The 288,358-nt window shown below is 38.2% G+C and overlaps 2 protein-coding genes and 1 long non-coding RNA gene across 7 annotated transcripts; all 3 read right to left on the bottom strand.

The window, feature by feature from the left end:
• Positions 1-98,394: 98,394 nt before the first annotated feature.
• PARP8 (poly(ADP-ribose) polymerase family member 8) lies at positions 98,395-266,799 on the bottom strand. Of its 5 annotated transcripts, XM_032851446.1 has the most exons (29): positions 266,462-266,799; positions 266,273-266,374; positions 265,290-265,344; positions 195,176-195,214; positions 191,797-191,859; positions 177,801-177,838; positions 170,592-170,681; positions 170,122-170,192; positions 168,542-168,619; positions 166,767-166,861; positions 157,127-157,187; positions 156,579-156,669; positions 150,432-150,498; positions 143,834-143,959; positions 142,876-143,440; positions 141,272-141,322; positions 141,067-141,162; positions 129,886-129,978; positions 122,544-122,669; positions 121,251-121,316; positions 118,700-118,767; positions 116,937-116,985; positions 115,701-115,813; positions 115,395-115,467; positions 114,068-114,137; positions 111,084-111,157; positions 109,912-109,981; positions 108,974-109,058; positions 98,395-98,769 (listed from the first exon to the last, which is right to left on the bottom strand). In XM_032851446.1, exons 1-29 carry the CDS (start codon positions 266,565-266,567, stop codon positions 98,667-98,669), a joined length of 2,784 nt encoding a protein of 927 aa, XP_032707337.1. In that variant the 5' UTR covers positions 266,568-266,799; the 3' UTR covers positions 98,395-98,666. The 5 variants fall into 5 exon arrangements, with proteins under 5 accessions (XP_032707337.1, XP_032707338.1, XP_032707339.1 ...); XM_032851447.1 differs by lacking the exon at positions 195,176-195,214 and having other exon boundaries at positions 266,462-266,687; XM_032851448.1 differs by lacking the exons at positions 191,797-191,859; positions 195,176-195,214 and having other exon boundaries at positions 266,462-266,687.
• Positions 207,146-207,906, bottom strand: LOC116864151 (tigger transposable element-derived protein 1-like). Its single transcript, XM_032851452.1, has 2 exons — positions 207,574-207,906; positions 207,146-207,541 (listed from the first exon to the last, which is right to left on the bottom strand). The coding sequence occupies exons 1-2, from the start codon at positions 207,883-207,885 to the stop codon at positions 207,512-207,514; spliced, it is 342 nt and encodes a 113-aa protein (XP_032707343.1). The 5' UTR covers positions 207,886-207,906; the 3' UTR covers positions 207,146-207,511.
• On the bottom strand, positions 207,367-224,178 carry LOC116864152. Its single transcript, XR_004381951.1, has 3 exons — positions 223,794-224,178; positions 210,406-210,408; positions 207,367-207,379 (listed from the first exon to the last, which is right to left on the bottom strand). It is a non-coding gene; the product is annotated as an uncharacterized LOC116864152 (long non-coding RNA).
• Positions 266,800-288,358: the final 21,559 nt, after the last annotated feature.

The following is a 288,358-nucleotide window of genomic DNA, read 5'->3' as shown; positions in this document are numbered from 1 at the left end:
CCGCCCCTTTCTAAGGCTCCTTGGTGGCTCTCGGCGGCCTAGGCCATCTATCTCCGGCTCCTAAGGCGACCCCCTCGAGTCCTCGAGTCCCCAAAAGAGAGGTTCCTAAAGCCCCCAGGACACCCGATCTATCTGATTTTCTACCAAGAAAGACCGGAGGAACTGCAGCTTTATCCAGAGATAGTTTTAAAGGTCACTTTAAATTGAGCCGCTGAGAGGACGGCCCCTTGGGGAGCAAAGTTAAAAGAAAAATTCCTGAACACCTAGGCTCTGCCCGGGTGCTCACAGGCTTGCACGAGCCCCCGACCGGAGTTTCCGAGGCGCCGGATCTTGAGAAGCAAACCTGGTTCTAAGCCCTGAACGCCTGCCTCGGAAAAGTGCGGAAAGAAAACTCTGCCTTTTCAAAAACAAAAACTCTTTCCCGGAAGACTATTTTGGAAAACTCAACTACAAACCCCTTCCCAACAACCAAGAACATTGAGAACTTTTACAGATTTTAAGTGGAAAGAAGATACAAAGGATATATTCCGTTTCTGTTTAAATATCTACATTTTCAGATTGCTCTAGGCAACAATTTCTGGGAAAAAGGGGAGGGCTGTGACTGAGATGGGGAGTGGAGTTTTATTTGTTCTTGATTATTTTATTTTGGTTTTAAATATTTGGGGGATTTCTTTGTTATTTCGAGGTTCATTCGAAAGACCAAGAACTCCACTCTGAATAGAGCATTTTTTTGTTGTTGTTTCAAAATTTCAAACTGGCGTTAAGTGTTGGATCATCAGTTTTCCCTTTGTCTGCCCTGGTTGTAAATAATGGCTTTGAGATTAGCTAATTAAGGGACATTAATCACTGATAGAAAGGGAATAAATCAAAGCCTTGTTCTAAATTTCAAACTTGCCTGTATAGATGTGCATAGCTACTCTATCTGGAGCAGATAGGTGCTGTTTGAATTACTGTTCTTCAGAGTAAACCAAATCCACTTCAGTTTTAAAAAATGAATATTGTATTTATACAGCCCAGTTGTGCTGTTAAATTAAGTCCCCCTCCCATTCTTATTCCATTTTATAAACAAAGTGTAGAGACGACAGCTATTACGGGTTAAAAGAGCCAAATCTTAACTTTTGCCTAGCATTATGCTTACCTTTTGGGGGGCGGGGTAGAAGAAGTCAGAAAAGGAAGGAATAAACCCTAAGCGGATACAGATGGAAGGAGGATAAATAGATTTGTATTGAGGTTTGTTTTTAATCAGAATACAGTTTCTGTAGAAATTCTTCAATGCCTGCAGTATTTCAGGTATAATTCTCTGGACTGCATTCCCTTGGCCCTCTGCAGAAGACATTAAAAAACATTACGTTCTGGTTTGTGAAAAAGAAAAATCAAGCAGCCTGTGTGTGTGTGTGTGTGTGTGTGTGTGTGTGTGTGTGTGTGTGTGTAGGGAAAGGATCGGGGCTCCTCTCTCCACCGCGTTTTCCCTCACCAGAGATGCTCATTGCATTTCGGCATTCCACGTTCCTAGCCCTGCACAGTATTTGGGAGCTTGGACCATTTCAACACCGACAAAAGAGGCTTTAAATACTTGCCATAAAACAACAAGCCGGTCCCTGGGAGCAAGTAAAAATTTATTCGTTTCACGTAAAGCCCTCCGAAACAGTAAACACAGAGCAGATAATCCAGAGCCAGGCAGGGGATCTGCGCGCCCTTGGCCGGGTGTCTGCGTCGGCGTGTGCGCACGACTGTGCGCGCATCTTGGCCTCGGTGCGCACTGCTTTCCCTACCCACCCCCCAGTTCCCCACACACATACAAGTGCAAGTAAAGACTTGTGTGTTGAGATTCCCCACAGTCTCCTCCTCCTTTGAGGCCCAATTTCCTCCTAGCGGTAACTCTCAACTGAGGACTCAGTTCAAGATTAATGCCTGGGAAATGATTAAAGATTAAAGCGTCTGGAGGGCAGAGTCGAGTTCTTGGGGTGAATTCGGATAGCTGCCCCTTCCAGCCTGAACAGCGCCGAACCATGGGTGTGTGCCCATAGAGCGACTGATTGGAGAAAATGCCACCTCCCCGCTCATAATCGCTCCATACATTGGGTTCTGTCCTCGACTGGGCAGTATTGGTTGCCAAGGCAGGTGCCAGTTTCCCAGAAGCCAGATCCTTCTGATAGCCTCAGCCTGCACACAATCCTCTCCTCCTTAGGATGCTGCTGCTTTCCTACCCTCCCTCTTTTAAAAACTTTTATTTTTTTAAAGCCAAAAAGTTTATAATTTAAGGTACCCAGTGTACCGTGTCATTTCAGAAAGGCTCACAGACTGCGCTAGAACCCCGGACTGGGGTGCGAGGAGGAGGAGGGAACCCAGCCAGAAAAGAGGGGTAGCAGCCCGGGTAGGGATATTTGCATAAAGCTTTGTCTTTAATGGTTCTTAGGCTACTGGGGGGTTATAACGCTAATTGCACGAGATTACGATGGAGATTTTTCTCCATTCCTCACCAAGATTTATTTTAACAGTGAACTGCTCAAGATCCAAAGTCGTAAACCATCCCACCCCTTCGCCGGGCCCGGATTTTCTCCCTACAGAAAGTTTCCCTAAATCCAAAGGAGAAAAGACGAGATGCCAAGGGATGAGAAACCCTGAAAAGCCAACTTTGGAGGTATTGCTGTTTAATCAAATACCTGCCGGCCATCGGATATATAAATACGTGAAGTGCAATTCTCTGTCTTTCCCCTCTCTATCGCCTTAGAAATGAATGCCTTTTCCGTGGCGCTCCCTCCTGATTTGGGGGAGGAGAGGTGGCCAACGAGTAAATCCGGTGCCGGAGCGCCCCCTAGTGTAACCAAAGTGGAAGAGACGCCGTGGAGACACTCCTGAGTTTCAGTGGTCTGATGCTGTCCCTTAGCGGATTAGAGTGGGATAGGGCTGTGGGTTGAGGCCTGGATACCTGTGCCGCAGCTGAGGCTCATACTAGAATCACCTGGGGAATTTAATAATTCTAAACTAAACCCTACACACGTCCGCTATCAGGGATTCTGATACTCTGATTCATTGGTTTTAGGTGGGACTCAGGTATCTTTTTCTTCCCCCAGATAATGTGCCATCAGGGAAGAAAACTGATATTTGAGAATTTCCAGGACTTTTCGAAATAATTACTGGTTACAGTGCAAGTGAGAAAGGTAATTGGCTTAACACTGACCTTATATATACACATGTGCTTCAATATTTACTAGTTGTATTTAGAAAACCATGTGCTCATCATTATCCCTAGGCTACTTGGAAGATTTTATTTCAAATTTTTTTTTTTTTTTTCAGATTGTTGGGAACCTTTGTTCTGAATGTTAATGTCAGATTGTATTTTGAAATAATTTAAGATGTTTGAAACTCAGTTCTTGTTTTCTGCTTTCTTGGGGTAAACATATAAAGTGAGAACCTCAATAATGGTGAAAATCATGTTAATATAAAATTATAAAAGGATTAAAAATAGGAGTTGGTTCAAAGCTAGGGCTGGATTCTAGTTTCCAAACTTCAGTAAGCTGCTATCTCACTTTAGGCAATTCTTTTAATCAAACTGTGCCTCAGTTTCCTCCTTTTTTTTTTAAGATTTTATTTATTTATTTGACAGACAGAGATCACAAGTAGGCAGAGAGGCAGGCAGAGAGAGAGGAGGAAGCAGGCTCCCTGCTGAGCAGAGAGCCCGATGCAGGGCTTGATCCCAGGACCCTGGGATCATGACCGAGCAGAAGGCAGAGGCTTAACCCACTGAGCCACCCAAGCACCCCTCAGTTTCCTCTTTAATAAGTGAAGTATCCCATAAGATTATTTTAAGGCCCTTCGGAGACTTAGTGAATTTGTAAACCTAAAGCACAACTACAAAAAATACAGAATAATGTCCCTGGAAATGTTGCAGATGTATTTGTCATTATTGATTCTATTCATTCTCCTAAAGGACAATAATTATAAATCCAGATTTTTGAAATGTGGCCTTTTCTGTAGTTACAGTATAGAAAATTTTACATGGTTCCAAAAAATCATATGTATATAAATATATATACAAAATAAATATATATATATATCTCCATGTATATATATAGCATGTCACTAACTTAACACATTCAAATAAAATTAGATAACTTCTTATTACCCTCATTCACCCAACCAAATCCCTAAGCCTACAATCTAGGGATAGTATTTTTGACAGTTTTGTAAGGGTCTCCATGAATGAACTGCTGTAAAGGAGGGAAGAAAGAGCTGAATTTTTGGCTTCAGGCTAAGTACTGAGCAGAGATCTGTGATTGCCTTTTGAGGGGCCTCTGCATGAAATCCTTGAAACTTTTTCTGGGTGTCAGTTCTCAAGAATCAGGTGAGTGTCACTGACGAAGAAACTTCAGCCAGGGAACCTGGCAATCATTAGTATCAGCAAAAGCTTGTGCTTGAAGGAAGCAATTAGAAATGAAATATCTCAAAGGAAACAGAAAAGAAATTGTAAACGGCAACAGTGTAAAGTTTAAAGTTTCACTGTAACCTCACCAAGAATGACAATATAACATTGCATTTAGACAATCTATAGTTACATTAACACTCATATTGTTAAGATTTTTTTAAGTAGTTAAATAAAATATCAACCATATAAGATACATATTTTTTCACCATAGAGGGTTTTTTTTTTTTTTTTGGAGTTGCTTTAAGAACAAATATTTCAAAGGCATAGCACTGAAATTGTTCACACCCCATACCTCATCCATGACAGCAACTTCAGAACTGGCTTATCTGTGTTATGCTTCCCAACCTTGTGAATTTTTCCTAGTAAATAAGTACCAGTTTGATCAAGGGACTTTGAAGTCTTGCTGATATTTAAGATTTTCACAGTATCTTTGGCAACTTGGTTCAAAAAATGTTATTTTCCATGGTTACTTAAAAAAAAACAACTCATCTGTAATGTTTAAGCAAAATAACAAGTGTCCATAAATAATTTACTTTCGTTCTGTGGTAACTTGTATGATAATATAGGAGATATAAAGAAAAGAACGTGAGTGAGTGTGCATGAATGTGTGTGCAGCGATAGCAGTGGTCACGTAGTACACATATTTCAGGATAATGTTCCACTTCACGACATTCAGTCTGAGAACTCTGCCTCCCGTCACAGACTTGAAACTGGGCAGCCATGTTTTCACTCTGGAACCCAATCGGACTCCAACTCCCCCAACCGTCCACCTCTCCACAACTGACTGGAAAGGGATGAATCTCTTTTTCAAAGATCCTGAGACAAATCAAAGTCTCTCTTTCAGGAATATGAAATTGAATTAACATAAAGTTAACTGGGTATCTTTGTGGCTCGAAGAGAGAACTGTGACCCACTGGGAGCTGTAGCATTGTCATCTTTACTCCATCTGCCACGTTCTATTTGTATTGGCCCTTAGTCATACTGTGGTAATCCTCTAAGGGATTTTGATGTTACAATTGAGAATTTAATTTTGATGTTTGAGAATTGAGATTTTGATGTTACAATTGAGAATTTTCCACACTGAGGTTGTTGGCTAGGGAGGTGTTTTGGAGACATTCTTTAGAATACCTCAACATCTTTGCCGATGTTCCTGAAGAGAGAAAAGAAATAACATTTATTCAGAAGTAAATTATAAGGGAAGCATTTTGATACATTGTCTTATTTAATCCTTACACAGCCTGGTGTTCTTACACACCCACTTTACATTCAAGAAACTGACTCGGGAAATTTCATAACTTGCACAACATCAAATAGTTACTCTAGATCTGAAACGACATTTGGAACCCAGTGGGCAGGATGCCATAACCTAAAATCATTTTACTACATGCCTTTCCTTTTCTCAATTATTTGAAAATTCTTGGGATACTCTCAACTGCATGCATCACTCACCAGTCTAATTAGACACCAGCTAAAACAAATAATATTGATGCTGATGTAAAGAAGTAAAGCATAGTCCTCTGCAATAACAGATCTACTAGGATCATCATTTTGGTTTTCTTGGGAACTTAGAAACTGGTCTTAATGCTGGCGTACCTCTGGTTTTGGCTTGTAAGTAGGTGCCCTGTGTTACAAATACTTACACGTTGTCACCATTCTTCCTTCCCCAATAACCTTGACCTCCACTAAATTAATGTACATTCTTTTCTCCATAAATTTTTTCATCATTCCTATTTTTGGATGCTTTAAGAAGATCCAGAGGCTCTGTGCTATCTCTTTTTTTCTCATGCCATTATCACATTCTCAAGAAGCCCATCTACACCTAATGATGTTTTAATGTTTTCTCTACTTATATCATTTCTTTGAAGGCTATTAATGTCCTTCCATTAATATTTCTTCTGAGCCAAGAGACAAATCATCTTCCAACTGGCCTATTTCCATGCTGGTCTGAATGATAATTTTTATAATAAATATTGCATGTCATGTCTTATTACAAAAATCTCCCTTCAGCATAAATGTCCATTTTGTAAGAGGATTAGTTAGGCTTTGCTGTAGGATACTTGTATTTTCAGTAAGCTTTTTCAATCCTTTCATTTTGTCAAAAGGTGATTAAAAGGACAGAGAAGCATTTAAACTTGGTTATCATGATCAACCTTGCCTATAGCGGCCTTTCTTCATCATATGCTTTACTTGAGATAGGAAAACAATCACCTTTGAGTGCCTTTTCTACTTGCAGCCCATCAAAATGAGAAGTTTTCTAGAATTTCCCCAAATACGCTTGTGGAAGTCCGTTTCTCTTATAGTATCCTTTGCTGCCACCTGCTGTTCAACCTGCATTTATGAAGGCTGCGCATGCTTGACCACCGAAAGCTTGTTTGCCGACCTAAGGGGTGAGTGCAATTAGACCAGCTGATTCACAGCTGGGCCCTTTCACATGATCACACTTTAAGATGATCTTTAAACCATTAACTGTACTTAATATCTGTAGCAGTTGATTTTCTTTGTCACACCCTGTCTTCCAAATTGGCAACAATATCATGAGAAACCCTCCTCCTCCTTTCCAGCACATTATGCTGGTTATTCAGGCAATCATGTGTAAAAATCAATCAATCAATCAATCAATCAATCTGGGGGCACATCGGGGGCGAAGTCAGTTAAGCAGCCGATTCTCGGTTTCAGCTCAGGTCATGACTTCAGGGTCCTAAGATATAGCCCCACAAAGGGCTCCAGGCTCAGCGCAGAGTTGGGTTGGGACTCTCTCTCCCTCTGCCACTCCCCCACAACCCAAACAAACAAACAAACAAATACACAAATAAATAAATTGTTCCTTAAAAAGAAATTCTGGCATATCTAGTACATGCAAAGCCAAAACTATAAGCTGGGATCACCATTTCTAACCATAAAACTCGCTCATTGATAGCATTTCTTTCGTAGCCCCTGCATCGCGCTGCCCTACCTCTGCTCTGCGCTCAGTGATTGCTCCCACGACTAACTGTTATCTCTTAGACAGGAGCTGTTGGGCTGCAGCAGTTATTGCTCTCTTGCTGTCCGTTTTTCTCCCTCTGTGTGACTTGACTACTTAAGTCTTCTTGGTTCTTTATAGTGTTATAAAACAGGTTGATAATAGAGACTAAATATACGTCATTACCAGACCCTTTGTGTGAATGCTAGGTGGTTAATTGCAAAAATCCTACCTTTGTCTTAAAACTAGGCCCACCTAAGAAAGTTCATGTAGCAGAGAGGTCACATCCTAACATTGCTGGAGCCAGCGCTAACATTTTCAGTGCACCTTCAAGAGACAAAGCATTAGAGAACAGAAGTTGCATGGGCTGGATGACTGTTGCTTGTGATACTTGACACTGTTAACTAGAAAGACATTCAACATGGCACTGGGTTTAAAAAAAAAAAATGTGGAGAATGATCTCTTGTTTTCTCAAGCTCACCATCTGCCTTAGTCCATTCAGGCTGCTATAAAAAGTACCCTAGACTGGGTGGCTTAGAAATAGCAGACTTTTATTTCTCACTGTTCTGGAGGCTGGCAAGTAGAAGATCAAGATGCCCCGGAGATTTGCTGTCTGGCAAGATGGGCTTCCTCATTTGCAGACGGCTGTCTTTTCATGGTAAACTCCAGAAGCAGAAGGGCCCACAGAGCTCTCTGCAATCTTGTTTATAAAGGCATTAATCCCAAGGGTGACGGATCTGCCTTCCTGTCCTCAACACCTCCCAGAGACCCATCTCCTAAAACCGTTACCTTGGGGGGGTAGGATTTCAACATACAAGTTTGACAGGGACACAAACATTGAGCCCACAGCACCATCCCTCCCCATCAAATCTGTCGGGAGCAGCAGGAGAATTACAGGAACTTCCGAGAACACTGACAGATTCTGTGTGTACAAATGTTCATTTTCTTGGAGTAAGAATTATTTTTTTTTCAAATGTTAAATTCAGGCCTAGATAAGTCACCCAGCTCAACCAAGCATTTCAAAACCACCTGGTATCCTTAAATGTTCCTGTGACCAGGCTTCCAGAATCCTGTAGGGCAAAAATCGCTAACAGAGAGAAGTCATCCGCAAAGGTCACTGCTCCCCAGCTCATCTTGGGCAGCAGACAGCTCTGTGATGACATTGAAAAATGTTTCCAAGGTACAAGATACAGTCCTCTTTCATGCAAAATTTCCAAATCTGATTTGCCTTTCAAATTTATTACAGCCTTTTAAGGAGTGGTTTTGGCAATGTTTGGGAAGTGATAACAGTCAGAAAGCTGTGGAAATGATTTAATGGTCCAGAACTTTGAAGTGCCTATTAAAGACATTTAACTAACTTCATATTTCTCCCTACATTTTCCCCAAAATGTGTATGCATGGAAGTTTTCCAAATGGCTTTTCTTTAAAGCATGGAGGCCATCATTTTTATGTTAGAGGGAGGAAATTTATTACTTTACAGGTTCCTTGCTTCCATGTGTTTTTCCTCACAGCTCACTGAAGTTACTCATTTTCATCTCTTGCTAACAAATTAAAAGACTTTGTTTTCTTAATTTCTTTTTTGATACACTATGAAGGTGACCCCCCCTTCCCCTATAAATCTTCTAGTTACTTCAAGTTCAGCAGCCAGCTGTATGACTTTAATTCAGGGAAGTAGGGAAGAAGGGAGATAGGGAGAACTAACATTTTAATCACTTATCTGATGCTAAGCACTGAGCAGGACCCTTAATTTCACCTAGATTTGCTCACTGCAAGCATGTGTCCATGCACTTATGGGCCCAGACACTGGGCATTATTCTTGGGACTAAGCTCTAGCCATCAATTTATTCATAGACTAGTAGGAAAAAACATGGAAGTCAACAGTCAATAGTCAACGTCAGTGCAATACCAAATGCCTTTTGAGAGACAGTTGTAATAAAGTCGGCTGAGAGCACGGGCTTCTGAAAGCAGGTTGTCTGGATTTGAATCCAAGCTCTACCACTTACAAGCTCTGAATCTTGTGTGAGTTACTTCCCCCTTCTACCTTGGTGTCCCCATGTATAAAGTGGGAATAGGAAGAGTATCTCCTTCAGGAAGTTTTGAGAACAAAATGATTTAATACATTTAAGAGTGCCTTGAGTGTTTTGTGAGTGCCTGGTGAGTTTACGTGGCTAGCTACCTCTCCATATTTAGATTTCAACCCAAATGTCATGTCCTTGACTAGAATATTTCCATCTGCCCATAAGCTCTCCTCAAGCGTCACTTACTCCTCCCGTGTTCTTTGCTGCCTTATAAGCCATATCACTGGGTGAAATTATCTTTTTCCTTATGGGTTTGCTTGTTTATTGACCATTTTGCTCCACTAGAGTGTATAAAACACAAGGGCAGAGATCATTCTGGCTTTATTCACTGCTGAATTTCCAGACCCTCATGAAATACCTGGTACATAATCATTTTCCAGCTGACTTTGTGAAGTGAATTGTTGAATGTTTACCTCTGACAGAGGTAAACCCAGAGAGTACCTAGGAGACATACTTGACCCAGTCTTTGATGTCATCACAGACAGTCTCCAAAAGGAACTGATGTCCTTCAGGGACCTGCAGACTGTCCATAATTAGGGACAGAGGCAGGAGTATGGCAGTCCAGGGAAGCAAGAATCTTGTGGGAAGAATACCCATTTAATCCTCACAGTCACAGTTTAAGATGGACATTTTTATCTCCATCTCCTGAGATGAGAGAAAAAAGCTGAGAGAGAGCCACGGAAACTTGCCCAGAGTCTCAGAGTTACTAAGAGTCAGAGCCAGGATTAAATCATTCCCCTGCACTTACCTGTAAAAAATATTACTTTAAGGGCCCTGAAGCCAGAAATGGTATCTAATGCCTGAAATTGTTCTTCATGGATCTAATTTACTCAGAAATATTGTTGTGATACTTTTCCTGTTCCGTAAAGAACATAACAACATGCCACTCTTCACTTCAGATAAAGAAGAGGCTTCTTTGGTTCCACTTCACTGCTTTTCAATAATCTAACCTTCCATCTGGCTGCCTTCACACAAATACAGGTCGTACAGTCCAAACTGTATGGAAAATAGAACAATTATGTTCTATACTCCGAGAACTCACACACAGGAAGACCCCTACAGTACTTCACAGGAGAGCCATTTCCTGTAAGGATGGGGCTGCTTAACCATGTGGCTGCAGCACTGTCCTGACCGTGCGGGCCGGTCAGACTCCACAACCAAATCACAGAGCCAGGCAGCCTCCTGTCTGCGTGCTCTCTCTTGCCGCGTGGGGTAAACGGGCCATCATCTTTCAGAAACACTGAAAAGGGACTTTCTCCTCATAGGTTTGACACCATCTTTTCTCAGTGGGCAATAAGAATGGAGAAGAAAGTTGAAGAGAAGCCATTCTCAGAGAATCATGCTCAATATTTAATCCCGTCATGGTTACTATGGCAGATTTCTTAAATGGTTGCACATTCTTTGTGCTTCCTCTCATTGAGAGGAGGGAGACCATGTCCCCTGCTCCTGCATCTGGGTGGGCTTGAGACCACCTCAACAAATCACTGTGTGACTTCCAAGGTTAGGTCATAAAAGGCCATGTGGCTTCTGCCTGGGCACACTTGCTCTTCGATGTTCTCTCTCAGAATCCATTCCCATGCTGAAAGCAGCTCAAGCCACATGCGTAGGCCATGTGTAGGTGTTCTAGTTGATCCCCTGCTTGAGCCCAGGCCAGATGCCTGACACATGGGTAAAGCACCCTCCAGATGACTACAGTGTTCTGCAGGATAAAAGTCTGGCCCAGCCATTTGTATCATCATATTAGCTGAGGCCCCAGACACTGTGGAGCAGAGACAAGCTGTTTCCACTGAACCCTGTCTTAATTTTTGATCAATAGAATATGTGAGCATATAGAAGTTACTGTTTTTGCCACCAAGTTTGGGGTAGTTGGGGTAGTTGGTTGTTAGGGTAGTTGGTTGTCAGAATGGTTAGCCTCTCTCTACATTTGCTAAGGAACTGTGCCATAAGGATCTCTCTAAGAGAGGATAGAACTTCTTAAGTAGAGCTATGGTCGATTCTTTTCAATTGGCTTCTGTTAAATCAACAGCCATTCCAATATCTATCCCCTCTCTTTCGTCTTCCTCTCCGAGAAACTGGAGAGTAAATTTCTCAAATTCCAAGCCTATCTTGCAGTTGGAGGTGACCTTGGGATACAGTTCTGGCCAATAGGATGTAGACAACAGTCCCTAGGTAGAGCGTCCCTTCTTTAACAAGGGCTTAATAGGGAAAATTCCCTTATCTCCTTGCTTTCTCCTTCCTGGAATATGGACATGCTACTAAAAAGTGTGGCAGCCATCTGGAGACTGTGAGGAGAAAAGACACACACCAGGGCAAAGCATAAATAGAGAAGCAGTATGGTTCTTTGATGACTTCCTTGAAAGGCTACACTTACCTTGTGCTGTCTTCCTCCAAAAGTACTGTTACATAAAAAATAATAACAATTTAACCTTTTTACAGCCATTCTTAGATATTATTTATTTATTGCTGAGTGTATCCTTAAGGGATTTAATAATGCATGGTGTTATATATTACATAATATATACTGATACATTTGAACTAAGAGAGGAAAGATATTTATTTTCACCTAAACAAAGAAAGTCTATTCTTTAATTCAGACCTTAAAGCGCGGACACAGACTTACATGGGAACATTTAGCGACTGAGCTCCATTTCCCTTACCAGCAATACTGGTGCTACCATCAAGATCATCCGGTCCATAGGCAAGGACACTTCTGTTATGATAAAATAGAAATAATCAAGTATTTCGTGTATTTAAATACTCCTGAGTGGATCTTTATTTCTTTGTACAATCATGGATAACATTTCAGTCAGCTTCTTAGCTTTCTATTTTTTTTTTTTTTTTTTTAGACCTTATTTTTGTTGGGTAGCTGGGTGGCTCAGTCAGCTAAGAGGCTGCCTTTTGCTCAGGTCATGATCCTGGGGTCCTGGGATCCAGACCCATATCCAGCTCTCTCCTCTGCAAGAAGTCTGCTTCTCCCTCTCCCTCTGCTGCTCCCCTCCTTGTGCTCTCTCTTGAATAAATAAATAAAGTCTTTTTTTAAAATCTCATTTTTTTAAAGCGGTTTTAATATTCACAGAAAAACTGAGAGGAAGATGCAGATTTCTCTTGTGCTCCCTCCCCCGACAGCCTTCCCCTCATCAACATCTCTCATCAGCATGCTGCGGCTTTTATTTTTCTTTTAAATAAGAACAAACACCAATTTTCCTAATTCATTTTGTATTAAAATGCTTACCCTTGCTTGAGTTAGTTGTACAAAACAGAGGACACTTTTTATATCTGCTGTTTATGTTTGTATACACATATAGGCACTTCTTAAATCATCAGATACAATTGTAACTGCCATAATTGAACAGTGTGATGACTTACCTATAGTGATTAATATTAGGAAAAATATGTCTAAAAATAAAATCTACAGAGTTCTAAAACCCATTAATTGCTATCTCTTTTGCGTCATAAAATAGTAAATGCATATAATTACTGGTTATTTTTGTGCGACAGTTATTCATCTTGTCATATAATAAACAAGCTGAAACGTGAAGCATAAAACAATAATTCCAAAGACAAAAGAGAAGAATAATTACAGATGAATGAGGGGGAAAAAAAAAATCAAAGAACAAAGAGCATTTTGAATCTCTCCACTCTCCCTAGAGTACCATTTTGGGTTGTAATTTATTTTAAAGGTACTGTGCTTCAAATGCATTTACTCTCTCAAAGGCATTTGTCTCATAATTCTTTAAAATCTGCAAGTAGATCTTCTGATGTACCCATTCAGGCTTATATTAGGTAGCTTGAATTATACATCGTGGGACAAAGTGATCTTCACAAGTTAGGAACACTATAAATCTCTTCTGCATTGAATATTCTTTATTATAAAACTTTTCGAGAAAAACTGGCCCTAAAAATTTTAACTGCTTCACGGGCATCTGTTCTTCTTTGTTATATTGTGTGTTCTTCAAGATTAATACCAAGCTGTATTCGTCTTTGCTCCCCCAGTGTCTATAATGGTTGCTTGCTCAATTGATCCATTCATTCATTGATATTAGACACCAAGTCCCGCCTATGCGCTAGGCACTATATGAGATAATGAACAAAATATACCTGATCCTTGCCCTTTAGGGACCTTCATTTTCATCAAGGACACAGCCATGAAAATGTAATTAAAAAGTAAGCATTTGATTAGCGATTTGATCAGTGCAACAGAAGAAGGAGGCAGGGGTAATGAGGAACTATAATGGAGAATTAACCTTCAGGAGAGTGAAGAGAAGCTGAGGTGGGAAAAGTAGCACTGAATTTGAGGACTAAGCAAAAACATTTCAACCCAGTGCATATATGCAGGCTCTGGGTTGGACAGATGTGGATGCTTGTTAAATATTCAGTTATTCCAGTAATGTTGGAGAATGAGGCTGGCACCTAGTTATATATCTCAGAATATTCGATTCCAACCTATTTTTTCAAGCCCCAGTTTAAGTTTTCAATCCATTCTTCATTGATCTTCCAGCATACTTAAAACAATCTTAACTGCAAAATATAGCCTTTATATGAGCGTGTTATTTTCAACTATTTATCATTGTTTCCATCAATCTTCAGATTATACATTCTTTGAGGACAAGAGCTGTAGTTTAAATTCTTCTATGTCCCAGTCTTAGACCTAACACTTTGCTGAGCAATATGTATTTGCAAATTGAGTCTTTCACTGTTTTCTTTTTTGCTTGCATTTGTTTATATTTGCAGTTTCCAGTTATACTAGCTCAAATTTATCTCTAGAATTAAATAAATCATGAAGTTTAGTCTGTGAATACCATATTTAGTTTCCAAACATGAGTTATGAAAATGTCTTACATATATGAGAAAAACGAAGACACCATAATGGAATACAAAATTACTTTAGAAGCTGTGACAAAAAGTCATAACTTATTTCCAAGTGATCTTGGTAAACAATGGAGCACAGATTAGTTCAGAGCCCTGAGTGAGTTTTAGCAATCTTGATGGTAATACAGCATAAAGAAAGAACTGTAATGTGGGGCGCCTGGGTGGCTCATGGGGTTGAGCATCCGACTCTGGATTTCAGCTCAGGTCATGATCTCAGTGTCCTTGAGACCAAGTCCTGCAGGAGCCCCGTATCGAGACATCTTTACCACCAACCCCGTCGAGCCCCACTTCCCTATCAGTCAACCTCCCTGCTCAGTAGAGAGTCTGCTTAGGGTTCTCTCTCTCTCTCTCTCTGCCTCTCCTCCTGCTTGCATGCTCTCTCTCTCTCTCCCTCTCTCTAAAATAAATAAATAAATCTTTAAAATAAAAAGAAAGAACTGTAATCATGTACATGGTGAACAAGAAGTTAATGCTTCTGCTTTACTTATTATGAAAACAATTTGAGTAGTTGGGCAAAAGCAAAGATGTTTCTTATCTCTGGCTAAAATAAACAGTGGGAGTCTATGGCTACATCATTTACCTGTGTTTGATTTAAACTCAATTCTTTTCCTTGATAATAGTAGATATCTCAGTGCAATTTCTCCCAAATATGGTAATTGCTCACATTCTCAAGCTGAGGAATAAGAATAAGATGGTCATAAAGGAGCATTTACTACTGAATTTTCAGGGACCGAACAACTTGCACAACTATGAATATACTTGAAATGAGTCTTTCCTTGGAGGAGATAAAGTTAGCACAAACATCATTGTTGTATTAACACGCTTCCATTAACTGAGCAACTACTCCAGGCAATATCTTTTATTTAAACCTTAAACATAACTTCAAGAAGCAACACAGATTGATTCTGCCCTCAAGAAATTTACAGTCCTCTTGGTTAAAATACTGAAACGTCTTCATAACACAACTCCAAGAAAGGACATTTATATAGAACACAACACAAGTAGTATCACCTCAAGCTTTGCAGTTCGGTAGCCCTTGATGGGACACAGTCCGAAAAATGACAAATAACTACATAACATGCTAAGGGCTGAGAAATACTAATGGTCCATATATACAATGGAGTATTATGCTTCCATCAGAAAGGATGAATACCCAACTTTTCAATGAACATAGACAGGATTGGAGGAGATTATGCTGAGTGAAATAAGTCAAGCAGAGAGAGTCAATTATCACATGGTTTCACTTACTTGTGGAGCATAAGGAATAACACGGAGGACACTAGGAGATGGAGAGGAGAAGTGACTTGGGGAAATGGGAGGGGGAGAAGAACCATGAGAGACTGTGGACTCTGAGAGACAAACCGAGGGTTTTAGAGGGGATGGGGGTAAGGGGTTGGGTGAGCCTGGTGGTTGGTATTAAGGAGGGCATGTATTGCATGGAGCACTGGGTATGGACAATGAACTTTGGAACGCTGAAAAAAATTAAATTAAATTTAAAAAACTGATAAAGTTTGTGGCACAGAGTAGGACTCAAAAATCATCAGTTGCATGAACGAACTGTCAAGTTGAAATTATCAAAGAGAGAGGTCATGATGGGTTGGAGAGGTAAAGAGAGTCTTCAGATCAAAACAGACTCTATGTTCTTCAACCAGGAGCCGTTTGACCAACAATCACGCAGTGAGAGATTTGACTACAACTCGGGTGCTGGAGCCTTTGGCCAGGAGACTGAGTATCTCTTTGCAATCTTATCCAGAAAAACTTTCTGCTAGAATGACCACTTCTTCCTGTACCTTCTCGGAATAAAGTAGTTCCACTGACTCTATTAATTTGGGACAGTCATTGATCCCCAACCTGGATGTCAGTAAATAGACTTTGAAATCAGAATATCCTACTATGGACACAATGGAAAAAACAAAACTGAGGCTGCTGGAGAATGTCTCTTCCTAAGAGCACACTTGAGGGCTTGTACTCTGAATTCACTTGGATATATTTGAATTTTCCCCCTAAAAAGCACCCAATCTTTTGTGAAACTTGGACACCCCAGCAGTAGGTCAAGCTCTGAAGGCGCCCTACAAACAAAACTCCTACCTTTTCTCCCTCCAGCTTGCCCAGAGGAGTCTCCATATCCATGATCGGCCTTCACCTTGTGCACCTACTTTATCTTTTTCTTTCAATTTTCTCTCTCAGCAGGCTGGGCCCTGGCTGCCTGCCAGCCTGCACTGAGAGGCCTCCATGCTGACTTGGTGTTACTATGCGTTTGTTTTTGTAGAGAGCCATCCACAGAAGATGGGCTTCAGTTTGCTTACATAAAAGCATTCTCCCCCACAGCTAGGCTATAGGTGCATTTAAATCGTTGCATATGTGTTTTAGCTTCTGACTGAAATATTTTCCAAACCATACAAGCTAGGCATCACATGATCACCATGTTCATTCCTTTCTATTTCTTACCAACTGAACTACATAGATCTGTTTCCATTAAAAAAAAAAAAAATCTTCTTTTGATCTATTGTGCATGGGCCTGAAGAAATCAAGATCTCTGTTCACAGATACATCATTTTTCTTTTTCAATATCAATACACCAATGCCTTATATTCTTTGGAGGGAGAATGGAAGAGAAACTGACATTTTTTGACATCTGGATCTTTAAAATATCAAAACGACTATCTTTTATTATAATATCAAACAGTAGCAATATTAACAATCAGCCTTCACAGTAATTTGTTGTTAATTGGTTGGCCATATTTCCATTATCACTTACTTATATTGAATACCATCTTTTAAAAAACAGGAATACTTAAGAATTTATCATTGAAGTACTTTGGATTCTTCTCTGAAGTGATGTATTGGGGCATCATTTAAGGCAACTAGTCTTGCTTTTCTATAAGGACAATGTCAATAAAATAATCATCATCTATGTAAAAGAAGTTGGTTTCCCTGTCAGTCAGACCCCAACAGCCCATTGGGTATTAGGGCTACTTCTGTCCACTGATACTAAGATGACCTAAAAATATCTTGGGCTTGACAGTATCTAGGGCCCAGGGAACTATCTTACCTCTAGACCACCCCAGATGATGTACATGTTGTAGATGGGAGATCCATATCTTAGTAAAGAAATAGCTAAGGAGTCTTCTTCTTCCCCCAGGGAAGTGTAACCACTGAAATGAAAATTAAAAAGTCTATTTTTAAAGAAAGAAAAACTTGGAGTAGACTATTTCTTCCTTTTTTCTTTTATTCTAAATTTTACTTATTAGTTATTTTGGTTTACACTTGTCCTTGGATCACTGTGGGTAGCTCTGACTAGAAAGTAGACAGGGAGAGCTTATAGTATAATATTTCAAGGTATTATCTGGCAATTCCTCCCACCCCCAGCAATGAATTTTTATATTCCTGGAAAGTACATTCACTCTTACCCATATGTTTCATCTGACCAACCTCTTATCCCTAAAAATGGAGGTGGGGGTTGGGGAGAAAATTGGATCTCTCTCCTGTACTCCTATCTTCCAAGAGTTGTTCCATATACAATGGGGTAGTTTTGGCTGAGAGATCCTTACTTTACTGATTCCGCAAATGTAGAATAAGTAAAGTCATAGATATCAAGCGGTCTTCTCGCTAATTTGGTCTAAAGGTCACTATGTTGCCCAAGTTAATTGGACAATAAAGTTATTCTGTACTTCATCTCCCTCACCCAACCAAAGGGAGATCCATTGCATTCCTGCCCAAATGTCAAGAACTGAAGAGAAAAAGCTATTATACTATATTTGGTGGCTTTATTAGGCTGGAAATGCCACAAGTTAACTCCTCCATTGTATCTACTAATTATAATTTTTAGGAAATCTTAAACTTCTCTGGCAGGGAGCTCCTTGGACTCTTGAAAATGAGCTAAGTAGGCTATTCCTGAAGCAGGTAGCTCTCAGAATTCTATTCTAGAGCTGAATTAATTTTTGTTAAAAACAAATAAGATGCCCATTCTTCTAAGTACCAATCAACAGTGTTTGACTTCTGATTCCATGAATGTGTTTGAACATAGGGAAAAAACCAACAAGAGTGAGTAGGGAAGAGAAATTCAATACTTAAGATGCATCTGTCAGTATTGTTCATATATATATATATATACACACACACATACACACACACGCATGCGTGCATGCGCGCACACTCACAATAGCAAAAATCTGCTCTTTGGAATTAGTCATCCTGAGATCAAGAAGTAGCTCTGCTAACCCTCTTACACTGTTGGTGGGAATGCAAGTTGGTGCAGCCACTTTGGAAAGCAGCGTGGAGGTTCCTTAAGAATTAAAAATAGAGCTTCCCTATGAACCTGCAATTGCACTACTGGGTATTCACCCCAAAGATAGAGATGTAATGAAAAGAAGGGCCATCTGTACCCCAATGTTCATAGCAGCAATGGCCACAGTCACCAAACTGTGGAAAGACCCAAGATGCCCTTCAACTGGCAAATGGATAAAGAAGATGTGGCCCATATATACAATGGAGTATTATGCCTCCATCAGAAAGGATGAATACCCAACTTTTGTATCAACATAGACAGGACTGAAGGAGATTATGCTGAGTGAAATAAGTCAAACAGAGACAGTTAATTATCATACGGTTTCACTTATTTGTGGAGCATAAGGAATAACATGGAGGACATTGGGAGACAGAGAGGAGAAGGGTGTTGAGGGAAATTGGAGGGGAAGATGAACCATGAGAGACTGTGGGCTCTGAGAAACAAACTGAGGGTTTTAGAGGGGAGGGTGGTGGGGAGTTTGGTGAGGCTGGTTGTGGATATTAAGGAGGGCATGGATTGCATGGAGCACTAGGTATAGTGCATAAACAATGAATCTTGGAACACTGAAAAAATAAAATTAAATTGAAAAAAAGAAAGTAGCCCTGTTAAAAATTGTAATGCTCAGGTAGAGATAGGCTAGTCAGCTAAAAGAAGAACAGATGTGGCAATGAAAATTATCTGTAAGTCCCCTTCTTTGACTCAACAGAGGGAAACCGAATTCTACCAGTAAGACCTTGGGAAATAAAACTAAGACTAGTAAAAATGCAACGAGACTTCTTAGCCAAGGCAAAAACGCCAAAAAGAAAACCCATAGCTTTCTGAAACTAAGCCCAGACCATATGGTCTTGAGATAATTATCTCAGTTCAAAAACCTCTCTCATCCAGAAACTGAGGGGGAAAGGGAGGCCTGGAAGGAGCTAAGAGGCAGATTACAGTTCCTCTTGCCTTCAAGCAGCAATGTCACTCACCTCCTTTATTGTTGACAACCAACCCATGGGAGATTTCTTACAGACTCTGCAACTGTGCACCTGAAGAAGAATGGTCCCAGTACAGGGAGGATACCAAGACCCTGGTGTGTAGGGTCTCCCACAGCAGGGACATGGCGTTCTCCTGTATATCCAGGACCCCCTGGTCAAATTTGGAGAGCCCAGGAATAAACAGAGATACAGGTCTGATTCAGAGACCTAACATCCACATTCTTGGAAATGTAATGTAGGAAATGGGAAAAGCATACAAAGTTTAATAGGAGGAGAGTGAAACAGGTATAATGTTTTGAAATCCCTCCAAATTTGGGCTCCATTATCAGTAAGTAAATCTCACTTTTATACCTATGTTCAATCCACCATTAAATTTCAGTCCTTAAACAGAAGGTCTGAATGAGGAAGAGGAGATACAGAGAATAACAGAGAAGGGTCCTTTCTGATCTTGGTGGATAATAGAGAGGAGGAAGCCATTCAGGTCCTACTATCCCTTCCCTAGGTTTAAGCACAGGTAATTTGGAGGGTGGCAGGGAAATGTTCAAATACCAATACATTCTGGCTGAGTCATTTGTTCTCTTCCACAGGGAAATAATGAAACCAAGAGAAAGACCAGTGAATACCTGGACCTGAGCTGTGATACCAGCAGGGTACAGAAAGTCATCACAATGGAGACCAGAGAAAAGTACAAGGAAATCACACGGATCTCTTCCTTACTTGGATGAGGACACAGTTAATTTCACCTACCCTTCACATATACGATACCATCCTGGAGAGCTGAAGCAGAATGGAAATCTGAGAGACTGATTAAATTTATCTAAGGAGGCCAAGCTTTATGGAAACCAACTGTTTAAATTGTAATGGACTAAAGGTACCAGATAATTCTTAGGTTCATTTGGTGGGGGGCACTCATAAGGGAGAGCAGAACAATTTTAGAAAAGGAAAAATTCTACTTTCTCTGTATGTCTAAGAGTATGGGGAAACTTACATTAAAATTTATGGACTGCTTATTATGGGTCAGACAATCATAACATCCATATAAAATAGGTATTATCATCTTTTATTTTACAGATGAACTTATTGGGACCTTGGAAGAGAAAAATCGCTTGTCTAGAGTGACATAATCAGTAAGTGAAAAGGCAGGATTTCAGCACAGGTGATTCTAATGTCCGATCTTGTGATCAAAGCTACATGCTCTGTTGTCTTCTAGAACGTGTACTGTGGAGTACCAGAGCTATTCCCAAGCCATGCTGTGTATTATTATCAAATGGTTTGAAGCAGAGACTTTTGAAGAAGACAGTTTCCATATCCCCTCTACATAAAGTTGGGGGCACTGCTTAGAAGTTGTAAGGACTCTGCCTCTGGAAGAAATATTAATGGTTACAAAAATTTGCTCTGAGTAAATTAGGGCACGGATAAACATCACAGAAAGGAAAAAATCAAGAGTGACTGTGTGGCAAGTGTTGAAGATCTGTTCTCCCTATCTCTAGAAAGATTTTAAAAGAGTAACTTGGAAGGACTACTTTGAGACAATGTATCCATCAAAGCCATTTCAAGAATTCCAGAAGGACCTTTGTGTAATAGCCTCCAGAAATGACTAAGAATGGTGCTGTGTTCCCCAGCTGCTTAAGGATTTAGCTACAAATTGCCAAGAAGGGAGCAAGAGATGTCGGAGACTGCACAGGCTGGCAGTAAGCATGGCTACTGGTCAGGAGCCAAGAGCAGTAAACATTACAGGTTTAAACAGTCCCCACTGTTCAGAACTGCAAGGAGACGCTGGGAGTCCGGGTCATTGACTCTCTGGCTGCTGCAAGAAGCTGAATTTGAGAGTAGACTACTAATCTGAGAAATCGTTAAAAGCTGCCCCTGTCACCGAGAGTGGTCAAGAGGCTCCTCCGGAAGTTGTGGGAGGAAAAATTGCTGATGTTCAGGTGGAAAAGTTACCATTGATGGGAGGAATCACAGGGAGCACCCAGAGAAAGAGTGGAGACTCACAGAAGTCATCCTTTCTGTCACCTCAGCTCCAGTTTTGTTTTATTGTGTTTTGTTTTGTTTTGTTTTGTTTTTAAGATTTTATTTATCTATTTGACAGAGAGAGACACAGCGAGAGAGGGAGCACAAGCAGGGGAAGTGGGAGAGGGAAAAGCAGGTTTCCCGAGGAGTAGGGAGCCCGATGCAGGGCTTGATCCCAGGACCCAGGGATCATGACCTGAGCCGAAGGCAGACACTTAATGACTGAGCCACCCAGGGGTCCCTCAGCTCCAGTTTCTTAAAGAGCAACTAGCAATGAGACAAAAGGAGAAGTGGGTGGCATCTGCATTGTCTGCTTGCTACTCACGGAACCAGGACAGGCTATGATATCAAAGTATTGCTGGGCGGGGGGTTTGTGGGGGGGGGGAGATTGGCTCATCACTTATATATAATGGTACCTGCTTGAGCTGGAGATCCAGAAATTCTGGGAGTCGTTTGAAGAACTCTTAGAGCCAGCAGTTAAAATCCAACCATCTGATACTCTGAGAGGAAGGCAGCCTAGACAAGAGAATTACAGATAATTACATTTTAAGAAAGACTTGCGTTGTTATAATAATTTATGTCTGGCCATCGCTGATATAACCACATCTATAGAACTCTATATGGAGAACAGTGCAAGTAACACATTTTATAGGCAGGGAGGTTATAGCACTGACCATGGTGGGAGCCATGTTGCAAATCAGGCTGTGAATCAATTACAGAGCTAAGAATAGACCCCAGCTGCCATTTAGCAATAGAAAACAATCTCTAACAACATCCTAAAGGCTATTAGGATTTTCTCAGCTTTAGATAAATTCACCCGCAGGAAAGTATCTCACACTTCTGAAGAACTGTAATTTAGTACAGTGACTAGAATTTGATATGTTCTATTGGTTTCCTGGTTAAGGAAAAAAATGAAGATGTTTAAAATCAGCCTTGAGATTACAATTGTCAAGTAATCTACTGTGTGAATTGCTGTGGAGAGGAAGGTCAGGAGGCAGTCCAGCTGAAGAGATTTTTACGAAGACAAAAAGAAAAGATAGAAATATTTTCACTTTGACCATGGTCTTTGAAAAGTTACAAACATTATCACACAAATTTGCAGTGCATTTTTTCCCCATTAATATCTATTTCCCAAATTTAGAAAACATTTTTGAGGGAGCAATGAATTAACAACTTCATTGTAAAATAACTTAGAAATGTACTTTTCCATGACAGAAATTTGAAGACTCTTAGAGCTGGAAGGAGTTTTAGAGTTTATCTCCTCCAACAACTTCTACGTGAATCCCAGCTCCCTCTCCCCAAGGTTGTAAATGGATTACATGTCACCAGCCCCAGTGGACTGTATTGAGTCTTGACTTCTCAGACACATTTGACATTGTTGATTTCTTGACACTTCTTAAAATACTCTTGTCTCTTGGTTTCTGGTGAGGAACAGGTTTCCCCCAGCTCTGACTGCTTCTCGAATTTCTGTGCAAGGTTATCCTCTTCTGCCCAGGCCGGAAATAGTGCAGCTTCTCAAGACTCGGTCCTCTTCTCTTTTCACTCCAGAGACTGTATCATTCATTCCCACTGCTATGATTACAATCTTTATAAGGTGATTCACAAATTTTATCTTTAGTCTCATCCTTTATTTTTAGAACTCCCCTGAGTTCCAGATACATATAAACAAATCCCTGTTTATTATCTCTTCTTTGATCCTGTAAAGTTACCTCAAAACCCATGCTCTTCCCTCGGTGTCCCCAACCCCAGACACCATCAGCAGTCCCTCTCCCTGAATCATGAGCACTTCAGAGTCACCCTGAGTCCCTCCCACATTGACCCCAGAACGTACTGATGTACCTCTGAGGCATTTTTCAAATCTATCCTCCTGTCTCCATCTCCGGTGCCACCAGCCTCATCATCCTTCCTGGATCATTATATTATTCAAAATACCACATACACTACTTTTGTTTCCTTCCAATGAATTCTTTCCTCAGTATCAGGAGAGCAACCTTTTCAAAATACAAATCTAGTTATAATACTCCCTTTAAGGGGGAAAAAAAAGTTAAGAGAGTCCCAGTGTTCTTGGGACCAAAAAAAACAAAAGTGAAAACACACACAGAATAATTCTTAACATGCCTGCGAGGTCACACAAAGTCTCACCACCGATTGCATTTCCCACTTAACACTGTACTCCCCCTCACTCTCCTTGCCCCAATAGCAGCATCTTCCAATTTCTCGACTGCATCATGCTTGCTCCTATCTCAGTTACTTTGCCTCTGCTATTTCTTCTGCACTTAGTTAACTCTTTCTTAGCCTTGAGATCGCAACTGCCACTTCCTTGCCTGACATCCCAGATTAAGACAGACCCATGAATTATCTGCCCTCCTAGCCTCATCTTGCCACTACTGCAGTGTGTTCATTACTAGGGTAGTTAGAACATCTGCTCAGTTTGTGCCTGTCTCCTCCACTAGATTTGAGGTGCCATGAGACCAGATAGCTCCTCTCACTTTACTCATCATTTTCTGATCAGCACCCACACCATGTCTGAGGGCAGGCAATAACCATTTGTTGAGTGAATGAAAGAATTCCTTCCTGTCCTTAAATATCCCCAGTGAGAAAGAAATCATGGCCTCCTGAGTTAGTTCATTTTTTTTTCCTTACCCTTTTGGGAAATTTTGATGGAAAATTCTTCCCTGTATTTAGACTTAATCTATCTCTCAGTAACTAACCAATTTATTCTTGCCTCTGTGAACTACAAAATTTACCCATTACTTTCTCCATGTGATAGTTTTTTAAATAAATGAATTCAAAATCATGATGATTTTACTCTTACTCTCTCATCTTCATCTTTTTCTTCCCTGTTTGCCATCCTCTTTATGCTTTATGATATATGACCACCCTAGTCTCCTACTGAGATGAGTAAACAAGTAATTTAATTAAACACCCAAGAAATGACTCATTTTTATGTGGACAAGCTTATTTCTATATTCAGAGGTAGATTTATTGACTGGCTTTTTAAGTTCTGTCAATATCAAGAGTGTTTCATAGATTTGAGGATAATTTTGAAGGTAATTGTCATTGTAATATGGATATTTTCAATTTAAATTCAGAAAACTTAGATATATAGATCAAAATGGACCTCTGAAAAAGCTCCATCAACTGACTATGTCAACATCTATTTAAATTAAAACTATCCACTTTCTATGCTCCAGCAATGAAGAGAGCATTATTGGAAAGCCATGTGTTTTGGCAAAACTCAAGTGTACTTGTTTTGGCTTATATGTATTTTCTACCACAAAAATAAAGGGTTCTCATTCATTGCCAGGCAGCCTGGTTTGATGCCTACTAGAGATCGGAATATCAGTGCTCGGTAAATGTTCGTTCAAGGGAAGAAAGCACAATTTATTGATGGAATGGCTTCTTATCACTGGAAAATTTGGTATATTTGTTGAATTGACATAAGAAGCTAAAGACGATCTTCTCACTTCTCACTTATGAGTTTCATTTACAAATGATATGTTTTTTAAAGGTTTTATTTATTTATTTGACAGAGAGAGACACAGTGAGAGGGAAACACAAGCAGGGGGAATGGGAGAGGGAGAAGCAGGCTTCCCGCTGAGCAGGGAGCCTGATGTGGGGCTCAATGCCAGGACCCTGGGATCATGACCTGAGCTGAAGGCAGATGCATAACAACTGAGCCACCCAGGCACCCCTACAAATAATATTTAGAAAATAATTGAGAAATAGTCACATTCGTAATGATTTCTATAATTCATATACAAGCTGGTCCTCTGGTAACAATTCAAGAGAATTCCATTTCTCAAGTTAAAAAAAAAAAAATGGCACTGAAGATGTAACAAACTCTGCCTGAAAAACTCCTTCCTTACACCAAAACTTCTCCTAACCTCTAGAGGCATTTACTCCTTTACATTATAAATTTATTCCCAACATTGATTAGAATTTGGCCAGATCCAGAAATTATGTATTTAGGATTAAAACATTCACATGGGTCTTTACAAGATCATTCATTTGCATTTCTAAAATAATACCCCAAATCATACACTTGTACAGAAAAATTATAGAAGGAAAAAATTAGTTTTGCTGACTCCACTCTCTCTTAACTGACTCTCAAGTCGAAGCTTATTCCTTACCCTACTCCTCATATATGAGACCACAGAAAAGAATTAGTAGAAAGAAGTATTAGGAAAGAAATGCTATTTTTGTATGTTAACTGTTTCAATTTAAACTGGACTGGAAAGCATTCTCTGTTTATGAAATGATGGTACTCATGAGGAGAGAAAGGGCTGGAAGAAAGACTTCTGGGTGGGGCTGTGGGAGGAGATCTGAAATTGGGTCTCCTAATTGTGTCTTAAGCACCAACTTCTTAAGAAGATAAAGTTCATTTATCTTAACTTCAAGTTTATACTATTTTAGAATATAATTTCCCCCAATATATTTTATTATTTTCCATTAGCTTTAGAAAATACATGCATTAGAATTTTCAGGTAGTATGTATCTTTTTTTTTTTTTTTAAATCATTCAACACTTTAAGTTGCTGGTAATATAAGGAGGCTAGATTTAGATTGAACAAGGGTGACTACTTCTAAGGACAGTTAAAACTGCATCTGCAATATTCACTGATGTCTGTTTAAAAAAAAAAAAAAGACCCAAAGCTTTTTATTCTTTAGCTTGAACCATGGTTATCATGGTCCTAATCATAGTGCTTATAATCAAGGCTTTTTTTCTCTCTCTAATTTTCTCTTTCCTTCAGGAAAGCACCCTCACTTCAAGTCAGGTTCATGCCACAATCTCCTCTTTCAGATGCCTTGGTTGGAGGACGTGTCACGTTGTGTTGGAGCTGTTCATCAATCAGTGGTCTCCCGTGTGCTAATCCTCACCCCAGTTAGCTGATTTGGCCCTCCGGATTCTGACCACTGCCATGGTCAATCACTCAGCTGCTCTGTTCAGCCTCATCATCTCCCTATTCTTACAGATTATTGCCTCATGGCCACCAAGACAAAAAGAAAGAGAAAGGGAACCAAAAGCGTCCAAATCCTGTGTCCTGAAAGAAACACTCAACATGTTCAGCATTTTTCATTTAATTGATATGATGGAAAGGACTATTTTTACCAAATACTTGGCAATCATATGCATATGATGATAAGAAATCAGCAGTTGGACATTGCCATGGTGGTGGTGGTTTTTGTCATTTGCTTTGGTTTCCATTCATAACGTCTCTCAACCTGGCCTTTTTATGGTGAGGCCATTTCTCTAACCCTCAATAAATCCATTACTTATTTAAACTTTATACTCAGAGCAATGACTTCAGAAACAATCAGTGTCACTTTACTCATAATATGTCCAATGTAGTTTTTTCCTTGCAGGCTGATATTGACTCAATCGCTTTGTAAAAATTATTTATCACCTGCCAATTGATTTCTACAGTAACGGGAATCACAGGACATGTTGCTACACATATCAGATTGCAAAGAAACATAATGAGAGATCACTTATTAGAACCATCTTCATTATATTTATTAAATATTTGTTAAACACGTTAACATTTGTGACAGCATCAGGAGGAATTGCTCAAGCATTATACTGAACTAAGCTGGTGGCAATCAATTTTTATCACATAAAATGATGTGAAACAGCATTTTTTGTAAAAGAATGGTAAAGTCTTTTGAAATAAGTTTCTATAAAGAATTTACTTTCTTATCTCCTTATATTGATGGAAAGAAATTCAGAGCTAAGTAGAGGTATTTGCTAAATTTTTCTCCTTAGTGATAAAATGAGACCTATAAAGACAATTTTCAAACAAAAACAAAATTTCATTTTCCGTCTCAACTTCTCAGTGATGCATTTCATAGAATTGCAAATCATGATGAGACAACTTGGAAAATCCCCTTCCTATAAAGAATATTTAAGTAAAATTATCATAATTTATTCAGAGTGCATCTACTTCATCATTTCTTTACATCTCTTTCTCCTGGAACTCCAGCTCCATGTTTTAAAGTAGCTGGTAAGAATATGCAATTTATGGAGCATACTTAATCTGCAAATCACATGCTTTGTTTTCTTTTTTTTAAGCAGATTTAAAATAAGTGGTATACTCTCACACACTTTTACTCGAGGGGATGAATGGCATGCAATCTGAACAGTGAACTTCGCAGGGACGTTAAGAAGGCAGACAACTCCATTTGATCATGTTCCAGATGGTGACATCCCTATGTCTTAGTACAAAGGAACAAATTAGAACCTTCTTAAGGATAAGTTTTGAGAGTTAATAACATGGAACAATCAACAGGGCGGTCAACAAAGTTTTCTACTTGGAGAATGTATTTGTGGAACAAGGTGGCCCTGGTCTCCCAATTCCAAATTTTATGTGTTTATACAAGGTGGGCCATCTTAGATGTTTCCTGAAATTGTATAAACTCACATTTGAAATTTGCTGACTTCTCTTTCGGTGTCTTCCCCCTGCTCATGGTAACTGTGCTATGGATTGACAGCATTGTGTGCAGTCATGGCATCATGTCCTACAGCTGGACACACAGGAAGATAATTCCTAGTCTTCTTTGTAGTAAGGAGGATAGTGAGACAGGGTTTTGGTCAACAGGATGTAAGTGGAAGGGACACATGCCGTGTCCTCTGGCAGAAACTGCAGATGCCACTTTCTGAGAAGGCAAAACAAGAAAATGGAAGCCATCTGGATCCTGGAACAAAGGTGTCTCAGGAGTCCCCTGATGTACATCAGAAATTTTGTGAATGAGAAATAAATCTTTTATATATAACCACCCAGTTGTCAGGATTTACATGTTATCACAGCAGAGCCTCTCCTACTCTGACTAAAAAACTTGCCTTCTATTTTCAACTTCCTTTTTCACAAACTCATGTTTTTATAGATAAAGCATAATGATTCACCTCTTCTAAGAGGTAGTTGCATCTCAATAAGATATTCATGCAAAGCAAAAATACCATGAAGCCCTCAAAGAAATTAAATGCTAAAAAAAACAAAACAAAACTTGAGGGCTACGAAAAAGAGCAAGGGAAACTCGTTTTTTAAAAATATTTTATTTATTTATTTGAAAGAGAGAGGACGAGCGGGCGGCAGGTTAGGGAAGAGGCAAAGGGAGAAGTAGACTCCCTGCTGAGCAGGGAGCCTGATACTAGGCTCCATCCCAGAACCTCAAGATCATGACCTGAGCCAAAGGCAGACACTTAACCAACTGAGCCACCCAGGTGCCCTGGGAAACTCCTCTATGAAGACATAACCTATGAAGTTTCTCTGGCTGTATCATTTACTCCAGCATTCTATAGGTTGACCTTTTAAAAGTCACATTTGTTCTCCATGTTTCTATAGTTTCTTTCTCCTATTCAGTAAAATGTTATTTTAGCAAGGAGCAATAGAAGAAAAAAGAATACATTTTTTGTTGTTGAAACATTTTTGACAGTTGTAATTCTATCAAAAGAAAGGATTATAAAGTGATTTATTTAATAGGTACATACACTAAATATCTTAGCTTCTTAAAAATAGTTCATATTGAAATCATTTAAAATAATAGCCATTGTGCATTGTAGGAGTTCTGTATTGTCCTAGGATCCTTTTGTGCTTCTCTCTATGACACATAAGTTCTTACAAACAATGCTTCTGACATCAGGTCACAGTTTTTGAGATGTTTGTCTGTAGCTCCATTTTTTTTCAACTGCATCCACAAATCCCCAAGTCTGTTTATTTTGTTATTAGGAACTGTAAGAAGCATTGACTATGAAAAGTGTGACAGTTTGGGAAAAGCATGGATTTGGGCATCAGACCTTGGCTTAAATATCATTTCCATCATTTACTGGCCATAGAAGTTTCATGATTTTTAATCTGAAGAGTTTTATTTTCTTACACGTTAAAATAAGGGGGTGAAATCCTACCCTATAAGGATTGTTGAATTTGTTTCTAGGGTCTACTTATGAAACCACCAGCACATTGCCTGCTATACAGTAAGAATTCAACATCCAAGAGTCCATTTGAAAATTATTTTCTATATATATGACAGTATATATGATTAATGTATAAAAATGTACATATTTTTTAAAAAGATTTGTGTTTATTTATTTAACAGAGAGAGACACAGCAAGGGAGAGAACACAAGCAGGAGGAAGTAGGAGAGGAAGAAGCAGGCTTCCTGCCGAGCATGGAGCCTGATGCTCAATCCCAGGACTTAGGGATCACGACCTAAACTGAAGGCAAACATCCAATGACTGAGCCACCCAGGTGCCCAAGTGCACAGATTTTAAGATTTTGATAATTCTATACATCCATGAAAAACCACCCAAAACAAAATGTAGAATATTTAGCACCCTGCAAAGTTCCCTTACAGCCCCTTCCCGTAATCTCACCCTTCTTTCTCCCTCCCACCATTTTGACAATCACTTTCTAATTTCTCTCATCATACACTTGTCTGATTTTAAGCTCCATATGAATTGATTCATAGACTATGTACTCTTCTGTGCCTGGCATTATTTGCCTGACACAATGTCTTTTGAGATTTATTCATTATGGATGCTGTAGTTAGTGTTTTTCATTGCTGTATAATATTCCACTTCATGATTCTACCACGATTTTTGTATCTTCTTACATGTTAATAGACATTTGAGTTTTTGTCAGTTTTTTATTATTATGAATAAAATTACTGTGAGTATTCTTGTACATTTTTTTTTTGTAGACTTATGTTTTCATTTCTCTTTAGTGAGTGCCTAAAAGTAGAACTGCTGGGTCATAAGGTGAATGTATATTTAACTTTATAATACATTAACAAATAGTTCTCTAAAATGGTTGAACCATTTCATACTCCTACCAGCTGTGTATGAGAGTTTTAGCTGCCTGATAGCCTTACCGATCTTCAGTGTTATCAATCGTTTTGGTTGCAGCCATTCGAATGGGTCTGAAATGACATCTCATTGTAGTTTTATTTTTCGTGCCTTGATAACTGATAATGTTAAGCACCTTCATGTGTGTTTATTGGCCTTTTGTATAATTAGTTTTCTAAAGTATTTATTTTGCTATCTTTATATTGGGTTGTTCATACTTTTGTTGTTGACTTTACATATTCTGGGCACAAGTCCTTTGTCACGTATATACTGCAAATATTTTTCCCAATATGTGGCTTGTCTATTTTCTTCATAGTGACCTTCAATGAGCACACTCAGTTTTGATGAAATGCAACTTATATACTTTTTTCTTTTATAGCTGTTGCTTTCAGTGTTCCACTCGAGAAATCTCTATCTACCCAAAGTTTTCTCCTAAATGCATTGTGGTTCTGGATTTTATATTTATCACTACGATCCATCTTCAATTAATTTTCAGGTGTGGAGTGACATAGAGTCAAGTTTTATTCTTATCCACACAAATAAGGATGATAATGATTTAATGCTGGGCTTATAAGCTTGGGTCTTACATTTTGTGCTTTGATATTAGACACAGCAAGACATATCACTGTCTTCAGAGCCGCTGAGGTAATGTTAAGGAATTGCAACAATTTTTTTTAAAAGTTTAATTGTATTAGAAAAATATCTTCTTAAAAATGTTATAAAATATCCATGCTTGAGCAACATTGTTAAGTCAGTTATGATTTCCATGCAACCTGCACAATCAGCCTCTCCTCCATCCCCCAATTTAGTTTTCCAACCCCAACCTTCAGCGTCTTTCTTGCAAACAAGTACCAGGGCACTCTTACCCGGTGTGATAATCTATGTGGCTTAGTTCTCCATAGATAGATTCTTATTCCAGATGTTTCATACACTTTGTCCCTTTCTCTCCTGGCTCTCCTCCATAGTAGTGGACAGCAAATTTATCTGATTACTAATAGAAGCCAATGTGTTGATGTTTATTACCCCATTTAGCTAACTTATCTCTAGTTAAACAAATCCTCTGTTCTGGACATGATGTCAATTCAAAAATATGAATTTAGTGGTAGAAATTCCAGGCACTGTATAAATTGATGAGAAGATTGGTTTGGGATCAGCCAACTCTGTGATAGTGTTTAAGACTAGTCTTAAACACCCTCTTTTGGGGTGGAGGTACCATTATTTGACTTTTCTTCAGACTGGTCCTGGTGTTCTACTGTAATAGAATCACCTCTACTTTTGCCTGTATGTTCACCATAGAAGGTACTTACTCCTGATGTGATCAGAATGATACCAGTTTGATTACATATTATATCATTTATAGCCACTTTCCAAAAGGGCACAGCCCTCCAAAATGAAAGTTATTACATTAGCTGAGTCTGTAAAGTTTAAAGTGAATTCAGGAACTGTTAATTATCTCCTGATTGCTTATTATGTAGTGAATGTGAATACATAGAAAGTCAATCTGGATAATTTTGTACCTGTGCCAAAAAAAGGAATTTCCAAGGTTAGTCAACCTCAAAAAGTCTGTGCGATGGGAGTACTTTCTCTAAAGTGTTCAACATCTCTTGTCTATATAATCTTGATTCACCGCATTGCTAATGACCCTACATACATTTGGTGCTAGTTAACAGTCACTAAAATCAACAATTCAATGTAAATTGTGGTATTTTAATGTTTAATATGCCCCTTGCTAAGTTTCCAATGCCATCTTTCATTCTAGTTCACAAACGATTTTACAATGTAGTGACTTTTTTGATGATGACATTTTCTTCATAAGCCTAAACTTTCCAAATTCTTTTCAGGCACATTTTCTGTTGCATTTTTACTACTCAAAAACTAATCAGGCAGTCATTTCTTATCAACAACCGCTTTTCCCATTATGGAAGATTCGATTGAAAACATCCATTTGTTTCATTCTTTCTGAGGAAAGACAGTCTACCATCAGCATTGCCCCCTGCGACATTCTGAGAAAATTTTTTATAAATCAGATTTTGCTACTACTGAGTCCCTACCTGAACCTTTCCTGAGCTATATTTGCATCAAGGGAAGAACAGGAGTAAGAAGAGAGCTTCAATATTTTCAGTCATTTGGATAATAACCTACTCAAACTTTAACTTTTTTTTTCAGTTTTTTTTTTAATTTATTTATTTGGCAGGGAAAGACGCATTGAGAGAGAGAACACAGTCAGGGGGAGTGATAGAGGGAGAAGCAGGCTTCCTGCTGAGCAGGGAGCCTGGTGCAGGGCTCGATTCCAGGATCCTGGGTCACGGCCGGAGTCGAAGGCAGACGCTTAATGACTGAGCCACCCAGGCGCCCCTCAAACTTTAATTTTTATTCTGCTTACAGATCTGGCTCTACCACCCTTGCATTCTTACTGCTCTTCAATTTTACCATGTTCTTGCTACCAAGAAGGTAAATGACCTGATAAATTGACCCATATTACAATTTGCTTTGAGCATTATAGCTCCTCAAATAAAGTTATACTTCTTTTAAACTCCCATTTTAAGAGAGACCCATGGGAGAATGGTCTTATAAACTCAGAGTCTCATGGTGAATTAAATTAAAATATAACAGACTACTCACTAAAATTACACTACTACTACTATGCAAAGCTAGCCACACTTAATGTATACCGGTGGTAAATGAACAGAGCTAGAATCTCACTGTACTCCATCAATAATGCTGCTGATTACATTAATGCTAATGACAATGTACATTTATTGCCACTTACTATGTGTAAGGGATGCCTGGGTGGCTCTGTTGGTTGAGTATCAGAGTCTTGATTTTGGCTCAGGTTATGATCTCAGGGTTGTGAGAAAAAGCCCCAGGTCAGTCTCCAATGCTCAACGTGGAGCCTGCTTTAGATTCTCCCTCTCGCTTTGCCCCCTAGTCTGCTCGGTGGGCACTCGTGCAGTCATTCACACTATCTCTAAAACTAAACAAAACAAACAAACAAACACCACTGTTCTCAGCACTTTTGAAATATTCTTCTTTTATCCTTACAGCAGCTCCATGAATAAGATCATATAATTATCCCCTTTTTGTAAGTAAGGAAACCGAGATATAAGGTAGTTAGCTAACTTGTCTCAGGTGATACAGATAATATTGAAAAATGTTCGCTGATACTGTGCACTGGATAGAAGCACTAAGGATAGTGTTTCCTAAGTGTTATGTCCTTTCTTTCATGAATTCAATCGGGAAGCCCTGGAGGAAGCTGGGACTTAGACTCAGTGGAGAAGAGTGAATCCAGAAACCGGCTCTGCCTAGCACCTATGTTTATCCTCCTAATTACTATGCTGTTTCACAATAATGCATAAAACTATTGCAGATGCTGTTGATAATATAAGAACAGGAAATGGCAGTTTCATTCTCAGGCTCACAGGGCAATATGTTGTGGAGCTGATGTAGGAAGCCCAGTCTTTCTCTCTACTTCTCACCACGAATGGGCTTTGCAGATACCACTGTAGTATGGTCCCAAAAATGTCTGTGGCCGCAGTGAGCAGTGTGCTTTGGGATAAGACAGCAAAGGAAGGAGGTGGCTAGAGATGAAGAGGACTGGAGGCAAGGAAAATTAACCACCACACTCTCTAGCTGCCTGAACTTTGACCTCCCCCAGCCTACCAAAAAGATAAAGATGTCTTCTTTGGACAACACAATTCACTAGGGTTATGGTCAAGAACTTAGCCATATGAGGCCTGTATAAATAGGACTTTTCAAAAAAGGGACGATAGGGAAATGTATTCATAAAAGCTGGAGACTCTTATCAGATCAAGAGTTATTTTTCAAAAATTATTTCATTAAGCATTGATACATGTAGGATACATAAGATGATACAAAATGTCAATACACTAAAACTAAATACTAATGCAATACTAAAACATAGATACAGATATATGGTACTGGAATAGAGCCAAAAAAACTTTCCCTGATTTTTTTTCCATTTATCCTTTAACAGAATATTTTTTCTGTAATTCTTTCTTTTTTCCTCCATTTTCTTCAAAACTCAAGCCTCTGAATAACAAAAAGTCATAGTATGTATTCTCTCTCCTTCATGTTTTGTGGTGTAATTATTTCCAGATTTTCTATTTGATAATTGTGTTAAAAATCATGCTCAACCTACCCATTTTTCATTGTTTATGTTCATTTATTCTGATTTTGACACATTTTACATTTTCTTACCTGAGGTGATACATTTTATAGTAAAGAATTCTGTTAAATATTTGTTTTCTTTCTTTGTTTCTTTAGGGTATGGGCAAATTACTTTTATTCAGCTGGGCACCCTTTCCAGAAATTATAGTACCCAATTTGTTTCTTTAATTCTTATTTTTAGACACCCCAAACTGGGTGTCTACGCGGCTTAAAATAACAGAAATATATTGTCTTACAGTACTGGAAGCTAGAAGTCCAAGGTCAAGGTGTCAGCAGAGCCATGTTCTGGAATCTGTAGGGGAGACTCCTTTTTCGCCTCTTCCCAGGGTCTAGTGGTTGCCAGTAATCCTTGGTGTTCTTTGGCTTACAGCTGCAGGACCTCTATCTCTGCCTCTGTTGTCACATCCTCTTCTCCCCTGTGAGTCTGTGTCTCTGTCTCTTATCCTCTCTTATAGGGACACCAGTTATTTTGGGTTAAGGGCCCACCCACTCCAGTATGACCTCATCTTCATTACATCAGCAACAACCTTACTTCCCAATAAGATCACATTCTGAGATAGGAGGTTTTAAGACTTCAACATATCTTTTTGGAATACACAATTCAATTCTTAATAGAGAGTAATAAACCCATCATATAAAATATTTAATGTTATGATACCCATCTTTTATTTTTAAAATGCTTCTTCACAAAGAATAAAGATCCATAATACACATATTCTTTGTCCAATTTCTGTAGGAAAAAAAAGTTTCTTCCCATTAGGGGTATATTCCCTCTAAAGTCCTGATCCCAGTTTAAGTCAGAATCACATTATGACTCTGCAGTCTTTTGCCTCTTTCGTTCTTATACAATGACCTCTGGCTAGTTGATTTTCTTATAAAGTATGTAGCAAATCACTTGACCCTTTCTGAGCACTATTCGTTCATCAAAATCAGTGCTATTTCTCTGAGTTCATAACACAACTATAAAAATCATGCTAGCTGGTCAGATGAACGTCTTAGGTGTGAGGTCTCTTCAGTAATTGTCTCCCATTTTCTACAGCCTCATCAAACTGTGAACTGTTTGGGGTCCTATGTCTTATATTTCTTAATTAACAGTAATAATATGAATTGTATGAGATGCTATGATGAAAATAATATGGGGTTCAAAAGTGTACTTTTCAAATATTTATTATTATATTTTATTGTTTTTATTTATTTTTATTCTTTATTTTTTATTATTATGTTCCATTAGCCAACATATAGTACATCATTAGTTTTTGATATAGTGTTCAATGATTCATCAGTTGCATATAACACCCAGGGCTCATCACCACACGTGCACTCCTTAATACCCATCACCCGGTATCATTGCTTTATTTCTGTCTCCAACTACCCTTCCCTTTCTAACAAAACTGCTTAGAGAATTGTTTACACTCATTGTCTACAATTACTCTTTCCCTCCATTCTTTTAAATCACTCCTTTTTAGCTTTTATCCCCATCAAATGACCTTAACCCAGCTCATGGCATTAAATATTGTGTATATGCTAATGATGCAACTATTTCATGAGACTGAATCTCTCACCATATATTCGATCTTCACTCTAATGTCCAAAGAAAGGCATCTCAAACTTAATACACACAAAACTGAATTACTAAACTAATGACACTCCTGGGGGAGGCCTGGGGAGGGAAACCTTCATTGCTGTCATTTTCGCCATTTCAGTTAAATGGCAAACTCCTAGTCTAACACAATCAACCCAAAACCTTGGCATCATTTTGTGACTCCTAACTTTCACATGCCAAGGAAAGATTGCTGCACTGTCTTCTTGGCTCCAACTTCAGGATGTACTCAGGTGCTCTGCCACCTCTCCACCGTGATCAAAGCCAACATTGTAGCTGAACTCAGTCACTTCCATTCCCCTTAGTGTAAAAGCCTGTAAGGCTATATACAATCCATCCTAAAGGTAATTGATTCCTGACCTCATCTCCTATTCACTCTACCTCGTTCTCTCCAAGATAGCCCCATTGACCTCTTTGCTGTTACTGGAACCTTGCAGGAACAAGTCTGCTTCAGGACCCCTTGCATTTCCATTGCCTTTGCCTGGATGGGGTTCTCTTTGCCTATCAGATAGTCCCCAGATACAGCTCTGCCTGTTTCTTTCAAGTGCTTCCTAAAACTTCATGATCTCAGTTAATTGTACCCTGGCACCCTATCTAAAAGTTCATATATACTCCCCAACATTTCATACTGCCAATTTGGCTTTATCTAGATTTCCTCTTAGCAACTATCACTGTCTAACATATTATATATTTTACTTATTTATCTTTCATAGTTCTGTCTTTGTCAGCTAAGATATAAGCCCTGTGAGGACAAGGAAAGTTTTCTATTTAACTCATAACATCTGGAACATCGTGGTACTCAAAAATTGTTTTGAATAGTCTAGTTTATTCACCAGCATATCCCAGAACATAGAATAGAGCTAGATAGATAGTAGATGCCCATTAAATATGTTTGAACGAATGAATTCTAAAATACCTATTGCATTGTCTTATATTAAGTATTATCTTGATAAATCTTTGTTGAATTATTAAGTGAATGTTTTTAAGGCTTTAAAAATACTTTTTGATTTTATTTAATCAAATAATAATTGTTTCCTTTAAAAGTTGTCCAAATACTTTTTGAAAATTATGTTCCGTGGTTGTCCTCTCTATTATTCTGGTTTGTCTCCAAAATTAGAATGATGATATTTCTTTTTTCAATGAGTACATTAAGTATTTAACTACAAAAGAAAATTACAAAAGCCACAAATCATTCTGCTAAAATCACTTGGAGAAAGCAATGCTGTTGTGACATTAAAAGAAAAAAAAAAAACTAGTTTCACTGAAAAAATATCAGAGGTTTCTAAGGCTATCCTCTGAAACAAGATAAATGAGATTTCTATCTGAAGAATGTTCCTGTTATAACATCTCAATTTCTTTAACAACATTCACTGTGAGACTTTTATTTGGCATGATGGTATTTCAGACATAAATTTATAGAATCTGATTTAAAGGTATGCAATGACAAAAACTAAGATTAAATTAATAAAATAAGTAATCACATGTTTTCCTCCTTAAGTAAAAATCCTATTTATACAGAATAGTGAGTGCCTCAGAACATTCATACTCTATTTTGTTGTATTTTTTATTATAAGAATAATAAAAAGTGAAATAAGCATTGATTGGGTTTGTCATTCCCTGTACAAAACATGAATGCACAATCTATCCCATTCCTGAAAGGCTTATTCTGAAAATATATTGCTGTAAACATTTACCAAATCAAATCCACTCACTCTACTAAAATAAGTCTATTTGGAGATGGTAGATAGACAAGATACACATCATCTATGATTAATAGATGCCCCTGAATGTCTATCTTGAGAATTTAGTGCCATTGTTGATTTTTATTTAATCCCTGTGTTCTAGTGATCTCATTTTGCAAATCTTTTCTGCAGAAAAAAAAAGAGGAAAAAAACAAACAAACAAAAAAAATCTATAGTCTAGTCACAGAATTACCTCTTTTGTTATACTTTATATGCAAAACAGGGAATGGGGATGACCCAGAAAAGGGGAAAATGCATTCTAAAATGCAAGGTGAAGAAAGTGAAATCAGAGCTGGGTGAGTTTCTCAAGACAGAGAGACTTTTTTTTCCCCAATCACAAAGTTAATACCAGATCATTGTTTAAAAACCAAAAAAGATAATATAGAATTATACATTTAAAAATATTAATGTTCTCCTTCTCAACCCTTGCAGGCATTCCTATTTCTGCCTTTCAACTTCCTTCTTCAGAGCAATTGTATATGATTTATTCTATGCCTTTCTAGAACTTTCTCTATGTATATATTTATATATTTCTTCATAAATGACTTCATTGCTATTTAATGTGAAAGCTATTCCCAAACAATTCTTAAGCCAAAAAAGAAAATGTTTTGGCAGACCTCAGGAATCAAGTAGGCCAAATAATTAAACAACTTATATATCATATCCATCACTTTTCAAAAGAAGGCAACAGTAAAATATGAGCAATGTTACCTGACAACATTAAATTGTCAAAAATAACATTTATTTTTTACTATATAAACAAAAATTTTCAAAATCTACATGTTCAAGAATTGCATAGGACAAGTTAACACCACAGGCATCCATTCCAAGGGCTCATTACTTCAGTAACAGAGGGCACGGCTCAGCAATGCACCTTTAGAACACATCAGGAACTCTCCTGCTGCCCTGACAGTTTGGGGACATCCTGAGTCAAAAAAGACCTAGTTTTGTCACTTGTCAAGTGAGATATCCATATAATGTTTTAAGATACATATATGATAGAATATACAAAGAGTATTATAAGGTGATTGGTATGGATTTCCAAAATCAGATTGGTCTTACAGGTTGATAATTTGACTTAATAATCAAGAAGATACAGGTGATCATCCCCATTTGTTGATTTTATCCACAAGTTACATTGTCCCATTCCTTTATCGCCTCCAATATGTGTATGCATGACCATGATTGAGATTCTCTTTTAATTAAAAGAAAAAAAAAAGAATTGCACATTTTGGTAAGGATGGAGGCTTCTTCCTCTTTTAAGTTTACATGTAGAACTTCTCACTGGTTATGATGTAACATCAGAGACTACTTGCAGATAAATCCTACTTCCGTTGGACAATTATCTGATTGGAGTTTGATATTCTAAGATAAGTATAACTTCTATTTCTTGAGCTTTTACTATGAATCAGACCTTCTCATTTAATTTTAGCAATCTCAAAAGTTAAATATTTTTATTAATCCTGCTTTAGTATTGATGACGTTGAAGGTTACAGGAGGGGAATAACTTCCCAAAGCAAAACAACCGAAGAGTGGAAGGCTGAGACTCAAAACGAGGTCTTTCTCCTTCTGAAGTCTATTCTTTTACTAGAGTAATCTTCCAATTCATAACAATAATGCTCTGCTTCCAAAACTTATCACCTGCCCATTTATAGATATTCATTTGAATTATTTTTAGATGATTTATTCATTTTGAATGAAACCAGTCATTAATGCCAACTCTCCCAAATACCTTCTTACAATTATGTTAATTTCAGTAACTTTGTTGATGCTTCCTATGTAAAGGCCACATATACCAACGTAGAACCAGTTAAACATTTTCTAAGCATATATAAATTATCTGTACAAAGAGAGAAAAGAGTTCACATACTGTGTGCTTGGCATAGATCTCACCCTATTTCTGATTAGTCCTATTCAAGTACAGATCACATGTGGAGGCGGGAGTTAGGAGAATGAGATTTTTCAAACCACCAGGTCTATAGAAATCTAAAGCATTCAATGGTAGCTGCTAAAACCTGTCATGTATTAAATATATAGGTATCTCCCCAAAAGAAATGAAAATGTATGTTCTCACAAAAACAAGCACAAAATGTCTATAGCATTGATATTCATAAAAGCCAAAAATTGGAAACAACCCAAGTGTCCATCAACTGATGAACTAAGTGGCTTTTCATACCATGGACTATCATTCTGTCATAAAAAGAAACAGAGTACTGACATATGCTAGAGCTCTGACATTCTCTCTTGTGAAAGAAGTCAGTCAGAAAAGATCACATACTATATAACATCATTTCTATGAAATGCCCAGAATAGACAAATCTATAGAGACAGAAAGTAGATTGGTAGTTGCCTAGGTCTGGAAGAAGGGATTGCCAATGGGTAAAAGGTTTTCTTTTGGGGGTGATAAAAATAGTAGAATATGGTGATGGCTGCATAACTCTGCAAGTGTATTAATAACCTTAATTTTGAGTTGTGTATTTTGAGTTGTAGATTTTTTGGTCATTCTTACAGGACAATCAACCAATTGTGTCCTGGAAACTAAGGATGAGATGACTTGTCAGAGTAGCCATGAGAAGGGTTTCCTTGCACAATCAATGCTCAGTGCATCCTTGAAGAATCACTGAGTGATCTACAAGCTCATCTGACTCCTACTAGGCTTCCTAATATTGGCAAAAATGGTGCTCATCATGGTAGCAGTTAAGCAGCCTCCTGGAGCTGATGGGGGACCTTTGGTTCTGTTCATTTATTAATCCTCTATAAGACAAACTTCAGACTTTTGGTAATCAACATATTCAGGTTCATTTATTTCAAAGCTATAGATTCTGTTGTACTTGTCACAAGTTTATTTTGAGAGTCACAGTGAGCAATTACTCAGCAGTTTTGCAATATCCACCATATCCTGAGGGTAGGGCATACAGAAAAATCTGGGTTGATGCCTGCATAGAAAGTTTAGGGGGAAAATAGAAGCACAAAAGAGTAAAGACTGAATTTATCCTATTGGAACATAAAAGTATGACTGCTAAGACTGACTTCATATATAAAGTTTGCTAATCAGTGAACAAATGACTTCCATGACTTTCTCAAAATTGTGTCATGTGGCATGAATATAACCTGATTTTAAGGGTGGTGGTGACAGACTCTTGGTCTAGGTCTTATATGTTATCAGAAAAAAAAAATGCATGGACTTCTTAGGACAAGAATTAATTTTAGAAATTTTTTTTAAGATGTTATTTATTTATTTGACAGACAGAGAGTGCAAGTAGGCAGAGAGGCAGGCAGAGAGAGAGGAGGAAGCAGGCTCCCTGCAGAACAGAGAACCTGATGTGGGGCTCGATCCCAGGACCCTGGGATCATGACCTGAGCCGAAGGCAGAGGCCCTAACCCACTGAGCCACCCAGGTGCCCCAAGAATTAATTTTAAAAAGTGGGATTTAATGATACTGCAGGAAATAAAAATTTTCCTTCAGTTTCTCTTCCCATTGCTATTCCATATACCTTCCAGTACTATGACTCATCTGCTCATCCATTAGATTTTGAGCTCCTGGTGAGTTGCAATCCTGCCTTTTAGAGCCTAAATAATTATCACAGATGTTTAGACAGTATTCAGAAGACAGGGGCTGCTATTAAAGGTACTGCCTCGTTAATTGATTAACCCAGGTCATAGAGCAACTATAACAACAAACACTAAGTTCCGAATGAGTTCTGTGTTTACTTACTTATTGCAAAAACTTCTTTAGGAGCCATTCGTAATTCAAAGTTAAGCCAGAATACTAAAGAAAAAATAAATAAATAAATAAATAAATAAATAAAAGGAAGAGAATAGCTTTAAAGTGTTAGAAGATTATGCTGTGAAATAAAAACGTTCTCATTTTCTATACGACAAATTGTCACATTAAGTAATAAAAGCTCAGCAGTAATGAGTGACAAAATAGTTCACTCTTTTGCTGGATCTTTCCCTTGGTTTTTAAATCTTTCCTATTTTTAAGCAAACAAGCAACAAACAAACAAAGTCTCTTTGACCTCCTTTCTCCTTTCTCTATCCTTTTCACAAACTTCCCAAAATACTGTCTATATTACACCATTTCCATTTCCTCATAGCTTTCATTATCTCATCTAAGTAGTTTTTTGTTGAGGTTTAGAGTACAACCGACCCCATGTCTTTTGACCTCCTGTCACTTGACTTCTCAGAATCTTTGATACTATAGACCTTTTGCCTCCTTTTCAAAATTCTTTTTTCAAAATATTCTTTTCTTGGGTTCCTTGACACACTTTATTTCTTCCTATATCTTTGACTACTAAAAGTCTTCTTTGCAATATTATCTTGCAGGAACAAAGTTTTGAAAACTCTGATGCCTTGCTGGTTTCATACATGCCCATGGCTTCAACTGCCTTCTATGGGTTAAAGAGTCTTTCTCTGTGTAGACCTACCTTTTTAGTTTCATATCAGTACATGCAACACTCCACCTGACATCTCCATGTGCTCGTCTCCAAGGCTTCTCCTCATTATTTTTCAGATTTCTTTACTTCTGGCCTCCACTACACATACCCAACTGTGTACTATCCATTTCTTTCTCCAGGATTACAACATTGCATTCTTAGCTGGTTTCCACATTCACCACTGCCCTCTCTAAACCCAGCCTCCAAATTTCAGACTGAATCATCCATCCAAAAAAGCAAATCTGAACATGTAGTCATCCTTCTTCTGCACCCTACAAAACACATTAAAAATTCTTCCTGAGCTCTCAATGCTCTTTAATAAAAAGACCAAACTCCTATGGGGCCTGGTTATCTCTCCAGGCTCACATCAGTTCATTTTCTGTCTGAATAGCTACACCCCAACCACTGGCATTCTTTCAGTTCTTGAATGCTCCACAGTCCCTTCCACCACCAGCCATTTGAACAGGCTACTTCCTCTATCAGCAATGTTCTCCTTTCCTATTATCTCCTCGGTAGATTTTGACTCTTTTGCGTACCACCTCCTCAATGAAGCATTTCTTGACTGCTGCTGGTTAACAAAAAACCATGAGTATAGAGGCTTAAAACATCACAAATTTATTATCTCACAGTTCTCTTGGGTCAAGAGTCTGGGTACAAGTTAGCTGAGTTCTCTGCTTAGGGTTTCACCCAGACTGAAATCAAAGTGCTGATATGTTCAGCCTCATCGAAGGCTCAAGATCTTATTCCAAGCTCAATCACATTGTTGGCAGAATTAATTTCCCTGTGGCTGTCAGGCTGAGGTGCTCATTTTCTTGCTGGCTATCATCAGTAAATAAGTGGATACACAAATCACGGTATATTCTCACAGGTGAATAAAATTCAGCAATAAAAGCAATGACCAATTCATATACACAATAATATGAGTAAAACAAAAATTAACTACTCTGAGTGAAAAAAGCCCGACCCCCCCAAAAATACATACTGTATGATTCTATTTATATAAATATCTAAAAAATGCAGTCTATCATGGCAGAAAGCAGATTGGTGGTTGCCTAGGAATAGAGCAGATGGAAGTGGGAAGGAGAGTTACAGACAAGCGTGAGAAAACTTTTGGAGAGTAATAGATGAGTTCATGATCAACTGTAAGCTTTAAATAAGGATAGTTTATTATATGCCAGTTATTCCTCAATAAAGCTATAAAAAAAGAAGAATCATCATCACCACTATTTTCTGATATCTTTAATGCGTTAAATCACTTCGCTTTCTCTCACCTGATCTTGGTCAGGGCCCCAGGACTTCTTTTGAGTGTCTGATGTTTCTCAGCCACAGAGACATGCTTTGGGGGTATCTAAGTCTACCAGATGACCAAAATTTATATGAAGTCCCAATTAGAGCACTGGCAAGTATGGCACCTAAGGACAATGTGGAGAATTGAAGAACATGTTTTAAACATGGCAGATAAACTTACGTCTCTGCCAAAGAGACCCTTTGGCCTGTAAATCAAATGGTGTCCTGAGCCAAAAATAGAGTATGCTTCAAAGCATCGCTAAAGGTAGCTGCAAAATCAAATTCAAGTTTTAAAAATTTATTTCACAGTGACCAGTAAATCAATTCAAACTAAGCTAAGGGTTTTCCAAGAATATACCAAATAAATTAGTTGTAATTGAAATCAAAGTTATACATTTTCTGAGACCATTGAGAAGAGCAGAACTAGACATAGTAAAATGCTACCACTGTATTGAACTTGAACCTGAGTTTACTTAGTTCAGATGGTTCAAGTCCCTGACTGTGGTAAAAAGGTAAAATGATGCCCGCCATTTGTGGACCTCTCAGTGGAGCTCTCGTTGTCTGATATGGTGGTAGAGAAAAATTAATATAATGTCCTAAGGTGCATGGGCATTATTCCCTAATAACTACAACTGATTAAATTCTAGTTATAGCCATCCTAGGCTTCTAAGCACCACAATTAGTAGAGTGTGTTTTCACTTCCCAAATTTGAAGAAAAATACCTAGATTGCAGAAAAATCTAGTTACTGTCAACTACATAAATGAAAGTACTTATATACCACAGCATGTATACAATTAGCTAATAAATTTCCACTCAATAATTATCTGAAATTAGGAAAGCAGAAAAGAAAGAAAGGAATGTGCCACATACCAACTCCACATTTTCCCCTAAAAGCATTGCTCTCCAGTGGTGACAGTCACAACATGTTTGGGAAAATGTTATTGGACCTTGTGGAGTTAACAATATAGTGTGGCTTTCAACTAGGAGGAGAGCTTTAAAGCAGAGTCATAAGAACATTGTGGTAATTGTACTCAACACCAGGGAAAAGAAGTAAAACAGCAAGATGTTGAAAATAATACATTTTAATGGAAAGAAACATAAAACAAACTTCACAATGGTGCCCTTTTAATGTGCTCACGATAGCTGTTAATTTTGAAAAGGTAAGTGGACTGTTTATAGCATATAAAGAAGTAGAAGGTAAACGTTAAGAAGGGCTATTTTGGGGTAATAGAAAGCATGGTACTAAATCTTAAAGTAACAGCTACTTAAAATTTTGCATTTTCCAAATTTAGTCTATGACCTAGAAAATTTTAATAGCTCAAAGCCTTAGGCAGATCGAAGAATCACTCCCACATTTGGACTTTTTAATCAGGATAATGGATTCTGACCAAGTCGAAGATATCAAACAGTAGAAGTAAAGGATTATTAAAATATTGAATGGAATCATAAAAGTCATAGAAGTTGAGAGCAGTGAAGACAAGTGACAGAGTACAGTGGTTCCCTTTTCATACAAATAGAGAAAACGAGCCTCTGGAAATTATTTGCCTGGCTCGAAAGCACATATCAGAAAACCTTTACAATCATGACTTTTTACAAATGATTTAAATGCTTGAAACATGGGAAACCTTCAGTAAACATTTGCTGAATGAATATATAAATAAGTACTTTAGCCTTCTCAAAACCTATTTATTAGACATTTAGTTAGGCATAGCTATATAGTAGGTGATTAATGGTAGTCTGAATATTAATTAAAATTTTAAAAATACATAATAGCACTTAATTACTAATTTCATAACACAATTTTGTAACCAGTATGGCCAAGATTAGGAGTTTCCTCTGAGAGCAGCCACCTACTACCTCTATGATCGCCAACGGAAATATGCCCTGAGGATAAGGTGTGGGTTGTGTCAGTGCAGTCACCTTGTGAAGTGTGTTGGACCATGTCCAAGTCCTTGCCTGCTATTCCCTGTCATTGTTTTGGTCTCCACCAGTGAAATGAGAGAAGCCAAGAGCAGGATTCACAAAACAGGGACATCAAGGAGAACGCAATAGATGGACAAGGAATATATAAGGAGAAAAAAATTGAAAAATTTTGGAGCATGTAGGATTGATATCCACATTAGTAAATTGACAAATCTGTTTTTTCCAAAAGAGGGTGATGCCAGAAAAGTGTTGGTATTGTATCTTCAAGTTCTTTTTTTTTTTTTTTTTTTTTTGTATCTTAAAGTTCTTAATATGTTTTTGATATGGCCTGGAAAACAGGGTGTGTTAGTTTACTAGGACTGCTGTAGCAAAGTAGTGTGAGTTAGGTAATTCACACAACCACACAACAGAAATTTATCATCTCACAATTTGGAGGCTGGAAATTGGAACTGAAAATGCTTGTTCCTTATGGTTCAGGCCTCTCTCTATGGCTTGTAGATGACCGTCTTCTTCCCGTGTCTCTATACATTGTTCTTTCTCTACATGTGTTTGTCTCTGGGACCAAATTTAACCTTTTCATAAGGACATCAGTCATATTGCATAGGGTCCACACTAATAATTAATTTTAGTTTGATTACATCTGGAAAGACACTAGTACATCTGCAAAGGCCACATTCTGAGGTATTTAGTGTTTAGACTATGACACATGACCGGTAGGGGTGGTAGGAGACATAATTCCACCGCTGACAAACGCATGGACTGCATAAAAACAAGATTTCACTTTTGCTTTTTTCATGTGAAAGGTACAAATGAAGTTGCCAAGTGGTTATAAGATAACATCTCTATTTTTGGAACTAGCTATTACATTGCACTAATGGTTTGAGGAGGAAGTTTGTACTTCTTGAAAACTTACTCATCTCTAACTTGCCATTGACTTTGTGTCAGTACACAAGGAAGTAGTTATATACGATCCATGAAAAATCAATCTTTGAATAGACAATTTGAAGGAGTCTTTGTTATTAGTTTTCTGCTTATTTCACAAGATCTTAGATTTATAGCTAGGAAGCACCTTTCTTCTAGTGTTAACACTTTTATTTATGTATCAATGGTGGAGCACTTTTTTTTTTTTGGTCATGGTCAAAATCCTACTGAGCCAAAAAAAAAAAAAAAAGTGTTTTTCAGCATTTTACAGAGTGACTAGAAACTGGAGAAAGTGGTAGCACATTTATTTGCTAAAATATTTTTGAAGAATTATAAACCAGGTAGCCTAGTGGTAAAGAGAATGGCTTTGGAGTCTGATGGATCCAAGTTAAAAATCTGTCATTTGCTAATTGTATGACCTTGAACAATTAGCCAATCTCACTATGTCTCAGTTTGTGACTCAAATTCATTTGTGATAGTAATAACCAACCACATATACGTTCTGTGAGAGTTACATTTTAAAATGTTCATAAAAGGCTCATAATAAACACCTATCTCATAATAACCCTTTGTTATTAAATAAAGAATGAGAATTGGAAAATGAAATCACTATGTAAGCATAAGCCTGATATTCTGATATTAATTAAGAACAATAAGATTCAAAACTTGTGATGATACTCAAAAGGAAAACAGCAGTGTTGCCTGGGTGGCTCAGTGGGTTAAGCCTCTGCCTTCAGCTCAGGTCATGGTCTCAGGGTCCTGGGATCAAGCCCCGCATCTAGTTCTCTGCTCAGCGGGAAGCCTGCTTCCACCTCTCTCTCTGCCTGCCTCTCTGCCTACTTGTGACCTCTATCAAATAAATAAAATCTTAAAAAAAAAAAAGTTAAAAAAAAAAAAGAAAACAATGGAAACAATTTCACCTTTCATTCTTAATTACAATAATTTGCTCAAGTAATACATAAATCATTTTTACCTAGAGTATCAATTTCAAGCCAATCATTTGCACTACTTTTCAAGTAAAAATTATTAACTTATACTCCCTCATTTTTATTGGTGATTTTCCATCACGAGATAGTAATTACAAAATTATATATTGTTAGAAATTGGTCTTCAAGATAATTTTGTCCAATTTTTTCATTTTACTGACAAGAAAAGTGATACCCAGGAAGTGTAACTGGTTTTCTTCACATTACATATTCAAGTCATAACCAACCTAGGCTTTTTAAATCCCAGGCCCACAGTCAGTCATTGAAGGGCGTAACTCTTCAAAATAATATTAACACATATTATATTGATCCATACAGTGTTGAACTTCCAAACGTTCTTACTTAATTTTCTAGTAAGGAAGAAGATTTCATTAAACTAGCCAATTGGAAATTAATTACAACACTAACACCTGATATTATTTAAGGTAGCCCCACACAACAAAAGCTTATAAACACCTACCCTTGGAGCACATAAGCAGCTATAAATTTTCTTATCCAATTGAAATTTAAAATTAGACTATACTAGCCTTAATTCATTTAAAAAGTAAAGACACTCCTAAACTGACGGGGCAACAAAATGAAATTAAGATGACGCTGCAACCCTTGGTTAAATTCATCTGATTGATCAACATGACAAACTCACTAAAAGATAAGGTAAGAAAAAGGGATGGTTTTTAAGATAATCAGATCTGCCCACATTAACTTGTCTTGGAGAAAGCCAAACCCACAATGCCTTGCATTATTTGTTGTTGTTGTTGTTGTTTTCACTGATCAAGAGATTAAAAGGAAACAGATGTAATTTCTATTGACAAGATTTCTAATCACTCTTACATCTCTGTTTTCCCAAGGGTCTTGAGAATAATTGCTAGAAAACTCCTGAAATGATGAAGAATTAAGTAGTGATGCCAGTGTTGTAAAGGCTCTGTCTGCTTTGGGGAGGGGAGGAGTTTAGGAAAGAATAGTCTGGTTCTTGTCAAAGACATGTTCCTAGGATGGATAAATTGTTGGCATTCCAGAACCTTTCCCAGTGTTAGAGGAAATACAGAGGGCAGATGTTAACAGAGGGAGAAGTCAGTGGAACTGCTAAAAGGAGCAGGAGAGAATCAGAGAAAGGACCTCAGTCAAGGGATATTGTTAAGTAGGTGCTCAAGGCTCGTTGGGATCATGTCACAGCATCAGCTATGGGCTTACACTGTGGAATGGATACATAGGCGAACCTATTAGTGGAAACAAACTAAAAGAACAAGTTGAATTGAGACAACTTGGATTTGTGAAACTGGATCTTGAGTTGGAATATAGCATCACCCAACAAACATTGTGTGTGTGTGTGTGTGTGTGTGTGTGTGTGTGTTTAGAGTTTGTCATTTATCATATTTCATCTATAGATGTGTTCACAGTGAATGCATAGACTTAGCTTAGTTTACCAAGCAATAGAAATAAAAACTGGTTCTAGCTGTTTGTATTTTACCCTTGAAAATGTATAACCAGGCACATACTGGTCTCTAAATTTAAGATCTTCCTAGATAACTTCCTTATTAATTTGGTCTGGTTGCGCTGCAGGCCTGCTGGACTAGAGCTGTCATGCTGAGACATTACTCCATGTTTCTTTCTGTTTTTCTTTCATTTTGGCTCATTTTCTCATTTTATTAAAGAAAATCATCTAATAGCTGCCCATGAGAAAAAATACATGGGATGTGATTTTTTTAGACCATTCATGTCTTGAAATTTATTTCTTTAGCTTTCTACTTGCCTCCCAACTTAGCTTATTATAGAATTTTAGGTTGGAATTCATTTCCTTTCAAAATTTTCTATCTTGTGCTCCATTATATTCTAGCTTCTAGCGTGGCTGCTGCAAAGTCTACTGTCATTTCAATTCTTTACCTTTTCAATGGAACATATTTTTGTTCTCTTTGGAAGCTTTTTAGATTTTTTTTTTTTTTACTCCCATTATCTGAAATGTCATCACAACGTGAGTTGGTGTGGGCCTTTCTCACAATGTTGGGCTGTCAGAGGGTTCATTTGGGCTGGAAACTCATGCCTTCCAAATAAGAAGTATTTATTATTATTTTTATTACTATCATCATTACATTTCCTTTATCCTCTTTTATTCTGGATCTCCCATTATGTGGATGTTGGATATTTCATATTGATGCATCATGGAGTGAAAAATGTTTTCATTTATTTGGACTCTTCTATTTTCGATCTGATTTTGGTTTAACTTTTTGAAAAATATCTTCAACATTATATTCCAAATTTTTATTCAAATTTGTTTATAACAGGTATCATATTTTTTATCTTTCAAAAGTTTTTTGTTGTTTGCCTGTTTTTTTTTTTTAAAGATTTTATTTATTTATTTGACAGAGAGATCACAAGCAGGCAGAGAGGCAGGCAGAGAGAGAGGAGGAAGCAGGCTCCCCGCTGAGAAGAGAGCCCGATGCAGGGCTCCATCCCAGGACCCTGAGATCACGACCCGAGCCGAAGGCAGCAGCCCAACCCACTGAGCCTCCCAGGTGCCCCTGCCTGTTTGTTTTTAATCGCCTTCTATCACTCAACAAATACACCTTCTTTTGTCTCCGAGGAAACTCACCATAATTCTGATATTCCCTATACTCCCAGCCTTTCTTCTGTTTCCTTCAAATTCCTTTTCAAAAGAGTTGTTTTCATCTCTGTCTTTCAAGAAGGGACTTTCTTAAAATTAATTAAATGTGAATTTGAGACCCTTTGTGCTTGGGCAGGACTTTGCAACGGGTAAGCTTCACCACAGAGGAAATGGTGGAGATCTGGCCATTTTCTCAGGAGATTTTTTCCAACTGCTAGGAGGAATAGATTTTCTTTTCTTTTCTTTCTTTCTTTCCTTTTTTTTTTTTTTTTTTTTTTTTTTCTTTTCAGGTTATTTGGCCATTCCAAAGAAGAAACTTGCAGTCCTCTGGCCGGGATCTGTGCCTGCGTCACAGTATTCTTGAAATTGAGGAATATGAGGTTGCCGAAGCTTCATTTCAGTCTGTAGAAATTGAATTTATTCTCCCCTTTTCAGCATGCTGCCTCTTTCTTCCCTTCCGTGTGCCAGGTGGCCCCTGGGCCTGAGCCCCTCTAGTTCCATTTTTCTGCAGAGCCCCTGGGATCCTGCTGGGGTGGGGAAAGAATCACTTGGTTGCCCAGCATGGGACCTGCACTGAGCTCCACGTGAAGTCCAAACCATGTCTCCGTGTCTCTGTGTTCTGCCCGGTACCTCCCCCGGACTTGAGCAGCAAGTGCAGTGGTGCAGGGCTGAGCCTTCTCCTGAGTCCGTGATCCCAAAGGCTGGCTTCTCCTTTGTGATCTTCTTACACCTTGGCTTTTCCTTCACTGCTTACGTGGCTTTAGCACATCTCATGAGTCTTCACACACGATGTGGGCCTTACCAAGAAAGAACCCTAAGTTTAAAATAATGGAATAAAGGAGAGAGAGCTGTGCATGGAGAGAAGTATCACGAACGGAGTCGAGCAGCTGACAAGAATATGGATTATATGCTTGTACGGGGCACGCGGGGTTGAGTGGCAGAGGCTGTGGGAAAACCAAAATGAGAAAAAAAGGGTCCCTTTGAGGAACAGCAGATGACGGTTCTGTGGCAGCCAGTTAACAGGGACTTGAGGGCTGAGCTGCAGAATTGGAAATAGTTACAAAAGGCAGACGGGGAGCCATTAACAACAGATTTGTGGTGAAGGTTTCATGAGATCAGATAGGGAGGCAGGGACATCCTGTGGTGCCTTTTCCGTAGGCTGGATCAATGAGTGGTGAGAGCCCCAGCAGGACTGGGAAATCCCCAGTGAACTAGAAATGAAAGAGGGAAAGAGAGTTATTGGGAGAAGTTCTCAGAAATCTCAGATTCTAAGGGCTTATTATCATGAGGTCCCCTTGAAAATGAAGAGTTATATTAAAGTATCTAAGGTGTGTCTTTATGATTCTGGAAAATCTGTATGAAAAATAAACTGTTATTCAATTTTCCAAGTATTTCTGTGGAACATGGACACAAAATCGCACACTTGGGGCAACTGGGTGGCTCGGTGGTTAAAGCCTCTGCCTTCGGCTCAGGTCATGGTCTCAGAGGCCTGGGATCGAGCCCTGTATCAGGCTCCCTGCTCGGCAAGGAGCTGCTTTCCCCCCTCTCTTTCTCTGCCTGCCTCTCTGACTACTTGTGATGTTTGTCTGTCAAATAGATAAATAAAATCTTAAAAAAAAAAAAAAAAAGAAAATCCTAAAAAAAAAAAAATCGCACACTTAAACTCCTGGCAGATTTATAAATACTTACATTAAACACCACCACCAAAAAAAAAAAAAAAAAGAAAAGAAAAGAAAAAAAAAGAAAGAAAAGACCTCAGGACTTTAAAAGAAAAAACTTTATGACTTAAAGTTTCCCCATGCAGAAAGAGCTCCCAAATATATCCCCTGTACCTGGCACAGAAACCATGAGGAAATAATTTCATTAGAAAAGAAGGTTTTGATAAACAAAGTCAATTCTTAAAATGCCATCGGGTACAAGAGGATGGATTGCTAGTAGAGTTTTAGACATACGGTTTATTATTCAATAATGCTTATTTGATTATGACTAAAATTAAATTGCTAAATTATAATAGAAATATAACATATATAAATATAAAAATAATTAGAGACCGATACTGGTTTTACAACAAGAAAACAGATTTGCGGTTAGGCATATTCAAGTACGAAAAGAGATGAACAATTTATAGCAAGATAGTTTCTCTTGGGTTTTGTGCATTTGGAGATGTTCCGCCGAAAGTCCTAGTTCAGGTACAAACCTGTGCTTCCTAAAACATTTTTTGCTCTGGCCAAAGCGCTGTTTTTTTCCCCCTGAAATCATGCCGGTCATGCAGACAGCCATAGTGTGATCGCTAAGTTAGCATTCAGGGGGAACATTCGCACCAGCAGCTCCATCCCCGGGGCACATAACCACCAGTTATTTCTGGACTTGACTGGAGGCGCTCCGTTTCCTCTCCTCTGAGAGGCAGCTGTCACAGCAATTTAGTGTCTCTTGCCACCACAGCAGGACATTGATTAGTTTGACTGTGGGAAAGAAAATGCCACCCACAGAATAATCAGTTCTATTTTTTTCAGTGGTGGGCAAAAGGGTATCTGCTCCTAGACCAGCTTTGTGCGAAGACAGCCACCTCACAATCTGTTCTTCCTACTTGCCTGATGTCACACTCTCCTCCCCACCCCCAGAGAGCTGGAGAGAATTCTAGGTAAGCTGCAGCAGTCTGTGGCCCCCAGGGGAGTCTTTACTTATCTCAGATGCGGAGTCCGGTGGTATCTTGTAGATGGAAAGGACCTGTGGTCAGCTATGGTGAAGGCTGGTTCTGGGCTGACGCATGAGGTAGATGAAGTCAGGCATCAACAGTGTCCCACCCTCCTCTCCTATCAAACCCTCCTTTTTTTTTTGCTTTTGGGTTTGTTTTATTTTTGTTTTTATTTTAGATTTTATTTATTCTTTTTGAGAAAGGGAGAGAGATAAAGAGAGAGAGCAAGAGCATCTGGGAGAGAAGGAAGCAGGCCCCCCATTTGAGCCAAGAGCCGGACTCAGCGGGGCACCTGGGTGGCTCAGTGGGTTAAAGCCTCTGCCTTTGGCTCAGGTCATGATCTCAGAGTCCTGGGATCTAGCCCCGCATTGGGCTCTCTGCTTGCCAGGGAGCCTGCTTCCCCTTCTCTCTCTCTGCCTGCCTCTCTGCCTACTTGTGATCTCTGTCGAATAAATAAATTAATAAAATCTTAAAAAAAAAAAAAAAAAGAGCCTGACCCAGGGTCCAGCCCAGGACCCTGGGATTACAACCGAAGGCAGATGCTTCACTAACTGAGCCACCCAGACCCCCTCAGCCCCCCTTTGTTAAAGGAAATACCTAGTTCACTTTTTATGTCACCCCAATAACGTTCCTTCTGGGATTCATCTTTTTAAAAAAATCTCTATGATCATCTCACTTCTTAAAGCTGGTCATGGATGCCACCTCACTTTTCAGATTAAAATAAAAAATTATCATGGCCTAAAGCCCTGCACAGTCCAGCCGCTAACCCTGTAAGCAGCCTCAGCCTCATTCTCCCCACTCAGTCAGTCAGCTCTGGGAGGACAGCTTCTCTCCATTACTCCAATCCCCGTGCTCCTTCCTGCCTCACGGGAGCGGCTCTCTCACTGGCAAATTCCAGTTTCCATATGGCAAATTTTTACTACTCCTAGATCCCAGTATGTGCCACTTCCCAAGGAGGATATATTCCACGGCCAGATTCAATTAGATTCTGCCGATGTGCCCTCTGATACTCTCTGTATTTTTCCTCCATGGCACTTAGCAAAATTGTTGTGGGATAGTTATTTGGTATGTGGTTATTGGTTGATTGTTCATATCCCCCACCTAATGTAAGCTCCATGACAACAGGGACAGTATCTTCTTTGTCACCCTTGTACCTCCAAAGCTCAGCCTGTGCTTCACCCATAATGGTGTCATCAAAGCTAAGAATTTGGTGAATTTAGGGGTGCTTGTGTGGTTCAGTTGGTTAAGCAACTGCCTTTGGCTCAGGTCATGGTCCTGGAGTCCCAGGATTGAGTCTGTGGGGAGTCTGTTTCTCTCTCTGACTTGTCCCCTTTCATGCTATTGCTCTCTCTCACTCTCTCTCTCTCTCTCTCAAATAAATAAATAAATAAATAAACAAATAAATAATTTGGTGAATTTAGGATGCCCCCGAATCCTTACATTCTCTACCAGGTCCTGAAAGGATAGAAACACTGTTAATATCTAAACATTCTCACCAACCTAAGACCTGAGTTCCCTAGACCCCAGTTCTATACTATATATATATATATAGATATAGATATATATCTATATATATATATATCTCTCTCTATATAGATATATATCTATATCTATATATATCTTACTATATATTGCCTTATCATGACAAGAAAGGGGAAAAAGATACCAGACATCATTTAATGGCCTTTATGCTCTCCTTCCAGCTTATAGGTTATATATGAGGAATTAAAGCAGAGTTATTTAGTGATTTCACTAAAAATGTTGAGGTGGTGTTTTTAGTGTTGTCTAATTTTTTTTTGGCAGAAATTCTGGATATGACACATCCATATTTTTATAGAACTTTTTTGTGCAATTCAACCAACTCTGATTTCAACCAGAAAAACAGGAACTCATTCCAACTATATTCTGGTTGTCTATAACTACCTACCGAACAACCCAAGATTTAGTGCTTTAAAACAACAATTACTCATTTTGCTAATATTTGTAATATGTATATATATGTAATTTGGACAGGGTTCTGTGCGGACTACTCATCTCTGTTCCTTGAAGCATCTGCTAGAGTGGCTTGACCTGGATTGGAGGTTCCATTTCCATAAAGGCCCATCTGCTCAGAGTTTGCACTGGTTGTCAACTGGACACTCCCCCGGGGGCCTTTCTTTCTTTCCCGTTGGGCTTCTCTATGGACTGCTTGGACTTCCTCTCATAATGTAACACAGTCTCAGAGGTGAGTGTAAGAGGTAGTAGAAACTGCCAGTCTCTGAGAGCGCTGGCCCAGAAAGTGGCCCAGGATGACTTCTGCTGCATTCAGTTGGTCAAGCGCTCTAGACTGAAGGTTTGTGTCTCCCAAAATTCATATGTTGAAGCCTAATCCCCAGTGTGATGATGTCTGGAGGTGGGCCTTTGGAGGTGATTAGGTCATAAGGGTGGATCCCTCCTGGAGGGGATTTGTGCCCTTATAAAAGAGGCTCTAGAGAGCTCCCTCACTCTCTCTGCCATGTCCACAAACCCGCAGCGAAGAGTTGGCCGTCTATGAACTCCACCAGACATCTCATCTGCTGGGGCCTTGTTCTTGGACTTCCCAGCCTCCAGAACTGTGAGCAATAAATTTCCATTGTCTAAACCTCCCTGCCTATGGTATTTTGATATGTCACAGCTGGAATGAACTAAGACACCAAGGCAGTCCCAGCATCCCCTAGATTCAAAGGGAAGGATATATCAAATAATTTTATACAACCCTGTCCTTGTCCCTGGAAAGAAGCAGTTCAGTAATCCACACCTGTTTTGGTTTCCAAGGCACTTAAGAGGGAAGCAGAAGTTAACACTTGTTGCCAACATTGCTTTTGCCTTCTTCCCCTGTCTCTTTGCTTAGGGTTTGGAAGAACCGTTTGAGGTAGTTGGGTAAGGACGATTGTCAACAATGTGGAAATAGATCGTGACTGTATTTAGTCCATCACTTCATCACTTCTAGGTCTGATTAAAAAAAAAATCAACTAAAACAAAACTACTCGGTCTTTTTACTCTGTACAACCTTTTGTCACAAGTGATATGTTTTTTAGTCAGGCTTTAGGGAAAGGAGTCAGTGGTAGGATTTACAAAGTCTGTAGCCAGACTCAAGTCTTGCTTCTGAGCGTCAGCTGTGATAGTAATTCAGTGTCAGATGCAGCGTGCAAAGAGGAAAAGTTATCGCTGGCGAGAGAAAACCAGGATGCCGAGTCCAGTGGGGTAGCAAGGGAAGGCTTCCTAGAGCAGGTGGGGTTCTGATGACACCTTGTAAGATGGCAAAGACGTAGAGTGGTGCGAAAGGGGAGACAAGGCCGAGATTCTTCAAAGCAGCTTCTCTACATTTCACTGCGAGTAGTAGGCTACAAGGGGGAAAGCAGGCGACAAGGCTAAATAGATTAGGGTCAGTGTGCCGAAACCATGGGACGGCCACCCTGGATTTCAACGCTGGGACTGTGGCTCTGACTGGCAACAGAAGCCTGGTGGCTGGTCACACAGGCCTGAGTGGCAGGGACAGAAGCAACGGGAACAGGGGCCGGAGAGGAAACCCAGGGACAGTGGGGGCAGAGGCTGAACCAGCGCCTGGTGGACAGCCTGTCCGGGCAGGACGGATGCAGAATTGTAATAGGAAGGGATCGGAGCCCCAGGCTCATGTGCCAGGTCCTCAGATAGCCTTCTGGAAATCTCTAAAGCAACGAAGCAGAGAAAAGGAAGGGCAGAGACCTTGATGTACGCGGCAACAAACCGCTGAGCTGACCTTAGTGAGTCTAACCGGTGTCTCTGGCCTTCACAGGAACCAGGCCGAGGCCCCACATTTTTGAGATGACCTTTGTCAAGTGGTGGCAGTCACAGGAGGGTTTTGAGCAGAGAAATGGCAGACCAGGAGTGGTCCTGGAAGATGAATCACGTGGAGAGGCCAGTGAGTGACACATATATTTTAAACAAAGATCTGTCATCACAAACCACACTGCCACCACTATCCACCAACGATGTTGAAGGCACTTTATATCTGGGTACTGTATGGGGAGTGTGGGGTGATCTTCATGCAATCCAATGAAATGACTAGAATGAATATTATTCTTCCCTTTTGGTCAAGGGGGGAAATGCAAAACTGACAGTGTGAATAACTTGTCTAAAATAACAGCTCAAATCAGCATCACAGCAGGGAGTGAAACTTTCTATAGCTCTCAGTCTCTTTGCAGTAAGCTCTGATCACTGCTAGGTGTAGGCTGGGGCCCATAAGTTTAAGGACTAGTCTCATGGGCTACTGGAGGGGCCAGAGGGAACCTCTTTCCACTCCTTCCATGTCGCAAGGCCCACAGTTGCTCTCTGCAGTTGCAGAAACTCAAAACTTCAGTGAAGACTGGAGCTTACCCTTGTGGCCAAGTCCACACATCTGTCATAAAGAAAAGTAAAGATTAAAAAAAAAAAAATCTTCGGGGGCACCTGGTTTTCTCAATCAGTTAAGTGTCTGTCTTCAGTTCAGCTCATTGGGCTCCCTGCTCAGTGGGCAGTCAGCTTTTCCCTCTGCCTACTGCTCCCCCTGCTTGCACTTTCTCTGACAAATAAATAAATAAAATCTTAAAAAAAATATTTTGTAGAGTGGCCCCAGGAGCTCATAGTTACAGCTGAAAGAAAGAGCTTGTAAGCTTGTCATTTCTCACACGTGGTATTCCCTCTTCATTTTATGGAAAAGAATACCAAGATCCAGAGAGGTTAATTAACTTATCCAAGATCACACAGCTACCTACCAGTGGATCCCCAACCAGAATCTAGGTCTTAGGGGCACCTGGGTGGCTCAGTGGGTTAAAGCCTCTGCCCTCGGCTAAGGTCATGATCCTAGGGTCCTGGGATCAAGCTCCACATTGGGCTCTCTGCTCACTGGGGAGCCTGCTTCCCCCTCTCTCTCTCTGCCTGTCTCTCTGCCTACTTGTGATCTCTATCAAATAAATAAATAAAATCTTTAAAAAAAAAAAAAAAGAATCTAGGTCTTATGTTTTAAGGTGCAATTTCAATGATGGGCCTTTTAAAATTCTGTTTATTCTGTTAGGAGGTTAGAAAGGCCAGAAAAGGAATCCAGAATCATTCTTTATTGATCCCTTAGATTTCCCTTGGTCTAATAGTGTTCTTTGTGGTTACAACATCTAATACAAACAAAAATCTTTACCATTTTTTTGACTGATTTTCTTGGATTAGTCCTACAGATGAAGACTTGGTTGACAGAACAAACAGTCATAGATGGTTAGAAACTTACCCCCAACTTTTCCCTGACCTTCCTTCAGATACTCTATATAGAATGCCCTTGAGGCCAACCATGGTGTTTTATGTTTTTCTATTACCTAATTTTGAGTTTCTAGGAGATACTCAAATAACAACTAATCAATTAAGGTAGATAAAACCACCCTGAACCCAGTGCTGGACAACACAGCTACATACAGGGGTCCAGCTTGGTCCAAAGGTCAGCTCCCCAGGCCTGTGAGCTGCGCGCGAGCCAACCATCTGTCCCGGTGACTGTGGTCTGGTGGATAACCCTGTGTGTGGAGAATGAGGATGTACAATGAGAATGTAAACCTTGGGAGTTTTCAAGAACACACACATTTATTTTGAGTTCTCACAGTAGCGGGATGAGATTGAGGTAGTCTCAGGGACTAGTTCACAGGTTAATGTGAAGGGAGCTGGCAGGGGAAGGGATCACTCAAGGGCCATCACCAAGGGGACAGTCCTATTAGCATACTTCCAGCTCCATGAGGACCAGTGGACCAAACAATATGTGATGAAGAGAGGAGAGGTACACAAATGACATGCCATTTCCACTCCGCCTGCTTCTCTGGCTTCTCTGATCCAGGTCCCAGGTAAGTCAAAGTGCTCTGGGCTTGGAGCATAAACCTGAGAATACTGCCACTGGCCAGCTGTAACTTCTGACAGAAGACTTAACCTTTCTGCCTATCAGGTGCCTGATTTGTAAAATGAGCATATCCATAGCTACCGCTGATGGTAAAGAAGGCTTCCTCTGGGACCAGCAGTATATAAAAACTTACACATTGATCATCATTGACACGCAACCCATTGAAGATAGAGTAATATTGTCTCCTCAACACTCAATACATTGTTTAAAAATCTCCATTCTTCTCCCATGTTTATTCCACATGGTAGTCAGTCTTTTATGATGAAAATTAAATCACATATACGAATACTCCAGCAGTTTCTGATACCTTTTTGGCATTCTAAATTTTCCTTCCTTCCTCTTCTCTTTTCTTCCTCTGCCTCTCTCGCTTCTCTCCTTTGCTACTTTAATGCACTCAGTTCTTCTTCTGCCATCACATCTATGTATTTCTGTAGAATACACAGGCATCGTGGCTCCAGCAAAGAGAAATTTTGAAGAATTCTCATCCTACAGTAGGGATTCTGATTTTGCAATTCATTTTCAAGCCACATTCGTGCATCTAGGATTTAGGATTGTGGCTTAACACATAAAAAACTGTATCTTGGAAAAGAAGTTCTGTAGTTTCTAGAGCCCGGTGAAGATACTTGCAAACCTATTTTGCCTCTTTTCAGGTTTTCCTAAGGCTGGTCTTAAACTAGCCTATTAATTCCGTGTAGGATAGTCTTTACACTATTTCTGATTTACTTTGTGTCTCCAATGGAAATCTTGTTCTGCATCCTTGAGTCTCTACCTTTTTTTTTTTTTAATTTGACTCTTCTGCCAAGCTAGGATTTATGATAGGTATAACCTTGCATAGCCTATCAAAGATTTAGACGTATTGATCATCGTCTCTCTTCTACTACTTCAGCAGCCTTTCATTTCCCAGGCCTCCATGGGGACATTTCCACCACTGGTAAGAGTTTCCAGAAGGTCTCCTCTCAGGGGGCTCCTGGAGTACTTCAGCAAACACAAATCAGATTTTTAACAACAGCTACACTAGTCTTTTCAGTCCTCAGTCACTGACATGTACCAGAGGCAAGTTTATAATAGCTTTTCGGTCCCATACCTCATAGAGGAAAGATTCATTTCGGCACACTGTTTCTTTTTTAAAATCTATAGTAAAAAAAAAAAAAAAAAAAAAAAAAAAAAACCTATTGTTTTGAAACCCTGTCTTAAGAAAATTGCCATTTGTCCTTCAGCATATAAGAAAGATTGCAACAAATGCTGATTTGTAATAAAACATATACAGATAATAAATTCTAAGCATTGGGAAAATACAAAATAAATGAACTACCTACCACAAAATATTTTTTGTGGATATTTTTGAAGAAGGAGGAGAACAACCATAAGATATTCATAGTTTCACATAATTACAAGTTTCAGACCCCAAAACACCACATTCATCATTGTGTCCAAATGCCTCATTTTATAAATGAGATCCTGAGAAAATAATTGATTTAGCCAAAGCTACCTAGTCACACTTCTTTTTCAAGGATTCAAGTCCATCTGGGATTAAAAGAACAACAAGCACCATTGTGCTTTATTCTTTGCCTCCTATTTGCAAAGCAACTGCTCTGGAAATATAGTCCTTGCTCTAATACGGTTGCAAGTTTCCTTAGAACTAACGAACCGTGGATACTACAGGGGTCACTTTAATTCTATTTACCAAAAGTTCAATGACTCACTACTCTCCACATCTCATGGGTTCATATCTTACACTCTTATGTCTTGAGGTCTCCGAGTGTTACTCATAAGTCAATCTATCAGCACTATTTTCCTTTCCACAGCTACTGACCTGATCCTCTGACTAAATTCCAAGGGTCCTTATACTGCCACTGCTCCCTACACCCCCCATGAGACTACACATGTCTCTGCCAGGGCTAGTTCCGGATTAAGTATAAGAATGGCTTTCTTGGGGCGCCTGGGTGGCTCGGTCATTAAGCGTCTGCCTTCAGCTGAGGTCATGATTCCTGGGATCGAGACCTGCATCAGGCTCCTTACTCAGTGGGAAGTCTGCTTCTCCCTCTCCCACTCCCCCTGCTTGTATTCCCTCTCTCACTGTCTCTCTCTCTGTGTCAAAAAAATAAATAAAACCTTTAAAAATGAGAGAGAGAATGCCTTTCTTCTCTTGGGGTCACCCTTTGTCACTGAGAACCGGCCCAGAACTTAAAAGGTCAACTTCCCAGTGTATCTATTTTACTCTTCTTTCTCCCTCTGCCAATCAGCTTTTCCTTTTTTCCCTTCACGTGGCAGATTATATTGCTGTGACTCCAATTCAGTGATTTATATGATTCAGCCCTATGGAGAGACTTCTTGGACATCTTGGAATTTCAATTCCAGGATCTCATGAAAGAAAATCAGAATGACTTATCTTGAGTAGAATGTCTACTTCAGGTCCAGTCAGCGATGGCTAGGATTGAATGATACAAATATGTCTGCAATGCATCAGCCTCTAGGAAATAGGAGTGTTAAGTGGGGATCTCATGAAGGGAGAAATGGCCCGTGGACTGAGCAGATATCCAATGGGTGTGCTGTGGGGCTCCTAGTCAGACACCGAGGTGCTCGTCCCACTTCTCCTCTTCCAAGTTTTTGAGGCAAATACTTAACCTGTCTGAATCAAAGAATGTGAATGCATATATGTGTGCTACTTATCTGATCAACTTATCAGACATTCCTGAGCATTTCTGGATCCCAGCAGTGAGCTGAACTTAAGCTCCCGCTGACATAAATTTGCCTCCCAATATTTAAAAGAATAGCTATATAGTTGACCCAGAAAATTTTAATCTAGTATAATCAGTTGAGCGTAGGATGAACTTTGCTCAGTTTCACTTTTTTGCTTATCAGAGAAAATTCCCAAAGCCAATACTGATTGTGTGTCAGGTAATGAAAATTCACCGTATCTTCTTCACTCTACAAAATCTACCCTGAGATTCTGAGTCTTTGAAGCATCCTTTTGAGCACAGCTCCTCCTTGTCTCCAAATACTTTAAAAATCCAGGCTTGATTTTAAATACCCAGTGTGGAATTGCCTCCAAATTAATTCTCTTGTTTGTTTACTGGGGAAACATGATAATTTGTTTTCGTGGTGCCAAAGAAAAGGAAATCTTGTCAGCTCAGAATCCAGACATCCTGAAGAATGGCATATTCCACTATTTTCTTTCAGGCAAAGCTTTTCAGTCTACCCAACCCGGAGGGTGTCAGCGGGGTTGCGTAGCCTCAGAATACCGTGCCTTTGTGGGGGCGCCGGGCTCGGCTTTCAATGTGGACTCTGTAGGCTGAGTCGCCTTTCCAAGAAAAGAACAATCTGGAGAGAAATTCATCTCATTTATTGTAAAACATGAAAATGCAATTATGCAATTTGCAATTAAAATGAGGCTTTCGGTCTTTAAATTTAAATTGCTGAATCACTTGCCGCTTATATTTTGCCTTATATATTTTGTATTTCCTGTGATTATGTCTCCTCTTCCCAGTGACGGCAGAGACCAGGCACCAAACTTTTCAAATCTTCCACAGCTATTTTTATGGTACCTTATACATAGTAACATCTATTGCCTATTAACTTAAACTGGGTGCAAACACTTAACATTTTAATTGCATTTCTTTAGATTAAATTGAATCCTCCAACTGAACACTGAAGGCACAAACACAATGCTATTTACCATTCTTTATTTTGCGGAGTCTATTTTGCATTTTGAATGATCTTTACAAAATGCTAAACCCCCGGCTTTCTACTAAATCTAAAATATTTTAAGTAAAATAGAAGACAAAATTACCCTGTGCCTAAAGTAAAAGTTGGAATCAGCAGTCTTGTGTCCTGTCACCAGCTTCACCTGAATTTATCCCTTCCTCTGAAACAATTTTCCCTAATCAGAACAATCTTCTAAGAGGATAAGTGGAAGCTCCCACGGAGAGATACTGATCCAGGATTCTTCTGGTAAATGCCGTTAAGGTAAACACTTGGTAGATACTCTGTCACTGAAACTCTCCTTATCTGCTTAGGGACATTCTTTTCTCTGCGCTTTAATCATCACAGAGCAGCCTGGACCAGGCCACAGTCTAAGGCAAGAGTCAGAAGGAAGAACACCAGTGTCTTCCCAACAAAGCTTACATTCTAGAAAGGTATCAGTGATGCATCTATCTACTCAAGTTCTTCCTTTTTTGTTTTGTTTTATCAAAGCAGAAAATAAGAGTTTTAGGGAAGGGCCCAGTGTTTTTCTGCTAAGCCAGGGTGGGCAAGATGAGAGGACCTTGGCTTCCAGGATATGTTTTGCTCTAAAGGAACAGACCCCAGTACTTGAGGTAGATGTCCATTACAGATCATCGTTCATTCTTTGGACCATCCTTCAGCTTAGGTCATAAACAGAGACCTCTGACATTTGCTGACTCTCTTCACCCATTGCTCATACTTTCCCAAGATAGCTATATTCTTGTCCATTTCTCCTTTATAGGATACTCTTAAAAATTCTACTTATAAAGAAATTTCCCCTTTCACAGCACCAGCAAACATCCCTCTTTTCCATAGCATTCTCAGGAATTTAGAATGCAAAAAAATACAGAAACAACTTATGTCAATTGAGGGGTGAAGGGATAAAGAAAATGTGGTAGTTATATACAATAGAATATTATTCAGCCATGAAAAGGAAAGAAATCCTCTGTGACAACATGGATGAACCAGAAATGCATCATGCCAAGGGAAATAAACCTATCACAGAAAGATAAATTCTTCATGATCTCACCTATATATGGACCCTAAAAATGACAAATTTACAGAAGCAGAGTGGAATGATGGTTGCCAGAGCCTGGGAGATAGAGAAATGAGATGATGTTGATCAAAGTGTACAAACCTTCAATTATAAGATGAATAAGTTCTAGAGATCTAATGTACATCATGGTGACTGCCAATAACACTGTATTTGCAAAGAGGGTAGATCTTAAGTATTCTCATTTAAAAAAAAGGTAATTATGTGAGGGGATAGATGTGTTAATTAACTCAGTTGTGGCCATCATTTTGAAAAGTATATGTATACCAAAACACCATGTTGTAAACCTTAAATACTCACGATTTTTGTTAATTTTTGTTAATACACCTCAATAAAACTGGGGGTGGGGGAGAATTCAAAGAAACCCTTTCTTTCCCCACATTTCTATAGTACTTACAATCAGTTCTGTAACTGTAAGTTTTATTACAAATGACATCATAGTACCTAGACATGTCTACCTTTCTCAGTTGGAATGTAAACTCCCAATGGGTGAAACCAGTTATTAGAGGAGGTATTTTTTTTCTCTTTGGTGTTTACTTTAGACACTTAACCCTGGTATTTAGGAAACAAATGCTTATATATTTATAAAATGGTAAGTTAATGATGATATACATACATGCTTTATTAAGACTTAAATATTAAAATGAATAAAAGACCTTGAATACACATAATGCAAATGCACATTCTTTCAAAATCCCCTTCTGCCAGTTCTTGTGTGACTTTGCCCAAATTTCCCATCATTTTCAGGCACCAAATAAAGTCCCCCCCGTGCCCAGGAATCATAATGACATTTTTAATAGAGTAAAAAATTGGGAGATAAGGTTCATTTTCAGAAAACCAAAATAATTGTTCAGTAACATTCCCCATGCTATATATAGCAGACATCACAAGAAATCTTGCTTCTACGTCATTCCTATGAACATCCATTTTGGGGCTCCTATTAAAAAAAAAAACAAAAACAGGATAGACTTTCAGCACAAAGGAAATTGTTGCTCAAGAAAGCTCTTAGAAATATTAAAATAGCCAAGTTCTTAGGGTGGGAAAAATGTTCCAAAGAAAACAATCTGAAATTTCTATTTGTACTCACAAAGTTAGGGATTTGAAGAGTTATTCAGGGGAAAAGGGACTCTGCTGCCTTGTTTGTGTCTCTAAATTTGCCTTCAGGTTTGTACCCTAAGGAGTCACTTTTCATTCTGCAGGTGATGGTAGGGCCCAGGGTAAAGAGACCAGATTGGATGTGATGGACAGCAGAGTGGGACAGATCAAGCAGACCACCACCACTTCCCAACCCACGTGTCGGGTGGAGTGGAGCATCTTCCCATTCATGCATTCACTTATTTCATAGTTATTATGGAATGCCTACTGAATACATGAGACTCAGCTAGGTGTTAGGTATATGCTGGGAAGTGCAAAGACCGGTAGCCTACCCGAGTAGACCTTACGGTTAGTTTAGTGGGGCCAGTCAGGCAAGAAAGAAGAAAACGGGCAAATAGAAGGAAAAACTGTGATCAGTTCAGGCCAGGAAAAAGATTCTGCCTTCGATTGTGTGGAGGGGTTTTGCTGAAGGCATTGTAGTCAGAGAAGGTTTCACAGAAGAAGTCACAGTTCAGTTGTTACGCAAAGGATGAAAGGAGATGGTCATAGTGGTGGCAAAGGTTGGGAGAGTCTGACACAGAGGCATTAAAACCTCGAATGGGAGGAGAGTTCAGAGTCTCAGAGAAACTGAAAGAGGACAATGTGCTGGGGTGTGGAGTCCAAGGGCACGATGTGGGGATGAGGTCAGGGAGGCGGAGGGCAGACTAACGTAGGACTGGCTTAAGTCATTGTTAAGTAGCTTTGATTTTTTTTTTTTAATAAAGTGAAATGAAAAGTTACTAAAGGTTTTAAGTAAGGCAATAAGCTGATACCCTTTATATTTTCAAAAGATTATTGAGGCTGTTCTGCTGAGAACAGAAAAAGGGGAAAGATGGAGGCAGAAGGACCTGTGGGAGGCAGTTACAGACGTCATGGGCTGTGGGAGGAAAGAAGGTGGTTTGGGGAAGGGGGTGGTAGTGAGGCCAAAGAGAGATGGATGGACAGGAGCTCTGTGGTGAAGGCAGAAGGAACAAGACCCAATGAGAGCTTCTCTGTGGAAGGGAGTAGAAAGGAGAGAATAAAAGATGATGCTTCATTTTCTGATTGGATGGCAAACCCATTTTACCAAGGTGGGGCAAACCAGGAAGGAAGAGGCAGGAGATTTTGAGGTTAGACTAAATATGGTTATGCCTTTTAAAATTAGATAGTCCTTTAAAAAAAAAAACACAATAATTATAACACAGTCAAAATAAATATGAAACTCTCTCTGCCCCCCTCCAAATTTCCTTTGCACACAATTACCTGTGGGAAAATGACAGATTTAGAACATTTGAAGGCCATCTTTTTTTTTTATTTTTATTTATGTATCTATTTATTGTTTTTAAAGATTTTATTTATTTATTTGACACAGAGAGAGGTCACAAGTAGGCAGAGAGGCAGGCAGAGAGAGATCGGGAAGTAGGCTCTCTGCTCGGAGCCTGATGCGGGGCTCAATCCCAGGACCCTGGGATCAGAACCTGAGCCGAAGGCAGAAGATTAACCCACTGAGCCACCCAGGCGCCCCTGAAGGCATCTTTAACTGGTAGGGTACCCAACACAGGCATAATCCCTAGAACAGACGTTTGCAAACTTTTTCAGTTCGTGATGCCTTTGGTGCAATTTTTTCATGGCATCAGCAAGAGCAAATGAATTACCTAATTTTTTTTAACTAGTTCAACCCAAACAAACTGGGGAAAAATTATATTTTATTTCATGTTTAAATAATCACTACTAGATATACTAATGATGCCTCCAGGGCAAGGCACAGCTTCAGAGACCCTGCTGTCAGATTGGACACGGCCGCCTTTTATTTCCTTTCATATTGATTTCTGCATTGCTACTTGCTTTTTATCACAGCAACTTTGAAAAACCCAGCTTCTCAAAAAGCTTCATTAAAAGGAATGTAGCCCAATTTAATGTCGAAACTGTGAATGTCCCTAAGCTAATCATTTGCCTGTGTCTGAAAGATATTATGTATTGCTGTTTCCCTCAAAGATTTAAAATATCCTGCTGTGACCCTGCGAGTTCCCTGAGGTCCTCTGGGGGCCCCTGGCATATAGTGTAGGAAATGTGACCTTCACAGGTGATGAGAAATTTTGTGCAAACCTTAACCTGTGTTCTCAGAGCAAACAGCATTCAGGGCAGGCGCTGGGGCAGTTCAATCTTTCCTAGAATCAGCTTCTCCCCCACTCTATGGCACCAGGTTACCCAAACACATTTCTGTTACAGGCATAACTTGTTTGGTTGTGCCCATCTTATGGTGCTTCCCAGACACTGCATTTTTGACATGAAGGCAAGCCCGCATCAAGCAAATCTATCAGCTCCTTTTCTCCAAAAGCGTTCACTGGGTCACATCATGTCTCTGGGTCCCATTCTGGCAATTCTTACAATACTTCAAATGTTTTCAACATTATTATTATGCTTCTTACAGTGGTCTGTAATCAGTGATTACAGCTCATCTGAAAGCTCAGATGATGGCTAGCATTTTTTTCTCAATAAAGGATTTTTCAATTAAGGCATGCACATTTCTTTTAGACATACTATTGTACACTTAATAGACGACTGTAGAGTGTAAATGTAGCTTTTATATGCACTGGGAAACCAAAAACTTCGTTCAACTCACTTTACAGTAGTATTTGCTTTATTGCAGGGGTCTGGAACCAAGCCCGCAATGTCTTCAGAGTATACCTGTATGCACTTTGCACACTCATGAGCCTCCAGTGGGTTTCAGTTAGTCCTTTCGCATCAGGAGGCAAACTTGGCCTCAACTCAAGATTCTCCATCAACTCATGATGGCATCCATGTTTCTCAACTCGAGATTCTCCATCAACTGACAATGGCTTCCATGTTTCTCTCTCTCATTACTATAACTCTCCCTGAGACATGGTCAGCCCGGTCTGGGAGTCCTCATCAGCCCTCCATTCCACCTTTCTCTTCTGGAGTTTTTGCCTCTTTCTGATTTTGAGGTGCTTCCTGTCGTCTTACTACCCATCCACCCTCTTTGCTCCCTCAGTGATGAAGACCTACTGTGTCCACGTGGCTTTTCTGAGGAAATTCTGGATACTGCTCACTCCAGGCCCCAGAGCCTCTAAGAGTGGAGTTTTTTGCCAGACTGCCTGCGTGTTAATGTTGTCTCTCCAGGTATGAGCAGCGCAGTATTGAGTTCCTGAACTTCCTAGATCATTGCTTCCTTAGCTGCAAATGGGCAGAAGGTTCCCTGCCTCAGAGGAGGGTAAACCATTTCTTACTGGAAACTGCTTAGATCAGTGTCTGACACAGAGGCACTAGTGACTGTAATTCCGGTTATTGTTATTGGTGTTTACATTTTTTTAATGACAGGTTATCCCATTTAACTATTTTTGTTTTTCTGTATCTATAGTGAAAGATCGTCCTCAAAGGCAAGTACCACACACAGTGTTTCAAATTCTGAAGTTGAACTGAACTGAAAAAAAACAACACACTTTCATGGATTATTGTAAAATAGTCATGCAAACACATGATTATAGCATCAGGAGTCTTAGATTTTTATGTAAATGAAGTTCTCTAAACTGACTTCTCCCATATGTGTGCCAAAACTTTTGCAAAACAATGATAATCAATCTATTTGGAAGCTTTCTAAAATAGTCTTCTAAAGACTTTCTGAAATACTTTCCAAGTACTTCTCTAAAATAGTCACTAAACTACTCCTCCGCTCTCTTAAAGTGAGGCTAGCAAATATAAATTAAGCGGATTTGACTCATTGTTACTAATATGGATGTCCCTCACTGAGCAGTAATTCTGTTTTGTGACCTCCTGCACTTCTGTCTTGTCTGTCATTTTTCATCTCATTGCATCTTCCTGGAACTCTTTATCCCCTTAAGTCAGAGGGAGAAGATCTAGACAGAGGCTATCCACTGGATAGACTCACCCCCCAAGTAAGAGACTCATTCACCAACATGATACCGTATGCGAGGGCCTGAGAAAGCTCGCACTTGGGTTTGGTGAAGAGCAGAAACGAAGTTCAGACCAATGAGGTCACACATGATGGCTGAAACAATAAAGGGCTTAATAGAGAGCAGGGGATTTGCAATCGCTCTTTCACGTTATCACAGAAAATTTGGTGGGGGCCGGTGGGGAGGAAAACCACTTGCCCCTGAGCGCTGTTATTGTTCCCTTTCATTGTTCGTTTGTTTATGTCTCCAAATATCACCAAAGAAAGGATTCAGAAGCCCTCTACCTCCAAAATAGGGAGGCGTGCTGTAAAATTATGGGGTGGAAATCACGTCCTTGGTCATGTTCAGGGAATTCAAAAAGCCTAACTACAGTAAGAGCCATGCGGTATGGTTCTGCGCGTCAGGGAGTGGAAGGTTCACAAGCATACTCATTCTCGGGGTGGCCTTCTTGCATGCATTACATAGCTGTGCATGGGAAGAGACGAAAAACGGCACTGAGCCTTTCCACGTTAAGATGGCTGTGTCACACATCAGTTGACAATTCTACCTGCACTAGATGCCTGACAGCAGTTACGTTACAGCAAGAACATAAGGCATGTTCTTGGACAAGTGTCCACCATCAGTTGTCATCACTGTATTTTAAAAGCCACCTGGGATGGTTAATTTTGTTTGTCGACTTGGCAAGGCTATGGTACACAGTTGTTTGTTTAATCACCAATCAAGGTGTCGCAGTGAAGGAATTTTTTTTTTTAGATGCAATTAACATTTAATTCAGCAGAGTTTGAGTAAGGCAGATTATCCTCCATAATGTGTGTGGGTCCATTCCAAACAGTTGAAGGTTTTAGGAGAAAAAACTGAGGTCCCCAGAAAGGCAAGGAATTCTTAGACTGCCTTTGGATTCAAGGTTGCAATGTCAACTTTTCTCTGGATCTCCAGCCTTATAGAGTGCCCTGCAGATTTTAGATTGATCAGCCTGATGATCACGTGAACCAATTCCTTAAAATAAATACAGATAGATGATAGATAGACCCATCGATACCTAGATTCTCTATTGGTTCCATTTCTCTGGAAGGCCCTAACTAATAGAGAATAATACCCAACCAAACCTAGCCGATAGCTGCTTCTAATCTGACTTCTCCCTCTGGTTAAGTGTGGATCTGACTTTACAAATATAGAAGCTTATAAACTGGTGTGTTGTAAAGCTAGAAGACTAATAAGTCTTCACTATCTGACCTTGAGCCATCCTCCCTGCTGAGTACACTCCTTTCCAAAATTAGAGTATATTATTTCAAGTAAATAAAAATAAATCAGAACAGTAACTCTACACCTACAGGACCCTCTAGAATACTTAAGGATGTTAACCCATCCTAGGACAAAGAGAATAGCTCATCTAATTTCCAATGATAATGCCTTTCTTATCTCAGATATAATGAAAAAGCTAATGGGCATTTTAATGTTTATATGAAGAGAAAACCAGATCTTGTTACAACAGATCTATCATAGCTACTTGAAGAAGGTTCTACCAACACACAGGTATTAGGGGCCTGAATTGTGTTACCCCCAAATTTACATGTTGAAACCCTACCCCTAGTACTTGGCTTTACTTAGAGACAGGGCCTTTAAAGAAGTGATTAAGTTAAAAAGAGGCTGTTAAGGTAGGCCTTAATACAACATGACCTAGAAGAAGATGAAATTTGGACACACAGAGAAACATTACAGGTGCATACACCCAGAGGAGAGACCATGTATGAACACGGTGGTGAGAAGAAAACCATCTTCAAGCCAAGGAAAAAAATCCTCCAAAGAAACCAAACCTCCTGACATCTCAATCTCAGGCTTCTAGCTTCTAGAACAGTAGGAAAATAAATTTCTGTTGTTTAAGCCAGCCAGTCTGTGCTATTTTGTTATGGTAGCCCTAGCAAACTAAGGCACAAGGAAATCAGAAGTCTTACTTAAAACTCTACTTCTCTAGAGCAAGAAATACTTATCTGGTTTTCCCCACACCCACCCAAGAGTTACAATGCCCTTCTGCTACAGTACTGACAATCTTTTCAAATGATGGAATATTTCATCAGATAAACTTCCACTTTTCATCCTTAGATCCCATTTTCTTACAACAATGAGGAAGAAGAGCAGTGTGGAATGCCCTGATCCAAGGAAGTCTGAGGTCTCCGACAGAAATGGTATACATGACATACAGAAGCAAACTGACCAAAGGAAAGTAAGGACTTTGTGGTAAGGGAGGAGGGTTGAAAGGAGAAAGTAAAAGTAAGAAATTGAGATGAAGTTGGAGCAGGAGACCAATAACTCACATCAGTGCTAAATCCAAAGGCCTGTAAGCTTCTGACAAACTTTAAGTTGGTTGTTTTATTTTTTGTCAGATCAGCCATTGAGGCCGTATTTCTTCTTCCCAAAATATAACCATCTTCAAACTATGCAAGTAAATGGTTGGGTGAATTTCATTTAATCATTTAAGGGTTTATGCTGAAATTTACTTCAGGCATATAAGTTAGAAGTATAAGGATATGTCAAATTCTCCAGTGACTTATGATGAATTCTTAGAGTGTGAAACCACTCCTCTCTGTTGTTGGTAGATAAGGATTTTTTTAAAGTGATCTGTGCATTTGAGAATTAAAGTGAGTGGAAAATTTCTCTAAGTAGGACATATTTCTGATGACTAAGATTGGTACATTATGTCTACTCCAAACTAAGTCAATAATGGATTGTTCCCAGATAAGCACACAAAAATGAATTATATGTAACTTAGAGCTGAAATAGCAGACATAAATTAACTTATTTAGTTCACCCTAGAACTGGTCCAGAGAAATAACAACACAAAAAAAGAACTCCCAGGAGAACCAGAAAAAAAAAAAAAATCACTGACTAGATAGCATGACTTTCATCACATGATCATATTAAGGTCATTAATAATTGCAGAAAATGACTAACCCATTCATAGTTTCTGGGAACAGCAAATGGTATAGAATCTGAATTTTATAATGCCATTTGTCTTTCAAGTTTTTTTTTTCATGATCCAAGTGAAAAATTGAGCACTCATTACATGAGAGGAAAATCAAACCAGAGAATGTCATAAATTTATGGAGAGCTATATTGAAAAACACATCTTGAAAGTGACACAAGTATGATTGATGAGAAAAATCTCAACTTTACTTGCAAACTATTTTCCATTAAAGATTTTTAAATCTTGTGATTTTGTTTTTAACAAAAATGCTGCTGTTTTTTAAAAGATCTCAGAGAATAGGAATTTAAACAGCAACTTTTCAAATTTCAGAGAAACTGAATCCAAACACTGTTTTACTGTTTTATCTGGACTTGGAATTTGCGAGAAATGTCTCCTGGACAATGAAATGGAACCCAAGACAGTAGACCCATACATTTCTTTATTTTTTAAACTATAAGCATTTGCAAGTGCTAGAGTTTTTCAAAGTACATTTAAAATTATGAGATAGAAGTGAAAAAAGCACAAACTTCATCTTGTGAAAATGGCAATGACAGCTTATTTGCAACTGTGTCACCTAGAATGTATAAGATGCTTATTGACAAGAGAAGAAGGAGCTAGATTTGGGGATGGATGTTGGACAGAGATGAAAACAAGTGATCTCTCTGCCCAACTGATTGGCTCCTTCAGGAAATACTTCATGTTGTAAAAACATATTCCTAAACCACTTCCTATCATTGGTATAGTTAGTAATACAGAGAAAACCCATTCTCCTGAACATAAAACAAAGAAGTCAGGAGCTGTGTCAAAATACTCACTCTGTAGCTCTGTCTTCTTTATTGTGCCTCTTGCTAGTGAACCCACACAAGTTGTCCCACATCTCTATACCTCAAGATTTACATTGGCAATGCAGATACTATCTTGTCTAAATATTTGATTGAGGAAAAGAAAACTGAGATAACACATAAGAAAGTCTTCCTAAAGAAAAAAAAAGGCTATTCCATTGCAATATTTGATTGCTCTAATTTTCTATTGCTCTAAAAATTTCCTTCATTTCAACACCTATTTAGATCTTACAGTTCTTTTTTTTTTTCCTCACCTCAATAGCAAAGCAAATGTGTTCCGTAAACTCCAATGAAGTAGAGAAGCTTCTCTGACATGTTCCTGGATTTTCTACTCAATCATGTTCTATCGAATCAAAGTAAAATTGCTTCTGTGAAGTTAGTTGCGCCATTAAGAACGGTGTAGTCAAGCGTTGGATGAGATTCCAGTTGGACAGTTGTGTTCATATGTCAAAGCAACACATTACCAGCAGAGCACAGGAAGGTTCTCTCCACAGCCTCTTCACTTAGGACCTGTGCACAGCTGCCATCTCAAATTCACTCTGATCTCAACTATAAAGTGTGGAACCAATAACAAAATTGCATTGTCTTAGTCAAGGTAGACACATTTTCTAACGGCAGGCCCCTGCTCTTCTGTCAAGTTAGGGCTACCAGGGCTTGCAGAAACCATCAAAACCAATGGTTTCCAAACATTTTTAGTACAAAATCTCTGTTCTCCGTTGAAGTCTTATCCCAAATCCTGCTATGGAAAACAGTCTGGAAATGGCTCTGTCTTGGAGGAGGCAGGAGAGGAGGACGTCTCCCCACCCAGTCTCCCCACTTGGAAACATCATCATATCTTCAGAACCATAAGGTCTGTGGAATGCATTTTGAAAATAATGAATTTCTTTCATTTTACAGACAAGGAATCTTAACATGCTCTCCTGGTAGGAGGATGAGAGCCCACACTGACTGACTACATCTTGTGCTCTTTTTATTAAACAACCTCTTTTTCTTCATTCCTTATTTCCCCAGGACACAATTGAGTTGGTTACTTCTGTGGGCACATTCCCCACACCTGGGGAGTCTGGGCTGGGTACAGGGACAGAGACAGGGTTTGTGGATGAAATAGGAAAGAAAAATGTGATGTAAACCTCATAATTAAGACTCAGCCACCCAAAGGTTATTTACAGGGAGGGCTAAAGGGGGGTAAAAGAAACTCAGAACAGCGTTTCTCAAACTCTGGGTTTCGCTTCAACACATTTGAAGTTACTGAGGACTCCAAAAAGCCTTTAATGCACATAGGTTTTATGCCTTGTAATAATGAATAGAACTGAGAAATTTTAAAATATCGATTCAGTCATTTATTTAAAATCATGAGAACCATTACATAAAACATAACTAACATATTTTTAAGAAAGCAACTATATTTTCCAAGTAAAAAAACAGTGAGAATGACATTGTTTTATATATTTTCCAATCTCTTTAATGTTTGGCTGTAGGGAAGATCGTCTGATTGCCAAACCTGCTCCTGCCTTCGAGCTATTATGACATCACACACGGTGCAGCCACTGAGTAATGCCATGCTGGGTTAGAAGGGTATGAGAGTACTCACAGGAAACAGTATCTTAGTATTATTATGAGAATAGTTTTGACCTAACAGAGGCCACAAAAGGATCTCTGGGACCTAAAGTGTATTCTCCTTTGATCTTTCATGCAGTGAGATCTCTGCTTGGAAACTGACATGAAGCATGAGTCTGAGCCTACAACAACGAAAAGCGAAATGGTGTTGGAAACTGCAAGTGGCCCAACTGGTCTGTACTAAGAAGGCAGGGAAGAGGGGGAGATATGCTTGGTCCATTTATTCAGACTGTGTAAAGAGAGTTAGAAGATATAATAGAAAAATATAATTTCTGTTAGATAAATGCAAACTGAGGCAAAGAGAGAGAGGTTACCATCTCCACCGTACTTGCAAAGTACAAGAGTAACAAGGTTGTTATCACAAGAAAGTAAAACTAGCAGTAGATTTACTGAAAGACTTCGTATTCTTTGAACTTCTTGGTTTCCTGGTGTGACAGGGTTGCAGTGTTCTTGTCTCACAGAGTTGAAGAATAAATCTTGAGGACAAAAGGGGGAAGTGAAGTGAAAGTTTATGAAGTGAAAGGGAAAACACAAAGGGAAGAAAAGGAGCTCTCTAGAGGGAGAGGGTTCTCAAATGGGTTGCCCCTAAGGGATTTTATGGACAGTCTTTTATAGAAAACTGACCAGGGAACTTGGTAAATATCTTGTCAATAACATGTAAGACAAACATGGTGGGTCTCTAAATATGGTCAGAATATCCTGTCTATATTTGGAACAAACGGGGTGGATTTGTTATGTTCCCTTCTTTCTGGTCAATATCTTGTCTATAACATTTCTTCACATCTGGGATTTCTGGGAGCCTAGTTAGGTAGACTTCTGTATGAGCCTCATCAGCAGCACCCTACCTACCTCTCTTCCTATCCTTGCCTGTCCCTTCCTCACTAGAATAGGCTAAGTTTCTATAATTTCAACATGGAATCACTGTGAGCAGATAAAATATTGTAAGAAATCTATTCTACACAAGGAGAAAATAAATTTTTAAAGATTTTTGTAATTTGTTATAACATGTAAGCATTTTCATGTGTTCTGTGCCAGGCACATTAAATTTAATAAATTTCAAGTTTGATTCAAAGTGACCTAGGATTCTGTCCACAAAGACACTATAGACTGAACATTATACATGCTGTCATTCTCTTTCCTTTCAAAAATGGGATGCATGCTGAGCTGGTCCACTTGTCACCATTCTCAACGTTTCCTTTGTGTGCTCCCCACATTCAGACTCTCAAAGCTATGTAAAGACATGTGCCCACACAATAATCTAGAGCAGTCTGTGCAGGGGCAGAGGTTGTGAACAACTCAGCCCAAGAATGCTGAACCCATCCCTACACACACACACACACACGGTTGGTTTAACCTCAGGATGTTTTCTGTTGTTTGGTGGAAAGAGTGCTTTCCAAAGTCCCACTCAGCTCAAGAGGACAACCATTATGCATGTTTTAAAGATTGTATTTATTTATTTATTTATTTATTTATTTATTTATTTTAGAGATAGAAAAAGAGAGAGAGCGCACACAAGCAGGGGAGGAGCAGAGGGAAAGAGACAAGAAGACTCCACACTGAGCTCAGAGCCAGACATGGGGCTTGATCTCATGACCTTGTGATCATGACCTGAGCTGAAACCAAGAGTCGGATGCTCAACTGACAGCCCACCCAGGCACCTCCATAATGCATTTTAAAATCAGAAATGTAGCCATACTTTTTTCTGAACAAATGGCTAGAAATGATAAATATAAGGAATGACACTCTGTTAGAAATTCAACTCATGCCACCCTAGGTAAGAAAAAAAAAATCAATCTGGTAAAACCATACATAGTTTTCAACTTTTCCTTCTCAATGCACTGCAAATAATATATTTTCAATATACTACAAGTAATATCATAAGAGAAATAAAAATAAAGGGAGAAAGTAAAGTAGGAGTGGGAGAAACCGCACATAGATAAAACCTTTAAATATAATTGGTATCTCTTGGTTCTACCTTCTGTCTTTGTAAAACTCACTTCAGCCAACAAAAGTATGAATGCTTTTAAAGTTGAAAGGTTATAAGAGAAGTATCTCCATGATTACTTTTGAAGCTTCAAGCCTGCAATATTTATTTTTACAATTTGACTGATATTGTAACAGATATGACATTAATATGTGCAGAATCTGATGGAGACACCAAGAGTGGAATCATTCAAGTGCACACAAACACCATGTCCCCACCAGGGGAACGTGTCAGGTGAACAGTGACATACACCAGAATACTGCTGGCGTTTAGGGATTAGTGTAAATGGGAAAACAGTGAGGCAAGCAGGGAAAAAAATAGGTTAGGTAAATGTGTCCTAGGGAAATACTAGTCTGGAAATTTTACATTACCTTTTTCATTTTTCTAAACTAAAAATACACAGCGTAGTTTTACTGGAAAAATTAGGGTGCATATTTTTAACAGGAGGCACTGGCTTTCCACGTAAATGACCTGTCAGGGAACATAGATGAAAGGACCAGCTACAGAGTTAAAATGACCTCAGTGGAAGCTGACACAACACAGAGGTGAGAACTTGCTGCGTTCTGTCACTGGTGCCCACAGATCACCACCAGAGGACTATCCCCCTCCCTGGTAGTGCCTGGAGCAATGGCACCTGAGTGTTCTTTCTGGGAGGTATTTTGGCAACTGAGAAAAATGTGAGTATAAATACATTAAACCTGGAGGGCAGTGAACAGAGATCTTGTACTCTAATTCCAAGCTGAACTGTTCCAACTATGTGGACCGGGTAAGTCTAGGAGCCTCCATACCTCAGCAGTGACCTATGAAGATAATAACCCGAGAGCATTGAGAAAAGGCACAGGATGTGAAGACTTTCTTTCTGAGATCTGATTTCCCTTTTTCTGTGCGAGTCATCTGGTATGCTCTGGGTATCAGTTTAGTGACACACCAGTGTTCACAAGTTCTTATAGAACTTGATTCAAATCCTTAACCAAGACTTAGAGCAAATAAAGACATTTGCTTGATAAATATAAAACAAACATACAGCTCTCTCTCTCTTTTTAAAGATTTTATTTATTTTACAGGGAAAGAGAGTTGGGAGAGAGAGAGAGCAGAGCGAAAGGGGGAAGCAGACTCCTCACTGAACTGGGAGCCCGATGCCGGGCTCGATCCCAGGACCCCGGGATCACAACTGGAGCAGAAGGTAGACAATGAACTGAACCACCCAGGCACCCCCAAACATAGATCGTTCTTATCTAAGATTCTCTCCAGCACATACTTTCCATGAGGCTCCTGGAGAAGTTTGAGAATGTTAGTTGTATTTCAGAGAGAATTGATTAATGTTCTCTATCCAGAGACTGGGTCATGATGGGAATATCCTTTGGACCTAATTTCCCTCTACTTCCTTTTCTGTTTTCTTTTCTTTCTTTTTTTTTTAACAAACTAACGTGTAATTTTTTTTTCCACAAAACATACCCTCCCCAGTGTCCATTACCCAGCTACAGCAACCCCCCAACCCCCTCCATTCCAGCAACCCTCAGTTTGTTTCCTGAGATTAAGAGTCTCTCGTGGTTTGTCTCCCTCTCTGGTTTCATCTCGTTTCATTTTTTCCTCTCTTCCCCTCCATTTTCTTTTTATACATTTTTTGTCCCTCTTCTGGCTACAGAGAGCTTTTCTCTTCTTTTTGTCAAATACATTTAATAATACCCCTCCCTTTAGTTGTGTGTGTGTGTGTGCGTGTGTTCCACCTGTATTCTCTTTTATTTGTAATGTATTACTTACGAAGTATTGATTTTTTGTCTTGTAACTGTTGATATGTTTCTGTTCCCAGCTTGTAATAATTCTTAGACTTTGCTTCTATCATGAAGCATGAAGCCCACTTCCCTAGACACACACACACACACACACACACACACACACACACACACACACACATACACCTTGCCTCCAGTCTGCACAAAATTCTGCCCTCTGGAGAATGGAGGGCTGCTGGCAGGTTTTTTTTCCCCAAGTAGTTCTTGGCATGGCTGAAGGCTCTCATTGTCTCTAAAAGAAATACTGTGGCTGGGCTTCCTAGCAAAAGGCCTCTTTGAAAAGCACACCCCAAGGAAACAAACCTGTTCTGCTGTTACTTTCTGGTTTCATTGTTTCTGAACATCTGCCTCATGGCTCAGAAAGAACAGCAAAGAGAACAGTTTGGGGACATAGCGGGCACTATTTTGCACTCTCTTCTATCTGGGCATTGCTTAAATAAAATAACAGAAATTTATAAAGTGCTATAACATTGGAGTTATTTTTAATCCATTGTTGGGTTGTATAGCAACAAAAATACAGACAGTGATGAGGCAATGTTCAATAAACCAACATTTCATTGCTGTAGAAGGAGCCTTTGTAAACCTTCATCCAAAGTCACTCTGTCGGGAACTCCAGGGAACCAGCAACAAAGTACACCAACATAACTCCTGCTTTTACATATTCTATGTATAATTACCCTTTTTTCATTAATAAAAATTATGATATAATTTTAGGCTATCTCATAAATATGCAATGATACAAACAGTGAAGAAAAAAAGAGAGAAAAACCACCTGAAAGTTACTACCACCATAATTTATATTTATTCCCTAATATGGTGAGCACACTATATATTTCTCATCTTACATTTTTTTCTCTTAATATAACTCGGAAATATCTTCCGTGCTTCTAAGAAGCCTTTATAATTGTCATTGCATTGATTTTTTTTTCTCACTAACGCCATGATATTCCTTTTTTTGACTCTTTTTGAGTTACCCTTGTTAATATAGAATTGTGAGTTCTTTCTCCTTAATTTGATGCAATAAGCAGAGATAGATTATTGTTTTATTTTGTCTATGGTTTTGTTGAAGACTTGGGAGCACAGGCAAAAAAAAAAAAAAAAAAGGCAGTGAACACTGAAGAATTTCGTTCCAGTGGTGTGTCCACTACAACAGAATCCCTTCCTCACATCTCAAGATGGCAACACCATGCTTGCCCATTTGTACTCAGGGAGATGATTACAAAGACCCCCAGCCTCCAAAAGAGTGGCAAGAAATGATCTTGGGTTAGCCCTAGAGTTCTTAACAAAGATTAACTTTTGGGAGGGAAAGTGAAGGAGGCATAATGTACACTTCCTCATCTTTTAAAACATCCTTAGCTTTGAATCAAGATGCTTGAAGTAAATCACTTTGTTAATATAGAAGTAGAGGTCATTTCTGTAGTTGAGCTGGGAAATGGTATGTGGAATGTTAGGAGACTCGGCAAGAGGACTCAACCAGTATTCTCCAGCAGCCCAATTCAAGGCATCCATCATCATCCACATTTCAACACGGCCACTTTCCTGGGAGTGACAGCTCTGGCAAGGTTCCCTTTCCACCATCCTCATCATGAACCGACGTGAAGGCAAACACATTGTCAAGAAGGACCAGTGTTGTTAATCCATGTAGTAAATGAATGATACTGTCTGTAGTTATTACAGCAAAATTTTGTATTAGGATTGAGGATATTTGAGAGCAATTTCAAGTCTCCAACACAGTCAAGAAATTCTCCCCTAAAACCAAAAAATTTCAAAAAATTTCTCTGCTCATGCTATAGAACAATATTAATTTTAAGTAGATGAAAGAGTGAAAAATAAAAGAAAATGATAAAGTCTTAAAATTTTAAAAGAAAATATAAATATTTCTCTACAAAGATCTACAAATGTTTATCTGATAATTGGATAAAGACTTCGTAAGCTTTATATAAGGAAACTTTGTGCAGAAAATTACCATATGGATTTGATTATCTAAGTATTAGAATTTCTATATGTCAACATTATAAACAAAATTAAGTCCTTCAAAAAGCTGGTAAAATATTTGCAACCAATATGACATTGCTAATTGTATTTACTTTTTTATTTTCAAAGGTTTTATTTTTTATTTGAAAGAAGATAGAGTGTATGAACTGGGAGAGGGGTAAAAGGAGAAGGAGAAGCAGACTTGCTGCTAAGCAGGGAGCCTCAATGCCAGGCTCTATCCCAGGACTATGAGATTATGACCTGGGCCAAAGACAGACAATTAACTGACTGAGCCACCCCAGCGCCCCTGACATTGCTAATTTCAGGCTGAAAATAGGTAATGAAATAAAAATAACAATGATAACTCAATAGTTGAATATGTAAAAACCATAAACAGAAAATTCATGAAAGAATAAAAACAAAAATTTCCCCAAAATTGGGGAAGCGATCTACTTCTCAGGAGATGGAGCAGACATATTTTCCCTATTCCTCCACTAAATACAAATACAAGCATTGGCATTCTATGTAAAACAAACCATAAGAAGTCTATGGAACACGGAAAGGAGGTCGCAAGACTGCCTAAAGACCTGGGGATTCAAGGGATAAAATAGCAGTGAGTTTTCTGGACGTTTTCCCTCATATATACTAGACTTGGATCTGAAAAAGCCAACAACCGAGGTATATCAAAAAATGCAAACAAACAAAGCCCCTACAAAAGCCTGTTCTCTCTAACCAAAAGACCAGGAAAGGGGCAGCCTAGCAAAGGGAAGTTTAGACAATAATCACTCTGTTACATCCAACCACCAAAGAAAACGAAACACACACACAAAACCAACCAACCAACAAGCAAAAACACACAACTGGCTCCACCCCAATCTATACCCACAAAGGCTGAGTGGGTTCATCACTGTGCAGTGGTAATGAGGATGGCCTCCTTCTGTGGTTTTAGTGGAGGTCATGAGGGAGCACCCCTACTCCTGCTGACCGGGGAAACATCAGTGGGGGCTAGTGGGGAGCCAGAGTCCCACCTGCATCCAACATTAAATTAGGGGTCCACTTGCTCAAGTGCCTACACAGGCTGAGTGGCGAACCTAGACTTCTATCCCCTCTGGCAGTAGTGAGATGGTGGTCCAACATTTTTGTCAGAATTTCAAGGGAACCAAGACCTCACAGTGTTTAAAGCACAGAATCACTTATACTGATACTGATAACAAGATCACTTATACTGATCCCTTTTGCTGGCTTAACTTCTTCTAGAAGGTTCTTCATGTTAAGATGAGAGTTGGTGAAAAAGCTAGAATAAAGGGGTAATCCTTTATGAAGTTGGACCGTTTATCATGTGACTTCCTTGTTTAGTATCCTGTCCAGGAAGCTGAAGTATAGTGACATGGGTGGCTGGGGAGGGACTGGTGAGAAACCCTGGAGCTGAGCACTAAGAGAACTGAACTTGCTAATGCTGAGCAAGAAATCAGTCATGACGTGATACAGTCCTGCCCCTGTCCCTGTGCATGTGCAAAGGGAGGAAGCAGCTGAGTTCCAGCTCTAACCATTAACACGGAGGACTCAGAAGCAGCACTTGTCAGCACCCCGGAAGTGAAGGTGACCTGTTCGATGAGCAGTCTACACAGATCTGAGTCAGGTTTTGGATTCCATAAAGTTAAACTAATTATATCTAAAGTTAAACTAATTATATCTAAAGTTCAAGGAGGGGCACCTGGGTGGCTCAGTTGGTTAAGCGTTGCCTTTGGCTCATGTCATGATCCCAGGGTCCTGGTATCGAGTCCCACAAGGAGCTCCCTGCTCAGGGGTAGTCTGCCTCTCCCTTTACTCCTCCCCCCCCCCCCCCCCCCTTATGCTCTCTCTCTCTCTCTCAAATAAGTTTTAAAAGAGTCTTTAAAGTTCAAGGAGTAAGGAGAAAATAAAATAATTGTAAAACTTAACATGGTGGTAAAAACACAGCTTCCTGACACTCCACAGTCTTCTTTGCTCATTTTTGAATGATTCTAGATGTATATGACATTTTTCGTAGCGTTTTAGGCAATTGGCACATTGGCCATCTGGCAGGCAGTGAACGAGGACACCTCTGACATTGTGAGGCGATGCATCAGCGGTTAAAAGCAAAACAAAAGGTGGTTGGTGTTTATTATAACAGAACAGCATAGACCCAGAGGTCCTTAACTCATCCGTATTCACGGAGGCATCTTCACAAGGAAACATCCACTTTTACTGAAAATCATTTCTAACAAGACAAAATATTTCAGCCAACTGTTGCTTTTTGTGACAAAAATAAACAACAGACAAACAAAAAAGGTAAAAATTAAGTAATCTTAAATGCTTGCTTTGTTTCTGAAATGGGCTTATTAGAGATAACAAAACTGGGGGGACGTTCTTATAGTTTCTTCACTTGCAATTGTTCAATGATTTTTCAGGATGAATCCAAACTCTTTAGTTTGGACATGAGGCCTTTTGTAGTTTAGATCATCTTCTAATTTAATTTCCATAATTCATAAACAGTATTTCTCGCCCATGAAGCAATACTCAGTAGGTCCCTGAACACATATACCCTTCTTCTTCATCTTTATCTCTGTTCACATTGCTTCTGACTCTTGGAAAGCATATTATCTACTGCTCACCTGAACATTCCTCCTTCAAAACTGAATTTCCCTAAACTCTCAAGACACACCAAGCACTTCTTTTTGTGTTCCTGTGCACGTCCACTATATCACATTTAAGGTATATACTATAATCATCTGTACACCTCTTAACCTCTCCTCCACCAAGTCCGTTCATTTAATAGATACTGAGTCATAAATATGTGTGAGGCTCTGTTCTGAGCACAAGGAATACAGCAGTTGTAGAAGTCAGGGTCTAAAATAGAAAAAACTTGAGAGTGTTTACAACAGAGGAGATTTAATTCAGGGTATTGGTTAGAGAAGATGAGAACCAAACAGAGCAAGGGGAAACAGTCCGGAAGTTAACAATACCCAGGAAGGCACCATTTTGGGACTAGAGAGGCTAAAAGAAGAAGAGACCCACAAGAGCCCCGGGGTGGAGATCGCCTTTCTGAAACTGGAACCACACACGTTTGCCCTGCAGGAGTTAGCCGGAGCCATGGCAGCGGGGAAGGGAGGCAGCTTTGGCTAGAGAGGCCAGCAAAAAGAACAAATGGAAGGAGAAATTCCCCTCTTTTCCATTCTGTTCTCCAGTCTCCTGCTAGTGCTCCCCATTGTCAAGTCCATCTGGAAGCCAGCTAAAGCGGGGGCATGAGAAATATAGTAGGTTTGGCTCCCACTAGAACACAGAGCAGAGCAGTGGAAGGGTACAGAGTGAATCTAAAGGCAAAAATGCCCAGGATCGGCACAGCCTTGAAGAATTTTTTTTTTTTTCCTGCCCTCATGAGTGTATGAGCAGTTCACTCTATCTCACCTTTGTATCCTTAACTCCTTGCCCAGGGACTGCACATAGTACTTGGCCAACATGCATCTTGGATGCCTTAATTGAAGAATTAAAAAGCCATACAGATAAATAATCTTTAGGGTCTCCTGGTTCCCTCCACATCTCCAACTGCTCCTTGAGAAAATACTTCAGATGACAGCTTTACCTCTTGATACCAAATACAGAGCATAGCTTCCACTTCCCACATGGATAGCTTGCGAGTCCTCTATATGTGTTGTGTTTTCAGGGTGTTTTATTTGGACCTCATAAATTTGATACTATTCCAAGGTTTCGTAGTCCAGAAGATTACCAAGGTCACCATACTCCAGGCAATGTGAGTTGGTTTGACAATCTCTGGGTTTCATTCTGCTGTATTTCGCAGAACATAGCCTGTCCCTGCAACCCCTCTTGCAGAAGCTGTATTCTACATTCTGTAAGCAGAGCATTAGATTTGCCTTCTGCAGCCTGGGCAGACAAGAGGGCACTGGAATTGATCTCAAGCCCTTGTGGAGCAGACATTTCCAGGATTCTGCTGAACTTGTTGGCAAAACACTCTAAGTGTTGTGAGTAGCATTTATATTAGCAGCTGTTCTTCTCATTCCTATAGGGTCCTCTCACTGGCCAAGGTCTTTTTCTGGGCCATTATCAATGCCAAAATTAGCCCAAAAGGCATGGATAAAGACTTCATAAACACGGCATAAAAGTGATTAAGTTCAGCAAACATTTTGGCATGTTGATTCTGTGCTTGGCATTGTGCTGATCAGAGGGAGGGAACCAAAATCACAGAGCATCATCATTATCATTCTTATGATTAAGGACTGCACAGAACATACACTCCTGGAGGGTAAGGATTGAGGGGACCACCTTTGTATCCACCCTGTGCCCGGCAGAGAAGCTGGAGTCTAGTTAACCACTTATTTATCTATTTATTTATTTTTAAATTTATTATTATTATTGTTATTATTTTAGTTCTACTCAAGTAGAACTCAATACAGAAATGCATCAAGTTGCTTACTGTGTCTGTACTATTAGAAAATGCCCTAAATGCAGTCCTGATTTATTTGGTTGGGGAAAATCCATACTGCTTATAGCACCTCAGCCTCTATGGTGTCTCTTGGTTCTCTTACTCTCTGTCTACCCTCAGTTTGCATTTCAGGATTATTAGAGTTTAAGAGAAAGAGTGAAGAAGATAAGGAAGGTAGAGATGAGAAAGGCAAAATCGGAGTAAACGGAGAGATAAGACAGAACTCCAAGCACTGAAATTGAGTAAAATAATGAAAAACTCTTCTCTTCCACTGCACACTCACTCTGTTTCCACTCTCGTGTGGACTCTCATGAAGTTCTCCTTGATTAGGTTTGTCCCCTCATTCCTCCTGGCATCCAAATCCCTGGCCCAAAGATGCGTTTCTACTGGGCCTACAGGAGTATTTTCAACACAAGACACACTTCCCTGATAGGCCTGGGTAGGGATTGCGCTCATGCACAAATGTGATCTTGCTGCTTTCACTAATTCACTTCTGCATTGGCAACTGGCTCATTTCCTAGGGTATCCTGAGTTCCTACTCTGTAGAAGGCACTGGACTAAGGCAAATGGGACAGATGAATGAGTCCTGGGCCTCAGCCTCAGAGTACATAAAGAGACATCAGTATGAATGAATAGTTACATTTGTGAGATAAACTTAAATAGAAGTACCTATGGATGCTGTGTGGACAAAGAAGTAGGAATTATTAATATTATATAGGATTTTTCTTAGCTACATATCCAGTGTTTCTCAAACCTTCTCATTCTCTGCTCTCAACACTCAATTACCTTGGTCAATTCAATTGGTCTACTCAAGAATTGTTTATTGAGTACTTGTTATATGCTGAACCTTGCAGAAATCGAAAGTATAAGTGATATTTTCTTGGGGCATCTGGGTGGTTCAGTCAGTTGAGCATCTGACTCTTGATTTCAGCTAAGGTCATGATCTCAGGGTCGTGGGATTGATCCCCAACTCAGGCTCTGCTTTCAGTGGGGACTCTGCTTGAGATCTCTCTCTCTGACCATCCCCCCACTTGTGCTCGCTCTCTTTCCCTCTCTCTCTCTTTAAAACAAATGAATACATAAATCTTTAAAAATGATATATTTTCCCTCCTGGGTCTTCACAAAATATTAGGGAGACAAAAAAAAAAAAATAAACCAACCAACCTCATGGCATATCTCTAAACGGTAAGATTATATTGTGGAAGGAGGCCATGAAGGAGACAGAGCTTAGCTTGGGGTTATAGGTATATATTGGGGATTGGTACCTGGAAAACAGAAGAAAAGGACCTTTTAGGCAAGGGGAGAAACTTGGGGCTTGAGAGGAGACTCATGGTGGGTTGAAAGGACATAAGAAAAAGAATGATTGAGAGTGTTGGGATAGGAGAGATGGTGAGAGAAAAGGTTGTATTGATGGGTACAGTCAAATTATACAGAGTCAAGAAATCCCGGAAAATTAAAAGTCTAATTAATTGGAGTATCCAGAGTACTCAAGAGCCCATTCTGCACTTTCTGGGAAAATAAAGGTCCAATGAATGAATTCCAGGCTTTCATTAGCCAATTGAACACACAAAATAGTTCTGTTTTTGAAGAGACTTTGGTATCTTGCAGCCTGGACTTAATATTTAACTTCTCACCTTTGCCATCTTTATTAAATGTCAGTCTCTGTCGCTGTTTTTAAGCCTTTTCACTTTGATCTCTTTGCTGTTGTGAGGTCTGTTGGTGGTTTACGTGGAAAATCGTGGTTACCTAGATTCCTAAATTGTGCTCATGTGGCTCACCTTTTGTCTGCATGTCCTAAAATGATGACAGCTTGTCAACAATGTCACAACCTAGTATGGGCCAACTTTTCACCTTCTCACCTTCCACACTGACGTTTCTGAAAACATGTCAACACAGTGGCTTGGAGTGCGGTTGAGGAGGTGTGGGTAAGAGAGCAGCTTCAGTCGTGCTGAGGAAAGCACTCACGTAGACAAATAAAGTGGAAAACAGAAGACAAATAAGAGAGAGACCTGAGAACCAGATGACTTGAAATAAAGGTGGCAGTGTTATAAAGAAAAACCAAGCTACTAAGCACTTAAACAAGTTGAATACTGTTTATAAAAAGTAGCATGGGAAATCAGTGTGGGACAGAGTCAGGGTTAACATAAGGTCTCTAGCTAGGAGGCAGAGAAATAAATTTCTTGGTACTCTTCTTAGTGTCCCACTTTCCCTGTCGCTTTCGACCTGGGTCCTTTGTTCCGTGGGCTGTGGAAGGAAAGGCAGCTTCCTTCCTAACTTCTCTCCTAGTGCCCATCTCCTCAGCGCACATGAAGAAAAACACACATGGATAATCTATCCAAGTTTCCTGAGGGCTTTTCCAATCGGGAAGGAGGACCCAAGCTTATCGGGTATTCTTTCCCAACCTTCTTTCTTTTTTGCCCACAGGAAAAAAGTAGTCACAAGAATGCTCAAAGGAATACAGTAGTTCCATCTAATATTGCGAAGGAATTTCTCTCCTTATGTACCTCCTGGGAGTTTCATAAATGAAGTTGAAACAGGAAGTTTATCCCTCCTGAGGATGAGGGGAGGGACCAGAGGCCACTGGAGGATATTGTTTTGAGGGAAGGGAGAGTCTTAAGGGTTTACCTTCTCCTTTTTCTTTCATTTCCCTAGCCAACAACCACAGGAATCCTGAACAGGTGTCGCCAGGCTTTGACGTGACAAACAGGTTGTGAGGAAGCTATCAAAACACTATTTTTAAGACAGAATAGGAAACAGAGAGAATCAGGATCTCAAGTTGAGGTTCAACTATTTTTTCCCCCCCAGAGGGGATTTCCAGTTGCTATTGGCACAAGTAGCATTTTGTTGTACTGAATGTGCAAAACAAGACTTAGACATATTAATTTACTTTCAGTTTATAGTTTGGGACCATTGTAAGGGAAGGACAGAAACCGCTTAAGGAAGTGATAGCATACAGTTAATACTGCTGTGCCCACAAATCTTTAAGTTGTAGGTCTTCAATCATTCCAAAATATTTGCTGCTAAGTTACTCAGGTCTTTGAGGACATCAAAAAATAAAATTTTTATCTGGATGAGCTTCCAATCTAGTGGAAGAAATGAAGCAAGTCTGTTGCTCGTACCTACAGCACAATGTGATGGAACACACGAGAAATGTTCGTGTTAATGGCTGTAAGACTGCATCTGGTGACAGGCTTCAGCGACTATGTAGGATTCCCTTTGAGATTTTTAAGGAAAGATAAAAGCCCACCAATCTGACAGCAGTAATGGGTAGAATGATTTGACTCGTAGGGAAATGGGGTGAGGAAGGACAGAGAATGAACAAAGTCCAAGGTTTGGCGGATTCAGAGATTAATGGGGGATCCAGTTTGACTGGAAATAACAGTCATGGGAGGTGACACATAAATGAAAATAGAAAATTGTTCAGTTTCTTCATATAAGGCTTCAGTGCTGTGTTAGAATCTGTGGTCCATGAAGTAATGAGAAACCACAAAATCTTCTGAGCAGGACAGGACCCTGATGAGGAGATCCTCAAGGCTGGGTGAGAGGTTTCCTTCCATGTCCCCCACTACCACCTCACGTAGCATCCTGGAATGTAACTGCCTCCAGCTGTCCTCACTTAGTGATTGTGGATTCTTGCAAGGCAGGAACCACTTCTTGGATGGTGAAAATGAGCATCTAGAGAACATGTGTCACAAAAACTAGTACATACAATGGGCTAAATAAATAAATAAATAAATGATTTGAAGAGATAAATGAAAATATTAGAGCTGACAAATATTGAAGCATTCCGGGGCCCAGAGATATTTTGGATGGAGACCTGACAGCTCTTAAGACTAGCAGGCAAGAGAAATGATTTTCTTTTTTTTTTTTTTTTAAAGATTTTTTTTTTAATTTATTTATTTGACAGACAGAGATCACAAGTAGACAGGCAGGCAGAGAGAGAGAGAGAGAAGGAAGCAGGCTCCCTGCTGAGCAGAGAGCCCGATGCGGGACTCGATCCCAGGACCCTGAGATCATGACCCGAGCTGAAGGCAGCGGCTTAACCCACTGAGCCACCCAGGCGCCCCAAGAGAAATGATCTTCAATGTGGTGACTTCACGAATGGAGGTGCCTTGAACAGAAAAAAGGTAGTCAATAAGCCATCAGGACTGTCATTTCGATGGAAAAATGTGCTAGTGCACTCTTCCAAACCCTCATTCTTTAAATTATGCAAGCAGAAATAGCATTCCAGATCCCTGAAAACTTCTGTCATTTAGATAATATTATAAAACAAAATCAATGTTTACAAAATTTACCATTTGCTTACATATTAAAAAAAAACTTCTGTACATTAAAAAACAAATCGATGTGTTTGTCAGATGCCTTTTGAATGTCTATGTAGCTGATTATCTTGCCTCATATCTAATGTATGACCAGTCCCTTTTACCCTCTATGAATTAAGGAAACTTCCATAAGGAGGATGAAAAGAAAGTGTGGATCTACTATTCTTTGTTATATGATGTCGCTGATAACATTGCCCTGTTACTTCTCCCAAATCACCCTGGTTGAGTAGCAGAAGTGGACAAGGTACGAAAGCAATGGGAAGAGATTGTGGTCCCCTTCAGTCTAAACAGGGGGGACTCACTCTACTTCACTTCCTTCAGTAATACTAATAGAAATTTAAAATGCTATTAAACTAAAAGTCTTTAAAAAATTAAACACTGGGGGCACCTGGGTGGTTCAGTGGGTTAAAGCCTCTGCCTTTGGCTCAGATCATGATCCCAGGGTCCTGGGATCGAGCCCCGCATTGGGCTCCCAGCTCAGCAGGGAGCCTGCTTCCCCCCTCTCTCTGCCTGCCTCTCTGCCTACTTGTGATCTCTGTCTGTCAAATAAATAAATAAAATCTTAAAAAAAAATAAGCACTGAATGCTTAACAGATTAAAATTATGAAATTAAGCATAACATTAGCAGAGAGAGACTACCGGTGGTAGCAGGAAGAGTATAATGTTCAGGAACACAATTTTTTACCCAAAGAGCCCCAGAAATTGTGTTAACTGTGTCAGTGCTCCAAGAGAACTACAAAGTATTGCAGGAATTTGGAGCAGGGAGTCATCATTTATGGCTGGGTGATCCAGAAAGTATTCATGTACTTGAAGGTACATGAGTTTGGCCTTGAATTATGGATAGATCTGCAATAGGCAGAAACACAAGGAAAAAAATTCGAAATAATAAATTGCAGAAAGCTACACCTCTCCACGGCTGCTGCATCTCAGCACCTGAATATTGATTATGCTGTAAGCCTACAACTATTAAGAAATACATATCCCAGAAGTTAACCCAGAAACACATAAAGAATAGAAACACTCCCAATTACACAGCAGCAAAAATTTAGCTAGATGTCACAGAGTAGCAAGTATGTATAATAAAATTCAAGCTCATTACAATTTATACCATGTTAGAAGAAAGCAATTCCTTTGGAAGGAGCCTTATTTCACTACTGACTTATAATTATAGATGTACTTAATTCCATCACTGATTTATTCTTATTGGTAATGAAGCTTAGAACTTTAGCTTAAAGTATCTCTCTTCCATGTATGTCAAGCAATTAATGACCTGTAAATGAACTCTTAAATATGCTAAGAAGCTCATTATTTAAGGTAATTATTTAGCAAAGCAATGATCCTATGATTATGCAAATTACTGACATTAAATCATAAATCTGTGAGTATCCAGTTTTATGTTTCATTCTGGACCCTCAAAATGACCTTCCAAACCAGGTATTTATTGCTTGATCCAAAGTTAAGATGAATAACCAGACGATGAAAATATATACTTCAAGGGTGACGAGAGAGAGTGGCTGTTAGCAACGTCTGGGGATTTCTAGGTTTCTTTCCGCTGATGGAGTTGGAGCTGGAGCCGATGATGGGGATGATGATGGTGATGATGGTGATGGTAGCTGTGGCTTGCTAATTCCTCCAGCTGAGTAGTTGTTTAGATTTATGAATAGATTATGTGCCAGAGGACATATTCTAAAGATTTTTGGCTTTAATGTTGCTTAATTTGAAGACCATCCTCTCAGACAGACATTTATAAGTTACTTTTTATGTATGTACCAAGTCCAAAACATTCACTAGGGACTGAAAATAATCCGTGCCTGGGAGCAAGGGCAACCAGGGTAAGAAGCAGGCGATCAATAAAACTTTTCATTGTGTGCTAAGTGAGATGGATGAGCTCCGGTCGGATCCTTCGAGATATAGAAGACTCACCTGGTCCAGTGTGGGAGGAAGAGGGAAGGGGGCAGGGGTGAAAACTGTTTGAAGGCTAAGGGGAATAAAACTTGGAGATGGGGAGTGAGACTGTTTTAGGCAGAGAGAGAAAGCCTGGGACGTGTGAGGAGCAACAGGCTGTTCTCTGGACTGCGGGTAAACTCAGTGAGGCCCCAGTGCCGAGTATCAGGGTCGCTGTGGTGTTGGTAAAATAGGAGGCTGGAGAGGGAAAAGAGGGAAGAAGAGGCCAGAAGTTTTATTTTGAGGGATATGTCAGGAAGCACTGGAAGATTTTTAAGGAAGGGGCCTATACGATCAGGTTCGCACTTCAGAAAAAGCATTATGAAAGGGGGTCAAACTGCTTGTGATATTAAAAATATCCAGTAGCCTATTGAGCTGGGACCAAAGGGCAGGAGGGTCTTATGTGGACTGAGTCAACTCTTTTCTTGCTGCCTCCAGGCATGTGTAAGTGCAGCAGCGTCTACTTACTAACATACAGAGATACTCAGTATCATAGCCATCATAAGGCTGTACGCATACGTGCTAGCTCAGTATCTGTTCTGGGTGGAAAGTACCACATTCAGTCAAGGAGATCCATAGCACGTTACTGATATAAACCACATAGAAATTAACAAAAGTCATCGCAGGAGAGATCAAGACACTTGAATGCACTCAAGAAACCCTCAAAGAGAAATTAAATGGCTTGGGTATTAATTGGTGGGGATTGAGTGAAAGGGAGGGTAATAGGGGATGACTTGTTGTTCTGGCTTGAGTAAACAGGTGCATGGGGTGGCCATTCAATGGTTCATGGAGAGACATGGGAAAGGAGAGTGGAATAGCCAGGGGTGGAGACATCAGGCTGTTTATTTGAGGTATCTCTGGAACCCTGAGGAAGAGATGTTTGCTTGGCATTATTTGATCCTGTAAATTGGAAGCTCAGGAGAGAGAGAGGAACAACACCGGCAGGTTTAGGAATCATCGTTACAGGTGGGAGTTGGGGCCATTCATGGTGGACAATGTCTTCCAAGTAGAGCATATAGAGTGAGGGGCCACCAGCTTGAGTAGTGAGTCTTAAGTGTTCCCTAGGTGATAATGCTTTGTACACACACACACACACACACACACACACACACACTGGACAACACACACAATTTAATGGATCTAGGAAATGATACATCATATCCAAACAGATAAGAGATTTACTAACCTACTGCAACCACTCTCTTACACAGCTCAGTGTGTACAGGTTTCCTAGGTGGAGGGCAAAGGACATTCACAAACATGTCCCTTTGTGGATCAGGATATCCCACCCCTACTCTGCACATGGAAGAATATGTGCTTTTATAGACTTGGTGCAGAGGCATTTTTTAAGGTAGCTCTTCTCTCTTTCCCAAACACTGAGAGGAATATGAGAATTTTAACTGATCTCCAATAAAAACTTCAGAGGAAAATTATTAATTTATATTGTTATCCTAACATATAAATTGTGTCTCTTATTTGTTAATTTTCTACTTTTTCCTAAATTCTGGTTTGTCTATGTATTCTTTTAATCAATTCTTCTCCAGGCCTCCGTACCCTTGAGAATCATTAAAACTGATTCACAGCATCTTGCTTTCTGCCTCTCTTAGAAATCCTTCTGAATATTGCTGCCAACGTTACTTCCAAAACTCCATTTCCATAATATCACTCACCCAGAGCTGGCAATGACTTTTCCATTGCCAATTACATCAAGCACAGACTTCTTTCCCTCCAGGCTCTCTAGAATAAAATCACACCTAGCCTATGAATGGTTTTAATGATTCCCTGATAGAGTTCTTCAAGGCAATCAGACCTAAAAATCTTCACTGACTACCCACCCTAGTCTGCTCTAATTCTTCCATTTGTTTTCTATTTTGCAGAGCTCGGATCTCAGCAATAATAAACATGGATTTTCAGAGATTCAGAAACTCTGGCCCTAGGTTTGGAGCCTAGTGACTCTTTTGACAAGCTATTTAATTTCTTATCTATAAGATAAAGAAACCTGCTAGCACCTTTCATAGACTTATTCTGAAGGGTAAATGAGACTGTCTATATGAACATGCTTCCTAAATTACAGTTTTAGGTAAAGCAAATCCTATGTAATCAAAATTTCTCTTATCTGAAATTCAAGAATACATGATTTTTAAACAATGTATATGTTTGATAGCTTGGAAATTTTCAGTGTTCCTAGATACAAGTTAGAAGTCACTACTATTTGACATAATTAAAAAAGAGGTACTTGGAGGTTGGGAACAGAAATAAAGGCCAAATAAATACTCAAGAACTTCTTGGGGATTTTCAACACTGGTTTTCCAAAAGGGCAGGCTTAAAAGGGTTTTAAGTTGACCTAGGATGTAGGACTACACTCTTGCCAACTATATTCCTGTGATGAGGAATGCAGTCTAAGTGTAAAGGGAATGGCAGTTCTGGAAGTGTGTAAGACTGAGACACAAAGTCACAAAGATATCATCAAAAATTTGGTTGAGGAATCAAACGCTAAAAATTCAAAGAATTAAGTGCTTTCTAGTATATGTATTACCTACAACAAAGCAGAAACAGATATACAAGTAAACCATTATAACTTTGTTGCAAAAAGATTACAAAAAGTATCTGGCAATTAAGTAAATGGAAATTAGTAACATGCTACTCATTAACACTAATTTAAAGTTTCAAAATGTCATTTGAATTGCAGATTCTAGTTCAATGAATTCAAAAGTATTTATGCGTTTGTGTGGGTTCACTCAAGACCTTTGCATCTTTAAGTCTACTTTCCTTCATATGCCAACTTTCCTCTCCTTTGTTTTAAAGGCCTTGTCCTAGGGTTGGGGAAGGTCTGTGGGATAATGAGGGTCCAGCTAACACCAGGGATCTTCCATGGTATTTCCCCCATAGCTATGATATATAAGCTCATCTGCTCTCTTACCAAGCGTTGCTTGCATTTTGGTCTTTTCCATTCAACATTGTTGTTTTTGTGCAATTCATGAGTTATTTCCAAACATATTTTGCTGTCCCAAATAGACTGAAGGTTCCTTAAGGCCGACACAAAATCTCTATTCCTTATAAAAAGATACTGTGACTGCAAATACGCACACCAGACTCTTAAACAAGTATTTCTAGAGTTAACTGAAATCAAGTCTGATAAACAGAAGTTTGTTATCTATGGTTTCTCAACTGTAAATGTAACGTGAGTAAAGAATGTTATTTCCTGTAGAAATCTGAACTTAGTTCCTCATATTTACCATTCAAGTGTTAAGAAAAACAAATTTGTGGTTACAGACTAATGTCTTATTTAGTTACTGAAATGTCTGTTATTAAAAATAGTGGTTTAAGAATCATTTTCCAATCACTAATGAAGTCCGAAATGCTTAGAAAATTCAAGATGGTTCCTTTCAAATGCTCCTTTTGATATTATGCCTAAGTGTTTATAGAGCATTCCTACAAAATATATTAATATTTTGTTTCAGTCCTGAACTTCTTGACAGAATATGAGGTAAAAATGGTACTCAACATGGCTAGTTAAATCTGTCACAAGTATGTGGGGGGAATACTGGCAAGAAGGTTGTTGTTTTTTTTTTTTTTTCTCTTACTCCCTCTTATTTTAAAAGTATTTTATAAGTGAAAAAGGCAACATTGTTTTTAAAGTTTGTTGAAAATTTCAAATATCTAGTCCCCAGAAGCAAGACTCATCATCAGGAATATCTAAGGCCTATCCGGGTTTTCAAAATAGTGCCCACATATACCGTACTTGTTGAACAAATTCAGATTTATTGAAAGTAAACATTTACATTGGCTACAATGTTAGAACTATTACAAAGCTGGATAAAAGAGGCTTAAGTAGCAGTAGAAAGCAAGTGCAATAAAAAGTGAATAGAGAAAATATTTGGCCTTAGTGATCTCTTGGCAGTATTTACATTATGTACATATTGTTAAATATTTATAATAACTCTAAGGCACCAAAGGCTAAATAGCAGGTTGCAATACTATTTTGTGCACAAAAGTCAAGAAATTTATTGTAAAGAAGGCTAGATAGTTAAAGAAACATAGGCATCTCTTAATGTTTACATAAAGGAGTGGCTGCATTTTTTTAAATCTCAAATGATACATTAAATATTGGGTAGACTGAAGAAAGTATTTTTGGAACATTAAATTATGTTGACTATGTAAATAAGCACTATTTTTTTTACTGACTTGCTGGTAAATGTGTAATGTAATCTATTCTTCAACACAGCTTTTTCACACTCATGGATATGTTTTGTCTAAAAACTACTTGAAATTCTTTTAACCTACAAAAACCTATCCTAATATATCATAGTGTATACAAAATCTCCAGGAAAATTGACTGGACAGTAATATACATCAAATTTATATATAATCTGACAAAAATTTAGCAGGCATTCAATGCCAAAATAACTTGAATATTCAGTCTGCCATTCTGGCAAAACAGTTGAGGATTTTAATCCTTTAACTGTAAAATGGGCAATTGTTTGTGACTTAGGTGAATGGACATCAAATTGGCCCATGGAGAAAACCAATCTTAAAGGGAACTAATTATATTCAAATTTTGCCTTGAAACCCCTTCACATAACTCACTGGGTCTTAGCTGTATCATTCATCACCAGTGACTGAAATATCCTTATTTCTGCAATGTGAAGAGGTTATTGACAGTATCTACATCCAGCACAGTCTTGGCTGAATTATTTGAGTTAACTTCCATTTGCAAAATTTTATTGTTCCTTCAACTGGAAACCAATTTACCTTAACAAACAGTCTATCATTTGTCTTGAGGTAGTGTTATAATGAAGAATTCAGCAGAGCAATCAAAAAACATCCTAATATTTTTACAGTGTGCTTCAAGTGCTACTATGAAATCCACATACTTAAGTGGTAGGCAGTCCAAGGCTGAGTGGCCCTTCATGACATATTAAATTACTATCTGATAAAGGCATCCAGACATTAACAAGGATGATGAGTTCTTCCTTAAAACTTTCTCAAACGCCATGGCCTCTGGCGAATTATGGTATTATGGTATAAGGTACTGCTAAAATTCTTTCAATGATATCAAAAATTCATAGACTTGCATATTAAAAGTTTTCTTTCTTTCAGCAAAGTGGAGAAAAACTGAGAGTTGTCTTTTCTAAACTCTCAAGTTTTTCAGTGAGAGATATTCAGAACATTAACAATAGTTTTGGGGGTGGTTTCTTACATCGCATATTTGATACTAAGTTTAAGGATGTGGCTCTCATTCAAATTTTAAATTGAAAACCACCTTCACACTCAACATTTGACTGAGATTTGCTGAGCAAAAAAAAAAAATAAAATAAAATAAAAATCATTTCAACATGATGGAATCTAAGGCACCAAAAATGCCTTTCCATAAAGTGTTGTGGAGCACTAGGTTGTAAGTATATTATCACTTTTTTCTCTTTTTGAATGTCCGATCATTTTCTTCTCTTTTTAATACAGTGGACAGTGAAAAAGGACAAATTACTCATAGTGAAATGTTTACAAAATGAGTAATGCAGGAAAAAGCAGAAAAAAATTAAGGTTCTTCTTCCAGTACTTCAAGAATGAAAATAAAGGATTACCTTTGCTCAGTAGGTTCATATTATGTAGTAATGGCTACACAATTAATATAACTACAACAAAACATCAGTGAACAGACTTCAAATATCATATAGATACAATACAATATCACATGTTTGGAATCATCAAATATGTCAATAGGTAGTATCTTACTGGGGTAACTGAATCAAGGCATGATAATGTTCAAACTTCTACATTTAAAGACCTTCTTGGATCTTGGAAGCATGATATTCACTTACTAATGATAGATATTGAAATTAGATTCCTTAAAAATAAAGATAAGTATCAGGATGCTATAGTTACCCCAATACCATAAATTCAATTAAAAGACTTGCTCTAATACTTAGACTATTTGCTTACAAAGGTTCTGAACTTAATTTTTCAAAATAAACTTATAACCTGACATTCTGCACTGCAACAGCATTCAATGAATTACCATTAGGAGACATCTGATTTTATTATCATAAAAGATGTCCATTGTCTGTAATATTTAGTAAGCATGAAAACTAGCAACCACTTTCCTTGCCCTAACAGGTGAATCCACTTTTATTTTTATTCTTGAACTAGCAGTAGAAGTTTGCATTATGCCAGTTTTTCCTCCCTGAAATACTCTCCCCTGAGTCCTCCAAGTTACCCTTCCAATTCAGGTGCTAATACTTCACTCTTTAGAGCTCACTCAACTGCGAAGTCCAACCTGAATGATTAGGTCTGTGGTCTTAAAACTACATGTGGAGGCACTAGAGAGAGTTTCTGGAGATGCCTCGGTGGTGCTAGTGGCCACACAGGTGGGCCTCCAAGAACTCAATTTCTAAATCTCACTAGTACATCTTCACAGTGATGTTATATAAGATTCAGAAGAATGAGCCACAAAATTAATTTGAAAAATAATTTTGTCGCTTAAAATGGTTTTAAAAACCCAGTCAAAGGGATTTGGAAGACTTGGGGAATCTTGACAGAAAAAAAGCTAGTCGTCCTCGTGTCCCATGTAAAGTCTTCAAGTATCTGGTCACAGAACACTAAGGAAGATGTAGCTTGGCCCTACAATGCTGATACAATCCCTCAGTCTGGCTTTGAGTTCAGAGGCACAAGTCAGAACAGATCAATGTTTTAAGTGGATCCTATCACAATGATTAATATCCCAACCACTTCAAGTCTATTTTTTGCAGAGTAAGCGGCATATCAATTATTTACAATATAAGGAAACAATTAGTAAAAACTTCTTAGATAGCAACCCTTAACAACAAGTATGACCTTTTTGCTCACCTTTAATGCCAAAGGAAATAAACACAGAAGTTATGACATCATACTTGCAAATGACTAAACATTTTTATTTATTTTTTTCTTTCCAAATAAATTAGAATCAGATATGAGCCTTGATTCAGGGTTTGACTAGAGTGGCAGACTTGCTAATTAAACTGCTCTCATGAATGTCCTTATTCCAAAGACACCATGGAGGAAAATAAACACTGTCTAAAACTTACAATGAATAACTTTAGGACCCAAAGAAAGAGAAATTATTTTGATGAGCACGTGACTCTTGAAAGGAACAATGCTAAGAGCTGGTGTTATTCTCTATAAACTTATTTGTGTTCTTTTAATATAAAAGAAACCTCAAAGTTTGTCTTCTTTCTCAATAAGAAAAAAAAATAAGCAGAGGTATTAGATGAAAAAATATAAAAAATGCTGGTGTGGTATAAATAAATTTTAAAAATGTTCTACCGTAGGAAATAAAAAATATATACTGTTTGTTTAAATTCTGAGGCCTTTCTTTTATGCATATAATCATTTGAGAGTTAATCCACATGGGGCATCTGTGTTCCCCAAATTATAACTATTAGATAACATTATAAAAGAGTTGAATTTTAACTGAAGTGGAAATTATTTAAACAAATAGAAAAATTGTTTCTAAACATCTTCAGTGAATGAATGGTGGTAAATTTGACTCATATCTTGGTTTATGTCCTGATTTACTGCTTACTGAATATTATTTTCTTCCTATTAAATGAGCATAGAATCGGGGAGCTGTGCCGTCTCTGCTTGATCACACATTTGGATGCATCGGTCTATAAATATGTACATTACATACTCTTGGGCAAAGCTCTGCATCTAAGACCTAATTGTCTTTGTATGAGAAAAAAATAACAAGAGAATAGGAAACGTCCCTCCCCAAAACATCTGAGTGTTCATACCACTAAGTAAATAGCACATGAGAATGTGCAAACAAACTTATTGCAAAGTACTGTATAGATTTAGATGTCTTTATAAAATGTTCTCAGTTCTATTTTGGTAACCTAAAATGTTGGTATATAATACCAAATTTCCAATTGAAGAGTTTAATATAAAAATATCAGCACAGAACTGTTTTTTTCAATCTGTTTATTGTGTGAGCAACCCAAACTTCAGTTTAAGTGCTGTTGCAATTTTATTACTAGATTCCATAACCCTACAATTGATAAATTTTATACCATTTTAGGTATTTAATGAGATACTTAGAAATACTAAGAAAAAATCAGTATTCAAAGGGTTACTTTTGTTTATAATAACAATAAATTATTTTATCATCTTCTTCAGTTCAAAATCCAGCTTTGAACCCGAGGAAGGCTTTCAAATCATGTTAATTAAATGGTGGTCCTTTAACCAGTAGCAGTTTGATTACCAATTACTCGAAGGATCTCTTTGTGAATGCCTCCTTCTTGTGTGTTAATATTCGCGTCTCCAACTTGGCCATCTTCATAGCTAAAACACAACAAAGAACCGTAAGACATTTTTTTTAAAAGACAAAACACTCAAGAAAGCACTTAAAACCCCCTCAGAAATGCCATTGGATACTTAAAATTTAGCCAAAAAGAATGAGTAGTGAAGACGTTCCTTCTCAGTTTATTTAATAAGGTGTTTGCATTAATAAACGCAGAAAAGCCTGCATGACTACACACACAATTATCCTACATCATGCCCTGATTTGCCCCTTCTTTCCTTCCTTTTTACTCTGAACTTTTTCATCCCCACATAAAGCATTGCCTAGGTCTTTGCCTGGTGGACATTTCCCACTCAGCTGTTCCACGAAGCCTCCCGTGGAAGAGCATGCCAGCTCCAGCTTTTGGTTCCCTAGTTTCAAACCTTGTGAGGCCCACTCCCACTTATCTCATTTGTTTATTTTCTGATCTGCAACACCCTTAGAAATTACTTCACATTCTGCCGCTGCTCCTTCGCCCCGCCAGTCTTCTCATTATTATTCCTTTGTGATCAGTGCTGCCTTTTTCCCTTATCACTGGTAGCTCTATGTAGTCTGACTCTAGAAGATATTCTGATTTATGCCGGTAATCCACACAAGAATGCAAGTGTGCTAAGCTACAGCAGTGGAAATATAACATGAAAGGACAGCAATTACTAAGTCCCTTAGAAAGAAAGAGGTGCGTTTTGGGTGATCATTTATTTCCTCAAATAAACTTACTTGGGCAGTAAGAATTTTCCAGGAAAGAACTTTTAAACTTCTGTGATAAGATTCGGAAGAAGAATAGGTGATGAATTAATTTTACTTTGTACAAATGACTTCAAGACAGAAGCTTTCCAGAAGTAGTAATTACTTCAAAATAGATAAGCAGGCTTGTAAGCAGCCTCAAAGATTTATGAACACCACTGTCTTTTCCTCACTACATAAAAATTCTCCTGAAATAGCACAATACAGGAAAATGGAAGAGATGACGTAGAGCAATGAGAACTCAGGTCCTTACATAATCCACTGCTCAAACACCCAGTGATAACTGAATCTGTATCACGTTTAAACTCTAAGAACTGACTTATGGTTGCCTATCAGCTTGGTTAATTCTATCCGTATAAGTATGTCCACACGCACACATGTATGCACGCATGTGTGGATATAAGACACTCAATGGTGAAACGTTACCGTGAAGCAAAGAAAGGGCCCACTTAGAATGATTCTCCCAGGAGATCAAACTGTAAGTGCTCTATTAATTAAATGGAGAACGTTTAAGTGAAATGCTTTAAGCACTGTCCAAATCTAATTTGGTGCTTTGTGGCAAACTGTGTACAAGTTACATTTTATTGGGCAAGTAAAATATGTTACACCAGTTTTGTGTACATCCTGGCTACCCATGGGACAAAGGGCACACAAGGCTGGGGAGGCAACCTGGCTTGCAGACTCATCCCGAGGGAGATAGTGGTTATTTACCGAGCCAATCCAGCTAGTTCCTCAAGGATCTGGATTTTGGAAAGCAAAAAGACACTGCCAAAAAGAGGATGGAGAGACTAAGAACACCAGACTGCAGTTACACTAATACCAGTCCACACAGCTCTCTCCTCATTTTCCTAATATGCATTTATGTTTATTCTGTCTCTACGGCATCTGTGTCCTCTGGACACAAAGTTGAGTTGCGTAAGATATTCTTGGCTTAACTGATACCCAGCCTACGTACTACCAGCTCTACTCATTCAATTTAAAGCTGACCTTTGAGATCTGTCTGCAGTACAATCTAACTGCTTTTCCTCAACCCAAGGCAGTCATTCTTCCCATCCTACCGGTCTGCTGGAAGTGCAGACAATGGCTACCCAGGGCCTCTTAGATGAGGAATTCAGATTCTACCCGCTACGTCTGCAGTACATGATACAGCTGACTGCTCTTTTTCCTGAAGCTACATTATCTCTTCACTCCCTAGTTGGCCCTTTGATTATTAATTCTCAGTTACCTTCACTGCGTCCTCTTCCCTAACCTCCCATTTCAATGCTGGCTTTATCCACAATTCACTCTCAGTGTTTTCTCTTTTCATGATATGCAAACTCTCAATTATTTCAGTCTCTCCCGCTGCTTTAATTATCACCCACATGCTGATTCCTAAACTATATCTCTCATCCTTACCTCTTTCCCTAACTATAATTTTCCCATAGAAATCACAAATCTAGTATATTCAAAACTGAACTTTATTTTTTACCCCAAGACTGCCTTTTTTTTTTTACTCTATCAAAATCTCAATTTGGAGTACCATCACCTACCTCGTCTCTCAACAAGAGAACTTCAGTCATTCTTGGTTCTTCCATGTGCCTAAATCCAATAAATCACAAAGTCATCTTCCCCTCTCTTTTCCTAATTACTCCCAGTTGCACCATCTCTCCGTTTGATGACGTTACCTTCATCTAGGGCTTCATTATCATTTGTTTAAATAAGTGATTTTCAAGTTGCAGGTTATGTACAATTAGCAGGATCTGAAACTAACTTAGATTGTTCGGGCTAGCATTTTTCAATGAAATTAGAATAGAATAGGACACGGAATACTGAATGCACCCCACGAAGTAAGCCTTGTTTTTTCCAAAGTCACAATGTCAAACACGTTTTCTTCTGAAGTGAGAAAACACTGACCTAGATGATTGTAAGAACATTATAACTGATCTCTCAGTCTCCATATTGAGCCCCATGATCCCCCCTTAGAAGACTTTCCTGCTCTGCTAGAAAACAGATACAAATAGGATACAATAGGACACAAATGGCGTCCACTTCACTTGCAGGACAAAATCCAATGGCATGGCATGGCGCCCCAGGGTCCCTCAGAACCCAAACCTAAAAATCCTCTCCAGTCAAGTCCCACCTCCCCAACACCCTATTTCCATTGTAAGGGCCTCTTCAGCCAGAGCGGCCCCACCCCGGTTGAACTGCCATTTTGTTGTAAAACTTAAATTGACTCTACCCTCCCCAGCCCCCACCCTTGCCCCCGGGAAACTTACTTAAAAACAAGTCCCGGAAACCAGTCCGAGGAGGTAACAAAGTCCAAGTAAAAAGGGTGAGTCAGGCCAGGTGGAGTATTCAATCAGTGGGGACTCCTAGCTACCAAGGAGTATGGGCCCTGCCCTTTGGGTACCGTTTGGGCGCCAATTCTGACCAAGGTGAAAGGCTGGTTCAAATGTCTACTAGGGTAAATTGTAATTCAACTGGTCACCGAGCATGACTGTGCAGCTTTCTCTGTGTGTTACAATTTCATTGGCCACCTGTGCGTGGCCAGGCCCAACCACGTGGCCTTTGCTCTATAAAAGCTAGTCTGTGAAACAGAGAAAGGTCGTCCTCTCTGTAAGGGGCAGCCCTGACCGGTCTGTTTGACGGTCGGTTTGATTCTTGATGCTAGCGCGAAATAAAGTTTTGCTTGACTTTCACTTTGTATCAGTCTCGCTCCTTTAATCACGTACCCATTACTGGGGGACCCAACACCATCAAATGGAAGAGTTTGCTATCCCTAAATACTACATGCTCACTGACTTCTGAAAAGCATTTGCAGTTAATGGAGAGAAGATGAGAATCACATTCTTTAAATAAACAATAATAATTTAGGACAGAAAGAGCCTGGGGGCAAAAGCGAGCAGAGCCTAGAGAGCAAGAGCAAGAGATTGAGATGGAGATCGAAAGCATTAAGAAAAATGTTTATTCTTCCATTGTCTATGAAGCCCACAAGGAAGCTGAGCAGTTGTGGGTTGGAAGGGAAAAACTGGCCACAGGCATTCAGGTGTCTTAAACAATGATGCATGTATCATAATACAGGAAAGGCAAACTACCATTTGACCAGGTGAACTGGCAGCCGTCTAGATACATGCGCTGCTAGTGGCATTAGGGCATATGCTACAATATGGCACACAGAATGCTTTGCAGCTATTAATTAGTATTCCAGACACGCACGCAACTGCTAATTTAACAGTGAAGTTCATTTATGTCCAGAAAGCAACAAGATTAAAAAAGAAGAATTGGAGCAAGACTGGTATCAATAGGGAAACGATACACTTGACTGGTGTTTTCTGGAGAAGGAAAAAAGAAACCATCTAAAAGGAAACATATTTTATATGTATGAGATAGTTCCCAGGAGCATTAAAAGATTACTAAGATTTTAATAAAAAAAAAAATAAACCAATTTGCTTAAAAAGGTATAAGAAAGAAATAAAGAGAACAGGGGGAATTTAGCTGCCTAGAACTCCCCAGGTATGTTAGGAAATTTCCTGGATGAAGACTTTTGAATGCATTCACAAGTTCTATTCCCAAACTCATGTAGCAGCTAGCTTTGTGACAGCTTTAAAAAATGGTACACGTCAATTTGTTTTCAGACTCCCTAAATCTGGAACCCAGAAATGACTGCATTTTTTTTCATTAGCAACAGAGAGGAGAAATTCACCGCAAATGGAATGCTATCCAGAACTTCTCCAAAGTTCCTTAAGTTACCTGATGCTCTAAGAGCATTGTCTACATCATCGCCCATGTACAATTTCTTCATTATGTTGGAACATTCAGTCTTTGTCACTGCTCTCCTATACTATGCGTTAAGTGTTTTGGGGAACAGAATTTGCATTGTACTAAAGGAGATAATAGAGTTATGCAAATAACTGTAAGATAGGCAGCAAGGACAAGCAATTTTAGGACGAGCAAGGACAAGTAAAACTTAAAGACAGACATCATGTCTGATTGGGATGTCAGGAAAGACCCCACGGAAAAGACCATGTAGTTGAGCCTTGGGAGATCAGCTAAGGCTGAGCTGGCAGGTGGGCCTATCATTTGGACTGACTGAGCAAAGCACAGTGGTGGGAAAAATACTTCCAAGTTGTTTTCAAGAAACACCTTAGATAATAATTTTATTCCATCAATGGTCTGTACGGGTCATTGAAGTAAGATAAAACGGGCTCTTTGTTGGAGAATGTCATGTCTTTATTTGTTAAAAACTATCAGAATTTATGAACAAGGTATAATCAAGACTCTGCTTTAGCAATATTATTGGGATATAAATAGTATGATCTTAAAAAATTTTATAGAAATGTAGGCTATACACCAAAAGATTAACTATAGTTAACTAACTCCAAGTGGGATATTACGGGTGGCTTTCTTCTTTTTTGCTTACCTTTGATTTTAGTTCCTATAAATGAACAGTTATCACTAGTGTAATAATGTTAATGTTTAATAAATGTGGCATTGTACAAGACAGATTAGGGGCAATGACAAAATTGGAAGCCTAGAGAAAAACTAGTAATCTTTTGGTGGACTCTGGGGCAGAGAATGATATATCTATGGAAACAAAGGTATCGAAAGGAGAAAACAGTGTAAAGATATGCATGCGGCTGATGACTATAGTGTCAAGGAAAAAGACATTAAAAACTAAAGCTCAGGATTGCAAGTGTCTTTGAGTAAAATCACTGCATAGACTGGGGAAGCCAAGAACTTGACTCGGGGTTTTTAGCAATGGGTTTCACTTGGTACATACTGATTTTAAGGTATGAGCAGACTTTTTGAGGGGAAATACCTAGCGAGCAGTTAGGTGTGGGCATTTCCTTCATTCCTACTTCTCTGCCAAGCACTGCGCTAGGCACACAAAGACAAATGAGCCATACAATCCCCAACCTTAATATGTATGCGGGATAATGGAAAAGATCATACATAAGAACAAATCAGTGATAAAAACAAAGCCCATGGCATCCGCACAGTAACACCAAAGAGTAGCACAATGAGTGAGGGAAAGTTTCTGGGAGGAGGGAAGGCATATGCTAGTATTTAAAAGAGCGGGAATCAGATAAAGTAGTGTGAGGGGAGAGAGGAAGAGAGAATCCAAGTTTACTGGAGAAAGGAAAGAGGAAAAGCATAAGCATTGTGGGAATCATAGCATACAGTTTAGGTTGTGAAGCCTAATACCTAAGGTGAGAAATCATGGGTAATGAAAACCAGGGCCCTGGGGGAGGGGGAGAGGTGTGAGGTGGTGGTGGTGGGGGGGGGATGATTAGATATCCTTGATCTTCTAACACAGCAATGCTGAAGGAAGAACAAAGGGCTGGGAAGTGAGTTGGTTTCTTTGTGAAGGAGACTGGACTTCATCTTACAAGAAGCAAGCAGTTTCTCAAGAGTTTTACGCAGGAGAGTGACGTGGCAGTTTCAATCTTGGAAAGGGATCTGGGCTGCAGACAGAGAAATTGAATTTATTATAGGCTGGGGATAAAGCAAAGTTCCCGATCGTATCAGCTTGATGTCACACAGCTAATGCCACACAGCTTCACCGAGCCATGACCGAATAGTTTGTCTTCCAACTTTATAAATAACTTGTCTGTCTCCTCACTATGTTCCCATTCAAACACTGTTGTGGTGGTGTTTTTTTCTTTTTTTGCAAAATCATGATGAAAGTCCTCTTTCTTTTCACTGAATGGCCATGATACAGTTCTTATTTTACGAATTTTTCTTGTATCTGCGTCTTTAGATAGATTTCAAACTTTCACCAAAAAAAAAAAAAACCATAATCTAAAATATTTCCCTTTTTAGCTTTGTCTTTGTTCATTCATTAGAAATCTACTGACAAGGATCCATGCATCATCAGGAACCAGGCGAGGTGCTGCAGGGCATCAGGAGAGTAAACAAAGGCAAGAGTAGGAGTCAGCCCTTTCTGACACAGAAAATTCCGATACAACGAAAAAATTGACTTTTAAATCGTAAGTTTTGCAGCGTAATAATCCCTAGAATTGGCTAGAATCTGTTTACAACATCTGAATTATTACATTTTGCCTAAAGCATTAAAATTTGATTAATTCATTTTGAAATTATTAAACAAAACGTTTCAAATTTATTTCTCTAAGTGCTATCTTCCCTTAAATTTTACTTTCAATTTTTTTGATACAGTAGTCTGTTCCCTAAAATATCCCCCCAATTCTTCTCTCATTCTGTGTTGTTGTTCACTTGTTAGAGAGAGTATGATTAGGATATTAAACACCTATCTTATTATCTCCATTCTAGAAATCAGATTAGCATGGAAACTATTTTGATTTTTTTGTAGTTTCACTTAATAATAGATTTAAAAAGGAAGCCCCCAATAATTTGTATTCTAGTCATCAGGCCAAACTTCTAACATAGGGAATTAGATAATGTTAATTTAAAAAGATCAGAATAAGAGACGCCTGGGTGGCTCAGCTGGTTGGACGACTGCCTTCGGCTCAGGTCATGATCCCGGAGTCCCGGGATCGAGTCCAGCATTGGGCTCCCAGCTCCACGGGGAGTCTGCTTCTCTCTCTGACCTTGTCCTCGCTCATGCTCTCTCTCAAATAAATAAATAAAATCTTAAAAAAAAAAAGATCAGAATAAAATGAGAATAAGAAAATAAGATTTTCTGCCTGATAAGAGTATATTTGTGATAACTCACTTCTTTCTCAACAATTTATCTTTTCCTAGATGTTAACACTCACTGGGAAGGCACATTACTCACAGAACTCTGTGATTTTTATCTTTTATAAAGAAGCTGATGGTTGTAATTAAAATGTACATTAATTAGTGAATGGATTCTCCTTCTGATGTGTTTGAATCTTATCAATTTTCCTTAATTAGTCTCTTTTCTCTTGAGGGTGCAGAGAAATAGGATGAAATCTCATCTGTATTTATGAAAGAAATGAAAACAATTACCTTAACAGATTTTTTTTTTCTTTACAATACTGGAAAGCATCTAAGTATACTAGAAGAATATTATTCTCTTTTCTTCAGATGGTCTTTTTCTTCAGATTTTTTTTCTTCTAATAAATACAGAAATCCATCTCTCCAGACATACACATGACACATATATTCCTAAAGATTTTACATATGATTTATGTAAAATTTCAAAGAAATAATGCTAGAATGCCTACTGCCTGAAGTTGCTTATTTAGCTTAATGAATTTGAACTTTAGCAAGATACTAAGAGGAGTAAATTAACTGATTAACATCAGGCTAAGGAACGGATTTTGGAGTTACTTTTCCATCTAAATCATACGGTCACTCAATCAAACAAATTTGTGATTGGATATGTCTTTTGGAAGGCCAGTCTTCTAACAGTGGGTAACAGTCATGATGGTCAAGAAAGAAGGTGGGGGGAATTTAATGAGTCTTTTTTTTTTTTTTAATATTTTTATTTCTTTATTTGAGAGAGAATGTGAGAGCACAGAGGGAGAGGGAGAAGCAGACTTCCGCTGAGCAAGGAGCCCGATGGATGTGGGGCTTGATCCCAGGACCCTGAGATCATGATCTGAGCTGAAGGCAACGCTTAACTGACTGAGCCAATCAGGCACTCCTAGTGAGTGCGTTTCGTTGAAGACCTGCACTATGCTAACTTTGTCCTCATAAGAATCTTAAAATCACATATAGCTAGCTTCCCTAGGAAGCTCCAGACCCACATGGCACCCTTATCTACCTTGCATTCTGACCAAGGAGGCTGGCCTGTACAGACTCTAATAAGCTCACTTGCCCTCTACTTTTGGGCTGGGTTTAAGCAATGGTGAGTCCCAGCAGGACAGTGGCAGTGGGGCAAAGTCCAGGTTTCCTTTGGGTCCAGGCCCATAAGGGCACGTTGGTCTATGTAAGTCCCTCAGCTGAAGGCTCCAGCCCTTTTCGAAGCTGCTGAACTAGAAAGGGTTCTCCTACTGGGTTCTGAGAACAGTTTCTTGTCCTTGTCCTTTTGGCCCTGGGGATGCAGAATACTGCTCGTGCTACTAGATCCAGGTTATTACACTAGACCATGGTGCTCCTATAAACCATATCTTTTTAAACAATCTACTTGTGGGTGATAGAAATTATGTTTTTCATGGGCCACAGATTTCCTGTTGGGATTCTGCCTGGTACGGGAGACACAGCATGCTATTGTCTCTACCAATGATGCTTTTATTGTATCTACTAATGAAGGTCAGAGACGTCCTACAACATGGCTAAGGTCACCTAACTGGTCAGCCTGGACACAAACTGTCCAACCAAAGCAGACTCTGTCCACCATACTCATGGCTGCCTGGCCGGGAACAAAAACATCTATAGATACATATATATGTCACAGTATGTAATGCATATATGAATATGTATCAGAAGTACAGAAGATACATAAATGCATAATATGTAAAACAGTATCACAAGAAAGTCACAGTTTTCATACTATCCCGAAGAAAACCAGACAGTTCATAAAATGTGCATCGTGAACAGTCTGCCAGTAAGCCAACACATCAACTGCTGCAGGCACAGCGCACTGCAGTGCCTGCTATATAAGCATCTTGAGGCAGTCATTTTGACATGGCTTGTAAAACAGGCCTGTGGGTTTTTTTTTCCATCTTCTCTTTTGAAGACTATATAAAAGTACAAAACGGATATACTCCATTCTTCCCTGAGGTCTTTCTGGCGATAGGACCGTGGGTGAGGAAGAAACACACAGGGAAAGGGTTGGGAGTCAAGCGAGGGTGGGTGAAAATCAGGTCTACTGCACTCATTATTTATTTGGAGATGAAAAAATAATGCTATTATACTCTCATGCAGGTCTTATGATACAGCTGTGTCAAAAAATCCACATCAATATGTCTTGCATTGCCAGTCAATGTTACATGAAGTGCAGATCATCAACTTTTTAAAAAATATTTTATTTATTTGAGAGAAAATGCACACGAGGTGGGGCAGGGGGCAGAGCGAGAGAGAGAAGTGCACTCCCCGCTGAGCAGGGAGCCCAGTGTGGGAACCGATCCTAGGACCCTGAGATCATGACCTGAGCCAAAGACAGCCGCTTAACCCACTGAGCCACCCAGGCGACCCATATCATCAACTTTTTATTCTCATTACTATTTTCTTCATTCCCGGTTATAATACTTTTTAAATCCATAGACAACTAAAGACATATGTATATGTGTGCATGTGTGTATATTGTACATCTATCTATAGGTGTATGTCTGTCTACACATACATACACATGCATATATATATATGCACACATAGATCGTTAAAGAGACAGAAAGTTTTTCTTCACTTCTAAGTTAACAGCCTTTAAATACCCCTCTGTTTTTTACAGCTCATTAAAATAAAACAGAAACATTCAGATGATGAGAAACTACCTGTCTGGTACTTACTGGCAGCTAAAGCGACCAAATAATAATGTAGTCACTATCTCATTCATGGAGAAGACAGTAACATACAGATTTGAACCTTTACACTTACACAAAAAAGAATCGTGTGCAGACATGATCAGTATTTGGGACGACCCATATCTCTCCATGTTTGTGCAGGTCAGGTGAGGTGATGACTGTAAATGGAAGATAAAAGTAAAGAATGATTTTATTCCAAGTTACTCTATCCCTCCTCTTAGAAATCTAAAAGCACAAAGTACATGCACAAACACACATGAAAAATGTTTAACCTTATAAGCTATCAAAAGTGTAAGTAAATACAATGAAATGTCATGTGACAATTTTATGTTTTAAACACCATCAGTGTAACAACAGGAAGGGAATCACCTGTATAGTATCAAAAGCAAACAGTTCCTGACTTGGGGACTATGTAGAAAGCAACTTGGTGTCCTATATTAACTATCAAGGGTTGACTACGTAAAAGACAGTTAATGGTGCCTACTGAACTCCCAGCACCAGTTTTTTTTTAGTCAAGGTTAGATTTTACGGCAAGAACAAGGAAAAGTATACGATCTTGCAAATCACCTATCAATCTGTCTACCGCAAGTTTAGAATAGAGGAATAATGTCAGTGTAGAAGCATAAAGACCTGTTGGGCTCTCTTCTTAGTGCTTGGTTCATCTTTCACATTTTTCACAGTATTATACATTCAAAAACCAACTTAAAGAGGAAGGCGGCATATTCACAAAAGAGATTAGCAATACTTGATCAGAAAAATATAATTACCATTCTGAGATACCTGCCAAGAATAAAATACAGCACTGTCTGAATTCTTGCCAATTCTGCTTTGTTTTTCACCTTTATGATCTCTACTGTACCTGTTTTCCATCTGTGCCCTTAGAGAAGGTCACAAGGAATAATGCAATGCTTTCACTAACCCATTTTGAGCATTCTGGAAATATAGTCAAATTCTTAAACACAGATAATATAGAGAATTAACACTATGAGGTTTGTGAAACTTTCAACTTACCTTCACATAAGGCTATGCATTTTAAGTTACGGCTTTGCAGGAATTGGGACTGCTGCCCTTTTTTCTGTGACTAAATTCCAAAAGAATTTAAAAATTAGAGTGAACATAGGGCAGTTGCTCAAGTGAGAAAAGAACTAATCATCATTAAAAAATAATAGCCACTAAGATAGCTTCAGATTTTTAAAAAAAAAGGCCTATCTAGACTAGCAGCAATATCCTTGAATTCTTTCTTAATGTCAAGCTATATTTGTTGTATCATTTAATTTCTGTACATAGTCATTATTAAATCAGTCTCAAGATAAGTGAACTAAAAATGCTCAATTAAAGTTTCACAGCCTCACATCATAGAATTAGAACTCAAATTTATTTTTACTGGAAGCCTGGCATCCTCATTTGAAGGGAAACAAAATTAAAATTGCATGCTCTTTTCAAACTCTACAATCAGTTATTCCAGATCATCTAACTTACTCAAAACTAGACCATTTTTACAGCACCATTAACTAAGCTGCAGAAGTTTTAGGAAAATCTCATGGAGAATATCTGTAGTTTTGTTTGTTTTTAGATATTAAGTTAGCTGTAGTTCCCCCCACCCAATTCAAAATCCCATTATTCATTAAGTAGATTTCTCACTTGTCCAGAATGGCTGGTTCCACTGAAATAACAAGGGATTTATGCTTGGTCTTTTCTCTGTCTAGAATGTTCTTTCTCCCATATGGCTCATGTACTCACTGTCCATAGGCCTCCACATAATCACCTTGGATGATTCGACATACAGTATTCTACAGCCCTTTTCCCTGACTTTTCTCCATTTTTCTCTACCATCTAGCATTCTTCCTCTCTAAACATACATTTAATTTATCCATAGCCACTCAATAGGATGTAGGCTCCCCGAGAAATTCCTCTTGTTTTTGGTTCTATTTTTGATTTGTCACTACAGTCCACTGCCTAGGAATCTCTCCCATTGTGATGGGAGCTTAATAAATACTTGCTGAATATTTACTGCATAAAGGTGTTTTGATTATCACATTTCAGGGTCGGTTTTATGGCTTTGTGGATAATGGCCATTCAAGATAATTCTGCAGACTTAAGAAGCCCGAGTGCTTATGGAAGCCCTGCTGGCTAAGGAAGCGGGAGCTCACTCAGCACATCAGCCCCTCAAGCGGCTACAACACCTGTGATGCACTGCTGCTTTTACTGCTGGACGCCGGCTCGTCTTTGGTTGTCACCTTCTGCTTCTTGTTCATCCCTGAAAAACACCAGCAGAATTGTAACTGAGGGACAAAGCTGGGTGATTCCTTAAAATACAATCCACTGGCATCGCAAAGTTCTACCGGAGGTGAAGACATTGCATCGGCCACAGATGACCACGCTGGGCTCTGGAAGGAGCAGCGGCTGTGACCTGGAAAGTCAGTGGGTTTGGGGAGATCCTGAGAGTGTGAGAATGCAGACAAGCCAGCTTGGTTTTCTTTGTATTGAAAACAGGGATAGGAAACTCTCTTGCACAAAACAGATATATTTAGAAAATTCTTAAAATTTGCTTTTACAGGGCTGGTGGAGCTTAAACTTTCATTTTACTATCTGGTTAGGAGAAGGAGAAGGTGAGGAGTGGGAAACATGAACAAGGTCAGAAAAATACATTTATGCTGAAACTTAACTTCGTGAATTGTTGATCTGTATTTAATTCTGTGTAGAATTTACTGTATCATCTAATAAAGGAAAAATTACACAAGTTCCTTTGTCTATGATACTCACAAGTTTTAGCTTACTCTGTTAATGCCATGACTTTTTACTGTGACAGATGTTAGACAAACAGAAGTAAGATTCATATCTGTTTTAGAAGAGATCGGTATTTTTCTATGCTTTATTTGGAAATGCCCATCTACTGTCCAGAAATTGAGAAGTAGGTTGATTTTCTGTTGTTGTTGCTGTTTCAATAAAGGTTGGATGAGAAAGAATAAACTGCAAACGGTATGAATAGAACTCTTTCCAAGTCAAAACTCTTTCCAACCCCCAAAGTTGCAGAGGTCAAGAGGGTCAAGCTGAGAATAAGGCCTAGTCCTAGTTTCAGCCATATGCTTCTGGGGGAAAGGTAAAGTCTGTTATCCTCAGGGGGACTGTGCTGCTCTCCACCCCCTACACTTGCAGCCTGAAAGCCAACTACGGAAAGCTACTTCACGGTATGTGATGACTTGGTATGTTTTTCCTTATCAATGCTGAGGATGTATTTTTCTTTTTTTTTTTTTTCTTTTAAGAGATTTTATTTATTTATTTGACAGAGAGAGATCACAAGTAGGCAGAGAGGCAGGCAGAGAGAGAGGAAGAAGCAGGCTCCTTGCTAAGCAGAGAGCCCGATGTGGGACTGGATCCCAGAACCCTGAGATCATGACCTTAGCTGAAGGCAGAGGCTTAATCCACTGAGCCACCCAGGCGCCCCGAGGATGTATTTTCTTGAACTGGTTTTATTTTAGTTTTTTATTGTGTTACATTTTAATGAGATTTAGAAACTGATTTATTCTGATTTTAATTTGTTTTTTCCTTTGAATTATATCATTCTGTTTCCTTTATTATCTTATTCTTCCTGGTGTTTCTCTTTTCTTTCTTTCTTTTTTTAAAAGATTTTATTTATTTATTTGTCGGAGAGAGAGATAGAGCACAAGCAGGGAAAAGGGCAGGCAGAGGGGGAAGCAGGCTCCTGGCTGAGCAAGGAGCCCAATGCCAGACTCAATCCCAAGATCCTAGGATCATGACCTGAGCCAAAGGCAGACGCTTAACTGAGTCACCCAAGCATCCCCGGTGTTTATTTCCTGTGTTATTTTGGCATATTGTTTTTCAAAGATTGTTGCAACAATATTTCTTAAGCCATAGGCTCTTCTACAATGGGATTTTGTCACTCTTTCCTTCGGGAATGAAGCCTAATTCCCCAACCCTCAAAGATGCAGGGACTTATGACTGCTCTGACCTATGACATATGTGGGAAGTGCTACTATGTGACTTCTGAAGCTGGGTCAAAAAAGGCCTACAAAGTCCACCTGGTGTTCCTAGGACATGTGTTCTGGAAAAGTTTGGGGTAGAACCCTGAGAAACAACTTGCTGTGGTTGAAAAAGCATGAACTTAGGCAGAATTATACTGGCCTGGTTAACATTTACCTGGTGATTTGAACTCTCAAGATATCCTTTTGTATAACAGAGCATCTTAAGACCTACTAAGCAGGCACCACCACCAACTTCAGGAGACTATGTAATATAACCATACAATTGCACATACACATGAGCACATAAGCAAAACCAACTATATATGCAGGTTTATGAATATAAAAACTTTACAAGTCTGAAGAGAAATACAGAGAACACTGAGGCTGGGGGAAAGGAGAAAAAAATTCCACTTGTTACCTTACACAGGTCTATGCAGTTTCAATTTCTTTTTTTTTTCTTCAATTTTGTATAGTGAGCATAATTACTTTATGTTTAAATACATTAAGTTATTGATCTAAAAAAATTATCACACTGATTGTGGAAACATATTTCCCCAAATTTAAAAGTGTAAAGAAATCATCCGAATTGTACCACCTGAGGATAAAGAATGCTAATAATTTCGTGATCTTTCTTTCCATATTTTGCATTTACCAGGCTCCTCTCAAGCACATGCTTTCAATTTTTTTCCAAAATATTTTTTTCATACAATATCACCAAACAAAAAGATGTCAATAAGTAGGATAATTGTGAGGGTATTTTTCTAATCCTAAATTCCCCACACTGTTCAAAATATCTTTATACAATATACAATAAAAAAAGAGAAGAGGTTGGCATGGTGCAGAGTTATAACCCAGGACAGTGAATTACTATAGATGAGTAGTCTGTGTTCTACAGAATGCTTTGCACATACCACATTCTCAATAGTTACTTGTGGAGGGAATGAATGTAGAAACCACTGAACAAAATGGAAATTAATTCTGACATTGAAAAAAAACCACATATTCCGCTTTACATGTTAGGGTAAGTATTCTAAATTCACCCTGACATGTGAGCTTTGTTTCTGCTTCTGATATGAATCAAATGAATTAAATGCAAATGTATCAAATAAGCTTCAGTCACTTGATACACTTAAGAAAATTCAAAACCTCACACACTTGAGGTTAGAAATGAAACAGGAGCTTACCTGAGTAACCAAAAGATATGCTTGACATTGGGCTAAGATAGATTCCACTCCCATACATTGCACCGTGGAGCTAAAAGGGGAAGAAAGGGGACAGAAAGTGGACAGTCAATGGTTTCAAAGGGGAATATTTTACAAAAGAAAGGAATCAGTCTCATGTTGGGAGGATTAACTCTCAGAAAACAATAAAGCTCTTTCCTAAGATCTAATATGAAAACAATACTACTAATACCCTTGTCTTCAACATTCAGTGAGTTGATAGATGAAAAGTGATAGTCAGAGAAAAAATCCTTGATAAAGGTTTTCCACCCGACCCATGACAAAGACAGTCACTTATTATCATGTACTAGCATAGGTTTTTATGTTAATGACTCCAAAATATCAAAAACAAAACAGGCTGAATATACACAACAGAGTTTTTATTAGGACACACATGCTAGTTCATCAACAAAGTAGCCTATTCAGAGTTTCACTGTACAACACTGTCATCCCATTCTTATCTCCTCTAAACTTTTAGGTTAACAGTTTCATTAGCGGAAACTCTTCGACTGATCTAAGAAACTACTCAGAACAATTTAAACTCTCTCTCATCACTTCCACGTTCTAGGGCCCCTGGACCTTATTTAGCATGGACTGAATACTAATACAGTAAGTGTGTGTTTATGGACATTTACATTTAACTGTATCATTTCAACTGTCATCGGTGTGTGGGATCCAGCACAGGTGACGGAATTAAGCATCTCATTTTCTGACCTCTTTTCATCATCAGATGAAAATCAGCTGAATGAGAGTGAAGTGGGGTGTTGAAGGCGACGGGCGTAAATCAAGATGAGCGCTATATCCACGATACCCCATGAGGGATATCCATGATATCCCGCTGACTCCCAGCACTGCCCCGGAGACCATGAAGCAGGCAGCAGATGGCTCTTTGGTGTCCAATCTCCCTCTTGCTGATTCTTAGCCCTACCTTACCTCCTCTTAGAGTACCCCACTCTGGGGCAGTGCTCAAGAAATCTGCGTTGAATTAGCAGACAGAATGTTTGCATGGTTTTATTTTCTGCATGATAATTTTCTTCTACTGAAATTCAAAGTGATTTTATTGTTTTCTCATAGGGAATTCAATTTTTTTTCCTCTTCATCCCCAGATGGTGTGTTGGTCAATTCTGCTTCAGTTATTTTATGAACATTACTTCTGCCTTTTAGAAATTCTATGTAATTTTTAAAGCCCACTGGCTTCCCCTTTCTCACGTAATAAAAAAGCACCAGGATTGCTTACTGAATTCTAACACTAAAGAATATATGGTCTTGTTAAAGCATTCAGAAAATTTACCTGCAGTCTAGTATTAGAAGCAACAACCAGACCATTCCTCAGGATAGAGTGCCAGTTTTCAATGTGTGAGCCACTAAAACACAGAGGAGGGGAAGGACAAAATAAAACCAAACATTAATAATCTTCGAAAGTGGCCACAATATGATTAGTCATGTACCTTCTCGAAATCTTGAATTTCCAAGTCAAGTATCAGGCAGTGGACTACTCAGGGCTAACAGCCAAGTACTAAAAGAATGTTTTCCTCCCCATACACTTCTGGAAGACTGGGGTAGAGACATACCCCCATCAACAGGAAGCCATACTCACTGAAAAGCAAAGGTGCTTCCAAAGAGTTTTTTAGCAGCTCTAAAATTAGATTCTTTGGCTGGTGGACTGCTGAGAAGAAGGAATTGATGTGGAGTATGCATAAACTTCAGTTGCTGCCGTTTAAAATAATGACAAATGAAAATATGTCAAAATTAACATATAACCAGACTGATGACAATTTCAAATTTTACTGGTTTAAGAATTAATTGAGATTCAAGCCATACTAACTTACATTAACAGGACCATTCATTTAAAAAAAAAACAAAACAACAAACCCTGCTTAAATGATCTATCATATGGAGTTGCTGATATGAAGGGTAATTTTTTAGGCTAATGGAAAAGGAACAGGACACAGACAATCCAAAGTCATTTATATTTATCTTTGGAATACACTCTGTAATCATGTCCAAGCAGATCTGCCTTCCTCATTATGTTTCTTTTTAAGACTTTTATTATTGAATTCCCTAAGTATACACTAGCTATTCAACTAGGGAAATATCTGAGTTGGCTAAGCAGAAAAGAAAAGTTAGTTCAAGATTTTGAAATTGCAAAAACTATCATCATCACGCTTTGCTTGCATACATTTATAAAACTGTAAATTGCCTACATTCACACATAGTTCCCCCTTTGTTCATGGAAAGAAATTAAAACAGAATCTTTTGAATTACTGGCCTGACAAAATTTTCTAATTGCTGCCCTTTCACTTAGGAAAATACTTATATAGGAGTACAATATAAAGGAAATCTCGCGGCTTAAAGATTCACAGACAAGCGAGCTGAGATTTTGGATATGGCTCTTCTTTGGTTTCGATCATAACTGAAATCAGAGCCCATTAGCTTTTTCCTTTATTTTCTAAGTGTATTAAGCCGATAAGGCAGTATCTTCTCTGTGGAAAAGAGGGGCTGTGCCGACAAGAAACTGACAATGATAAAAAGCACATTACCTTTTTTCTGGTCAAACTCCTGATTCTTCCTATCACTGGTAGAATATCTAAACAATTTCATACTGACCCTTTTACTTACTTAAAAGTTCAGGGCAGCAGCCTGAATGTGAATTTGATTTCTTGGGAAAACTTGGAGCTGGTGCACATATGGTAATTTCAAACTGAAGAATTAGGCCTAACCTGGGATTACTTCAATCTCCTGGAGAGGCTGCCTAAAAAATTACAGGGGTCACTTCTCCCAACCAGTCAGGACTCTTCCCATTTCTGTATGTATATGTTGAAAAACAACTTACCCTGTTAACTGGCAGTTTCACAATATGTGACCTATTACTTGAAATAACCCTGAAATTAATTAAAATAGTCCATCAGTCACAAATATATGCCAAATATATTTAATGTTTTTTTCCTTTAGTTGGCAAGTGATCGGAACTTACGTTTGCCGTGCCATTAACTAAATTGAGTAACCATTTTACTTAATTACATCCCTTTGCTTTGGTTCCTGTAATAATTTAAAGAGCTTATGTCACAAAGAAGATAATATTTTAATCTGAGAACGAAGAAGTAGCCCCTTAAAACCTAACAGATAATGATTTTTAATCATTACGACCTCAGATATCGGCAAATGAACATTTCTAAACATACTTTCAAAGGATGATCGTCGAGATGCAAAGCTTAGATACATCAGCTTGCTTGGCTCTTCCCTACACTGTCTCATTAAGAACGAGTTCCTGTGAAGATCTTTTTCTTTCTTTATATATTTGAAGATCTTTGTGCTGATATATATGGTGATATATACACAAACAGTTATTCACCATATTTAGACACTGAGGTTGAAAAAAATTACATTGTTATCTGAAAGAATTAGTTATTTTTATGTTTTTTCAGAACAGAAAATAATAACTAGGGAAAACTCTAACAAAACAGTTTTGTAGATTTTCTTCTCCTTGAAAAAGTGACTAACAAGCTGAAGGAAATGATCACAAATAATTAAAGTTAACAACGAGGCTGACTACAGGGGCAGGAAAAAAAAAGAGATTAGATATCTGAGATTTTTACCTTCATTCTGAATATGATTTCATGTGAGAATGTAAAAAATTACAATGAAAACTCTGTTATTCTACTCAAACAGAATTTTAATAATAGATCATTATGGATACAAAGAAGGAAGACTTCCAAATCTAATTTTTTAAAGTTTTATTACACTAAATGTTTATTGTAAAATCCTAAGTGAAAGTTAAGTAACCAGAATCATTCTTTCTCCTTTGCCCATCTTTCCATAATTTTTAAAAACTTCCTGGTTGTAGCATAGAATAAATCTCATTCAGACCAATCACTTATAATCTTTACACTTGTATAAATGTATAATCGTGGTGAATTTCACAGGCTTTACATTTTCAGTGATTTCAAAGACGTATGTGCATAAAACCCTCAGAGGTAAGGGGAGTAGGTACTATTGTTTTCATTTTGCAAGTTAGAAACCAGAGGGCAAAGGCTTTGAAGCAGGTGTGGCAGGAGAGGCCTTCTCAACCCGCTCTCCTGTTCTCAACTAGCCTTCCTTGGATCCATGCTGGCTATGCCCCTCACCAGGCTCACTCCGAACACATCTGCAGTCGCCAAACAAAGATTTCATCAAATTTATACTGTTCTCGTTAAGGAAGTGAACCATACATGACACACATTTTAGAAAGATTTTTCAATAAGTGTTTGAAACTGAGTTTTGTTGCTGAGTCCTCAGTTAACTAGAAAATTAAATGAACCAAAACGGCTTCACCATATAATCCAGCTAATCACATTTTTTTTTAAATGATAGACAAATGGCTGTCAAATACATCGTTTATCTGCGTAGCGCACAGGATAGCATTTTCTTCCCCTTGTGATATACAAGTTTTAATTAAAGTGCGAGTCATTAAGGACTCCATAAAATCACCAGGCCTCATAGGCTTGTAGAACTGTAGCATTGCAGGTCTTGCAAAATAGGCTTTTTTTTTTTTTCCCCTTAAAGCAGGCAGTAGAAAATGATGCTGTTTTCATTAAGAGGAAAACTAAAATTTTATACCATTGCAGTAGGGGATGAGCAAGGGGGTCTTGTTTATCCATCTGCTTCTTGATTTCCAGATATGGTGCCTGGAAAAAAAGTCATTATACTTCTTGATTTTTCTTAAAAATTCCTTTTTTTCCTTTCTCATTTTTCCTTTATGCAAAAGGAAAATCAGGTTGAACAGGTATGTCTAATCTAGTTAAACCCAGAAGCTTTGTGGCTTCTTCACCCCAAGGTGATGTGAGCTCTGAACTTCATGTGGCACAATGGACTTGCCCAGACATGTAGCTCCAAGAGGCTTAATCAAGCTTTCGTCTGGATCCCACGCCCTAGGCCATGTCTAAAGGTGATCCCAGGCCCCCAGCTGAGTTTCTGCTCAAGCAAAAGCGATGTGCCCAACAACAAAAGTTACCGCCCTTGTACCCACCCACACTGCTAACCTTCCTAATTCTCTACTCATCCCTCTTCTGTAATTTTCTGCTTCCCCACTGCCCCTTATTTTTACTTCTCTGTAGCCCCCTTCTGTTCCGTCTCTGCTCTCCCTTTAAAAACCTCTATCACTTTTGTCTTCCTTGGAGGTGACCTCACTCACTCTCCCCCAGGGCAGTCCTTCAATTAAATCTCTCTCCCCACCTTTAGCAAGTGTTAGGCGCTGTCTCTTTCTGAGATGATGGTTTTTAACTTTGAACTAACATTAAAGCAAAACTTGTGAGAGCTACAACTCCTGCTCATATCTGAAGGTACTGACTTAGGTGCAGAGCTTTACATGAGAAAACTGGATGAAATTTACATAAGAAGAGCCCTTTTTTTTTTTTAATAGTATTTAGTGGAATTTACCCAGACAATTAACTTTTTCATAAAACAAAAGGCGATCTGTCTGTAACAATTTACCACTATCCACAGGGCAGTACCTTCTAGAAAATAGGACAGTATAATGTTATATTTATCTGGAGAGGTGTAAAGGATTTGATGCAATAGAACCTGACAGCATCCCTATGGAGTGCAGACTGGAAGGAGGTGCAGTGTTACTATTTACCACCTTGATAGTGAAGAAGCTAAGCGTCAAACAATTAAGCAACTTGCCCAAGGTCACAGGGCGCATCATTGATGAGCAAATTATACAACACCAGCCTCTGACTTCCTAGGCTGACACTCAATTGTCTGCACTGCCTTCCATTAAAATAGCTTACAAATGACCCAGAATAAAGGAAGAAAATTTTGGCAGAGAGCTGATCCCAGAGTCAGAATTTCATAGCTATTTTTATCCGAGAATGATCTGGGTCTAGGGTATAGTATAATAAACACCCTAGTACCACCGAAGTCTTTGGTGACTAAAAAATGTTTATTTAACTTTGTGTAAGCCAACGGAATAGGTTCGTTTTCCCCCCAAGTGGAAATGTATTTCATTGTTTTCTCTTCCTTATACAAATAATAATATTTGTTTGAAAAGGAATTCAGGTAATACAGAAAAGTATGGGCATAGAAAAACAACGAGCCAGGATGATGGTTTTTAAGCAAATGATCTAACTTGTAAATTAAGGATCTCTTTGTTTACCATTGTCTGACACACACTATTTGTTGGACAAATGGATGAATATTTGACTACCTGAATAAATAACTATCCGAAGACTCAAAACTCAAATTTGGAAATGTAAAAATGTACTCTGGGAGCACATTTCAAATACAGCAGTGGCGATGGCAGGGGTGAAGGGAGGAGTGGCAGTGAAGCTTTGCAGGCCTCAAGACTGAAGGAGTCCAATACTCTCTCCCCAAAGACAGAAATGACCCAGGGTAATACTATAAGCCTCCAGGGTCTGTAGCGTAGTGCAAGCCTTGAAACCGCCATATGCAAACCAAACCCATAATATGTGCTGTTGTCAATTACAGATTATTAATTTCTACTTATCACTGATGAGTTTTAAGCCTCTCTCCAAATTCTTGACAGTGGAAAAGCCTCAAAAATTCAATAGCATGTGCTTTTCAAAGAGCTGGACTATAGCCCAGTGGTATGTTAGACTTTCATAATAAACCGCCATCCGTGCTCAGCAAACATCACCAAGCCTCCCCAAATGGCTAAAAATATAAACTCATACTCTTGGGGAGGCTTGTGTCCTTCAAAGTTGTTTTGAGATTCTATGTTCTGTTTAAAATATTTATGCACAATTTATATTTGATAGAATATCTGTTTTTATTTTGACATTAAAATAATGTGTTGAAATTACTACCATTAATTAAAATGAACAGTTTCGGAAGATGGTACCAGATTTAACCTTTGCTTTAAGATAGTCCAACATACCTCCATATACTCCAACTGTCGCAGAGAACATCAGGAATATAATCATGCAATTACCTTCCAAAAGTCACGGTGATAGCCCACCAATACAACGATGTAATTTAATTAAAACCTCCTAGTACGACACACTTGTAATTTTTAAAGTTCTTTAATTATACTCCCATCTAATAGAAAAATCTACATTTCACTACACAGCCAGTACTCTCAGACATTTTTAAAATATGATTTTACTCAAGCAAAACTAAACTGTACAAGACCCCAAGATGATATACTTACTTGTGTCATTTCTCTAATGGAAGTTATGCTATCCAGTGCTTTCATTACTCGATCATAGTTCTTCTTCTGTTTGAGTGGGAAAAAAAATAGTATTCACTACAAGCCTTTGCAAGTCTACATGTTACTAGAGAAACACATTATTTCTGTACGTGGATTTCCCTTCAGAGTCGATTTGAAAGACTGTTGTGTACAAAAAAGGAAAGGCTTTAATAAGATGATTCTAGGATGTAGGATACATAACTGAGTTAGAAGGAAGAAAGAAGAAAACAATCCCAATACTAATATAAGTACATAAAATCATGTTTAGCCTACAGGGGGAAAACTATAAATATAAACAAGATATTGGGCTCTTGATTCTTTGTCTCACCAAAAAAATTAAGCCATGATGATTAAAGTAAGAACAGAATCCTTCTAAAATATAAAAATCCACTTTAAGTCTCATAATATCATTTTGCTTTTATTTTCTTTTGATTGAAAGGTTGTTACCAAAAGAATATGACTAGTAAGTATATAAATGAATGACACCACACACTTAACTGATAATTCATCTTTAAGTATACTCTGTGTACTCTTGCCACTTTTGACAGAAGGAAAGCTTTTCCAAGGACATTTTATATAGCCATTGTTTCCACAGAATGATTTCAAGATGGACAGTAATAGAAACTAAGGCAATTTTAGCTTTCATGTAATTTAAGAATTCTGCTATTTCAGAAGGATTCTGCCTCATCTCCACAAATATTTATAAAATTGTTTTATCAAGAAATGCCAGTTGATCAACAATATGGACTAAACTTTCACTAACCTTCACGTAACTGGGGAGGAAGGGGAGTGGGGAGAAGGCAAGGGATGATTAAGTAAAAATACAAAAGAAAGCAAAAATCGGTCCTTTTACCCACAACCCTTAAAAATTACAGTGAGGTTACATTACACTAGACTCTCAAAAATATTTAATGAAGTTATTACTGCTATTTTCCTTCCTTTCACGCAGATGGGATGTGTAAAGATTGCAATTTGAGAGGATGAAATGGGTGTAGCTTCATAAAGATGAAGTTCTGAAAGTGATTTTAAAAGATGAAAGGACAAGGGAAGTAACAGGATATGGGAAAGACTGGAGGAGGCAGTAAATCAAGTTTGTGGGAAAGGAACTGTATTTACTAAATGGATAAGGTCCATAACAGGTTAGGGGTTGGCCTGATGAGGGAGGGGGTTAGACAGAAAGGGGGAAACTAGCAGGACTAAAACCTCAGCTGCTGTTACGGGGGGCAGGACGGGTCTATGAGGAGCAGTACTCACCCTGGGGTTGAAGGCCAGCATCTGAGGATCGTTAGGATCCACCACAGAAGGATATGGCTCGAAAATGACAACTTTTCTAGGAGATTCCAATGCAGACCTACACATGGATACCAGCAGATCTACCACCTTGAAACACACACATGAGACAGTTAGCATCCTTCGAGATTCAGCTCGTGCTTTGCCATTGCTCCTCCCTCTCGTGGTCACCTAAGTCTCAAAACTGCTATCAGCTTCTCAGATCTGTAATTTACGGCTTCAGACCACAGTTGACCAAACTTGACCATTAACTCGAAATAACTAACATGTGTTGCTTCCAGTTACGTCCTCAGATCTCTTTGTCATGAACTCCTACAGTGCTCTCACACACTGCTCTAGGCTCTATAGCAGACATGCACAAGAAAGACCGGTCCTCTCTCTCAATGGATTTACATTCTAATCGAGAAGATGCATAACAAAATAATCAGTTAAACATATGCTCAAATACATTTCTGGTAGTGTTGAATGCTGTGAAGATTAAGCAGGCAGTAGAGACTAAGGCAATAGAGGGTTTCACAGTGCCTAGGATGGTAGTGATATTTCAACAGAGACCAGAGTGAACACGGAAAGGGAGAGAGAGCTCTGGGAGAAACTATTCCATGTGATGGAAACCGCAAATTCAGATGAGTCTGACGCACTCCAAGAACAGTAAAACTCCTGACATCATCTCACTTCTTCCTGCTCTCTACCTCAGAGACCTTCTCTGCCATTCATGACCTTTGGTACCCTAAATAAGATGGTTTTATTCCTGTGTTCTTCTGTGACCTCTTAACACAATTTACTAAGAGGCAGTGCCATTTAACAGGAGTAGAGCCCCCTCTCCAGTTCCCAAAATATGTTTCTGGCAAGTCAGCTGAAAAAGCAGACACTGTCTAAATGGAGAGAGGACACCTGGACAGACACAACAACAGTGTGAAGATAGAGAACATCATAAAGAAAGGAATGGACTTAATCTTTATAGAGAAAAATATTTCTAGAAAGTTTTTAGACAGGCATTTAAAAAGAGTAGAGTAAGAGTAAAATAACTTTTGATTCTTCTGGTTCATGGAAGGGGCACTGTGACCTAATGGCTATAGGGCTCACTATGTTGTATATATACTCACAAAACACATCCATCCAATCACAGCATCCAGAATTTCCAGTGACCTAAAATAATCAGCAAAACTCAAGCCATCGGGTATATGATCTATAAGGAGCCCTTCCCAAAGTACACAGACATACACCCCACAAGACTCACTCAGAAAATGGTAGAACTGAAAGAGCCAATATGTTTCCAACACATTATTCCACTTATATGTGTGTGTCTGTATATATATGGTTTCAGCAATAGATAGACTAAAGACATAATAAAATCCTTTTTGTCTTCTGAATCCACACTCACACTCCTTCTACCCCAGAGAGATGCACTTAAACCTAGACACTAATTGTTTTTGGCATTATCTGTGGTCTCTCAATAAAGAAAGATCCAAATAAAAACATCTGAAAAAGAATAATCAGTAAAATAAAACAGCCCTTTCTGACATACTGGCAGTTGGGAGGGAATTGGTACTATCCTATAAAAATTTTTAAGAATTACAAGTCACAGTATGCAACTGAAGTGTTAAAAAAGTGCATGCCCTTTGCTTTAATAAAGGGTCAAATGATCTTTCACAAGGGTACCAAAACCACCCAATGGAAAAGAACAGTTTTTTCTACAAATGACAGTGGCAAAACTGGATATCAATATGAAAAAAAATGAAGTCTTATCTTATACCATACACAAAAATTAACTCCAAATGCAATAAAGACCTAAACATAAGACCTTAAACTACAAAATTCCTACAAGAAAACATGAGGAAAAACTTCATGACATTGGACTTGGCAATGATTTCTTGGCTTGATACCAAAGCACAAAAAATAAAAGCTTAAATAGACAAATGGGACTACCTCAAACTTAAAAACTTTGGTGCATCAAAAGACACAATCAACAAAGTGAAATGGCATGGGATGGGAGAAAATATCTGTGAATCAGGTATCTAAAAGGGGGTTAATATCCAGAATATATAAGGAGTTCCTACAACTCAACAAGAAATCAAATAATTTGATTTAAAAATGGGCAAAACCTCAGATAGACAATTCATTAAAGAAGACATCCAGATAGCCAACAGCACATGAGAAGATGCTCAAAATTATTAAACATCAGAGAAATCAAAATCAAAACCATAAAGAGATATCACCTCATAACCATTAGGATGGCTACTATCAAAAAACAAAAACAAAAACCAAAACCAGAAAATAACAAGTGCTGAACCCATGAAGAAATTGGAGATTTTGTGCACTGCTGATGGGATTATAAATTGCAGCAGCTGCTACAGAAAACAGTACAGAAGCCCCTCAAGAAGGTAATAATAGAATTTCCATATGATCCTGCCAGAAGTGACAATCCCACTTTTGGATATATATCCAAAATAATTCAAAGAAGGATGTTAAAGACCTATTTGCATACCCATGTTCACAGGAGCATTATTCACAATAGCCAAGAGATGGAGACAACCAAAATGTCCACTGACAGTTGAATGGGTAAAGAAAATGTGGCATATACATACAGGAAAAATTATTCAGCCTAAAAAAGGAAAATTCTGTTATAGGCTACATCAATGAACCTTGAAGACATTATGCTAAGTGAATTAAACCAGTATAAAATAAACCACAAAAAGACAAACACTGTCAGATTTCACCTATGAAGTATTTAAAGTAGTCAAATTCATAGAAACAAAAAGTAGAATGGTGATTACCAGGCAGGAGGAAGGGGGCTATATAAGGGGAGTTGTTTAATGGGTACAGAGTTTCAGTTCTGCAGGATAAAAAAGTTATGGAAATCTGTTTCATGACAAGTTGAAGACACTTAACTGCTAAACTGTATGCTTAAAAAATGGTTAAGATAGTCAATTTTAGGTTACGTGTTTTTTTTTTTTTTATCACAAGAGTAATGATACAAACAGAACAGTAATAACCTGAGCAATGGATACCTTTCAATCAAATATTAAACACCCTGTCCCAGAAGCATCAAACTACCAAAAATTATATGCATTCTTCTGCCAATAATTTCACCGTTGGGAATCCTTAATGAAATAGTGGATATAGGGGGTAGGAAATTTAATTAGAATATTTCCTGCTAATATATGTTCTAAGACAACTTGAAAGAAATAGCGTAACTATCATAGCAGAATCTCTTGCTGTCCACCAAAGCCTTCTACTCCTTGCTTCCCAGGTACAGAGCTCTTGACAGGAGACAGCTGCTTGGCATGCAACATTTCCACCCCTTTTGTCTAAGTAAGGCTACGTGACTAGTTTTAACCAATGGAATTGGATCGACAGTGGAGAAGGGTGGAATGGGTGCACCTTCTCCACTTTTATCTCTGCCTCTACTGTATGCCATGTACTTAAAGACAGCAGAGCCACACAAAGGAAAGGGTTCAGTTAACTCAATCATCACACAGAAAGTTGCCCAACAAGCATTCTAACTGGATAGTTGTGGGAGGAAGAAATAAAAAAGTCCATCATTAAGCCACTATAATTTTATGCTTTATCTGTTACAAAAATTAGCAGTTAGAATTTTTGAACAAGAAAAGGTCTGTATTACACTGTCTGGATTTATATTCATTTGCATGTTAATTTTTCCATGGAGTAAAATGTCTACTTTAAAAAATGAAACGTAACAAACGACTATAATTTCTTTATTCCAAATCATGTATTTCCCCACTCCCAGCATTTAAAATGATTTTGTTTTTGTTTTTATGTAGGCACCCACGCCCAGAACGGAGCCCAACATGAGGCTTGAACTCAGGACCCTGAGATCAAGACCTAAGCTGCGATCAGGAGTTCGATGCTTAACTGAATTAGCCACCTAAGCGCCCCCAAATTTGAAAGATTCTTAATGGGCTCCTAGCACATAATGGTGAATGCTATAGTCAGCAAGTTACAGACATCTTTCTTCTTACACTGAATAATATAATTGAAGGGACAATCCAGACACTAAGATACTTAGGATAGAGAAATACAGAATTCAAACAATGGGAATTAGGCCATTTGATGAGTGAGAAAAGGTCTGTGGGTTTATAGAATCACATGCTTCTAAAGGCTATTGTATACAACCCATCTGATAAAGCAAGACTCTCCACCCTTCCCTGCAGGTAAGGAAGACCTTAGAGCACTTGCAGATGAGAAAGTTCAAGTCCAGATGAGTAAGAAAGGAGTAGCCTACAGATAAATAATGTATTCTGAAAAAGAAATGAATTTAAAATCGAAGATCAATGGCTTCAAACATTTCAATATTGATTCCCTTTTTTTTTTTTTTTAAATAAAATCTTGTAAGAGAGCTAAACATAAATAAAATGGAGCTGTTTTTGGTTGAAACAGTATATGGGGGCTTTGAATCCTGGCTTCTTAGACACTCTCATCCCAGTCCAGCCTCCTATGTCCCTCTAAGGGATGTTCTTGCAAACTCAAGAGAACCACTGAAAATACAGGAGTCAACTGATGCACTAGGACTACTGAGATATAGTTTCTTTCTTTCTAGAAAGGGAATCAGAGGGTGCCTGGATGGGTCAGTGGGTTAAAGCCTCTGCCTTCAGCTCAGGTCACGACCCCAGGGTCCTGGGATTGAGCCCCGCACCAGGCTCTCTGCTCACTGGGGAGTCTGCTTTCTCCTCTCTCTTTCTCTGTCTGCCTCTCTGCCTACTTGTGATCTCTGTCAAATTAAAATCTTAAAAAAAATTTTTTTAAAGAAAGAGAATCAGTTTCTATGTAATCTTTAGAATTACAACCAGAATATTGTGTACTTGCTTTCAAGTAGTAAAAAGAATATTCCACTTCAGAGTAGAATCACGAAATTGATATGATCGAGTAATTGTGGTTTTTAACTATCATTACAAAATCCAAAATAAAGTTCTCTTTAACAACCATAATTTTTTGAGGTAGCTATAATAAGGGGGGGGGAAAGCACCTAATAGTCTATCAACCTAGCCTATGGTGGCAGGATGCTAATTTTCCTTCTAATTAATTATTTCTTCGTTCCAGGTTCTAATTCCTTCCCTTCTCACATCATCTGAGGGACAATTTACACTAAAATGCACAAACGTTAACTTTACCACTTGAAGAATTTTATATACATAAATATATATGTTTATATGTAAATATATATGTGAAATATATAAAATACACATACTATATAAAATACATATTTTATATATTATACATATATACCCCCATACCTATTCGGGTATGTACATGTATGTATATTCATAAGCACACACACAGCTGTGTGAAGCTTAATCATCTTTATGTACCTGTATTTCAGTATTTGTACTACCAAAGTGAGCATTTCAGATATAAGCTATCTATAAACAGCAGAGATTAAAGTATCTCTTTTTTTTTTTTTTTGAGCAATATTAGTTCCAAATGATGAGAAAAACTTTCACATTTAAAAAAAAAAATGAAAGAAAAAAAAGAAAAAGGACCCACCATGGTCAGACACATTTGAGAAACCCTCTAAGTACTGGCTACTTATTTTCTTAGTTTCAGGGATTCTGAGAGTCTTTAATATGCAAATATGTGCATGTTGGCTATAGAAGTGGTATCGAGCCATATTTTTGAAATTTAATCATGGGATCTTTTTTCCACATTACATATGATCAATGCCATACCGTTTGTATTCTTGTTCATTTATAATTCATTATATCACAATTGTTTTCCTTAATAGTTCTTCAAGTGGATGTACCTCCATTTCGTTAATGAGTGAAACAATCAGGTTAACAGGACGTATGTAAATCCACAAGGCCTGCGCTATTCCATAGTAATTGTTGTACTTCAATCTGGACTAATGACTGTTAATTGTAGGCATTTGATACCTGTTGAACGAATGTCTGTTATATGATCATTTTCTCCCATCCATCTTGAAAATTTTATAAGTGACAGATTGGTAATTCTCTTCACATTTAGCTTCGTGCTGATTTCAGTAAAGCTGAATATTTTCTTACGTTTCTTTACTAACTATATTTGTGAATTGAGTGTTCATTTCCTCTATTAATCTGTTTCGGTCTTCATGTTTCTTTTTTCAAGTTTTATGTGCTTTTATACAATTATGTTTGAGGCAAGACAAATTTTCTCATAGGTAGCTCTTATCGTTCACTATTCTTTTAAGTAAAAAAGTATGGATGGACTCAAATCTGTTGGTATTTTTTACGATTTCTTGACACTGCATAAATGCACAAACCTGAGATACTGTCCATGCTGTGCATGCTTAGTATTACTCTCTTCTAGTTTGTATGTAGTATTTTTAAACAAAACTCTTCTTTCAGCTATTAGGAATTTGTTTTTACAAATTTGTTTTTACAAACATGGGGGTTTTGCCCCCCATGTTAGAAGTCATTTGTTCCCATCTCACTTACTAAAACATTTTAATTTTACTATTTGATGTGATACTTCCTTTAAAATATGGTAAGTATATTTATAACTAGATCTCTTTTGGAGATTATTTGCCATCCTATTCTTTCCAGTACTACATTTTTTATAAAATAGAGAATTGCATGTTTCTGTATATGGTTGGTCTAGCCTCCCTTAATTAACACTCATTTTTTTTTTGTTTTCTCTGATATTTTTCTATTAATCTATCTTACCTATATTATCTGTAAATCTATTTTCATAGGTTTATGAGGAAATTAGTTTGCATAAATAAATTTTTAAAAATCAATTGAAATTTTGTTGGAATTCATGATTCATGAAGTAAATTCTGGCATCTTTAGAATTTATTTTTTACTTCCAGAAACATGGAATGTTTCTTACTCCCAAGTTGCTTCATTTGTTTTTATAATTCTCTTCCTCTGTCATACACACTGCTATTGTAAAATTGGATACTTTTTCTTACATGTTCTTCCCTTTATCTTTTCACCTATGTTTTAAAAATAAATTGGCTTCCATTTTATGGCACTATAACTTTACAAATAAATTTTACATAATGCATGTGCAAGGGTTTCAATATTTCAACTTCGCCATGACAGAATCATATTTTTCAAACACAAGAAAGTTGGCTGAATTTCTTCCCTCTGCAATTGCCAAATGACAAAACACTCACTAGATACAGATAGCAAGATTCAGTTTCGAGCTTAAAAAAAAAAAAAAAATCAAATGCCAGCCTGCTTTTTAATCTACCGTCAAACTATCAAAAATGTATCCAAAAGAAGAAAGAAGAGCAGACTGAAGGTAACTAGTGGATCAGAATAAAGTTCTCAGATCAAAATCAGGACTAATTAGCACTGTGTGTTCCTACCTGAGCTCCAGTAGCTATTTCATCAGCAGCTTCGTTCATTACTCCCAGGGTTTGAAAAGCAAACACACACAGCTCTCGCTCACACACAGTGGGCTACAAAAGAAAGGGCAATGAGTTACAATACTGTTTTTTTCCGTTTCCCAACTCTTAAGGTAATTTTATGACATTCCATTAAGTATCTTAAAAAAATGCAAAGTTTCAGAATATGAAAAGGAAAGGAATCACAGGACCTTAATTAACAAAAGTTAAATTCCTAAATTTGGGTAACAATTGGTAAATAATCATCTAGTGATATGGAGTAACAAATATAAGAAACCCATTTCAAATAGTTGTAGGCACTTGCACTTAGAATCTTTTAGCAACAGATCGAAAAATCATCTCTCCTACTTCATTCACTTTTGTACCTGAGATGTATTAAAAAAAAGAAAAGAAAAAAACAGACACCTAAGCTGGTGATACACTAAAAAAACAAAGTTAAACCTAACAGCTGTGTAAAACAAATACACGAAGAAGAATTCCACTTTTTCCTAGGTAATTTTCTTTGGAAAAAATAAGCATGACTCTGCTTACTCGCTACCCAGCTCTTGAAAGATTGGTTTTGTTGCAAAGACTTTTGACTTCAATAACCTCCTGAAGTCAACAGCACTGAAATATACACTCTGCAATTGCTTTGGAAGACTTTTCATCTTTCAAATCTAATATAGTGTCTTCTGTTTGATTTATCTTATCTCCAGACTTACATTGCATTAGGTAGCTGATGAAGCCTAACATGATACAATCCATGGTGCGACTGCCTAACAGACAAAAGGCTTTTGTTAGTGCCACTGCTCCTCTGCTCACTCATTTCTGAGAACGACTTGGTCGAGCGCTTAACCAGTGGGAAGTACAGTCCTTTTCGGTCCATCTTTTATGTTTGGAATGGGCCCATATGGTGGCTTTGTAGACATAAGCATGACCAATCACAAACACTTCTGGTGATGTTCCCCAAAGAGAATTTTAGGAAAAAAATAAATTGATACCTTTCTTTTATCCACCTTAAAAGGGGAGTTTGATTACATTTCAGAAACATCAGGTAAAACTACCTATAAGGGGAAATTAACTGGAGAAAACTCTTCATCCAGACTCAAGCTATACAGACAGTGCTATATATAGATGGCTCTACTTAGAGCAGACTGTTCAATTTCTGCGACTTATTTTTCCTTAAGTGTTTAACCTGTTTTTAATCTTCTATTTTTTGTGTGGGTTTATCTATATGCATGTATGTTTCAACCTCAGTTTTCCCCAAGGACATTGGCTGTTTCTTCTGTTTACTTTCTGGGAGCACAATATGGTCTGAAATAATAATAGCAATCATTTATTGTCCATTTACCATAGTGCCAAACATTATACTGGTGTATAGTGGACCTGTATATACAAAAAGAATCTGGGGAGAAGATAAACCATAGAAGTCATGAAGGACCCTAGGAATTTATTCATGTACCAGCCACCCAACAATGTTCACTGAGGAAGTAAACGGGGACACAGAAACAGAAGGTATTTTTTTTTTAATACTACTCTTGTCTAATAACCATACATTTTTTTTTAAATAAAATCCTTCAATCCCAAAGGAATAATAGGAAAAAGCTTATTTAGTGTATACAAGTAATAGTTGGTTTCATTTTTTTCAACTGAACTTTGGCGATCAATTACACTTACTTTGAGATCATCCAAATACATATGTATGTAGGTACCTATGTACATGGTATTAACAGATTCCAGGAAATGTTTTAAAAGAATAGAAACTATCTTTTTCAGTACCAAGTTGTTGCTTTAAACAATGGAAGTGAAAGTGAAATAAAATATCTCACACTCCACTAGACTGGATGGATAAAATATTAAGATTTTAATGTAGGAAAAATGTCTAAGACGGAAGAAAAATAGTGTAGTTATTTTTACATATCTCTATCGTACACTTTGTCACCAATCCTAGGTATTCATGTGCCACCCTGATTTTGTTTCAAATAATCTGTACCAATTTCGCCCTGACCTATTTTTTTTTTTTTTAATCTTGGGTAACAAATGAGCAACATTTCAAAGCTTTCTTCTGTATTTCCATTTCATCTCCCTCCCAGACCTGTTAATATTCAAATCTCTGATCACATGAACTTGCCAACTGACCCATTGCTTTTTTTTTTTTTTTAGGATCTTATTTATTCATTTGACACAGAGAGATACAGAAAGAGAGAGAGCGTGAGCAGGGAGAGAGGCAGAGGTAGAGGGGAAGGACGACTCCCTGCTGAGCCAGGAGCCAGAAGAGGGTCCCGGGACCTAGAGACCATGACCCGAGCTGAAGGGAGACGTTTAACCATCTGAGCCCTCTGGGTGCCCCGACCCTTTACTTTAAATTATAAACCTACATTCCTAATGATAAAGCTATGGCGTGATTACTTTATGAACACTTCTCTTCTTTCTTGCATCTTTTTGGTTGAAATGTATAAGGCTGACTTTTAGGAATATACGGTTCCTGCAATTGTTTGAAGAAGGAAGTCAGATACCCTATAAAACTTTGAGAGGAGAAAGGGCAATTTTTGATACTGCACTAAAAAATTAGAAGTACATATTACATTCTTACAATTTTATCTTCCCTTTTTAAAAATAGCAAATATAGAGGTAATATGGTGATTAATTTATGCTGTATTAACACCAAACTAAGTAAATACTAGTGAATTTTTAAAATAACAATCTATTGCTCATTTTAAAAAATATTTATTTATTTGAAAGAGCCAGAAATAGAGAGAGAGAATGTAAGAGGTGTGGGGAGGAGCAGAGGGAGAGGAAGAAGAAGACTCCCCACTGAGAAAGGAGCCCAATACTCAAGCCAATGTGGGGCTCAATTCCCGGAGATCAGGGTCTGAGCCAAAGGTAGACGCTTAACCCACTGAGTCACACAGGTGTCCCTCTATTGCTCATTTTTACTAGAAAGTTCAAGACAGTATCAGAGCTATAAATCAGTTAAATTTTCAGATAAACATTTACTAACTAGTTTTTGTAAACTTTTGACCCTCCCTGCTCCCATGTTTATCCACATTTTATTTGAGAAGTTCAAAATGTCAACATAAGATAGCACACTAAAACAGAGTTCTCAAATCATATTAAGTAATCAAGATTAGATGTCTCATTGCTCACAGAAAGGACATTTTATTCAAGAAAGAGGAACCAAGGGAGCGCCTGGGTGGCTCAGTGGGTTAAAGTCTCTGCCTTCAGCTCAGGTCATGATCCCGGGGGTCCTGGGATTGAGCCCCGCATTGGGCTCTCTGCTCAGCAGGGAGCCTGCTTCCCCCTCTCTCTCTCTGCCTGCCTCTCTGCCTACTTGTGATCTCTGTCAAATAAATAAATAAAATCTTTAAAAAAAAAAAAAAAAGAGAGAGGAACCAGATCATTCTTCCCTAATGAAACATAAATTACATTGTGGATTAGCTGACTCTCAGCTAATCCCCCACCCCCAACATATTCTGCTCTGACTGTACCATTTACAAAGAAAGCTCTAGCATCAATTAAAAATGGAACATAGGTGGGGCACCTGGCTGGCTCAGTTGGTGGAGCATGCAAGTCTTGATCTTGAGGTTGTGAGTTCAAGCCCCACATTGAGTGTGGAGATTACTTACTTAATAAACAAATAAATAAATACATAAACATACACCCCCATTTTGGGGGAAAATAGTAAAAATTCTTACTGGGTAAAAAATTTTTAAAAATTTAAAATTTAAAAAATTTTACTGGGTAAAAATATTACTGGGTAAGTGTAACGATGTGTCTTACTGCACATAATTTAATACAAAGTGTGTATGCCCAATATAACCAAATGTGTACATCATTTATGAATTCATTTCTGAGTTTACAATCAATCAATGTTTCAATTCCTAAAATATTAACAATTCTTAATGTTATTTTATTGTCCTCAAGCAATTAGTTCCTATAATTTGAACTGTAAAAACATGACAAGTCCCTCTTGCCATTCCACATACATAATTCTTTTTTTGCAATGTAACATTCATTATGCACCATTTAAACACACAGATGAATTTATAGGTCCCCAAGATTTATTTTAGAGGTTTTAAAGCCAAGACAAATACATTTTAAATTTTAGTTGAATCAGAACAATTTAAAATGTGAGCAATGAAAATGTATTTCAAAAATGGTTAAACCTGAAGAATATTTTAGAACCTAACTGCGTTTTAGAAAGTTTGTGTCTTCAATAAATTCAAATTACTTCCTACTAAAAATAGAAATGATAAAACTCAAGAGTATCTATGTATTTGTATATAGCACGGTGTAGGTGAGAGGTTTTCAAACCTCTTCTGCCATGCTTTTTCCACTCAAAATTTTTCACGTTAGCCCAATATACAGAACAGACAAAAAGTGGTGACTGTTCCAATGGGGGCACATGTGCACAGGTTGAGTTTTCCTATCTGTAAAACAGGGATAAAAAAATCACATCTAGTGCACCAGGTTGATAAGACCAAGAAGTAAGAAAAGATAAGAGGCTTAGAAAATCTCCCTGAGGTACACAGAGCTGTTTAAATATTAACAATAAATACTAAGTAACTTGAGAACCACAGATGCTTCTCATTTTAAACCAATGCATACACAAAAGTAAGTGTTCAATAAAATTTTCATTGAAGCTTATTATGAAATAGTATTTTTATTTTCATATCCATAGCTTATCGAAACCCTTAATTTAGTGTTAAAATTGTTCTTGTTAAAAAAGAAATGAGCAGTGTAAATAAAATTCCTAGTTAAAAAACTAGGGTTGAAAACATATAAGAATAATTAAGAATAGCTACTAGAAACTCAAAACCTACAGGCCTTTATTTAGCTCTTTGTATTTCTGATTTTATAGTCAATGCTTCAGGTTCTTTTCATGGTTTGGAAGAGAGACACATTCAGGGTGGGGGGGTGGGAGGGGCAAGTTCACCATGCCGAAAGAAAGACAGGAATCCCATGGAGATCAAGGCAGATCTGTAGTTAAGATAGGCTCATGCCCATTTAAGCTTCAACACAGTGTTTCCTATTATCTCATACAACTTAAGTTGTTGTTTGAGCCTTAAAACCAATTTATTTCTACTTGGTTTGAAAAAAATCGTATTTCTGAACTAAAGTGTTTGGTATAATTATCATTTAGCCTATATTTCAAAAATGGAAATCTTACTTCTGTGGCATGAGGTGGGGGGATGGGAGGAAGAGTTGAGGAGGGAACAAGGTGTGCTTTTCCATCCAGTCTTCAAACATTCAAGTCAGACTTAAATACAGGAAGACCTACCTGTTTTATTCTTAAGAAGTAAAATGGGACATATCAAGGTTTGTTGGGGTCGATTCCATGTTAAAACATGTTAACCCCCTAGGGCCTGCCTGGGCCTACTTAGCCATAATGACTCCATGTTGCCTAGGTAGACATTTTATTGTTTAATAAATGCCTCAACAGTTATTGATATCAGTTCCAGGTAACTGTTACTAAAACACACACCTAAAACAAGTCCATTTGTTTATATCGGTTCCAGGTAACTATTACTAAAACACATACCTAAAACAAGGCCATTTTGTTGTTTAATAAACACCTCATAAGTTACTAGTATCGGTTCCAGGTAACCGTTACTAAAACACACAGGTAGGAGACATCCAATCAGCCAAAGCCATATATGTAGATGCCTGTGATTGTGCCCTATAAAAACTAGCCTGTAAGACCAAGGAGCGTCGCTCTCTTAGGAGGCGGCCCTGGCCAGTCAGTCTGACTTCTAATATTTGGCATAGAATAAAGCTTTACATAACTTTCCCTTTGTCTCAGCCTCATTTCCCTGGACCGTCAGTCTAACTTCTAATGCTTGGCATAGAATAAGGCTTTGCGTAACTTTGTCTCAGTCTCGTTCCTTTGATAACGGACCCAACAGGTTTACCTACATGCTCAGTTTCTCAACAATTATCATGGGAATGCCTTAAGCTTATGCCTTAAGCTTATGACCAAATTATAACTGGATGCTGCTAATTTCATTTTGAAAATAAGAACTTAGTTACAAACATTTGTCTAAGGTCCTCAGCTCAGGTGTCTCAGCTGATTTTGCCTCAGTAGGATTGGGCATTATACTTGAAGAATGATACCAGGATCTCAAGCCTGATCAATCTATTCACAGCAAGCAATCTGGAATATTTTCACATGACAGGAGAAGAAAATGAGGTCCATAATTTTCATGTCATATGTTGATCTGGGAAATGGGAAAGTCTACTAGCCAGGGACATACAGAATGACTGCCAAGTACCAATGATAAATTTCTAACTATAGAGATCCTAATCCCTACAACCATATGCATGGTTTTCTCCAACCCAGTTCAGCAGCCCTTCCACAGGGTTCAAAAAAGAAGACAAACAATTGCATTGATCATGGTATTCAGTTTGAGTATAACATAAAGACAAGGGCACTAGGAAGAGGCTTAGAAAACAGTGGTGAGTCTGGCAATAAATCCTTATTTTTGTGTCTTCCAAAAACACTGGATGAAGACAAAAATCAACATTTTAAAGCATCAACAGTTGGCTGTCTTAATACTCTAGTTGATTCCAAAATGTAGAGAACTACCTATTGGGTTTGGGTTTGGTTTTCTGATCATAATCTGAACTGCACTGCCACATGGGAAATCCAGGACACTATAAAACAATCCTTGTGATGTTAATGTGAGTTTTATGCATTTGCAAAGTTTTACATGTCAGGCCTCATGCCTGGGAGTGACATTTATAACCTTTGTGAACAAAGAGATAAGTGGATCATTGTGGTATTTCTAAATCAGTAAGCATGGTAGGTACCCATGTTTCAGAAAGTATGGCACACTTACCCAGACCTCTGAGTAAAGTGACAGAAGAGTACAAGTAGTGACCAAAATGTTAGGACTTCTGAGAAATAGCAGTAAAGGGCAACTTATGTCATTCAATAAATAATCATGCTTAGACAAAAGAGAAAAAATGTAAGACACACTTTGAATTTTGAATGAAAGAGATCTAACAAACATAATGAATATTAGATATAGAATTCTCTGGAACCCTGAGTTTTATCTGACTTATTTAATCACTCACTGGGATATAATGTCTCCTCTTTACATCTCTAGGAGTTACTACAGTTTGTAATGTGTCATCTGTGCTGAATAAATGGTCAAAGAGTCAGTTTAGTGATTAATACTCCATAAGAAATTTTAGGTACACTAATTTTATACATTTCTATTAAAATTACAGTAAAACATATTACAATGTAAATATGAGAGAGATACAGAAAAAAATGAGTATGCCGGATTTAGGTTAAATATCCGGTTAAGACAATCAAGAGGCAGTTCTTTGTTTACTTCTCTTCCTTTGACTTCCATTTCCTCATTTAATTTCAGCTGTCACTTATCTTTCTATTTAAGAAACCCAAGTAGGTTTTCTGATTTCTTAGATATCAGTCTGAATGGCAACAACATAAAACCAGCAGAAAACTAGCTATACTTACTTAGAAAACATCGTTATTTACAAAAGAACTTCCACTTCTAGAAAGAAATTCTGGTGCAGAATAAAACAGTTAAAGTAAAACAAAAATTGAAGCAAGGCACAGAGAATACTGATAGCAATCAGGATACTTCTATCACTTACTATCGGAATGAACTGCCAGTAACTGAACCACAAGGACCACAACACGTGCAGAAAATATCCAGGATGTGAAAGTAGTCAGTTCAAATACATGAGTCAAGAGTAGCATCCTGATAAAGAACTGTGGCCTTGGTGCATTCTGCCAGGGTTTGAGTCTCATTTCTATCACTTACTAGCCACGTTGATAGTAAATAAATTACTGTTCTCGTCATCTGTAAAACAGGGGTAATAATAATACCCATCTCACAGGGTTATCATGAGAGGACTAAATCAAATAATAATCCATGTAAAACACTTTGAACATGATCACATAAAAGTAGCACTCAAAAAGCAGGTGCCATCAATAACATTATTATAACCTTCTGGAGTGAAGATCGCATTGCCACTGATCATGCAACAGATCAAGATCCACACATGAACACTAACAAAATAAAGATGGACCTTCTGATGGGATAAACTGAAATGACCAAAGGATTCTCCTTATTCTCATCGTAACTACACGCTTCCATGTATCACATCAAAATAACAAACTGGCCCCAATATTTAATAAATAAACACCGATTTAGTTAATTTGGGTTTCAGAGTAACATTGTATGTATCTCTTTGAGAAAAAAAAAAAGCTGATTGACAAAGAATAGTGTATGAGCAGTGAGATAAATTTTTTTATATATATGTTTCCCATAAACAAGTAAAATTAAATATGTCTTAGACTTTGACACAAGATCATGATCACAAATGGTTATTACATGTTTCTTAAAGAATACATCCTGAAATGCAAACAAGTTCTGACAAAATTTTCTCTTTCTAGGCTTTATAACTTGTCTTTTCAAATATAAATTCCCAAGAACAGGACAAATTTCTCTTAAAAAGTACAAAAGAATCTAGCTTGGTGCCTTATACTGAGGAAGCCTTCAATAAGCATTTATGAAGTTTTGAAGACAGGCAGAAATAGTCTCAAAGTCCAGCTTCTACCCATACTGGCTTGGTGATGCTGAACAAATTGATCTTTTTCGATCTTAATCCTATTTGCATGAGCAAATGAGCGAAAAAACACATAAACCACAAGAGTTTTGTGAAAATCAAATAAGGAAGCAATATGCAAAATATCTATCCATACAGGGTCTAGCATACAGCACTCATATGTCATCCGCAAATGAGGATCGTTTTAGTTTTTCCTTTCTTACCTAAATACCTTCTAATATTTTTTCTTACCTAATTGCCCTGGCTATGTCCTCTAGTACAATGTTGATTAGAGTGACAAGAATAAACTAACAAAAAATAAATTTATCAAAGGATGTGTAAGACCTGAATAATGAAAACTACAACCTAGTGTAGAAAGATATTTTAAAGATCCAAATAAATGGAAAAACTTCTTGTGTTCATGGATTGAAAGGGTTAAAATTGTTAAGACAGCAATATTTCCCAAACTGGCCTATGGATCCAATGCAAACCTATAAAATTCCCTGCCTTTTCTTTCTTTCTTTTTTTTCTTTTCTTTTTTTTTTTTTTTGGGGGGGGGCAGAAATGAACAAGCTGACTTTAAGATTCATATAGAAATGCAAGGGAGCCCGAACAGTGAAAACTACCTTATAAAAGGAAAATGAAGTTGGAGGACACACACTTCTTGCTTCCCAAACTTACTGCAGAGCTGCAGTAATCAAGACAGTGTAGCACAGATGGAAGGATACACATACAGGTCAGTGGAACAAAATTAAGAGTCCAAATAAACCAATACATCTACAGTCAAATGATTTTCAACAAGGGTGCCACGATCATCCAAAGGAGAAAGCTCTTTTCAACTAACAGTGCTGAGGCAACTGAATAGCTACATACAAAAGAATTAATTTAGAACCCAACCTTACACCATACACAAAAATTAACTCAAAAAGGATCAATGACTTAATTGTAAGACAGAAATTATAAAACATAAGAGAAAATATAGGTGTGAATCTTTGTGAACTTGGATTAGGCAACAGATCAACTGATAAATATGGGCTCCATTAAAATTTAAAACTTTTGTGTGTCACAGGATGCTACCAAGAGGTTAAAAAGAAAAACCACAAAATAGGAGAATATCTGCAAATCACACATCTAATAAAATTTAGTATTCAGAATATACACACACACACACACACACACACACACACACACACGTATAAAGAACTCTAACAACTAAACAACAAAAGAGAAATAATCCAGTTAAAAACAGGCAACGAATATAAACAGACATTTATCCAAAGTAGATGCACAAGTGGCCAATAAGCACACGATAAAATGCTCAAAATGACTAATCATTTGGGAAGTGCAAATCTGAGCGACAATGAAATACCACTTCACACACACTCAGATGCTATATAAAAACAAGTATCACGAGGGTTGAAGAAGATGTGGAGAAACATCATACACTGCTTGTGGGAAAATAAAGTGGTACAGCCACTGTCAAAAACAGTTCGGTAGTTTCTCAAACACTTAAAGTTAGCATATGTACCAGCAATTCCATTAAATGATGAATGGAAAATGTGTGTCATATACCCATGTAATGTAATATTATTACACCTCCCCCCCCAAAAAAAAGAAAGAAAGAAATAGAGACTGATACATGCTACCTGGATGAACCTTGAAAACATTATATTAAGTGAGAAGCCAAAAGCAAAAGGCCACATAATGTATGATTCCATTTATATGAAATGTCCAGAATAGGCAAATTCATAGAAACAAAAAATAGATTAATGGTTGCCAGAGGATGAGAGGAGGAAAAGATTGGAAATGACCACTAACAGTTATGGATTTCATTTCTGGGTAATGCAAATGTTCTGGAATTAGACAGTGGTAATGGTTCCACAACACTGTGAATAAACTAAAAACTACTGAATTGTATACATTAAAAGAGTGAATCACATGTTATATGAATTTTATCTCAATTTTAAAATTATAGAAAAACTTGAAATCGGATCATTCCTCCCAAACTACATATCTAAATAAATGGAAAGATTTATTTTTTGTGGGAACATATACACATTGATTCTTATTTCTATACTCCCTCAGTAATGCCCCAAAAGTGTCAGTGAGCTGGCATTTTTTGGAAATCATTAAAATTCAGATTCTCTGTGTGCTATTGCGTAACTCTTCTGTCTTCTATTCTTTTCTCTCCTGGTAAGCATCTTAAATTGTGTGGTTTTGAAGAAACACTGTTCATAAGTTTACATATACACATCTATAGCTACATTTATCTTTCTATCCACCTACATCTACATCTATTGATATTAAAACAGATATAAATAGATGAAAGGAAAGAGAGATGATAGATATGCACATATAAGAAATACGCTAGGAAATATTTTCCTAATATGAAACAACTTGTCTTCCACAGATTCCTTCACAAATAGTGATTCATTTGCCAAAATTACACCACTGTGTGTATTAAATAATTAGCTCATTAGACAGTATGCACTGTAAATCAAGTTATATACTTCTTTATTTTTATATCTTAACCCTTTTATATCCTATATCAACACTGAAATTCTATCAATGAGAACTTACCCTAAGCATAGGGCCATTTTGAAACACATGTGGCTCATCACAAACCACACAGTATTCATTCAATACAGGGATCCGCTGTTCAGCAAACTCAATTGTCTGAAAAAAAAAATAATAAAGAGAAATAATTAAGTCAAGTTCATAGATAATTTGAAAACCCATTAAAAGCTCAAATATTTCTGCAATGGATGGCTTGCTTGGATCTTACCTGCACTAGGAAGCCGCGGTCTCGTATTGGAATGCATTTGGCACCATTTGGCTATAAAAAAGCAAAGTAAAAGAAGAAAACAATTTTTTAACTCAGAGAATAGATGAATTACAGCCTTTGACTTTTTGAAACAGTGAATACAAGTGTGTGATCTAAGGTCACCTGTAATATGAATTAAATCACTGAACATGACATCAAGATTTTTCTTTATTATAATATACTTTCTGCCATTATTACAAGCCTTGTCTAAGCTAACCCAACAGCATTCTTAATTTTTGATCTTCTAGTAAAAATGACTGGCATTTTTAAATGATCACAAAAGCTCGTTTCCACTACTACTTACTGTCAAATGCTCCCATCTCCTCATTTAGATTATTTCCATCTTATTTTACAATGAGAATTATTCCTCCAAGGATATATGAGACAGCTACTGAGGGGGTACACCACTAAACTACTGTACTGTATCAGGCTTAATTATACAGAAGATAGTAAGATACTTTCTTTTACAGAATACGTGAAATTATCTTTTTTACGTGAAACTCTCATGGGAAACTTTCTATGTTAACACTTCAACCTTATTTTCTAAGTGTCCTTAATGCTTACTTTTGATAGGAAATGGGTTTTTAGGGATCCACCTAAAATTATCAATATACTTACATACATTTTCTTAACACAAGTATAATTTTATGGTATCATTTACAATGTAATCTTAGAAATAAAGCTATACAAGAGTAGCACACATTTCTGAAGATGTATCTTATTTTTTATCAATGCCATCTACTGTTAGGTGTATCCCTATGTATGGTTAAGAGTCAAGTACACTCTTACCCCAGCACACACATGCATTTACTGGAAGAAAACAACATATTTATCGATTGTTTTGCATAATTAGTATACATAAGAGAGGTCTGTTTCTTTATCTGAAATCGGCTATAATGCTGATCACTCCAAAGGTAAAAGCTAAGACTGACTCCCCGTAAATACCACCCAGAGGGCTTAAGCTTGAATACCGTTACCTTCCGGCCCCATCTCCACCAAAAAGCTTCAGGATAAAGTGACTTCAGTTTTATCAAGTAGACACTGAAAGCACCTTTAAGCAAAGCTCTGGGATACAGAAGTAGAGGTTGCTTCTCTCTGCAAGTTACGACGTTCATAGGCAAATGACGTTCATCCAGAAAAGGAAGGACATTACTCTGAATTTAATTACTCGACAAACTTTGTCCTCCACTACGGACGTACGAACACTAGAGGCCAGATAAACCTACGTGATAAAACATTAAAATGCCATGCTTGCTTAAAAGGATCAGCTTTGTGGATCCAACCGACTTCCTTCCATTTTTAGCAGCATTCACGACCACGACAGGAATTTGGACTAGACTGTCAATCAATAGCTAGCGTCATTTTTTCAGAGTCAAAATGCACGTTCCGGTACCGGTTGCCAGTGTCTGGCGTGCTACGTAACACCCAAAAAGAAACAAACGGTAAATTCTAAAACACGAAAACAAAAACGAAAATCTCGCTTCTTTCCTCTACCAGACCTGCGCAAACGAACCCCCCACCCCACCCCAAAACCTGAGGAACTCAGGATGAAAGTATTTACGCACAGCAGGCTGGGAAGATGACGATGAAGACGGGGTTAAGATACCGATAAGCCCTGAGGTGAGAGAGAGCCTCCTGCCCTCTGCGTTAGGTTCCTTGAAAAGCTCCGTCTTGGAGGACTTGGGAGCGCTCGAGTAGGACTTGCTGAGCAGCTTGTGGCTTTTCAGTCCGTACAGCTCTTCCATTCTGAGATTACTGGAGTAAGATCTGCTTAACAGTTTGTGGGGCTTCAAGCCGGCGTTGTGCTCACACCGCGGGTCTCCGGAACAAGACCGAGTCAACAGTTTATGCGACTTGAGAGTGAGGCAGTCCTCTTGCTTGACGGCGGCGGGGCAGGGCCGATTCAAGAGTTTGTGCGACTTAATTGCCGGCACGGTCTGCTCCGCCCTCGGGTCGCTGGACAGGGAGCGACCAAAGGTCCTGTGAGACTTGGTGGCGCACACGTCGTCGGTCTTGACGGCGCTGGAACAAGTCCTCCGCAGCAGCTTGTGCGTTTTGGAGATCCCATCTTGCTCCGATTTCAGCTTGGATTTGCTTTTACCACAACCGGGGGGAGGGTAACTTGGCGACCTTGAAAACGGAACAGCAGTTAATACGGGGTGAACCAGGAGCGCGACACACCGCGGAGAGCACCGCGGAGGCTCCGTCCACTGCACGAGGCTACCGGGCCCACCTCGTGTACACACAGCCCGTCCCGCGCAAAGAGAAAGCGCGAGCATGCGCACTGTGAGCACGTGCGCCGAGCCGCCATCGAAACCGCGCGGGACGGAAACAAACCCTCCGAATGCGGAAAGGAGTAGCCATGCTTTGGAGGGAATCGACAGGACCTAGTCCGTTCTTTGAAGTCACATAGAAAATGCATGGATGCCGAGACTATCGAAAAGAATGCTCTGAAGGACCTAACCGTGGAGTAGCCCGTGCTCAGAATCGAGAAAGACAACCGAGAAGTCATCTGCTACCCACCTGCGCAAGGTAGAAAATAAATGCAGGGGAGATTTCACCTTCTTCTCTGACAGCTTCTTATTGTGCAGGCAGTTCGATTTTTCTTTGCTCTGTTTCCACTGCTGTGTAACGAATGTCTGCATGATCCTGTCGATCCAAAGGAAGTCTGTCATCACAGTTCCAAGAGAATTTAATATGCCATTTCCATATTATGTAGAGAACGTATTTATCGAAGTAAAATAAATGCACGGGAATTGGTGAGATTCTTAGAATCATACGAGATGTTCCCATATGTAGGAAAGCCCCATGCAGGAAATGTCTATGACTTTACTGCATTTTGGTTAATAACTCATTGATTACTGTAACACAATTAATAACGTAAATGATAAAAGAAGTGATAAAATTAGGGGCGCCGGATGGCTCAGTCACTTAAGCGTCTGTCTTCGGCTCTGGTCATAGTCCCAGGGTCCTGGGATCAAGCCCTGCATTGGGCTCCCTGCTCAGCAGGGAGACTGCTTCTCTTTCTGCTTCTGTCCTCCCCCTTCCCCCGCCACTTGTGCTCCTGCTCTCTTGCGCTCTCTCTCTCTCAAATAAATAAATAAATATCTCTTTTAAAAAAAGAATTGATAAAATAACAGGCTATAAAGAGATTTAGAAGGGCAGCCTTTAAACAACTTTAGCCAAAGTTCTTTAGCCAAAAGCAAATTCTGAATTATTTTGCTGGTGCCAGAAACACAGTTTTGAAATAATGTTTGATAGTAATTATGATTTTATCGCTTAAGTTACAAGTAAAGTCCATTTCTTTTCACTTGATTTGCTTATGCAATTTTCTTCATGAAAAGGGAAATTAAATGAAACCGTGAAATCGCTAAGTAAAAGGAAAACACGTAAAACTGATTCTATGGAGAAATATGAAATCAGCTACTTTTCTCTCTCTGCACAGCCCATTCACTTTAAAATACACTGTTAAAAAAAAAAAAAAAAGCAAACAAACAAACAAAAAAAACTGTGTGTCTTGGGGTGCCTGGGTGGCTCAGTCAGGTAAGTGACCAACTCTTGGTTTCAGCTCAGGTCATGATCTCAGGGTCTTGAGATCGAGCCTGGGGTGGGAGCACGGAGTTGGCTTGAGATTTTCTCTCTCTCTCTCTCCCTCTGCCCCTCCCCTGCCTGCATATGCATGCTCACACTCTCTAAAACAGCAAATAAATAAATCTTAAAAAAAATAAAAATAAAAATAAATTGTGTGACTTTTAAAAGCTTTTAGTGACCATCATAAAGCAAGAATTTGATAACTCCTGATCTCAGTGTTTTCTAAGTCAAGACCACAGCACATCACTGTTTTTGTGGCAAAGAATTCTAGAACATCATCTGCAGACTCTGTCACAGCATTGTTTTCTGAGAAGGGTCCCTGAATGCGACAGCTTCTCAGATCCTTGAACCTCGGATTCAAGTGGCAAGGGCAGAGGGTCCATGAAGGCTGAGACTCAAGTGTGAAATTTTACAATTAAGCATTGTGTATACAATAAATTAAACATTCTGATTTTCTTTCAAAAGTCAATTCAGCATTGTCTGCTTTTCATGTTCTTCTCAAGTTATTTCTAACACAGATTGCTTTTGGAGCAGAAAACAAAACAAATAAAAAAAATCACTGGTACCAATACTTACCATTTATAATACACCAAGGGGTAATGCTTATAACAGATTTTTTTTTTCTTTTAACTCTCAACACCCTCAGGGAGCTATTATTCTACACATTTCACAAATAAGGTTAAAGATGGAAATCTTCCCAATTTAGCCTGATAATAAGTGGCAAAACCACAACACCTATGTTATCCAGTACAGACTAACTGATGCTAACATATGCTACTCAAACAGGTGTGACTCTTAGCACTAAGACCATTATTAATTTCTCAAGATCCTCAGTTTCTATCAAATTATCATCAATAACTAGAAAGTAGAACCTCAGACTTAGTACTCCAGACTTTAGTCAGCGAGCTTAGATGAGTTCAGAAGAAAGGCATTTCTGGAATATTTGGGGGCCTTTTCAGCTAGAGAGGTAGTGAGGAAGAAGGGGATAAAACTGCACTCAATGATGCAGTCTGCATTAAATTCACCTTTGAGCTCAGGCTAATGGAATTTTTTTTTTTTTTAATTTAACACTTTACTTTTGAAGATTTTTTTTTTTCAGCCAAGATTTCAGCATGATTTAAGTTTAACAGTAATTAATATTAGGGTCTTCATTTGTCCCTGTACCTAACCTGAAATCCCCAAGTGATTCCATGCTTCATACCAAGCAGATTCAGATTCTTTTTCTCCTATAAAAAAAATTGCCATTCCTATGTACCATTCCCTAAGAAACCTAACAAGTGCTTTTCTAATTCTTGATAGATGAACTGGAACCAAAAAATAAATAAATAAAAAATAACAATAGCTAAAGTTGTTCCAACTTGGTATTGCATTAGCATTCCAAAGTGTGACCTCAGCATCTGAAACTAATAGTTCCTCAACTTGGACCCCTAGACCCCTAGATGTTCTTGGATTCAAAAGGTGGAGTCAACTGTCCTATAAGACAGTTAATGTTGTGTTCAGCGTCCATGGTAATGTGAAATATACATAGGAACACATGTGGTCTAAAGGTCACCTCTTGATACCTGAGAGCCACCCAGAGATTTTAACGCTCCCACTGGTGTTTGTGTTTACTATTATGCCGGCACTGTGAAGAGTTACTACAGTTGCCATTGTCAAAGATCAACTACACAAGACGATGTCATAGTCAGCTGTGTCAACAAAGGTCCCAGGGTAGTTCCAACAAAGAAAAGGGAGTATGTGTGGGCAAAGCTATGCTTTTCTTCATGCTGATTTCATAAAAGGAATATGCACTGGAGGAGCCAGCACTATATTCAACCTGTAGTGGTCTAACGGCTTCAGCCAGATAGCATCATGCATCATATCAAATGAACGTACTCATTTGACAATTGAAATCTGACTTTTATTTTAATTTGCACTTCGGTTATACATTGAATTTCATTTTATAAATGCAAACTCAACAGATGAAGAATTTATACCTAATTTTATGTCTGTATGTATTTAAGGCAATACTGGAGATTTGCAAGGCTTTTTGTTGTTTCCTTTTAAAAACAACTTAAGCTTGATTGATGCAAATTCAGCATCAAGTCATATATCGTTTAAGAGCCTGGTGGTGGGTATTAAGGAGGGCATGTATTGCATGGAGCCCTGGGTGTGGTGCATAAACAATGAATTTTGGAACACTGAAAAAAATTAAATAAAAAAAAACTTGCACTTAACTATTCACTATTAAAAAAAAGAATATTTCCATGGCGTATGCCATGTTTAGCCTTTGAATGATAGATACTTTATATGAGGCTGACCACTATACTACATCTGTTTTGGGTCAATACTTATTTTTTTCTTTCAGGCTCTTTTAATGCCTTCATGTTCTCCCAATATTCAGTCAGTGCCAAAAACATATCCCAAGTCTTATATAAAGCAAAGGGATACCTATGATAATATGAGAAGCAGGTTGGTGGATGGGTCAAAAGTATTGATCTGAGGTCAGATTCTGGCTCTGCCACTTTCTCACTGTGACCTTAGCACCTTGCTTAATCTCTCTGGGTCAAGGTTTCATCATCTAGGAAATGTGGATAGTAACAGCACCTGCTGGATAGCACCGAGGTCAAGATCCAGTGAGTTAATGTGCTTAGAATAGCGCTTCACATACAATAAGCACTGTGTATGCATTTGTTCCTGCAATCGTTATTAAGCCCGTCTAGTTGCCAGAAACACACCAGATAAAGAATCACAGAAAAGTTTAATGAGTGTTTCTTATTTGCTGAAAACAAACCAGAGTAGTGATAACAAAAGGCCTAGATTGTGAGTCTGGCTTCTTAACTTGCTATGTTTCTGGAAAATAATCCCTTTATATTTCAGTTTTCTCTTATGACTTACTGTGAGGATGAAATCATATTTTTGGAAATCATGTAATTTTAGACCAGAAAGGATCACAAGCAAACCCAGTTATTTATAATTTAAGGAAAAGTAAATTAGATTAAAATTTAACAGGAATCATTAAGAAAAAGTTCTAGCCCCTATACTAAACTGTCCATAGAACTAAAATTTACCCTTAGAAGTAATTAACCTTTTTAAAATGTTAAACATTTAGATGAAAATATTAATAAGATGTTACATATTCTACAAAGCAAACAATGAATACAGAACACAGCTTTCCTTAATTTCTCAGAGTTAGAATTATACACATCATTTCTTTTTCTGAGTCCAAACAACATACTCAAACATCATTAAAAGGCAGAAAGTTACACATTCCAAGATTTCTGTATTTTTGCCATTCTTGGCTCATTTGGACCTACTTCATTTCACTTTAAAAAAAAAAGTTAAGTGGCTAATAAAGTACATAAAGTAAAACTATGGACTTTCGATGATAGGTATCAATGTACATTCATCAACATCAACATCATCTAACAAATGTACCTTTCTGGTAGGACACATTGATAGCTGGAAGCCTACGCATATGTGGGGACAGGAAGTCTATGGAAGATTTCTGTATCTTGTTCTTAGTTTTGCTGTGAACCTAAAAATGCCCTTTTAAGTTATTAAATTAGAAAAAAAAATTAAAAACAAGGAAGAAAATTGGGTGAGGGTAAAAAACACAGGAGGGGAAAAAAATACAGAAGATGTGCCAAGGTATGGTGGTAATCAACTTGGATGGTGTAACATAGAGGCAGGCTCCATGCTTAGCTCCAAGATCTGTAAGATACTAGCTCAACACAGAAAACAAAATCCAATTAAAAAAAACCAGCAGCACCGGGCTGGGGTGGGGGGGCTCAGTCAGTGAAACATCTGCCTTTGGCTCATGTCATGATCCCTGGATCCTGAGATCAGACCCCAGGTTGGGCTCCCACTCAGCCGGAAGTCTGCTTCTCCCTCTGCCTCTCACTCTGCTCAGGCTCTCTCTCTCTCTCTCTCAAATAAATAAATAAAATCTTCAAAAAACAAAACAAACATAAAAACCAATTCCACTGGAAAAGCACACTTAATCCTAGTGCAGAAAAATAAGAAAATTTTTAAGTGCTTATAAAGAAGCCACATGACATTCTACAATGTGCTGAACATATGTTGTAAATTGAGTTTTAGAGATGTGCAATTCAAAACATTAACGGTTTATTATCTAGTTTTTATATATTCATATTTAAACCCAACACTGGGAATTTGCAAGAATACTCCCATATCTTAATTTCCTTTCAAATGTGATCCACCTATAACTCACATTTGCACAATGTCAAGTCATAAAAACTTAAGACAATTCTAGAGCTCCATAATATGTACAACCCTTTATAACACACACAAGATTTCTCTTACATCAATAATCTCAAGTAAAATGACTGCAATACATTCCCTATGTAGTAAATGAAATAAAAATTTCAAAGTACTTTCTCTTAGAACATTGCTCAATAAAGACTAATGTCTGATGCCTAATTTAAATTCATTAAAATACAGGTGAATGCATGAACTGAATCATCGTGGAGGGTGTAAACCATGTGTTTAAATATATAACAATCTAGTGATAAATTTAAATTGAAGTAAAATTTGTATATTCAGAAGGATAAATAATCCTTTAGGAATTCTCCAGCAATACAAATTCTTTTTTTTTTTTAAAGATTTTATTTATTTATTTGTGAGACAGAGAGAGAGAGCACAAGCAGGGGGAGCAGCAGGCAGAGGGAGAAGCAGGCTCCCTGCTGAGCAGGGAGCCCGATGCAGGACTCAATCTCAGGACCCCGGGATCGTGACCTGAGACGAAGGCAGACACTTATCTGACTGAGCCACCCAGAAGTCCCAGTAATACAAATTTTTATAGCTGATGTATATAGTATAGGATTTACTAAATTTAATTTTAACTATACGCTACCGTGTTTTAAAAGTCATTTTGACTGGAGTAATTTTATGCTCATAAAATATAAATTAATTAATTGCATTAACAAGGTCTAAAGAGGAAATAAAGGGTTTATATAAAAAAGGAATGATCATTTTAAGAGTGTAAGCAGAGGAGCTAAGCACAGTGCAGTCAGCCAGGGCCAGTGGCTGTTGACTGTTACCACCTCTAGGCCCCAAGAACAAGCAGAGGGTAACTGTAATGGAGCCCAGTAAGAGAGAGAGTTATGCATAGGCTATGGCCTAGAGCAGAGAAGAAAGCTTCATTTGAAGGGTTAGTCAACTCAAGGTGATCTCTTAGGATGGAAATCAAAGGCAATAAATACTCCCTTCTTATACTGTTTCCTCCTCTATTGGTTACCTATAGCCACAGCGACACATTAGAACCTGCACCCACACAGATCAGCCTCCACAGGCAAGGGCAGGGAGGGAGGAGACTGGAACTGGGCAGGCAAACAAGGACGGCGGCTGCTTCAAGCGGGGAGCTCTGCCAGCTACACTACTGATGCAGCTCTTGGCCTCAGATGAGTTCCTCTCCCGAGGCGCTCACTTCAAAAAGCACTTTTGATAAGAAACGGGAAAGGAGTAAGCAAAATGAGAAATCAATTCTTTTTCAAAGAAATTTATTTTTTTTTTCCCTTGGAAAACTTACTTTTTCAGCTGATGTCCCAGTCCAAATCGCTCTTTTGTAGAAATCTGAAAGACATCAACAGTGGGCACTGCAAAGGAAAAAATAATCAGTCGAAATGTGGAGCTGAAACTTAACCATCAGCAAGGGAAAAGACCAAAAAGGAATATATATGATACAGTACGTTATGTACACATACATAAATATATTATACATTTACATATTATATAGTATATAAAACGTATTTATACACACATACATATTTTAAAATAGCATATACCAGTCCTATACATTGTTATTTATGCTTTATATATATATATATATATATATATATATATTTTGGAGATCACTCTTGGTCATTAGATACCATACACTAACATATAACATATGTGCATATAAGATTATCATATGTATAATGATGAAGAATCGCCAAAAAATATGTAAGTGTAAATAGCAATATGTAGGACAGTTTGTACATGATTCTGTAAATGGAAGAGGCATGTTTGTATAAACAACATACTCTTTTTTTTCTTTTTGCAATAAAACAATGGATGATGAGATATAAGAGACTTGCCTTTCACTAGGGGGCCTGTCATGTATTTTTACCAGGTACATGCATTTCTGTAAGCTAATAACTATGATGTTTATGAATTTAATAATCTCTGAAAAAGTCACTCACCATTCATTCTTCATGGGTTTATTAAAGAATATCTATCTGAGTGTCCACTGTGCCAATCATTATAGATAGAATGGCAAAAAACAAAACAAAACAAAAAAACCCCCACATACACAAATATCCCTGTCCCCAAGTAGCCTTGGTCTAGTGGAAGGAGACAAACAAAAACCAGACAGATAGACTACCACGTGGTGGTAAATGTTCTGGGGAAAAATAAAGAAGGGAAAGGGTCTTGGAGTAAAGGTTACATGGGAAAAATATGTTCCAGCACTTGATAGCATGGCAGAAGAAAAAAGTGTCCTATCCAGGGGAAATCACAATGGCACTGCCCCTGAGGGAGAAATGTGCCTCAATATTCTAGGAACAGCAAAGAGACCAGTGGAGCCACAGAGCAGTGAACAAGGTATCACTTTAGAAGCGGAGATCTGAGAAGGACCACACTAAGCAGTGTGGCAGCATAAGATCTCTGTAGAAAACAAGGGGAGAAGTGGGAGAATCATTCAGGAACTTATTAAAGTAATTGGCAAGAGATGCTGTGGTCTGGATCTGTGGAGGTGGTAAACTGTCTTGTTAACAGGACATTCTCAGACCACACATGTCCCATATTGGAAACCAAACTGGCACCCTCAATTTCCTCACCCCCTGGGTTGGCTGTTACTCAGGGACACAAACACTCCACTCATCAAAGAAAATTGGTGCTGGAATCATCAATCAGTTCCTTTTCCAAAAGCATTCCAATCCATAGGTACAGACTGAGGAACTGAGTGGACATCACTCAAATCCCTCCTATCCCAAACCTAGGGCTACAGAAATTCAAAAATGAATAAAAAAATCCTAACATCTTGGAAACTCAGCAGAATTTTTTTTTTTTTTTAAGAGAAAGATGACAAAAGTGGAACTTGCTGTGCTCTCTTGGAAGATTTAAGAAGACACAATTTCTTTCCAGGTAGATGGAAAAAAATAACTGGGGAGATGGAAGCAGAGAAACAAAAGGGACCTGTTTTTTTTTAAAAATGCAGAAAAATCCAAAATGCACTAGAAGAACTGAAATTATCACTGGAAGAAACTGTATAAGATGCATAGAGAGAGAGAGAGAGTGAGAGTAAAGAGATATAATAGACACAAATATTTACCCAGGATATATAAATTATTCCTACAAATAAATGATACAAAGACCAAAACTCATTCAGACTGTGAATGACTAGAAAATAAACATCAATATTTTACCAAAAAGATAAATCTTCTAGGGAAATGTAAGTTACAAACACTGACTCAACTAGTAGTATAAAATCTGGATGACCTAAATTATAGAATATACTAAAAGAGCTAACAAGATGGTACTTCCAAAAATGTTCCAAGATTCTAGTGATAAAACTTATTATTAAATTAATGAAATTAATTATGACTATTAATTAACTTGAATGTATTCAGAAGATGTTAATAATCAGTGAAACTGGATGCAGAGTGTATGGGGACACGGAGTACTACCTTGGCAATTTTTCTGTAAATCTAAAAATGTTTTAGATTAATTTGTATAATTTTTTTTGAGAGATAGAGCGAGAGAGCATGTGTGTGTGTGTGTGTGTGTGTGTGAGCAGGAAGAAGGGGCAGAGAGAGAATCTTAAGCAGACTCCACACCCAGTGCAGAGCCTGATGTGGGGATCAATCTCATAACCCTGAGACCATGACCTGAGTGGAAATCGAGTCCGACACTTAACCAACTAAGCCACCAGGCACCCAATTTTTATAAAAATTTCCTCAAGTAATAGCTTTCTGATAACTAATGATCAGTTAGAAAATAAACTGGAATATAAAAGTCCCATTAAACAAACAAGTACTCATGAATAAATTTAGCTATACTGACCTCATGCAGAAAAACAGAAAACAAAAAACACAGAACAGTACTGATACCTAAAACTAAAAACAACAAACAAGTCTTCCTTTAAAGGAAAAGTGAATATAAAAATGTCTATTCTTCCTAAATTTATTTAAAAGTTACCTTAAAATAACCAAATAATTCCCCAAGAGGGTTCATTTTTTAGGGACAAGAGACTGAGGAAGAACTTGACAGAATACGCTACAGAAACATTTTCATGTTTTAAAAAAGATGAAAGTTACTCGATTTTTCCTAGTCTTTCATATAACATAGGTTGGGAAGGCAGTAAGTGAGGGATGCTTAAGATACATGGAAATGATTCTAACACTGATCACATACATGTACAGGTACCAATGATGAGATTATTTGTACAGAAAAACATTTTTAATAATGTTGGTTGTTTATCGCATTAAACCAAAAGCAGCCTTGCCCTTCAAATCAGAAACTAGGCTTATACAAGAGCAATTCTGAAAAAATACTTAATAAGAATAATCATGTCTTTTTATTTAAAATGTATTTCCTCATATACAAGGAAAATAGTCCTTATCTTTAATATTAAAGTGGATAAGGAGGTGTATTTCTTTAATTCTTATCATTCCTGTTCACTTACAGATATTTTGTCAGATTAGCCCTGATCAAATATTATAGCTCAAATAAGTATTATTCATACATTTCCAAAACCTAGCAATGAATTTTTTCAAAAACAGCTGTTAACTAGGTCAGTTTCAACCTTGGATTCTTCATAAAACTTGATTGAGGTGAATTAAGACCAAAGTGTACCCATTGAAAATATATACATAAAAAATAATATTAAGGAAAAAGAGGGAAAAAATAGCCCAATAAGTACACATAACAAAACACAAGCAACACCAAAGTATATGTCTTACAAATGAACAAAATTAAAACACTTCAGACACAAGCTAGCAGAAGTTTCTAAAGTATTTTTACCTTTTTGGGGGGGAACTATTATGACCCCATAAACTTATAGTTGGTCAAGTTTGTCTCATTCACAAAATCAGAGTCATTCTGAGGTTTGAAAAAAAAGAAGAATCCTCATGTTTCCTTGGTTTATAAACTATTAGGTAGGCAAATCAACCAATAGAAATGAAAACAGAAGGACTAAATTATGGATGAGTTGTAATACCAAAGAAGGTGTACCAAATAATAAAATCATCTAAATGTGAATTAGAATATAATTATTAGAACATTTACAAAAAAAAATTTACAAAACCATGCAAATATAGCAAATCTTTAGAGACATTGAGAAGGAAAATCTCTGCCTAAAATTCAAGATTATATTTAAAAAATGAGTAACAGTGGTAAGATTACATAAAAGCATGCCACATTCTCATCTCACACAGATGGAGTAGTGTGAGTAGAAATGAACTGACCCAATTTTGTTCCTAACCCTGATAATTAAAAAAAAAAAAAAAAAAAAAAATTTCAAACATAAGAGCTGCTCTTTCTTTTAACCACAAACAGAATAAAACCAAATGGTCACATATCAAATCCTTAAAGAAAGAAAAATAATTAACCATACAGCACAGTATTTGGGGGAACAGCAAAAACACATATAACTATAAACTGGAATATTGTGCAAATATTAAAAATTATTCAATTTCTGAATATTTAATGACTTGAGAACAGTCTCATGACATAATAATAAGGTGCATAAACTACGCAGTTCAGTGTCAACTTTATGAAAATGAGCCAAGCGTGCACAGAAAAGAGAAACACCAAACTATTTGCAGGTTTCTCACTATAGAGGGATTTTGAGTAATTCTTTTTCTTCTTTATTGCATTTCTATATATTTGAAATAATCACAATAAAAATACGTAACATCTAGTTGTCTTTGCCTGGCATTAAATCATAGGCTTTTATATTAAGAGTTGATTATTTAAGTAGAAATCATTATACAAAAATAGAAAAGAGGTGACTCAACAGAAACTTTTTCAAAATGAGAAGTTTTCCAATGTATTTCTTTTTCTTTTTTTTTTTTTAATTTTATTTATTTGAGAGAGAGAGAAAGAATGAGAGAGAGAGAACATGAGAGGAAGAGAGGTCAGCGGGAGAAGCAGACTCCCTGCTGAGCAGGGAGCCCGATGTGGGACTCCATCCCAGGACTCTAAGATCATGACCTCAGCCTAAGGCAGTCGCTTAACCAACTGAGCCACCCAGGCACCCTTTCTATGTATTTCATCAGCTTGGAAGGTCAGGGATTTTTCTCGTGTAAAAGCTAATAGTAGACATAAGTTTCTTAAATGCCTAAAGAAAGATGCACCAACATCACAGTAAAGGATGTGTGAAGATGGCCATGACTTCAAAAGGTGCTATCTATATCCACATCCCTTGATTCTGGGTGGGTTTTCCAACTGCTTTGAACAATACAATATAGTGGAAGATTCACTGTGCCTTTTTCCAGGTGGCATCCACAGCCTGTCTCTTGCAACACTTGCTTTCAGACCCCAGTACCCATGCTACAAGAAACCCGAACCACATGAAGAGGCCATGTGTAAGGTCAACACTCAAGTTAAGGGGCCGCAGCTGAGCTCCAAGATGACACACACATCCACTGCTACCCCAAAGTTCTGCACCTTGAGCATCAGACCTAGCAGAGCCTTTAGTCGACATAAGCTCTACCTGCCATCTGACTTCAAAGGCATGGGCGACTCCAAGCAAAAACTGCTCATCTGAGCTCGAAGAACAGTTAGAGATGGTAAGTGGTGGTTTTAAGCCACCAAGTCTAGGGGTGGTTTGTTATTCAGCAGTATGCAACTGGAGCAAAATGAGTAGATACAGTGTATGTGTGTGTGTGCACGTGGGCCCACATGCATGTGTATCTGGTAGGGGAAAATATTGTAATTCAGTAAGTCTTGGCAAGATCTAATAATCATGTCCTTTGCTGTAAATAACTATCACTTGAGATATAACAAAATCATCCTTTAAGATAGTGGAAAACAAAAGTATTACTAAGATTTCCATTTTCAAAAATGGAAGTATGTTGTATTTATAGTTAGGCTAAATTCATCAGTAATCAAAGGTGGGATAAGTAAACATTAAAACTGAATCCCAGAATCAGAAACATAAATAATTAAATCTAAGGGCAACCCAAAATACACCCTCTGAGCCCCTACTATAAGCAAAGTTCTCTTTTAGGTTTTATTTGCTTGTTTCACAGCAACTTGTCAACTTCTGAAATCTATACAACTAAATGTTGTATGTTTCTTTTTCCAAAAGTTAGACTGGCAGGGGCGCCTTAGTGGCTCAGTCGGTTGAGTTTCTAGATGCCTTCGGCTCAGGTCATGATCCCAGGGTCCTGGAATGGAGCCCCACATCGGGCTTTCTGCTAGGCAGGAAGCCTGCTTCTCCCGCTCCTACTCTCCCTGCTTGTGTTCCCTCTCTTACTGTCTCTCTGCCTGTAAAATAAATAAATAAAATCTTAAAAAAAAAAAAAAGTTATACTGGCAATAAACTATCTTTGTTAGGATGCAAGTATATTTAAATACCATTATCAAGATAGCTGCAATTATGCTCAGGATTACCAAATGAATATTCTGTTGAATGCACAATGCACAACTAATTCATATTCAAAATAATAAACACAGAAATAAAACTAACCTGGGCCATTTAAATACTGTGTAAGTGAACAGTGTAGTCGGACAATTATAGGTTCTGTTCGAATCACTTCCCAAGCCACAGCAATCTCCTCCTGTGCAAATATATTAAAAGATGAATTAATTTTATGGAATTCTTGATTTCTTTTTTTTCCAAAATGAAACTCTTTTTTTTTTTTTTAATTTACTTTGAAGAAATACAAAAATCAATAAGTCTCACAAATTACCTCAAGACCTACTGGTTTGGAGAAGAATGTCAAAGTATTCTTAATTTTTGCCTTCTACATAGGAAAATTGAAGTGAAAATTTAAGAAATAATGAAGTACTATAATAAGAGACCATAAATTTCAGAATATATTAAAAGAACCAATGTAAAAATATATATATCATGTGTTTCTTCAACCAGTCATTGTATTTCTTTATAATCACTTTAACAAAATCAGCATATACTAATAATATGAGAAACAAATATTTAATTTTTTCTAATAATACTGTTGGAAAACAATAAATGTTTTTAAATGTATCAATCATACTGTATAAATTGATACTTACATCCAGAAAGCTAACATCAATATGCAGATCAATATCTACATCATCAATGGCTCCGTATTCCCTGAAAGCAAAGATTAACACTTATTTTTCCATTTTCCTTAAAAGATAATGTGTGCTCGTTTAAGTCAAAATTCAATCTCTCTTTTCCCTGATCTCTACAGAGAGCTCAGAAGTGAATGGGGACATGAATTAACTAATTTCATGTAGTTGGACTGTCATCTTTTGTGACTATTTATGCCGTCTAGAAATCTATTTTTACGAACATGCTTTTGCATACATAAATTCAAGAACTGCTTGCTTCGTAGTTTCAAACATCCCCAGTTCTCTGTGGCAAATTCAACCATCCTCTCATAGGACCACTTGGTGTGCAGTATGCTCTCTGAGAGGAAGAGCTGCTTCAAAGGCAAAAAAGGAGTTTCTCATGGGGGAAAGTGTGGAGAAAGAATTCACCATGACAATGATGTGCCCATGATTTTCCCTCCCATGTTAAACATCACCAGCTCTGACTGGATCCACGGGCTTTGCCACTTAGATGTCATTGTGTTTTGAGAGGCAGCTCTAGAAATCTGATATATCAAAATTAAAACAAGTAACAACAGTTATGTGCCACAGGAAGACATTCTAGAAACCAACTTTTCTCCAGCCCTGGGAGTGCCATAAACCAGCATACATGAAAGAGCGTAAAAACAATAGTTTTCCCATATTCTCTAAATACACAAATCTGTATTTTTTAATATTTTTATAAGAGTATGAAGTTAGAAATGCTATATACAGTGAGAAATAAAACTATACAGATAAGTGAAATGATACAAGGTAGCTGCCAATATTTATTAAGCACCCATGTGCCAGAAATTATTCTCAGAATTTTACATCCATGGGACCACAGTCCACTACATGTACCACTACTACCTTTAATTTATATACACACTGAGACCCAGAGTAACAAAGTGACTTACCCATCATCACTCTGTAGCAGAGCCAAGGTTTAAAGACATACATCCTCTTTATTTATGCAGGTGATTAATCCGTTCAGTATTCAATCAACTAGCAATTTGCGGGGTCCTCATCATAGTCTTATGACGAGGATACTATTGCTATCCTTATTTGCAAACCTCAAAGGAAACTGAGGTTTAGACAATTGAAATCAGATGCCAAAAAGTCAATGTCAGTGGGGGAGTCAGGCATTGAACTCATGTTCAATTTCAAAACTGTGTGTAGGACAGTATCTGGCACACAGTTAGTCCTCAATGACAATTTCTGTGCATTATGTATTCAAATAATGCTAACATAATACAAAACTGTGGCAATTGTCTAGGGTTCAGAGAGGACACCTTTAATGATTAAATGGTTTTATGTAATTTGATGAATGAAGAAAGTGAAGGGTATTTTTTTTTTATTCTTTATGTCTATGACACACAAAAAACAGCATATTAGAATGTAAGAACTCAGCCTCTGTGCTTTCTCCATCATCCCCTTAAAAATATATCAAAAAAGGGATCCCTGTTCAGGTTGTCCCTCTTCCTCTGCCCCACCCCTCTGCTCGTGCACTTTCTCTCTCAAATTAATAGATAAAAATCTTTAAAAAAATAAAAAATAAAAAAACTTTAAAGGGGGGCCTCGGTGGCTCAGTCAGTTAAGCATCTGCCTCCGGCTCAGCTCATGATCCCAGGACCCTAGGATATGGCCCAGTTAGACTTCAGCGGGGAGTCTGCTTTTCCCTCCCCTCCTTGCTTGTGCTCTCTCCCTCTCTTTCAAACAAATAGATAAAAATCTTTTTAAAAAATTAGAAAGTTAATATATATCAAAACACTGACCACATTTTTACTATTTATGAAATTGTATTTTTTATTCTTTGATGGTAATATTTTTAGATTACATAAAGAAAAGGGATAAAAACTATTCACATAGGAATGGATTTCTTAAAAACATTGCATGGCTTAAAACATCTGTTATTACAAAGGATAAGAACACTTATAACCTTGTGCAAATTTACACATGATATGATATGCAAAATAGATTTTAAATACACCAATTTATTTAGGAAATTATACAAATACTATGCCAAGAATAAGGACCAAGCAAATAAACCATCTCTTTAATGCCTCTGGTTCAGGGGTCAGTAACTTTTTCCTATAAAAGTCAAGAAAGTAAGTATTTTAGCCTTTTCAGGCCTTTTCTGGTCTCTGTCACAAATTCCTCTGTTTTTGTTTTTCTTTAAACCCTTTTTAAAAAGCAAACACTATCTGTATCTCACAGGCTTTTCAAAAATGGGCCCCATGACCCAGTGATCATAATTTGTCGATCTGGAACATCAGCAAATTATTCATAAATATAAAAGTCAAACATGTTTTGTGTAGGCAAATTTAAAGAAAGAACCACTAAATGTGGTGATGAAGACCAATTACAAATGATGTTCCGTAGACATTCCAGTGGGGTGAACCTGTAACAAGTATGTGTAAACTTCTGCCTAGAAAGATGTTTGTGAGTGCAGAAATTGGGGACAGAAATGAATATTAAATAACAAGGGAACACTTAAATAAACCATAGGACACTGATACATCAGAAAAATTTTTTAACCATTACTAAAGAAATTGATATAAAAATATGTACTATCCAGAGGGATATGTTCCAAAATATACTATTTGGAGCAAGTAGATTACCAAAAATGTATGGAAACTGAAATGCTCTTTTTTAAATTAAATAGAAATAGAAAAACCAAAAAAGTTAAAAAAAAAAAAAAGAAGAAGGTATTTATTTATTAACTGTAGATTGTGGGTAAAATTTATTTTATAAAAAAAATCCCACGGTCTTGGGATCAAACCCCACATGGGCTCCCTGCTCAGTGGGGAGACTGCTTCTCCCTCTCTTCCCTGCTCATGCTCTCTCTCACTATATCTATCTCTCTCTCTCTCAAATAAATAAATAAAATTTTATAAAAAATTAATGGGTTTTCTAAAAACATATCTCCTTTTTCTGACTACAAAGGTAATATAAGCTCATTTTATAAAATGTCAGAAAAACATACAAAAGCAACTTATAATACTACCACTCAGAGGTAATTATCTTTGCTTATATCTCATTCCATGTATTTGCTTGTATCTCATGCCATATTTTTATATATAAAAATTTGTCCTCCTCTTTCTTTCACTTCTTCTAAAATGAGTGTTTTTCTCTATTAAATATTCTTCCAAATCATCGAATTAAATGGTTGTATTTGTATAAATACAATTCTATAATAAAACAATGATACAATTATGGGGCGCTATTGATTTTTTTTTTTTACACTGTAAATATTGATAAAAAGTCCTCTGGATAAAAATTTATGTGCATCTGTCTTCTTAAAGAATAATTTCTAGAATTACTGCACAAAATAAATAATATAATTATATTTGGGAGTCTTGATATATGTCATCTAATTACTATTTTAAAAGGTTATAACCATTTCTAATCACACCAGCCAGGTTATCACAGTGACAACTCCCCACATTGTCATCATCTCCAGGTGTTCGTTTGCTCTGGTCAGTCACTGCCAGTTTCCCAAAGGAGAATAACTCAGGTTTGGATTTAGTTACAATAGCCAGAGTGTGATGCAATCAGAGGCAGAAAGAAGGGAATCAGAGACAAGAAAAATCAGTAAGAACCTTACCCACAGCTATTTTCTTCAGAGATTTCCAAACCACTTCAGCAGAATTTATTATAAAGTTATGATCAGAAAGTGACATGTATTCTTTTAAAAAGTTTAATATGTGAATTTTTAAGTCTTCTTTATATGATTTCTTCAACATTTTTGTGGTTAGTGTTTTCCCAATTTCTAACACCGTCAATTTATTTCAACAACAACAGAAAGAAGGAAATTAAGGTTTATAAGTGCTCTTCCCCGCCACAGCAGAGCACAAAGACAGAACACAAACAGAATTTTAAGAAGGCAGAGGCATTAAAGGTTTGCAATTAACTGGATTCTGCAGGTGTAGATCTGTAAATAGTTACACTTTTTGTTTTTATGACACACTTCAAAGAATTCACAACAGCGCTGCGTATATGCAAACCAATTTCCGTTGTGATGCCCTTTTTATATAATGCCCGTAATTTCACATTTCCCACTGCGAGATTACAAAGCGTGATTACAGTTTGTCCAGATGCAGCGACCCAGTCATCAGGATTGCTTCTATATCTGAATAACTTTCAGTTGCCCCGGATCTCATGAATAGCAAATGCAGAATCAAGTCAAAAGCCTGAAATATGAATGCAACTTGAATTATGAAGCCAGATATCTGATTGTGTCCTGAATGCTGTATCGGGTTTATAATAACTCAAAATAATTTCATGCACTGCCTATATTTATTCACTGTGAAAAGATCGCATCAAACTGAACCTGAATGCTTTTTCAAGATAAGGAGAACAACATAGAAATGATCTGATGTAGTTGTTATACCCTGGAACTGAGAAAAGATCGCTTCACAAATTTTTCTCCAGACATGTGAGCTACTCTTTGAATCAATGCATCTTGAAATCTGGTCATTTGATTTTGGATATTTATACGTGACCTAGTTCATTTAAGAACATACGTATGAAATGTATTTTTCTATGAACGTGTATTTTTGAGGGCACCATGTATTAGAATTCTTGGCAATTTTTTCTCCTAATTTTTAATGGAACTAATCAAGATAACACGCTCATTAGGGAGACACAACATCCTTGTTCACAATATAGTAAATGTTAGACCATCCCTGCTGGTCCTCCTTGCTCTATAAAACTACGGCTTATTCATTATACTGTCGTGATGTTTTATAACACCACTTGATCAAAATTAGCAGTGATTGTGCTGGTTATAAAAATATTATTAGATATCTAGCCTTCCCTTATTAACTGTCAAGGAAATTAAACATTATACACACATACATGAAATTCTACCACAGGTTCTTGGGAAATAAAATTATTGCTATTTAGTTATTTCTCGCATTCAGTGACTGGTCAGTTACATTTTGAGAAGAAATAGATTTTGTGAGGAAACACACCCCTTCTATGACATCTGAAACTCCACAGCATTCCCTGTCTGTGCATGCCTACTCAATGTGTGTTTTTTGCTCAGTGTGGGAGAGATGTTTGTGAATGGGCCAAGAAATATGCAAACTCAGTAGTCAGAAATAAACCTTGGTAGATTAAAGCATTTGCAAGACTGTATCCAAAGTGCTCTGAAGTTTCTCTAAAAGGCAACAGGACTGAGAAGAATTTAAAAAACTAGATCCGGATAAAAAAGGAAGCCGAGATAAAAATTACACTGTATAAGAGATACAGTTGCTACAATTCCCCCTCCACTGACAAATCCTTGGTTTGGCTTTAGGAAAGTAAAGGCGTTGGGAATAGGGGTGACTGTCTGGGATCTGACATTCTGAAGCTTTCGTCTAGGTTATGAGCCAGTATTTTCAGAAAATACTCTCCCCCCCTTTCTTTCTTCTAGGTGCTTCCTGTTACCACTTCCCCTGGTTTTCAGTCAGACCATTTTTCTGGAGGCTTCAGAAGCAGGAGTGGGAGAATCCATAGCTGGAAAGAACGCTACAAATACCCAACACCAGATCTTTTGAGGAATGACGTACTTCAACGTAGGTTAAATTATGTTGCAATGACAAACTTCTTCAACTCTCAGTGGTTGAGCACACAAGAAAGATTTGTATCTCCCTAACGCTACACGTTTACCATGGACTTGGAGGGAGGAAGGGGAGTTGCTACTCATTGTGGTCACTCAGGAGCCCGGAGTGACAGAGTCCGGGGGAAACGGGAGCTCCTGCACCAGAGCTCACGCTCACATTTCACTGGCCAGAGGTAGCTGTGTCCACTCATCACATTAAAAGGGGCAGGGAAATAAAATGCTGCCAAATACCAGAAGGCAGGAACCAGAAGATCTGTAAGTAAGCCTACCGGTCACCACAAATGGAAATGCAGAAATCCTGATTTGTGTGGCTTTTTCCCCTTCCCTCCCCTATCCGCTCCTTTCTCTATCTTTCTCTCCCCTCTTCCCTCTCTCAAGGAAGTATGGGGGCCTGAATATAGTAGCATAACCTCCTCAACCTTAAAAACTCCTCAGTATGCCCTATCCTCCAGAACATATACTCCAAAAGGCCCTATTACAATTGTCCATCCACAAAAGGTGATCAAAATGCAAAAGATGGGTCACCTGCGTGGCTCAGTTGGTTAAGCATCTGCCTTTGACTCAGGTCATGAACCCAGAGTCTGGGAATCAAGCCCCCATGCTAAGCAGGGAGTCTGTTTCTCTCACTCCCTCTGCCCCTCCCCCCTACTCACGTAAGCATGCATGCCCTTTCTCTCTCTCACTCTCTCTCTCAAATAAATAAAATCTTTTTAACAAGTACAAAAGACTTACAATCTTGCAATCTTCCAACCTTCATTAAGCCTTAGTCACCATAAAAAGGCTAGAATATTACTCAGTAGCTTTGACTTTTAAAACAGAAGGTGGTATGATCATAAAGCAAAGGTTATTTCATATGAGCTAGACGTTTGAAATACCACAAGCAAACTGTCAGAATCATTTCATTCCTGACCACATGAGAATTTTGTGACTTGTAATTCCCCACACCTTTCTAAAACTATTAACCTCAAATTGTTTTCAGATGGCACTGATCATTTTTTTTAAAGTAATGACTAGAGGAGAAAATTTATAATGAAACACATAAAACACCCTCACTTTGCTGCATGATTCAAGGCGAGACATGTTCATTCAGACTGATAAACTGATAGTTTATCCTGTTTCTCCAGATACTTAACTCACTTCAATACAAAAGCGTATGAACTGGAATTCTCATCAGTGTAAGTATGGCTCAACACAGCCAGGATTCTGTTTTTGAATGATATGGCCACATAGAGCTGAAATTACCTCCTTCAGTAATGAACTGGCCATAAGTCCCCATTTCTATCTCCTCCTTCAACCTACTTTAAGAGGTTCTGTCTCAAGTGAGGCAATGCCAGTTATTTTCATCTCTTACAGAGAACTTAGATGTGGTTAGCTGCCCTTCTCATTAGACATCACATTAAAAAAAAAAAAATGACACCAAATAGCCTACTATGCATATTGAGGTACTTTTGTTCTTCAAACTCCATTAAGTTCTTATAAACCTCAATTAAGTAAAAGAACAGCTAATTACAACAGTCTGTTTTCAACAGGCTTAGAACTTTGTAAGGAAGAAGAGTCCAAGACCTTCTGCCTAACTACTTCTCTTGCCATGTGTCCAAGCTTCAGTATTTGATACTAGACAGTAAATTCATTTGTATTTATTTCAAGTAAATCAGACTAGTCTTACTGTGATTCATACTTCACATCATGAGGCCTCTGGGAGATTCTTTATTCTGGAAACATCCTCTGTAGCTATAGAAAGTCTAGAGCAGGCAAGAACATGGCTCATATTCAAAAAGATTTAAGTTGAATCAAAACTTATAAGTGAAATAGGAAAGGAGAAAAAAAATCAAAGCCATTTATGACTTTCAATATTTCATTTGAATGAACTTACAAATATTTATCTAATTTAAAGAGTAGATAAATTATCAATAATTTTATTAATAATGGAAAACACTAATAGAGATGATCGCTGGTACTTAAATTCTTGCTGAAGAAACAAAAAAATTACATATATATATATATATATATATGGCAATGTATTTACGGCTTAACATGGAAATATGTGTTTAAGAAAAATCCTTATAAATGCTTATAAAAGCAATCAACATGTGCTAAGGCAATCCCCAAAACAATAGGTAGTGCAAATTAAAAGAAATTGAACTTACTGTATTATATGATTAACTCTATCCCAGCCTTTTTTTTTTAAAGCAGGGGAGGGGATTAAATTATTGTGATCAAAGTTTCAAGTGGTCAAACAAATTTTGTCTCAAGTTAAAAAATTAATCATTGTTTTGGACCACTTATGGATAATCCCTACTGCCTTCTTCATTTATTCATTCTAACGCACTTATTGAATACCATATCCTCTACCCAGGAGCCACAGTAGACATCAACTGAGAAATAATTGCAGCCAATCTGCTAAAACCTTGAAAACTGCAAAGATTTGCTTTTCCAAGTATAATCCCAATCACTCTCAGTCCACAGCAGCCGACCAGAGCACCATGAGTAGGACAGACAAGATCTATGTCTCTACCCCCAACTTACTGAGGGGGCAGGTGGTGGTGAGTTTGTTTCTGAAGTTAAAATGAAACCGTTGATAGTGATCAATTACAGCTGTATTGTATTTCCCAACTTTTGTACTTGTATTGTATTTCCCAACTTGTACTTACTGTACTTCCCAACTATTTGTTGGCTCTCTGAAAATCTCTGAAAATCTAGATTGGTTGGCTCTCTGAAGAATGTCCATGGAAGAGAAAGTAACCAGATAATGTGAACATCTTTCATGGATGCCACTACAAACTATCCAGAATCCATCAGCCCGTATTTCATATACTCCCTGTGCTGTATTAAGTACCAAAATATAAGCATGATTAAAAAAACCAAAACAGAACAAAATAAAGCAAACCGACAAAAAAGCACACGGTCCCCACATTCACAGAATTTAGGGTCTAGATGGGGAGAACTAAACCAATAATGATAAGACAGGAGAAGCTGAGAAGCGTAACAAATGAGGTGAAAGCCAAATGCGATGGGAGTCTGAGGGTAGAACGACAAGTCTGCACTGGAAATCCAGAGGCTGCGCAGGAGAAGCTGGCCTTTGGAGTCTGGCTTGAATAAAGACACCAACAGGGTTACGAGTGAAGCCCTCACTGGTGAGCAAACAGCTTGTGCAAACGCCCAAAGAGGGAACAGAGCGTGTCTGGAGAGAGGGGACAGTTGTGGTTTGGGTGGATGAGGCGGGAACCGATGTCAGGCTGGGGTTGGGATCTGGAATTCCGAGGCAACGTGGAGGCTGCCCTTTAGGCAAAGAAAAGGAATCTGAAATAATCAGATCGGACTCATGGAGGGAGACGACGATAGTGACAGGAAAGAGTATCTTTTTTAAATTAAGGAGAGAAAATGGTAGGTAAGGATACTGGGGTTTTCTGAATAATTAAAAATGATAACAGCGGTCTTTAAATTTATCACCAAATTATACATGAAGTGACTGCAAGATAAAATACAGTATTAATCAAACAAACACTGCAAATTTATGTCCTTTATTCCCTTTCTTTTTTGGGAAACCTTTATTCCCTTTTCTTTTTTCAATTCCCTTCTCTAACAACATTGGGATGTGATCTGAAGACCAGTGGTTATGCATTATTTACTTTCATTGTTCACACGATGTGTCCATGATTTATGATTGACTGCATGGGCCCAGCTGGCCAAGTCTACTAAGGAATTAATTATGACACTACTTAAGACTGATATTTTATCAAACTAACTCTCCAAAATAACTAATTTCTTTCATGCATCAATGTACTCTTAAACCACATGTACCAAAAACAAAACCAAAAAAATTGATACAGCCAGAGATACACCATTTTGCCTAAGGAAAAACACAGCAGAATGTCTCAAAAAATTTCAAATATAGCTAAGCCCAAGAATATTTCCACTTAAACTGCTCAACAGAAAATTCCCAATGACTTACCAAATCATTTTAATTTTTATTCCAGAGAGATATTGATTTACCTGAGAGAAACTGCGTGCGGCCCATATATCTCTCTCACTGCCGACAAATCAGCCTCAAGCTGGGGGTGCTTGTGCAGTTCCCCGTCATAGTTCACCTGGCGAAAAGGGATGGTTCAGAAATGACTTTGGGGTGAAGAGAATCAAAAGAATCAAATACAAACTGTCTCTTGAGCAGGTCCCCCTGCAAGTTCTGCCATGGACATCGTCTCTGTCATCTTCATTGAAAAATACAGAGAATACAGCAGTATATTCACTAAAGATCGTAGGTTTGCTTATGTCCTATGTCTTGTATAATTTATTATGTTCGAAAAGTAAAATTAGAGGGGTGCCTGGGTAGCTACAGTCGGTTAGCCATCTGCCTTTGGCTCAAGTCATGATCCCAGATCCCGGGATCAAGTCCCATCTAGGGCTTCCTGCTCAGCGGGGAGCCTGCTTCTCCCACCCCTTCTGCTACTTGCCCCGCTTGTGCTTTCTCACTCTCTCTGTCAAATAAATAAATTAAAATCTTAAAAAAAAAAATTAGACTATTTTGATGTGAGAAAAAGGCAGATGTTAAAGAGACTATAGTAAGGGGCTGGCAGATAACCTGAAAACTTCTAGACTGAGTATCTGTCCTGGAAAAAAAAAAAAAAAATTTACTTCCCCTCTGCAAATATTAGCTGTGTAAACAAAAATCAAAACTAGAATTTTTTTGCATGATTAAAGTTTAAAGTGCAACACTGGTTAGAGAATTGTTAGGAAAATACATCACAGCTAGAAAGGCACTCTTGGAGAGAAGCAGCCTACTTTTATTTATATGTCCATATCTCTACTGTCTTGCTTATGCTTGATTAATTACTGATTTTTTTACTCCAAAAAAGTAAATTGACTTACATTCTTTTACACAATTACAATTTTGGCTTTAAAGTATGACTTTAGGGGCTCCTGGGTCACTCAGTCAGTTAAGCATCCAATTGTTGATTTCAGCTCGGGTCATGAGATCAAGCCCCGTGTAGGGCTCCATGCTGTGTGTAGAGTCTGCTTAAGATTCTCTCTCTCTCTCTGCTCCCCCCACCTTGTGTGCAAGCGTATGCACACGTTCTCTAACAACAGACACCCAAAAAAACACCACTTTAATCTACTACCTTCCCATTATGCAGTTACAAAACATGTTTGATTAAGAAGTTTACAGAACCAGAACAAGATGCTTTATACAGCCATATCCTAAAATCTATAGCATAGTTTGAAATTTCAATGCTATCCTGGAAAAATAGTGAATTCTTTTATAAATATGCATATGTGGCTATGCCATTTTCATATACATCACCATTTTCCAACAAACACTTTACATCAGTGAAAGAGGAAGAGAAAATGAATATAAATATTGAGGATGCTCAGTAATTAGGGACCATCAATTTTTATAAAGGTTAATCATGTACTACTTAAAACTAACCATCCATGCTTTCTTTAGAAGCGTCATCATTTTGAAACACTGATGGAGCCCAACATGCTTAAGAAATGTAAAAGTCAAAAACATAATACAATGCCATCTACAAAATCTCTGCAACCAAGTAAGATAAATTCAATGTAAGTGAGCGATGACAGTCGAAGAATCGCCAAAGTAACCTTAGTTTCTGAATATACGTACAAATAAGAAACAGAAATGATGCATATTTCCAAGTCAGTTACAGAACGAACACGGAGGTCTCTCAGATCACAAGCACGGGAATCCTCTAGGACACAGATGGCTACTGATGACTCTGAGAGCGGAGAGCTGGGAGGTCTGATGTACTCACCTGTCCTCCATAATAAAATTCTTCAGAATCATTATCACCTTCAGAATCTTCTTCCACTGTACTATTTTGTCTTGACTCCTTTAAAATAAGAGAAGAAGAAAGTTTTAGTGGTCAAACCATCTTGCCTTCTTTTGAAAAAGAAAGTCGCAAATGGCCATAATAGAGAAATCTTGTGCTTATCACCTGGATTTTATATAAAAAACATTCTTGGTACAGTACAAACCAAAAACAAAAGGTAGTATAAGAGACAGTTTTGTCAGTGCATTAAGCTCTAAGTACATCTTTTTTACAAGTTCTATTTCATCGATTTTGTCTTGTACCATTTGCCATTTGATATGTACATAAAAAACCATGTATAATCAACTACAACTTTGGCTTTGTTCTGCTAGACCTTCTGACAAGTTCGTACAGATTCAACTTTTTTATTAAAAAGTTCCACAGCACTATTTATCCTTGACTGTCCTCATTTCCACTGCCAACTCTACACAATGGTATGAAATAAAAGGCACTCAAACTCCAATAATGAAAAAATCAAATTACGAAAATAAATATGAATTACATTATGAAGAGAATTTCTGCATATAGAAGTTATTTGCTTTAGATTTCAGATGTCAAAAGGATATTTAATTAAATATGCTTGAACTTGAGGTTTGAGTTTCTAATTAACTGAACCACAGCTGTGATGTGTCTAAAGTGTAAACAATGAAAACTCATCTAAAACAACTAATGATGATATTCCTATCCCTGGCTCTGTTAGAATAATTAGGGGAAAGGCAAATTCCATTAGACACAGGAATCTATTAATTCAACGTTTTGGAATCATTCCCAAATTTCTAGAACAAACTTCAACTTCTTAAGGAAAAAGAAAAACCTACAGAAAGGGAATTTGGGTTTTGTGTTTTAGCAGAAGTACTGCCAAATCTGTGGTTCTCACTGAGAATAAAGAAAGAGTAGAGGGAGTGAAATAACACTAAGGGAAAGGGAGGGTTGTACTGGGTGCAGAGTGTTAAGAGCAAAAAATTGTTGGTCCTGTTACACTTATTTTGTTTGCTTAAGGTCCCAGTATTTATCGACTGATTCAAGCAAACATTTTAAAGGTAAGGAAAGGGGTATGAGTTTGTTGTTGTTTTAACACTGGTCCATAATAATGACTCTACATACCCATGTTCTTTGCTACCTTAGCTAAAGAGATCGCCCTTTACAAATGAAATTGTAAAGATGCCATCGAAACAATGGATACCCACATATAGTTGTTAGAACTGTAAGTTACATAAGTGCTCCTAGGTCACTTATGTATTTGACAAACATATGAAGAATAAGTAAATCTTCGTATGTATTTGATCTAGATTTAAACCAGACATTCTATTATTTTAAAGGGAGCATCCTTCTCTGAATTAATTCTAGGTCACTATCCTCCCCACACATTAAGTCTCTCAGCCATGAGCTTGTGTTTCATCCGCTAGATGAGATCTTAACCTCAAAAACAGTGATGATATTAAATATTAACTATAAATACAAGGTAAATTTAAAATATGATTACTTTTTTAATAAATATAAAACATGAAATGCAATATCCATACCTCTCCATTCTCCTTCTGTAATTTGGATTTTATGGATAAGCAACAGTTAGTGTCATTTGTCTTCCTTAATTCTGAAAGTTATAAAACATCATTTCAGTTTTCAGTATACTATTTTACCAAACATTCATAAGTTTCAGTATAAAAACCACCCCTCAGATTCTCTCTTCACAAGAAAATTAAGGAATATTTTGAAATTATATTATGTCAGGAAGTTTCATGATATACATGCTATTCTCATTTTTCATAAAATATGAAATATGGTCATAAAAATATGGTCAAACCAAAGTGCCACTACATAGACTCCTTCAGTTCTCATTATATATTTCATGGGATCTACATTGTCCTGAGCAAGCTTTTTAAGTATTCAGTTTGCCTCTTCTGTTACACAGGCTAAAAGAAACAAAAAAATAAAGCTATCTATATTCAAGAAAAATTACCCAGAATTTTGAAAAATAGTATATTCCTGTTACCTGTTGCTATTCGATGAAAAATTATTGGAATTGGCTCTGTGGTGACTAATACATCTTCATCATTTTCTGAACTTGATACGTACGTATTATCTGCAAAGAAATGTGGACAATTAAAGGTATAGTAACTTGAAAAAAGACACACTTTATTTAAAAAAATGAGGTTAGATCCACATCACTTTTACTACTCATGAAGCACATACTACTGCTCTGACTAATATCAGAAAAAAAATAAGTGTATTTCAGATATATGTCTGATTTAATTTTAAATGGCCTCTCTAAAGATGCTTGCATCTCCTAGAGAAATACAGACTTTGGATAGAGAATATAACCCAAATGTATCTCTCCTATTCCATGGGGCAATAGATCATTGGGATGCTTGAGGTTACCCTAACTCACTGAACAAGGTCCTTCCCAGGATCAGTAGCTGCTACAGGAAGCAGGCTAATGGTTGGAAAGAGAGAGCTAAACTAGCACATTTGGCACAACAAATTCAATATCATGTCACTAAAGAATTTGAACTAAAGTTTGTGTTGAAAACCACACCTCCATATTACTCTAATGCACATTTTTAAATTAGTATAAAGTCTCACAACTCTTCCTCCATGAATGAATTTTCATTAAATAATACTATACGAGTTGTAGTCATAGGACATTAAATTATTCCACAGCTTACTTAATTTTTTTATTCATTACTTATTTGATACATTTAGGTTTTCCCCTAATAAATATCAACTTTCACACATGTGGTAATATAATATAATATAACACACAGACACTTATTCTAGTTGGTTCCTTGAGAAGTACAGGGAGAGAGCTGTTTTAACAAACACCAAGTCATTAATAGTGGTCCTATAATACTCTCATCAGTGTTGTATAAAATACACAGACTATAAAAATAAAAAGCATAAAATATTCCCAACAAACAAGAGAAACCTCTATCAGTTTTTGCAAAAGGAAATGAGTACACGACAAAAGATCTGGAACCAAGTTTTCATAATATTGTGTCAGCATAGTCAGAACATCATCTTTAATTGATAGATATCAAAGTCATTACTTTATTTCCAAAAAAACATCTGCACTGTTTTTAGACCTAGGGTAGTGAGTCAGTGAGAGCTATATGTAGTCACAGTGAAGCCACAAAAGATGTTCAACAGACACAAGGCTTTCATAGTTATTCTGGAAGATAACAGGACATGAGCGTAGATTAGATTTGAAACACAACAGGTTTGCCCCATTACTTTGTTTTAATTGCAAATTTTGCCTTGTTTTCTTTTCAAATGGCATCAAGGTGGGTGTGAGATTTTTGTGTTGATCAAGCGAGACCACAGATTAAGAAACGGATTTAAGATAAACTTATTTTAACTAAACTTAATTAATTAATTAATTATAAATTATTTTAATTATTTTATTTATTTATTTATTTTAATTTAACTTATTTTAATTATTGTTGTATTGATTGAGACTTCGTTTATCTGGAGTCTCTTCTTTCAGTAACCTCATACTCTGAGGTAGGGATCAAAACCCCTCTATCCAAGCCAGTTAAAGAGAGTTTTGTTTAAAGCCTCATTGAGAGTCTCACTGATTCCAAGTTATCTGCTACAGAAAGCCTCATTGAGAGTCTCACTGATTCCAAGTTATCTGCTACAGAATCAACTGAATTAGATTCTCCCCGTGCACAGTGGATTCCGTGAAGCAAGCTTATGGAGAAAAAGGGTATTAGAAGTGTGGATTAGAGCAACAGAATTAATAGCTGACCACCAACTAGAAAAGGAAATCCAGAAAAATCTATAAAATGGACACAGTATCACACAGTATCTCAAGGTCATGGAACAAGGAGGATTTTACTACAGCTTCAAGATGCAAGTAAATTAGGGCTTTCTGTTTACAAAAATGGGGAAGTGAATAATTCAGTTTAAAGAAATGGTTTACATAGTGTTGATACTGGAAGGCAGTCAGCTTTGATTCAAGAGAATAAAATTTGGTGAATACATGTTGCATAATGCTCAAAGACAGGATTATGCAGTCAAACATATCATTTTCCAGGAGATTTTCTCCCAGCCTATATTTTGATCAGTATTTAGGCATTAGAACACTTCCAACTTCTGTTTCCGGCTTAATTTACCCAAGCCAAAATGTTTCAGGTTTCAAGACAATATCTATTAAATCATCATTATAACATAATAGGCCAGATCAAAGGGGTATATACCCAAGTGAAGAACAGAAATACAGGGAAGCAGACAAAGCACATAAAGTCTAGACCCAGCTACCAACTAGCTATCAGTCCTTTCTAACTAAGCCACGGTTGGCTCAGTTCTAAAAATGAAGGTTTGCTGATGTGTTCTGAGGATCATCCCAGCCATATGAATGAATTCTATGTTTTCTCTTTTTGTTGTTGTTTAAATAATCATTTCTAAACCTCCCTCAAACTATTTTGACATCTGTAATAATAACGTCATCTTTGTTTAGACATGAGAAAGTAGGACATAAAAAGAATAAAGAATGCACTTAAGGTAACAGAATGAGTCAGTGACAGAATAGAATGTTTTCAAACTCAAATTCCTTCTCTGGAATTCTCCCACTTAACTCCAGAGCTGCCAATTTTTTTTTTTTTTCTTTTTGAAACTTCTGGGGACCGTTAGGTTCTTTAATGTGTAAGTTTTGCAGAGGCCCTCAAGATCTTTATTATAGGCTGTTAACAGTATGACTATTTTCTCTTCCCTGTCCTACCAGACTCTGCAAGCGTCAGCAGAACGCTCATGGACAACTGGTGAGAAATGGGAAGAAAGCTATGAGAAAGCATCTCCTGAACTATTGTTTTCACTCCATTTCAAGTGCAACATAATTTAAGCCAACTCATTCCAGGATTCATTACTATGTAATTTATATAATTATAATTATATTGGTTTTATAATAAAATCTGGATGTCTCCCTTGAATGTTGCGTATACTATTCATGTGCTTCTTGTCAACGTTCAAGCCACTCATTTATCATCCCTGTTTTAAAGATGGGGAAACCAAGGCTCAGAGAAATTAAGCCATTGGCCCAAATTATTTAAGTAATTAAAATTACACATGACTCGTAAGTAGTGAAACCGTCTGACTCCAAACATCAATGCTTTGCTATGCTTTTTTAATGTCAAAAAATTATCACTCAACAGCTGCAGGATGTTGTAAAGCATGTAAAAGGGATGAGAGAGTCACACCCACCAGTAAGGCGAGCCTCCTAATTAAAGGTGGGAATTGATGAGAAAAAACTCTGCAGTTCTATTACAGGAGAGCCAATTATCTGTGACTTGCAATATACTTACTTTCAAAAAAACAAAAATCTGTCTGCAGTATAAATGACATAAGGAAATACAAGTAAACCAGGACTATTTCTTCACTTTATTTTAAAGAACCAACATATCATTTAGCATTGCATTTATATCCATGTTATTTAAGGTATACTTAACACTCAACAAAGACCCTCTTTGTTCACAAAAAACAAAACTGTGACTGATTTCAAAAGATGACAGAGGTTAGTAAATGATTAAAATTATAAAATGATAAATTCATTCCGAAGGAGAGAAACAGAGTGACATAATCCTGAATTTGAAGAATTATTCTCATACATTTCCACAGGACAAAGAAAGTTCCAAATTTTCAAACTTGGAGGATGAACTAATCAGTCAACCTTATAATCCAGGAAAAGTAGGAAGGGAGAAAAAAAAAAAAAGGCTGAGGAACAATAACAGAAGGATTAACAAAAGTACTATCAAGATTACTGCATTCAGAAATTAAAAATGAAGTAAAAAGCTATTTGTTTGAAAGGATTTTACAGTAGGTAAAACTCTGGAGAAGAAAAATCGAAGGTAGAAAAGGCAAGAACAAATGTAAAACAACAGAAAGAAGAAAGGAGAAATAGCCATAGAGATGCACAAGATTTTCAGATGTATATACTGATATACATACTGAATACTATAAGCAAACTTCTTGCTGAGAAAGTTGCACATTTCACCAACATAGTGAGCTTTAAAGAACACATGCTTAGAAATGACTAAGAAACAGAAAATCAGAACAGATAATAATCATGGCAGAAAAATAATTATTAATCCCAGAACTTTCCCTAAAAAAAAACAAAAATACCAGGCTCAGAGAGATTGGCTTGCATGTTCTGTCAAATGACAAAGAACAGGTACAATGTCAAGTCCTTAATGACAAAGTGTATGACAAAATACATCTAATTCTTAGAGATCAACATTAAGATATATACTAATAATATAACTTGTTACTTTGTTGTTCAAAGGAGAAATCATGTATGATAACTCAACAGTTGTTAAACAAGACTTAACAGTCATTCAAAAAAAAAGCTTGGTAAATGAGAAAAGTAGTTTTCTAAAAGCAGATGGAAGTATGATCACTAATTTTGAAAAAAGAGGACAAAGCTGCCAACTTTCATATCAATTATTAAAAATATTCTGGAAGTTCTAGCAGGGTAATGGGACAAAAAAACACAAGGATGATTATTGGAAAGGGAGAGCAAACAGGTAATTTTTATACAATATTATCTACCTGAGAAATCAAGCATATTAACTGAACTGTTGGTACAAATAAATGTAGATTAAAATTTAATCATGGGGAAATATTATCACGGTAATATTCACTTTGAAGGAAGCTCCATAAAAATACATAGAATTGGTTTTTACCACTAAACTACATGTCCTTGGGAAATACTATTTAACCTCTCTTGGCATATTTCTTCAAGTACAAAATGTCATTATAGACTCTGTTCTGCTTATACACAAACTGGCATTTAAAGTCAATTCAATTATGTATATGGAAATACTCGGTACACAGTGTACTGGTTCGTCACATCAACCAATTCAAAATCCTACCCCCAAATGTACAAATCTCTCTCACCCATACTTGTGTTTTATCTACACTCCTTTTATATTTAGAAATGAAATTATATTGCAGATTTACTACAGACTTTCTCCAGGATGGGAATTTGTTTAAAAGGAAAAAAAATGCACAAATAATAACCAATTTTTAGCAAGTTTCAATTTTTGTACATTGCATTTTTAGAGGGGCTCCCTCACGCCAAGGCGAGAAAAAGTCCGTGATACCTCTTGGCCACAAGAGGGAGCTAAACATTTTGTTCGCTTGGTTTACCAAAGGCATCTTCTGCCCTATTTCTTGTGTTACAGAATGATTCACTGTCATCAAGATGGGTTTTGATTTGTGCCATTATTTCTATCACCCTAACTAAAGTCCTCTCATGATTGACATCTCTAGGAGCTGCCTCAGATGAGAAGTACAATAATTATAATTATGTATGATAGTGAGGTTAACTTTTATTTTCCTAACATACTTATTTGGCAAACACTCAGCATCAAAAATATCACAAGGGCGAGAGTTGACTGCAAAATCAACTACAAAAATTTTTCTTCATAAATATTTTATTTTGTCTTGCTACTTCCAATGAAATCTGCCTAGAACACTTTATATACTATTATCAAAAAATAAGCATCTCTTTAATAATGAATAACCCCCCCCTTGTAAAACTATACGATAGTCTTAAAGAATACTATGCTTAACACGTGTGGTGATCATAGCAAAATAATTGTAAGGGAGTTTATGATTTATAAAATTATTTTTATTTATGTTTGATAATGTTAACCATGGTACTTTTTAAAAAAGATTTATTTATTTATTTGAGAGAGTGAGAGTGAAAAGAGAGAGAGAGAGAGCATGAGCAGGGGGAGGGGCAGAGGGAGGAGGAGAAATGGACTCCCCCCTGAGCAGAGAACCTCATATGGGGCCCCAGGATCATGACCTGAGCCAAAGGCAGACACCTAACCAACTGAGCCACCCAGGCATCCCTATGAAATTATTTTTAAATGTAACATTTGACATTATTAAAAAATGCATGATTAAATGTATGATGCAAACTGCCACAAAAAATCCTAGCCTAAATGTTAAAGAAGGGAGATCTTCATACTACCTTATGAACTAATTTTTTAAAAATACTCCAAGTACATATAATCAAAGTTACTTATAGCAATGTAGTAATTTTACATAGAAAAATATGATCCAAATCATGCATTGTATGTGAATAAAATGGCTAGATTTGAATAAGAATTGATTCTAATTTATGATACTTGCAGATCACAACAGTATAGTTTGGTGACCGTCTGATTTGAGTAAGTCAGAGTGTTGGAGAGAGAGTTGCTGTTCTTTGCCACAAAATACAATAAACAATAGATTTCTGCATTATACTCTTTGCTCTGAGGGTAAACTAATCAAGTTGTATTTTTTCTGCACTTCTGCAATCCTTATGCTCTTATTCAAAATATAATTATAGATATCACTTGTGAGGAAAATACTAAAGAGGAACATCTTGTTTGTCTTTTCACATTGTTGTGACTGAAATGTTAGCATCCACAGCCTGGGCTCTATGAGATGACATGCATCTAGAAAATAGGACTGACCAAGGCCTAGAAGAAAAATACTTGTCTGATTTACAGAAAAAGGATTAACATCTGCAGTGTTCTTACATTCTGTCTTCTAGGGACAAGTATCTGTAGGCCTTCTAATCCATTTCAGGAGACAGACTCACAGTGAGAATAGCCGTGTATATACCAGATACCAGTCTAGTCCAGCGGTATAGTCCGTAGGTTCTGGACTACTGGGTTCAAGTCTCAACTCTTCCTCTTACTAGGTGTGTCACCATTCAGGAGGAAAATGGTGATATTATGGTAACAATCTCATAGGATTATTATGAGAAATGTGTAATCATTTATATACTTAGAAAAATGAAGACAGGCTTATTCTTAGCTATTGTTATTTTTAGCTATTAGTTTAGCTGCTCTTCTTACCTGTTCTGTTTACATTATAAAAAGCCAAATGATGCTGCAAATCCAACAACTAAACCGGTTCAGGACTCTTTCTTTTACTTATAATGACATAAACATACACAGGCGGAAGCTATCACATGGGCTCAAGTACATGACTTTTCATCAGGAAACTATTTTGATTTTGGACTGCATCGCAGGGTAAGACATGCATCTCACAGGCATCCAACAGAATTCTTCTAGATCTGCAAGTCTTCCTGTGAACGTTTCACTCTTAGATATATTTATATACATTCCCCATCTCCAATAGAAAGAAACATTCGAAGAAATCATGACACGAGTGTTTGTAATAAAAAATAGAAAGAAGAAAAGCATACCTGGGTAATCTTCAGACACATGTACTGAATAGGATACACTGTTAAAACAGGGGGGAAAAAGAGAAAAGAAAGGCTCAAATTACCACTAAGGTAAATGTTTTTACAAAATAAAAACCAACCTCACATTACCCATTCATTTTTACAGATATAGTAGAGACATTCATTTTTACAGATATGAGTACAAATATAAGTATAAACCAAAAAACCTCCTTGGTATTTGACACAGGAAACTTACAGGATTTTAAGATATATTTTCCATGAGTATAAATGGTTTTTGAAATATTTTTCTCCCAACAGTGGTACCTTTAGTATAGATAGGTCTTTTTAATCTCAGCAATATCAAATATTCCCTAAGCTATGACCATATGTGTCATTCACTCAGATTTTATCAAATCTCTCTCTTTTTTTTTTTTTTAACCAAACATAAAGTATTCCTCCTATTTGGTATGGCAGTTCAGAATTTAAGCATTTATTTTTAATACTGCTTCCCCACAATATGCTGTGCTTTTGAAACATGCCCTGTGTCCTTTCCTTCAAAGAATTAACAACAGGATGCCAGTGGAACTAATAGTTATTCATCAGCCACATCATGATATGTAATAAATACATGATCTCCTGTTCTCAGAAGGATTGGGTTGCTTTAAAAATAGTTTTTAAATTACATTTTAACAATTTCACAACTCCTTTCTCAGTAACCTGACTGCTTCCAGATATTATCTCAGTGACGTATTAAAAGTTACCATGCTTATCTATAAGTTCACTTTCCTATCTCGATCAGCCAGACTGTAAGTCTCTTGAGGTAAGGGTCCATGTCTATTTTTATTTTTAACACAGTCACCTATTATGCTACATGACTCTCAGCACTTATTCAATATTAGCTTTCTGAATGGATCAGGGGAACTGTTGCCTGCCAGAGAAAAGTCAAAATTTAGTTTAAGTTCAGCCAAATTAACTGGCTGTTAAGACAAAAACAAAAACAAAAACAAAAATTCAATCCTCTTTGAAGGAACATACAGAATAGAGTCGATGCAAAGTATCATTCACAAAGTGAATTCAATACAACCCAAATTACTTGACATATGAACAAGCAGGAAAATCTAACCTATAGTCAAGTGGAAATTTAACCCAAGTGCTGGAATTAGCCCACAGTGATGTTAAAACAGTTAATATAAATATGCTTAAGGAAACAAGAAAGGAAAATCCAATCCAAAGAAGAAGAAACAGGTGATTAGGGTCTTGTGGGACAGTAGCAAAAGAGCAAACATTTTGTATTACTAAAGTTTCAGGAGGTGAATAGAGAGAGAAAAATACAGGGGATAAAAAGAGCTGAAAATTTCCCAATTTGGGTGAAAGACCAATGTACAAACTAAAGAAGCCCAGAAAACCCTGAACAGAGCAAGTGCAAAGAAAGCTGCATCCAGCTACAGAGAGTCAAACCACTGAAAATCAAATATAAGGAAACATTTTTAAAAGAGGAGAAGACCTTGACACATTACATGCAGGAAAATAGTAAGAATCAATGTTTTCATAAGAAATGGAGAACAGAGGACAGTACAATGATGAAGAGCTGGGGAATAAGGTAGGGCTGACAACTATGAACCCAGAATTCTATATCCAGGCCATAGATCGTTAAAAATGAAGATAAATTTTAAAAATTATACATAAAAGAAAATTGTGGGTATTTGTCCTAGCAAACATAAGTAAAAAGAAATCCCAAAGTTCTCCAGGTGAATGATATCAGAAAATCAAAGGTCCAGAAGGAATGGAGAGCACCAGAAGTTGTAATTTTTCTCTTAATGTTTTAAAAATATTTGACTGTTTAAAGATTCTAACACTTCACTGTGGGATTTATAAGACATGTAAATGTAATACACATGACAAATATAGCATGATATCAGGGAGGGGTTAAATGGTCATATACAGTTTCCAGATTCTTACATCTTAAATAAAACATTGTAATACTAACCCTAAACAATAACCCTAAGAAAAATTAAGGATACACTGTATTCCCTAGAACAAGCACAAAAAAACCTTAAAAAACAATAACTAGATGAAAGAATTCTAAAATCATTTTGGAATGTTTAATCCAGAAGAAGGCAAGAACAGAGGAACAAAACACAGAAGGAACAAATAAAAAACAAACAGTAAATGGTGCCTGACAAGGATTGCTTTTAACGCTAATGTTCGAATTACACTGAATAAAAAGGCAAAGATGGCCAGAATGGATTAAAAAAAAAAAAACAAAAAAAAAAAAAAAACAAGATCCAATTCTAGGCTGTCTTTCAGAGATCCACATTAAATATAATTGGAAGTAAAGGGGGGAAATTTATACCATGCAAAGGGTAAGCATAAGATTCAAGTGTTTAAATTAATAACAAAAACTTCAAGATAAAGATAAAAAGAGATCATAATGATAAAAGGGTGAATTGTCGGGATGAAGGCACAACAATAAAAAATGTGTATGCACCTAACAACAGAGTTTCAAAATACATGAGCAAAACCTGACAGATAAAGGGAGAAAGGGACAACTCCACAATCATAGTTTGAGTAATTAATACAACAAGACAACCCCCCCAAAATCATTAAAGACATGGAAGATCTGAAACAGATTTTCATTAAAAAAAAAAAAAAAAAAAAAACAACTATAACTGCAGTGTATCCTTTTCTTTTCAGGTACACATGAATGGAACATTCACCAAGAAAGATCGTACACTGCACTATAAAACTAGTCTTAGTAAATATGAGTGGATGGACGGTTGTGTTTCACCATAGTTCATATCCTGGTTTCCTGGCTCATCTGGTCTTATAACACTAAGTCTTGAGGTCTCAAGGAGGACTTATTTTTAGAATTTAGGACTAATTTTAGAATTTGTGAGTGGACTTAGGGCTATGTGACTGTGGCCACAGGCTGTGCAACCCCTTCAGGCAACCCCAAGTCTTCCAGACTCCTCAGATCAAACCCCTGGCATGCTGCTTAGTCCATGGAAAGAAATGACACAAAGGCAAGAATGCATAAGGAAGTGAATAGGAAAACAAGATGGTTAGTAATGAGACCAAGTACTGATATACTCTTCTTTCATCAAGTATATTTCATTGTTTAATTAACTCAAAAAGCATTTCTTGGTAACCCGATAAAAGACAAATATTGCGTCAATGTTTAACTATGATTTAGATAGAAAAAAATTAGGAGATGATTTTGTATGATTAATGTAAGAGGAAGCAAAGAATATAAAACATAACCAATATGATAGACATAGGAACTTAAACATTTTAAAGCACAATAGTATTTTTTTTTACTTTTTATTTTTATATAATTAAAGGTTCACATGAAATTGCACAGAGAGGTCTCATGCAGCCTTTATCCAGGTTCCCCCATTAATTACATGTTATATACCAATACTACAATAACAAAAGCAGGAAATCGACATTAGATAAAGTTTGCATATAGTTCTACGTTATTTTATCATGTTTGCATCATGTACTCACTATCATACATCAAAATACAGAACTATTTGATCATTCAAGGATTTTCCTCATGCTATCCTCGTTAGAGTCAAACCTGTCTCCCTTCATCCCAACATCTTTAACCCCAGGCAGACACTAATCAATTCTCCATCTCTATAATTTTATCATTTCAAGAACATTATATAAAGGGAATCACAGAGTATGACATGAAGCACAATAGCATTTGGACGCAAAGTTAGTATTGTGAAAAAATCACTAGGATTGACAATATTTAGGATTGACTGAAGAAGCAGGAGATTGGATTCAGAAGCCACTATCAGTCGGGGGGGAGGGTATGTAACAGGGAGGAGAAGGCGGCAACAAATGGCAGATGGTGGAGGCCAGCCAAGGGACCAGCTTTGGAAATCATGGCCCTGAATCAAACGCCAGGAATTAGAAGATAAAATAACCATGCCAGCGATGCTTCAGATAAACTGGGGGAGACACACACTGTGACCTCAATGAATTTATTTTCTCACAAGTCAACCCCTTAGGCAACGGAACTATACTATGTAGAAATGAAATTATTGATGATCAAGGCAACCCTTCATCCAGCAGAACTATGTGATAGAAGCCTGGAATCTTGCCAGAGACTGCACTCAATACTAAGCTGAATTAATTCCCAACAGCCTACCATCTCAACCAATAGGAGTTGGCTTCATTTCTCATCCATATGACTGTCCAAATCAAAAAGGAAGCCTTAATACATTCCCATGTTTATCTCCAACTGGGGAGCCTCTTGTAATCGGAGCCACACAAACAGAGATCAGATTCCAGCTTTGAGCCTTACTAGCTGAGAGGCATTATGAAAAGTTACTTCAATACGCTCGGCTTCGATCTCTTTTCAGTAAAATGGGAGAATCCAGACCTACAGTACAAGCCTGCTGTGATGATTTAATGGTCTAACAGGTGTAAGGTCCCCAGAACAACGCCAGACACAGAGCAGCAGGTGCCAAGTAATTCTAGTCAGCTTCCAGTACAAGCAATGAAAATGTACAAAAATGAAATTTCACATGAATGAATGCTTATTGGGGAACTCAAGTTACTCAAAAATCACAATATATTACATTAATCAGAGACCAAAACTAACACTGATGATTTTATATTACGGTTCTATTATCCACCTGATTTTAAGAAACATTTCCAGGTTCGGGATCATACCTAATTTTTCAAACACAAAATAGAAAGCAAAAGCCCTACAAAATGACTCATCAGCTCCTGTGCTATATAGCATTTTCTTGGTAGTACACCAGAAGGAAAATCACCAGGGCTGTAAAATCCAAATCAGTTTCACTCTGGGGCTTACAGAGTTCTTAGGGGAACAATCTAGTACAAGCAGACATGGATGATTAAGCTAAAGACCTAACAGGTAGGGCGGGGGGGGGGGGGCAGCACAGGGAGGGGGCGGGAAGCAAAGAACCAAGCTGAACAGGTACAGGAGTAAGGGTAGCATGGACCGTACATACTAAATACTAAAGCAGGAGAAATTATCGTGAGGACGTGAACAGGAAATAACGTGAACGAGAGAAGGAAGAGAAAGCTGAAGCAAGCTCTGAATTCTGATACAGGAAAAAAAGATGCCTGCAAAATTTTAGAGGAAGCTTCTAAACCACAATTATACTGAGGTGCTTTGTAGAGGAAGTTAGTCGGTCACTCCGTGTTCGTTATATACTGCATGTACTGCACAGTGCTGGGGTTTGGTTTGGTTTTTTGAGATTTTATTTATTTATTTATTTGTCAGAGAGAGAAAGAGAGAGAGAACAAGCAGGGGGAGCATCAGGCAGAGGAGGAAGCAGACTCCCCCTTGAGAAAGGAGTCTGATGCAGGATTCAATCCTGGGACCCTGGGATCACGACCTGAGCCAAAGGCAGCCGCTTAACCAACTGAGCCACCCGGGCGTCCCTTTTTCCCCCACGCTGGGTTCTTAATATCATACATTTAAGACTGGAATCTCTAAACTATTTCTATAACTTCAATAATTTCTTAAATAAAATAGCTGCTTCCACTTGTTATTCCTCTGAAAGCAACTGTCCCTACCAAAGACCTCTAGCTCTACTGTCAAGAGCTTCTGAAGGAGTTCGGGGGTGGGGGCAGGGCCAGGGGTGGGGGGTGGGGGGGGATGTCCTCAGATGTTCAGTTATCTACCAGATCCTGTATTTTGTTTCTACATTTGCTTTCTTGTGTAATTAAAAGCATTCATAAGTTCATTCTTATACCTAACCTCACCGCTCACCCCATTATCATCCTATTTCTTCCAAAATGCCTGCAAAGTATGAATAAATGGAGTTTACAGCTAGTTTCCAAGTTCACAAATAGAAGAAAAACAAAATTTTTTTTAAGAAACCTTAAAAGATTTTATTTATTTATATGACAGAGACAGTGAGAGAGGGAACACAAGCAGGGGGCGTGGGAGAGGGAGAAACAGGCTTCCTGTTGAGCAGGGAGCCCAATGCCGGACCCCAGGATCATGACCTGACCCAAAGGCAGAAGCTTAACGACTGAGCCATCCGGGCGCCCCCAAAAAATTTTTTTAGGAATAGTAGAGAGCTCAGGAAAATGGCAGTTTTAACATAATAGGGGAGGGAACTCGGATCTGAGGAGGAAATTGTTTTAGATTTAGACCTCTTGGCAGTACCGGATTCAGTAGCTGTATTTTACAAGTGGGTCCCAAAATGTTTCTGTCCCCTCAAACTCAAGAGTCCTGGATTCTGAGCTCGTACTTTTTCATCTACACCCAGCAAGTAAAACCCAATATTTCATTCTGTCTTTTACTTTACTCTCTAGAACAATTTCTCTGATAAACCTATCCCTACAGAGCTTTTCTTTCCCAGTTAGATCACTTTTAAAATTTACATAAGAAAAAGCAAAATGCAGAAGCTAACCAAACAGGGCAGCTCCTGGCCCACAGTTCTCCACCCGAGCTATACGCTTATGGCTACAGGCCTCAACTCTGTATGTTCGCATTTGCTTGCAAGACAACAGCTTAGACCTGACGATTTGTGTTCCCCAGCCTATTCCCAGATCCCCTGGGAACTTACCAGAAGACAATTCCCTCTGGCACCTTTTTGCCAGTGTTCAGTGTTACAGGGTGAAAAAGACACTGTCCAACTATCCATTTCCACAACCAACTCTTGTATCTCAAGGCAAAAGGTGACTTGGCATGCTAGCAGCTCCCATTTGCTATTTTGATGCCATTTACTTCCCAAAATATTCACTATCGCACTCATTATCACTTTTATCTTGCATAAACATTTTCTAAATATCCAAGTCAACGAGCTCATTTACCATTATTCGCTACCAATTGTTCTGTCATTTATCCAGGATTAGGAATTTCTAGGGCACTCTCTTTCTCTTCACTTAAAAATCCTCACATCTCCCACATCCATATGGACAACGTTAAGCTGCATATGGTTCCATGACCTCATCTTCCCTTAATTTTAGCTCACGAAATCCAAGGATACCCCTTGGACCTTGGCTTGAAGCATAGCGGCTTTCCTTCTAAAATCTCAACCCAGTGTCCCACTTTTTAGCCACAATTTTATAACTTTTCAGCCCTCACTCCTTTATTCTTACTCCCTGACACCCACCAATCCCCATGCTTTTTTTTTTCACTCTGTGTTCTTCATAGTCCCTTCCAGCTTCATTTCCTTCTTTATGTGACTGTAGAGCCTTAACCGCTCTCCCCACACCATCTTCAACTCCTTCATTGTGTACCCCTATTTTGCCCATGCAGACTATCTGCCAGACCTAGAACCACCAGACTGTGGATAGGACATGTCTCAACTCCCTCCCAATCTGGGCTTTGAATGCTGCTAGAGAGGACAATGGATCCAAAGCATCTGAACCCACTATAGACATATGGTGCCCCAGGCCAGCTCCAACAGCCTTGCTCAATAAGCCCTCATAACCTCTTCTGCATCTTCTTCTTGGTAGACTTTTCAACCCTTCACAACTTCCTAGCATCCTGTAACAATTCGCCCTTTCAATATCCGTATTAAGATAAAACAGGTCATCATATGGCTACTCTGTCTAGGCATTCTATCATTTCTTTCGCCCACCAACCACCTGTAAGTTAACACTTTTCTCCTTACACCCAGGAAGATGGAAATGTCTGTTCTTTTATCTAAGACTAACCCATCTAGTTGATTTACAGATGCCATAAATGAAGACTCCATTTGGGAACTTGTTCCACAATTTGAAGTAAATTTAAAAAAAAAAAGTGTAATTATGGAAGTATGAAAAGATTCACTTGCAAAGATATTAATGGTAGCACTATTAAAATGAAGAAGTACCCAGAAAAACAAAAATGCCAATAATAGGATTACATACACTATTTTATATACATACACACATATGTGTGTGTGTATGTGTGTGTGTGTGTGTGTGTGTGTGTATAGGATGTAACACCAGGTAACTGTGAAAAAGTAATGGCGTAAAATAATATTGTAACTAAAGAGACACGTGTTTCTGATACATTAAGGTACATACAAAAAATTAGACAGCTACAACATATTTGCATTAAAAATATGTAAATATATATTTATTTGCTACAAATACATACTGATAGAAGCATGGCTAGAAAAATATGGATAAATTTCAACATTTGTTATCTCTTGTTTATTCGGTGAAGGGAAACTTTATTTTTTGTATCTGTATTTTTTTAATCTTTGTAATAAGTATGAAATGTAACAGGAGGGGGAGGAAGCTAGTAATGTTTAAGCTCTCCCTTCACCTTGTAACCTTTTCTAATTATCACTCCACCTGCCTTCTAAAAATCAAAATTTTGCCAAGAGTCATCTAAGCCCTTTTTGCCACCTGTCCACTTGCATCTGCACATTCCAACCTGGCCTCCACTCCTAGGACCCCACCAAAATTCTGCTTCTTCACGACAGCACTGGTCTTTTTTTTTCCTAGTCCTTTTCTTACATAAATTCCCAGATGCATTTAATAAAAACAGAGACATCGTGAAACCCTCCTTTCGTGGCTCTTGAATCCCCTGCCTCCCTAGGTCCCCTCTTATTTTTTTTTTTATTTTATTTTTTTTTAAAGATTTTATTTATTTATTTGACAGACAGAGATCACAAGTAGACAGAGAGGCAGGCAGAGAGAGAGAGAGGGAAGCAGGCTCCCTGCTGAGCAGAGAGCCCGATGCGGGACTCGATCCCAGGACCCTGAGATCATGACCTGAGCCGAAGGCAGCGGCTTAACCCACTGAGCCACCCAGGCGCCCCCCTCTTATTTTTTTAAGATACTCTTCTGAGTCAAGATCTTGACTTTTGATGTTTCACATTTCATGCTGTTTTCCTATTTCAATGCTTTCCAGTCATGCTGACTGCTCTATTTTTTCACATGAGTAATCTCAACTATATCCACGAGTCTCCTACCAGCCATGAGCAGAAGGCTCAAAAATTCCCTACCTCTCAACCAAGTAGGCAGCTTTTTCATTTCCCACCACATTTCAATAAGACATTCTGCAAGCAAATTAAACCCCACTCATACAAAGCAGAATTCACTGCCTTCTTTACATTAATTTTCAACTCAACAAATTAAATACCAAGAAATTTGGGGCAACTAATAGCAGCACCTGCCATTAGGAACTATAGATCTACTTTCTATTTGACCATATCATGGTGCAAGATGCTTGGTCACTTCCTGGAACATGGAAAGTCCGAAGTGGTTGATTTGAAGCAGGACCTGGACTATGCACTTCTAAAAACCACCCCAAGCGGTTCTGAGGAAAGTAAGCTCTAGACCTTGTTTTCAAAAAACAAAACAAAACAAAACAAAACAAAAATAACAACCAGATACTGATTCTACAAAATTAATGTTAATTCTTTAGCGTGTCTTCAAGGCTCTTCATGATCTGACCCATGGAACTCTCTGACCAGCCAAAACCTTGACAACTACCCAGAGACCTGAGCTTCTAACCCCTTCAAGTTCTACCATTTCCAGAACAGGTCATTTTACTCACACAAAGGAAAGTGGCCCCTGACTCTGGATGTGAAACCTGGCTCCGCCATTATTAACTGTGTGACTACGAACCAGGTAACAACACTCTCTGACTCAGTTTCCAATCCACAGTTTTCTGTCTCTTAGGGTTGCTATGAGTAGACAGGTTAATACATGTATAACACTTTGAAGAAAAGAATAAGAAGAAACCAAGCACTCCAAAGTTTTCAATAAATATTAGCTGCTTTATCCGTAAATATCTTTATCATTATTATTACTCCTACACATAGACTTAGTTTCCTGGAACACACTCCCCACCCTTCTACCCTCAAGACTCAATCTCAAAGACAACTTCCTATGAAATTTCTCCAACAATCCAGGCAGATGGATGTTTTCTTCCCCTATGTCCAACTTCATCTCTAGACTTAAGGTACAGACCAAACATGTTCATCCTCAAATCCCCAGGGATTTGACACAGTAACTTATTTAAAAAAAAAAAAAAAAAGTTTCCAAATAAACGAACAAATCATTTTTTTCCCCAAAATTACTGGAGGATATACCATGACAGTCCTTGACAGAAAACGTACTGCTTTGGCAAGTGTTGAAAGCTTTGATGAAAATCAGCAAATGCTGGTACTCAACAGCTCCCCTGTGGGTCCACACCACCGTGCATGGGAGTGTCAGGCTCTTACGTCACCTCTTCAGAGGCCTTTTCTGATACCCAGAACAGCGTGGGTTCTGAATGCCCAGATCACGTGTATTCTCTGTATTTCTCATTTTCATATCTACATACTGAAGGTGATACTTGCATTATTCCCAGTCTTGACGGCATGAGTTGAAATTCAGTGACACAATGGAGGGGAAGATCTTTGCTCCAAAAAAATGGAAGCATCACAGTTATTTTCAATACAAACAAGCAGAAGTGTTAGCATTTCAAACTGATCATTAGTGTACTAGTTTACTTGTCCAGAGAGCACTACACAGCAAAGTCCTTGTTTAACCTATCTTGAAACCTGTCTCTACTCCTATCTTGAAAGTACAGAAGGAAATGTCAGTTCTCCTAGGCAGAAGAGGAAAGTAATATAGAAAACGTTTGATCAGGGACTTACTGGAACATCATATACTCTATCCTGGGAGCAAGCATGCTTGAAACAGGCCTATAATGACAACCAGGCATATACACCCGCCCTGCCCCCCTTATGCAGCATTCAACATCAAGGCAAGAGAACTAAGCTCTCATTCCAGTAGAGAAGACACATCTTTCCTGCCAATGAAATAAACTGTTGAGGCAGGACAATTGATATTACCCTTTACAAAGGTTTAAGGGGTGAAGATGCTTGCCTGATAAACACTTACTCAATAATACATATGTTCCTACTTTCAAAGCTTATTTTGACAATTTTTAAAGTTATATTTTCAGTAAGTGATGTAACAAGATTAAAGTAATGGTGTTCATTTGTGCAACTTTTAGGAAACTGGCTGAGTCAGCAACTCCATGCTTAAATACTATATTATAGGTCAAATGCTTAGAATTTTAAGCAAACCATCTTTTCTTTTCTTTTTTTAAAGATTTTATTTATTTATTTGAGAGAGATCACAAATAGGCAGAGAGGCAGGCAGAGAGAGAGGAGGGGAAGCAGGCTCCCCGCTGAGCAGAGAGCCCGAAGTGGGGCTCGATCCCAGGACCCTGGGATCATGACCTGAGCCGAAGGCAGAGGCTTTAACCCACTGAGCCACCCGGGCGCCCCGTAAACCATCTTTTCAACAGAGATGAACTTGAAGGACCTAAGTTCAACTTTGATTAGTAACCAGGTGCATGCTTTTTGGGATATTAATATGCCATATGGCATGAGCAAAATTTTTCTTTTATACTGCCCTTAGTCAAAGCAAAGAGCCAAGTGCATATTTAAATAAAGTTCTGTTTCTCTTTTAATCCTTGATTATAACCAAAAATAAAAAGGAGGTCACAAATTCAATGTCAACAAGACCTGACAAATGGAAAGAGCATGCCAAGTCACCAACATCAAATCTATTATATATAAATATTATTTCCGTATTTCCTCCCCAAAGTTTAATGTCTGGACTTTTCTTCTCTGTGCCGTTTGCAACTAATTCAACACTCTTTTTGATAAATAGTCACTAAAATGTAGATGACTTTCCCATCACTGTTTTACATCTAGGTTCAAGTCATACAAAGAGCTGCTACAAATGATTTACACAACATGCCAGGACTGGAAAGTTGAATATGATAATTCTAAAAATGAGGTAAGGCTTTGTTGTGGCAAGAAAACGTGTTTTAAGAAAATACTATAAATATTCAGAGAGATAACTGCCATAAATATTAAGATACTACCTCAGCAACTTGCTCAAATCCTTAAAGTATGTAAGATCAGTTCTTTCCAAGACAATTTCTTGTGGAGTATCAAGCGCAATTCTTAATACCACCCGGAGACCCGGGAGGATGTAATCTATCTACTTGTCTCATCCCCATCTTGTCCGGGGCTGCAACAAAAAGGACCCCCTTCACTTCCTAAGCATGCCACATTCTCTCTCCCTGGAATGCTCTCCTCCCTTTTGGCTTAACTTGTTCTCATCCTTCAGATCCCAACTCAAAAGTCACCTCGTAGGAAGAAACTTTGTGATCATTCCTGCCAGACCTAGATCTTACTCCAGAGCAATTTCATAGTTTGTAATTATACACTCATTTGCATGACATTAACATCTGCTTCCCCCACTGAATCCATAAGATTGGAAGGCACTTCTGTTTTCCTCACCTTAAGCTCCCAGCCCCTACCATATATCCAGTATATAGTAGGAACACTGTAATTAATTGTGGAATGAATATTTATTAATAAATGTATAAATCCTTTGACCTTCCAAATTGGAATAACCTTCCTCACAAAATTACTTAGCAACTATGATTTAGTTTACAGCCTGAAGAGCACAGAAGAAAGAACACAGACTTTAGAATATGCCTTCACAAGCCCTGTGAGCCTGAGAAAAAGAATTGGCTAATCTCCTCCTGCTTATTTGGCAAGTGAGATAACATCTCCTTCCCAGGATTGTCAAGAGGATCACAGGGAAGATGATAAGTGGAAGAAAGAAGCTTGTGTAATGGGAGGAGACAAATCAATGAACATATTTATTAACTCCCTCCCATTCCCCAAAACTCAAGCATGAGAAGATAAAAAATAATTCTGTAGAGGACCTCTTCATTATCCATTCCCCTCCTTCCCCTCTGGGCTGAATATGAAAGTCCTTGGGTTTGCAGGAGAATTCCTTCTCCCAGGGGAGAAAATTGCTGAGCAAATGGACAAGCCAATCAGATAAGCCTAACTTCAGCCGGGAGCCTTCTAACACCTGCGGTAAACAGAGAAAGGTTGAGCCCAGAAAATTTCAGAGATGGAAGCAGAGGCCTGATCAAACTAAAATTAAATCTCTCTATCAATGAAGTTTTCAAAGAACAAATAACTTTTTTTTTTAAAGATTTTATTTATTTATTTTCGAGAGAGCATGTGAGTTGGGGAAGGAGCAGAGGGAGAAAAACCAGCAGACTCTGCCCACTCAGCGTGAAGCCCCAGGTAGGGCTCAATCCCAGGACCTGAGCAATCACAACCTGAGCCACAATCAAGAGTCAAACGCTTAACCAACTGAGCCCCCCAGGCACTCCCTTTTACTCTTTTAAGCCAGACTTACATATTTTTTTTGTTTGCTTGTTTCTTACAACCAAAATCATCCTAACTGGTACACAGACCTATTAAGCCACATGAGATGTTTTAATGTGAACATCTACAAGCTATTTAAACTAAAAACTCATAGGCACATAGCCTTAGTTTTATGATTTTTTGTTACAAAGTGTCTACTTGCATGATTTACTTAGGATTTTAAGTAACATTCACACATTTTATAGAACTTGTGACCTAAAATGAACCGTAATAAATCAGATACTACACAAGAAAAGTTGCAAGTTCACAGGTCTTATTATTTTTCTGTGTGCCAAACATAAGGTCATTCTCTTTAGGGTGTAGTATTTTTTTTTTCTTTGTGGTTAAATGATTTTTTTTAAGTCCTTCATAGTTCGTTATTTTGTTTCATTATGTATATATGTATATAAAGTTGAATTTGGTAAACTGTAGTCCTAGCCACTGCTTTTTTTGTTTGTTTCTGGACTACAGACTTTTTTGGGAAGTCAGCAACTCAAGGGAGAGTGAGAATACTTTGAGACTATAGAACAGTATTTCTAAGTGCTTGCTACAATCAATTAGCTTTTCGCTCTTCATTAAGCTTTTGAAAAATGATTTGTTCTCACAAGATTAATGTGGAAAATATAATTATTTGAAAACAAGGGTACTGTACTTAAATCTGACATATTTTGACCACAAAGTTAATTGATTACTAGATATTCAATTAACAAATGCAATTCATTATTTAGCCAGTTAATATGTAACTAAAAGGTAGCAACAAAGTAACAAACAGATAACACAAAAGGAGCCCTGCAAATGTTTTAGCAAAGGAAAGGTGGCAGTTGTAACAAGTATAATACCTAACTAGGATGTTGATGTTTCCTGTGGGAAGAGAAGATTCATCAAGGTAAGCTCTGCTGACCCTAGATCCAGTGAAAGAAGAAATACAGAAGACTGAATTAATGGATTATTTGTTCAGATATTGTTGATGCTGTCTTAATATTCTATTTTCAAAGGATATATGAGGAAGACTTTTTTTTCCCCTTAAGCTGTACCCAACTTTCAATTTGGTAGACACTGCTTTTCAAATTGAAGCAAAACATTTAAAGAGAGCATCTAATTCTCCCTGATCTCACCAGAATTCAGAAACTAATGAGTGTCCTTATTTTCCACGACCATACAGTTATTTTCATAGGCTCAATAAGAATTTCCCCTCTCTTGTTACTAGAAAATTATTGGACAAATCAATTGTGTAACCAAAGCTATCCCTATAATATATTTGAAAATGATTTTCATTTAATCAGGAATGACAGGCAACTACTGAGGGACAAGGATTGACTTTACATGTAGAAGTAATGTTTATAAGTGTCCCCCAAGAAAACTAGCCTAACACTTGGCTGATAGGTTCCCAAAGTTATGAGATGGCGAGAAAGGTCACCTTCAGTCAGGACAGGAACCCTAGCAAATGCTCGGAGCCTCAACCAGACAGAAATTCACCCAATTACACAGGTACTAAAGATGAAATGTGTTGGAGAGTTTCCTGGTTTTGTTTTCCTAACCTCACAAAAGTAAGTAACAAGAGGCTTTTAAGAGTCCAATCTAAAGTTTTTTTTAAAAATTTCTCAATCACCTCAATAACTCATGGTTCTAGATTTGCAAACTCAAGAAGGCCTCTATGGCCAATTAACATTCTCACTGCAGCACTTCTTCTTTTTTTTTTTTTTTTTTTGGATGAAGAATTACCTTTGTAAATTACTTACGCTTTCAGGAGAAAGACTACAAAGAAAAACTGTCAAAAATCTGAAAACGAGCAAAAAAGATACTGAATGTTTTCTGCTGAAACACTGGACCCTGCAGAGATTCTCTGATCTTAAGAGGTGTTTTTATTCACTCAGTTATTTTAAACCCTGAAGGGATAAAAGCTAAGTTGTTAAAAAAAAAAAATCATAATGCAAAATATTCCTGATCATGGCACTACAAATGAGTTTTTTCAGTAAAGAATATATATCTTGATAAGTTAAATGTCCATAACACTAATTGTCATTGAACCATCTTTAGTACACAAATCGAAGAAAAAAAGCTCTGGGATGGACAAAAGAATGCCTCCCTATTTCAGATTGATTTAGATGCTAAACTGAAAAAAAGTCAAATCTATAAATACAATAGACTTTGTTTAAAATATTTGTGGGTGGTGGGGGCACCTGCGCAGCTCAGTTGTTAAGCATCTGCCTTCTGTTCAGGTCACGATCCCAGGGTCCTGGGTTTGAGTCCCAAATGGGGCTCCCTGCTCAGCGGGAGGCCTGCTTTCCCCTCTCCCGTGACCCCAGCTTATGTTCCCTCTCTCTTGCTTTCCCTGTCAAATAAATAAATAACATCTTAAAAAAAAATATTTGTGGGTTGTGAAAAAGTTAGAGGTAACTAAAAGGTTCACAAGCAGTGACTGGGTAAATAAAGAATGGGGTATCTATTGTGAAGGTCTGTGGCCAGTAAAAGGGATGTGGACTGCAATCGAGTAATACTGTAACCCCATTTTTATTAAAAATTTGATTTACATATCTTTATCAAAATGTATGTATAGTTGTATTGGGCTTTTGTGGGGGAGAAGAGTATAAGGGTCTACTTTTGGGGGGAGGTTTCTTGGATCACTGATGGCTATTATTTCTGATGATGTTTGCTTCCAATTTTTTCTGGAATAAATGTTTTAATATTAATCAAATATACCTTTAGAGGAAAATGACTAGAATTAATTTAAAAATTTTATTTCCCAATCCAAATAAGAGTATATTCATTAATAAAATGGGGGGAAACATCTCTGTATTTCCTGGGTAGCTCCCATACCTCTTTCAGCCATCAGTTCTCATTTTTACTTTCAAGAGCCCTCCCTCTCAGCTTCACCTGGCTTGTTCCAATCTGAGGCAGACAAGATTAAGATCTCTTACTAAACACTGCCACAGGCCCGTTTACGAGCCCCTCTTAAAACTTTTCATAGCTATAATTGGGGTCAACATCAAATCAATGTTTCTTTCCCCCACTAGATGTAATTTTTCTATGTATCTTATTCACTGTCGTGTCCCAGATGCTTATGCATACTGCATCCTAAGAGGTGCTCAAAATACATATATAGCTCCCTTGCCATATACACTGAGTGACTCTTAAAATATGCTAGAGTGGGACACGTGGGTGGCTCAGTCGGTTAAGCATCTGCCTTGGGCTCAAGTCAGGATCCCAGGCTCCTGGGATAGAGTCCCATGTCGGACTCCCTGCTCAGTGGGGACCCTGCTTTTCCCTCTGCCTGCTGCTCCTCCTGTTTGTGCTCTCTCTCTAACAAACAAGTAAATAAAGTTTTTAAAAAAAATTTTTTTTAAGTCTTTAAAAAATATATGGTAGAGTAAGAAGTACTTTATGTCTTATCAAAGAGAAACAAACCTAAATCCAATTAACTTAAGTCTCTTTATAAGTCTGATTATAGGAGAGATGAATAACAGTTGCCTTTCCCTCAGGGAATAGATTTTTTACATATGTAATATTTTAAGGGATATAATTTGGCCTATAATGCATTGGTATGAAGCAAATCACTGTAATGGAATTTTATTGTACTGTGTAATGTCGTGAAGTGAGAACAAAGGAGTCACACTGTGTCTATACATTACATGCAGAGGGTTCAAGGACATTCATCTATAATTCAACATGCTCAAAATCATGAAAATATTACATTTGATATTTGCAACATTGATTATAAAATCTGAACAAACAATAAAGGGCACTTGAAGGTCTTGAAATTTCAATATTTGCAGGCCATGCAAATAAACAGAATATTTTCTGTTGAGATCGCTCCCCAGGAACCAAACAAATGTACACTGAATCCTATTACAGCACTACCACATGAGAGAAGCGACCACCAATCTGGCTTATAAAAATGTTCTTCCAGTCACTTTGAACCCTTTTGTTCACGATTAGTTTCTATTATAGTGATACATTACAGTGATAACTAATAAGACTGAGGCTTTAGAATACAGGTTAGTCTAACACTTGGTTCTGCATATATAATCTCGTTATAGTCTGGATTTAGGGTGGACATAAATATCACACTATCTTAGCTTCCCTTTCTAGGCAATGCATGGTTAAATCTGTGCCTTGGCATCCTTGATTTTGGCACCATGAATTTCACTGAAGAAAATGGGAAAACTCCAGCACCCACAGAAAGTCACTTCTCTAATTTCTAAAAATAGGCAAGCAAACCTCTTAGATTCAAAGAAGTCAATGAAGAAATTTCTCAAGCTACAGAGAAAAGCAAAGAGAGAGAACAAGGGAGAGAATATTATTAACCATTTTGTTCAATCAACCTGAGAAAGAAAATGAATACTAAACATCCTGGGAACATTTGGCAATTTGGTTGAGAATTCACATTTCTAAGGAATAAAAATAGGAAAAAAAATCAACTTTACACAATTTTATATAACGATAAATACATTACTGACAAATTGCGACTTGTTTAAAATGATTATGCGATTTTCAGCAAAAATTTACTCATATGCTGCCCTCTGTTATCATATCATATACAGGCTGAGTGTAGGATAATCATCACTTTTACCATCTAGTGGCCCCCCCAAAGCAAATGGAGAACTGGATACTCCTACACCATCAAAAAGATCTTTTTTACTCCTGTTCCCCTTCATTTTTCTTAAGAGGGCCAATAAAAAGGAAAATGGCAAAATTTCTATCATGAGATTTCCCAACCCCTTTCTCTACCCTCAAGAAATCCTTCATAAATTACCATGAATTTCACATATAGCAATTAAAAAAAAAAGGCAAAATAAATATCCATACAGGATCTTCAATTAAACCTCCATTTTAAAAGGAGGAAGATAAAGTTCAATGTTAAAAGCCTTTGTATCTCTCATATATATATATGTATATATATATATATATATATATATATATATACACATACACACACACACATATATACACACACACACAATATATATATAGATACTATATATATGAGATACAAAGGTTTTTATATGTATATGTATATATACATATATATGAGAGATACAACGGCTTTAATATCTATATGTATATATACATATATATGTATATATGTGTATATATATATGTAATTTTTTTTTAAAGATTTTATTTATTTGACAGAGAGAGACACAGAGAGAGCAGGAACACAAGCAGGGGCAGTGGGAGAGGGAGAAGCAGGCTTCCTGCCAAGCTGGGAGCCTAATGCAGGGCTTGATCCCAGGACCCTGGGATCATGACCTGAGCCGAAGGCAGAAACTTAATGACTGAGCCGCCCAGGCAACCCCTCTTATTTATATTTTTGCCTTTAATATCATCATATCATACGTTCCTTCAAGACTTGCCTGAATGCTTCCCAAATTCAATTCCCATAACAAAGTACACTTAAGATCATTTTCTTCATTGGAAACTCTTCTAATGTACAGTTAATGTACAGAGTGTGAGGAGAGTAAGAAAATGGTCCAAATAGGACAAGACCACTTAAGGAAGACATTGGAGGTAAGTGTGTAATATTTGAGAATACACTAGATACTACAGATAGATACACTATATCTATCTAACTATATCTATATCTATATATAGCTAGATCTATATCTATGTATATTTATAGATACACTATCTATATCTAATACTTGAGAATACACTAGATACTACAAATAGATACTACAGATAGATACTAAATACTACAGATAGTTACAATGGTTTCTACAGATCAACAAGTGTGAGAACCAGATCTGTAGAGGATTCTAGGGAAACTGAGCTGGTAGGGAAACAAGTAACCATGATGAATATTAAAATGAGACCTCACATGATAAGAAGAGATGGAAAATGATAGGAAAGACATTAGATTCTACCATAGATATTGACAAAATACCCTTTTTTTGGTATAACAAATTGTGAGGGTGTGAGCCCATAACTGATATCATTTTTAACCCTGAATATAGTTTAATTAAAATTTAAATACAAATACTATTAAAGCTTAATATAACCTTTCAAAAATTGACTTATTATAAAATATTAAGTGAAAGTAAGTCAATCAGGGAAATCCTTAAAGGCTTTTAAGTTAAAGTCAATCAATCAGGGAATCATTCAAAAGCTTTTTTAAAAACTACTTCAAGAATTATTAAATATAAAGACTTTTTCAAGCAAATGTTTTCCATAAAGTATTGATATTAGCAATTTGAATATTCAGTTCTTTTTAAAAGTCAAGTTGCCCACCAGAGAGTCTAATACACACCATCTGTTATGTCAGAAGCAAGTTTTTCGTCCATTTTAAATCAGACTTCTATGACCATAACTCACAGAAAAAGGCACTGTTATGTGAGACTTATTCAGTTTAATTCCTATAGTTACCAAAAAAGAAAGAAGTTACTATCTGCTGAGTAAAAACTATTGCATGTCATTTACATTTGTCATTAAAAAACAATTTTTACAACTTTGTTTTCAAAGCCAAATTACCCAACAATATACTGAACATTTCCCATGCATCTGTTAATTAGTTTTTATGCAAATATCGGTCTGCATATCAACTATTTCTATTCAGAATTTCTTTTTAACCATGTTTAGCAAATCTGTATAAAACCCTGATTGCATGTATAGCAAGCACAAAACTGGTTTTAAAAATTACAAGCACTATGCACTAATTTTTATGGATAAGTCCTATGGTATGTTTTGTGTTAAGATTCTCTCCCATATTGTATGTCGTTTATTTTTCCAGAGTCTAGTTACAACCTGAGGGGCAAGCACTAAATTATTGTCTCTTTATCACATTATTTCCAGTGCCTGCAACAATGAGAAACCCATATTCTTAAGCTCACATGCTAATAAAACTGGGATGGTTTTCACATGCTGGGAAAACCAAGATGGTAAAGATCACTGTCTCTTATCTGAAACCCCAGTGGCCAGATGTATTTTGAAATTCAGAGTTTTTCATATTTTAGAAAGATAACAGAGTGCACATTTTACACCTTATCATCAAAAACAATTAATGTGTCTGGAGAGAGGCATGAACGTTCCCTCTATTAACAAACTCATGTCAGGTCAGTCTGCCAATAATGGGCCAAACTTAGTAACTTTGTTTCAAGTTTCAGAGTTTTTTTTGGATGTAGAAATTCTGGATAATAAACTGTGTCTGTGTATAGACATACACACACACATACTTATATGTATTTTAACTTTTAATATCTGAAAGGATAACTCATGAGGCCACATTCTGTAATTAAGGAAACACATAATTGATTATAAGAAATCCATACATAAACACTTTAACATTAAGTCCTATACGTTATGCTTTCCTAATGACCGTATCCCCCCCAAAATGAGAGAGAAGGCTGCAGGACATAACGAACATTTCCCATCACAGTAAAATTAGATAAATGTGTCTTAACAATGGAAAGAACAAAAAGTTGTCTAGTGATCCTTTACTCAAGGTTCAACAAGGATATCTTCTTCTTCAGCATATAAATAAATTTAAGAACTCTACCGGACTTCCTGGATTTACTTGAGCCACACCTGTACAAGCAAAGGCACAATGCTAGGACTTTCCTAGTTTACATTTTCATTTGACTTGAGTCCAACAGACAAACACATTCATTCTTTTGGACAGAAGAGCAACAGAGCAATCAATTGAAAAAAGAAATTAAAAATGGAAAGACGTTTTGATTTTACTTTCTAAAGACCAAAAGATAAAAGGCTTGAGAAATGGCAGGAGATGGGGGTGGGGGGAGAACATTATGACATTATTCACAGAGTGGCAGAGTGAAACAGAAGTCAATAATCACCTAACTCACACTCTCACTCTGCAGATGAAGAAACATAATTTTATACGGATTCCCTCATTTCCATGCGGAACCAGAAGCAGAGCTAGGTTTTCTGACTTTTTCCTCTAAGCCATTTGGGTCTTGTGATTTTGCGAATCGAGCTTTGTTAGGGCAAGAAATTTCTGATTATTTTGCAAGAAGATTCAAATCGTTCTTCCTCAAAATATTTCTGAAGATAGAAGGCACAGAGAAAAGTTACTGTCCCAAAGCAATCCAAAGCCACCAGGCATCCCTCCTTCCACAGGTTACAACCTTGTCTTGTAATTAATATGCTTAAGTTTACACAGGCATTTCTTCATCTGTTCTATTTCACCTTTCATCATTATTAACAGAAGAAATGATTCACATTCTAAAAGTACAGCACTGTTTTCAAAGGAAGACACTTAAGCTATAACAAAAATATCTCAAAGTTTTTTGGCAATGAATAAATATTCCATCAGTTAAAGTACTGGTTAATAATCAGCACACACACTCACTTCTGTCCCATCAGCTTTTCAAGAAACAAAAATAGGTCTGACATTTATAAAATTACATAGACTAACAAGAAAAAATGAAACTAAGACCAAACAAAATTCAGTTAAAATTCTTACACAATCTGTACTGATGACTTTAAGTTTCATGTTTTTTAAAAACATATTTCAATTTCAAAAGAGGAAATATACCCAGATGCTTGCCCTAATTAGTATCAGACAAACAGTAACACTTCTTAATACCTTAGTTAAAATGTTTCATGTGTGTTCCCTTCAAGAAGGCATTTAAAATGTTTGTAGGACAATACGTGCATACTCAAATGCTTCTAGCTCCTTTCTTCTCCCACTTTCCATCCTCAAATAAATTCTGCTCAGATAACAGTCATTTGATAAAAGATAGGAAACATTTCAAGGCCAGGCATCATAGTCCTAATATACACTTTTTTTCTCCTTTTAAAACCAATGTGTATTTTTATGTTTAAAGTCTGCAAGGTGACAAGAAGGATACTGAAGTTGTCGTCAGTGTCAAGAAAGAGTCCAAATTTATCGGTAAGAATGGGAAGGAAAAACATTTGAGACAGCTAATCTGGAAGAGATGGATGGAAGATGCCTACAGGAGATATTCATACCTAACTGAAAAGAAATAATTCAGAAAGAGTTACCTTGCTCAACTGCAAAGAGAAATAAAATGTATTCCCATAACACTCGTAAAATTATAGTCATAAAAATGGACCATCTACCTGGGCCCCTTATTTTATATTTTATTTATATAGTTAAGGAAATTAAGGTGCAGAGAGGTCTATCAATTTGTCTTTGGTTACAAAGCACTTGATCCAGAATTTAGGTCTTCTTTGATCCAAATGCCTTTCATTAAATTTCACCATTTTCACGATTATTTAACTGTATTTTTTTTAAGATTTTATTTATTTATTTGACAGACAGAGATCACAAGGAAAATACAATAAAAATATTCCCCAAATAAATGAAAACGACAGCTGTGACAAATGCTCTGAAGAAAGATGACACCGTAAGTGGGAGCATAAAACAAGGGCACAAGACTTGCCGCTGGTGCAGGGATGGGAAGTTTCCCACAGAAATCTGTAAAGGAGCAAAAGGAAAGGAGTGGAGGAATTTTTTTTTAAGATTTTATTTATTTATTTGACAAACAGAGAGAGATCACAAGTAGGCAGAGAGGCAGGCAGAGAGAGAGAGGGGGAAGCTGAGCAGAGAGCCTGATGCGGGGCTCGATCCGAGGACCCTGGGATCATGACCTGAGCCACCCAGTTGTGGAGGAATTTAAACACACCACCCATGTTCTTCAAAATTTTCATTTTCTAGCCTTATAGCTTCCAAACTAAATGTGGAGGGCAGAGACTGTATTTTATTCCTCTAGATATCTGCAGTATCTGTAGCCCCCCGCACGCTAGAAGGTGCAAATCATAACCTGCTTTAACCTATTTTGCTGAAAAGAATGGAAAGCAAGCCTACAAGGCATGTGGACTCCCTGAGTATTTAAATTTTGTAAAATATAGTCCCCCTCTACCCCTGCCACAAGTTTGACCAAAACCCTTGCCACAAATCTGATCTAAGCACAGTATCTACACACAGAAGACAATCATGAAAAGAGGGATACAGCTTGGCAGGATCAGTGTCCATCTTTTCCAGAGGACACTGGAAACAGGAGCAGTAGGTGCGGGCACTGGGCAAACTCCAACAGAAGGGAGGATTTGGCACGCGAGAGCCAACGCTGACTCACAACGTGTCCAAATGAGCCTACAGCATTTTGTACAAGGAAGTGGCTTGGATGTTCCTTAAAAGAAGGGGAGTTGGTCATAAAAATATGACAGCCCCCCTACAGATGAGGAGCTGAGGACAGAATGATTACCGAAACTAGTATCGCAGCAATCCTCTGTCACTCGCAAAACACTAGTACAAAGAAAGTGCCTGTGCTTTTCTTACCAACTTAAAAGGCCCTGAGAAATCTCACATTAGATTAATTTACGACTGTCAATGCCATCCTTACCCTATGGTGTGGGATTGCCTTATCCTTAGTGGGAGAGCAGTTTCTCATGACCACTCTTCCAGTTACATCCACAAAAAGAAATAATGTAAAACACAGAGTGATGGATTGTTCTAAGATGTGGCTTCCCTGCCCAGTACATGACTACCCTGCCCCTTTTGGGCCAACAGAGGTACCTGGCTTCTGCCCTTGCTTCTGGAGAAAGGTCCACTGCAAGGGCACAGAGATGCTCTATGGGGACGAACCCTGAGCAGTGCCTCTCACACTTTGATAGGACTTGTCTGTGCAGTCCTTGGTGGTCCCGCCCTTCTGAGAGAATATTCAAGAGCCAGCAAGTCTATGTGAGACCAGCATACAAAGCAGCTCCCTTGTGAGTTTTCCTGCATTGGGGAAAAGGGAACTTTCTGAATCATCTCTGTGGCCAAGCCAACTTTATTAAATGGAGCTTTGTTCCCAAGGGAATTTTTAATTGAGACATCACTGGCAATACGCAACATGCTTTTACAGTGGCTGGTGATGCTAATCAATGTGGTTAAAGGTGAAGAAACAACCTCCCCTCTCGGATTCTCAAATCATATCTGATGTAACTCCTGTCAGTAAAAACATGTTCATAAAATGGAAAAAGATATAAAAGCTGGAAGATAAGTTAACGAAACAGTTTCCACACACTTCATTCGACAGATTTTTACTGAACACCTTTTACGGAATACGCACTTAATGACTTTTTTTTTTTTTTTTTAAATGCCATACATTCATGGTTACTATGTAGCTGAGGAAACAGGGACTCCCAAGCTTTGAAACACTCCCCGGTGAGGCCCTACCAAGAGAAAAAATGAAGCTTCAAACCTAGGTCTGTCTGACACATCACTAAAAGAATCTTTAAAAAAAAAAAAAAAAAAAAAAAAGTGGGGGTACCTCAAAAGCAACAGGGCAAGCGGTAAAATCGCCACATAGAGAGCGATCAAGCTTCCCAAAAAGAGGCTCGGAAACACCAAGGGTGTCAAGGCACAGCCACACCCGCTCAGGCTCTAAGGGAAGCTTCGGAGGAATGCAGACAGGCACTGAATTAGAAAAACTATCGGAGCAGGACTGCTTACTACCTGAGAAGGCCAACACCAGCCGTGCCATTTCGAACCACAGCCGGCCGTAGAACGGAACATACCGGTTATGTTCCAGAAAGACTGACGGATCTTCTACTGTTGTAACTTAGCTATAAACCCTTTTTTAAGTACTGGTGTTGTAAAAACTGTATCAACAACTGAAAAGGTCTGCTGTGGAAAAAACCATTAGTAAATTAATAAATTAATCTGTAATTGGTGTTATGTAGACCACTAGTTTTGTTTTAATTAACAGCCATTATTAACAGTAAACACATGAAATTATGTTTGAATTTCATAAACATGACCTGACTGAACATGTGTTCATGTCAGGATCCACTACTTGGCTAATAATTTCCCAGACTAATAGTGATGACTCGAAGATAAGATTGTTATTTGAGCCTGTGTGTAAGTATCCTGCTAAAAATGTGACTAGGTAGGGGCGCCTGGGTGGCTCAGTTGGTTAGGCGTCTGCCTTCGACTCAGGTCATGATCCTAGGGACCTCAGAGGGAGTCCTGCATAGGGATCCTTGTTTGGTGGGGAGCCTCATGCGCCCCCTGCTTGCACTCTCTCTCTCTCTCTCTCTCATTCTGTCAAATAAATAAATAAAATCTTTTTTAAAGTATATAACTAGGTAAATAATTCTGATTGTTCTCACTTTAGACATCAGCCAGCATTCACCTCTAGCTAATACACACAAACATAAATATTATGTAAAATGCTTTATAAAGAACAACTGCCTTCCTTTAACTGGTAGTAAGTTACTAGTCCAATCAAAAAATTTTGCAATGATAACAATGAAAACGTTGAAATGAAGAGTATCATATACAGCCAAAACTGTCACATGTATTGCTTTTACCAAAAAATTTTTAAAACAAATAACACGATTACAGTATTTCCCATTAATGAAAAGTTAAATTGTAGGCAGATGAGTGGAAGAGGGAAAGATACCTAACATTTCACCCAATACCATGTCCAGTCACTTCAGAGGGACACAACGGTGGTTCTTACCCATCTCACATATCACATTGTCAATATCAATTCAGGTAACTCAAATTCCTTTCTGAATCAATCAACTTCTGTTTTCAGTAAAGGGTAACTAAACTGATTTTTTTCCTTTCCTGTGCTGGCCCATGTACTATATCATTTAAAAGGAAAGAAAACAACAAATTTGATTAGCTATAATTTATTTTAACATTTGATTAGCTATGACATATTTTAAATGCATCTACTGGAAAGTTAGCAATCTGCATGCTTATTAAGGTAGGTAAAAGTGAAGAATCCATTTTCTCACATACTATCAATTTCACCGAGCTATATATCTGTTTCTTCATTCCAAAAGCAGAAAGGAAAGGCATGTAATCTGAAGAGACAATCATATTTTTGAGCATTTTTACAGTTGGTCCTGAAGAATATTTATAGGCATGTCATTGCACAGATGGAGGCTGACCCAAAGAGAATAATTTATTCTGGAGAAATTGAAATCCTCTACTTAAAATTTAAAAGGGAAACTAAATTCCTCATAAATAAACTTTTAAAAATATTTCAATGTCTCTAGGACTTAAACATTTGACTGAAAAGAAATATTTTTAAAATTTCCCTCCCTTCTTCCTAAAAGAGGTTTTTGTTGTTGCTGTTTGTTTGTTTGTTTGTTTTTAACCCTAATAAGGAATAGAAATAAACCTGTTTGGGGAAATCTGGAAATATTCTCCATTAATGCATATTTTTTCTTATGTTTCCTTTATTTTTCTCATTCAGTTTTCTCTTTTCTTATTTTCCTTTCTCGAGAACTTATTCTTACCTCTAATTGTAGGATTACTACCACCAAGCATAAAGGTACTACCTGCCATGGGTAAACCATAAATTTAATGGATCACACCATTACACAGTTTAAAGAGCTTCTTCTCACATTACAAGTATGAATGAACAAGAAAACAAATAGAGGTTAACAGATTTACCGTATAGCAAGAAAGTGAGAGAATTAGCACAAGAACCTAGTATTCATGCAAAAACAAACCTCCTTAAATGAAGTTTAGTGCAAATCACCCAAGAACAAACCATCACTGCTTTTCAAAGAGAAAGGCCCTTGCTGTCCAAACACTTGGCTATTCAAACACTTAACCATACTGATGTTAAATCAACAGCATCATCATCATCAGGATTATATCATCATCACCAAAGTCTTGAGAAGGCAACTATTTTATCTAGGAAATGAGAGAGAATAATCTATTCCTAGTAGAGGATACACTGAGCTCAAGACCCTGGGGCAAGAGCGCAAGAAGGAGAAATTGAGTAGCTAGCCATTGCTTCCTACCACCAGACTTTTCAGGACTCTGAAGTAAGTTCTTAAGACAAGCATCTGAGAACCAAATGATAACATTAAAAAAATTATTATCCATTAAAGGCATCTGAACGTTGATTCACAAGGGAAAGGAATTTTGAGCTTATTGCCAATATTTGCATGCAAAGTAAAAGCTATTACCATATTTAAGAGGCAAAAATATACTTTAACATTCATAGAGTGAAAAGGCTGGGCAAGAAATAATAAGTTATCTCTAATCAGTAAATTATTTCAAATGGCATCTGATAGCTGTTGACTGTTGCCAAGCCACATTACGGATCATTCCAGTAAGCTGGCTATAAAACAATACAATTACCAATGTTAATTATCTGCTGCAGAAATATTCATGATTTAGAGTGAACTGAAATGCCTCCTTGCTGCTGGACTGTCCCACACATTCCTAGTAAGTACACCACTCACATCATTCTACAGGGTTAGGAAAGTCTGAAGTAACATGAGATGCATAACGTCTTTAAGTATACAAAACATCCATGCCTGGAAATTTGGGCAAATGATTGCTGGGAGAGGCAATGTCCTGTGTTCACTAAATCCTGTGTCTTCCCAAAGACACAGCTGGATTCCAAGTTCCCAAGATGGTCCCATTTGATACCTTTTGGTATCAATTCTTACATCAGTAGTGGTTTAACACAACAGATGTTGACTTCTCATCCATATCACAGAATATGGAAAAGAGCAGGAGATCCTGCTCCAGTCGGTGGGAGCCCAGGCTTAATAAACTACTGGGCCCAGCAATCTGCTAAGTCTTCATCCTCCTCTGCACTCCATCCACAAGTGCAAGAAACAAAGGCTCATGAAAGTCATGAAGAAGGGTGCCTGGGTGGCTCAGGAGGTTAAAGCCTCTGTCTTCGGCTCAGGTCATGATCCCAGGGTCCTGGGATGGAGCCCCACATCGGGCTCTCTGCTCGGCAGGGAGCCTGTTTGCTTCTCTCTCTCTGCCTACTTGTGATCTCTCTCCCTGTCAAACAAATAAATAAAATCTTAAAATAAATAAATAAATAAATAAAGTCATGAAGAAAACTTTCATGGGCAAAGCCCTGAAATGACATACAACACCTCCATCTATGCTCCATTCTCTGGAACTCAACCTAAGTGCCAGGGAGGCTAGAAAATGTAGTCTAGGTGTGTACCCAGGAGGAAAGGAATTGGGTGAAGATATAAAAGTCTATACCATAGCATCTTTTAACACTTTTAATACATTTGGCTTATTGTAAATTTTTTAAATTTTTTTTAAATTTTTATTTATTTATTTGACAGAGAGAGATCACAAGTAGACGGAGAGTCAGGCAGAGAGAGAGAGGAGGAAGCAGGCTCCCTGCCGAGCAGAGAGCCGGATGCGGGACTCGATCCCAAGACCCTGAGATCATGACCTGAGCTGAAGGCAGAGGCTTAACCCACTGAGCCATCCAGGCGCCCTTATTGTAAAATTTAATTACTTTGAAACTCTTCCACTAACTATAGAACTTCCGTTCTCCAATGTCTTTCTTTAAAAATTAATGGCAGAGAAAAACAAATATCCATACAGGCGTGCCTTGGAGATCTTACAGGTTCAGGTCCAGACCACTGCAATAAGGCAAATACCACAATAAAGCGAGTCGAAAGAATTTTTGTTTCCCAATGCATATAGCTTTATTTACACTATACTGTAGCCTACTGGGTGTGCAATAGCATTGTCTAAAAGAACAATGTACACACTTCAATTAAAAAATACTTTGTTGTTACAAAACACTATCCATCATTTGAGCTTTCAGGGAGCTGTAATCTTTTTGCTGATGTAGGGTCTTGCCTTGATGTTAATGGCTGCAGATCAATCCAGGTGGTGGCTGCTGAAGGCGGAGATGACTGTGGCAATTTCTTAAAATAAAGACACCAAAGAAGTCTGCCGCATTGATGGCTTCTTCCTTTCGCTAATGATTTCTCTGTAGATGAGATGCTGTTTGATAGCCCTTTGCCAGCAGGAGAACTTCTTTCGAAACTGGAATCAATCCTCTCAAACTGGGCCACTGATTTACCTACAGACTTCGTTTACATAATATTCTAAATCCTTTGCTGTCATTTCAACAATCTTCACAGCATCTTCACCAGGCGTGGATTCCATCTCAGGAAACCACTTTCTTGGCTCATCCGTAAGCAAGAAGTCCTCATCTGTGAAAGTTCTATCATGAGATGGCAGCAACCCAGTCACATGTGCAGGCTCTACTTCTAATTCTAGTTCTCTTGCTGTTTCCCCCACATCTGCAGTGACTTCCTCCACAGAAATCTTGAACCCCTTCAAGTCATCCATGAGGGCTGGAATCATCTTCTTCCAGACTCAGGCCACATTGTCATTTTTGACCTCTTCCCTTGAATCAGATATGTTCTCCAAGGTATCTACAATGGTGAATCCTTTCCAGAAGGTTTTCCATTTCCTCGGCCCGGTCTCATCACAGAAGTCACTATTTATGGCAGCTCAAGCTTTACGAAATGTATTTCTGAAATAATAAGACTTAAAGTTGAAATGACTCCTGCAGAATGGATGCTGTGTTTGCAGGCATGAAAATAACACTCACCTCGTTGTCCACCTCCATCAGAGGAGCTCCTGGGTGACCAGGTGCCCTGTCAATGAGCAGTAATATTTTGAAAGAAGCATCTTCTCTTTCCTAAGATCTCAACAGTGGGCTTAAAATATTCAGTAAGCCATGTTATAAAAAGACATGTGCAGTCATCCAGGCTGTACTGTTCCATTCACAGAACATAGGCAGAGTCAATTCAGCATCACTCTAAAGGGTCCCAGAATCTTCAGAATGGTAAAAGAGCACTGGCTTCGATCTTGAAGTCACCAGCTGCTTTAATCCCCTAACAAGAAGGTCAGCTTGTCCTTGGAAACTTGAATCCAGGCACTGACTTCTGTTTAGCTCTGAAAGTCCTAACTGGCATCTTCTTCCAACATAAGGCTGTTTCATGTCCTTTGAAAATGCACCACTTAGGGCAGCCACGTTCATGACCTCAGCTAGATCTTCTGGGTAACCTTCTGCCACTTCTACATCGGCACCTGCTGCTGCCTCTTGCATTTTGATGTTATGAAGACGGCTTCCTTCCTGAAACCTCATGCCCCAGTCTCTGCTAGCTTCAGACTCTCCTTCTGCAGCTTCCTCACCTTCCACAGCCTTCATGGAATTGAAGAGAGTTAGGTCCTTGCTATAGTCTAGGCTTTGGCTTAAGGGCATGCTATGGGTGGTCTGATCTTCTATCCAGACCACTCAAACTTTCTCTATAATCAGCAATAAAGCTTTTTTTCTTTCTTATCATTTGTGTGTTTACTGGAGTATCACTTGTAATTTTCTTTAAGAACTTTTCCTTTGCATTTACACCCTAGCTAATTGGTGGCGCAAGAGGCAAGCTTAGCTTTTGACCCCCCTCAGCTTTTGACGTGCTTTTCTCACTAAGCTTAGTAATCTCCAACTTTTGATTTAGAGTAAGAAACATATGACTCTCCCTTTCACTTAATCACTTGGGAGGCCATTGCAGGGCTATTAAGTGGCCTAATTTCAATATTGTCATGTCTCAGGGAATAGGGAGGCCCGAAGAGAGGGAGAGAGTCAGTGGAGCAGTCAGAACATACACATTTATCCACAAAGTTCCCCATCTAATGGGCGCAGTTCAGGGCTCCCCAAAATAATTAGAACAGTAGCATCAAAGGTCACCGACCACAGATCACCATAACAAATATAATAACAATGAAAAAGTTTGAAACATTGCAAAAATTACCCAAAAATTACCAAATGTGACAGAGACACACAAAGTGAGCAAATGATGTTGGGAAAATGATCCCGATGGCCTTGGTCAACATAGGGTTGCCATGAGCCTTCAATTTGCAAAAAATGAAATACCCGCAAAACAAAATAAAGCAAAGCACAATAAAATGAGGTATGCCTGGAATTTTATAGATTTCAGTAATCCCCAAAACGTTCACGAAAAACTGTTCAGTCCAGCTGTCCTTCCTCCTTCAAATATTACATTGAAACATTCATTATGAAAACTGTTAACATATTTTAATTGGACAGAATGAAAGAGGGAACAGCTTGGACATGAAAAATAAAAGCTGATTCATCTACTTAGTCACATTCCTTAATACTATTCCAAAGCTACCAAAGTTTTAGAGTATGATAGAAATAAATAGAAAAAAAAAAATGTAAAAAAAAGAAAGAGTATATTGTAAGAACTGCTTGGGGGAAAAAAGACCAAAAAACCAGGACACAACTTTGGCAATTTCAGGTTCATCATTACATGTCACATCCAAAGGCATGATTTCTTATCAACTGGTAACAACTCTTCTTTTCATGAGAGAGAAAACATTTTCTATTAATTCACTCACTCTCACTAAATAAGACCTTATTGTGTTTAAAAAAAACATCTAAAAAGTTTCCAAAGGAGGAGAAATATTCAGCCATGAAATATTATCAATCTCATTCCCCTGTTAGTATGGGCTGTTTTCCACTATATTCTCCACCCATCTGAGCTAATCAACCACAGACAAAGGAAGGCACAGAACAGTTCAACTGGTTAAGAGTCACAGGTCCTTGTCTTCAGGAATTCAGAGAAAATGGGAGGGAGTGAATTCAGTGCAGTCTCTCAAGAACATCAGTTCCTTGCGGCGGGGGTGGGGGTGGGGGGTGGGTGATGCCTGGCTGGCTCAGCCAGTAGAACGTGCGACTCTTGATCCTGGGGTCATGAGCTCAAATCACACATTGAGCGCAGAGCTTACTTAAAAAAAAAAAAAAAAAAAATCGGTTCTGTACTCTGGTATAAATTACTGAATGAGTGGACCGTAGCACAAGCCACAATTAGCTTCATGCTTCTGAAACAGCTGGCCAATTTTCATATTTCAATAAAGCATCTATCAGGTCGTGACTACATGACAAAAGCTTAACACTCCCTCTGCCAAAAATAAATAAATAAACAAAATTTAAAAAGTGAAGTCTCCTGCACCCACTCGTGTTTAAATGGCATGTTTCCTGAAACCCGGGAGGCTCCCACTGCTGCAGTCTCCTAACAAAAACTATAGTAAGTAAGACCAATTTCTCTCAAGAACATGAAAACTGCTACTGAAAAGTTCTGCACACAGAGATATTAAAGGACTGGAAGGGTTTTATACCAACTCAAAAATACTCCATACATAACCCTTATGGAAGATAAAAAACCAATTATTCTTACTACTTACGAATCGCTTTGTTAGATCATTAGATTGCTCTTCCCCCCACAAGCAGCAGAGGCCGCAGAAGAGATGTTAGAGCAAGGAAACAGGACGGCCATGCACCGCTGGGCAAATCGCACACTGCAAAAGGGCTCCAGGCTAAGGGCTCCCAAGAGAGCCATTATCTAGCCTGTACTCTGTCTGGCCAATAAGACTTGCACACTAGCACCGCTCAGCTAGGAGGAAGGGATGCCGTTTTCTCAATATCAAAGATCCATGTCAAACAGCTAGAGCGAGGGGAAGGCAAAGAGGAAAGATGATCTCAAATGCATGATCTATTTCATGGAAATACAGACCTTTGTGGTATCAGGGGTTATTTATCCAACATTTACTCATACCCTTTTCATAGACATCTGCTATTTAGCTTGGAACATGCCTCTCCCAAATCACGACTAAGTATTACAGTTTCCACTGCAAACAGGAATTAAGATATGACCACGTTCTGGTCAATATGGTATACACAAAAGTATCCTGTAGCAGGTTCTGGGATCCTCCTCTAAAAGGCAGCTGGTAAATGTACCTTTGCTGCTGTCTTTCTCCATTCTTCCCTCTTGTCAGGAACAGGAATACCACACCTTGGCCCATAAGGAAGGGATGAGAGGAAAGGGCCTGGGTCCAGAGCAGGCCACGCCTGAAAGACCTACATGACAAGGAGAAAACTTCTCACTTAAACCAACAGTATTATAGGCTTTTTTATTAATTGCAGCCAAATTACTCTGTGAAGACCCTGGAGCCTGAGGAACTGAAAACAGAGGGGCAAGAAACTTCTCTTGACACATGGCCTAGATCCCTGCTGAATGCAAACCACTACCCAGAGTTAGACCCTGCCAGTGAAACTGTGACCTTGTAAAATTGTGCAAAAATTCATGAAGTTTTACCAAAGTTCTTACAGATGGTTGAACTCCCAGATTTTAAAGTTAATTTCAATTCATCACAACTGTACAATTCTTCAATGACTCTATTCTCAATTACTCAACAACTTCACATGTGAAATTAGCCTGTTTGTCAGCAACAAATTCTCCTTACCTCTTGAGTCATTTGCATCAGCATCCAAACATAATCTAGTATAATCTCCTGTAGTTTTTCCAAGCTACCATGGTTCTGTCTTGTCAATATAATCAACAATCTCCATGACCCCAAATCCAATGATCACTTCTCTCTTTCACAGCTGAACTGTCATTAGCATTGGACAGTTAATGATGTTCCCTTTCTTGCAATACTTTCTTGACTTCCATGACACTGTGCTCTCTTTTAGTTTCTATGTCTATCCTCCTCCTTCTACTTTCAACTGCTGAACCCACCATCTTGTTTGACCTCTGAATTATGGAATGTTCCAGGGCTCAGTCCTGCAACCTCTTCTCTATCAGCATAAATGTTACTTCATCTGTTCCTGGGCTTAAATATCACCCCTATTTCAACAAACCCCAGATCCCTCCTTCCTACCCTTACTTCACACTTAAACTCCAGGTAAAAATCTAACTTCCTATCTGACCTACCTGTTGATTCCCTATCCTACTACTCCCAAACCTGCTCCTTCCCAGACTTCTCTTATCTTTACCATCTAAATACTTGCTCAGGCCAAAAACTATGCAATCATGATTACTCCTTCCCTTTTCTCACCCGCCCCCACATCTGACACCACTTTTGGAAGCTACCCACTACTGTGCATTTCCTTTGTCTTTAACTCCAAGGCAAGCCGCCATCATCTTTCCCCTGAACTTCAATAATGTTTCCATCCCATCTTCCAACTTCTTCTTTTCTACTCCCCGATAATCACTGTGTGCAGAGAAGCCAAAGTTATCTATGTATAAATTATATAAGTTATTTAAGTATTTACAAATCCTGTAACTTTCCTGCTCAAAACCCTCCAATGACCTCCCTTGTAGTTAGAATAAAATTCAAATTTCTTAAATGCCCAACATGATCATACCCTGCCTACTATGCCTTGTTCTCTGTTAACACAGCACTGAGAACAGTAGCTGACACACAGTAAGTATGCAATCACTATCTGCCAAACGAATCCATACATGTAATAAATACAAAACACATGGTAAACTTATAATACCTATTCAAACACACCCTACATCCACTAGTAGCAAGAAACTAAATTCCTTTAATCTGAGACTCTTGGTGTTGCAAAGGCATCAGCTCACTTAATCATCAAACTCTTTGATGGGCAAGTAAAAAACCATGATATTATATCATTGTATTGACACAACTATTAAATCAGGACTATCCTACAACATGTAATTATTATCTCACTTAGAAAGCCCCGTACACTATTACCGAGCCAGCTTCCTTTGGAATTGAGAGAATTCTGATGTAAGGAATAAGGGCTTCTTCCTTTCTTCAGAAAAGGCTCTGATTTGACAATTCTCAGCCTCCATGTGGAAACACGAGAGTCTCATATAGCCATTCTGAAGCACAGCAAAGATCAGGGAAGAATTACTCATTTTAGTAAGGCATAATGAATTTGAGATTCTTGCTATAATGTCAGTTTCATTCATTCAGACGTACTTTCGCAAGTGGGAGTTAAAGAGGAATGGAATTACAAGTAGAAAGCTGGGAACCAAAAACTTACAATAAAGACCTAATATAGTATTCATCTTTAAAGAACAGATGAAAAAAGCCTTGCTCTCGTACATTACAGGAGAATGAGAAGCCACCTCTGTACCTATCTGTGTGGTGAAGACCTAATAGTTAAGATTTCCAGTTACAGGCAGGAACAGGAATTTGTTAATATAAGTCAAAAGGTAAACATGCTGTGCATTTTAATTTAAGTACTTGTCTTTCAAAAATATTATCTTAATTAGCATTTTCTTGTTCCCTTTGTTACTGCTGCCTGTAATGTAGTGGTCTGAATAATTGTTTAAAAAGAAACATTTTGGGGGCACCTGGGTGGTACACTCTGTTAAGCTTCTGACTCTTGGTTTCAGCTCAGGTCGTGACCTCAGGGTCATGAGATCAAGCCCAGTGGGCTCAGCAGTCAGCGCAGAGTCTGCTTAAGACTCCTTCTCCCTCTTCCCCTACCTCTCTCCCACAACCATGCTAGTTCTCAAGCTCTCTAATAAATAAAAACTTAAAAAAAAAAAAATTTTAAAACTTCGATTAGTCATATTGCCTTTTCCTTATTAAATGACCAACTTTGGTAATCTTTATTTGCAACATTTCATTTTTAGAAAAGGTTTTTATGAATATGAGGGCACTGACATACACACCCAAGTAAGTGTGAGTTGCAATTTCCTTTCCTACCCCCAAATGGGGTAGGCGTTCATGGAAGTATTCCTAGAAAATACATAAAAATATAAGAGAATTCATAAAAATTTGTCCAAAATTATGAAATTTATCCATTATGACTATTTTGGCAGGATGTGGAGGAGCGTTTTGTCTCCTACCTACCACTCCACCATTAAGATAATATGGAGTTAATTTTATTTCAATTTAAAAAAAAGTAAGATTATATGGAAAGATTACTAGGGAGAACAAAAACTGTGGGTGCTTTCATAGAGACCACGTGAGACATTATTTTACTGCTCTAGTCTTGGCTGGATTTATGCTACTGTTTGCAGTCTTTTGAGGGTACTGAAGTGAGAGGAGGCACTGCCATAGGTCAAAAATTAATATGCTGCTTGGGTTGAACGTGCCTGGCTGACCACTGACTTTGGTTTCCTGATAAACCCTTACCAAAATGAGAGTAAAGGCGGGGGATGGGGGAAGGACATAAATTCATGAGGGCAGGAAGAAAAGGAGAGCCATTAGTGGAAAGAAAGTTTCCAACACTTTCAAAAAAAGAGAAGGGGCCAGAAAGAGTTAAGTAATTTAAGAGAGTAGAAACGCTGGTGGTGGGCTACCTATAAGAATGTATCTCAAGGAGAACAGAGGCAGTTGGCCACCTTAAGACATTGGATAGGTTCAGAACGTGAGGCACGAGAAGCTGGATGGAGGCTCAAATCACTGGACTGGAGACTACACAGAACCCAAGGCCCGGGTCCTTCCCTGGTGACTCCTTTCAGTCTACACACCCTGCTCATACCCCACCATCTCCAATAACCTTGCCAGAAATTTCACTACCCAGAGCTCATTTCCTCATTTGTAAAAAATCTATTATTTATTTTCTATTGCTGCTATATAACAAATTACTACAAACTCAGTGGCTTAAACAAAATTATTATCTTGTAGTCTGGATGACACAGTTCCAACCTGGGTGTGACCAAGCCAAAATGAGGTTGTCAGCAGAGCCCCATTCCTGCCAAAGGCTTGAGGGGAAAACCAGGTCTCTGCTTTTCCAGCTTCTAGAGGCTGCCTACATTCCTTGGCTCATGGGGCTTTCCTCCATCTTCACAGTGAACAGCACAGAATCTTCAAATCCCTGACTCTCCCCATCTGCCGCATTTATTATATCTGCTACTCTGACTCTCCTGCCTCTTATGGCTCACTATGGCAATCCAGGATAATCTCCCCATATCAATATCTCAATTTAATCATATTGGCAAATGCCTCTGTATCATGTAAGGGAACATATTCACTGGTCCAAGAATGAGGATATGGACCTGTGGTGGCCATTACTCTGTCTACTAAATGATCTTGTCAGATCACTGAAAGATTGAGTGCCCACAGAACAGCGATAATAGTTAAAGTTTATTGAGCACTCAAGATATGCCAAGACATCTCTTAAAGCCTCAGAGATTTAACTCACTGCATCCTCACAGCAGCCCTAGGACATAAAAACTACCATCACCCCCACTTTACAGATGAGAAAAATACAGCACAATGCCTACACCTGAAGCCACATGCCATGTATCTGACAGAAGGGGGATTCAAAATCCAATCCTCATCCACTGAACCACTCTGGTAAACATTGAGTAAATTTTAGTTGTTGTTATTACTATTATATCACTGCACCAAATTTATTACATACATCTCATGCCATGAACATAAAAATAAATAAAGATAAAGCCCAATGTTAACATGAAAACTTCTTTAAAAACATTTTATGTGCTTCCCACTTTCCCATTTTAAATACTGGTTTTTTTTTTTTTTGAAGATTTTAATTATTTATTTGACAGACAGAGATCACAAGTAGGCAGAGAGGCAGGCAGAGAGAGAGGGGAAGCAGGCTCCCTGCTGAGCAGAGAGCCCGATGTGGGGCTCGATCCCAGGACCCTGGGATCATGACCTGAGCCGAAGGCAGAGGCTTAACCCATTGAGCCACCCAGGCATCCCTTAAATACTCTTCATATCAACTTTAACTTTTTTCTTTAAGTAGGCACAACATGGGGCTCAAACTCACAATCCTGAAATCAAGACCTGAGCCAAGATCAAGTGTCAGATGCTTAACCAACTGAGCCACCCAGGCACCTCTAAAGATTCTTTACACCAGCATAAAAACTTTTTCTCTTCTCTCCCTACCAGGTCTATATGTGGTTCCTATCCCATACGCTCCCATAGCTCCCTGCACGTGTCTGTACTGTCAGTTGTAACATCAGAATATACTCTAATGTCTGCCTCTTTCTCTGGCCCATGACCTGTGAGTGTCTGGAGGGCTGGGACTTCTCCATAGTCATGGTGGCCCAGAGAGCCTGGTCGTCAGGGCTTGTTGAATGCATGAGTGAAGACATAATAAACCGCAGTGTCTAAAAAACCTAGTAAGTTGTTTTGCCAAGAATCTTTAACAAATGCTACCATTCTGCATGCTTCTTAAAATATCTCCGTATATTAACATAAAATCAATATGAAGTTGAATAGATTCCAAAATGTTCTTGTTTATTTTGTTTCTGCAATCAACAATAATCAGAGAACGAAAAACATGAACATTTTGTTGTATTATGGGTGCTTCTCAAGTCAGTATATATTCACTGTGGAGAAACCTTTTCCAAAAGTTCTTTTCTTCTAATAAAATGCCAAATGTCTATTTCTAAATGTATAGCTCAGGGATAAGTCTACAAAATGTTAATCAATAGCCAAAGGTCAGCATACGTTGTTTGTTCTTATTGCTTTGGACATAACATAATTTAGTTTTTGCCATTCCACTTTGTAATCTACTTCAAACCATCTTGAACAAAGTGAAGATTAATACAACTTTAAACTGATAAAGAAGAAAATCATAATGTACCATAAATATTTGCCAGAGATGGAAGAAATAATGAGATCCTTCGGGAACTAGATAAATCAATTTTGCAGAAAAACCCTTTAGATTTTTATTTCTCCAAACGTTTATCATTATTGCAATGATGCTAGACAAATAACCTGGTTATCATTTACTCCACTGGCTTTAATGCCAAAAGAGGGTTAGCAAGTGTATTAATCAAGGTAAAGAAGTAACATATTTCACCAAGATGCTTTTGGCTGCGTCAAAAATCCAAACTGACTGAACTTTAAAAATAAGACCTGGATTAGAAGTATGGAAATGCATGTCAGAGTATAGTTGTTGTGGGTGGGGGAGCAGGAATGAAGTTGTCCCCGATTGCTGAATTGTTGAATTCAGCAGCTCAACAATGTCATCAAGCACTCGGATTTTTCCCATCTTTGCTCTCTTAGGATATACACTTTTTCATCTCTGGGTTAACTTCCCGTGTGGCCCACAGGGTGACTGCTGCAGTCCCAGCATGACATCCAGACACGAGAATGTCTAAAGTAGAAGAGGCTTCTTCCCGTGTGTGCTTCCTTCTTGAACAGCATGGGAGTTGGTTCCAGAAGCCTCACAGCTCACAGGAGCAAACTTGTGTTTTAGAGGGTAGGTGTGTGTCCCACAGCCAGTCCTGAATCGATCAGGACGAGGAGGAAGGGGAAGGTGGGCATGACAAACAAGGCACACAATTCGGTTAAACTAATTTGCTTTTTCCCCTGGCCTGGGAAGGGGGTCACTTATTTTCACTAAGGGTCATTTCATGAACAAAACTGGTTTTCTCTTTGCATGGAGAAAGAGGTAGGAATCGATGTCTTATAGACAATAATGTTTGGAAACATGAGAAACAAATGGTGTCAGAAAAGTCAGCGCTATTATAGGTCAAAGTAGCAAGTTCTGAGGATGTAGTGTAAGGGAGCCAAGGTTCATATACACATAAATACAGCTGTGTTCACAAGAGAAGGAATTAACAAGCCATTTTACAGATGATCAATACAAGAAACCATTCGCTTTCTAAAAACTAGCTAAACATACTAACATATGCTGATGCTAGGAAACATTCAAATATTTGCGTGTATATAAACACACATATGGGGCGCCTGTGTGGCTCAGTGGCTCAGTGGCTCTGCCTTTGGCTCCTGATCTCAGGGTCCTGGGATCGAGCCCCACATCGGGCTCTCTGCTCAGCGGGGAGCCTGCTTTCCCCTGTCTCTTTCTGCCTGCCTCTCTGCTTACTTGTGATCTCTCTGTCAAATAAATAAATAAAATCTTTAAAAATAACAAAAAAATAAACACACATATATGAATGTGTGTATATGAATATATAACAGAGAGATAGAAAGAGACAGATACACCAAAGCTAGGGAGTCATTCAAACCAGAACCTCTTGGGTATAATAATTTGTCATCAGATATGTAAGGCTACAGACGTGGAAACAAAACTATGTTCTGTTTCAAAAGTCAACAGCAGAGTTACACTGCTAAATCTATTACACCTAAATACTGACACTCTGAAAAAGATGAAATCCAAGAATATTTGCACCATAATGGAGCACACAACGCGTGCGCACAGCATGCACACACACACACACACACACACACACAAGCTGTCCCTCATCTTTCTCTAAAAAGTTTCCTACCAGAACAAGACAACAGTTACAAAAGTGAGAATTAGCAGGACTCGCTAAGACCTGGAAACCACTGGGTATTGAACCCATTTTAATCTCTGATTCTTCTAAACAGAAAGATGTTCTTTTTAAAAAGATATAGATAAGCATCACGTGAGTACTTCTCTATCACTACTGCTGATAAAGTTCCAAGGCACCAACAACCACTGCCTCATAAATCATCCCAAAATAGATAAAAGTCAGTAGAAGGCAGAGTCTAAGCAAAGGATTCATGTAATCACAAAACAATTTTTTTCAATTCATACTTCAGGTTGAACCAAACCTGCAAATAGGTCTCCCTTTGATAACAGTAGCAGAAATGCACACGTAAGTGATGTGATGGAAGGTGCTCCTTTTCTCACCTTCCAATCACTGAGAAAGGATTATTTTAGGAGTACTGATGTAATGAAATGAAAACATAATAATGAACCCCAGGAAATTATTAATGTGGACTTTTCCCTCACTGCCATTTTTTCCTAGCCAAAATCTGCACACAGCTTGACTCTGTTGAAGGGTCATTAAGTTCATGTCACCAACATCCCTGAATATATATTATCATTATCATGTATTCTCGCTCTCGCTCTCTCTCTCTCTCTCTCCTTCTTCCCCTCTTCTGCATACACATTCGTACACACACCCTTCCTTACCAATCCATCCACTCATCTTTGACTCTTGGTCTGTCTACATTTTTCTCTTTTATTCTCTTGGTCTTCCTATCTCTTTCATTTTTCCCTTTCTTTCTTTTATATTTTGCAGCCATAGTAGGGTTTAATGACACTGGGATTTCCTCTGGGAGGAGTAAATTTCAGGATGAGTCCTGAGATGAAACAGTCCTCCCAGCCGTGTGGTGACTACACTCTGCAGTTTCAGGGGTCACTACCGCCCTCCTGCTATGATGCCTGCTTGTACGATCAGTGTACTTGACCCACTGCCTTGCTCTTAAACATCAACAAGGCAGGGAAAGATCACTAGACATTTGAGAAAAGCCTCCAGCACTAAGGTAGGAGACTAAAACAAACAAAAAAGGAAATCTGGAGAAAACAGAAACAATGAAGGAAGTAGAGGAAACTAAGTTGATACAAAGAAATACAGATATTGAATACACATGGTTCCCAACTTAGAATGGTTCTACTTATAATTTTTTTTTTACTTTACAATGGTGCAAAAATGGTGCAAAAGCAATAAGCATTTGGTAGAAACCATACGTGGAATTTTGAAAATGGATCCAATAAATTACAGAAAATATTTGAAACTTCACTATAAAATAGAGCTTTGTGTTAGAGTGACTTTGCCCAACTGTAGGTTAGTGTAAGTATTCTGAGCACACTTAAGGTGGCCTAGGCTAAGTTAATGATGTTCAGCAGGTTATGTATATTAAATGCATTTTCTTTATTCCCTTTTTAAAGGCTTTATTTATTTATTTGAGAAAGAGAGTGAGCAATAAAGAGTATGAGTGGGCAGAGGGAGAGGGAGAAGCAATCTTGCCCCTAAGCAGGAAGCCCAATGCAGGGCTCAATTCCAGAAGCTTGGCATCATGACCTGAGCGGAAGGCAGATGCTTAACTTACTGAGCCACCCCAGCACCCCTTAAATGTGTTTTCAATTGAACAATATTTTCATTTTGTGATGGATTTACTAAGATATAATCCCACTGTAAACTAAGTATGATCTGTGCATAAAACAAGAACTATTTCAAGTATTTTCAAAAGGAAAAAAAGATAAGAAAAAACCCTGGAAATAAAAAATACACTGGCAATTAAAAATTCAACAAGGGAGTTGGAAGATAAAATCGAGAAAAACTTGAAAAAGAATAAAGAGATAAAGATATGGAAAATATGAAAATGAACATAAGAAACATAGAGGATTGTTATAGGAAGTTAAAGAGTAGACCCCAAAAAAGGAGTTGAAGGAGGTGAACAAATATTATTAAATATAGGGGCACCTGGGTAGCTCAGTCGGTTAAGCATCTGCCTTCGCCTCAGGTCATGATCCCAGGGTTCTGGGATCAAGTCCCGCATCAGGCTCCCTGCTCTGTGGGGAGCCTGCTTCTCCCTCTCCCTCTGCCTGCAGCTTGCCCTGCTTGTACGCTTCCTCCTTCTCTCTCTCTGTGTCAAATAAATAAATAAAAATCTTTAAATATATATATAGATATATTATTAAATATAGAATACAAGGAAATTCCCTAGAAGGACAGGAGCCTCTACACTTAAAAGATTTGCTATGAATGCCAAATCCAAGAGTTTTTTTTAATAAAGTCTACTCCTAACCATATCATTGTGAAATTTCAGAACTTGAAGGATAAAGAAAGCTCTGAAAAGCTTCCAGAGAGATACGAAGACAGGTGACAAAAAGGAATTACAATCAGCAAGATACTGGATTACTCAAAAGCACTGTTTACTACAAGACTATCAAACAATGTCTTCAAAATTATGAGGAACAATGAGTTCTAACTCAGAATTCCATACTTTCTTAATCTATCACTTAAAATGAGGATCAAATCAAGGTATTTTAGACATGCTCATCCTCAAAAAAAAAAAATGACTTTCAACACAACTTTTCTTTGGCAACGAGAGTGTATGTCTTTAAAAAAAAAAAAAAAGGAAAGATAACATATCAAACCTACAGAGAATATGGATCAGACTCAAGAAAAAAAGAAGACTCAAGAAAAGACTCCGAGATAGGTCAGGAAGTGGGAAGGGATAAGTCATTGATAATTTATTTGATATGTTTGACTATTTGGGAAAATTACTGAAAACCATGAGAAATGTTCCAAAATAATTTTTTTAAATAATTGATATATAGTCAAATAAAAGCTAATGGAAAAAATTCATAGGCAATTTTTAACTCTAGGAAAAATAAAAAATAGAAGGAAAAACATATATAGTTATAATGGTACAGTCACTATAAATATAATGTTAACTACTGATGTAACCAAAAATTGTAAAATGGCTTATTGGGAGATTAGGGATAAAAAGACACAAGAGAGATAAATACTAATATAATGAATTATATTAATTCATTATGAATTAATATGAATTCAACAGAAACTATTTAAAATTGTTAAGTCAATAAATAGCAGCTAAAATGTATTATTTTAAAATATGGTAAATACACTGATTATAAACCCAAACTATCTGATTTTATAATTACACGTGTTTACTTCAGTGAATATAGAGTTTAAAAAAAGAAAACTCACTGATAACAAAAGGAGATATGATCAAAGAAAAGCAGGATAAGACTGGCATTCACTCATATCCAAAAGAAACAGTCAATATACTCAGTTTTTAAAAGAAAATCTTGGCAAGTAGTATGGTCTCTCCACTTGGCTATTTTTTCCCTGAAAAGCAGCCGAACATGTCCCTTCATCAACCAACCCCTGTTGTCTCCCTGGAATATCTCTTTGGAATCTATTCCAAAAATCAAGTCTTAAAATCATTCAAAATTATATTCAGACATTAAGAGGTTAGTTCTTGATGAACTGTAATCAGGAATTTTAATCAAACCTTCAGAAATTGCTACATTGTCCTTGAGAAAGAATTATGCATTCTAACTAGCTGTTAGATCTTTTTAATTGTTTCTGTGAAATGAGTATTAAAAAATCTCAATTTAAAACATCTGCAAAATAAAAAAACACCCTAAGAGAATCAGCAAATGAGCAACAACTGTAACTTCTATGTATCAAAGAAAGTTCTTTTCCTGCAGGATGTGGACCATGGGAGGTAAATACTGATTAATCTTATATTTATGTTAATTGAATGATGAATTATGTACTCTAAAGAACTATGCTTACGTTATATATAAACAATTTACACTGATGCATGGTTGACAAGTGTCTGATTTATTGAATCAATAAATGCTCTTATAAATGTGTACAAAAAGATTTTATGTATCAGTTCACAAAGAACATATTGATTTAGTGAACTACATAAATATATGCAAATCTAACTCTTAAGAGTACCCAATAAAAAAGTAGCTATATAGATTTTCAGTAAATTATGAAACCCTTGAGTAATGATTTCATAAGCAAGATATATGCATTCCAGCATATGGAAACTGCAGAAATCAATCACTCCATACAACCAGCATCACAATGAACTATTAAAATACAAATTAGGAAATGCTCAGATTAACCAAATTTTATTTAAATAAAAGCACTCTGAAAGCATAAGATATTTGACAAAACAAAAAGTAATGATGCTATTCTTTTTCTTATTAGTAGTAGTAATATTATTATTGTTTCCATTTATTCTGGGTACAATTCTAAGCTCTAAATTAAATATTTGTGCTTGTGTTTATTTACTATAACAAGTTATTATTTCTATGTAGAAATTAGAGAGATTAGAGGCCCAAGATCATGAAAGACCTAGATTCAAACCAAAACCTATGGACTCAAAACCCCAGTCTTAACCACTAAAAGCAGACTTGTTTCTGACATTAACCAACACAAGAATTTTACAATCAAAAGGCTCCAGGTTACCAAATGGGAGAGGAAGAGGATTAAATGATTTTCAGGTAAATGAAAATTGATACCAGACATGAAAAGTTTTGGATCCCATAAACCAACTATTCAGAATATACAGTTTCTAAAACTATTTAAGGAAAATATTTAAACCCAATAAAAGATAAGGAAAAGAATATAAAACTTCACAGAAACAAAGTTCTAAACTTTTAAAAAATTTTTAAAAATTTTAAAAATTTTAAAAATGTTCCAACTCATTAGTAACCAGATGCAAATTAAGATAACAATGAGATATGATTTAACACTATAATATTGCTATGAACTTTAAAATGTAACATAAACTACTGGCAAGAATGGGGGAAATGGTGACTTTCATTCTACCTGAAATATAAAATGATACAAACAATTTAGAAAGCAATTTTGAATACCAGCCTATCTTTAACAATTCCACTTTTAAAATACACCTAAGAGAGAATCTAGTTCAATTATATAAAGAGACATATAAAGATGTTCAATAAAATTAGTAACCATACTAACTTGAAATAACTCATAATAGTGAAATATAATAATTCTACTAAAATGAAATTGTTATCAGATCATCCAAGGTTTTAAAAGTGAATATATATCATGTTTTATGGAAAAGATGTATTTCTGGCATGGTGTATTCAAAATATGTCTGTAGGGGTTCCTGGGTGGCTCCTATGGTTGGGAGTCTGCCTTGGGCTCAGGTAATAATCTCCAGGTCCTGGCTCTAGCCCCACGTCAGGCTCCCAACTCAGTGGAGAGTCTGATTCTCCCTCATCCTCTGCCTCTCCCACCTGCTCAGGCTCTCTCTCTCTCTCTGACTCTGTCTCAAATGAATAAATAGAATCTTTAAATGTGTGTGTGTGTGTGTGTGTGTAAAGTGAACAATTCAGGACCTTCATTTTGAACATAAAATTATTTATTAATGATTTTCTTCAAATTACACACTTCGTCAATATGTTGAAACACATCCAATATTAAAGAATTCTTTGACACATATCCACTGGAGACACCACAATATGACTAACATTCCCAAACTCATCTGTTTTACCAAATGCCTGGGGTCTTGAAAGAACAAAGATTATAAATCAAAACTAAAAATCAAGAAGTTAAAGGTTAAAAACACTTTTGGGGGGGGGCGCCTGTGTGGCTCAGTGGGTTAAAGCCTCTGCCTTCGGCTCAGGTCATGATCCCGGGGTCCTGGGATCGAGCCCCACATCGGGCTCTCTGCTAGGCGGGGAGCCTGCTTCCCTTCCTCTCTCTCTGCCTCTCTCTCTGCTTACTTGTGATCTCTCTCTCTCTGTGTCAAATAAATAAACAAAATCTTTAAAAAAAAAAAAAACCACTTTTGGGGCCCAAACCACAAGTAAGTATATCTTGAAGTTTTAAAATTCAGTGAATCTTAAAAATTTAAACATTCCAAAAATATCTATCTAACCTGAACTCCTACCACCTTCCTCCCAATTCCCTTTTCAGAACTTAACAAAGCACTTTACTTATGTTTCCCAAACACGTAAGTTCTTTAGTTTCCAATGCCTTTGTAAATGCTGTTCACTTTATCTAATTGTTTTATCTCCTGATTGGGTCTACCCACTTCATCGTCCAGAATCTTCCTCCTTCAAGAACTTTCCCAAACTTGTGCCATTTCCCAGCAAACTACAGACCTCTTTTCTCAATGATAGCTTCTCCATTCTTCTATTTCAGTAGTTATTACTCTACCTTATAGCTATGTGTTTACGTGTTGGTTTTCTTTAACTGAACCATCCATTACCTAAAAGCTAAGACGCTATGTCTACTTATCCTTGAAATCACCATTACCTTGAGAACTGGACTTGGCAGATACACACATGTTGGCTAAGTAATTGAGTATCATGCTTAATGAATGCAAAGGGGCAAGGAATGAATGCATGGTTTAAGGAAACTGAAAACAATAGCCTTACTAGATAATGGTGAAATCATAAAAGTTCATCCACGGAGGTTTATAATTGGGATGTGAATAAATTTATTATTATCATCATCATCATTATCATTACTGTTGTTACCATTATTATACCTGGTTTGAATAATCACTCTATTTCAATTTGAAATTACTGTAACACCCACATGAGCAAGGTGTTCTGACCATCAGCAATCTAAAGAGTTATGACAATAACCTCGATTCACAAACAGTATGACTCTTCACCTCTCAAAGACCATACCCAACTCAAGCTGACCAAGCATCATCCAGCACTTACTGTGCCGGTCGTATTGTAGCAGGTAGGAGAGTAGCTCTGGAGCCAGTCTGAAAGTTCAAATCCCCATCCCTCACTTCCCACTTATGTTACCTGGGACGAGTCACTTAATCTCACTATGTCCCAGTTTACTAATCCATAAAATAGATAAAACAGTGGTACCTAATTTAACAGACTACTCTAAATATTAAATGAATTAATACATAAAAAATATTTGGAATGGTGCTAACATATAGAAAGTAAAGTGTTCATCAACCATTATATATCATCACACTTAGACTGTCAACCCTATAAAGTGTGAATTACTTATTTTACAAGTTGCCGGAAATACCTGTCATGAAATACACTAAAATGTCTATATAGTAGGCAATGTTTGTCGCCTATAGCATCCTTTCTTTCCTCCTGGGGGTGGGGGAGAATTCCTAATCTCTTTCAAGCATCCACTTCTCTTGCTTCCAAGACTTAGAGTAAGATGGCCCCATCCTTAGCTCCAAACTGGCCCAATTAAGAATGAAAGAAAGGATTTGAAGTCCTGACTTACAGGACGGATTTCCCCTTACTCCTTCCATTGAATCTGAACAAGGAAGCAAGTAAAATACCAGTTGCTAATGGCAGCCATCCTGAAAGCCGGAGGAAAACCCACCTTAGGATCAGTTCCTTGATGACATCACTTAGCCTCTGCCCACAGCTTCCGGCAATTCCCATCTTGCATAATAAATTTCCTTCATATTTAAGCCAGTTTGAGTCCCAGAGTTTTGTTATTTACTATCAAAATACCATAAATCAAGCAGAAGCTGTGTGTCTGGTGTTTCTTTGTAACAAAGGTAACCTGGCTGAGACAAGGATACCCTCCCTGACAGTATCACAACAGACTATACCACTCAGGTCAAGAGCATACTTCGTTTAGGGTTACTTTCCCATATGCTGCCCACAGTGCTGCAATTATAAAATACTGTATCCATAAAAGAGTTATTTAGCCCCAAGAATTGATAAAAGGTGAAAGATGAACACAATCTGAAGAGAATCCAGAGCATTCTTAGACCCAAGACTTGGGAAATAATGCACTCACCTCTCACCGTTGATACAGAAACTGTTGATTCCCCAGTCACTACTATCAAAAAGTACTTTGTAAATCCTAATATTATGGGGCTCAAGGCTGGTTAGAGTTGTTTATTATGCCAATCCCAACAAATGTATAGCGCACGTTCATTTTCGTTTTTGCCAAAATACTTAACATGTCACGAAAATGTTCTCCAATACTCTGATACCTTAGAGAGGTTCTCACACTTGAATCCCCTCAGGATTCCCCTGGGAATCTCGTTAAAATTCAAGTTCCCAGGCATCACATCCAGCAAACAGGATTCAACTGTTCTGAAATGGAACTCAGAAATCTACATTTTGTCTAGACTTTAATAATTCTGATGAAACCAAGCCCTGAACACATTTGAAGACCCACTGCCTAAGACCAGATTCAAAAACTATATGAAGGAAATGCAGACAAATGGCAACACATGACAAGGTATCTTACAATGACAAGTCCTAGCCCAGATCCACAGGCTCTTTTTAAACATACACATTTTTAGTTCCTCTGCTAGTTATCTCCGTATCACTTAGATCTTATTTTATCACCTGCACATTGTTGACAGTGTATCTATAGAAACTCTATTATTTTTAGTTTTCAATTGGTTTGCACCTTGGTGCCTTGAAATAATAACCCTAGATCGTTTCTCAGTCCATCGATTTCTGTCAATAACTCAACGCCCCACTACCCTCCGCCGCTGAGCCAGGTATTACAAGAAACTAGTCCCTAGATGTTCAGCCGAAAGGTATCACCAGTGTTCTTTTACTTCTTTTACTTCTAAAATCACACGTTCTCCTGAGCCATGCTGACAGAGAGCAACTAACTGCCTTAATCAGTGAACTATTTCTGAAAGTAATAGAAGTACTTGCTTTAAAAACTTCATTTTCAATAATTTATCTCTATGTAATTACGTTTCCAATTTTTATATGCTTTATTGCAGCGCTCCGATTTTAAAAAGAAAATGAGCCCAGTTAACTAAAAATAAGTCAGTCATCTTTATCAAATTAGTATTTTTCTTTTCTCACTTGCATGACACATTAGGAAATGGCAATTAAAAGAGAAGCAAGCTAATTAGCTACCGTGGTGGCTTTCCTATAATCAAATGAGGCACGTAGACGCAGAAAAACTACATCTCACTCACACGTAGAAAAACCCCTGATTTACTCTGGAGTTTGGAAATTCATCAAAGCACAACACAAACCCAACGCGAAGTTCTCCTGCAGTATCAGTCATGACAATAATTACAACTTTAAAGTGCACGTTTTTCAACGTTGAAAACAAAAATGTCCACCAAAACATTTTCCACCATGTGCATTAGTGTCACTAGGTATCCAGGAGATAATCAGAATGGCAATGAAGGCTCTGGTGCTGGCAGCTTGGAGTCTGCCTGTTTGTAAATGTCATATCCACCCTGTGTGTAGTCCTCAAGCTTTCACTCCCTCTCTAAGGAAGTAAATCATTAATCATTAAGTAATTCTACACTTAAAAAATTATACTGCCCTAGAGTAATCTTGCAACTCTACGCACAGATTAGCAAATCCAGGCTTCCAAAAACATTTTAAAAAACCATTCTTCATGTTTATTTTAAAGCAGCACTGTCCAAAAATAATATATCACAAACCACATATGAAATTTTAAACTGTCACGTCAAAAAGATAAAAAGAAAGATGACATCAATTTTAGGGATGCCTGCGTGGCTCAGTCGGTTAAGTGTCTGCCTTTGTCTCAGGTCATGATCGCAGCCAGTGTCCTGTACTTTGGTCAGGAGAGCTTTTCAAAGATGGTAGAAAAATAAACAGTGTTTTCTGATTATGAGCTGAAAGAAGACAGTTCAAATCGCCTTTTCTTGGGGTGCGTGGGTGGCTCAGTTGTTAAGCGTCTGCCTTCAGCTCGGGTCATGATCCCAGGGTCCTGGGATCAGGTCCCTCATTGGGCTCTTTGCTCAGCGGGAGGCCTGCTTCTCCCTCTTCCATTCCCTGTGCTAGCATTCCCTTTCTTGCTGTCTATTTCTGTCAAATAAATAAAATCTTTTTTTTTCTTTAAAGATTTTATTTATTTGACAGACAGAGATCACAAGTAGGCAGAGAGGCAGGCAGAGAGAGAGTGAGGGAAGCAGGCTCCCCGCTGAGCAGAGAGCCCAATGCAGGGATCTATCCCAGGACCCTGAGATCTTGACCTGAGCCGAAAGCAGAGGCTTTAACCCACTGAGCCACCCAGGCGCCCAAATAAATAAAATCTTAAAACAACAACAACAACAACAACAAAAACTGGTCTTTTTTTCAACCCTTTGTAATCAAAATCTGCAGATGCCAAGGAGAATTACTGAGATATATAGATGTAAGAGCTAGCCGCAGGAGTCAATAAATAGCCCATCTCCCAGCTAGAATAAGGAAGACTTGGAGCCAGCCTCTTCAGCCTAAGGCAGATTTCACACTCTGTTTGTAGAATGCACCCATAAGACAACTTCCAGCTACAGCAAAGATTTAATGAGAGTAAAGAGGGTAAGTTAAATGTTAAATAAAGCTCAAAATCACAACAAAATCAATCATTTCGATAATCAATTAAATCTTAAATTTTGCCTTATGGAGTGGTACTGTCTCCTATAGATCATGTCTAAATATGGAAAATTAATGTTCAAAGTACGAATGTTATGGGGCTCCTGTCTGCCTCAGTTGGCAGAGCATGGGGCCCTTGATCTCGGGGTTGTTGAGTTCCAGCCCCATGTTGGGCGGAGTTTACTTAAAGAAAAAAAAAAAGAAAAAAAAAAAAAAAAAGCAGGGGCGCCTGGATGGCTCAGGGTCCTGGGATCCACCCCGCATCGGGCTCTCTGCTCAGGGGGGACCCTGCTTCCCCCTCTCTCTCTGCCTGCCTCTCTGCCTACTTGTGATCTCTCTGTCAAATAAATAAATAAATCTTTAAAAAAAAAAAAAGGGTGTAAAGAATGAATGTTCAGACTATTATAAAATGAGGGGCTTGGAGAAGCCTTAAGGATCTAACACAGAATCTTTTATACAAGAAAAGCAGAAGTTGCAAGCTACGGAAGCATCAATCCATGGACATCGACAAACTCACTGCAAATTTGTTATTTATTACTGAAAATGGATTGCAAGTGTATTTAAATTTACTCTGATCATGACTGCATTGCTATTTCTCACTGAGTACATCAGTAATAGGGGCTGAAAACCCTAAGTGTTTCTGTTTTTTTAATAAAACATTATTTTTAAATTTAAGTTCAACTAATTAACATATAATGCCTAAGTGTTTTTACAATACCAACTTTTGGGTATATATTATCTTAGCAAACACTGTACTGTGCCTGGAGAAACCCACACAACCATCGGGCTGAGTTCCTAAAAGATAACACAGCCACTGCTGGAGAATATCCTTCAAATCTGACCCTTTTTATCCAACTGCCAGTGGATATTCTACTTTCCTTCCTCTACTGCATTACTCCCACTTTACTCAAAAACCAAATTAATTCAAATGGCTTGATCTAGGTTTGTTTTTTTTTCCCTCAAATTTCAGTATTTTAATAGTTCCGAGTAAGATGTGTAGAAAAAAGTAAGAAACAACAAAAGTAATTGGAAAAAACAAAAAACAAAAACTAAAGAGCATGCCTGCAAGCAGAATGAAGACAATGCTACCAACAAGGTCCTCCTGTCTAAATAGTCAGGTGATGTTGAAAAGCACGGAATTCCAAAGACGCTGTCCAAGGTAACAGTGTATTTGACTCAGATGGCCATCGACGAGGTGCTGTAAATGTAAGGCTTGGGCAGTTAATAGGCTTTGACCTTCAGAATAAAATCTGGGGAAGCAGATAATGAGTACAATATTACCTAGAAAGACATATCCTGAGCTGAAATGCAAAAGCAAATAAACTTTTCCTTATTTTAGGCTTCTACTAGTTTTTCCACACTAGTCTTCTGGCAGTGAAGTCTAAGCTCTCCACATAGCTTGCCACAGCCATAGTTTTACATTCACCAAGCCCATGACTATACACCAGCAGACAACGATTTTCATTTACTCTCATCATTTAATGGTTTCCAAGATGAAAGATTAAGAAATCTGGCCCATTCATTCAGACTTGCTATTTACAGTAAGCAAAAAGATCGTTTTCTGAAAATTAAAAGGGGGGAGAGAAGGGCTTGTCTTTTTTGTTTTCTCAGCCAAGCAAAATCATGTGAAAAAAGTTCCGAAATGAGTAAGAAAGTGTGTCTTGCACACCACGTGTGGCCCCTGAATGGACACTGACTGTAGGACATGGGATCAGTTCTTTCTCTCAGTCTCGGACAGTGCTCTAGCTCGGACGCTGAATCAAGGACATTTCTAGCTTCTCTCTAAGAACAAACTGGAATAGAAAAAGCAACAAAAGCCTTACCTTCTGAGCACTGCAAACTTTTTTTTTTTAAAGATTTTATTTATTTGAGGTGGGGTGTGGAGCACGCAGAGGGAGAGACAGAACCCCAGACCCTATGCTGAGTGCCAAGCGTAACAACGATTCCACAACCCTGAGATCATGACCCAAGCCAAAACCAAGAGTTGGAGGCTTAACCAACAGAGCCACCCAGGCACTGCAAACTTTCAAAGAGAAATGAGAGAAATGAAAAGTTGGATTAGCACTTGGAACAACGAGGCATCTAGGGGTTATCTAGGCCAACAGCATGAATATTATCTATCAAAAGCTCTTATTTTTTTTCTTTTTTTTTTTTAAATTCCAATATTAGTTTCAGTGTTGCCTTAGTTTCAGGTGTACAGTATAGTAATTCAGTCCATTGCTCAGGGCTCATCATCATAGATGTACTCTTAATCGCCTTCATGTTTCACCCATCCCCCCCACATCTCCCCTCTCCAAACACCTGTTTGTCTTCTGTATTTAATACCAAAGCATTTTAAAAAATTATTCTACTAAATTCATTTTCTTTTCACTAAAAGGTATGAAATTAAGATTTCCTTATATTACACTAATTGCACAAAAGTTTCCTAGTCTCTCATTTTCATTACATTTATGGCATAATTGAGGTGATAAGATAAAAGGAGAAAAATACTTCCTACGAAGTTTAAATAAACAATAACAAATTTCTTTCTTTCTCTCTTTCTTTCTTTCTTTCTTTCTTTCTTTCTTTCTTTTTAAGAGAGAGAACACGTGAGCAAGCAGGGGTGGGATAGAAGGACAGGGAGAAACAGAATCCCAAGCTCCATGCCCAGTGCAGAGCCTGATGCAGGGCCTGATCTCAGGACCTTAGATCATGACCTGAGCTGAAATCAAGAGCTACGCACTTCACCAACTGAGCCACCCAGAAGCCCCAACAATAACAGAATTGTTGAAAGAATTAAAGCTCAAAAACTGAAAATGTTCATTCAAAGTTTGTGAGATGTGTGTGTAACTGTCTGCAACATATAAATGCCCAATAAATGTTAGCCATTTTTAATGTCACTGTTCTCTTTTTTGATACTCTCTTGAATTATATTCCACTTTAAAAATCTAGGGTATTACTCAAGGCAATGCAGTTTCTCCTTCCTTTGAAATACTACTGTACATACACGTCATTATTATACAACACTCATCTTACTTACATCAAATTTCTTCATTAAACTAAGTTTTTATCAACTCTCCCCCAATACAGTTTTCTTGAAAACAGGGATCTCCATAACAATTATTATATCCTATTTTTCACAAGAGCACTAGAAATCTTTCATTGGCTCTTTTTTGCCTGATTGCATAATGAAATCTAGCACATTCAGTGTGCTAGCTGTTACATTCCAGCAGCCAGCAAAGTGTCTGCCACATAGTAGATGTTAATAAAAACTCACAGAATCAATAAAGTAGAGACGCAGTCCATTATTCTTTTCTAGTAAGCTCTCCCCAAATGACAGTATTTTTCCTTAAAAAGTAAACTAAAAACAAACTTCAATCCCTACATTAAGAATATTTTGAAAGTTCAGTCTTAGGGCAAAAAAATAAAATAAAATAAAATTTTTACTAAGAAAAATCTTAAGGCAAATAAATATAAACTAATTAGGCAAATGTAAAAACAAAAATTTATTAATGTCCTCACATATTTGACATAAAATCTTCAAAAGAAGATCTCCTAAAGTCTCCAGATGAATATTTTCTCGACGAGATAGCTTTGCAATCTTGAAAAGGCCTATTATTGAAACACTAATGTCTGGCACAAAGACAAAGCCTCTCAAAGGCTTGCAACACAGAAACTGCTAGATCAATGGACGGAACACGCAGGTAAGCTTCTCCTGAAGATTCAGCAGCTCCTCACTTGTGAAAAGCACCTACCACAGAAATGAAACAGTAAGACTGCATCTGTTCTTAAGATCGGCAAACTCAGGGCGCCTGGGTGGCTCAGTTGGTTGAGTAACTGCCTTCAGCTCAGGTTATGATCCCGGAGTCCTGGGATCGAGTCCCACATCAGGATCCCAGCTCCATGGGGAGTCTGCTTCTCCCTCTGACCCTCTCCCCTCTCATGCTCTCTCACTCTGTCTCCTCTCAAATAAATAAATAAAATTAAAGAAAAAAAAAAAAAAAGATAGGGAAAGTTTTTGACCCCATGACAAATTGTGGGACTTCGATCCAAAAAAGAGCAGCACAGGAAAAATCATTCCTATAAATGACTGAGTAAGCACTCACTTACCATATTGATAAAATCCCCACCTCCTAGTGAAGAAAGTCACTACTGCCATCGTCTCATAGTCTAGGTATGAGACTAAGGAAAGGAAACATTAAAAAAAACAGGCAAAGTTCTGAAAGGTAGAAAAATAGGAAGAAAGATGTTGAAATTCTGAAGCGAGACGTGAGTGAGTAATTCCAATATCTTACTCTCTGACCATGTCTTTGTTTCACTTTCCCAATCCTAAGGAAGTATACAAATGTCAGAGTTGTCCTAATGTCACACTCGAGGACATCTCCCCCTTGAGGCTTGCTTCTGAGAGAAGGACACTTTCAGACAGGTGTCGCCAAGGTGGGATGTATCAGAGGAACGGAGAACAAACAGCAAGCTCACTCAGATCTGGGCATTTGACAGTTGTGTTCTCTGCAGCCAAGAACAGGGCCTGAAATGCATTATTTGAGGCTTCAATTACTTCTACAGGAGGCTTAAGGATGTCTGGCACTATACTAAAAATAAACAACAACAAAATTTCCTACTAAGTCTTATGAAGTAGAGAGAGAAACTGGGTGGAGAAGAGCAGCACTTTAGCAATGATGTTTGAGATTTTATACAATTTTTGTTTTTGTTTTTGTTTTTAACCACAGGAAAGAGAGGTCAGAAACAAGGGTATCATTTACCAGATTTTTAGTTTGGAATGAACTAGGGTTTTCTGACTTAGAATGTTTGAAATACTTTTTAGAAAATAAAAATGTGTTACAGAAATAAATAACAAACTGAGAAGTCTTGACAATTGTCACTTCAACAGGCAGGTGTGGATTTTAAATGTAGTATTGTTCCAGACGCTACAAATAAAGTAGGAATTTATCAAGTTAAATGACTATTTTACTTTGATGTCTTATCAGTGATCACAGATCAAGTTATTTATTGTCACAAAAGGCTAGGTCTACTTATGGCAGTTGCATGATTATCTGTAATATGTACTTTTCAAAAACCCTTAATGCCCTTTCTTAGAGAAATTAAGTAAGATTTAATTAAAAGTTAAAAGATGTTTTTATTTCTCAAGGGGCCAAATTTAAGAACAATTACATAAATTGTACAACTAAAGTTGAAAACATTTTCATCAGGTTTTAAATCATATATTCTGCGAATTAGTCCCCAAATTCAAGGAAACTGAATGCTGTTTTATTTAAAAGGTCAGCTGTCAAAACAAGAAAAAAGTATTAGTTTCTGTTTACGAGCTAAAACAATCACAGCTCCACAATTACATCCACCATTTTAATGAGTCAGAGCTATAAAAACAAGATCAAATTATTTAATTTTTTTAATAATAAAATTAGGACATAAAAAGGGTCCAAGTTTCTAAACAAGAAAGGAAGAAGTTCTAAATGCTGTTTGTAACAGGGTAACCAAACAAAAACAAAACAAAAATTCTCAATCTGTACACTATCTATAGCCTTTTGAGCAAGCAAGATCTTCCCAGATGTGGCTATGTATCCCTATCTATGCAGAACAACGAACAGTGTATTTTGCAGTCACTAATCAACATGGGCTTTAAATGGTCTTTCCAAGCAAACTCGGTATCTGTAGCAACCTTATAAATTTTCCAGACTCCAAAAGACCCATTCGTATTAGCCAAAGTCACTTCAAATCTGATTATTCAAACTATAAATGTAATTACATAATCAGAGGGTCATATATATTATTTGCCATTTGTAGAATCTATGCCAAGGGAAGCAAATTAATATTTATAAAAAGGACTGAGATAAAAAAAAAAGCATATTCTTTTTATTAGAAAAATTAAAGGTTTTACCCCCAAATAAGCAAATCACTGTGCTTAGAAGTTTCTTTTAACGACTTCCCTCAATCCACAACTCTCACATCTAATCAACACACCCCACCCAACATATCCAATCGACATCAATCCTACTATTCTGCCCTTGAGTTTCTCTTCTGTTCATCCGCTTATCCCCATTCTTATAGCCACTACTCTAACAGCATCCGTTATTATAGATAATTATATAAAACACTTTCCATATTACCATTCTACTGAGGAAGAAAAATGGGTGAGAAAAGGAGTAACAACCTAGGCCAGAGCTGAGTTGACTGAACTCCAAAAGTTACGTCCGTAACTTGAATTCATGTTAGTCAGTAAAAATAAACCACATTGGAAATGAGAATGAATGTAGTCAAACAATGTAAGACTTAGGTATCAATTATAATATAAAAAATACTCCATGGAATCATCTGGGGAATTTCCATTGTCTCATAAATACAAAAATTCAGAAACTCCAATATCATCAGGAAGTGTTTTGATGAATACTTAACTGGATCTGGAGTACTGCTTGGAGGGTTGTTTAGTAACTACTTCAGGTATGAGAGGGAGGATTGCTATCCTCCTGAAAGAAGGCTTTTGCTAAATTATAAAAAAGACATGGAAGTTAATGAAACAGTAGCTGAATTAGCATTACTGCATTAATTTAATATCACATCCATAGGGGGAAAATATAATTCTGAGAAATGATGCCCTGACACAAATATTCAGTTACTAAGTATGAGCAACAGTCAAGAGACTACAAACGCTCTTAAAAATAAGACAAAAACAAACATATATTCCAACTCTTACTAATTAAATACTTGCCTTAAAGCATTGTTTAGTAAATTTAGGTCCTGTTGTATTTTATTTCCTTGCAGTTGATCAAATTAAGTCTCTAACTTCACTGCATTACAGAAAAGCAAAACAAAAATTTATGTTTGGAAACCACAGGCCTCTCAAGGAAAAAAGTTTTTATGTGCAAACTTACCTCGTCTACCAACTGTGAATGAAGCAATCCATAGAATAATCAATAGTTAAATGAAACTTGGTTTTCACTGCAAAGAAGCTTTACCCTCTTTAGGGTAAAGAACTTTAAAGAGGCAAATCATATAAAGATAAGTTATTTTTCCAGCATGATGGCAAAAGATAAAAAATACCAGCTTTTTTCATTCCTAAACAGTGTAATTCTTTTTTTCTGGAAGCTGATTCCAGCACATCTGGCCCTTGGTATAAGACACATGTTGGTGATTTAAGACTTAGTCCATTTCTTGACCTTAAACCAGTAACCACATCTGAAAGCCTCGTTTTTCTCACCAGAATGCTTACAGCTGGCCTTTCAGAAGTGGGTATGTATTTAGTTTGGTTTAATTACTAATTTTCAATGAAGAAAGATTCCATAAGCCACTGATGCCTGTTTATGGAACTTTTATTGCCCAATGGGTGATGTTAACCTACCAAGAATGTATTGGCCAGAGAAAGACAACGAGGGCCCTTAGCTGCATCAGAAGACCTCCAGTGCCCTGGCAACTTACTCAGAATTTGGTCCGTACACAGTCCAGCAGCATTGTTCATCTAGGAGACTATTAAAAATATTACATCTTGGCCCACCTCAGACCACTGAATCTGAATCTACATTCAACAGATGCTCATGTAGCTTCTACGACACTCCAGTTTAAGATTTAGTGCAAAGCACTTTTGGTTTTTTCATCATACTGATAGTGGAGAGGGAACTATAAGTAATTTGGCTGATCTACAAGGGTCTCTCTAGACCCAAAATCAGGAGTAATCTTAAGCAGGTGATGTTGTCATAATGAAGATGGCTGGGTAAACATATGCTTCCTCTGATCTGAACAACTCTTTGCACTGAGGCTCTCAAGTCCACTGGGAAAATGGGAGGCAGCTATGGAAATGATTCCATGGAAAATGTATATACAGACATTTTGAAAGTTTTAAGTAACTATTGGTACGGTGTTTTCTTCTGAAGATTCCATTTCTGCCAAGATCTATGCTCTTTAGGTAATGGGCTTGGCAAGGGAGGAACCCATAGGGTCAACAACCAATCCTTCCCCATGTTCCAGCATTATAGGCACTTCTCAATCTTTCATTCCCTTGGTCAGCCATGGAAACCAGGCTTATTCAACACTACCCACGTCCTGCCATGCCGTGGGTAAGAATACAGTCAGCAGAGAATAAAACAGACCTGACTCCATCTGTATGGTTCCAAACAGGTTATCACCCTCTTCCAGCAACATACATGAGATCCAACGAACACTCCAGTGTCCTCATTTCTTGAACACAGGGATGTGGAAAAATCTTTCCACTAGAGTTCCAAGGAGGCAAAGCTGGGAGAATTTTTTTTCAAAGGAACTTTTTTTCTTTTTCCCTGTGAAACTAAGTAAAATCCTGTTCTAAGTCTTCCTAGCAGGAGGACATGTCTTGAATAGATTTACTTGGTACACTTTTAACTTAACAGATAGAAGCGAAAGATCATCAGAGCTAGCACGTCTTACATAACACCTAGTCTTCTATTCTTTTTCCTTCTCTAAATCCTTTCAAGAAACCTCTGACCCAGGCTTCTTTTCAGATTTTTTTTTTTTTTGTACTCATTATTATTTCCTCTAATGGCTTTTCCTTCCATTCAGAGAGAGGGGGAAAAGCGAAAATCTCATCAGGATTAGAAACTGATTATTCTTCGCAGAATGGTCTCTGGCCTCCTTCCTACCCTCTCTCGTGCTGGAGGGGGATGAATCCCACTTCTATTGAGATTCTGCTGCATGTAAAACTCTCAGGTATAAATTTTGGCTTTATCTAAGGCAAAGGGTCATTTTATCACAGTAATAAGGAGTGAAAAGATGCTAAGGAGTAAGAAAGGGATATGAAGAATGCCTGCTAGAGGGTAATTCATTTGAATTATATTTCAATTATAATACTCACACATGTTCTAAGATTCCCAGAAAGCCCTGAAAGTATGAGAAACTTCAGATTAGTATGGACACCTAGAAGGCAAGAGTCATGTTGAATTCATCTTTGTTCCCCTGGTGCCTATGTCTGCTGGAGTGGTGGATAAGGAAATCAATTAGTAAATATTGTATACATTTTGTTCTTGGAGGTTTTCTTATCTAAATCTCCAATTTAACCGTCAAACACTAATCCCTTCATGTATTTACTCATGAACTTAATGGAGAAGTAACCGCTGAGCACCTATTGTGTACCAGGCACTGCACTGGGCCCTAGGAACGGTGAGCCACAGACATGACACCGTGAGCCCTTACACAGTTCATGGTCCAGAAAAGAAATTAAACTTTGCTCAGATGATCACATACAAATGTGTAAAACTGCACTGCAATGCAATGAGAAATCTCTAGTAAAATACTTAGAGAGAGAGAGAGAGAGGAAAAAAAAAAAAAAAAAAGGTTTTTCCTGTATGATACTTAAAGCAGTGACCTGAAGCATACAAAGGAAATTAAAAAAGAAAACCAGAGCCACTGATCCAACACAGTGATTATTATCATTATTAGTAAAATTATGGTTAATAAGCCACATGCTAAACTACATTATGGATAACAGATGAGAGTATTTACTTAAAAGATACAAAGATACAGCTCTGAGTATCCACCAGCAGCTCAACAACTATCACCACCAATCCATTTATCAAGAAAATGATGCAAAAATTTTATTTTTTTAATTTTTTCTGGAATAAGCCTTTTTAATATCCTAATGTCTCAAAGTAAGTACTGATTTTCTTCTTTCAAATACTGTTGGCCAGGGTTTCAAATAAAAGAAATCAGATTTCCAGATAAGATTTTGGCATTTGCTATAATAACTTTCCAAAAACCCTTGAGTTTTTGACTCAGAAGGATCTGACCTATTCTTTTTCATGTCCTATCTGAGTGACAGTTGTGGTGGCAAGCTGGGTGTCACTATCATAAGTGAGAATAAGAACACCCAAGGCCACAGCAGTAAATTCAAGAGCACAGAGATAAGGCTGTGTCTTCAGTGGCTAAGAGACAGCTAAGTTTGCAATAGCATAAGAAATTCCAACAACTATAGAGTCAGTTAAGAAAGGTGCAAGCAGATGCGGTATAAATGTAGAAATGTTGAAGCCAGAGAAGTGATTAAAGAAAATAAAGGAAAAAAAAAAATCTAGGAGTAATGTCGGTAAAATCAAGATGAAAAAGACTTTACAAAAAGAAGACACGAAGCAGAAAGAGGCAGATGAGTGAGGGCAGGGGGCGAATAACAATGGGTTGATGAGTAAATGGGAAATAAGAAGCATATATTACTTCAAGGAGAAAGAGAAAGGGAAACATCTAATTGGTAGAAAGGACCGCTACTTTGTTTTCAGATAATAGAATCATGGCTGCCTTCCAGTTTTCATCCTTTCAAACTGAAGATTATGGGTTAATCACTCAAGAAATGTAATGTATGTGTTCCACATACATTAAAATATGGTACCTCAGATACCCAAACTTAATTTACAATTTGGGAGAATTTTTCAGTTACCCAAGTTTAGGCTAATCTTAAAACTTTCAAGCTTTCACCCCAGTAAAGTTTAAAAGAATTCTGAATTATTTTTTTTTCTATTATTATTTCAGTAAGGCAGCTCAAACAGTGACTATAAAGTAATAGAGATTAACCTACAGAAGGAACTATGGTATAGTTTGATTTTACTCATTCCTTTGCTACATTATCTATTTTAAATTAATTCAAAGTAACTTTTTCTTATCCTCATTTGAAATGAAATCTTTCCTCTCCCCTGTAAAAGCATCAAATTACATCCTCTAAGTCCTGATGTACAGACTTAATTTATAAGATTTACATAATTCCTAACAACAAACAGCATGTATTTCTTTCACCTAAATCATCTTTGTTCAAAAATAAATAGTATGTTCAATGGAAATATATCAAAATAATGCCATGGTAGGGAATAATTTAGAATTCACTCAAGTGAAAATTCCTGAAATTTATATTTCTCATAGCAACTGTAAATCACAAAAAAACATTGCTCAAGTACACTAAAGCCTAAATTTTGCATATTCAAAAGTAAATCAACTTGAAGTGCTTCTGGGAATAATGATCCCATACCTGATGAGTAATTTTTAAATCAAAATAATTTATTATTAGGAAAAGAGTTTAGAAATAATCCATTACCGAATTATACAGTGAAGCAAGGATACAAATATAAAAAAGAACAAAACTGAACACTAACCAAAGGAAAAAAGTAACCAAATTTATTTTTTTATTTTTATTTTTATTAATTTTTAAAAGAGCCATAAAAGAAAAGCTTATTGAAATATTCGCCTTTTTTATTGACAATAATAATCATTAATTACTTAGTGCACATTATCAGTACAGATTATAGAATCTATCCATTTGCTTTTATGAAGTGTGTCTAATAAATATTCAATTAGCTAAACTAGCCAGATTCCAACAGTCATTCAACCCTAGGTTCAATACTTCCGGAGGTCTGAATGACTGAGTGTGAATCTGGACTGGTTGTTACTTTTTTCATTTTCTAAGCCTTGTGGGGTCTGCGTGGTCACACCTAAAGCTTGGGTCTATCTGAGCACTGACAATTCGTTATTGTCAAGACACTACGTTTGTATCCTGAGTTGCTGATCACGCCACAGAGTCTACATAAGGAGTCTACACATGGTCCCAGTTTCCAGAAGGCGGACATCTCAAGCTGTACTGCCATAGTAAAAAGTAAGTTTCCCGAAGCCACCCTAAGGAAATGTCTCAAGAACACCAAACTTAGATAAACAGAGCTGAAACCCCTCCACAGGAACCTTGGTTCTGAGACCCTCTGAGGGGATTTTGATCAAAACCAGGAGAATCAACCATCCGTGAGAACATATTCACTTCCATTTAAATACATGCAAATTAAAAGTATGAAATTCAACTTTGCGTGTGTGTAACTAGCAAAAACAAAAAAGGACTCAAACATCCTTGTACGAGCTAAGTCATGAGAATGCTGCCTGATGTGTAAATTGGTGTCACTTTCACAAGGGCAATCTCACATGTATGAAAAGACAGGATTATCACTGTAGGAATATCTTAGGAGTAGACAGACAAGTGCAAGAAAATATAAGTCAAAGGATCCTTGTTCACCCCTGGACACTGAGAGCAATAAAAATACCGCCTCAAACATAAAGTATGGTACATACGTGATAATAAACAATGATTCAGGTTATTGTAGGGGGAAAGGCGACTTGCGAAATACCACTTAGGAATCTAAGATACTCCTTCTTTGCAGATAATTAAAAATGAGAATGAGAGGAGCAAGTGTGCACACAGGTGTGTGTGCATGGTGTGTGTACAGAAAAAAGCACTGAAAGGAGATATATCAAACTGTTAATACATTATCTTTGGGTGCTGAAATTATAAGCAATTTTACTTTCTTTTTCACACGTTTCTGCATTGTCAAGGTTTTTAGATTAAATATGCATGACTCTAAAATCCTGGGCCACATAGATGTGAGCCTAAAGAACCAAATAAGTTTAGCATTCTATAATATTACCTTGGACCCTATGAACGTGTTCTTCTATAAGTGTAGTTATATTCTATCCTGAGACCGGTTCTGACCTCCTGAGACAGCCGAAACAATCAGAACACCTGGACAGACTTAATTTCCTAATGGCTTCAGAACAAGGCTTAGCTTCAAAATGCTGGCTGCATGTAATCCATTCTATGCCTGGGGATACTTTCAACTGTAGTGTTGAATTAATAAAAGATGAGAAAACACTGGGACCGTAACAGCTACTCGCTACTTCCCCAGCTTATTCACATTTTATTTGAGCAAGGCCATTGGCAGTGGTGTGTATGGTCAGTTGTAATAAATAATTAAAGGCTAGGAAAAAAAAAATTTAAATACTTCTTTCATTTATTATCACCTGAGAATCTGGTTTAAAATCCACCCATTGCATTTTGGTTTGGTAATCATCTTGAGAACTCCTAGGTTTAATTTATATGCAAAATTCCTAAGGGCAGTCTCCAACATCCTTACAATAAAAATTTTAAGAGCTGTTCTTTTCTTGGGCCAGTCATTTAGAGACACAGATAAGAACAACATAAACTTCACATAAGCTTCAGAGAATTTAAAGTCCAGAAGGGAACACAGGCGGGAAAACCAGTAATTATACATTATTGTTTTAAGTGTTAAAACAAACAAGCATAAGGTGCCTTGGGCATGCAGAGTAAGTTCCTCTAAGACACGGCAAGGACTGACCACGTATGACCAGGTAAGCTGAATCTTGGAAGACAGTAAGGTTTAGTCAAATGATTAGAGAGTGAAGAGTATTAATTTTTTCCATCCTATGGAAGTAAGAGAAAGTAATCATTTCTCACCAATTGGCCTAATTATGTACCGATAGCATTCATTCTCTCACTGAAAGAAGTTTTGATTTTCTACGGTCACTTGGGCTAAGTGAAAAAGAAACTGTTCCTGCCCTTAAGGAATGTAAAGATAGAATCATAAACAGAGAATTTTATTTTTTTATTTTTTTTAAAGATTTTATTTATTTATTTTACGGAGAGAGATCACAAGGAGGCAGAGAGGTCAGCAGAGGGTGGGGGGAAGCAGGCTCTCTGCTGAGCAGAGAGCCCGACGTGGGGCTCGATCCCAGCACCCTGGGATCATGACCCAAGCCGAAAGCAGAGGCCTTCACCCACTGAACCAGCCAGGCACCCCTAACTTGGAAATTCTTAAAATGTCCAAGTTGTGATGCCATGTAGACAGGGGGACATATGGAAGATAGATCTGAGCCAAAAAACAGACCACAGTGTAAGAACATTAAAAATGAAAGGTCAAGGATTTGGAAGATCTGGGACATGTAAATATAGATATTAAGACAAGGAGGTTGGCAGAGATTTCCCAGAATGTCTCGAGTAGGTAAAGGTGGGAGAACAGGAGGGAAACATTAAGTTACACTGACATTTAAGGAACTGAAATAGAAAGAAGAGTCCCTAGAAGGATGCAACCGTCAGAGTGGGGCAAAACCAGGAGTCCCTCACAGAGGCTTGGACCGGAGAACATTTCCAAATGGAAAGCATGATTAACCCTGGCGAAGGCCACAGTTGCACAATCAAGGAATAGTGTCCATCGACACACACTGCTATGAGGCTGAAAGCTGAGAGAGCTAAGTGAGGATGTAAAGAAAAGAACCAAACATTTGTCAGAAAATTGCCTTTGGGTGGGAGGAAGGCAGGAGCAAAAAGACAATAGAAAGTAAACAAGTTTTTATTTGTAAACTTTTTTTTTTTTTTAAGACAGAAAAAAAAAAAAAAAAGACAGAAATGAGCCAGTGAGAAAATGAGGGAAAGGGGGATAAATCATGGAACTGATGTGTTCTAGAGCCGCATGGGAGGTGTTAGCACATTAGCCACAGGCTTCTTCCAGTGAGAATGAATGACAGAGGAAAGGATGCTCTAGAACACAGTCGGGTTGGGCTGTAGACACGTGACAAGAAGTAAAGAGTTGCTACCTTTTGGTTACTGATTTTCATGTGAAGTTTGATGGGATGTGTTCTGGAAGGAGGTGGAGGAATAAGAGCTTTGAGAAGAGCAGAGAGAAGAGGAAGAGGAACTACCACGGAAAATAGGAAAAGCTAAACAGGAAAACAGACCATGCTTGTTTCTCACTATTCAACATTCTTTCAAGGATTCATGCAGTATTTGACATGTGAGGGACCAGTAAGGCTGGAGATCATACATTCATCACCACTCCTGAGTCTCTACCTGAAGAAATGTTTATCAGCCCAGGCATGGGAGTGAAGTAAGAAGGTAGATGGGTCTTTAGGTGTAGTTCAGTTAGACAGGTCCCATAGAAAGACAAAAAGACAAGGAAGTTGAGAGGATATTGCCAAATAGGTCTTTAGAAATGATGAAACACGACTAAAAAGGGAAGGGGGAAAATTAGTAGGAGGAAGTTAATATAAAGAAACTAAAAGTGGACCGTGAGATTAAAGGTCTCAACTAAGCAGTAGTAATAACATGAGAGCAGGAAAGATGGAACACCCCCAGTGTCAGAGAATGAGTTATGTGTGTAAAATACACCAAGAGTTCAAGCAGTTCCAGGAGACGGCAAATCCAGTGTGTGACTATGAGGTTAACACGGTGGGATATGGAAACACTAGCGTTGAGATAGTCAAAGATTTAGGAGGCCTGTGCATATCAAATAGGTTATAGTTGGGAATCCTTGGGAGTCACTCATGTGCTGGCTGAATTTGGGGCAGATTGGAAAATGGCAAACCATGTATCAGTCTTCTGGAAAGGAGGGCAAATGACCAGACATGTGGTACAAACCGGCAGGAGGGTAAAGATGGTGATATAGCAAAATGGTCAGCTTTACAAAAGCCAAAGATTCCACACAGGATGGAAAAGAAAGCACTGGGCATCTCTTCTCCCTTCTCCATCCCCCTTCACAGTGGCTATTCCAACTTTCTTAATTTCTACTCCTCTACCTTCTTTAAGAAAGAATGGAAGTCATCAAGTGAGAATCCTTTTATCTTCTTAACACCATACATAACTGGCTGCTCCTGGCTCCTAACTATAAAGCAATTAAGTGTGAGCCTATGAGGAGATGACCTCAGGGAAGGCCCAATCCCCACGAAACACTACAGACTGATGAGCTTTATTGTGTCTGCACCAGCAGCCAAGGGCTAAAATTAGTGTTTTTCAAAAAAAAAAAAAAAAATCTTCCAAGAGAAAACCTGCACTCCAGATACATGGTGGGACGTAGACCTCATTTAAGAATTACCTAGGTCTAGGACACCTGGGTGGCTCAGTGGGTTAAAGCCTCTGCCTTAGGCTCAGGTCATGATCTCAGGGTCCTGGGATCAAGCCCTGCATTGGGCTCTCTGCTCAGCAAAGCCTACCTCCCCCTCTCTCTCTGCCTGCCTCTCTGCCTACTTGTGATCTCTGTCTGTAAAATAAATAAAAATAAAATCTTAAAAAAAAAAAAAAAGAATTATCTAGGTCTATGGATTCCAATAGACCTTTATACCAACTGAAATAGAAGGTGAAGGGACGAATTAGTCCCCAGGAACCTCAGCAAGTAGTCAGAAATTACGTTTCCTGGGGGGGTCACAGAAAAACAGAGCAGATATAGTAAAGCTCACCAATATTCCTTTTGCTCCCCCCTTATAGTTGGGCAGGTCTACATGACCAGTGTGAGCTGTGATATGTGATAGGAAGTGATGTGTATCATTTCCAGGCAGAGGTAATAAAAGACCCATGTAGATTTCTCCAGGTTCTTTCTTTACCTGAAATGGAGAATAAGCAGGGTGTTTCCATATAATGCACATACAAGATGGAAGCTCTTCAGTCTGACTCCCCAAGTGATGATACGGAGCCCCCACAGGCCAGAGTGGAATACAGAGAGTAAGGGGGAAATAAGCCTTAGAAATGGCTCATAGTTCATAATTATTTGGTTACTGCAACACAAGAAGACCGTACTCACCAGCAGTAGAAAACTTCCACATTGACCAAGAACACCCAATGCTGCGATGGCTGACAAGAGTGGATAGGGTAGTAACAAGGAGAGAGTAGCCAGCTTAAAGTTTATTCCAAAAGAATAAAATATTTACACATCATCTCTGCCATCTGCATGGAAACGGGGCAGTTCGTTATGACATATTCTGATCTATTTCCCAGTAACTCTCTATCTCCTGTGAAACCTCTTCTTACATAGTGCACGCTCACCAGGGATTTCTGAGGTTCATGGCAAAAATACCGATACTGGTTACAGAAGTCAAATCCAGGAGTGTGTTTTGTGTTGCTGATGCTGTGTGTCAGACTGACATATTCTCACATAGTGCAGTACACTCACTTACTTAAGATAAGTCCGACTGTTCCCTAGATTTTCCAAGACCAAATAGAATAAAAACCTGTGATATCAAAGTAGAAAAGCTCTCTCTCTTTCTCTCTCTCTCTCTCTCTCTCGTAGACTTTGGGTTTGTCACATTAACATCTATTCCCTTTTCTTAGAAATGTTCCTATTATTCATCACTATATCGTATCTTCCTCAGGGTAGCTAATTTAGGGACAGCTAATTTTACCCCTAACTCTAGCAATGGGAATGGAATTCAGGCCTAAAATAATCAGCTTTTGAAAGCATTTCCCTTCTCTGGATATGGAAGAGGGAAAAAGCACCCGAGTTGTTTGCAGCTGTCTTACAATCCCATGAGAAAGGGATACTTGCTGACATGGAGGGCAAGAGTTGACCTTTGGAAAAGAAACCAAATTGTTGAAGACACTGTTAAGCCCTAAACCAATCAATCCAGAAACCCAACTTACCACCCAATCTAGAGCTCAATAAACAAGAAAATCCTTTTTTTATTCAAGCCAATCTGAGTATTCTGTCATTAGCACATAAAGGCATCCTGACATACACAGATTTCAAGACATCCATGCTCTGAAAGAGTGCTGTACACTCCAGAAACCCTGGCTTGCTTATCCCCATTCTCTAATCAACTAAAAACATGTTTAAGCTAAATGCAAAGAGAATGATTAAGAATATCATAAAATCTGCATTTCTGAAAAAGGAGCACAGAGATGACTAGTCTAGAGCAATTGCCATAAATGGAACAGCTGAAGCAACAGAAATGCTAAGATTTGATCTTCCCTGGATGGAAGTGCAACAGAACTACTAGTCCCCTGACTGACCAGCAAGCACACCACCTACGAAGAGATCTCCTCCCACGCCCTGCTTCTGAGGGAAGAACAGGAGGCAAGAAGAAAAATATCTGCCGATTGTGACACTTACTGAACTCCTGGCATTCAAAGTAGCCATGCTAATATAATCATTTTTAAGAGTCCATGCTCTAGGGGCGCCTGGGTGGCTCAGTGGGTTAAAGCCTCTGCCTTCGGCTCAGGTCATGATCCCAGTATCCTGGGATCGAGCCCCACATTGGGCTCTCTGCTCAGCGGGAAGCCTGCTTCCTCCTCTCTCTCTGCCTGCCTCTCTGCCTACTTGTGCTGTCTGTCAAATAAATAAATAAAATCTTAAAAATAATAAAGTAAAATAAAAGTCCATGCTTTAAAGATGAAGTAAAATGAGCCCTAGAAGTCACTCCTGACACCAATTCACAAATAACATTAGGTCTTCTTTAAATACTGTCATCAGGTTTCTGACAGGCTCATGCGATTTCAGCGGAAGTTGGATGCTGGTTCTCTGTCAAGACTACATTTAAGCACTTTATCATTTTTATGATATTATGTAAATTGAAAAGAAATAAGATATATGAATATATAGAGATAACTTTAGTTATCACTTGTTATTATTCTCAATCCAGCATTTTTCCAACCCATAATTATCATGCTCAGCATTCTTACATCTTTGCAGATTGTCCTCTGAGACAACGTGCCTAGCTGTTGTTTTATATAACCAGTCCAAAACATCAACGTATCTACATCATTTGGCAGTGACAAAGGCTACTGATACCAGCACTGTTATTTTCTTTTTCCGAAAACACAAACCTAAATTGAGAAATAACCACGGAAAGGAATGTTCCTCCTTTTTATCCTAATTTAGGAGGTAGAGTCTTTATTTCTTTTCAAACCCAAAGGAGAGAATCAGGCACACATTATTAATTCACCTACTTTCATTTGCTCTGATTAAATTTAAGGATGAACATTTCAGGCTGGTAGTCAAAACTGTTCACTCATTATTCAGTGAACTTCAAAAACCAACCAGCTAAAAAGTCAGCTAAGCTAGGAAACCTTTACCAGCTCCTTCAAAGAACAGCATGCACCCTTGTACAAGAACATCCTATCAGTGGTCATTGGAAAGGTCCCAAGTTCATGCCCCTGATAATTAACATATTTTAACTCAAACTGTGGATTAATATATGCTTCTTTAATGCCACTTACAGAATATAAATATTATAAACTCTCTTTCTTAAAACCTATACTGAGTAGTATTTTCACAAGTAATAACATGAGGTTAAAATGACTCTCGATGTGCCATCTAAAATAAGACCATTGTGTCTTAAATGAAAGAAGGAATGTGTAGGGAGTTTATTTTGGTTTGTTATTATTACTTGCGTTTCCTTTCTTAATAAGAAAAAGTAGTTCATATAACACTGATTATAGTTAAGGAAAAAAAATGAAGTTATGTTGTACATCTTTTACAGCAGAAGTTGAGTGGTTCTAAAATAGAAAGGAAAAATGAATTTACAAAATAAAAATATGTGTCAGTGATGTTATCAAAGATCAACTAATGCTGAGATTAGCAATATTATATCCCTGTACAATTACTTATATTCTAATGGGAATTTTTAAGATAAAATAGGAACACAAAATATAATGAGGTCAGAAGTCACCCTAATCATTCATCTTCGTATTCCCATTTAGAGCACCTGGTACAGTGTCTTCAGTTTAATTGGTATTCAGCAAATATTTGTTAAATGAATGAATAAGAAATGAATGATGAGAAAATGATAAACAGCTCCTCCTCTTCTGGGAGTTCAATGCTGAGTTCAAGAGCTACTTTCTTTTAAATACAATTAATCCTTAATGTCCTTGCAAAATAGCCAAAGGGAAAATGTATTTACATTAAATCTGAAATTGATGGAATCTACAGAGGGGTCAAAAATCTTTGTCAAAATAAATAAAGCATTCACCCCTCAGCTAGGAATAGGGTATTTAAATCACTTCCTATGTGGATGGCTTTCCATCCGAGGGAGCCCCAGCTATAGCTCTCCTCAACCTCTTCAGGAAAAATCCCTGGGACCACTGAGTTCTGAGGTTAACCTGTTCTCCCTATTGGTCACTGCTTTTCAAGTCCCTCTTCAGTCCTTCCCCCTCCTAATCCACAAATACTGGGACCAAGTCTTTTCCAGGTCAATCCTGATTGCTATCCTGCCTTCCCTAATGTACTCACGCTTATCAGACCGTATGTTCTAATATTAGCTCAGGGGGGAAGAAAAAAAAAAACAAAACATCACACTTGTATATGAGAGCACAGAAAAACCGCTTACTAACATTTGAAAACACCATTATTATTCTATGTTCACCTCTGGTGCACAATTAAGCAATCGGGATGTAACTATATCTTATCTTCCTATTCGTGAGGATACTACTTATGGATTGGAAGTCTGACACAACATTTATGTGACCTAATTTTGAAAATGTAAAATAGTGTAAGGCCTCTAGGCTTAATTTTGTAAGGAGAAGATTAAAGGGACACAAGCAAGCATAGATTTATCTCTCTGTGCTATGGGACACTGGCAATTTTTTCCTAACTTAAAACATATGATATTTAAAATGCCAAACTTCTACATTTCTGCAGTAACAAGGTGGTAATCATCTTGAAAAACACTTTCTGTACTTTCTCTCCAGTAAGTAGGATTAATATTAACACATGAACTGAAAATGTTAAGTGACTATAAATAAGCCAAAATGATTTCATTACAATTTAGCTTAGCAAAGGTTACTTTCATATTCTTGGCAGTAACCGTCTTTATTCGTACTGAACGCAAGGGACAATTTATAGCAAAGGAAGTGGCATCAAATGTGAGCCCCACCCCAGTATGTACTCCACGGGGCTCACCTCAGATCTAGGTTTCTCCACTCAGCAGAAGTGGAGTAAGCAACTGGTATTTGGGAGAACAAGTTTCTAATGGCAGAGCCTTGACCAAACAGCAGTATCCCACCATCAATACCTTGCCATCGGCCGCTATGACAAATGGTACTATGAGCAACATGTACATTCGGCTTTGAAGCCAAAGAACTTAATCAGAGGATGAGAAAGAAAAACAACCATAAAATTAAGCAGAGAAGAAAACAACACATACAAAAAGGTTTTAAACCACCAAAATAGGTCACAAGGCCATGTCCTTACATTCCCTCTGGAGTCCTTGGACGAAGTCTGTCCCATTTTAGACATGATTCTAATAAGCCTGGTTATTTGGTTTCCAATCACATCATATTACAAGCAAAGTGGAAAGAAGAATGGGGCGTGGAAGAGACGGGACAGAGAGTGAGGGAAGGTTCCTTGACCAGGCATAGTAACCACTGAATTAGTTCATTAGTTCCCCCTTCATGACCAAGCTAAATAGTTTGCTTTTTTCACTCAGGCTTCTCCTCACAGACGCCAAAGTTCAGGTTGAAAGAAACTTCTGTTCTCATTCTTGAGTCTCTTCTACAACCTAAAATCAAAGACTTTTATTTTGGATTAAGTGCTTCCCAACTGGTTTAAACTGGAATTAAATTTTATAGGAAGCTCTTAGACAATTTAAAACTGTAAGAATGATGAATCTGTAAATTTTCAACTCTAGATTATTCACAATTTTTTTCCAGATTCCCAAAGCTAATCCCTCTCTCATTTTAAGTAGACAAGAAATAAAAGATGATTAAGAGTCACTGTCTACATCCAGGATAATTAAATGACTTTTGACTCCTAGTGACCAACAGACCTTCAAGAATGGAAGAACTGGATTCAGAGCCAAACACACTTAATTTTAAGCCAAAAAAAAAAAAAAAAAACACAAACGAACAAACAAAAAATCTGTAGGTATTGGGAAAACAAATTTCAATTACTCAATTGTATTTTACTAAAACAATTTTTTAATAAAACAAGAAATAGATGAGACATTAAATTCTCATCTTTCACGATATTAAGAAAAAGTAGTATCTTCTAAAGGGATCAGAAATATTTATGATTCTTCTATTATACCTATGGTAATACATATTCTTTTTAGTTGGAACTAAACCTCACTTATGTCCTACCATTAGGGAAATTATCTATGAAAATTAATTATTGAGAAAACACAGTCTATCTTTTACATTCGTGAGAAAAGATAAAACAGCATTTTATAAAACTTGGACCATCTGCATAATTTTTAATACACTTGAAGTATTCACACACCTTTTCAAGTAGGGTATCAAAAATAATTGTTGCTTGTTTGAATGGCAATAGACTGTTTTTATGAAAACCAGGCATGCCCTTAAGTCATAACAACATATACAGGGCTAATGGGCCTGTGCCAAATATACCAAGATTTTAGTTTTTTTATTTAAATCTGATTTTATAATTCTGTCCTCTTACCACATGGCTTCTGACATTACTGAGAGGCTAAACCCTGAAAGCAGGGCAGCCTGAGTTTCTGGCATAGGGAAGGCACATGAAAGTGAAGCATACTTTTTTCTTCTTTAAAGATTTATTTATTTAAGAGAGAGTGTGCACACTCATAGAGCCTGCACAGTGGGGAGAGGGTAAAGGGAGAGGGAAAGAGGGAAGCCCAAGTAGACTCCCCTCTGAGTGTGGAGCCCAAGGTAGGGCTCAACCTCACAACCCTGAGAGCACGACCTAAGCCAAAACCAAGAGTCAGATGCTTAACCCATGGCGCCACCCAGGCTCCCCCCAAGTGAAGCATACCTTATGAGACAACGATGTTTTTCCTTACTGAGTGTATGCAATCAATGCACCTAAGCAAATTTGGGGGAGAGAATATGGGGGTAATCAATTCATGTATTTGCCAGGTGTCATTTCCTTACAAATAATAGAGTTCCCCCAGGTTTTAATTGTAATTATAGTTGCTCCACAAAAATCATCAACAGACTTGCACACAGACAGACAGGCAGACCTAGAGTGAATGGAGGAACAATATAAACACAGAGGGCTTAAAATCTCTACGCTTATCCACCCTTGTGTTTCCCACCTTACTTGTTGTAGCAACTCCAACAGCCTTGAGGGTTGCTGGGAAACAAGATAAAACACCGGAAGCTTACAGAGATGAGGTAAGGTGTGAGGAGAGGAGGGTAGGCAGCTATAGAAAGTAAGAGTAAAAGGCCCAGATCCAGCAAAAGGAATGAGACAGAAGTGGCAAGCCTATGGTAAATACCCAGTGCCAAAACACCTTCTCCCACAGAATCTGGAGAGTTTTCCCCTTTACACACTGCTTAAAATTACTTTAAATTATCAACCAAGTACTTTAATTAGAAATGTAAGTGTTGAGGCAATCCAGCTATCAGGGGGTATAAAGTTGTTCCAGCCACCTTCTCCTTCCAGTAGCTTCTCCTCTGTCCTTTCCACAGAGTAAATGAGAAACTTGCTCTAGACAAAAACGTGAGGGCAATTTAGAAGCAAGAACCAGGATTTACTGATCTTGTGTTAGTTGTTCAGTGAGCCTTTGTTCTGTTATTTCACGATTACAAAATTCATGGGTTTTCTTTTTTTCCTTATGTATACAAACATATACGTATCAAAATATACTTGTCAGCTAACTGCTGTCAAGGAGGAAGTTATGACATGTATCTGTCAGCGTCAGCGAAAGTTCGAAAGAGCGAGCTTGGCCCTCAACAGACTAGTTCATTTCATTTCATGGCCACCCTGTGCCACCTGCCCTGGAGCCACCATTTCCCTCTCCAGGGAAGGTATGATACAGGCCTGAGTGATTTTTTTTTTTTTTTTCCCTACAAAAACCACCACAGCAACAACAACGGAAAAAGTTTTTTCCCTACAGAGGTTATGCCGGACCATGCAAGAAAAGTTGGCAGACACTGCCACGTGTATCAGAATTTACCCAGACTTCCTTGGGATCAGGGAGGCTGGGCCCAGGGGAGGGAGCTGCGGGAGAAGGACTCTTGTAGCGGCCCCACAACACACTTCCACTGCCTTCCCAAAGAAACCACTTAATATTACACAACTCATTTAAAGAAAGGGGAAAAAACACAAGGGTAAGCAAATAAGGAATATAAACAAAAACCTAGACTATCGCAAATTAAACAAAAAATCCTTATTACTCTAAAATTGTAGGTGAAGATCAGGAACCCAGACCAGTGGAGAGGAAAAGCATTATCACTGAATGCGGTGGTGACCTGGTGATGGCCAAAAGTGAGTCTGGAGCATCTTTAGATTCTAAAACATAAGAGTTTAGACTTGGACTTCATGGCACAAAAACAAAACAAAACAAAAGCAAAAACAGGCAATTACATGAATGAACATATGCTTTACTATTTTTTAGAAAAAAAATAGCATGCAATTACTTGAATAAACACATGCTACCGCCACTTTTTCTTCACTATCATGTACATTTAATGTAATTCTTATCAGAAACTGTTATTCAATGATAGTGGAGAAATGGAGAAAGTTTTTTATTTCCAAACCAGACAGAGCTGTCATCCTACATCCTGACAGTAGTCATCCTACTAAAAAAGGGGAACAATTTTTTTGCCCTTAGTCTGCCTGCTTATGAGGTCCCAATCGCAGAAACTGGAATTGGGCTAGTGTTATAAATAACGACATCAGATGCTGCCTCCCCTATCAGGTCCTGAGCGGGACACCATCAGCATACATGCAGGGAAGGGTTAATGCAGGCCTTGGTTGCTCAGATCCTGAACATTCCCAAAAAAGGCCTGTCCTCAAGACTGGCCCTGGGCCAGTTCCCAGGAAATGAGCTCTGAGCCCTTGGAATACTCTGCCTGATCAGAACGTTTTTATGTGCCCTAAGTCTTAGACCATGCAACACCAGTGTGCTCAGACAGTTTACACTAACAAGTGTGATATGTGGTGAACACAGGTTTTTGCTCTGGGAGGCTGGAGTCTGAAGAGTCAGGGTCAGTTGTAAAGGTGCGGCATGCCTTTGTGATTGATCCCTAATGAAAACCCTGGACACCGAGGCTCAGTTGGGCTTCTCTGGTTCACAACACTCTGCCCGAGTCGTCATACATCATTGCTGGGATAATTAAGTGTGTCCATTCGACTCTGCTGATAAGATACTTGCAAACTTGTGCCTGATTTCTCCTGGACTTTGCCCAGTGAGCCTGTGCTCTTTGCTGATTTTACTCTGTACCCTTTTGCTATAATAAACCAGAACTATAAATTAAACTATCACAGGACTCACAGTGTAACAGCTTCTGAGTCCTGTGATTCCTTCTAGCAAACCACTGAGCCGAAGAGTTGTTTTCAGGACCCCCTTTCCAAGCACACTGTCAAGTTCAATCATAAAAACCTTGCAAAATCACTGCCAATTCAGAGATAATAAAGCCAAGACTTTTCAAAGAGGTTAAGTCATTTGCCTGGTTGTTTAAAAAAAAAAAAATCAATCTGTCCATTCTATTATTACTACACTGTAATGTTATGGGTCACAAAGAATTTTTTAAATAATCTTATAACTCAGTCAACACTGGAAAAAATAAAATGCAATTTCATAAACCCTGAAAAATAGTTAGACTACAATTGGTCTGTAAACACAATCCAACTTAAAGTTGGACTTATAAGAACTTTATGTATGTCTGGGATGGTTCTAGAAGCCATAATCAAATGTTTTTTTCACCTATAAGGTGTCCCTCATCTGCTTACTCCTTCTGCCCACAAAGTTTCCAGTGTAATTCAATTCTCAGTACCTCCTGTCTTTAAATATTGCGAGTCTATGCATGGTCTGTGCATGTTGGGAGTTGGGGGTTTGGGGGAAGGGGACTAAAAAGAAAGAAATAGGTATATTATTATTTTCTTCATGTCTGCAAATGTAGGTTAAAAGATTATCTTTGGATGTTTAGGAAGAAAAATTAAAATGCATTCCAATGTCAATGTTTGCAGGTATGTGCCTATCAATGCCAGTGTGTGCAGGCATGCATCGTGTGTGCAAGACACACAACAGCAGACACATTTCAAATAGGTTTTGTTTTAGGCTCAGCATTCCGCCACAGAAGTATCTGAAAGCACCAACTCCTACTTGATTTTATTTGAGAAGTACACTGGCATTATGTCTTTCTTTGGAGACTAAAAAATTAGCAGGCATAGAATTTCTGTAATAATCATTAGTATTTCTTGAAATATTCTTGTTTAGTGTAGTTTTATAATCTATATTTGGAAAACACTGATAGAAAACCTAATTTAAAATGATGATTTTCTTCTATGGAATTAGCTACAGACTAAATTCATAATATAGGCTATTCATTTTAGTTTTGTGCCAAGGCACTTTTATTTAATAAAAATAGCTAATTTTACATTTTCCTAATTCAAATGTATATGCCTGTGTAACGTAAAAAAGGATTTTTAAACTTCTATAGATCAGAGTCCTTATTCAGGAATTGAAAAAGTCTTGGCAAGAACCTGCCTTTCTTGGCTGGCTATTTTTTTAAGACTCTAATTTTTAGAGTAGTTTGGAGATCACAGCAAAATTGAGCAGAATGTACAGAGATTTCCCATGTACGCTCCATTCCACATGTGCAGAGCCTGCCCCATGATCAACATCCCCCATCAGAGTGGTACATTTGTTACTAATGATGAACCCACAGAGACACATCATTATCACCAAGAGTCCATTTTTTACCCTTGGGTTCCTTGGTGTTGTACATTCTGTGAATTCGAAAACTGTGTAATGACATGTATGCACCATTACAGTACCATACAGAATAACCTTACTGCCCTAAAATGCCTCTGTTCCACCTGTTCCTTCCTTCCTTTCCTGTAACCCCTGGCAACCACCGATCTTGTTATTGTCTCCATACTTCTGCCTTTTCCAGAGTGTCATATCGTTGGAATCATACAGGCTGTAGCTTTCAAGATTGGTGTCCTTCACTTAGTCATGGGAATTCTTTCCCCCATGTCTTTTCAAGGCTTGATAGCTCATTCCTTTTTGGTGCTGAATAATATTCCATAGTCTGTAAGTATCACAGGTGATTTACCCATTCACCAACTGAAAGACACCCTGGTTGCTTCCAGGTTTTGGCAGATTTGAATAAAGCTTCTATAAACATCCATGCGCAGGTTTTGTGTAGACGTAAGTTTTCAACCCCTTTAGGTGAACACAGAGGAGTGTGGTTGCTGTCCAGTATGGCAAGAGTATGTTTAGTGTTGTAAGAAACTGCGAAACTGTCTTCTAAGTGGCTGTACCATTTTGCACTCCCACCAGAAATGAATCAGAGCTCCTGTTGCTCCACATCCTCACCAACATCTGGTGTCCTCAGTGTTCTGGATTTTGGCCATTCTCATAGGTATGGAGTGGTAAGCACCTGTATTTTCATTTAACAGTGCATCTGAAATGTAACACTTCACAGACTGTACCGCAAAGACTGGAAACGTCACAGTTCTGTTTTAAAAAAACCTTCTGTGAAACTAACTGCCCTAAGTGGATTTTTCCCTGCCAATTACCTACAGCTGGAAAAGGATTTTGTGTATGTTGGACGTTGAGAATTGAAGACACTGGAAATTTTACGTTAATGACCTGGGAAGTCAACACAGAAAGCTCACATTAGATCAAACTGAGGGAGGAGGTAAGAGAAATGGGTGAAGGGGATCAAAATGTACAAACCTGCAGTTACAATTAGGTCATGGGGATACAACGTACAACACAGTGATGACAGCTAATAATACTGTACTGCATATTTGAAAGTTGCAGAGAATAGATCTTCAAAGTCCTCATCACAAGAAAAAAAAATGTTTGTGACTATGTGTGACAGATTTTAATTGGACTTACTGTGGTGATCATTTCATGATATATACACATATCAAATCTTTATGTTGTATATACGACACAAATATGATGTTATATGTCAATTATACCTCATTCAAAAAAGAAAATCAAACTAGTATGATTTCACTTTTTTTAAAGATTTATTTATTTATTTGAGAGAGAGCGCGTGCACGCACACATACAAGCAGGGGGAATACCAGAGGGAGAGAATCTTCAAGCAGACTCCCTGCTGAAGGCAGAGCCCCACGCGGGGCTCTATCAATTGACCCATGAGATCATGACCTTAGCCCAAACCAAGAGTCAGACAGTTAACCAACTAGCCCCCAAACGAACATGATTTTTTAAAAAAACTAAGTTTAAAATCTTTCTTGCTCCAAATTTTATCATCTGGGAGTCAAATTCAGCCAAGAATATGCAATTCTTCTATTAATTGAAACTCACTTAAATCACCATTCTAAGCTGGTTTTCCCATAAGGACGGACTGCTCCAAAAGAAACCAGAGAATTTGGCTGACAGTGAATCATTCGAACTTCTTCTTAGTTAACTAAAAATGAATTTGACCATTCACTAGAGAAATCATATCAAATTCTGTGGTGATAATAAAATAATGACTGCTTTGCAGCTGGAGGGCCTTTTTTTTTTTTTTTTGCATATCTAGCTGTGGTGCATTTTAATAAGAAATGATGACTGCGTCAGCTTTTACCCATGAAGCAGATCTTTATGTTCTGCTTCTGTCTTCCACTCACCAGTGTCTAAGACTTTGTTCGTAAGATCACTGACACAGAGACATACAGACTGACAAACGTATCATCACAATAATGAATTCACCCACTTAAGATTTGGCACACTGATTTCAAAATGAAAAACCTAGAATTTACTAGATTTTCAGTATGTGTGAGGTTCCACTGTTTTCCCTGAATCACAAAAGCTATGGAGCATTCACATAGGAACAGGTCTGCTGTTAACATGAATCATTTTCAATATATACATGACACTGTGTCCACAGGACCGCATCTGAAAGCACCAGCTTCATTCTCCATTCATGTGTTACCAAAAGGAGCATGTGGCTTCTTCAAGTGTAATGACTGACACTGCCTTAAAAAAAAAAGGGACAGTTTGCTTCCTGACTCGTGTTGAAAAAATTCTGAGCAATATTTTAAAACTTCTTCAGTAAATTTCTCATTTGGTGACTGGGAGGAAAATACATAAAATAAATACCCTCATTGATTTCTACATGTAATTTATAAAAAAAAAAAAAAAAGTGAAACTTGTAGATAAATCCCATATTTCCCTCACCACAAATTTCTCCAAAAGTATAAACTCCATCAAAGAGGAGCTAGCAAGCTCTACTGCACTCAAAGTGACAGAATTTAAGAGGCCATAATGAGTACTTCTGCTACACAAAATCATTATCTATCTCTAACACTTCCTTCTGAGGCTGACTTCTAAACCTGTACCAGAGTGGGCCCTGCTAACTTCAAGGCATTGATGAAGAATCGTTGAAAGCTCTTATCATAAATGGATTCAACACAAATGATGACAAAGTGAGAGATCCAGAGAAATATATCCTCACATAGGAAAGTCAGTGGCATAAAATGCCAAATGCCCTTAACCGAAGCTTTCCTGTTCATTAAGCAAGTTCTATAAAAACTTCTGAAAGTAAATTCTTCAGGGCTCAATTGTGGATGTGCAATTTCTATTTCTACTATACTGCTACTTACTCAAAAACTAATTTTAATGAGTAAGACTCAGAGTTTGCCAAAATGCTTTCCACAAAACAACTTTCTCAAGATGTTCCAGAGTTCTAATCAAGTGAGAAACCCTGAATACTTCATTCACTTCTTGGATATGCATAATGTATACTAACAGAAAAAGTTCCCAAAAGTCAATCATTAGAAAGGTTTAATATTGTTTCAATAAGCATTTCCCAGACATAGCTGGCCACATATGCAACACCTAATTAAACAGTTTGGGAAATGCTCTCCCATAATGTTAGAAAAATAAGACTCTCATTTAAGAAATAGTAGGAAATATTTATTATATACTAGGCACTCTGCTGGGAACCAGATTTCTAGTCTTTAAACAGAACATTGGTCTTTTGTGACTTTTTTTTTTTTTGACTTACATTTTTCTCTTTTATACAGCTCTGTCCTTAATAGCATTGTTTGTTTGTTTTCCAATTTTGTCTGAACTTTTTTCTTCATTGATGTGAAAGCCTAACAAATGTAAAGTAGTTACATTAGTATCTGGCTCCACTCTGTACTTTGTATACAGTAAATATTCTGTAAGTGATTCTTGGATAACAAACTGTACATGTTTTTTAGACAAAGCAATGATGAAAATCCAAACAAATGCAACACTTCTGAGTTGGTTGAGAAATCCTAACACTTACAGGCCATCAGCAAGATCTTTTCAATCTATATTTCAGAATGTTTAGAAGGAAACCATCTTAGGGGAAAGTCAGTTAGCAGCTAGCTATCTGCACATTTCCGTATGGCGAAAACTGAGGTGTAAGTGGATGATCCCCCTTTTAAATTTAACATCGTGTTTGGCATGTTCCGTTAATACCAAGAAGGTATCAGCCAGGAACTGGGATGTCACTGATACGCAAATGAACTACACTCAAAACTTGTTGTTGTTCTTCTGTAATGGATTGGTAACAGTCTATTTATATTCTTGTCCCATCTTCCTCAGATTTCACCGTCTTCTCATTCTCAGTCTGTCCTACTCATGATCTTACTCTAGCTTCTCCTTGAGCATAAATACATCATAAATTTTCAGAGATGCCACTTGTGGTCAAAGAAAAGATTAAATGAACTGGGATCCGTGATCATAAAAATCATGATCTCGATATCCAAACCAGGCCCATTATGTGACACAGAAACTACACAATCAATAAACTTTCAACAACTGTGGATGCTTCATGCACTAAGTACAGACTGGGGGCTGCTGAACGGAGAGACCAGGTCAATAAAAGGACAGTGGGAGCCTGAGAAGTATGCATGACTGGATGGGGAAGGTGGCTCTAGAAAGCCAAGGATGGGGGGTTTCGTTTTGTTATGGAGGAAACCATGGTCACATCTGAGGGCTTCTGAGCAGAAAACTCCCATGGTGAAATTCATACTTTCTTTTTTAAAAGGTAATGTTTTTTGTTTTGTTTAAAGATTTTATTTATTTATTTGATAGAGATCACAAGTAGGCAAAGAGGCAAGCAGAGAGAGAAGGGAGGAAGCAGGCTTCCTGCTGAGCAGAGAGCCCAATGCAGGGTTCGATCCCAGGACCCTGAGATCATGACCTGAGCTAAAGGCAGAGGCTTAACCCACTGAGCCACCCAGGCACCCTGTGAAATTCATACTTAAAAGAGTTCAGGTGTCAATGAACTGGACAGGTGAGGAGCTGTTAGTTAAGAATTTAAAACACTGGGTTACAGTGACTGACCTATGTCCAGGGATCAGGGCCCCCGACGCAATGCTGACGCTGTGGGGGATGAAGATGCCCACGATGATTTCAAAGAAAGAGCCACTAAAGCTTTGAAAGAAATGAAGAGGAAGGTGGGATACACAAAACCTGAGACGGATTCCTCCAGAGTGGCTCAAACAAAGCCAAACGAGGGAAAGGCTGGGAAGAGAAGCTTCTTTTAACGAGGAAGTGATGGGTTGTTCTGATACGCTGGTATGAAGTGTCCAGCATTGAAGTGAGGCAACAGGACAGGAAACCTAAATTATGTCCCAGTAAAATAAGAGTGACAAGCCTTATCAATAAAAGCCTATTTCTTATTAGCCTTCCCTGGGGGGTATATGGAAAATGGGCTTTCAAAAACGTAGAGAGCGAAAAAGGGGAAGGGAACATGCCAATAACTGAACAATTCCGTACTAAGTCAGCGGCAGCTGTCTTAAAGCAAGATTTATCTACTACAGCACAATCTATCCAAAAGCAAATCTGTGCAGAGAATTACAAAATATCTTTAGGACTGATAAATGTTCTCTTACATGTATTTTTCAAAATGCTGTCGAGAGAAATGATGGGGAATTTAAATGAGTCGGCCCAATATTTGTGTAAGGATTCCACAGCCAATGTACATAATTTTCTCACTATTAATGCTTAGCACTGGGCTCGGGCATTTCCCTTACCAGCCTGTGGAGTTTTCAGTACTGGCCCTGGCAGGCGTCCCACCAAGCAATCCCTCCCCAACCCCAAACATTCCCAACTACCCTCGTCATGCCAGTTTAACCACTGCCCCTTAAACCTTACATAAACATCGATTCACATGGCAATATACTCCGACTCTGCTTCTTCCTAACTGTAAGCTATTTAAATTACCTCTGCCTCAGTTTCTTTAGCTATAAAATGCAAAAGAGCTGACAAAATCCCGACTTGTCTCTGTTGCAAACATGGGATGTAAGGTAGGCAAAAGGTACAGCAGAGACTATGCCCAATAAATCTAATTAAGAGTATTATCTTAATCCATGAAATAAACGGAGTTTAAATATTTTACTAGGTAAGTTTCAATAAAGTTATATTTGTGTTAAATTGGTGGTTATTTTAGGTCAGTGGTTTTAAAATTCATTTAATAATGAAATCCTTTTCAAAAAAATTGTGTACAGAAAAGAGCCAGAGCAGCTATAATTTACAAAGGGATATGAAAGCTCAGATTTCACTCACTCATTCGGCTTCCTTCATACTTCCTTCACCAGGCACCCCAGCTTCCAATGTAGGCTCCCAGGGCTCCAGGGAAAAGACTTTTTTTCCTAAATCATTATTTTTGGATAATAACTGATAAAGTATAAAATTACAGGAAGCAAGTCCCCATCACCAAGAGGAACATGCTAAGTTTTGATTTTTAAAAAAATGATCGTTCTTTTCATTATGACATCTTAAGAAGCACTTGATGGTTTCAAAATAATTGCATATTTCAAGATTTCTAGAATGAGACTGTAATTCTTTCACAATGAAAATTGATTAATCTCTTTGAGATGATCATCTTCTACTTCGCCACCCTCTCAACACCCCCAGTCCTGCACCCACATACACTTCTCCTTTCGAAGAAAGTCAAAACAAATGCACTTTATCAATCAGGTAAATTGCCTCTCTCCATGGCATCCCATGAGCAAGGAATTAAACATTGGGAACTCAGATGGATTAAGGCCCCTAGAAAATCTGCTTGATCACCAGAATGCTATTGATTTTTTAAAACTGAATTAAATACTTTTAGAGTCCAAACTCCCTAGTGTGTCATCGTTCCCATTAACTCTCTCATAATGTTAAGCAATTGCATTATCTTTCTGTCCCCTAAAAGCATTTGAGCACGCCACAGGGCTTATAACTTGGCTACACGGCCTCCGAATTCTTAAGAAATTCTATTGCAAGTGACATGACCAGATTTGGGGCTTTTTGAAGTATTTGACCATCACTATACCTGACCATTTAGTTAGAAAATTGCTTCTCACCTGCCGGAAGACCTTTTAGCATTCATTAAATGACTGAATAAGCATCTACTTATTCAAAAAAAAACATTGTACTAGGCGGGGAGACAGGATCTGGGGAAACTGCAATGAATAGGATGGACCCTGCCTCCAAGAAGCTCAAGGTCAGACAGATGCTCAAGGAAACATATGCTAATAAAACAATGTGACAACATGGTTTTAGAAATACCTAGAAGAATAATACAGGGAACAGAGTGCCAAAAAAAGACTTCTCACAGAGGAATTTGGTTGGATCTTTAGCAAAGATCCAACAAGGAAGGCCTCCCAGGGCTGAGATGGGGGAAGATGGGAGGACAGGATGTAGATGGGAGTTCTGCAGGATGTGCAAAGGCCCAAGAAAAAGAAGGGTAGCATGTGATTTGAGGAACTGTGGACACTTCTGTTAGTGATACATGCGATGCTCAAAACAGTTATGTGAACAGAAAATCCCAAAGGAGCGGGGCACATACTCGCACACTTCAAAAGATGCCACTCTACCCACGACCACAGGAAAGAGTGTCTCTTCCTATAATTAAAGGTATACACCTATAGCCAACTCTGAACATTCTGCCAGATATTAAGTGTCTAATGTATTAATAATTTCTAATATAAATGTTAGATTTCTTATCATACAGTCACACTTCTCGATTAGAAAACTCTCAATTTAATAAACATTTCTTTATTCTAATATCCTTTCTAAAGGGAAGACACTTTTACATTCTTGAGTGAAAAAACACTGAGGTCTCAAGAGTATAATACAATCCCTGGAGGCATATATTTTATATGCATATAGACACATAAAATGCTGAAAGAATAAGCTCTAACACATTAATAGAAGATGAAAAAAATCACATTTCTTAAGTTCTTCTTTTTTTTTTTTTTGGCTTATCTCTTTGACAAAAAGTCTTGACAATAAATACTTCTGATTTGTGCATTTTCTAAAACCTCAGTTATATCCTCATGATATACTATCCTTGCCGGAAACTCACAATCGGGGAATCCCACAGGGGTCCATGGCCAGGCCCAGTGGGCTCCCCTTGCTCAGTCCTTTTTTTGCTGACAACTGGCACCAGGGACTCAGCCTGCGCTCCCATCCCTAGGAGCTGTCACTACTTACTTTCTCCTTTCTGTTTCTTCTACCACTAACTGCACGACTGACTACAGATGAGATGAAGGGCCAGAATCCCTTTGTGGTCTTAAGGATTTTACTATTAATCAATAAGGGAGAAAGAAGGAGGCAGGAGATCACAAGCATGACAAGTACAGGGAAGGAATGACTTTTGCATAAACTTCCCAATTGTGTACAGTTGAGGCCAGACATTAGCACATCCCTGAAACTGGAAGAAGCACTGGGCAGGGGCCCATGGAAGGTCCTGAACCACTGACAGCTGTGAAATTATTCCAAGAAGTCCAGGAATCAGAGGTGTGTTACAAAGACCATTGCTAGAATAAATTAATCTAGCTGTATATATGTATTTTCAAGCCTATGTAGACGGTCTTAAAAACCAAACTCATAACATCTAACGCTTCTTTCTCATTATCTCCCAATCGAAAGACACAAAAACTATCACTCTCCAACCAGTATCTGCATGATCCTTTGATGTTCAAGAGTCTCCATGTTCAAAGAGGCTGAGAACAACAGTGTAGAGGAAGGAGCATAGGTCTCAAGAGGGTTACAGAACAGGGTACATACATGGTAGCTTCTTCAAAGAACCGAGCAAATTTCAGCTTGTTTCTTAAATTCTCTGAGCCTCAGTCTGTACATCCAAAAGTGACGATATAACAGTTACATGAACCTTCTCTTTAGGGAAACTTAACTGAACTCAGTCTCCCAAATGACCATAAGTTCCCCCTTGTTCCTCACCTTAAGTCCACCAAGAAAACAGAACAGCCAATGTTAATAAGCCTTTCAACCTCCAAATGAAAGCTCAGTTTACCAGGCCACTGGCCAGCCCTGACACAGTTGCCTCTTGGCATTACCTCCTACTCACAGAAACGTAAAACAATGTATGTGTAAAACAAATTCTCCCTATTATTTCTTTTTTGAGTAGTAACATGTGAGGTCAACCTTTGCCCTTAGAACAAAGTGTAACTTGTTCTTAGAAAGTGTGAGAAAGAGAAAATGGTTTATTAAGTTTTATCTACAACCTGAATTGAAAATGATCCTTTAAATATATTCTCAATGGTTTAAATGAAATGATAGTTAAATATAATTCAAGATAATCATATACTATTTCTCCTTAAGATTCCCACCTCCTTTAACCATGAAGTCAGTCTAGTTTATTGAAAATGACACTATTGCTAGACTATTATAAGTTAATAAGCACTTTCAATCAAAACAGCAGGATTTTTTTAAATTTTTAAATGCCCAATTAACATGCCACAATGAGAAATACAGAATAAATATCAGATTCTAATGTAGTTAATGAAAACAATGCATTTTTATCTTCAGGGGAAAAAAATGTCTTCTCTGCCATTAGCTATAAATACTAAAAGACTACCATTAAAGGAATTATTAGCATTATTATACTAAAACAAACTTTTATATATCATTTTGTAGAACAAGCTTTTGGGGAGATTTTGGGGAGACAAAGAAATTACAGGAACAGTCTGTTAAAGTCTTCTTTAGTAGATACACAAGTCCCAGGTATTTGAATCTGAGACAAAAGAAAATACTATCCCTTAATAAGATTACATAGAAAAGGAAACATCTCTTACTTTAAGAGCAACCAAGGTGCTTGCTCCTACAGTGAAAACTGAGGTTATTTTAATTAGTTTATCATTTATCCCAAGCCCTACCCCCACCCCCCAACCCCCACCCCCGCCGCCTTGCTCCTGGAGGCTTCCATACCTTCTTCACCACTTGCTATGTTAACACCAGTTCAATAATTGGCTGATAGAGAATTTTACCGCAGCATTTAACAGATCTCAGAGATTAAGTGTGTGGCTCACTCCCTCATTGTACAAGTAAGTAAACTGAGCCCAAAAGAACCCAAGCATCTTACTGAAAATAAGCTAGTTAGCTGAAAAACCTACCCAGAGCATTCCCCAGGCCACACCTCTCACTGGGTGAACAGCAGTTAACTGTTACACTGCTCAAGCAGCTATCTACCTGATGGCGTGGAGAATGTTTTCAATGGGACGCATGGCATATTTTAGCGGTTAAAATAATCCAAAAGGATATTAGTCATACGCCAACCTCCTCTGGATAGTACGTGTAGGAGCAGCATTAATTTAGCTGAATCTCCTCGAAATTATTCTTTTTATTCACAGCTGCGGTGATAGTACCACAGTAAATTAAGAAGTACTGTAATTTCATCCTCTCCCAGTAAGTACATGTTATGTGTGTTATGTTCTCAACTAGTAAATCAAATCAATATGCCAGTTCTGAGGCTTAGGCTATCCATATGGGAAATGCGATAACCGTTTTAATTAAAGCTTTTTTGAGACACAGATTGCAGCACGGATCCTCAGCATTTTAAAGATTCACATTAGTTCCAATCTTTTAAAAAATGTAGTTACAGAGGAAAGCTTCTTCTGCAATTTATATGTTCATAAATGTTTCCATTAAGCTAAGCAATATTTTGGAATGTAGTCAAATGATATTGAATGTCAAGTCCTAACAGCAAGGCTAAATCTCTTGACATTTCTCATAGGTGGCCACTGCTCTTTTAAACAAATGTCCCCAAAGGGTTAAAAGGGAGAAAATCCTAACTTAACAAGTGAAGATTGCAAGATGTATTTTAAAAGCTACCTTTCATTTTAACTCTACCTCCTAAATACAAAATTGGATTTGGACTTCTTTCACACTGTTAACAATTTAGTATTAATATATGCATCTGTCATACCTCCCCCTCAAGAGAGAAGTTATACACTCCAGCTACATATAACTTCCAAATTCTTTCCAAAACTAAATGTAGAAAACCAAAATACCACTCCTTAAAAAAAAAAAAAGTATGGAGAACTGGCAGACTGCATATTTATGTCAACCTTCAGAAAACATGGAAACACGCAGCCCCAACTCACCAAGAAAATTATTACTTGTGTTGAAACTACTTTGCGATACCTTTTATGTTTTATGCATTTCACTTCATACTCAGGATTCCAGTTCTTCACCTGCTTGCAGCTATCAACCCCCAAATCTCTCAAGAGCGAGCTACTACTACAGTATAACAGCTTTAATACGAACAGTGCAAGAGTTCTGCTCATTGCCTGTGGCGTGATCTTAGAAACCCTTGAATCAAACATATCTATGTTCCCTCTTATTTAAAATGGGGGGACCTCTAGCCTGGGATGTGGCTAAAGGACAGCAACAAGAGAAAAAAAAAAAAAAAAAAAAAAAAAACCCAAACACGGAACATGCTAAGAACAAAGGAAACACAAGCCTGTCAACAGGAAATGAAGCAACTCTATATACACAAATACCTTTTGGGGCCGCCAACGTAGGTGAAAGTAAAGGTGGAGTCTGAGTATCTGAAATCTGAAACGGAAAAGTCCTGTTAAAAGCTACCCCTCGAGTGGGTTTTTAACCTTGGTCATTACTTGGGCCCCCTATTTAGTGGAGCCAAGAGAAGGCCTGGCGGGGAGGGAGGTGTGGGCTGGAGAACCCGGAGGTCCCCTCTCCGCGCCATGCAGGAGGGGATGCTGCGCACCCCCGGCCGGGTGCCGCGGGAGGCCGCCCCCCGCAACAAGTGCCAGGTGCCATGGCAACGGCGGGAATTTCCCGGTCGGGGAGGCCGGAAGCGGCCCCCGCCGAGCTCGCGGCTGAGAAAGCAAAATCCGATCCTTCTCCCGGGGGAGCAAAATGGACGAAAGGCGACCCCCCAGGCAGGGGAGCAGGGCGCCTCGGGAACCCCGGGAATCCCTTCTCTTTCCGGGGCAACGCATTGTCAGTCGGAGGGGACTAACGGGAGCTGAAGGCGCGGAGATCCGGCCAGCGCTGCCCCCCGGGGGCCTCGGCGCCGGGCGCAGCCGGCCAGCGCAACGTAGCGCGGCGCAGCGGGCTCCATTCCCGGTCGCCGCCGCTCAGCCCATTGCGCAAACCCGCGGGTCCTCCCCGCCCGGCTCGGCCACCGCCGCTGAAAGCCGGGAGGCGGGCTGGGGCGCTCCGGGTATCCACAGCGGGCTAAAAAAGACCACGCACGGCACCTCCGCCTAGACCCCCGCTGGGACCACAGTGGTTCAGCCGCCAGAGCTGGTAGTCGCCCCAGACTGGGGGTGGGGGGGCGCCCCCTCCCCCTTTTAGCTCCAGCTCCCGCTGCAGCAGCTGTTGCCAAATGAACCCCGGAATGGGGACGTGCAACCCACCCCCAGCCCGAACCACACACGTCGCGGTCAGAGAGCTGGGAAGGGGGGCGGCGGGCGGAAGCTGGCGCTGGGTCCGAGGCTCCGGAAAGGCGAGAACTCACCTGCAAACAGGCAGTCCTTCTCGGCTCTGGACTTCTGGATCACGACGTCGATATCCTTCTGAATTCGCTCTTGCCTTGAACACATCCCCATTAAATAAATCCCTGGAAAAGAAGCAGCCGCTATTTCCACCCCACCCCACCCCCCTCGCACGCTTCCAGCTTTCGTAAATATTCAGTTAAAAATGAAACCTCTGGCCGAGGCAGGGGCTGGAGGCGAAGTGGTTTCGGAAGTGATCCTGGGTGAAAGAGGAGGAGGTGGTGGAGGAGGAGGAGGAGGGGGAGGTCGGCTTTGCATTCCCAGATGTGACCGCCCAGCTGCTGCTCGCCACTGCTGGATTCCAATTTCCTCCCCTCCTGACAATGGATGGTGATGACACCGAGTCTCACTTTCTCCCTCCCCCGCCCGGACCAACGGCCGTGGGGGGCCGAGGGTGCTGGAGACGGCCGGAGAGCGATCACCCGCGGGGCGGCGGGCGCCGGCGAGGGGCGAGCCCCGCTCCGCCTCACGCGCGCACACCCCTCGCGGCCCGCACACCGGCCTTCCACACCCGCGCACACTCGCGCCCGCGGGCGGCGGCGGCCGTGCCGAGGCTGCTGCAGCGCCGCCCGCCGCAGACCCTCCCGCGCCCAGTCACCGGGTCCCGGCCGCCGGGGTGTGAATAGTATCCGCCATCCCGGGCACAGGCTGGGTGTCCCCGCCCCGGCCGCCGCTCGCGCCGGCAGCTGAGTGGGAATGCAGGTAGTGAAGACTCCCGGGGCTCCCAGCCCGCCCCCCCCCTTCCACCACTTTTATGAATTCGACTCCACTTTCGGAAGGGATTATGAGTCATATGGAAAACCCAAACCAGAGCGGCTGGGAGGGGGGAAGAAGGAAAAGAAAAATCTTTAGAAATTGAAAATAAATATAACGAGCAAATCCTTCCTTGTTGCCACATCAGGCTAGATGGAAAAAAGCCTTGACATGACTCCAGACAGACGCCCCCCCCCCCTCCCGTGCTCCCTCACCTCCAGAATCTTTTTCTTCCAGGTGGGGAGGTAGTTCAGTCCCTTTGGGACACCCTTGAGGAAATGCAGCCCCTTTCTAGGGACTTTCTCTACTTCCAAAGACTCACCAGTTCTTCCCTCCTAGGTATTTCCGTCCATAAAAAATTGGCAGAATCAGTGAGCACGTGCCAGGGTCTCCCTAGAAAATGGGTATCTGTTTGGCTTGTTTTAAGAAGCCGCCCCTTTGCCAGTCAGTCAAGGGAAAGCTCCTACCATCCTGCTGTCCTTTTCAGAAGTGAGAGAGCGCTCTGATCCTCACTTCCTGTTCTGCCTTAGGACACCTCAAGGCTGAGGTAGCCGTCCTGCCTCTATACTGCCATATGCCCTAGGACAGGCATCCAAAGGCACTTTTCTTGTTGTTTTTTCCCTCCACTGAGAAGCCTGCCCTGAGCAGACTGTGTGTGTCTCCTCTGGTTCTGCATTCCCAGTGCCTGGGGCAGTGCCTGAAAAATAGGAGGCAGGCCTGAACGCTGGCTGGATGCAGGACTGGTGGCGCCTTGCAGCTTCATTTCTGTGTGGCTACCACAGTCTTAGACAACTTCCTTATCAGCAGAAGTACCCAAGAGTGGCCAGACTGGCTCAGACCCTGAATCAGCCCAGTCTGGATTCTGATATGGGCAACCCACCGGTGTGTAGGAGACTTAGAAATGACTGTCATCCCTGATGGGGTCTTAAGATTCCAGAGAGATAAATGCAATGAGAAATCATATGTCCCAACCCCTCTGGCTTGCAGAAAAGAAAACATGAAATCATTTGTCCTACAGCCTTGAACACAACACATTCACTGTGAATTTTAATAAGAAACACTCCTCCGCATTAAGAAGACCACTGCTGTCTTTGATCTGAAAGTCACAATACAGTACGTTTTCTGTTCAGAACTTCTGAAACTTCCCTAGGGTATGGCCAAGGTGTGTAGACCTCTTGGCAACCAAAAACACTTCCTTCTGTTCCAAGTAGCCAGGAGTATCATGTGTATTTCCCTCCAGCCCTCTGTGCTCTAACTTCTCTAAAATGCTTAAAATCCAACAACTTCCCCCAAATTATTTGATGGTTGTCTCTCTATCCAGGAACCTTGCATTCTCAAAGTAGAACCTTTACTACAAATAATTTGAAATAGTTTTTAAACCTACCTGATGTATTTCTTCTGGATCACCTCTTGGTTTACTACTCCCTTCATAAAATAGGCCTTATTGTGATTTGTCCTATATTTGGCTTTTTTTTTTTTTTCAAACTTCACAGGTTGCTCTGTTTTTGTTAAACAAAACTGAACTCATTCCGTTCATGCCCTTAAGGTGTGATATATTTAAATATTTTTAAATGTTAAGGGATAACATTAAAAACAAACAAAAAAACTTTCTATTTAGTATGCATTTTTGCAAGATAAGTTCCTCTCACAGAAACTGTACCCAGGCATCAGTGTCCCATGCTAGATCCTTAGGCATGATTCTTTCAAATTCAGCCCACAGGCAGTGTCTCATTTACGTTACCTCTTACTTAAACATTTAGATTGGTGATTAAAAACTATATGGACGTTTGAGATGAGGAAGTTATATCCCTGCCTTAAACACTCCTGTGCACACACACACAATCACATGAATTCAGAAACACAGCACATAATAAGCCTTTAATACGTTTGTTAAAGAAACAAAAATCATTCACAGTAAGAGAGAACTCTAGTAGTATGCTATAGGAAATTCAAGATAGTAAGTAATCAATACATTGTATGATTGGGTCTAGTCAAAAAAAGTCCCACCAGTTTAGAAAAATGATCCCAAGCCAACAGAAAAAGTTTATTGGAGGAAAAATGTAAATTCTTCACCTCTGCTGAAAGCCCCAGCTGCAGAAGTAGAAGGTAATGGAAATGTGGCAATAAGTTCAATTATTAATAACTCACACATGTCCAGAGCTTATTAGAGCAGCCTGATATTGCTGCAAATGCTTTGCATATATTAGCTCATTTCATATTCATAATAATCCTTTATGGTAGCTGTTACTGTAATTCTTCTCATTTTACAAAAGAGGAAACTGAGGCACAAAGGGAACAATTAACTTACCTCAAGTGGGATGTAGACTGCAATGATTATTTTCCTCTCCCCAAAACTTTCAGCAGAACTTTGAGGAAACTGAACTGAACTTTGTGGAAAATGGATGTTCAGAAGTCTCACTTCAGAGCAAACCGGCCTCACCCATGGCAGCGGGCCAGGAGTTAAGCCAACAAGAAGCCCTATAATGGATTCTGAAACAGGCCTGGAACCTATGGGCTCTCAAAATAGCTTCTCCTGGTGGCAGCAATCTTTCCCTTTCCTGCATTGAACTTCCTTTCTCAAATGAATCTGAGTCCTTGGGAAAGTCTTAAGAAAGGAAAAGCCTGATCTCTCTTATTCCTTGGGAATTAAGAAAAGAGGGCAGGAGGCAGGATTTGCAAAGAAAACACCCGCTCTCCCAACTGCGTGATGCCATCCTCGGTAGCAAATCCCCATGGGAATGCCCAGCAGCTTTGGTCAGCTGTGGAACCAGCCCTGTGACAATTTGCTCTTGAGGTAGAATCAGAGTGGACGAGGGAGAGCGTGAGCCTAAGGGACTACCATGGGAAGAGATCACCAAGAGAATTTCAGCCAAGTGTGAGGATGTGGGATTTTATCTGAGAGAAATGGGAAGCCACCGGCAGGAAGGGGATCTCAAAATTCTTTTCGACAGATTTCTAAGAACTTCTTGTGGTAGCTTTGTAATGGAAAGAGATCCATAAAGTTCAAAATGCTTGCTAGACCCAACGGACCCCTCCTAAATGAAGTGGGTTTGGGCAATTCTTTCGGCTTATGGTATTGCTTTGGGAGAAATGAATCCTGCCACCCTGACTTCCTTTGGTAGGTCTAGCAATCAAAGTATGAGCAAAACAAAGTCACCCTTGAATAAACTTGACAAAGGGGAAGACAATTTTAGGTGGTTTCGTGTGAAAGTCGTCCCAATCTGGTCCTTAGCCTATCTCCTAACAAAGTCAAATGAAGCAGTGCATTGGTCATACTGAAGATTTCATGCACTTTCTAGCAACCTTAAGACACTTAGTATCGAAGCTATAACATGAAACCCGAACTGCTCTTTTTAGCTCCAGGCTTTTCTTCAATTTGGTCACATTTGTCTCTCAATAAACTTTAATTCTCATTTCTACCAAGAAGCATCCTTGGGTCACCTGGGTGGCTCAGTCAGTTAAGCATCAGCCTTTGGTTCACATCATGATCTCAGGGTCCTGGGATCAAGCCTCACATTGGGCTCCCTGCTCAGCGGGGAGTCTGCTTCTCCCTCTGCCCCTCCTCCCACTCATTCTCTTAATCTCTCCCTGGAAGGAAGGAAAGAAGGAAGGAAGGGAGGAAGGAAGGAAGGAGCATCCTTGACTCTGGTTAGATGCCTTACCATCCCATGCAAACAAACTCATACTTCTCAACTTGTACTCACTTGTTAATTCTACTTCATTTTGAATACCTCTTCTTTTGTTTATTTTTAAAAATGCGTAAATACTGCATGAATATATTCTCAATGCAAACTATTTAAAGCATATATTAATACGGAGAGTAAAATCTGAAAATTCCTACCCCTAAATCCATTCCTGACCCCAAAGATAATCAGTATTAATAGTTATAAGAGAATCCTTCCATTCTGGCATTTAAATATCCACATATGTATGTTCATAGATCTATACATATACATCTTAATTTAAAAGGAACCATATAATATATGTTGTTTTGCAACTTGACTTCTCCACTGTCTTGGAGAACTTTCTCTGGCAGTGCAGAGATCTAGCTCATTCCTTTTAGCTACTGCAGAGAATTTTATTGAATGGACTCACCATAATACATTTTAACCATGCCTCTGAAGTCAGGATGGGGTTTTCAAAATATTTTGTGATTAAAACAATTTGCAATAAATGCACATCTTTATGCACAATTTCAGACGAGATCGGGCGCGTTCAGGGTGGCATGGCCGTAGACTTTATGCACAATTTCAGAAGTTTCTTTGGATAGATTGGTCGAGGTGGACTGACTGGATGACAGGGAACTGGCTATTTAAAATTTTGGTAGGTATAAGCAAATTGCTCTAAAAAATACCTCATTTTATACTCCACCTAATTCTCTGCATCATTCCCACTAATATGTACTGTAAATCTTTAAATCTTTTTCAGTTGGTTTGATGAAAAATATTTATCTTGCTTTTATTTGTATCTCCCTGATTATTAGTGAGATTGGGGATTTTTTTCAAGTGTTTGTTGGCAATTGAGTATACAAGTATAATTGAGTATGATTGCCTGTCATATCCTTTCTCTACATTCTCATTGGGGTTTTCTGACTTTTTAGTATTGATTCATAGGAGATCTTTATATATTCTAGATTGCGATGCCTTTTCTGTTATAGATGCTCTTAATTAGACAAAAGTTTTAAATTTCCATTTATTAAATAAAATAAAAATAAAAAATTTAAAATTAACTCCTTCAGACCAAATACTACCTTCCTCAAAAAAATCTTTCCTGATTTCTCCAGCTCACTAACATTTCTTCTTCCCTGGCTTCTCCTTTTCTAGACTGTAAGTTCCTTGTGGGCAGGAGCTGGTTTTATTCATCTTAGTACACACAATAGAAATTATTTTAGTATGATCGGCAGTAAGTAGTTTAAGAATAATTGTTGGCTTAGCAAGAAATTTTAATTACTGTCTTTTATTGCTGTTGTTTTAAATTCCTTGAAATTTTTAGTGCCCCTGTAGTTCTTTGTTTCCACTCTTCCTAAATATCCTTTGGCACACTGAGTGTTGAGTATACTGGTGGTACTCAAAAATACACATTGATTAATTGATTTCATTTTGTTATGCTCTTTGACATTTCATTCTGTTGTCACAAAAGAGAAACATTTCCTTAAGAGTGTTCCATTGGATATTAATTTCATATAATATAATGATATTTCCCTCCAAAATTGTTCCAGATTCAAATAAATTTGGGAAAACAGGATTAAATAAAGGTAATATGCTTTTATCTAATTAATTTGAGGCCTTACTATGCCTAACTAAGAGGGATATGTGGAATTTCCAAAAAGATTTAGATGACTAAACATGTGGGGGTTTTGTTGGTTGGATGGGTTTTTGGCAGTGTATTGTGTTTCATTTTAATAATTTTAATTTAATAATTTCAATTTAATAATTTTAATAACATACATGTTTTAATTCAGGTAAAAAAGTTCCATTATATATTCATTTTCTTCTTTGTGATATCAGTTGTGAAACATTTTTAACATTCATCCCAGGAAAGGCTTGATGTGATGATTGTGATGATTGAGTTGTGAAGTAGAACAGGATCAAATTCTGACTCTCCAACTTACCAGCAATATAAATTTGAGGAAGGTACACAATCACAATCTGTTATTACCTAAAACCTCAGTTTTCTAGCCGAAAAATGGGAAGAACATAGCTCCTGTCCCTTAATGGCTGAAGAAAATATATTAAATGAGATAAGCACCTGAAAAAAGAAATGAAGAATTTGCTTAGTAAGAATTTATTATTCTTAAGGAGCCACCTTAAAAATTTTCTCTCTCACTTCCATATGTAATTGACTGATTCCTCCTCTGTTTTCCCAATTAATCTGGTAATTTTCTATTGTGTTCTTGGGATACATTTGTTACAAATAAGTTGTGAGTCCCTGTGTAGGGCCTTCCTCTTACTCATATTTATAAGTCCTGTACACTTGGTGCCAACTGGGAACCTGCACAGATTTGAGGTAGAAGAAGGAGCTGGTGGAATTCTAGAACAAGTGGTTCCCTGGAGATAAATTTCTTTTCTTTCTTTTTCAACTGTTCAAGACATCATATTTATTTGTTTTGAAAGGAAGTTATAGAAAAGTTGAAAGTACAGAACAAATAACTTTTTTTGTCCGAAATATTGAAGAGAATTTTGCCAACCTGATGCTCCATTACCCCCAAATACTTTAGTGGGTGTGATAAGCAATTCAACAAAAGGCCTTCAAGGTATCAGGTCCCAATCTCTGGAAACTGTAAATAATATCTTCTAAGGAAAAAGCCTTTTTATATATGTGATTAAGTTAAGGATTTTGAGGGATGCCTGGGTGGCTCAGTCAGTTAAGTGGCTGCCTTCAGCTCAGGTCATGATCCTAGTGTCCTGGGATTGAGTCCCACATAGGGCTCCTTTCTCGACAGGGAGCCTGCTTCTGCCTCTCCCTGCCTGTGCTCGCTCTCTCTCTCTCTGACAAATAAATAAAATATAAAAAAAAAAAAGTTAAGGATTTTGAGATGAAGAGATTATCCTAGATTATTGGGCTCCAAATGTTTTCACAAATGTCCTTATAAGTAAGAAGCAGAGGAGAAGACAGAGGCGAGAGAAGTGCATGCAGAAGAGGAGGTAGCAGTGTGACCATGGAGACAGATTCTAGTGAAAGAGGAAAGGAAGAGGAAGAGGAGGAGGACGAGGTGGAGCTATATTTTATTTTTGATTGCTTAAATAGATTTCTATTTCTAATCCTATCATGTCTAGCAGACAGAAAATTTATCTTTAGTTTTTGGGAATTCTACTCCAGTTCTCCTGGGTTGTACTGAAACTTAAGAGAGCTTACCCTGTGTGAAGGTATTCCTGGGAGACCAATCCACTCCTTGGTCAGTGGACCACCCAAGTCAATGCTGGAAGCCCTTGTCTCCATCCACGTAAGCTCTCCCAACTGCAAGAACAGTGCTTAATTGTTGTGTTAGGAACCACTTGGCTTTCTCTCTGTTCCTTCTGAGGTCCGGTTTGGAGCTAAATCCCATGCAGACTTCCTCCATTTCTTTTGTTCTTCGCTGCACTGAAAAGATCATGTTGCTAATACTAGGTGGGACAGTAAAGGGGAAGCCCCATTCTCTTCTTGTTTTTCTCAAACATTTTAATTCATTTTATTTTATTTTTAAAGATTTTATTTATTTTTTTGAGAGAGAGAACAAGGGAGAGAGAGTGCAAGCTGGGGATGGGGGCAGAGGGAGAGGGAAAAGCAGACTCCCCGCTGAGCAGGGAGGGAGATGCAGGGCTCAATCCCAGGATCTCAGGTACCTGAGCAAAACCTCCATTACTATAATCTAGTCTTCCTCTTCGAGGTCACATCCAAGGTCAGTATATTCCTCAGGCATCGTTGGTGGTAAAACAGAACTCTAACTCAAACTAGCAAAGGCAAGATTTGGTTTGCTGGCTCAAATAACTAGACACGGTACTTGGTTGGCTTACCAAACCAAAGCAAGAGTTGGAAGAGCTAGAGACTTAGGGAGTCAAACTGGGGACTCAACTCAACCTGAATTTTCCCTCTCTTTCCATTTCCGTTTCTGCTTCACCTTTTCTTACTTTCAAATAATAAGGAAAATGGTCTTGTGGTAATTCCAAACCTATAACATTCTAACTTAATAAATCCAGTAGGAGAAGGATAACTTCTTTCCTCCAGGACCTATATATTAACCTCATTATAAAATAATATAATTATTGGGATGCCTGGGTGACTCAGTCAGTTAAGTGTGTGCCTTTGGCTCGGGTCATGATCCCAGGGTCCTGGGATCAAGCCCCACATCAGGTTCCCTGCTCAGCAGAGAGCCTGCCTTTCCCTCTCCCTCTGCCTGCCACTCTGTCTACCTGTGATCTCTCTCTCTATCTCTCTGTCAAATAAATAAATAAAATCTTTGAAAAAAAAATAATTATCTTCCCAGCTTGGATCAAGGATCTGTCTTCTGTACAGCCACACTGCCAAGTGGATGAAGTGTTATGAGGTGTTAGGCCAGGTCAAGTATAGACTCCACGTTCAGGGGCAGTACTTAGAAACGAATGAAGGCAGTGTCGCATACAGGTCTCTTGCTGGTCTGATTAAAAAAAAAAAAAAAAAAAATCATTTCCTGCCTCAGTTGACTGCACTTCTCTGGACTGGATCTGTGGTGTTCACTCATCTTTTGGGGGCAAATTATATCCAGAAATGGATTATTTTATTCCTCACAGTGTAGATTTCTTCTCATTTTATTCTCACAGAGTAATCATTAGAGCCACAGGCTATGCTCTCAATCAGTGCCCCTCCTCTGTGCTTACCCCAGTGACAGGACTTAGTGCACTTACTATCCGTCTTCCTTTTTTTTTTTTTTTTAAAGATTTTATTTATTTATTTATTTGACAGACAGAGATCACAAGTAGACAGAGAGGCAGGCAGAGAGAGAGGAGGAAGCAGGCTCCCTGCTGAGCAGAGAGCCAGATGCGAGACTCGATCCCAGGACCCTGAGATCATGACCTGAGCCGAAGGCAGCGGCTTAACCCACTGAGCCACCCAGGCGCCCCCGTCTTCCTTTTTTAAGAGGCTAAGCAAACGTGCTCAGAACCCGAGTCATTCGCTGTGTTCAACAGTATTTCTCTTAAAATTAAGCTAATGTGTGAAACACCAGAAAACACAATAAATACTCATGAAAAGCAACATAACGGTATCCTTCCACGGTGCAAAATGGAAACACAGAGAGGGGGCACATAACTCAGACTGAACTGGGGAACAGGGTTTGTAGGTAGATGCTGAGTATTGAAAAAAAGGGAATAAAGAAAGCGAAAAGGACATTCTAGGCAGCGGGAAGCCTGTGGAGTCTATAATGTGCAGAGCTCGTCCACGTAAGCTTGCAAGCCCATTGGTACACATCTCTTCCTCACTCCACGAGCAGTGATTTTTATATTGGGAGCTGGAAACAAACTATAGTGGGGGAGTATTTATCACAGAAATCAGGAATCTTAGTGAAAGATTTTGAAAGGGAAAGCACTTGACGTGACTTGCTCAATGTCTGCTGGGGAGAGTTCTTCATCAGTGGTTTTGCATGACAAACTTGGTAGAGGGACCAATCAAAGGCCACCCTGTACTAAATGTCTACAGCCCTGGGGAGTTTACTGCCTGTCCTATCAAATCAGTCTTAGCCAACTGCTTAGCCTTGAACTATGCCAGGCCCAACCCAAGCTTGAGTCCGTCTGGACCAGGTGCGGCCCCCATAGCAGCACCACTTTAAATCCATCCCACTTACTCGTATGTCCCACAGAATACAAATCTGTTTCCTCCTGCCACCTGGCACACCAGCCTCCTAAAATGTTGACATTAGCAAGCTTCCAACAAAAAAAAAGGTTGCCAACTCTAGCCATATTTTTCTTTTTTTGTCTGGGCTATTTTAGGTGTGGGCCTGTCTAATGGTAGAGACATGATCTAAGTGGGTTTTCACAGTTCTTTGAAATCTAGGAATATATATAGAAAGACAAGCTTATTTAAGAAAGACACATCCAGAGATTGGAAGGAAAAAGTGTTCTTTTGGGGTGGGTGAGATGGACACTTACAAAACAGCAGCCGCCCCTCGAGCTGGAGGAAATGAGCAAAAACACTGGAGTGCTCTTTCCAAAGTCACTTTGTAGCTTTTCATTTAAAAATTTGCTTTTATAAAAACATGAAGTGTTCTCATTGGACAAACTCTTATAAACGTCTTTCCTGATATCACAGGAAAATGCTTTCTTCCTTTTCCCCTAGATTTGATCCCTGAAATCACTCCACAGAGTCTTCCCTCCCTGAATCTGATCCTCTCTTCCCTTGGGGGTTTTGGCCTTTCTTTCTGCCCTGGGTAGGAAATACTGTGTGTTTAAAATGATTGTTCTACCTGTTTAAACTTCTTATAGTTTACGCAGAAAATTTACAATAGAACCAGGAGTTAGAATTCTTATCACTATCATTAGTTACTGTCATAGAGAAGTGGTTACAGAAGAACCTAATGGGGATAATTTCTAAAAACGCATTTTTCTTCTCCCATCTTATGAAAGGGCGTCATCCATGAAAAAGTTGTCATAGGGCGAATTTTTGTAAATCAAAATGTGTCATTCACATTAACTGTATACAATGACTTCAAGTATTAACAAAGCAAACTTATGATTTCCAATGTCTGTATTGAAGTTTAATGGGATAGATTCCAGTCTTACTTGAAAATCCTCCTGTCCTTCAGCCTACATGGGAAAAGTGTCCTCCTTATTGTTGGTGGTTGTGTGACTCTTTTTGGCCTCCCGCCAAGTGGAGTCTACCAAGCTGCCCTTGCCTTTGGGCTTGTCCATTGACATGCTTTGGTTAATAGGTTGTTCATAGGTATGAAATCAGCAGAAGCTAGAAATGTGCTAGTGTGTCTGGACTTGCTCTCTTGCACTTCTGCCATCACCACGAGAAGATAAAAACCTAGGCAATCTGCTGGTTCTCAGAAGGGTGAGAGACATGTAGGGTACGATAGACCTGGATTCATCTTGCAATTTGGAGCCAAGCCCACTCTACCCCAGCCTAGATCAGGCTCAGACACATGAATGAGAATAAAGGATTGTTGCTTTAAACCACGGAGTTTGGAGTTTGTTCCCCAGCAGTATTGTGTTAATTGTTGACTGACACAGACAGTAAAGGCAAAATAAATCAATAAAATGAGGCAAACAGTCTACCAGACCATTGCCAGCATAACCTAGACAATCGAAGTTTTTCTCGAAAAGAAAACCTAGTACAAAAAAATCACCAATTTTAAACCTACAAAGATGCTTTCTGGGTGGCTCAGATCATGCTCTGTAAGCTGAAGGGACAGCTTGAAATCAAACTTTCAAAAAGTCAGATTCTTTAAATCTGAGTAGTTACATTTCATACTGTACCTAGAAATCATAGCAAAGTGTTAAGAGTGATTATTTCTGAATAGTGGTATTATGAATATTTTTTCCTTATTTAAATATTTTTTGATAACATGGATTATTGTGATAATTTCAAAACATTTTGCTTTATTTTTAAAGGAACAAATTTAGCCTGTTTTTCAAATTACACATTTTAAAATAATCACTTGCTTCTCAGCAGGAATTTCGGAACAAACAACAAAAAAGGTGGAAAGCTAACATTGCTACACTTCAATAAGTGAGGTATTTATTTTATTTTTGCTCTACTTTTCTCAACTATAAAAGAAAAAAAATTAAGATTTTATTTTATTTTCTTGAAGATTTTTTTTTTTTTTAATTTGGCAGAGAGAGGGAGAGAGAGCGCACAAGCAGGGAAGTGGCAGGCAGAGGGAGAGGGAGAAGCAGGCTCCCAGACTAGCAGAGAGCCCGAAGTGGGGCTCGATCCCAGGACCCTGGGATCATGACCTGAGTCGAAGGCAACAGCTTAATGACTGAGCCACCCAGGCGACCCCTCAAAATATCTCTTCTTAAAATAAACTTTTTCACTAAAACCCAGTTTCTAGGGATGTATTTAGATATTGCTTATCTGAATTCAGTAGAAAGCTCTGTAATAGAGGTGTATCTTATCAGGGTTCAGGAACAGGTATTTCTCTTCCACATAAACTTTCCACAACCTTCCATCTAGTGACACTGTAGGGCTGTGATTATCTACCCCATAAACACTGATAGGGATCACCTATGATCTCAGGCACAATGCTACCAGCAGGAATCTGCACCACAGGTCACAGAGGAGTAAGTTCAGTGAGCATAACCCCTGTGGTTAGGCAAGTGAAGGCTGAGCCTGTTCACTCTTGGGCCCCCAAAACATCCCCTCCCCTTCTGCCCTGCACCCCTCCCCCACACCCCCACCCCCACCACCACCTCGCTGCAGGGCTTTGTGGCAACATTCTTCTTTTCTATCAAGGTAACTTTTTAGAAATGGCTCTTTCTTTTTAGGTCATAACACTTCTTTCCACTTCGATTATCTTCCTTTCTCTTTCTTCCAACATGAACCCAAAGTATTTTGGATTTTGTTTTTGCTTTTGTCTTAAAGAGAAGTTGGGGGAAGTTATGCTCTGTCTCTAATTACTTTGTTAAGTCTAGAATCCTCTCTTTCCAGAACCATTTTCTATTAGGAAGCTATCCCAAGAGCTTCTAACTTTAGAAACCAAAGCCAAGAAAACATTTTTCTCTGCTTTATCTTTTCATATTCCTCCCCAGAGGCAACCAGCACACAATGGTCTAGAAAGTACTCAGAAGTGTTGGGGTGGGGGGGAAAGAGAGAGAAAAAAGTAAAATGAAATAATGATGATAGAGATAGAGAAGTAGATAAATAGAGATATATGTGGAATAAATTAATGGCCATGTCATCACTACATAATTACTGTTTTTCTGTACTCCTTATTAAAAGATAGCATTTAACTTTTTTTCTTCTAGAAAGGTTTTCCATCCACCAGTCTGCTATTTCCTCAGCTGGCAAGGACCAAGAGACTATTGGAATTAACTATTTTGGAAAACATGCAGCCAACAAATTCCATCAAGCTTCACACCCTTGCCTTTCATGGCAGCCTTAACTGATCAAAGCCTCCACCCTCCTGTGTACGATCCTTTCTTCCTGACTCACCGGTTTTCTTCCCACAGCCTTCCTCCCACAGCAGCTCTCCATTCTCCAACAGACCCGCTGTTTTCTAAGCAGCTGTTTTCTCAGCAGCCCCGCTCCCCCTGTCTATAATGAAGAAATCCTGCTTCAATTTGTTCCCTCACTGAAAGTCCCTCTACCTTGTCTTCACTCAGATCCAGCTTTTCTGGGACACCATGAGCCTTCTGTAGCACCTCAAATTTCCCCACACTCTGGGCCCCAAATCCTTTTCCCTTCCCTGCCACTTTCAGATCCATATTGTTCCATGCGCATCCAGAAAGTTTAGTTTCTTTGAGTCGTTCTGTCTTTTTGTATCATGTAACTTTTACTTTGTGTACGAAGGCATTGCAGTGTGTCAGACACTGAGGGAAAAGAGAATCTTAGGGTGTCCTGCTCATTACACAATGAGAAATTCTTAGCAGACAGGTTTCAACAAAAATGTAAGATTTATCTGTGCTCAAGTTTTTCTCACAGTCCTCACACCACACATTTCTTTCTCAGCACCAATATGTAAGAAATAATTTTTTTTTTCCTGAATATTATTTGTCTTTTATGGGCTACCTCATATACCATCTGAAAGCATGATCAAAATAGTTATATTTATGGATTTATTTTTGGCTTGTTTGCTGAAGAAGGGTTTAATGGTCATTGTGTCTAAGTGTCCAGAAACTGCCAAAGAAAATATTTTCTTGGTTTGAATTTATCTAGCGCTCTCCATCTGAACATAAAATATTTTATAAAGAAAGGTGCCAGCCAGATAAGTGCCACGCAGTCAACACAGTTAAACCAGGTTAACTTAGCATGACTCCACCTGGGTGGTGAGAATATAATGATTTTTGAAAGAGATGGTCTCTGGAATTAAGTAACTAAAGAGAAGCCCATGCATACAGATGTGCACATACCAAGGAATAGAGACCAAGAATAGAATCTTTCACTTCTTCTTCTTCCACTTCCACTTGGGGGAGTCAAATTGCAGAGATTTCTTTGGAGAGGAAGCAGAACCCTTCATACATCAAATGCAAAGCTCCATGTGTTCAATGAAGACACATGACCTAAGCTTTGAAGAGCTTTTAACTAATTCCCAATAAGCTTATCAGGTGTCCATTTAGTGCATCTCAACAGTCAAATTACAGTGACATCTGTGAGTTACATCTCTCCATATACATCTGATAGTATCTTTAATCTCCAACAATGGTTTACTTGGTTGTAGAACTCTGGGTTGATAGTTATTTTCCCTCACGATGTGGAAGATATTATTCCTCTATTGCCTGTTCTTATGAACGAAATCCTATCTTCTAGCATCTCAATTCTTTTTGAGAACATTTAGAGATATATCTTCTAAACCTCAGGAATTCCTTAGTATTTTATTTGGCTCTTTTGCTGCCAAAACTACTAACTCTTCTCTGGAAGGTTAAATCTCTCTTAAAAAGGTTCAATTATTTTCTCTCGGTGTATTTCATAGGGTCTTTGTACTATATTTTGTTCTTTATTGCCTGATTAGTCTTTATCCTTTTGAGATGATTAGTCCTGAAAGACCTCTTCCTTCAAAATTTGTCTCAATTCTTCGGCTCTTTGTTTTTTGGCTTATAATCAAAGATTAATTTCTGATTTGTTTTGTTTTAGGGAAGCTCAGTGGAAGTTTTTCCAAGCTGAATAGGATATTAGTTAAAAATATAAGCCTCCTGAAACCTTAATATAGAGGCTCTGACCTGAAGACGCTTCTAGTAGTTGATGTGACCATTCATTTCTTAAAACCAGCTCTTTTTCTTTTGAATTGAATCACCCTTAATTCTGTAAATTGAATGTTATATTGCACCAGGCAGACTGCTGTGAATAATTATAATACTCATTGCTGAGTGATGTGACTTATTCCTCAAAGCTAGGTAGTTGAGGGAAATTGCATGATTACGTCCCTAGGTATCTTGGCTCATTCAAGGAGTCATGTTGGCCCTCCAGGGAGCTAATGCGTCTTTAATTATTTAAAGGTTCACATAAGACCTCTTATAGATAAAAGCACATTAACTCAGCAGCTAAACAACAGGGACATGAAACATGTCAGATACAGAAGGAAGAAGGTGCTTCTTCACACAGGTGCTACCGTCTCTCTGAAGTATCCCATTCCTCTCTCAGTACTTGGTTGACAATGGGAGACCATTATGCATGGGAATTACCCATGTTAGATACATTCTGAAATATAGGGGCCTTTCAAATTTCTATACAGCATCCTGAGAGACAAATTACATCTAGAATATACTCTGATATCTTGTAGTTGGCCAAATTTAAGAGAAATCATCTGCTTGTTATTTTTTTTTTTAAGATTGTTTATTTATTTATTTGTCAGAGAGAGAGAGAGCAAGCACAGATGGGCCGAGGGAGAAGCAGGCTCCTCATTGAGCCAAGAGCCCAATGTGGAACTCAATCCCTGGACCCTGGGATTGTGATCTGAGCCTAAGGCAGATGCTTAACAGACTGAGCCACCCAGGCTCCTTGTTTGAAAGTAGTGTTTGAAATGACGGAAGATGACCATGTGAAGACACAGACACACAAAAGGAGGAGAAGGCCATGTGATGGCAGGAACTGAGATGAGAGGAGTGTGTCTTTAAGTTAAGGAACTCAAAGAATTGCCAGCAAACTCCAGAAGCTAGAAGAAATGAGGATTCTCCTCTTCAGGTGTCAGAGGGAGCATGACCCTGCCGATACCTTGATTTCAGACTCCTATCCTCAAGAATTATGAGAAAGTAAATCTCTAGTGTTTTAAGCCATAAATAAATAAATAAGCAAATCCATAAAATTATGAAAAATGAATAAACTTATGAAAATATTAATACATCCATAATGTAAAATATTTAGATGCTTATACCACAAGTAAAAGTGTTTTTTTTTTTTAATTTCTTTTCAGCGTAACAGTATTCATTGTTTTTGCACCACACCCAGTACTCCATGCAATCCATGCCCTCAGTAAAAGTGTTTCTTTTCAACTCCTGTAGCCATTGTTTCTCTTTACTCTTTAGGGAAAAGTTTAATGTGACGCCTTCTAAACTTTAGGCAGGAATGTGTATGTGCATGTATATGTGTGCATGGGTGCGTATGTTAAATATCATATATATATATATATATATATATATATATATACACACACACACATTGTATCTATAATACACAATATACACATGTATAGACAAATGAAATATGCTAAACATAGGGGCCTGAAAATTATTTAATGTAAAGTTGGACTGAGACATAAAGGCACATGTGAGATTCCAAACAATCCAGTAGGAAGCAACCTCAATTGGTCAGATCAACAAGAGTTGGGGGCTCTCAGCTCCACTCCTCTGATCGCCATTAAAACAGCACTTTAATGACAAAGTTTACTGAAATGGAAATGCATGTGGTGGACACTCTTGGGAATATATGCAGTGGGGTCCTGGGCACTCACCATCCCCCCTGCCAACACACACACTCCTAAACAGAAGATTCATTGCCGAGCCACGGCAACGTTTGAGTGAACCCATGCCGAATTCTTGGTCATGACTATTGTTGCAGGAAGGAGCCTCTGTCTTCAGCTGATTGAATCAAAAAGGAACACAGTTATTTTCATTCAGTGTTGGAGGGGGAAATAGCGTCTCTTCAAACATAGCAGAGGAAGTGTGAGGTTGTTATCTGGTGATGACATCGAATTTCAACCAATAAAATAAAACAGAGACCTAATTTATAAGGTAGAGTGAAGATACAGAGAGGACAAAAACATTTATTTTGTGTCATCACTAAAACTCTGTATTAAACTATCCTTGAGTTTTTCATATTATCCCAATCCCCTTAATTATATGAGCCAATTTGAATTATGCTTTTGTCATTTGCGACCAAAATTATCAGAATACCTTAGCACTAAAATGTTAAATCATAATCGACCTATGCTAGTATTTGCCAGTGTTTAGCAGAGAACTTGCTTGCTAACTTAGTAAATCAAATAGTCTACGTTCCAATACATTTGGAAAATACTGAGGATTATATTTCACACTTCCAAAGATTGCAACTTAATAAATATTTTAACAAGTTAAAGAAGTCTAGAGTAAAAATTCTAGAATAAGATTCTAGAATAAAAATCTATAATTATAATGTTAATTCATCATTTTTATTTTACTTCTAGTATTTTCTACTTACTTAAAAGCTTAAGTTCTACCCAGTTACATTTTGAAGACCAACCAGGTTTAAGACACCTTTGGTCTTTTTTTCAGTTCAATTCATGAACTTTTGTCCTTTCTACCTTCTGTGACATAGATTGTATTTTAACCTAAAAAGACAAGTGTTTGCAGAACATCTGTTACATTTGTGTAGCTTGGACTTTTAAAAACATGAACGTCAGTAGCCTAACATTTCTGACTTCAACAGTAATTATGTTTATCAGAAATACTGGGGAGTTTGTAGTACTATGGAAAGGCTGGACAACCAGACTCAAAGCTGAACAGTCATGAAACATGCCCCAAACGACTCTGTAGAACTTGTCCAGAGTTCTACTGGCGCCACCTTTGAGAACTAACGCTGCCGTTTGCAGAGCACAATTGTACCTGTTGCTCAACCCCAGGCCACCTGTTCAACCACCCTTACCGCTCCCACTGTGCACCCCACAACAGATGCTGTAGCAGCTGCTGCATTGCCTCCACTAGAAGCAGAGAGCGTTTAACTAAAGCTGGTTCTTTCTCATGAATTCCTCAGTCAAATGAATGCCTGAGTGCAGGCAAACAGATTGGCAGAACTTAAATCATACGTTGAGACCCTAGCTGCAAAGGAGGCTGAAAAAGCAAGCATTTGGCATTTTAGCTTCTCAAGCAAGAGGTGGTCTCTTGTTCCTATCAAGGTTGATAGGCTAAGGAGTTTCTCCAACAGCAACAGACTTCCAATAATAATCAACATCCATGCTTTCAACCCAAGTGTCTGTCCATCACTACATGAATGGATAAAGAAGATGTGGTATATTCAGTGGAATATTACTTAGCCATTAAAAAATGAGATCTTGTCATTTGTGACACACAATATTGAAGGACCTAGAGGGTATTATGCTAAGTGAGTAAGTCATAAAAAGACAAATACTATATAATTTTACTTGTATGTGGATTCTAAAAAACAACAACAAAAAATGGACAGATGAAAAACCAGACTCTTTTTTTTTTTCAAAGATTTTATTTATTTATTTGACAGAGAGAGACACAGCCACAGAGGGAATACAAGCAGGGGGCATGGGAGAGGGAGAAGCAGGCTTCCCGATGAGCAGAGACCCCGAGGTGGGGCTCGATCCCAGGACCCCAGGATCATGACCTGAGCCGAAGGCAGATGCTTAACGACTGAGCCACCCAGACACCCCACTAAACCAGACTTTTAAATACAAAGAACAAAGTGGTGGTTGCCAGAGAAGAGGTGTCGGGGGATGGATGAATTACATAAATGGGATTCAGAGGTACAAACTTCCAGTTATAAAATAAATAAGTCATGGAGATGAGAAGTACGGCACAGGGAATATAGTCAATAACATTTTAATAACATCGTATGGTGACAGATGGTGACCATATCCAACATAATGAGCACTGAGTAATATGTAGAATTGTTGAATTAAAATGTTGCACATCTGTAACTAATTAACACTGTATGTCAGTTATACTTCAGTAATAATAATAATAAAATCTATGTTTGATTCGTTGATTATCAACATAAACTTTTCTCTTTTTTAAACACAACCGACTCATGCATCCTTGTAAGAGATGCAACTCTTTTTCCAATGGCTGTACACTTACCTATACTCTCTTCCACAAAGGAACAAACCAAAATCTCATCAGTCATAGCAACTACTCCAAGTCTAAGAATTCTGGGTGATGTCCATTCCTCTTCAAATCTCATCACTATACTATCTTGATAATTTGTTATGATCGGTTCTAAAATTAAGCTAACCACCCCCAATATATGCTACACAAAAATTAGGGAGCAAAAAAGAGGAAGGAAAAGGGAGAATTTGTTAACATGTATAAATATAAAATACACATAAAAATATAAATATACCAGACAATGCAAGAAAAAAAAATGTGGGCGAAGGTTAAGGACTTGACTTCTGTGAACAATCAGAGGTTCATTGTTGGCAGCTGTGACCCTGTACCCTCTGGAACCTCTCTCCCAGTCAGAGCTTTCCATTGCAGGGTGACCAAATCTTCATTCTGGACAGAAATGTCCTTCATAATCTACTAACATGAGCCTGCTGTGGTCATTTATTTTATTTTAACAAAATTGATAGACTTTATTCGTTAGAGCAGTTTTTGGTTTACAGAAAAGTTGAGAAGAAAGTATAGAGCTTCTGTGTTTGTCATTCCTATTCATCTTCCCCCAAGCCCCAGTTTCTGTTACTTTTATTATCTTGTGCTGGTATGGTACATTTGTTAAAACTGATGAACCAATATTGATGCATTATTATTAGCTGAAGTTCCTCCTTTATATTAAATTTCACTCTTTGCGTTGTATAGATCTATGAGTTTTGCCAAATGTATGATGTCATATATCTACCATTACAGCATCATTCAAGAATTGTTTGAGTGCCCTAAAATCTACTCTACTCCACTTCTCTATTCCCATCCCCCCAATTCCTGGCAACCACTAATACTTTCACTGTCTCTATATATACTTTCCAGAATGTCATATAGTCGCAATGTTACAGTATATATAGGCTTTTCAGACCGGCTTCATTCACTTAGTAAAATGCATTTGTTTCCTCCATGACTTTTCGTGACTCGATAACTTTTTATAAAAATCATTGAATAATAATCTATTGTGCAAATGTACCACTCTTTATGTATCCATTCACTTATTAAAAGATATCTTATTTGCTTCCAATTTTTGGCCATTGGTTTTCATTAATTTTTACCACAGGACTTGGCAGAATTAGGAGCCATTCAAGGGGATCCCCTGTATTCTTTTTTATTTTTCTCAGAAATCGCAATTTTAATTCCCCTCCAGAGCCAAACTTTATTACCCAGCCGACAATGTAACCATCTCTTAAATTTTTTATTGTTTGTCCAGAAGCATGAAGAGCCCTGAAAGGCCACATAGCAGTCTCTCATCCTCAGATTCAAAGGAATATTACTGTAAGAATATCTTCCCTTGGGTACTAATTCAGTAAAGCCGAGACTCTTAGGAAAAAGAGACAAAAATTTGAAAAGGACCAGTAATTGTAACGGTGAAAGGCATGACTCCGACATTTGTAACACAGGTCAAAGATTCTTATATTTGCTCCATGGGAGACCCACACAAGCTCATACTTGATTATGAGTTCAGAACACACACCACATCCTCTAACATCAGCCCACCCTCGCAAGCTATCATTTCTCACCACTCAGGGCTGAGAGTTATTTTTGGGTGACAGGGCCAATGGTGAGACAAGCAAGGTCAATGAGTGTATATTATTTTGTTATAAAGAGAGCTCCTTGCATACAAGCAGTGTAGAGTCAGACACTATGGCACTGTATAAGGCATTCGATATGCTCATGGAGAGTGGTGATCAGAGAAGCAAAGTGTGCAGAAAAAGACAATGTCATCTCAGAATAGGTATCTATTCCAGTTGCAAAACTCCCTGTTGCCACGGTGACAGAGGAATTAAAATACTAGCAATGAGCCTGCCAAAAGGTAAGTAATTTGTTCACCTGGGATATATCATTGAGTGCTTAGACTTGGTCACTATTGCTTGCATGCTGGACAGCTAATGGTCTGGGAAGGTAAGTTGGCTTTGCTGAGGCACAAGGCATGGAGTTGAGCCTATGCACGTTCTCTCCTGCTACCACTAAGGTAGTTTTGTTCATTAGTTTTCTGAAAGAGCAATGTAGTGCCTGGTGAAAGAGGTGGTTTCATATCTACATATCTGATTGATAATCTTGACAGTAGTTTGGTAAGCATTCATATTCAGCATAAATGTTTTCCCACTTTAGCTCATTCTTAGTGGTTCATCTGCATATTTTTCCCCAAAACTCATTATTACCACTCCTCCAATCTTTTTTTTTTTAAGATTTTATTTATTTATTTGGCAGAGAGAGAAAGCACAGGCACACAAGGAGAGGGAGAAATAGACAGAGGGAAAAGCAGGCTCCCCGCTGAGCAAGGAGCTTGATGCAGGACTCTGGGATCATGACCTGAGCTGAAGGCATACATTTAATAGACAGAGCCACCCAGGCGTCCCACCAATCCAGTCATTAATCATTTGACTAAATTATTAGCTACCACACATATCTCAATAATATCTCATCGTGCAGGGATAGTGGCCAACCAAATATATAGCTTGAAGTATCTTTTAAGATTATACTCAAGTGGGCTGTGATGCTTAAGCTATCTACTTTTGGCTGGCACTGATATGTGCAGTGACTTCTATAGGATACACTCAATTTTTCTCTCGTTAATCAGCTGGCCATAGGGAATTTCCCATGAAGACACAGATGAGACTCAAGGAGGGGTTGCAGCACAGAGAGTAAGTTCATGCAGCTTTCTGTGTCTTCAGGATCGACTTTAGCTCAAGTCCATATATAATATTCCTGCCTGCTACTGGGGTATACTAGTTATTTGGGTAGAACTAATTTCATGATAAACAGTTCATCTTGTCGTGTTTTGTTCCATTGATAGGACTTCAGTCTCCACAATGACCCAGGAACAGA

The sequence above is a fragment of the Lontra canadensis genome, unplaced genomic scaffold (assembly GCF_010015895.1).
Source record: "Lontra canadensis isolate GAN:19392208 unplaced genomic scaffold, GSC_riverotter_1.0 scaffold5, whole genome shotgun sequence".
NCBI lineage: Eukaryota > Metazoa > Chordata > Mammalia > Carnivora > Mustelidae > Lontra > Lontra canadensis.
Note: the sequence above shows the minus strand (reverse complement) of the source record. Positions and strands in the feature narration are given on the sequence as shown.

Bases quoted from the DNA above. Each gene is read 5' to 3' on its own strand.
- LOC116864151 (XM_032851452.1), bottom strand. From the start codon at position 207,885: ATGAAGGCTGTGGAAGGTGAGGAAGCTGCAGAAGGAGAGTCTGAAGCT. The intron at 207,542-207,573 runs GTTAGGGGATTA...GGTGACTTCAAG, and splicing joins AAGGACAAGCTGACCTTCTT to ATCGAAGCCAGTGCTCTTTT.
- PARP8 (XM_032851446.1), bottom strand. From the start codon at position 266,567: ATGCAAAGCCGACCTCCCCCTCCTCCTCCTCCTCCACCACCTCCTCCT. The intron at 118,768-121,250 runs GTAAGTATATCA...CTTTTTTTCCAG, and splicing joins CCATTAGAGAAATGACACAA to GCACCATATCTGGAAATCAA. The intron at 115,814-116,936 runs GTAAGTTGTTTT...TTTAAACGGCAG, and splicing joins TGAAACTGCCAGTTAACAGG to CAACTGAAGTTTATGCATAC.